At 34.4% G+C, this 288,358-nt stretch overlaps 1 protein-coding gene across 22 annotated transcripts; it reads left to right on the top strand.

The window, feature by feature from the left end:
• Positions 1 to 142,954: 142,954 nt before the first annotated feature.
• PICALM (phosphatidylinositol binding clathrin assembly protein) lies at positions 142,955 to 267,658 on the top strand. 22 transcript variants are annotated; one of them, XM_074304669.1, is made up of 23 exons: positions 142,955 to 143,176; positions 181,863 to 182,005; positions 184,248 to 184,323; positions 184,791 to 184,893; positions 191,065 to 191,158; positions 198,893 to 199,004; positions 202,931 to 203,037; positions 204,074 to 204,115; positions 212,645 to 212,730; positions 213,860 to 213,983; positions 214,370 to 214,506; positions 223,420 to 223,523; positions 234,262 to 234,411; positions 237,860 to 237,940; positions 242,429 to 242,536; positions 245,669 to 245,800; positions 245,886 to 245,916; positions 246,101 to 246,200; positions 248,222 to 248,245; positions 249,949 to 250,008; positions 251,021 to 251,125; positions 264,882 to 264,984; positions 266,309 to 266,417. In XM_074304669.1, the coding sequence occupies exons 1-22, from the start codon at positions 143,047 to 143,049 to the stop codon at positions 264,972 to 264,974; spliced, it is 2,142 nt and encodes a 713-aa protein (XP_074160770.1). In that variant the 5' UTR covers positions 142,955 to 143,046; the 3' UTR covers positions 264,975 to 264,984; positions 266,309 to 266,417. The 22 variants fall into 22 exon arrangements, with proteins under 22 accessions (XP_074160770.1, XP_074160751.1, XP_074160750.1 ...); XM_074304650.1 differs by having other exon boundaries at positions 142,958 to 143,176; positions 234,283 to 234,411; XM_074304649.1 differs by having other exon boundaries at positions 142,958 to 143,176; positions 245,684 to 245,800.
• Positions 267,659 to 288,358: the final 20,700 nt, after the last annotated feature.

The following is a 288,358-nucleotide window of genomic DNA, read 5'->3' as shown; positions in this document are numbered from 1 at the left end:
TGGGGCCCCAGTCTACCAGTATGATTAGACTACGACCTGGGGAAGTGAGTCTTTCCTGATTCCCTTTATTGCCTGGGCCTTCTTTTTGTTGATCGTCTCCAATTTATTCCATATATGTCTCTTCTTTTCCTGTATATGTCTTTTTTGTATGATGTTTGCATATTGTTTCCACTTAAAAAGCTAGAGCATGATTAAATAGGATGATTGATCTAATCTGCTTTTTTCATCAAACTATTTATTGAAAAGCACTAAATGAGAAGAAGGGGGGAAAGAGGCAGTGGAGGGTTGTTACAAAAATCTGGCTATCCAGATGGTACAATTAGCAACAGGGAGAAGTTGTAAAGACACAAAAGCAAACTTATCATTAGGAAGAACTTCCTAATAGAACTCTAAAAGTAGAGTAACTGCATCAGGAGCTAAGTTTCTCATCACTGTTGGTCATAGACTTAAAACTAGAAAGGACCTTAGAGATCTAATCCCCTTATTTTTAGATAATGAAACAGGCTTGGAAAGGTTAAGTGACTTGCTGGGGTACCCCAGAGTCAAAAAGGGAGAGAATTAAATACATGTCTTTCTGATACCAAATATGTCACTGTATAGACTCAACATACTCCCCACTTTAAGCAAAGGCTGGGTGATCACATCATCAGTGGAGAATTACTTGGGGATATTGATTGGATTTAATAGCCACTGCACTCTTGTCCAACACTAAACTATAATTTTGTAATAATTAAAGACATGCATGGTTCCTGCCTTCAAGAAGCAGGCAATCTAGTAAAGCACAGGAGCTGGGAGATACAGGACATCTGGTCCAAATTTCTCCTCTTAGATGGAGAACCTAAGACCCCCACAAATGAAACAATTTGATAAGGTCATACAGAATTCAAATTTAGGTCCTCTGACTTTAGAAGTCAGAGGTCAAATTTAGGACTTATGACCAAACTTAGATTCAAATCCAGAGGCTTTTTCACCATACTAGAGATAGGACACTTGGACAAACACAGTTTGCTTTGAGATTTAGAGCCAGGGACAGGATCTGACCCATTCCATACATCTGGATGGGGGTGATCAGGCCTTGTTTGGTGCTGTTCTAAATTTCCTAGGTTTTTATTGCTGGTTTCCACTTTGTTTTCTGTGGTTTGTGCTTAAAGTGCTGAGAAATTTCAGCATTTAATAGATTTCTGTGTTTGGTTGTCTTTTAGTAGGGTAATCAGTGTTATTCTGCTGCTTCTGGAATTTCTGTCATTTGGATATTGATTCTTCTGTGTTCCCTAAAGGTCTTTTTCCATTGCTTATGTATCATCCTCCCATCTTTTGAACAGTTAGTTGTCCCTCCCCACTAGAGCTTTCTGTGACTCCAGTAGCCCCTTAGTCAGACTTCTTTTTCTCTCCCTCTCTCCCTCCCTCCCTCCCTTCCTCTTTTTCTCCCTGCCTCTCTCTGTCTCTCTCTCTTTGTCTCTGTCTCTCCCCTCTCCTCCTCCTCTTCCACCTCTTCCTCCTTCTTCTTTTTCTTCTTCTTCCTTCTTTCTTTCTTCCCCTCTCCTTCCATCCATCCTTCCCTCTGTTTCTCTTTGTTTCTGTCTGTCTCTGTCTCTGTCTCTCTCTTTGTATACACACACACACACACACACACACATTTTTCTCATCAGAATATTTTAGTCAACTTTCTAGGACTATAAATTGCACAAGACGGTTCACTGGCAGAGGCAGCTAGGAGTCTCTACATAGATAAAAATCACAAACCTGGCTATAATACCCATCCACACATATGGGCATATTTATATCCACTTCTCTACATAGACATATATTTGTAAGCCTTATAGAAATGTTACTTTTTATGAAGTTCAAGAAAAGACTATGGAAGATTCCTTTCAAGGAGAAACAGCTCCCAAACTGGGAAAAAAAAAAAAAAAAAAAAATTTCGGAGAGGAAATCTAAATTCCTATTCCACGTCATGCAGTGTCTGCTCCAAAATGTGAGTGAAGTGTCTAGCCAAGCCACAGACCATTTTCACATCTGGATCTGCCCCACTTATTAAACTGCTTCAGGCTGTGGTGCATTCTCTCTCTCTGCCCTCCACCCCTTCCCTGCCATCCAATACTGTGTTCATTATCCCAAAAGGAAGTAGCACTTGATGGAATTAGGAAGGGCACACTTTCTTAAATACTTGTGAAAGAATGATATGTTAAAACCATAGGTTATAGAATTTTGCCCACTCATAATACTGCCTAAACTTGACAGAAAAAAGTACTCTGACTAGACCAGTCTGCATGTAGATTGTTTACTTTCCATAACAGTCAGGAATTAAAGTCCCTGATGCCAGGAGGACTGTTTTTAAAATCATTTTTGTGGAGAGTAGAATACCTTTCCATGAAAAAAAAAAACCTAAACCAAACAAAAAAACAAACTAGCCCGGCTTCCTACTTCCACTGTGAATTTTAGTTGAGAGAATTTCTTTGGTCTCAAAATAAATCCAATTTACCCCAAAGACAGGCTCACATTCTTGGCAGGAAGGGTGGGTCCTTCCTTCAGTATTAAACAATTCTTTTTCTTTTGAGGACAGGCCCCTGCAGGGGCCTCCATTTACCAATGCTTATAGTGAGGGAGTCCTTCTGACTCCAGAAGGACTGACAAATCTCAGAGGTAGCCGGAAACACTTCACCTTTATTAATCTTCTTATCACTGACAGATGGTGCATCCTTTTTCTAGTTTGTAAAGACAACAAACCTTTATTAGTCCTTACACTATACCAGGTGCTGTGCTAAGCACTGGAAATACACTCCTCTCTCATAAAGAACAAAACCGGTCTCCGTCCTTAATTTTAATATGGAAGATAACAAACTGTCAGTAACTAGGTATCTCTCTCTCTGTCATCTGTCTGTCTGTCGATCTCTCTATCTATCTATCTGTTTGTTATCTGTCTGTCTGTGTCTATCTGTCTGTCTGTCTATCTGTGTAGTAGAGGGTAACTAGATGGTGCAGTCGATAGAGTAAGGAAGACTTGAGTTCAGATGTGACCTCAGACTTAACTCAGGTTAAGTACCCCTGTTTGCCTGGGCTTCCTCAGCTGTCAAATGACCCAGAGAAGGAAATGACAAACCACTCCAGTATCTATGCCAAGAAAACCCCAAATGGAGTCTTGGAGAACCGGACATTAAACAGCACGAGTCAGAGGCTGTGAGGGCCTGAGCTAAGGTTGTCACTGCATGAGTGGAGAGGAGAGGATGACTACTAGTGATGTGGTGAAGGGACAGTAAGGCTGACCACATTGTGGGGGTTAGGGGCGTGTGACTCTATGATCTGTAAAATCTATGTAAAAATTTTTGGCCCTCCTTTCATACTAGAGAAGAAGTCTGAATATTTTCTTTTATACAATGTTTATGGTACTCTACCTATATCTTATGCAATTTTGAGTTTCTGAACTTTTTCTGTGTCATCTGCTGGTCTTCTCATGTCATTTGTGACTTCTACAAACCTCTCCCCAAATCTCCATTTAATATCTTATGCTGACCTGCAGTATATTGAAACTGCAACGGGGAAAGTAATGATGTAGAAAGGATTACTGTAAATTCGAGATTTGACAAGTAATTGGATAGGTAAAGTCAGAATGAAGAGTTCAGATGACACGAAAGTTATGAATGTGGGTGATTAGAAATATGCTGGTGCCCTCAACAGTAAGAAGGATTTAGGGTTAAATGACTTGCTCAGGGTCACATAGTACGTATTAAATGTCTGAGGCAAGATTTTACTTTAGGTCTTCCTGACTCCAGGGTAAGTGCTCTCTCCACAACACCATCTCACTGCCCCAACATTCATTTTTTAAAAATAAAATACTGAGCTCCAAATTTTCTCCTTCTCTCCCTCCTTCCCCTCTCTCTTCCTTAAGACAGTAAGCAATTTGATAGAGGACATATACATATATATGCAATCCTATAAACATCATTCCATATTGGTCATGCTGTAAAAGAAGAAATAGAATGAAAGGAAAAATGTGGAAAAATTTAGAAAGTGAAAATGATAGGTTTATAATTAGGGTGCCTAAATGAAATTAGGTTTAATTGAGGTCTAGTGACAGGTTTGGGGTACAGGGAGTCAAATAGAGCTCTCCTGCAACCCATTTTGATTTGATCCAAGGATACAGAGTTAAATGAGGTCTAGTAGCGGTGCAAGAGTCCCCCCTAAAGGAATTTTACAGACCCCAAAACCTAGATAGATAAAAGAGGTTTATTATGGGGTTAGGAAGTAAAGTTAAAGTCTAGTTAGTAAAGTTGAAGGTAGAGATAAGAGGGCACCGAAAACAGGGTTCCAGTGGGCAGAGATCCTTGGCATACCAGCCGTAAGGCTGCCATGTTTGGAACCTCTGCCAAGAGAAGACTCCAGCTTGGCTCTAGTATAATGAGAGATTTAGCTAAAGGGGCCAAGGGAGGAGTCCCAAGTTGGCTCAGATCTGGTGGGGGCAGGGAGAGCCCTATCTTCTATTGGAATTCAAAGGGATGCTTTTGACCAGGATTTGCGAATCAAAGGTCCTAGCTTCTTGAATTGTTAATGCATCAGCTGGGAGGGGCTGGAATCAGAAAGGAATAAATCAATCTGAAAGGATTAGTTTCTTAGAGGGATCACTATGCATCAAAAACAGTATGATTTGATCTGCATTCAGATTCCACAGTTCTTTCTCTAAAAGTGGGTAACATTTTCTATCAAGACATCCCGTAGTATCATGTTCATGAGGTTTTAATTATAATACTCAATTCAATACTTCAGGGATCTGTGACTTTCATTGCTCTAGGTATATTCTCCACAGTTGTAGGTTGTAACCTTTCTCAATAGACAGGTTTCATGAGTTAGTGTGACTCCTTCCCACAAAAATGTTTCCCTTAATGGTGATTGAAGATAAGTCCTGTGTAATGGACTAGCACTAGACTTGGAGCTGGGAAGAACTGGATTTTCCAGACACATTCTCTCTGTTGCTGATGTAAATTGTGTCCCCCTTTCATCTTTGGGGGAAGCGTGGTCTCAAACCCTCCCAACCTCAGAGAGAGGCCCCACCTGTTCATAAGGGAAACTCCCAGATAAGTAAATCTCCCAGATAAGTAATCTCATTCAGTTGGAACTCTCAGCCTGGGGCACGATCAACTCCTCTTTTGAGTTGAAGATTAGTCTCTCAAACTGCTCCCCAGCTCAGGGTCAAAACATCAGGTACAACCTGAGACTTGTCAATCTATTGCTACAGATTTCTAATCAGGAATGCCCACTGAGTTGCATCTCAATGTAAACCCATTTTAGCAAAAGTCCTAACAGGAGTTTTCCCACTGATGAAGATATTTGTCTTCTCAGTATAATAAGGCCATTCTTGCTACAAACCTCGAACCTGTATTCTCTGGAGTTTGTGATTTATTTTGCAAAGCCTGTGGACCAGCCAGAGGGACCCCATTGCTGTCAGGAGATCTCCCAACCCTCATTTCTCACACCTCAACATTTGGTGACCCAGTATGGGGATCCCCAAAATTCTGGCCGAGGTAAGCCTTCTCTCGCTGTTGTCTATTCTATAGCTAGGACTCCCAAATACACAGGAAGATTTAGAAGCTCCATGCTTTATAGTATTCTCTGGCCAGGGACACTCAGACTGGGAATTCCTGCGTTCTAACAGAAGCATCCCTTCCTTAATCAGAGAAATTCTGTCATCTTCCTCTATAGGGACGCTTGAGACAGGATGAAGAGCTATAGAATCTGGGAAATCTAAGACTTGTGGCAAAATGGGATAATCTACCTCCATCTCTATCCCTAAGGATTCTTCCTTAGGCAGCCTCTTAAAAAACAGAGACAAATTTGGCTTAAAAGATCTCAAAACTAAAGAGCTTAAATTAAAACAGCTCCTGCAGGATGCTGCTTAAATTTGCTAGAGGGAAATCAAAGTTAGATACCAATCTTTTAAATAACCCCCTCCTTCCTGCTTCTCTAGGGACACAGAATCCCTCCTCTGCACCCCTATGCAGTCCTTATCAGGAGGCTTCCAGAATAGGCAGGACCTTATGTCCAGCAATATCTTTTTAACACTATCTTCCTCACCTGAACCAGATCCTGCCCTCACTCCTCAATCTCTCTGATACATCTCTGATCTCTCTGACCCTTTTTCTCCTCTTCAGGATACTAATTTTAACTTCTGCCCCCTGAGAGAAGCAGCAGACTTTCGGGGAGGGACATTTAGAACAGAGGTGCCTCTTTCCATATCAAATTTCTCCCAGACTAAGGAAAAACCTGGCTGTTACTCTGAGGACCCCACCCAGTTTTTTGAGAGGTCCAAGGCCAATGCCCTCCAATTTGATCTTTACTGGGGAGATGCAAATATTAAATAATCTGCCCCAGATATATGGAGGAAGCTGCAGAAGCCAGTTTTGGGCCCTCGAACTTCTCCCACTCAGCTGTTGGAAACAGGTGTTGAAGTTTTTAATAATAGGGAGCAAACTGCTTCAAAGGAAAAAGACCACAGAGTTAAAGCAAGAAATGGAGAACAGTTCCGTATTTTAGCTGTTGACATTTCCAGGAAACTTAAGGGTTTGTGCTTCAGATGTCATGGACAGGACCTGAAACTGTCTGCCAGAGAGAACTCCCCAGTCTTTGTCCTGAGTGCACCCAGGAGGGATGCTGGAGGAGAGACTGCCTATAGGGGACACGCTGCCCCCCATGCCCTGCCCTCCAGCAGGAGTTTGGGGCTTGGTCAAGCTCCCCCACGACAGCCCCCACGACTGATGAATTTCTTTTTGCTATGGGGACTTCTTGTTCCTTCTTGCTCTGGCATTCTGGTCTCACTTGCCCCTCGCCCCATAGAATGGGGATTGCAGGAGAATTTAAGAATTGTTTGGAGACTTTTCCTCTGCCTTGCCAGTTTGGTGACCTGTTATTTAAATACTTGTTCCTTATTATTGCCTCCTATCCTGCTCCCTTATTGGAACAAGATTTAATGGTGAAATTGGGGACCCAATTTTCTCTTCTCAGACCTCCAAATGGTCTTTTTGTGCTGGTTCTCAAAGCTCTCCCATATTCCCTCTGAAATCTGGGGAAAATCCTCTGTCAGGATTGAGAAATTTCTTAAGCACAAACTTTTAGCTAAAGAGTTAAGAGAGTTGGAGCCCCTTAACAGCAGTCTTATCTTGATCTGCATTCCCATCTGAGAGGCTTTTCTAGATGCAGTCACCTTAAAATCCAAACTGAGGCCTGCTGCCCTGGCTCTATCTGATTTAGAAAAGCCAGGCCCTGGGAGTCTTAACTCAAGCCTTTGGACTCGATCCCAGGCCAGTCATCTACTTCTCAAAGAAAATGGACTCAGTTTCCCTAGAATGGCTCTCTGCCTTAGAGTAGTGGCTGTTACAGCCCTTTTAACTGAAAAAGCCTCAAAACTTACCCCAGAGCACCGGAGCATTTTAGAAGCCAAAGGGCATTAGTGGCTTACTAGTGGGAGGCTTGCCCTCAATAGCACCCTGGAAGCTAAATCACTGCCCCCTGGAACTTCTGCCCAGAAAGCTGATCTCATTGCCCAACCAGAGCTTTGAAACTAGGGAAGGGAATGAGAGTAAACATCTATACCGACTCCCAATATGCTTTTCATATTTTGCATGCTCACAGGGCTATATGGAAAGAAAGGGGAGCTGGTTTCAAATGCCCTCAAGGCAATTTTTAATCCCAGAGGCAAGTCAGTGGAAACTTATTTTTGGTCTTCATCAGGCTACACACTTGGGAAGAAATGCTCTTTAATCCCATGTGAAATATATTTTTACTGGTCACAATTTGTGCCCAAGTGAATCCCGAGGGAGCTGTTAAATCTCCCCCTCTCCTGAAGCCTGTTCAGAGAAGGGCCACATACCCAGGGGAAGATTGGCCCCCTTTACACATATGCCCCCTTGCAGAGACTTCAAGTTGCTTTTGGTCTTTGGTGACACCTTTATTAACTGGGCAGAAGCTTTTCCCTGCAGGACTGAGAAGGCTCAGGAAGTATCAGGGTGCTTGCTAAAAGAGATCATACCTCGCTCTGGCCTGCCTGGCTCCTTGCAGAGCCACAATACTCCAGTTTTATTTCTCAGATATTTCAGATTCTTCCACAGGGCCTCTGGGAACACTGGAGAAAGAAGGGTGAAATTGTCTGTGTCCTTTTTCTCACTCTCACTCTTCTTCCTAACTCTTTCTAACCCCAAGGAGGAGAACTTTGCTCCTAGCACCCTCTCTCCAACTTTTCTTGATGTCATTCTATGGCCCCTGCCAGTAGTTAACTCCTTCTTAGTCTTTCAGCTAGGGAGTTCTGTGGGCAGTGGGGAATTTCAGGATTGTTGGGTGGATCATCAGCATCCTCAAGGCAGCCCACAGATAGATGGGACCAGATGCATTATTTGCAAAGGCCCCATTCCCAAACGTCACTATCTTCACCCCCATTTTTAGCCTGCTTGGGAGATTTGTTTCCTCCAGGCTCCAAGCTACGAACCCGATCAGTCTAAAAATCCTGGGACAACTGACTTGGATACTCCACATCCCCTGGCTGCTGCTGCTGCTGCAATCTTCTGATCTCGCACTTCCCCTCCTGGCCTGAACCCCCATTGAACAGAGGGACAGCTGTACCGCCCTTGTCAGCTTGAAGCAGTTACAGAAGATGAGACTTTTGTCCCTTTGCCCCAAATGAATTTGGGGGGACTGCTTGAAGGGGGAATGATGTAGTGTCCCCTTTAATCTTTTGGGGGGAAGGGTTGGAAAGCCCTGATGTAAATTGTGTCTCTTTTAATCTTTGGGGGAAGGGTGGTCCTAGGTCTCAAACCCTCCTGGCCTGTGGGAGAGGCCCCACTTGTTCAAAGGGAGAATTTCCAGATAAGTAATCGGAGCTCTCAGCCTGGGGCATGGTCAACTCCTATACTGAGTTGAAGATTAGTCCCTCAAACTGCTCCCCAGCTTGGGGCCAAAACAAATCAGATATAACCAGAGACCTGTCAATCCATCACTGCTAATTCCTCATCAGGAATGTCCACAAAGTTGCATCTCAGCGTAAACCCATCTTAGCAAAAGTGCTAACAGGAGTTTTCCCACTGATGAAGATATTTCTCAGTGTAATAAGCCCATTCTTGCCACAAACCTCAAGCCTGTATTCACTGGGGTTTGTGAATTCTTTTGCAAAGTCTGTGGACCGGCCAGGGAATCCCATTGCTGTCAAGGGATCTCTCAACCCTCATTTCTCACACCTCAACATTACTGTGGACAAAATGCGGGAGGGGAATGGGACAAGCATTTATTAAGTGCCTACTATGTGCCAGGCACTGGCTAAGCACATTAAAGAAATTACCCTGGAAAGTAGGTCCTATTATAATTCTCATTTTTACAGTTGTGGAAACTAAGGCAGATAGAAGTTAGTCAAGACCACATAGCAAGTGACAGAACAAATGAGAAAGGAAAGAGCTTTTCTTAAAGGCCTACTATGGTCCAAATACTATGCTAAGAACTTTACAAAGATCTTCTTTAGTCCTTACAACAACTCAAGGTAGTCTCTGTTATGATAACCATTTTTACAGTTGGGGAAACTGAGACAGACAGAAGTTAAATCAGATATCTAGAGCCACACAGTAAGTGACAGAATAAGGAAGGATGGCAGGAAAAAACATTTATGAAGTGGCTATTATGTACCCACCACACACTGTGCTAAGCTCTTTACTTTTGATACACATTTGCCCTTAGCTTCCTTTTTCTGTAAAATGAAGTGATTGAACTTAATGACTTCCAAGGGACCTTCGTAAGTCTATGAAAATAGCAAACAATCAAGGTTCATGAACTGCAGGGGTAGGGATAGCGTAGTGGACAGAATGTTTGAACAGGAATCAGGGGACCCAAATGTGGATCCCAGTTGTTTGACACTCTCTAGCTATGTGACCACAGGGCAAATCACTGAATATTTCCACTACTGAGTGAATAACCATAACTCATATTTATATAACATTTTAAGGTCTGTACAGCACTTTATATAGATTATCCCCTATGATCCTCACAAGCGCCCTGTGAGGGAGGTGCTATTTTTAAACATCTTGCTTTCATTGGTGTCTTTTGTTCTTCTTTCTCCTTTATTTCTGAATACAATATAGACCTCCCACCTCTTCTCCCCTCCCCAGTGTGTCCTCCCTTGTAACAATGATTTGGAAAGGCAGAGAAAATAGCAGTTCAAAAAGATCAATCAATATATCAACCCTGCCTGACAGTCTATGCAACAGTCTAGTCCATCACCCACCATTTCTTCAAAGGAAGGATAGAGGGACATCTCTGAACCCTTATCTGGAAGCCTAATTGGTTGGTGTAATTACACAGCATTTAGTTCCATTTTATTGTTCATTTTGTTTATATCATTGTGGCCATTGTGTCTATTGTTTTCCTCATCCTGTTTACTTCACTCTGCATCAGTCTATAGTCTTCCGGTGAAATCATGTGGAAGAGAGGATAGACCACTGAGCCTGGAGTCAAGAAAGTTTGAATTTAAATCCAGCCTTATGCTTAGTAGCCATGTAACTCTTGGCAACAACCTCTGCCTGCCTCAGTTTCCTCAACTGTAAAATGCATGTAAGAATAGCACCTAATTCCTAGGACTGTTGTGATGAACTAATGATAGAATTACAATTAATGGGATCTGGCATACAGTAGTAGAATCTTCATATTAGTAAAATTTCAGGTGTGGACAGCTAAGTGTTGCCTTCTCTAAAAAGTGCTTGGAGGATCAATATGAAATCAAAAATGCAGAGGAATTTGGCTTTCTATCTATAGTATGAATTTATAAGCTCAGTCACTTGGTGTAGAAATGGGGATTTTAATTTTTATATGACCTATCCCATAGGTTCATTTTGAGTAATAATAATAATAGGTAATATTTGCATAGTGTTTACTATGTGCTAGGCTCTTTTTTAAAAAATCTTTTTTTAATTAAATATATTTAGATTATACACGTACATTCATTTTTTACATATTTTCATATGAGTCATTTTGGGAGAGAAAAATCAGAATGAAAAGGGAAAAGCCATGAGAAAAAAAGTGAAAATAGTATATGTTGATTCACATTCAATCTCCATAGTTCTCTCTCTGAAAGTGCATGGCATTTTTCATCCAAAGTTTATTAGAACTGCCTTGAATCACTGAATTGCTGAGAAGAGATAAGTCTATCATGGTTGATCATCATATAATTTTGTTGTGATGTATAATGTTTTCCTGGTTCTACTTGCTTCACTCAGCATCAGGTCATGTAATTCTTTCCATACTTTTCTAAAATCAGTCTGTTCTTTATTTCTTATAGAACAATAACATTCCATTACTTTCATATATCATAATTTATTCAGCCATTCCCCAATTGATGAGCATTTACTAATTTTTCAATTCTTTGCTATTACAAAAAGAGCTGCTACATTTTTGTACATGTGGGTTCTTTTCCTTTTATAATTTTCTTTACAATTTCTGTAATACATACCTAATACTGGTCTTTTTTAAAATTAAAAAAAAATTATTAGAAGACTCTTTGAGCAAGATACTATAGACACAAAGGCAAAAATAAGAGTCCCTGACCCCAGAGTCTTGAATATATTATTTTTTGTTTATACGTGTGCATTAATTTTTAAAAACATATTTCCTTATGAATAATGTTGGAAGAGAAAATTCAGAAAAAAAGGGAAAATCACAAAAGAAAAAAAAAAACAAGAAAAAGAGGGAAAAAAGTGAGCATAGTTTATGTTGATTTACATTCAGTCTCCATAGTTCTCTCTCTGGATGCAGATGGTGTTTTCCATCCCAAGTTTATTGGGATTGTTTTAGATCACTGAACTGCTGAGAAGAAGCAAGTCTGTCATAGGTGATCATCACACAATCTTGCTGTTGCTGTTACAATGTTCTCCTGATTTTGTTTGTTCCACTTACAATTATTATCTCATCTGATTGTCACAAGAATCCTGGGAGGTATATGTGATTATTTATGATCCCCATTTTGCAATTGAAGAAACTGATCCTGGCTAACTAACTTTACCTGTCAGCTGTTCCAAGCAACCCTCTAAAACGCTAATTTGCAGAGAAGTTACACATTGATAAAAGAGTTTCTTCATCAGAAAATTCTTCATACTAGTAAAATTTCAAGTCCAATCATTTCTAGGGTATGTTTGTAGGTGAGCAGTTGTGCCTGTATTATGGAAAGTTAGACTCTTCAAAAGCATGATCAATAGTCAGTTTTCCCACTCAGTTTTCCAATTTTTTTTAAATACAAAATTTGAAATAATTTAAAGTTAAAAATAAATATTAAAGAGTAATAAGACCCATAGGCAATATAATATATTAGAAACATTATTGGACTAGCAATCAGAAGTTTTGAGTTTTTATCCTATGGGTTGCCATTGACAAATGATTTTGACTAAGAGTCTTAACTTCTCTTAACCTCATTTTGCCTGGCTATAAATTGGGAAGTTTGAACTAGTTATTTTTTTTTATTAAAGTTTTTTTTCAACTGTTGGGAAAACTGGAAATTAGTATGGCAGAAATTAGATATGGATCCACACTTAACACCATATACCAAGATAAGATTAAAATGGGTCCATGATTTAGGCATAAAGAATGAGATCATAAATAGATTAGAGGAACAGAGTATAGTCTACCTCTCTGACCTGTGGAGGAGGAAGGAATTTATGACCAGAGGAGAACTAGAGATCATAATTGATCACAAAATAGAAGACTTTGATTACATCAAACTAAAAAGTTTCTGTACAAATAATACTAATGCAAACAAGATTAGAAGGGAAGTAACAAATTGGGAAAATATTTTCACAGGTAAAGGTTCTGATAAAGGTCTCATTTCCAAAATATATAGAGAACTGACCTTAATTTATAAGAAATCAAACCATTCTCCAATTGATAAATAGTCAAAGGATATGAACAGACAATTCTCAGATGAAGAAATTGAAATTATATCCACTCATATGAAAGAGTGTTCCAAATCACTACTGATCAGAGAAATGCAAATTAAGACCACTCTGAGATACCACTACACACCTGTCAGATTGGCTAAGATGACAGAAAAAAATAATGATGAATGTTGGAGGGGATGTGGGAAAACTGGGACACTGATGCATTGTTGGTGGAGTTGTGAAAGAATCCAGCCATTCTGGAGAGCAATTTGGAACTATGCCCAAAAAGTTATCAAACTGTGCATACCCTTTGACCCAGCAGTGCTGCTATTGGGCTTATATCCCAAGGAAATACTAAAGAAGGGAAAGGGACCTGTATGTGCCAAAATGTTCGTGGCAGCCCTTTTTGTAGTGGCCAGAAATTGGAAGATGAATGGATGTCCATCAACTGGAGAATGGTTGGGTAAATTATGGTATATGAAGGTTATGGAATATTATTGCTCTGTAAGAAATGACCAGCAGGAGGAATGCAGAGAGGCTTGGAGAGACTTACATCAACTGATGCTGAGTGAAATGAGCAGAACCAGAAGATCGCTGTACATTTCAATACTGTATGAGGATGTATTCTGATGGAAGTGGATATCTTTAACATAAAGAAGATCCAACTCACTTCCAGTTGATCAATGATGGACAGAAATAACTACACCCAGAGAAGGAACACTGGGAAGTGAATGTAAATTGTTAGCACTACTGTCTATCTACCCAGGTTACTTATACCTTCGGAATCTAATACTTAATGTGCAACAAGAAAATGGTATTTACACACATATATTGTATCTAGACTATATTGTAACACATGTAAAATGTATGGGATTGCCTGTCATTGGGGGGAGGGAGAGGAGGGAGGGGGGGGATAATTTGGAAAAATGAATACAAGGGATAATGTTATTTTTAAAAATTACTCATGCATATATACTATCAAAAATTTATAAATAAAATTTTAAAAAAGTTTTTTTCAAAACATAAGCGTGGATAATTCTTCAACATTAGCCCTTGCAAAACCTTGTTGAACTAGTTATTTGGTAAGGTATCATCCTATGATTGTATAGCTCAATTCTGCCTTAATTATGGGCCCCCTGAAAAATATCCCAGGTTAAAGACATGCTTTGGGTTAGCATCTAGTCAAAATCATAGCTCATGAGTCCATGTCTATATTTATTTTACCAAACACTCAAGAAAACATATTAGTTCAAAGAAAAAGACATTCAATCAATAGCATAACAGGATAAATGACAAGGAAAAACCCTTCCTCTCCATACAAATGAGTACACTCTTCCATAGAGTCTCAAACCACCAGCAGGAGAGATGATGTTCATGGGACAGAACGCACATGGGGAAGAAGCATAGGTTGGGCAATCTAAACCTAGGATTACAACTCAGTTTTGTAAGTCTTTGCAGAATCACTGATATAATCTGCTACTCTGGTGATGTCATTGAGTTGCGGGCTGCAATTTAATTGTGTTTATTGCTGAGTTATTTTCCTGACTGCTGCCAGTTCTAGGTACTGCACAAAGTGGTTATCAGTTGGCGATTTTGCTAGACAGAGCTCTACAAATTCTTTCTTATTCTCTCCTTTCATCTGCTGTTGTTTGTCCTTAATTTTCAAGTCTATTGCAGAATCAAAGAAGGAGGAATATATCAATTCATAAAGTTCAGAGTCCTGATGGGCTATTTTAGCACTTTTGCCATTCATTCCCAGTCATCCTGCCATTCTGCCATTTACCTACTGAGACATTTTGACCTTATATCTATTTTTTGTACCACAACTCAAATCTGTTCTTTGAGTCAATGAGAAATGCATCTCAATTCCTTTAATTCCCATAATATTTGTATTTAATTCAAATGGTCCATAAAAATTATTGGGAAGCCTCACTGAGCAAGAGTGAAATGACCTGAATGGAACTGGGGACCTTTGCCTTACTTTCCTGCCCCTATTAAAGTCCCTCCCCTCTCTTGAATAGTATAAATTTCCTTCCAAAATTTTTTAAAGTTTTATGATTTTATTGTAGGTCCTGGCAAAGATGGACAAGCAGCATCTGTAAAAACAAGAGAGATCATGGAATCTTAGTCCTTGGAGGTACATCATAAACATTTCATAAACATAGAACTTATTGACTTGAATGGTTTACCAGCAGCTGCAAATCTTTATTAGCAGCTACTATTTTAAATTCTGAGTATACAAACATAAACAATATTATCATGCTGTAGGAAAGCTTACATTCAAGTAAATGAAACAGTTTATGTGTAAAATAGGATGAATAAGGGCAACTAGATGACTCAATGGAGAGGATACCAGCCCTGGAGACAGGAGGACTTGAATTTAAATTTAAATTTAAATCCTGGATCAGAAACTTAACATTTCCTGGCTGTGTGATCCTGGGCAAGTCACTTAACCCCAATTGCCTTGCAAAAAAAAAAAAAAAAAAAGATGAATAGCAATGCAAAATAGCATGGGCTTTACTCTGTAAAAATAGTGCAGTTGGAATTAAAGAACTGATGTGGAGGTGGTCTCTTAGGACCACTTCCAACTCAAGCATTCTGGTACCTCTCTATATGAATTTGGAATATGTAGAAAAACAGCTCAGTTTACAAACACCCTTTCTTCTCTATAAGTTCCTTTGAGCCATTAACAGAAGGAACTTTTTTTTGCCTCCTCTCTGTCTTAGTCTCTCTGTGTATCTCTCTCTATCTCTTCCTCCTTCTCTCCCTCCCTCCCTTCTTCTCCCCCACCCTTTGCCCCAGATTCTCTACACTGAAATGAGATTTTTGCCCAGTATAAGAGAAAATTGCATCTGACTAGCTGAAAAGGAGCTGATGCTACCATTTTTTGAGGTTGATTTTAAAACAATACAAAAAGGTTTGAGGTTAATGGGAAGCCCCCTTTGAGTCATGGCTCAGAAAATCAGGTACTATGGTCCTCCATTCAAGTAATTTCAATTCAAGAAATATTTATTCAGCACATCCTGTGAGCAGAACACTGGGCTAGTCATTAAAGTGAGACAAAGATCAAATGAGATAAATCTCTGACCTCAAGAAGCTCTCTGTAAGGAAGGCTGATATATACACAAATAACTATAGCACAAAATAAGACATAATAAATTAGACTCAGGCAAAGGGCTCTGTAAGATCTGGAGTAGGGAGGTCTTGTGATATGGGAAAGGGACAGAGATAATTACCAGCTAAGAGAAATAGAACAGCTTTCAAAGAGTAGGTGGAATTTAAGCTGGACCTTTAAAAATGAGTAGAATTTCAACAAACAATGATGAGGGAAGACATTCTAGTACAGAAAATGGCCTGAACATGGGTAAAAATCAAACTATCAATCAACAGGCATTTATTTAGCACCTACTATATAACAGGCTGTGGTGGGTGTTGGGGTTATCCAGTATCCCATCTTTTCCCTTAGGTAGTTTCCATTTCTATCAAGGGAAGTAACATGTGCACATATAGGTATAAATACAGAATAAATACAAGGTAATTTGGAGAGATCAGGAAAAATTTCATGTAGCAGATGGATATTGGAGATGAAAGATGAGTTGTACTTTGTGTTGAGTTTGAGATGTCTACATGGAACAGCTGGATGAAGATTTTAGCTTGTGGGTTGGGGATTTAGCAGAGAAATGAAGGTTGTGTATGTAGATGTGGGAATCACTATAAGAAATGACCAACAGGAGAAATACAGAGAGGCTTGGAGAGACTTACATCAACTGATGCTGAGTGAAACGAGCAGAACCAGAAGATCATTATACACTTCAACAATGATACTGTACGAGGATGTATGCTGATGGAAGTGGATTTCTTCAACATAGAGAAGAACTAATCCAATTCCAATTGATTAATGATGGACAGAACCAGCTACATCCAGAAAAGGAACACTGGGAAATGAATGTAAACTGTTATTTTTACCTTCTGAATCCAATTCTTCCTGTGCAACAAAAAATTCGGTTCTACACACATATATTGTATCTAAATTATACTGTAATATATTTAACATATATAAGACTGCTTGCCATCTGGGGGAGGGGGTTGGGGGAGGAAGGGAAAAAATCTGAATAGAAGTAAGTGCAAGGGATAATGTTGTAAAAAATTACCCATGCATATGTACTGTCAAAAAATGTTATAATTATAAAATAAAATAAAAAATTTAAAAAAAAAAAAAAAAAAAAAAAGATGTGGGAATCATCTCAAAAAAAAATGGTAGTTGAGCCCATGGGAACTGAAGATATTACTGAGTAAAGAGAGGTAGAGAGAGAAGTGGAAAGAGTCCAGGAATGATCCCTGGAGCATAGAGGATGAGATATGAATGATGATGCTGCATAAAAGAAATTCATGAGTGTCTGAATAGGGAGAAGGAAAGCCAAAAGAGAGCAGTGTCACAAAAAGCTAGGGAGGCAAAAAGAGAAAAATGCAAAAAGTCAAATAGGTCAAAAAAGATATAGACTAAGAGAAGGTCATTGGATTTCACTGGTGCTTCTGGAGCATAATGATTTCAATTTAGTATTGCATACAGAAGCCAGATTGCAAGAAATTGAAAAGTATCTCAAAGTTGTGTTCTTTACCCTGGGAAGGAGGGCAGCTTGGTGACATAGTGTACAGAATGCCTGGCCTAAAATCAAGAAAATTCATATTTCTGAGTTCAAATCTGGCCAGAGACACTTACTAGTTCTGTGACCCTAGGCAAGTCATGCAACTGTTTGCCTCAATTTTCTCACCTGGAAAATGAGCTGGAGGAGAAAATGGGAAACTACTCCAGGATCTTTGCCAAGAAAATCCCCAAAATGAGGTTGTGCAAAATTGGACATGACTGAAAAACAACAAACATTTTGTTCTCTACTCCATTCAGTTCAAATCCTGAGTCATTGTCAGTGATACTTTGAAAAATTGGCAGAGGATAGCAGGATATGGGAAGTATATGGAAAATGGCCTGATTTTTTTTTAAAAGGTAGGGGGTGGGGAGATGAAATTTTCGAAATAGAAGTCATTGAGTTTGATTTGGATTCCTGGAAAAATTTAAGAATGTTTTGGTTGGAGGATTTCTGAATACTTAGGAAGGGAAGTGGTCATCAGCAAGAGCCAGTTTGGGTTCATCGAGAACAAGTGATCCCTGACAGAACAATTGAGAATCGGCAGTGTGACGTGACAGCCAAAAAAGGTAATGGAGGCATTATTGGATTATATTATACACAGTATAAAATGAAGGAAGTAGTGTCCTGCTGAGCTCAGTCCTGGTCTGTCCAGTATCTAGAGCACAGTGTTTGGTTCTGAATGTCAGATTTTAAAGACCTTGATAAACCCAGAGCAGAGTTACCAGGATGGTAAGGCAAGGGTATGCCGGCAAATGTTTAACGGCCAGTTCTTTGAAAACACAAGATACACTTTTAAGTTTTACCTGCATTATTAACATTTACACTATCACTTTCTTAAGTCTAGAGATAATAAATGGATCAACAAATCAAGCTTCAGTTTACAGTATTTGCTGATTCTTAAATTCTAAGAGTGCTCACACTGAAATTTTAATATAGACTTTATTCAGCTAGTTTGAGCTGGTTCCAGCATGCCTCTGGCAAAAGGACAAGCCAAACTAATGGTTAGCATGAAAAAGAGAAGACCTAATGGAACAAAATAGTTTTCTTTAAAGATTTTGTTGGTCTTTCATGTATTAGAGGGACGAGACTTTCTCTACTTGGCTGGAGGACAGAAATGGGGAATAGTTGTAGAAAAACAGATTCTAGTTTATTATAAGGAAAAATTTCCCAATAATTAAGAAATTTCCTAAAATGTCATAGATTGCTGCTTCAGAAGCTATTCATTCTAGATTTGGAGTAGAGATTGAATGATTACTTACCAGTCTTATTGAAGAAGGATTCCTATTCAGACACAGATTGCACTAGCCGACTTCTGAAGTCCCTTGACACTTTGATGTTTTATGATTCTCTTATTCTTCCTTTGCTTGTTTTTCTTTTCTTATCCATTCTGGAGTTGGATCTTTTTGGTTGTTGTTTTGAGATTGGATCTCCCTGTTTTACCTGGGCTGGACATACAGTGGCCATTCATTGACCTTCACCACTGATCTGCCTGGGAGTTTTGACTTGCTCTATTTTTCTAACCTGGACCTCCCCAGGCAATTTAGTGACTCATCTGGTCCCACTGGGGATGGAAAGGAAATGGGCTTGCTATGTTGGCACAGAATTTAGCTGAGAGCCCAATTATTCAGCCTAAGGCAACTCAGAATGCCAGAGCCCAAATGATCCATAAGCCTAAACTCTCTCAAGAACAGATTACAGGTATGTGCTGCTAGCTCCCAAATACGGGAGAATTATTCTGTTCCTAACACTTTCTTCTGATTTGTCTTTCTTTTTCTAGTCATTACCCATTTTTCTCTGGCTCTACTTACTCTTCTTGGGTGAATTTCTTCACAATCCTAATAGTCCTAACTTAGCTAATGAACTACTGATAAGAATCAATTTATAAACATTTATTAAGCACTTACCAGGCACTGCTAAACCTTGGGGATACAAAAAAGAAGCAAAAGACTATTTTTGCTCTCAAGGAGCTTATATTTTATTGGGGAGACAACATATATGTGTGTGTGTGTGTGTGATTATGTGTATGTGTATTTATGAGAAAATGCCTAAAGGCTGATTATAGGAGATGAAGAAGAGGGGAGAAGAGGGAGTCCACAGTAAATAACCTCACTTTTTTTCTATAAATTATGAGGTAAGGTTCTCAACTGAGACAATGAAGTGGGAGGGTCATGGGAGGTTTAAGGAAGAGTGAAAAATTTGGAAGGGGTGGGGTGGAAGGTAAGATAGTCAGTTAATAAGGGAGGTAGAGTAGTATTCTTTAGCAGCCATGAGAACCCCACTGAAGTTATATAACAAATTTCTAGTGAACCCATTCAGAACAGTTGCATAAGAACAAAGGTGATAGTTCATGGGAGTGATTCAACGCTGAAACTTGACTGGGTGGAACAGACTGAGATAAGAGTTAGAGTTTCAAGAAAGGAGGACAGTGTAGAATTGAATTGATCCATCAAGGAGTCAAGATGGAGAAAAGACAAGAAAGTGATTAATCCAGGGAGATGACTGGAAATAGTATTGAGGGATCAGGGGACTGGAGATCATTTGAGAATGAAGAATAGGGTTTTAAAAGGAAAAGCAGAAGGAGAGATGAAAAATCAATAAATAGATTCTGGTTACATAAGGGGATTTCAGAACTCTTGAAGACCAATGTGGATGGTGGCAAAATCTTGGGGGGGGGGGGCCCTAAGTAGGGTATGTGTGTGGCTGAGGTGGGGTAATGTAGTTCAAGGATAGTGGGCAGTTTGAGGAACTGAGTAGTTAAGATATTTGAGGGACACTGAAGTCCCCTAGTGTGAAGGCAGGAGTTGGGGAGGAGAGAAAAATTATAAATCAAGTATCAAACCATCGAGGAAGGAAGGGGGGTGACCGGGGGAATTGGTAGACAACAGTTACGGATATTATGATTGGGTGTTAGATCTGAATAGCCTGTGCCTCAGCAGAAGAGATATTACTGAGTAATGGAGGGAGGGGAAGAACTTAGAAGAGGCAGTGGTGAGTAGAGAGTACTCCAGCTCCCTTGACCCGTAAGCTGAGGAGAATGAATACAGTCAGTACTGGAAAGAGTAAATAGGGAGTCTGTGTCATCAGGGGAAAGACAGCTTTCAAGGAGCACTACTAGATGGAAAGAGTGGGTCAGGAAGAGAAAGAGTGGGAAGAAGGAATGATGAATTGTGTGGTAGGTGGCGTGCAATGGGATTTGAATGACTGTCTCCAGGAGTTCAGAGTCATTGGTTGGCAAAGTGACCACGTGTGAGAATGTTCATCACTGAGTAGAGAGAGAGCCACTCTTCTACCCTAAAAGGCAGATGCAGCTGGTGATGGGAAGTCTAAAATGTCACACTTCTCTCCCCATTTTAGTCAACCAGGTTCAGTCTCCATGTGTGACATTCACCAATGTGGCATTTGGTCGTGTTTTCAGAGCTATAATCTTGTATTGTTTACTAAACAACCAGGTGAATTACAACCAAAAGCCTGCTTCAGGTGGCTCCCTTATCTCTTTCGATTCTCATTCCTGAACCCTGTGAGTAGAATTGTGGGCTAGGTTTCACATCTCCAATGGACCTCAGGAATGGGATTATCATTTGAGAACATTTGCCTTGGTTCCATGGGAGGCAATGAAATGCAATAGAAATAACTGGAGATCAGGGGGGCTCCTATTCTCAATTCTAATTCATCGGCAACTTTGGAAATTCATATCTTCAGGCCTTAATTATAAAATGAGTCAATTATATTAAATAAAATGAGGCCTAAAGTCCCTTTTAGGGTTAAGATTTCTATGGAGGCTTAATAAGGGGAATTCAAGCACAAAAAAAAAGTCCAAGCTGATGAAACTAGAGCCAAGGGTGGATGAGTCAGAATCAACAAAAACCCTTGTGCCTACTGTGAAGCCAAAAGATAAGGCAGCAGCTGTTAGGAGGCTCCTAATATCACAATTATCAATTGAAACCTCATTACTTTCTTGTTATTTGGAATGGGATACTGCCTTACCTCCTCCCCATCCAGAAAAACAGGGCACTGATGATCCATATAATTGTATTGAGGAAGCCCATTTATATTGAAAACCATTTTGTACCTTAAAAAAAGAGAGGCACTCTTCTTCCATCCTGAAATTAAGTTGCTGTCATACCATAGTCCATGAGAAGACTCCATAATTCCAAGATTCTGTTGCTGATACTTGAATTTTATTGTTTATTTTATCAACAACTTGAATGAGGTCATAGGCTGCTCATCAATTAAAAAAAACTGGAATAGTTATAAAAACATTGGATGACATCATCAGAATTTTAAAAAGATTCCTGGCAGGCTGGAACGACAGACTGGTTCTACTAATTTAATAGAAATATAAGATTCTTAGGTTCACAAGCACAGGACCTGTGGTTAGAGCAGTTCATGAGAAGAAGACTTGGTGGTCTTAGTATGACTCAGCAGTGTGATGTGACAACCAAAAAAGGTAATGCAAAGAATTGTTAGGCTGCTGAAGAGACATGCAGAGTCCAAAGTGAGACTCCCTGCTCTGGAGTTCTATATTTAGTCTTAGGGTCCATATTTTCTTAAGAAAACAAACAAATTGGAGCATACCTTGGGAAAAGGAATCAGATAGTGAAGGGATTGGAGACTGTAAGAAAATCAGATAAAATAACAGAGTAGTTTTGTCCTAAATAAAAATGGAGTTGGAAAAATATCATTGTTACAAAGGTTTGAAGTCCTATGAAAGTTGAATTAACCTTGTTTTGCTTTACCCCAGAATGCAGAAAAATTAAGATAAATTGCTAGAAATTATGAGAAAGTCAGATTTGGGCTCAAAGTAAGCAAGAACTTCCCTGATATTAAAGCTGTCAAAAAGAGGAAGGGGTTGTCCTGAACAGTTAATAAGTTTCTTGTCATTTGAAGTTTTCAAAAAGACCATTGAAAATCATGCTTTTAGGTAATAGCTGGTATGTAGGTATGTAGCAGTTGGTATTCGTGCCTCAAGGCACGGTGGGGGATGGAGTGGAGATCAGATTAGCAGACTTCTGAAAATGGACAACCCCAGAATTCTACAGGGTGGAATCAGTGACTTTGAGATCTGGCTAACAGTTTGGAATATGAAAGGTATGATTTTCCTTCCACTCGTAGGGAGATGAGGATCAGGCTTCAGAAACTCTGATAAGGAGAAAAGGATTTTTAGTGAATTCTTTAATAAGCCTCCGGATGTAGGGAGAAATAGAGGAATTTGTAGATACAAATGGAATTTTTTTTTCTTCTGTTTTCTATTCTCCATAAGGCTTGTAACCGTTACATGTCATGCTCTCACTTCCTTTTCTCTGAGAGGCTATATAGGCTGTTTCATTCCCTATTTCAACAGTATCCAACTTTCATTACTCTATTGGAGCTTTTCTTGGTAAAGATACTGGAGTAGTTTGCCATGTCCTTCTTCAGCTCATTTTACAGAGAAGGAAACTGAGACAGAGCTAAGTGACTTGCCCAGAGTCTGAAGCTGGATTTGAACTCAGGAAGAAGAGTCTTTCTGACTTCACCTTGCCACCTAATTGTCATAAAAACAGCATCTAGAGCCCCCGGTCCTGTCATTGTTTACTAGGCTGCTTCTCAATCTCCTTTTCTTTTTCTCACTTCAGGAGAGAGCTCCAGTTATAACCTCCCTCTCCCTCTCTCACCCTCCTTTCCTTCCTCTTGTTTTCAACCCATCTTTTTGATCTTCTTGTTTATGGTTTGGAGCATGACCTTTAGTCAAATATGTCTGATAGAGCTTAGAGAAGTTACTGGTTTATAATCAAATTCTGTCTTCTTCTGTAAGAATACATATATTAATATAATTCAATTAATACTGATTAAGTGCCTATTATGTATTCAAATACTGTACTGGAGTCCCAAAGACTTTTAAAGTAAAATAGCCCCATCTTTAAGAAGGTTACATTTCATTGTTCTATTTGAAATTGTTCTTTAACATTAAATTTTTATTTTGTAGAAGTTACTTTCAGTAGATTTATTGAGTTAACCTTTCTCTGAAAATTCATTTTCTTTTTTTTTATTATTATAGCTTTTTATTGACAAAACATATGCATGGGTAATTTTTCAACATTGACCCTTGCAAAAACTTGTGTTCCAAAAAAAATTCATTTTCTTACAAGTACTCATTAAATACTTCTGGTTTAGATGATTTGGAATCCTATCTCATAGTACTCAAATCTAAGATTTCATAGATATGGGTTTTCCTTCCAGTGATACAGATGGCAATCATTTATTGGGCCTGTGCTTTCTCATAGGTTTGCCACAAGAGGTTCGCTGGGTGTTCTAGGGGCTTTTTAAATTTTTTCTTGATATTGTGAGGATATAGATGAAGCATATGGGTTGTTCAACTATTAGCTCCAGCTCTTGTTATATGATCAGCCTATCTTCTTTTTTGTCCATACTTTTCTTTGATGACTTATTTTATACTCCTTTTACTTTATAATTCCTTGTTTATAATATGTTGAAATCTGTTCTTGCTCACTATGTACCTCTCCATTGTTCTTTGAAGATGGTAGAACATTAAGTCACAGATGGAGGGGTTCCAGAAAAAATTTTGATATCAAAAATAGGCCTTGATTTTAGAGAGAAGCTTTTTGTCATTCAAGTAATTTTGCAATGTCCCTAAAGTGATCCAATTCGATTTCTTTGTTCTGTCCAATTTTGGGCCCAAATGATTATTTGGAATATCCATCTAAACTATAGGTCACAACAAACTTTAGTGGTTGTCCATTTAATTGCATGTCAAAGTCTTTAAAAATGTCTTTCACATTTGTACTGATCTGCTTGCTGATACTCTGTCCTTTTGAGAAATGTCATATGTTCTAGTAATATTCATGACTCTCTATTGGCCAATTGTAAAGAATCTCATTAGTTTTAGTTGAGAATGGCAGTCAAAATGAGCTTTGAATTTCATTTCCTATAAGTGTTCATAAGACAATTTGCCAATACACATGATGATTATGGCCAGAGCACAGGGCAGTTAATAAACACAAGCAGAATTAACAATGCTAGTCTTCCTTGGTTTTGTTAGTAACATTTCATATACATGAATGTCCTAACACAGGTAGTAATAAACATTCTTTTTCACTTTTCATTTTTCTGAATGAAATCAAGGGTGGCCAAGTGGAGAAAGTGTTTAGACTTTGAATCAGGAAGGCCTGAGTTCAAATCTGTCTCAGACAGTTACTGGCTGTGTGACCCCGAGTAAGTCACTTAACTCTATTTGCTGCCTCAGTTTCCTCATCTGTAAAATGAGTTGGAGAACAAAATGATAACACACTTTTTTATCTTTGTGGAGAAAACCCCAAATAGGGTCACAAAGAGTAATGCATGATGACTGAATCGACCAAACAACAAAATGAAACTAATATTAATTTGATGATTTGTGGAAGAAGCATATATTTCTGGTCTCTTTAATTCTATTTGCATTCAATCTTCTCTTCCATGTGGTTTTGTGATACATGCAATTATAACCTAATATAAATCAGCCAAAGAAACTTAAGTATTCACAGGCTACATTTTTTCTAGAAGGGTAATTTCTAGATCAAAGTAGGCGACAGATTCCCAATTTTCTCCGCTAGTCAGAATACATCTGGAATTTGGGTCTTACTTTGGTATGTGGCACTTTAAGGGAGTTATTGACAAATGGAAATTTGTCCAGAGGTGTTTGACTAGGATGGTTAAAGGACTAGAAATCATGTCTGGCAAAACAAAAATCTAAAGAAACTATAAATGTTTATCTCAGGGAAGAGATTATCTGGAGGAGAGGGAGAATATGATTTTTTTTTCATTCTACATATTTGTGATAAGATTAGATTTACAAATGGAGAAACTGAGGTTTAGAGAGGCAAAATTACTCCTTATTTATTCTATCTAGAATTTAGTACAATATTCTAGACTTGGTCTTATCAGGGAAGGATGTTATGATCCAAGCATTTCTATCATACAGAATATTATACATTTTTAAAAATTAAATTTTATTTTTAAAAATGAGAATCCACTTCTTCCCTCACATAGCCCTCCCTTCTTCTTAGACTGAGAAAACAAGAAAAACAAAATCCCTGCTATAAAATGAATAGTCAAACACAAATTTGTGCAAAGGCCATATCCAAAATATAATGAAGTTTCAATCTGCATTCTCAGTCAGAAGGTAGGAAGTATGTTTCTTCATTACTCCTCCGGATTCATACTTGATCATTGTGTTGAGCAGAGTTCCTAAGTCTTTCACAGCTGTCTTTATAATATTGTTGTTATTTAAGAAATTGTTCACTTAGTTGTTCACTTTAATTGACATCCATTCACATGGTTTTCTGAAAGCGTCTCCTTCATTTCTTATTATAGGATAGCATTCCATCACATTCAGATACTACTACTTGTTCTGTCATTTCTCCATTTGATGGTCACCCTTCCTTCTCTAGTTCTTTGACTCTACAAAAAGAGCTGCTTTAAATAATTTTGTACACATGGGTTCTTTTAATTACACATCTGTTAATGAGGTTAAAATTTACACTGAACAGCAATGTAGTACAGTGGACAATGAGCCAGCCTTGAAATCAGGGAGACACAGAATTCAAATCTACATAGGTAGGCGAGGTACAAAAAACGGTTCTTGCACCAATAAAATAAAACATTTGAAAAAAAGATCACATTACTACCTTTGGATTGTATATCATAATATTGACTTATATTAAACTTGCCAATCCACTAAAAATCGCAGATTTTTTAATGTAAATTGATACCTTTCCATATTTCTGCCATGTAGTTAATTATTAAAATCAAAGTGTAAAACATTACACAGAATCACAGGCTCAGAGAACTTAAAGTTTGAAGAGATTTTACAGTTCATTTGATATAACTCTACAGTTGAAGAGACTGAGGCTCAAATTGGTTAAGTGACTACTTTATCTTTGATTCCCCCCCCCACTTAATACTATCTGTGGAACACATTGGTGCTAAATATAAAATTGTTGATTAATTGATTGCCGGGTTGGAGTTTGAACCCAGGTGCTTCAACCTCCCATATAGGGCTCTTTCTATAGAACCAAACTATCAAGTTTCACCTACCATTCCACCCTATTGAGAAATTTTTGGATCCCAGCTAAGAAAAATTATCTCATCCCAGTGCATGAGATAATAATGCTTATATATATATACACATATATATATATGCTTGTGTATAAGTTTTATAAAGGACTTTATATATGTGATCTCATTTGACCTTTGGAACAACCCTATAAATTATACCACACAACTATTATTATGTTCATTGAGGTTCAGGAATTTTTAGTTACTTGCTAAAGTAATAGTTAGTTAATAGATGCTAGATTTGAACAGGAAGAGAAAAAAAGGCCAGCATGTCTGGGAATTTGCTCTGGGAATTTTAATCACCACAAATTGTCTATAAAACAAAGGCACATCTTTCTGACATAGGTATTCTTTAGTAAAGTCGTGTCATGGAGTATTTGAGTCTTTGAAGAAGTAGCTGTAGGTTAGCCAGAGGGAAATGGAGAACTATAGGATGAATATATGTAGGCTGAAATAAGTAGAGGTAGCTCTACCTGGTGCAGTAAATTGAGTGCCAGGCCTGTTGTAAGGAAGATCCGAACTCAAAATTAGCCTCAGACACTAACTGGTTGTGTGATCCTGGGCAAATCACTTAGCCTCTGTTTGCCTCAGTTTCCTCATCAGTAAAATGGAGATAATTATAGCGCCTATCTCACAGGGTTGGTGTGAGAATCAAACAAGATAATTTATGTAAAGTATTTAGCACTGTGCCTGACACACAGTGAGTGTCATATAAATGTCAGCTATTATGATTATTATTAATTATACTGGTGAAGAACACATGGAAATATGTTGACAAGGAAATTATCAGAGAGAGAGGAGGGTATGATTGGGAAGGGAGTGTCAATCATACATTCTATTTATATCTATACAATATTGTGAAGTTGAGAAAAATATCCCAAACACATTGGGTGGATTACCTGTGGAGAGTTAATGAGAGGACACAAATACCCAGACTATAATCACATAGGATAGAAATTGTGGATAGGATATAATCTGTACCACCCACATCAATGAGCTCATGGATCCATCAAAGGAAATACTCCAAGAAGCATTTATAGATTGAGGGCTATGACATAGGCTCAAAGTAATCCAATTGCCTGGTTTTATAGATGGGGAAAACAAGGGCCAGGGATTTTCCCAAAGACAGACATCTAGTCAGCGGTGAATGAGATCAAATGAGATAATATCTGTACAGTGATCAGCAGGGTGCCTGAAACATTGAAGGCACTTGATAAATGTTTATTCCTCTCATCCTCCACTCCAGATCTAGATCCTAGATCTCTTGATCACTTCAATTGTCTTACCACTCCACAAAAACTGTCATTTTTAGAAGAAACAAGCTTATTCGAGTCACTGGGGACAGTCATTTTGTTGCTATGAAATATTAACTATGCAGTCAGTCTATAGGTATAGGTAATCTTGCCCTTGAGGTATTTCCATACTTACACGTAGATCAAACTGACAAAAGTCAGGTAGGAATATCCCCACCTTTTCCTGTCTGAAGAAGACATTTCTGACAAAGATCATTATCTCTATGTCTGGGTGTGGCTAAAAAGTGGTTACAGGCCAGATTGACAATGATTTCGCCCACTTGTGCAGTGCATGCAAAAGGCCTTTGTGAGAATGGGTGCAGTCGACAAAAACCCACAGAATTTGGAATCAGAAAACCAGGCCTGCTGTTTATTATCTGTGTACCTTAAACAAAGCAACCTTTCTGGGCCTTGGCATCCTTATATAAAATGAAGAGGTTGGACTACATAATAACAATAGCTAACCTTTAAGTGCTATTCTCACATATTATTATATGTTACTATGTGCCAGGCACTGTGCTAAGTGCTTCACAATTATTATCTCACTTGATCTTTATGAGAACCCTGACAGGTAGGGCCTACAATTATTCTCATTTTACAGCTAAGGAACCTGAGGCAGAAGCTAAGTTACTTGCCTAGGGTCACACAGTGTTCTGAAGCCAAATTTGATGATCTTCCAGTATATCCCACTATCTATCCATTATTTATAACTAGCTCCTTCCACTACTGTTATTTAAAAGATTCTTAGACTTTTAGTATTGGAAGAGACTTTAGAAATAATGTACTTGACTTCACTAGAGAATATGTTTTGCCTATTGTGAAAAGCAAAATAGAGGGAGAACCAGGACTTGAACTCAGGTCTCTTGGTATTCCATCTAGCAAATCTGGTGTCTTTCCAGGATACCAGACTGCCAGTCTCCTGAGGGTGGCTTGCCAGATGGCTGTATCTGTCTGCTGGTGGAGTTTCTCAGCAGTGCACACCTACGCTGCTTCTTTGAAGTCATATTCCTGCTAAATTTGGAAGCATTTCTTCTACCCACTTTACCTATAGTCAACCTTCTCCAGCTTGGATGTCCTCCTGATATTCATTCCCTACCCTGCCAAACCCAAGAAGGTTGGGCTTCAGGAATGATTTGGAAGAGTGTAGTCCTACCTGGAGGTTATCATTTGGATTTAACTTTCATATTGGAAACTTCTTCAGGGCAGAGATTATCTATACATGTTAGTCACTAGACTCCTGAATAATTAAAATTTCATGGCAAGGGAGACTCTGTCACCAATGTCAGCTCCATCTTGCTATTTCATATTTTTTGGACTGGACTTATGCTTTCTTCTGAAATAAGGGGCACCTTCTCTGCAATTTACAATTTTAGAGAATTGCCTATGGGCACTGAGAGGTTCAATTACTTGTTCAGGATAGTACAGATTATCATAACTCAATATATATATATATATATATATATATATATGTGTGTGTGTGTGTGTGTGTTTAGGCTACACCTCAATTACATGTGAATATCCAAAATGAAGATTTGAAGATTGTTGGACTTGGAATTAGGAAATCAAATCGTTCCTCAAATACTCATTAGCTATGTCAGAGCTTTTGCACACAGTAAGCATTTATAAAAGAATCTCCCATTGGAGGAAGCCATCAATACATTTGCCTCTTTTTTGTGTTAGGAAATGGGTCTTGGAACTTCATTTGCAGATACTTATTTTACCATCAAAGTCTGGCTTATTAAAGTTTTTGCTTTCTTTTTCCTTTGCGTTTATCTGTTGAATCCCAGGTGTACATAGTAACAATAAAGGACAGAAACAATCTTTTATAGAAACTTCTTGACAAGAGATTCCAACTCCACAACCACAAAATGCACTAAAAATGGACAGTCATCTCTATGTGAATATTGGGCGTCCTCATTGAGAGTAATTAGTAGGCAATAAATAGGTTTTCATTAGCAATATTGAATAATGAAGTACATCTTTATCATTTCACAACTAATTGAAAGATGTAGAGAATATAAGATCTCATTTGATTTGTTCATTGAATAAGGAAAAAATGTTTGATTCAGTAAAAGGTAGGCTCTTTTCCTACAAGGGGTCTCCCTGCCACATTACAAAAGACTCAAGGTTCACACTGGAATATATAAAAACTGAAATAATTCTTTTCAATATAATAAACATAAGACAGGGAATAAAAGGAGATGTATTCTTGTTGAAAGTATTCACCTCTGTGATGGAGGAGATTGAACACATGAAACAAGTTGAAAAGAAATTCCCTGGGAATAATAAGGTCTTCCAGATGCTCCTATTTGGGCACAAGGTGTTGATTGCCTCAAGCTTCAGAATACTGTAGTACCTCCTGAAAGAGATTTGTAATCATTCAAAGGAATTTGGCTTGTCCCTCCACAATGGAAAGACTAACAGGATAAAGAATGTCCATTGCCCAGATTTCAACAAGAATTTGGATGAAGAGTTTTTCCATCAGTATGTATATTTGGAACAAACAGTACAAATTGACAGTGAGTTAGGCCAAGAGTTAAATAGGAGAGCAGGCTAGATTGCTTTCAGGAAATTGCAAAGTTCCTTTACCGACCCAAACTTCCCATGAAAACAAAGGCCCGTCTTTTAAATATTAACATTCTACCAGCATTGCTTTATGGCAGTAAAAAATGGAATACAACTACCTCCAAAGGATGAAAAGAGCAGAAGGCAAGGGAGAAGCAAAGGTCCTCTTTAGAAAGGGCAGAGGGCACAATGGTAGGTGAGAGTAGACTAAAACATGTAATCAATCAGAAATTTCAAGGAAGTAAATGCGACATATAAAAAGTTCAAGAGACAATTTATGAGCAATTAATCCATTTATTACTAGAAGATAAATTAATAAGAAGGGTCAGTGACATTCTCAAATGCTAAAGAGCCCTTATGGAACCCACTCAATGCTTATATGCCCTTGGAAGAGTGGGTGTTTCTGAATGTGTGAATCAACTCTGATTGGTTAACAAGTAATGAAAAAATGAATATAATAATGAAAGATGGGTTTATTCTAATGAGGGTGTGGGGACTTGATTCTCATCACTCAATGTGAATCAAAAGAGACTTTGTTTTTCACTAGCAATATTGAATAATGAACTACATCTTTATCATTTCACAACAAAAATTATGGGAGGATGTGGACAAGAGTCATATAACTTGGGCAAGACTGAATGACTGTGATCTGAATTATTGGGATTCACCAATCAGTGAGAGCACAGTCATATTTATGGATTGGAATATATTTTCTGGTAAAATTATAAAATCTTTCCAAAGAGATATACTTCAAAATTTTTCATTCTTATAAGTGAGAATATAATTATTTGATGTCAATATGTTTAATAACTAGTAACTATAATAAATGTGATACTTTAAGATGTTTCACAATTTTCACTTTCTTCTTTACTTTTTCATAAGATAGTATCTATGCTAAAGATAATTATTTCAGAATTTTTCCTTAAAAATTTGGAGATTTTTGTTCTTAAATATTCTGGGTTTTGTCTGGAAATGCCTTTACAATTTTCTTTTGGACTTCTGTCAGTATTTTTAAAGATTTGCCAATGAACTGTACAAAGAACTTCACATTGGAGGAAGCTATTAGCACATTTGCCTCTTCTGTGATAGGGATTGGGTAGTTTGTGGATGCATGTTTCATTATCAAAATCTGGCTTTTTAAAATTCTTGCTTTCTTTTTCCTTTATATTTATCTTTTAACTTCCAGGTATCCTTAGTAACAATAAAGGATGGAAATAGACAGCCTTTTATAGACATTTCTTGACAACCAATTCCATCTTCACAGCCAGAGTCGACTGAGAAATGGTCTGAGTATTAAGGAAAAAGTAAGATGCAGACTTAAAAAAATTTTCCTCCAAGCAGGCACCTCTTATGAGCAAAGATCATAAAAGATTCCTCAACAGGTGTAACAACAGAAATAATGTTATTCAGCCATGCTTTGAGGCAAAAAACAGAGCAAAATATGCTTTGTGAAAGCATGTGTTAATCAATTAAGCATTTATTAAGTACCTACTGTGTGCCAGGTCCTGGATTAAGCATTGGGGATTCAAAAGCCGAAGTCATTGTCCTCTTCTGACCCTGGGCTGGGCTTGAGTCTGCTCCTGGCAGGCTTAGTTTGGCATCTACTCTAATGGAATGTAAACTCCAGTGGAATGTAAGTTTCATAGAAGAGTTTACTGTGAGATAATAAATCACAGACTTAGAGCTAGAAGGGATCGTAGAAGTCATCAAGTCCAACTTCCTCATTTTATAAAGGAGGAAACGGAGGCTCCGAGTGCCATAATTGGTGACTTGCCCATAACCATACAGCTAGCAAGTGGTAAGGTAGGATTCAAACCTGGGTCTTCTGACTCCAAGTCCAGAACTATCCACTACACCCCACGGCCTTTCAACAATAAATAAATGGATGAACATTTATTAAAGTCTCTTTGCCAAGCATTGTGTTAAGCACTCAAGATGCAAATCCAAAAGCAAAGACAAGACTCTACAATCAAGAAGCCTATATTCTAAAAAAAATGGTGTGTGTGTGGGGAAACAACATAGGTACACATAATGGCCACTTTAGTCTGGAAAGATACAGTGCTGATGAGTTGTGCTGTAGGGAAGTAGATTGATAGAACCTATCCAGGAACAATGGCAGAGTTAATTTGATAATGGTTCATGGTTTCAGAACTGAAATGGGGGGAATTAGAGGAAAGGGGAAGAGTAGGAAATTAGGAAAGGGTATTCCAGATGGAATAAAATGACTAACAAGCAGGTTGTTGAGAGTTTGTTAAAGAAAAGAGTGAGAAACATATTAGCACTTTCCAGAAATAATGTTCCAGGACAGGCAGTCACCAATCAAGAAAGCCAAGCTCTAGGATGGAAGTTCCCTTTGAACATGGTCTGTAGTGTGAAGTCCAGGACTATGATGGGGAATCCTCAGCACCCAAAAATAAAGCCACACTGGTCTACTTGCTATTCCTTAGACAAGATACTCCACATTTCTTCTCTTTACCTCCCTTTCTTTCTTCCCTCTTCCCAAAACAGCAAGTAATCCGATATAGGTTATACATGTACAATCTTTTAAAACTCATTTCCATATTAGTCATATTGTGAAAGAAAAATCAGAACAAAAGGGAAAAACCACAAGAAAGAAAAAGCAAACAAAAAAAGGTGAAAATACTATGCTTCAAACTGCATTCAGTCTCCATAATTCTCTCTCTGGATGCAGATGGCATTTTCCATTCCAAATAAGAGCAGAAATTTAAATCCATTTATTCTTATTCCAAATCCAGTACTTTTACCAGATACCACCCTGCTTTCTTGACTACTAAGCTTTTCTTCAAACCTAAAAATCTCTGATTTCATGACATAAGGCATTAATGAGCATAGGTGGTAAGTGCCCCTAGTTCCAAATGACATTATTTTTAAATTCTTCAGTCTTTAATAAGTTATCCCATCAGGTAAATTATCCCATCCTTCTAACTATTCAAGCCATCCATGCAGATCCACCAATGTTTTTGTTACCACATGCATAATTTTTTAAAGACCTTCTGAACTGATCATACATTTTTAGCAGATATTGTCTTTTTAAACACTCATGTTATTTATAATTTATTTAATTACAAAAGTTGCTTAATTCACAGAACAAGTTATTATAGTAAAACTTCTTTAGAATTCTGGGGATGGAAGTCAGCTTGCCAAAATCCATAGGATAAAGACAGGCATTATTTCTAAAACCTAAGAGGGTTTGTTGGTAATTATGTTTTATTTCTAATCTAGTCCAAGTGCTTTTCCAAACATGACTGACTGATCTTTTAAAATAACCCTGTGGGGGTAAACTTTGAAATTACAATTAAACAGATGAGAGAGTTCAAATAAAGAGGTATTAAGGGACTTTCCCTCAAGGATACAGTAAATTGGTAAGACTTAAAATTCTGGTTCCGGGTTTCCTCACTTATGCTGAGACCACTAGCTAATTCTCTGAATGACTTACCCATATGGCTCCAGATGTTCCATGTTAACTATGCACCATTGTCAAAGGACTACAGTAATTGATGCTATTCAGACAGAGAGGCAAAGAGAAAGAGGGTTGGCCAAGACGTCTGGAGACCTGGATTCTAGTCCTGGATTTTCCAACAGTTGGGTAATTGTCCTTAGTGAACTAATTTGTCAAGTCAGGCAACTGGACTAAGTGCTTTCCAAGCTGTCACACAGAAAATTGGAGTGCTATAGAGCAACCTAAGGAATTCTGTGAAGAATAAAGTTGTACTGCTGAATAAACGTATGACAAAACTGTTTTTCTGACTATGTTGTATACAGTTATTCAATAAGCATTTATTAGGCACTTTCTATGTTGCCAGGTACTATCTGGGTTATAAAGAAAGGCAAAAAGCAGTTCCTGCTCTAAGAGAACTCAAACTCTAAGCAGGCAAAAACTTGGGAGGATAGTGAATAAATAAATAGATAGTGAATAAATAAATAGTTTCAGAGATAGAACAGCCCATATCTAGTCAAATGCATTTTGATAACAAAGGAAGTTGAATAGAGAATGATTCAACGACCTGACAGAGCATTCTATGTCTCAAAGAAAAGAATTAGAAGCAACTGAAGAGAATGGAAAAGAGGGAGATTTAGGCTGATGTAAGGCTGATGTTCTTACCAATTACAGCAGTCTAGATCTTATTTATACTTGGTTTATACTCTGATTCATGGAATGATTTAATGAGAACACTTGCCTTTTAATGATTATCAGAGTCAATCAGTTCCAACTACTGTGCTAATCCAGGAAATGCTGACAAAAGGTTTAACATAGTCTCTGCTCTCAAGAAGTTTTTAGTTTAATGGGGAAAATAACATGCAAAACAAAAAAAACAAACAAAAAAAAAAAAAACACCTATGGACAAATTAAACAGTATACAGGATAAATTGGCAACAATCAACAAAGGAGGAACATTAGAATTATGGGAGATTTGGCAAGGTTTCCTATAGAAAGGATGGTTTCCTGTAGCTGGAACTTATCAGAAATCAGAGAAGAAATGAGGAGGCATGAGGAATAGTTAGTGAAAACTGTCAGAGGTGGGAGAGGATTTCTTGTTAGTGGAATCAAGGAGCTTATGAAAACTAGAAAGGATTTTTAAAATGGTTAAGTTTGATACCTCCTCCCCATTGTACAGAGAAGGAAATTAAAGCTCAGGAAAAAGAAATTGTCAATAACATACAGGTAATTAGTGGAAAGAGAATTACTAAATCCCATGCTTTCTCCAAATCCAAAATTCTCATTACAGCATCTTCCCAAGTCTAATTAGGATAGCTAAATGGCCCAGTAGATAAAGCATCTCAAGTGAGGAGGACCTGAGTTCAAATAGAACCTTACTAGTTGTATGACCCTGAACAAGTAATTTAATTCTGTTTGCCTCAGTTTCCTCATCTGTAAAATGATCTGGAGAAGGAAACAGGAAACCATTCCAGTATCTCTGCCAAGAAAAACCCAAATGGGGTCACTATTGAAATCACTGAACAACAACAAGCTACTACTCAAGACTTAACTGAAAATAACTCAGAAACAACAACAAACCTAATTGTTGTCATAAAGTTATTAAATTTGCCTTCATTGGCTTCAGGGCCAATTCTCCTTTGCTAAGTAGAGAAGCTTACAAATGTGTCTGCCCCTGTTCAGCACCAACAATGCAGAGAGATGGTGCTCAGTAAATAATAGTTAAACAAAAATGTGAAGCTTGAGTACACACAGGTATCCAAATATGAGTACATAAACGACACATTCAGCCTCATCATTGCTGACCAAAGGTTAGATAGTTCTGATTTGAACTGATTTGAACCTGATTTGGTTCCGTTTCTGGAGATTTTAGATTCCACTATGTCCAAACTGAAAGGGACATTAGAGAACACCTAGTTTAACACGTTCATCTCACAAATTAAGGAAACTTAAGCCTGGAGGAGAATTGTCAAATTTATAGAATATGGAAGGGCTTTCAGAGATTCTATAGTTCTACCTCCCTTCAAACTATACAACTTTTTAGTGGTCTCAAGATTTCTGGAGCAGCATTTTTTCACTTCATCCTTGGACACTAGCAAAAAGTATCTCACAGAGACACTTTGGTTTGTTGAGTTTTCATGCATTTGAAACAAGGAATAGTTTACTCAACACTATGACCCATTTGTTTGTTTTCTATATACTGCTTGACTTTTCCCATATTTGGCCCTGAATAATGTCCTTAAGTAAACTCTTCATGTGTCTGGTGGGTCAGATCTGATGGTATTTTAGGAACTGTTACAAAAAAAAAAAAAAATCCAATTAAATGTCAGGCCTTTTCTAATAATAATCTAGAGTTTATTCATTGTTTTCTTTTTTAGTGAGAACAAATTCCAAATTAACTTTAGGCACCAAGATTTCACAGTGACAATGTTTAAACCTGAATTCAGGTCAAGTATAATAGCAGAGCACTGGGTCATTAATGGTTTCTAATTCATGTATAGGAGCCATACAAAGTAGCTCAGGCCCATAGGAACAAGGCTTGGGGAAATTAGGCCAAAGCAGGCTAAAAGAAATCAGGTTACAAGATGCTTCCTATTTGCTATTTTCAGATGGTGATATGTATGTGGAAAAGGCGGCACCCTATATGTATATTATATGTGTATAGAGAGAGGATTTCAGAGGCCATTTCATCTTTCTACCTGACCAAATATTCCCTCTACAACATCAATAGTCAATAGTCAACAAGCATTTATTAAACATGTGGTACCTGTTTGCCAGGTACCAAGTGCTAGAGATACAAAGAAAAGCAAAAACATGGTCTCTTCCCTCAGTGAGCTCACATTCTAATAGGTGAGACAACATAAAAGCACGCTGTCTTTCCACAAAATTGTAGAAATGGGAAATAATCTCAGAAGGGAACTGACCAAAGGCTAGCATAGCTGAATCCTAGAAGGCATGGAGGGGACATAAAGTGTCGTTTGTCCTTGTTCATCCTTAGATGACAGGAGGAGTATGTCTTGACTTGCAAGTGAATTGGCAGGACTTGGAAAAGTCATCAGCCTCATTCTCTCCTCTAGTCATCAGATTCCAATGGCAAGACAGTTCAATATGGTTGGCGATGACATCAGATGCAGGAGGGAACACTGGTCCAAAGTGTCTGGAGACTAGAAAGATAGGGAGGAATCAGGTTATGAAGGGCTTTAGAAACCAAACGGAGGACTTCATGTTTATTTGATCCTAGAGATAATAGGAACTACTGGAGCTGATAAGAGCAGGTAGTGACAGTCAGACCTGTTCCTGAGGAAGATTGCTTTGTTAGCTGAGTGGAGGATGGGTTGGAGTGGGAGGAAGAACTTAGTCCAGGTGTGAGGTGATGAGAGTGGAGAGAAGTGGAGGTAGAGGAGACAAGATGTGAAGGTAGAAAGAACATTTGGCAAAGATTGGATAAATACAGCAAGTATGAGTGACAAGGTTTGGAGACTGCTGTAATGGGTAACTCCATACTTCCTGAGATGGACTGTTCCCTATTTCCAGAGCTTATTTGTTGATAAATTATTCTACAAGTCATGTTGAAGTATCCTCCACAAGATTTGCTCCCACTATTCTCTTGTCCCCTGAGACCAAGTTCATGTGATAGCCCTGAAAGTACCTGAAAACAGCTATTTTCATGTTCCCCCAAAGTTTCCTCTTTAACAAATGAAATACCTCCTCTTTTCCTTCAATTTCATCATTCTGATTGCTTTTCTTTAGATTCCCTTCAGTTTGTCTGAATCCTTTATAAAATGTAATACTCCGAATTGAGCATAATCTTTCAGATGTTGTCCAGCCTTAAGCCCAAGTAGTAGACTTTTTTACAAAGTAGACGTTGTAGTGTATGCATTGGATCTGACCTAGTACAAATATGTGCTAGTTGTATGACTTTGGGCAAGTCATTTTACAGAGGTATCTCTGTCTCCCTCAGTTTCCTCATCTGTAAAACTGGGAAAATAACCCCTCACAGGGTTATTGTAGGAAATCAAATGAGGTAATATCTGTAAATAGCACAGCAAATGGAACATAGTAGGTATTTAAATGCTTACTCTCCTCCCCCATCTCTTCTTTTAAATGTCCTTTTATGAGAATTGGTACAAAATTCTAGTCTGTCAAGATAATATTTAATATTAACTCTGTCATCCAAGATGTTTATAGATTTTGTGTAACTTATCTTTTGTAGCTCTGCCAAAAGACTTGGACAGAGAGCAAAGAGCAATAGTGGAGATGGCTCTTTTTATGGGTCAAATCGTTTTCTTCCCAATATTCCCTAAACTCTGGGAAGATTTCTGACTTGATTTGAGGACAAATTATCCAAGCGCCTCAGGCAAAAGGCAAAGTGGGCAAGTAAGACACGAAGAAACAAGCAGAAAAGAGGAAAAAGTGGATCACGTGGAGAGCAGATGGGAGTTTGTGAAGCAACTACAGGAGGTCCTGAGGCAGGGCAGTGAGGCTGGTGCAATTTTGACTATGTCAGATGCAAACTCTCACCTGCTGTTCTCTCCTAGTCTGGAGAGACTGGTCTTCTCTTCCCTCTTTTAGCAGCTGCAGACTAACTGTTTTTAAAATTGATCTTAGCCAATAGCATTATTTTACATTTTTTCACAGTATTTTTGTGATAAAGTGTTAAAATTCAGATGGTTTTTCAAATCTGCACAGATTTTGCTTCTTTGAATGCTAGAAGTGAAACGGAGGAAGGATCCCTAGGAAGTGAGCAGCTTTATGTGCCAATGTATCTGGCTAGGGGTGCCAGGCACATGGTTATTGAAGAGTGTAGTACATCAGAGAAAGAGAAAAAGTAGTATTTGGGTCTTCATGTTTTCTGATATAAGAATTAAGAAGCTCCAGCTGCAAACAAAGTTCAGTAAAGCTTAATATCATTTTTCAATTGCTGGCTGGCACTGGTAGTATCCAGAAAGGCCACTGGTTGAGGATGTGAAAAGAAAGCAGTCCCTAGGGATGAGTGAACTGAAAGACAGACTTCCATTAAGGAAAGAGGGAGGGAGTTTCCACTCTCAAACTACTCCCCTTCCCCCAACACACTGACAGCTAAGCTTGTGTTGCTACTCCCAAATGCCATTGTTTATATTTAAAAAATATTAATTCAGAAGGAAAAGAGATTACTTCTACTGAGGGAAATGGGAAATGCCTCATGGATAAAGGGGTATATAATAATAATAACTAATGTTATTTATATGGTGCTTTAAGGTCTGCAAAGAGCATTACAAATATTTTCTATTTTTCCTCACAAGTCTTGGGAGCTAGGTCCACATTATTATACCTATTTTTCAGATGAGAAAACTGAAACAAAAATTGTGACTTGCTTAGAATCATGTAGCTAATAAGTATTATTTTTAATAATACTGAGACCAGATTTGAATTGAGTTCTTCCTGATTTCAGGCTTTGCCTTTTCTAATGCATCCTGAACATAACAGTTAATATAATCTTCTTAAAGCTAGATCTAACCATGTCACTTCCTTTCTCAAAAATCTTTACCTTTTTAAAAGTAGACTAATCATCTTGAACTAATAAGATGTGAACAGAATATAGATATTTATACAATAGCATACAGATATAAGAACAGAAGATAAATAGAAAAAGAATAGACAAAATGATTTGTAATTATCATATTAATTATATATAAACGAATGCTTCTAAAATGCTTAAAAGGAGCTTGAAAGTTTGCCTAAGCATTTGAAACTACATTACGGAAATTATATTTACACAATTCATTCATCTTTTTAAAATTTTCTTTTTGAGAAGTGAAAAGGTAAAGCAATGGAGTATGTCCAAATGATCACAAAGCCGAATTAGTGGGGTCAGAATCACAATGTTAGATGTGTTTTAAGTGGGTTAAGTATGACATTGGCTCTTTGACAAAGAACTCTTTTGATTGTATATTACTGGGCAAACTCTAATCAGGTCAAAATCATTCCATTGACAAAAGCAGACTTTAAAGAGAGGGTATTCAGAAAGATGACTTAGTGTTTTAAATGCAGTGCTTTAATACAGTAAGGGCAGGAACAAGGTGCCTCAGCCTCATTCAGACCTGAATGCTCTCTTTGCATACTCAGTTTTTTTTTTTTTTCGGGTCAGGCCTTGCTTAGTAGGCGGTTCCCAAAAATGTAGAAGATGGAACAGTATAGTGTAATGGAAAAAAAAAAAAGAAAGAAAAAAGCAGTGACTTTGTAGTCAGGAGGTCTGAGCTCTATTCCTGGATTAATTCACAAATTATATAATTTAGGGAAACCATCTAACCTCTAGGACCTATTTCTTCATCTTTGGAGGGAAATAAAAACATGGATTACTTATTAAATTCATAGGCATGCCGTAAAGGTAAATAATGAGCTTTATATAAGATGCACTACAAGAATTCTTTGAAAAAGGGTATTAATTAAATGGTCAAAGGATATGAACAGATAATTTTCAGATGAAGAAATTGAAACTATTTCTAGCCATATGAAAAGATGCTCTAAGTTATTAATCAGAGAAATGCAAATTAAGACAACTCTGAGATACCACTACCCACCTGTCAGATTGGCTAGGATGACAGGGAAAGATAATACAGAATGTTGGAGGGGATGTGGGAAAACAGGGACACTGATGTATTATTGGTGGAGTTGTGAACACATTCAGCCATTCTGGAGAGCTATTTGGAACTCTGCTCAAAAAGTTATTAAACTGTGCATACCCTTTGATCCAGCAGTGCCACTACTGGACTTATTTCCCAAAGAGATCTTAAAGAAGAGAAAGATCTGTATGTGCAAGAATGTTTGTGGCTGCCCTCTTTGTAGTGGCCAGAAACTGGAAACTGAGTGGATGCCCATCAGATAGAGAATAGCTGAATAAATTAGGGTATATGAATGTTATGGGATATTATTGTTCTGTAAGAAATGACCAACAGGATGATTTCGGAAAGGCCTGGAGAGAATTACATGAACTGATGCTGAGTGAAATGATCAGGAGATTGTTGTATACTTCAACAACAATACTGTATGGTGATTAATTCTGATGAACGTGGCTCTCTTCAACCATGAGATGAACCAAATCAATTCCAATAGCGTAGCAATGAATAGAACCAGCTACACCCAGCGAAAGAACTCTGGGAGATGACTATGAACCACTACATAGAATTCCCAATCCCTCTATTTTTGTCTGCCTGCATTTTTGATTTCCTTCACAGGCTACACTGTTTCAAAGTCCGATTCTTCTTGTGCAGCAAAATAACTATATGGACATGTATATGTATATTGTATTTAATTTATACTCTAATATATTTAACATGTATTGGTCAACCTGCTATCTGAGGAAAGGGGTGGGAGGAAAGAGGGGAAAAGTTGGAACAAAAGGTTTTGCAATTGTCAATGCTGGAAAATTACCCATGCATATAGCTTGTAAATAAAAAGCTATAAAATTTTAAAAATGCAAAAAAAAAAAAAAAAAAAAAAAAGAAAGAAAGAAAAAGGGCATCAATAACCATGGTCAAATATATGATTTATTCATATGAATAAGTAAATGATGACTAATGTCTAGTTTTTACAGAATTTTGTTTACATTTCAGTTGTGAAGGTTAATTATTGATTGAGAAATATCCTGAAATAGTGGATAGAAATGGCCTTGGAATCAGAGAGATCTGGCTTCAAGACCTGACTTGGACACATATTGGTCTGCGACTCTTGGGCAAAACCTGTGCTCTTAAGGGTGTTGGAACAAGTGCCAATCTTTGTTTCTACATGGAATGGCTTCACCTAGAATCCCCTGTACACACATACACAAACATTATAGCTCTTGTGCTGATTGTTTTTTATCTTAAGAATTTATGCCTGGCTAAACTATTAACTTTTGGGACCACAGACCACATGTATTAATTATGGTAGAGCTTGGACTAGACCCTGAATCTCCTACCTTCCGAGTTAGTTAGTACCCATTCTATTTTACTATGTTGCCTCTTTCTTGTACTGGTAGGCAGTAATAATTCTGTAGTAAGAAAAGCTTAGTTCAAGTTAATAGTACCTAATTAAAGTTACAAAAGCAGGGCAAATGGAGCCTAAGTACTAAAACTCCTAATTGATCTTCCCTGGAAATGTTAAATATTAATTCTATATTTTTTCCCTTTTTCTTTCCCTCTCCTGCAAAAATATCCTATATTGATTACTCACTGCTATGGAGATAATGTTGAGCTTTTGAAGGCTGTTAGTGGAACACAAGCTCTAGCAGATCCTATCAAGCTGGAAAGAGTCCAGTGATGTAATTAATACAATTATGTAAATGAAGACAATTTTAATAGCTATCAAGTTCAGCCTGAAAACAATTAGATGACACTGGTATTAACTTATAAGGAAGGACTGGGTATGATAGTTTACACCTGATACTAGGAAGGCTAAGACTGGTAGGTTGCTTGAATACAGGAAATCTGAGTTTCATTGTTATAAGCTTATGGAAGGATGTCTACACCAAACCTGGACCCAATTACATGAGTTATTGAGAACAGGGGACCACTATGAGGCAATTTGGTTCAGATCTAACTAAAAGAAAGCAGCTGGAAAGTAATATATTAGTGCTTCCATTCAGCTAATAAGTTGTCTCTGCACTTCTAGCTTGGGCAAGATATGAAGACTTGGTCTCAAAAAAATGAAAAGAAAAGAAATGGAAGAAAATAATTTTCTTTTAATTAACAAAAAGAAACTACAATTAGTTGTAATCACTATTTTATTTTACTTAACTGTTTGGGAGGGGGGAGGATTAACTTGGAAATGCCCTATGGATTTTCATGATTCATTGCAAAAAATATATATCTATTTTGTTAAAGGGTCCAGTCGTGAATCAAATAAATGTTTTTTTGAGTTGGCTTTTTATTAAAGGCTCATCATCAGGTTGGTTGCTAGATGACAAATAGTTTGGTCATAGAAACTAAAGATCATCTGTTAAATAATAGAGGGGTTGTGACTTGAGTTAATGGAGGTCCTATTCCTGTTTATAGAATGAAAAATTCTTGAAGTATTTCAACATGTCTCTTAGCTTTTATATGTGTGTTTGTAAGAGAAAGTGAAAGAAAGTGGAATTAGAAAAAAAGAGAAAAAGGATGAGCTCATGATTGTCTGTACTAATAAAGAGGAACAGAAATATATGATATAAAACATCAAACAACTAAATCAATCACTATTTGTCTTTGGAATTAGTGGTATAATTAATTTTAGAAATAGATATAGCCTATACTGTTTTCCTGAAGCTTATATAGCACTGTTTGCATTCTCTGAGCAAATAATCAATGTATACTAAGAAAGTAGTATGAAAAGACAGAAGAAAGGTAATCCAAGGATGATTCATACTTAGGTGATACCTAAAGACTGAAAAAAATAGGAGCTGGATGCTGTTACCACACTATCTTGCTGATAGTATGGAGCTCTAGTTCTCAGATTATGTCATGATTGACAGTATGTACTGGAAAGAACAGTAAGTTTAAAATAAGAAAAATTTTGTCTGAAACCTCATTGCAGTTCCATGGATTGCAAGAGCTGTGTAAATTAAATCTGCAAAAAATTAAAAAAAAAATAGCACGCATCTAGTGTTGAAAGATGCTGCTGCTGATGATGATGATGAAAGAAATCTTAGATATCATTTAGTCTAACCTCCTTGGTTTACAGACAGGGAAAATGAGTCTCTAAGAAGTGAATGGAGCTTACCTGAGTCCTTATAGCTACTAAGTAGAAGCAGAAGAACCAGCATTCAAACACAGGTTTTCTGATTTCAAATTCAACACCTTTTTTGTGAATTTTTATTGGTGAGGGGAAGTCTTTCCATCTAAGCAAATCAGCAATTTATCTTAGTTTGTAGTCTTAAAAATAATCTGGGGCTTCTGAGAAATTAAATAATTTGTCCTGATATATATTAGGGGTAGAATTTAAGGGTGAGGTTTTTTCTAAATCCAAAGGTGGACCTCTCTCTATTATGTTTGAATGAATCTCAAGTAATATCTATGTTATAAATATTCTCAAGAATTTAGAAAAAGCTACTCTCCCAAACTCCATTTGAGAGACAATATGCCCCTGTATCCAAACCAGGGAAGAGGAGAGGAAAAGAACAATTTTATTAATGAATATTGATCCAAATTTTATAAAATCTTAGCAATATATTATTATTAACTGTGACTTAGATATAAAAAGTCAATATTATTGTATAATATATCATATTATCATCATATTACTATATCATTGATATATTAATACTATTAATTATAATTATTAATTTTAGTAATATAATACATTAATTTATTATTATATTTCATAATTATATAACATAATATAGAATTAATATATGGTTAATTATACAAACAAAAAAAACCACATGATTATATCAATAGAGAAAGAAAAAATCCATTATCAAAAGAGTACTTAATTATGTTTAAAACCCTAAAAAGGGGGCAGGAGGTAGTACACTGACCCTGGAGTCAAGAGGACATAAATTCTAATCTGACCTCAGATACTTGATACTTACTGGCTCTATGACTCTGAGCATGTCACTTAACCCTGATTGCCTCACATACTGCCTCCTCCCTCCCCCGCAAAAAACCCCAACAACAAACCTTCAAAGCATAGGCAGAGAAGAACACTTGTTCAATATTATGAAAATGACACATCTAAACCCAAACATTATTATTATCTGCTAAAGCAAAATATAGAAATATCTCCCAATAAATATAAGAGTAAAACAAAGATGCCTCCTCCCGCTTGTACTATTTGGAATGGTTCTAGAAATGCTGACTATTAGTAATAGGGCAAGAAAGAAAACTAAGAGAAAAAAGAGAAAAAAAAAATTTCCATTAGTAGATGACATGATAGTGTGCTTAGAAAATCCCAGAGAATGAGGAGAAAATTTAACATAATTAATAGTTGTAGCAAGATAACAAGATATAATTCAAATAAAAATTTCAAAAACAATAGAAAAAATATAATTCAAAATGGCTACAGATACATCAAATATCTGAGTTAACCTATCAAGACATACAATTCAAAACAATCTCAAATTACTCTTTACAGATATTAAGAAAACTAAAACCATAAGAAGAATATTCATTATTCTTAATTAAAGATATACCAATAAGACAAAAATGATAATGCTTAGATTAATTCATAGTTTTATTATCTTATCAATCAAATTTTCAAGGGGTTACTTTATAGAATGAAACAAAATATTAATAAAATTTATTTGGAAAAATGAAACGTCTAGAAATTCAGGAGGCTTAATTCCTATTAAAGGCTAAGTTTAAATGTAGAAATTTGGGAAATCGTGAAATAAAAAGCAGGAATGAGGGCAGTATATTATTACATCAAACCATATTATATAATTATAATCATCAAAATTATTGGATATTAATTACAAAATAGAAAAGTAAATTGGGGATATATTCTAAACAAGAATTAGAATTCATTAGATATGGTAGTACAAGGTTCAACAAACTAAAAAACTACAGAGAGAAGACTTTTTATCTGATAAAAATTTCTGGGAAAACTAGAAGGCACTTTCAATTCAAGTCAAGAAGCATTTATTAAGTGTTTAATCTATATCAGACATTGCAGTAAGCACTGAAGATACAAAGAAAGGCTTTAATACTTCTTGAGCTCAAGTAGCTCACAGATAGACAACATATAAATTATTATATATAAATAAGCTATATATACAGGGGAAATGAAAAGAGAACTTCAGAAGGAAGGTGCTAAGATTATGGAGGACTGGAGAGAAGGTTTTGTGTAGAAGGTAGGAAATTATCTAAGACCTAAAGAAAGCCAGGGGATTCATGAGGTAAAGATGAGCAGGAAAAGAAGTCCAGGTATGGAGGACAGTGAATAAAAATGCTTGCAGTCTGAATGGAGTGTCTTCTTCAAGGAATAGAAAAGAGGTCAATGTTTCTGGAAGAAAGGATGTGGAGGTGGAAGGAATATGTAACAAGACTGGAAAGGTAGGAAGATAGCAGGTTATGGAAGCTTTAGAAGCCTAACTGAGATTTTAGATCTGATTCTGAAGTGATAAGAAGCTAAGGGAGTTTATTGAAAAGAAGTGTGAGGTAATGGGACCTCAGTTTTTTTAATTAAATGCAAAATGTAATATAATGTGGAGTCTTTCCTGCACTCAAGGCAGAGACAACAAACTTTCAATAAGCCAAGTGTGAGAATGGAGAGCTAAAGGAGAAAAGGAAATTCAAATGAAAGATGGGATAAAGCATGGAAACAGTAGTACTTAGCATCTAATTAAATATGAGGGAATGGGGAGGTAAGTGAGAGTGAGGGATGAGCCTGGATAAGTGGGGAAATAGTGGTTCATAACAATAATAGAGAAATTTGGAAGAGGGATGTTTTGGAGAGGAAAGATATTGAGTGCGGTTTGGGACATATTTAAGAGCCTAGTGGGATTACAACATGGTTAGTACTGGATGAAGATCCAGCAAAGGAGCCTGAGAATGATTAGTCGGTTATGGAAGAGGAAACCCAGAATAGAATTGTATCATGGAAATTTAGAGAGAGTATCCGAGGGGAAGAGGGTAATTGACAGTGTAGAAGTTTGATAGAAATTAAATTTAGACTACCATCTTATAAAATCTGCATCTATATTCAATCCACAATTAGTTATACATGGATAATTGACCTAACCTAAAGAAATTAGAGGGCTGGGGGAAAAAGGAACCTTTTACACTATGGCTGGGGGAAAATTATTAACCAAACAAGGAATAAAAGTCACAATAAAATATAAAGCAGAATTTTGCAATTGTATAAAAATTTTAAAGGTTTTACACAAACAAAATCAATGCAGCAAGAATAAGAAGGGAAAGTAGGGAAATATTTGCATCAAACATCTGATAAAAAGTCTGATATCCAAAATACATATGAAATCATGGCAAATATGCAATGTACAAGGTCATTATCCATTGATGAGAGTGCAAAAAGAATGCCCAGAAATCAGTTTTCAAAAGAATAGGAAAATATTTTTAATCATCTAAAAACAGGCCTTAAATCATTTCATAAAAAGAAAAAATTTAAACAATTTATATTCCTTCAAATGGCAAAGGTAATAAAAGATAGACCTAGGCAAAGTTAGATAAGCTAAAAGAAGATAAATTTCATTGTTGGAGGAGCTGTGAATTAGTCCAAAAGTTATGAGAAAACTTTTGTAATTTTTTTCCAGTAGTTAGTTCTTCTCCCCACGGTTGGTGTTTTGAGGGTTAATCAAACACTATGATTTAATTGTTTCTGAGACTTGTTTATTTAATCTCTTCCACTGATCAACTTTTCTATTTTTCAGTCAGCATAACCTGCAGCTAGCACATGTACCGAATGCCAAAGATGAAGTTTTCCAAATAAAAGAAACTGGAAGGCCTTAAAAGACTTTGGAGCATAATTGTCAAACTGTAATTACTAATCAAGTCATGGGGCAAAAGCCCTCTTGGAATGGTTATCAAGGCAGAAACAGAACTGGGGGCACCTTCAAAAGTCCCGAGTGGGCCTCTTGATTTGACTTCTTTTTGGTTAACTTCTTGATAGACCGTTTCTGGAGAGGAACCACCTCTAAGGAGAGAAGCCTCTGCCCTTCTCCCCTTCCCAGTCCGACACAGCGATCCATGAATCTGGGAATCTTGGAGGAGAGTTCATGTTAGATTTTTGCATCTAGCACCAATGCCCCAAGGAATGATGAGCAGCAGTGGGACCTAGCACAGGGAACTAGCATCAGGCAGCATTTGGATGTGAACTTGATGTACAAAAACTGCTTTAAATTGGAGTCCACTCTTGAGAGTTGAGGTGGTATGAGGGAGAAAATGCTGCTGAAGTTTTGGAGGGGTGGTTATACTTGGACTTTAGTTCTTGCTGTATCCCTGAAGTCAATAACACTTTGAAAAAGCTAATGGATATTAATTATTATAATTGGAACTGGGGCATTAGTAACTGGTGGCTAACAGTGGAGGGAACATAGTTCATGAAGGCTCAACCTGATAGCATGAGATAAGATTCCCCAACCTCTCAAGGGTTTTGCAAGTATCCAGTGGGGGAGATGTGGTCAGCCTAACTCTTGGATAATAAGCCTAGGGAGAACTTGCTATCCTAGGAACAAATAATTTGAGTGATTGATGCTTTAGTTTGAGATCTAGGTTAATAGACAGCATGGTGAAGTGGATAAGGAACTAGATGCGGAATCAGGAATTCCAAGGTTCAAATAGTCCCTTACATACTTAGTGGGCAATTCATCAAACCAATCTCTGCCCCACTTTCCTAATCTCCAAAAGAAGTGTATCAAGCTTAGTGGCCTCTAAAGTCTCTTTTTCCTTTCGATTTGTGATTCTATAATTGTGATTTCCTGAGTTAATTGCCTTCCCATTTTATTTTCATTATTTTCCTTGAGATTCTTGAACTTCTGTTCATATAAGTAGATTACATTATTGTCTTGTCACTTTTTGCCTTAGCCTTTGCCATTTGCTTTAGCAAAAAAAAAAAAAAAAAAAAAAAAATGATGAGGAATTAAGATAAACATGAGAAGATTTGGATTAACTGATATGGAAATGAAGTAAACAAATATAAGTGGAGAACAATATGCATAATGTCTATAAATTAAGAAATCATTAAAAATCATTTAGGTTTTGCCTGTAGTAACAAATCTCACTCCCAGAGAACAGATGATGAAATATACTTCTCATCTGTCAGCAGATATCTGAAGGATTGTAATAGTCAGACATATTCACTGCATTAATTTTGTGAAATAATTTTTTCTTTTTTATGAAGAAAGTTAAAGAGAAAGTGTTTATCATGAAGTAGCCGTGTTTCAAAAAGAAAAGACATTACTTAAAAATCACTTCTACTACAGTAATCAGTAATTAATTTATACATTAATATCACTTTTAAATTTTTTATTATATTTGTTTTTATTGTATATTTACATAAATATGATATATTATATTTTATTATTTTACATTATATATGTAATACCATGTTATAAATATATTAATACATTATAAAATATAATATAATTATTATATTTATTATATTGACAAACCCAACTGTATCTTCCAAATGATTTAAATCTGTATTTCTATGAAAAGAATTTGCTAGTTGTATTCATATAATTTTGTATATTTCTCATATAGCTAGACTTTAAGGTATTTTATATATTCTGTAGTTATTTTGGATGAAATTTCTTGTTCTTTCTCTTTCCCCCTGCACTTGTATACTTGCTCTCCCATTGTCAAAGTTCTCAGAACTTTTTGTTGAAGGACCCAGACTAGACATACTTAACTCTCTGGACTTTGCTTCTGAACCTCAGCTCCTTTCTCCTGATACCTTTGTGTATCCCAATTATCATGTCATGTCAATGAGTTTTTATTTAGTGCTTTCTACATGTCAGGCACCATGGATAAATGCTCAAGATAAAAATACAAGCAAATTGAAAGACAGTCATTGCCCTAAAGGAACTTATATTCTAATGGTGAGAATGAGCAGGCAACACATAAAAGAGAACAGAAAAATTGCCATGAAGGAGAGATAAAAAGATAACTAGTAAGGCATGGTGCCATAGTTCGAAGAATAAAACATATTTTATGAACTCAGCAATGGGAGAGTGAACTTCAGAGTGAGATTTCATCTATGACTTGTTAAATTTCCTTTTTCTGAGAATTTATTATTTACATTTTCTATCATTCTGTTTCTCTGAGCATTACGTAGTTTTATAAATATCAATTTTTTATCAGTTTTTTTGGTAAATAATTAGACAAAATAATTTCTAAAATTTCCTTATTTTTTTTCTTTTTTATTTTGAATTCTCTTTTAAAAATGTTTTAGTCTGATAATTTGCTTTTTATCTCTTTAAAAAATCAATTAGTTATAGTTCACATACTTTATTAATTTTTTAAAATCAGCTTTTTGATTAATTCAAATTTGTTTTAAATTTTATTTATCTTATCTTTGATTTTCAGAATTTGTATTTTGATATTTGTTTTGGTTTTTGTAGAAGAGGATTTAGTTATACGAACAATTAACTGAGCTATTTTTCTCTCTTTGTTGAAGGTATTTAGAGAAATAAAAGATCCCCTAATTACTGTTTTGGGAACATCCCAAAATTTTGGCATGTTGTTTCATTGTAGTCATTTCCTCCATTGAAATATCCTTTTTTATAATTTGTCTTTGATCTACATGTTCTTTAGAATTATACTCTTTTGTCTCTAAGTTTGAAAACTTTCTTCAAATGCTCTGTTCATACCCTTAAACCCAATATTCTCATTAATCTTCTTTTATACCAAGGTCAAAGACAAAAAGAAAGGTCCTATATATATCAAAATGTTCATAGCAACCCTTTTTCTGTTAACAGAAAAACTGGAAATAGTGAATATGTGGGATATGAAGGCAATATGATATTATTGTGCACTAAGAAATGATGGGGGGGGGGCCCACTAGTTGGTGTAGTGGATAAAGCAGCATCCTGAAGTCAAGAGGACCTGAGTTCAAATCTAGCCTCAGCACTTACCACTTCCTAGCTGCGTGATTCTGGGCAAGTCACTTTTTGCCTTAGCCTTTGCCATTTGCCTTAGCAAAAAAAAAAAAAAAAAAAAAAAAAAAAGATGAGGAATTAAGATAAACATGAGAAGACTTGGATTAACTGATATGGAAATGAAGTAAACAAGTATAAGTGGGAGAACAATATGAATAATGTCTATAAATTAAGACATCATTAAAAATCATTTAGGTTTTTATATATAGAATTGATCCTAATTTATAAGAAATCAAACCATTCTCCAATTGATAAATGGTCAAAGGATATGAACAGACAATTCTCAGATAATGAAATTGAAACTATATCCATTCATATGAAAGAGTGTTCCAAATCACTACTGATCAGAGAAATGCAAATTAAGACAACTCTGAGATACCACTACACACCTGTCAGATTGGCTAAGATGACAGGAACAAATAATAATGAATGTTGGAGGGGCTGTGGGAAAACTGGGACACTAATACATTGTTGGTGGAGTTGTGAAAGAATCCAACCATTCTGGAGAGCAATCTGGAATTATGCCCAAAAAGTTATCAAACTGTGCATACCCTTTGATCCAGCAGTGCTACTACTGGGCTTATATCCCAAAGAAATACTAAAGAGGGGACCTGTGTGTACCAAAATGTTTGTGGCAGCTCTTTTTGTAGTGGCCAGAAACTGGAAGATGAATGGATGTCCATCATTTGGAGAATGGTTGGGTAAATTATGGTATATGAAGGCTATGGAATATTATTGCTCTATAAGAAATGACCAGCAGAATGAATTCAGAAAGGTTTGGAAAGACTTACATCAACTGATGCTGATTGAAATGAGCAGAACCAGAAGATCACTATACACTTCAACAGCAATACTGTATGAAGATATATTCTGATGGAAGTGGAAATCTTCAACATAAAGAAGATCCAACTCACTTTCAGCTGATCAATGATGGACAGAAACAACTACACCCAGAGAAGGAACACTGGGAATTGAATGTAAAATATTAGCACTACTGTCTATCTACCCAGGTTACTTATACCTTCAGAATCCAATACTTAACTTACAACAAGAAAATGGTATTTACACACATATATTGTATCTAGGTTATACTGTAACACATGTAAAATGTATGGGATTGCCTGTCATATAGGGGAGGGAATAGAGGGAGGGAGGGGAAAATCTGGGAAAATAAATACAAGGAATAATGTTATAAAAAATTACTCATGCATATATACTGTCAAAAAATTTATAATTATAAAATTAATTTAAAAAATCATATAGGTTTTGACTATAGTAACAAATCTCACTCCCAGAGAATAGATGATGAAATATACTTCTTATCTGTCAGCAAATATCTGAAGGATTGTAGATGTGTAATATGATAGACATATTCACTGTATTAATTTTGTGAAATAATTTTTTCTTTTTTATGAAGAAAGTTCAAGAAGAGAGAGTGTTTATCAGGAAGTAGCTGTGGTTCAAAAAGAAAAGAAATTACTTAAAAATCACTTCTACTAACTTGCCAAAAAAATTAAAAAAAAAAAAGAAAAAAGAAGCAAAGGATTGTGCTATGTGGAATGAAAGCACAGTCGGTGAGATGTATACAACTCATACTTGCAACTATGGATCTAGACTACTTTGTTATCAGTTATTTATAAGGGTCTGTGTCAATAAAGAGAGGGGTCACATAAAATTTTATCCCACCTCTGGGAATGAAACCTCTTATATTCTACTGTCAGTGGCACAGAGTGGGAGGGTTTCAGGACATCAGAGAAAGGTTCCATCAGAGGTGAAAACCTAGAAAGAGACAGTGGTTGTATTCCGAAGAATGTAGCATATATTTTACCAGTGTGTGGATCCCACCATATCCGGGCCAGCCTGTTAATGTGCTCCAAGATCCTATCCCCTCTCACTTGCCTTGAGCTTGGTAAAGAGCTAGTGCTGGCACAGGAGCTGGAGGCTAGCCCAGACCAATTTGGTGTACTTGGCAGGGTCCCATAAGTAGCTGAGAATGTCAACAAGATCAACTACCATCTCACTGATCAGCAGGTCTTAGAAGATGAAGTTCATGAACTTCTGAAAGACCCCAAGGACATTTCATAAAATGAATAACATCACTTGGAATTCAAATTGGCTATTCTAGGTCTTCCCGAATATTGAATATCAACCCAGTGAAACATTTATTAAGTGTCTATTATATGTACTAAGGATACTAGGCACTAGGGTAAAAACACACAGCTCCTGACTTAAGGATCTTACATTATTCTGGTGGAAGACAACACATAGATAGATTTTTTAAAATTTCATTACTTAACTTGATCTCATTAATAAGTGTATTCTCTCTATTGGTTCAGATCACAATCTATTCTTTCTTTCTCCTCTGAGGTTACTCCTATCCAAGTGTTTTTGTAAATCTTCTACAGGGTATCCCCTCAGTATTCCAGGGATCTAGTTCTAGTTTTCTTGGCATTTCATGACTACTATAACAGAGCATGAGAACTGCCCATTTGTTATACTTCACCCTCAATACTTAGACCGGCTCATCTATTATGGTTATATATGCCTCTAATAATATACTTTCCCTGCCTTTTTTTTTTTTTGTAGTGTGTAGTATAATGAAACTTACTCTATGTCTCTCTCTTTTTTTTTAGGTACTGATCAACTTAAATTCTTCAGAGACTTGATTCCTAGATATATAAAATGTCACTGTGTATAATACCAGAAAAACTGTGGAAATACTATTAACAACTGAATAGATAGGGAAAGCAGTAAATGCATTAGTCATTCATTCACAGAGGAGTTGCAACCTGGACCGAGCCTTGAAGGAAAGCAAGGACTCAGAAAAGCAGAGGTGAAAAGGGAGTTCATTCCAAACATGAGGAATAGCTTTTGTAAAACCACAGAACTGGGAGATTAAGTGTTGAATTCTTGGAATAATTTAAACAAATATTCCAGTCTGAATTTTATTATAAGCCCTTGTAGGGACTGTTTCATTTTTTGTACTTTCCTTCTCACTGCCTATCAGAGTGCTTGGCACAAAGTAGGTACTTAATAGTGATTGATTGGAACACAGAATATCTAAATAGTAATGATATAAAATAACACTGGGAAGATCATTTGGCACAGATTAGGGGGGAGTCTTAAATAACAGTCTGAGGTGTTTATACATTATGCTAGAGGAAAGAGGAAGACATTTAAAGTTTTTTAGCACAGTGTTAAGCTTATATCTTAGGAAGTTTACTTTAGCAACTATATGAAGGATCAGTTGGAAAAGAGAAAGATTAGAGGCAGGAAGCTATATTTAGTAAATGATGTAGTAGTTCAGGAAGTAGATGATAAGGTCCAGAACTAGGGTGGTAGCTCTGTGGGTAAAGAAATGAAGACAGATGAAAGCGATCTTGCATAGGTAAAAATGACATTATTTGACATTTGATTAGATTTAATAGGTGAGTAAAAGCGTTACAAATAACTCTGATTTTGTCAACTGGGATAGAGAGAAGGATAATGTTGCCATCAATTGAAATAAGGAAGCTCAGAGGTAGAGATTTGGGCCTAATAAGAAAGATAATAAATTTCATTTTTGATATGCTGAATTTGACATGCTAACAGTACATTCACATAAAAATGTTCATCAGGGTGTTGCAGATGAAGAACTAGATTTCAAGAGAGAAAGATGAGATTAAGGTAGGATTTACAGATACCAATCATATTCACAAAAGTGAATACAGTTCTAAGTTTTTGCAAAGCATTCTACATATATTATTACATCTGTGTATGCAACAACTCTGTGAGATAGGTACTAAAGGTAGTATTATTCATATTTTCAGATGAGGAAATTGAGGTTCACAGAGGTGAAATGACTTGCACATAATCACACAATCAGCAAATAGTGAGGAGGGGGGGAGAGGGGGAAGTTTATATCCCAGTCTTTCTAGCCCTTTCTGTAATGCTATATTCAACCTATCATCTATCTAGTGATGGCATTTGAACCCATGTTAATGGATGAAGAACAGAAGAGGGACCAGGACAGAGTTTTGGAAAACACTGATTCTTAGAAACTTAGAGATGATGAGAGCTGAGGAAGGGGCATTGAATTTAGCAGCTGAGCTTATCAGTCACTTTTCAGGGAGCAGTTTCAGAATACTTGTGATCTCAGAAGACATTGTAAAGAACTGAGAAGGGAGTGGAAGTAAAGCATTGTTGACTCTAGCACTTTGGCAGTGAAAAGGAAGAGAAATTCAGTATGATAGCTTGAACAAATGGCAAGATTAAGTGAAGGGGTGTTTGCTCCATATTGAAGATAGAGGAGCTTTGAATATGTTGTTAGGCAGCAGCAGCAGAAGAAAGAAGCTGATGGTGAGTTTAAAAAATGAGAGAAGAAACGATTACAGACAGGGCTATGTCATGAAGGAGACAATAGAGGATGGGATGAGAGATACAAATAGAGAGATTAGTTGTAGGAAGGAGAAAATATGGAATTATATGAAGAAGGGTTTTTTTGTTTGTTTTTTTTTTTTTTTTTATGTGATTTATTGTTTTATTCTGTGTGATAACAGTTCTTTAGTGTGAAGAAGGGGTTGTTTAAAAAAAAAACAGCTGATTTCCTTTTGTTATGGGAAATAAGCAAATAATAGAAAAATTGATTTTTTGGGTAGTATTAGGTAAATGCTGAAAAAATTATACCTGACACTGATTTCAGATATTTATTTCTAGATAGATCTAGGTGCCTAATTTAATTTTACAGTCCTGGTTTCCATTGACCCAAAACTCACTATCCATGCTTTTCTTCCTGCTATTTGAAATTTTATTTAACAACACTTATGAAGAAGTTTTTAATGATGGAATAAGGGAGATGTGGGATGATGGACCTCAACATATGCTTACATCATTCTTAATAAAAATGCCATTGTTGAAAAGGAGGGGTGGTTTGTGAAGCTTATGGAGAAGTAGATTTGGAACAATCATTGCAGAGAGCAAGATAGGCAATCAGCAAAGAGTGAAAAGATTTCTCTGAAGTGGAGAGAGCTCAGTTGAAATTCTATAATATGAACTTAACAGTCCTAGGAGACTTCCTTCACAAATGTATGAATCACAAAAAGACAAGGGCAAAGAGCAAGGAACCAAGGGCAGAGAAGAGAATATTTTTAATTAAAATTTTTTTCCAATTAACTAGCATTTGTTTTCTTTACCTCCCACTTCCCCCTACCACTGGGGGGAAAAAGGAAAAAAAAAACTGATGTAATAAGTATGCAGAGTATATATTTTAAACTCAGTATATCCAAATCTGAACTGTTTATCTTTCCCCCTAATTCCTCCCCTCTTCCAACAGCCCTGTTTGTGGCTGTTGAGAGTGCCAGTATCTGACCAGATGTCTAAGTTCCCAATCTAGGGGTCATCTTCAACTCAAAACCCTCTTACTACCTTATATCCAGTCTGTTGCCCTATATCCAGATGCCGCCATCTTTGACACGGTCACCCCCCTGATGCAGGGTCTCCTCACCTCATATCTGGTATCTCTGCCACAAATTTCCCCTCACTCCTGTTCATCCTCCATTTAACTGTGAAAGTAATTTTCCTAAAGTCCAAATGGCTCATCATATCACACCATTACCCCAAACTCCAGTAGCTCCCTATCTCCTCAGGCTCAGAGATGCAGAGGTAAAATACTTTAGTATCTAGACCCCTTTATAATCTGCCCGTCCACCTTCCTGGTCTTCTTATACCTTACACCTACTCTACCTCCCATCCCTTGCCCATCCCTCCATGGACTCTTTGATCTAGTGGGACTGTCCCCTTTAATATCCTTCAAACAAGACACTCCAAATCCCAACTACAGGAATTCTTTCTGATGTTTATGTATGTTATGTTCTCCTCATCTCTGCCTCCTGGCTTCCTGAGCCTCCTTCAAGTCCCAGGACACCTTTCCTAAACTCACTTAATTCTGGTGCCTTTCCCCTATTTATAATATCCAATCCTGTATATAGTTTTTTTTTTGAAAACTAAAGTTAAAATTGCTTTTACATGTAAATTGAAAAAACAAATATTTTTATAAAAAACCACAATGCTTGTTGATACGCTAATTGACCTCTACAACTAGATATATAAAAGTCTGGTTCTATGGGTCACTGGTCCTGACAAAAAAAGGATCTATCAGGTATTTTAGCTCCTACTAGGTATGTCTTTAACTCCTTGAACTTTACCCTTGTCTTTCCATGGCTCATGCCTGGCTCACCCTATACTATTTGCTATCACTAATCCTAGTCTCAAACTATTGCACAGCCTCTGGAGGAAGTTATGTAATTTCATCTCTACAATTAGGGTCATTTTATTCTTGCTGAGTGAAAGCTGAATCTATAAAATTTCCAGAGATCCTAGAGACCTTCATTATTACTACTTAAAATACTTGGTGGTTGGGAAGAACAAATTGAAAAGTCAGAAGTAGATGAGCTACAGAAAGATTAGGTGGATGGTTCCCACCTAACTCTCCAATAGAGTTTTCCAGAGTCTCACAACAGCCAAACTGTTCTACTATCAGGTCTCCTTACATGACATCACAACTCCTTCCTCCACATCTTAGTTTCCTTGTCATATGTAATTTGATTGGTATTAGTTGCACCAATTTTGATGAGAATGAAATGAGAACATAGTCATGAAAGTCCTTAAAATGGTAAAATTCTATACAAACATGAGTTATTACTATTATATATTCAGTTTAGAATCAATTTAGCATTGTTGATCATGTGCCAGACTTAGAATCTTTCTTACTCATTTCAGATCCCTCTTACTACTACTTACTACTTACTTACTACTTACTACTACCTCTACTAGTCTAAAGAATGAATGCTTACAATCACACCGCTAGATTTGAACTCAGATTTTTCTGATTCCATTCCCAATGCTCTATCCACTGCACCACTAAGCTGCATCTAAAAATAGGGATAATAATGAACAGAGATTCTTACATTTTTTTGTACCACACCTCCTTTTTGGTAGTTTCATGATACACCTTCTCAGAAAAATATTTTTAAATGCATAAAATAAAATGCATAGGATTACAAAGGAAAAAAAATCATAATGAAATACAATTTTGTTGTTCAGTTGTGTCCAACTGTTTGTGCCAAGAGTTTTCTTGGCAAAGATAGTAGAGTGATTTGCCATTTTCTTCTCCAGCTCATTTTACAGCTGAGGTTACGTGACTTGTTCAGAGCACATGGCTAGTAAGTATCTCAGATCAGATTTGAACTTAGGAAGATGAATCTTCCTGATTTCAAGCCTGATGTTCCATCCACTATGTCACTTAGCCACATAAAAATACAATTATCAAAATATTCAAAAGAAAAAAAAATAATAAATCCCAGGTTAAGAATCCAGCCTGCTCTTATTGGAAGACTCAAGTGAAATAATGTATGAAAAGTTCTTTGAATACTTTAAAGTACTATGTATGTGTATATAAATATATGTCACTTTTTGTCAGGGAGTTGAAGCCATCTTCAAATTCCTGGAATTAAGAAACACAGGAAAACTAGCACCTTGAGCAACATCAGATAGAGTAAGATTGAAGTCGTTTCACATTAGAGAGGTAGTCCTTATTCCTTTCTAAAGCTTATTTCTGAAATAAAAATGTTATGTAGAGAATTATATAGGCAATGACACTTTCTGCTGCCTATATTCTGTGTGTCTTAAAACAATCCAGTCATGTACCTTGTTTCCAATTTTGAGCTTACTGTCTGTGCCCTCTCTTTGCTGTCCAAGTTGCTGACTTCTGAGATAAGCTCTCAGATCAGAGATGATGGATTTAGAGCTGGAAGGAATCTCAGAGTTCCACCCTTTCATTTGATAGGTGAGGAATTCAAAGACTGGAGAAATTAAACAATTTATCAGAAAATAACTTTAGTGACCATGTATTTTACCTAATTTCCTCATCTTACAAATGAAAAACTGAGGACTAACATGGGGGAAGGAAATACAGATAGTGTCTTATTAAGCTAGAGGATAGTTTCTAATCTTTGTATCTCCCCTATTAGCTATCACATTGCTTTGTACTTGGTCACACAACAACAGCAATATCATAGCAAGTATTTCTTTTGCACTTTTAAAATTTATCTTATTTTATGCTCACAAAAACTCTGGGAAGTAAGTGATATTATTATCTCCATTTTTAAGATAAGAAAATTGAGGTAGACAGAGGTGGGGATTTGCCCAAGATTATATAGCTTAAAAAGCATCTTAAAGCTACATTTGAACTCAGATCTTTTTGAGTCCAGGTCCAGTGCTCAACCAACTGTGCCATTAGGTGACACTAATAATTGTTGGTTGGACTACATTGTGCCCTAACAGATATTTGTTGCATTGCATTGTATTAGGCCGTGTAATGTTCTGGTTAGTTTTCTGGAGGTCTCTGGACCAGCCTTCAGTTCAGCAGAGTAATCACCATGAGAATAGCCAGGGATAAAGTCCAAATTCTTTATTATCTCCTTCAAAGTCTAGTTTCCTTGCCTGGGGCTCGGGCTAGCTTTCTGGAGGTCCTCCAGAATGTGTCTAGGTTTCTGTGGAGGAAGCAGGAGGACCACCACAACAGTCTCTGTCTTGAAGTCTCCATTAGTCTGGGAGCTTGTGCTCCAGCTTCCAGTCCTCTGTCTTCCCTAGTCTGTTCCAGTCCCCCTTTAGGTCTGACTCTGACCTCTTAAATACTCTATTACAATTAAATCCATTCATCATACTGGGTATAAGCCAATCATTACATCACAAGAGAACCATTATTTGTTGTAAGATTAATTCAATCATACTGAACTAGAGAACTATTAATCACCACGCTAAACTAGATAACCATTGTCTTATCAATTCCATTGAGTTAAAACACCTTGTTTAAATAAATCATACAGAGTTTCAGCCCTCTACAGGGCTGAAATCATTAGATTGTAAGCTCCAAGAAGGCAGGAACTTTGCATGCCCTTTAGGGCCTAGTACAGTGCTGTCTCTTAATACATGTTTACTGAATGAATTTATGAAGTAGCAAAAACAGGATTTGAACTAGGTTCTCTGACTCCCTGAGATCACAATGCATTATTGTCTCAATATGGGTTTACACAGTTTTAGAGCTGTGCCCCTGCCAAAACCGTCCATTCATCCATAAACAGCCAGCCAGCAGCACAAAAGCCTAGAATTTTCAGAATACAAAGCGGACAGTCTCTCTGACAGAAGGCCTTTGTTTTTTTCAGCACATGCACTTTGTTGTCAATTGAATGTGCCAGGGTGGAGAACCTCCAATTCTCAGCTCCTTTGATGACCCAGGGTTTTGGACCCCAAAGTCCAGCTTAGAAACTATTTATGTTGTAGTTTTCCCACTTTGCTAGGAGATTTCAATATTGGCAATATGGCCAATCAAACAATATGCATTTATTAAGTGTCTACAACTGTGCTTAATGTGAGTATAGAGAATTCAGCAACCCTTCCTCTCAGAGAGCTTACACTCTACTATGGTGTAACAGTTCTGAAAAGAGATCTAAGAAGGAATCCCAACTATTGCTACTTATGTGATCTAACTCAAGTGATTCCATCTCTTTGGGTCTTAATTTTCTCATCTGTAAAATTACTTTGAAGATTCCTTCTAATTATTTACTCTTCTTAACTTATGACAGGCTGCTGAGCTACTTTTCCTGACTGTGTGCCTTAAAAAGTAATGAGTATCTAGGATATAAGTGAAGAAAAAAGTCCTATCACATCACCAAATCAACCAGCTCCAAGTCACAATCTGCTATGGAGCATTTAATAACTAGTATCCATGTCTCTGTGTTAATCAATAATCAATCAACAAACATTTATCAAACACCTACCATGTTCCAGGCCTTGTGCTAAATGCTACATTAACATCCTGGACAAGTGCTAGAATAGCTTTAAAAGGAATTAAGGAATTTGGAGGAAGCAGAAGAAAGGAGTCTTCTTGTTCCCATGGCTGACACACAATTAAACTCTTCTGAAAACTTTCCAATCTGAAGTTCTTGATAAGATCATAATTAGAACTGGAAGGGACTTCAGAGGTTACCTAGTACCACTCATTTCAGAAGTGAAGAAAGTGAATTACTTTGAAGCAAGTTAAGTTATTTGTCCAAAGTCATATAGATCTGGAGCAGCTAGATGGTATAGTGGATAGAGCATCAGCCCTGGAGTCAGGGGGTCCCAAGTTCAAATCTACCCTCAAACACTTAATATGTGCTAGATGGGTGACCCTGGGCAAGTCATTTAACCCCAATTTCCTCGAAAAAGAAAAAAATATATATTATATTTATATTATATATATATATATATATATATATATATATATATATATATATGTATATATATACACATATAGATATATGCGTGTGTGTATATATAAAATATATATATATATATATATGCGTGTGTGTGTTAAAAAGACAAAGTCACACAAGTAGAAAGCATCAGACACAAGATTGGAACCCCAGTACCCTGACTTAAGAGCCAGAACTGTGCTTTTTTCACCATATCTCATTTTTTTTCTGTGCCAAGCCAGGAAATTCACAAAAGATTATTTCTTTCTTTCTTGGAATTTATACCATGTGAACACCACATGAAGAAAGGGACAGATGTAATGTGTAGATAGCAGGTTAGGGATTTATCTCTTAGGGGAGTAGGAATGGAAAGAGCACTGTACCTGAAGCCAAAAAATTTGAATTTGAATTATTTTGACATTTTCTGAGTGACCCTGTTTGACCTACTGCAGATATTTGAATTCTGTACTTCACAGAGTGATTGTAAACTTAGAGTGGGTTAGGTGGATTCAGAGCTGGTTGATTACCAGATCTCAAGGAGTAGTTTCTCAAGGAGTTTCCAGGAATATGTCCTTGCTTTTTGGTTATTTGACATTCATATCAATAAAGTCAGACAAAATATATATATATATAGTTTACATAATTGGTATGTAAATGACAGACAGTATACCCAATGACAAGACTAAAAAAGATCTTAACTAGTAATATCTAATCTAGGTCAACTGAATCTAATAAGATTAAATTCACAAGGGACTAAATACAAAGTCTTGAACTTGGTTTCAAGAAATCAACTTCACAAACATAAGGCAGGAAAGTAGATACAGGAAAGTTCTAGGAAGTTTTCATGGACTGCAAATTCAATATTAATTTAAAAAGTAATATGGCAGGGGAAAAAACTAATAAAATATTGGTTTGCATTAAGGGGGACCTAATATCCAAAATGTGGGAGGTAAGGGACTTTCTGTACTCTGTACATATGAAGCATTTGGTTTTAGGTACCATTTTGGGTTTTGAATTTGGTTTAGGATACCACATTGGGGAAAGGATTTACTAAAGAATAGAAAAGAGGATGTCTCAGGACTTCAAAACCATGCCCTGTAGAGATCAGTTGGAGAAACCAGAGATATTTAGGCTGGAGAAGAGAAAGCTTAGCAGAGACAGGGTTACTATATTCAAATATTTGAAGGCTTCTCATGTGGAAAAGCTATTAGACTTGTTCAGCTTGGCTCCAAAAAGCAGAGCCAGAAGTAATGGGTGGAAGTTGCAGAGACATAGGTTTAGGCTTGTTGTTTGGGAAACTTTCCCAAACTTTTCCCATGATTTGAATTTGCCAGAAGTGGGATAGGCAGCCTTGGGAAGTGGTGTATTCTCTCTCACAGGAGGTCTTCAAGCAAATATGGTGATTTTTGACAATTTGGTGATTTTATTATAGAAAAAGTTCTTCCTTTCTTTTTTTTTTTCTCCTTCTTCCTCCCTTCCTTCCTCCCTTCCTCCCTTCTTCCCTCCTCCCTTTTCTTTCTGTCTCTGTCTCTCTCCTTTTTCTTTCTCTCTCTCCTTTATTTAATTTTTATTATTATTTTTTGTTTTTATACCATCTTCTTTTGCAAATATATCCCTCTCCCCTTTCCTTTCTAATGAGCTATTCCTTATATTGAACTTTTTTTTTTTTTTAAAGATAGAGAATGGAGAGGAAAATTAGTTTACAAAGCTAATCAATATACCAATGGCAATGTTCCCCATCTCTGAAAAAATGGGAGGCAATTGCAATTTTTCTAATCTATTTTTAGGGACACACTTGGTCTATCAGCCCATCAATAAAGATTTATTAAATATCTAATATGTTATCAGCACTATACTAGACATTAGGAATACAAAAAGAGGCAAAGAAAGCCCCTGCCCTCAAGGAACTTACAATCTAACGGATAGCTGAAATTTATATAACACTCACTATATGCTGGGCACTATGCTAAGAGCTTTACAATTATTGTCTCATTTAATCCTCACAACAACTCCAAGAAGCTGGTTGTGATCATTATACCTGTTTGGTATATGATGAGGAAACAGAGGCAAACAAAGATTAAGTAACTTGTTTAGCATCATTCAGTAAGTAAGTATCTGAGGGCCATATTTGAACTCGGGTCTTTCTGATTCCAGGTTCAGAGCTCTAACCACTGGGTCACTATAATTACAGAGTTCCATTTCAGATTTTATGTTCTTGATGAAGACTCTTCTTTCTAGACCAGTGGCTTCCAGGGTGCCTTCCAACTCTGAGATTCTGTGATAAGCTGAGGTATGACAGAAATAGGAGTTCTTTATACAATGATCAATTGTGATGAATGTGACTCTTTTCAACAGTAAGGTAATTCAGGCCAATTCCAATGGTCTTGTGATGGAGAAAACCATCTGCATCCAGAGAGAGAACTGTGAGGACTGAATGTGGATCACAACATAGTATTTTCACTCTTTTTGTTGTTGTTTGCTTGCATTTTGTTTTCTTTCTCATTTTTTTCCTTTTTTGATATGATTGTTCTTGTGTAGCATGATGATTATGGAAATATGTACAGAAGAATTGCACATGTTTAGCTAAATTGTAATACTTGCTATATAGGAGAGGGGATGGAAGAAAGGGAGGGAGAGAAAATTTGGAACACGAGGTTTTGCAAGGGTGAATGTTGAAAATTATCTATGCATATGTTTTGAAAATAAAAAGCTTTTAAAAATGAAAAAAAGAAATGGGAGTTCCTATTGTAATGAGCCTATGGGAATTCAGATTATAAATTTGCATTATTTTTAATTGGGTCACTTTGACCCTGTTCTACCACTTCTGTCAATTACTGTATGATTGCTAATGACATTTCCTTTCCTGCTTTAGTTGCCTCCTTTGCTAAATGGAAAGCATATGTTTAAACTCCAAGGCAAGTGGGCTTGAAGCTGTCAAAAACGGTGAGGAGGAGTACTGCCAGAAGTGTTTTCCTCACCATCATCCTGCCAGGGAGGAGTGCAAGGTCATTTCTTTTTTAACAGATTAAATTTGCTGTAAGGTTTATTTTTTTTACAGTAGCAAATTCCTTCCTTTTACAGACTCTTAAAAAACAGCCTTTTACACTTGTTGCCTCTGCTTTAGTAGTTAGCATTAATATAGTACGTTAATGTTTGCAAATAGCTTTACAAACTTTAAAAATTTGAATCTCACAACAACCTTGGGAGGTAGGGTTATAATTATCACCATTTTGCAAATGAGAAGCCTGAAGCAGAGTGATTTGCACAGAATCACACAGTTATTAAAGTGTTTAAGGCAAAACTTGAACTCAGGTTTTCCTGAACCCATAACCAGCATGTTTTAGTCATTATACCACCAGACTGCCTGCTTTATTCTTCTGATCTCATCAGTTAATTGAAATTGTCCCTTCCATAGTTATTCATAATCTCTTCTTGACTTCTTTATAATATTAGACATTATCCACCTTCCTCTCTTGCATATTCTCTCAGGGTTTTCATGACAGTGTTCTCTTTTCTATTCCTCTCCTACTCAGTCTCCTTTTCTAAATCCTTACTGCAAGTAATTTTACTTTATCCCAATTTTATTGAAAGGAAAATTGAGTCAGTTAGATCATATAACTTGCCCTGTATCAGATAAGTAGTAAATGAGAGTTGAGATTCAGATCTAGGCTTTTTGACTCTAAATTCGGGGCTTCTTCTCCTATGCTACACTAAATTTCTCTAAGCCTCAGTTTCCCCATCAATGAAATGAAAATGTTGGGCTAGATCATCTCTCAGGTCTCTCATAGTTGAAAATCCTACGCTCCTATAAATGATTTTAAGAGATATCTCTATGAGTTGTTGTAGCTTAGGAAAGATATTTTTTTCTCCTTTCTGCTTAGCCTATATTTTCTGTAAGATCCAATTCAATTTCCATGTCTTCAAGTAATTTAATTCAATTAATATATATATATATATTAATTAGATATATATATAAAGCTTGTGCTATGTATAGTACAGTGTGCTGGAAGCCAACTGCTACCAATGCAGGTCCTCTTTTCTGCAACTTATTATTATAGAGCTGCTAGGATACTGAAAAATTGAGTGATTTACCTAGGGCCACAGTATATATCAGAGGCAAAACTTGAATACAGGTACTCCTGGATTTGGAGATCTCTCTATCCATTGTTTAGATATATATGGCTCTGTGGATATAGTTCTGGGCCTGGAGTCAAGAAAACTCATCTTCCTGAATTTAAATATGGCCTCAGGCACTTTCTAGCTGTGTGGTCCTGGGCAAGTCACTTCACCTTGTTTGCTTCAGTTTCCTCACTATAAAATGAATTGGAAAAGGAAATGGCACACCACATCAATATCTTTGCCAAAACAATCCAAATGTGGTCATGAAGACTTAGACATGTCTGAACAACAATAACTCTATCCACTATTGCATGGCTGCCTCTGCTAACTAAAGGGTATTAAATGTACACATACACGCATGCATAGGTGGTAGGCTTTTCTATCTGGTAGGGAAGATAAAACATGTATACAAATAACAGTCCAGCCAGCTCTCAATTAGTGTAAATAATGTATCTTCTTAAGTGGTCACATTTATTCCAATTCACACTATTCAAAGTTATAATTCTGTCAAATATAATAGTTCCAGTCCAATGAAAATACAATGCAAATTCATATAAGGGGAAAAGTTTAGGGAACTCATTAGTTATACCAAGTGGGAACTAGCTATAATACCAAATAGAAAATCAGTGAATGAATAGATACAACATCAGAGGACTCTGAAGAGGTCTAAGAGATTTGTCTAGTCCAACCCATACTATGAAAAAAATTGCCTTTATGAGAACTGTTTGGAGTGTAAGTATGATAAAATAATTTCCTATTTGTTGAAATTAGGAAAAGATTCATAGAGTGGCTTTCTGGTACTAGTCCAGCCCACAGTAATCTCTCCTTCCTCCAAATTCCTCTATGTATTTATAATCTGTTACCCCCTAGGCACTTAGCATCTGCTACCTTGTCATCTGTTGGTTTACAACTCAGACCTTTAGTTGTCTTTGTCCATAAACTGAGAAGATTGTAGAAAATAATCTCTAGTCCCATCTAGCTCCAATACAATATAATGTATATTTTTGGGGAAAAGTATATACATATACATTTACAAACACACACACACACAAACTCACACTCTCTCACACACATAGATCATTTCTACTTTTATAATATTTATCTTTTATGCCTCATTTTCTTCTTTGTCATTGCCACAAGTTTTTAGAGCAGACCCTCATCACCTCTCACTTGAACTGCTTTGGTAACTTGTTTGTTAGTATCCTTGTCTCAAGTCCCTCCCTCTTTACCCCAGTGTATCATCCACTCACCTGTCAGACTGATCATCCTAGAGCTAGACTCTGACCAACCCCCAGTTAATCAATTCCAGCTGTTCTTTATTGCCTCTAGGATCAAGTATAAAATTCTGTTTGGTTTATAAAGCTCTCTTTATATTTAGCCCCTTCCCACTTTTTCAGTCTTCTTACACCTGACACTTCCTCCTCTACCAGACACTCTGCTCTCCAGTGTCTCATTGTACTAGAAATTCCACCTCCTGACTGTCCATTTTTACTACTTGTCCCCCATGACTGGAACTATTTCCCTCTTCATCTCTACCTTCTGGTTTCCCTGATTTTCTTTGAGACTTAAATCTCACTTTTACCAGGAAGCCTTTTCCTGTTTTCCTTATTATTTGTACCTTCCTTCTAAGATTTTATTAGCAATCATCAAGGATCATTGAAGTCCTTAAGATCATGGAATCCCTCTCTCTCCCTTCTTGCTCCCTTCCTATCCTACCCTCCTTCCCTCTTTCTTTCTCTCTCTCTCCCTCCTTCTCCCTTTCTGTCTGTCTGTCTGTCTCTGTGTCTCTCCCTCCCTTCCTCCTTCTCTCTCTCTCTCTGTCTCTCTGTCTCTCTGTCTCTCTCTTTCTCTCTCTCTGTCTCTCTGTCTTTCTGTCTCTCTCTCTCTGTCTCTCTGTCTTTCTGTCTCTCTCTGTCTCTCTGTCTCTCTCTGTCTCTCTCTCTCTCTGTCTCTCTCTCTCTCTGTCTCTCTGTCTCTCTCTCTCTCTTTCTCTCTCTCTCTGTCTCTCTGTCTCACTGTCTGTCTCTCTCTCTCTTCCCTCTCTGTCTGTCTTTTTCTCTGTGTGTGTCTGTCTGTCTCTCTTTGTCTTTCTGTCTGTCTCTGTCTCTTTCTTCTCTCTCTCCTTTTTTTGTATCCCCATCACTTAGCACAAAATCTAACATAGGAGAGGCTTAATAAATAATTAACAGAATGACTTATTATAAGCTATTTTAGGGCAGGGGCCTTAGTGCTCTATATATTTTTATCATCTGATATAAGACATTCAACATTCCCATTACTCACCACCATGTACGATTGGTTTAAGTACTGTCATTTCTTCCTTTATAACACATTTCCTTACATGTCTGCTTACATAGTTAAGCATTCAAAACAGGTGGCAGAAAGTTAATGGTCAGTTAGGGACGCATTGTGGGACTCAGGAGGGATGGAGCAGTTCTTATTTCCATTAACCAGGCTATTGCTGACTCAAGAAGAGAGAAAGCCCTTCCTCCAGGGTTCAAATATCAGTTCCAATATTTACAACCTATGTTACCTCTGGACAAATTTATTAAACACTTCTAAAACTTTGTTTCCTCTTCTTTAAAATACGATAATCAAACTTGTACTATTTGCCTCATAGGCTTGTGAAGACAACAGTTTGTGAAACATTATATAAATATGAACTATGATTATTTTAACTCAAATACAAATAGGAATGTGAGAGCAAAAGGAAGTTTTGAAAAGTAAAGATCCCCTCCACTGAGAAGTAGGGGACAAGACATCCTGGAGGAGGTGATGCTGGAACTGAGGTAGCTGTAGCACAGTGTAAAATACTAGATTTTGAATCACAGAACCCAGATTAAAATTCCAGCTCTGCTACCTGTGTGATCTTGAGTAAATTACTTAACATATTAAGACTTTGGTTTTCTCATCTATAAAACAAAGGGTGTTTTTCCCTTCCAACTCTAACTTCTATGATCCTACAAAGGAGCAGAAGGATTTCAACATTTGGATACTGAGGTACTTGGGAAAATCCATGACATTTATGGGTGACATGAACAAAAGCACCCAGGCAGGAGAGGACAAGATGGGAAAGAAGAGCAGTGATGACAATGTCATACATTTGCACATTGTTTTGAGGTTTTAATTAATTGACAGTTAATGAAAAATATGAAATCTCCACTCTCTCCAAAATGAAATAGTACAGGATGAAGAAAGGAGAAGAAAAACAACCAGCAGTAGCTGAGATTAGATCAAGATCGACGTTTCCTCCTGCTCTCCCTTCTGTTTATATAAACATGGTTCCAAAAGAGTTGCTATAACAACACTAACCAGAGGATAAACTTTGACCTTCCCTCTGGTCTATATTTTACTCTGAATTTCCATCTTTCATCTAATGAACAAAATCAAAGTACCAACCACTAAAATTTCAATCTTAAGTAATGTATGTGACTATGCTAGTGACAGTGATACAGTTATTAATTCAATCTCCTAAGCCAATTTAAATCACCCATCTCTAGAATGATCCCCAAATGGAACGACTGCTTTGATTGAGTTCTTTATCATTGGAGGTGTTTAAATAGATGTGGGATGACCACTCGTCAAGATGTTTTAAAGGCAGCTAGGTGGCGCAGTAGATAGAGCACCAACCAGCCTTGAATTCAGGAGGACCCGAGTTCAAATCTTATTTCAGACACTTGACACTTCCTGGCTGTGTGACCCTGGGCAAGTCACTGAACCCCAGCCTCAGGGGGAAAAAAAAAAAAAAAAAAAAAAAAAGATGTTTTAGAGGAGAATGTTGGGGAAAGATGTCAGTCCTTATCTGCTCCACAATCCTTTCCAGCATAAATCTTTCATTTTATGATCTCATAAACTCTGAGGCCCCTTCCCATACAAGGTTTCCAGAATATTAAACTAGTGATTGTAGCAAGAAAAGATAAATGAGGGAATTCCTGCCCTTAAGCAAGTTACATTCTTTTTTTTTATTGAAGTTTTTTATTTACATAACATGCATGTGTAATTTTTCAACATTACTGTTGAAAACCTTCTGTTCCAAATTTTCATCTCCTTCCCTCACTCCCTCTCCTAGATGGCAGGTAGTCCAATACAGGTTAAATATGCTAAAATAGATGTTAAATCCAATATATGTATACATATTTATACAGTTATCTTGCTACACAAGAAAAATCGGGTCAAGAAGGAAAAAAAAACTGAGAAAGAAAACAAAGTGCAAGCAAACAACAACAAAGAGAGTGAGAATACTATGCTGTGTTCCACACTCAGTTCCCACAGTCCTCTCTCTGGGTGTAGATGGCTCTCTTCACCATTGAACAAGTGGAACTGGTTGAATCATCTCATTGTTGAAGAGGGCCACGTCCATCAGAATTGATTGTTATATAGTCAGTCTTGTTGTTACCATGTATAATGATCTCCTGGTTCTGCTCATTTCACTCAACATCAGTTCATGTAAGTCTCTCCAGGTTTCTCTGAAATCTTCCTGTTGGTCATTTCTTACAGAACAATAATATTCCATAACATTCATATACCATAACTTACTCAGCCATTCCCCAACTGATGAGCATCTGTTCAGTTTCCAGTTCTTTGCCACTACAAAAAGAGCTGCCACAAACATTTTTGCACATGTGGGTCCCTTTCCCTCCTTTAAGTTCTCTTTGGGATTTGGGCCCAGTAGAAACACTGCTGGATCAAAGGGTATGCACAGTTTGATTACTTTTTTGAGCACAGAGGAAGTTACATCAATAAGAAAAGAGAAACATTTTGCAAAGTAAATAGAATTGTGACAGGAGCCTTTAAACAAGTTTTTAAAATAATAGCTCATTACAAAAAAATCCATTCCTTTGCCATTATAAAATGCTTTTATCTACAATATCTTATTTGATATTCACAGAAATCATGTAAGACAGTGTATTACCATTTATATTTTATAGATGGAAAAACTGAGAATCAGAACTACTAAGTTATTAGAAACTGATAGAACTGGGACTCAAAAAAACTACAGAATTTTAAAGTTCGAAGAGACAGCTTAAAGCTGATAGTTTGGCTTATGTGGTGTACATAGATTGTCTAAATGTATTGATATAACTCACTTATCCAAAGGAGAACTATAATTTCTATTTTGTGTGGTACAAAAGAATAGCTGTAGCTATGATCCTTCCTTTGCTCATCTTCAAGAAAATTATATTAGAATTATGTCTACCTTCTCCCTTCAAATATTTTAGGAGAGTCAATTTAAAAGGAAAGCTGTTTCTCTGGTCTCTTAAGAGTTCATCCACTCTTATGCATTTTACACTTAACAGCTTAGCTTCTTCCCACTAAATGTGCATTATACAAAAGAGCATCACAAGTAGTGAGTAACAAGTAAACCAATTTATGAAAAAAAACAGCAAAAAGAATCTGGAGAAAATTTACAGAGTAGAGTATATTAGAAAATGTATAGGAGTGAATGAACTTTTTAGCTGAGAGTACACCCCTTGGGGGGGAGGACACTTCATGCAAAGTGCTACTTGAAATCTCTCTTTATATGAAAATATCTTTTCTGCTGATGATAAAGGTAGCAGTGTTGCTGTTGAACTGAAAACTGATCTAACCCTTCTCTATCCCAGCTTCTACTTACTCTGACAGGATTAGAGATCATATGAAAGGCAAATCACAAGAAGACTTTAGAAATTAGGAAAAGATAACAGTAGTGTATGGTAGATTTGCAGTTTCATGTGCAATCATTTTTTAAAATTATACTCTGTTATAGAAATAATTGTTTTGTTCCATAAATTAAAAAAATCTAAAGAAAATTAGGGAAATATTAAGGCAAGGAAAAATTATGAAAGGAGAAACTGATGGCTACTAAAAGTGTAAATCTGAAGTCAGATATGAGGCTATTTCAGAAGTTACTTATCTTGAAATATTTGAACGAATGTTTCTGGTAGAATTAAGGTGTCTCTGTTATAAGTCATCAGGAAGAAACCACTCTAAAATGTAGAACAAACATACAAAATAAACTGTAAGCATGGAAATTATGAAATATTATGAAAACATCTTAAAATGAGGAAGGATCATGTTGTAATGACAAGAGGAGACAAAAGGGTGATAGGTCAGCATGAAGGTCAGAAAAAGAAAGGTAGAAAGCTATCAGCAGGACTGTCCAAGAGGGACAGTGCTTTGATTGCTAATGACTAATCTTGTCTCATTGGACACCAATTCCCTCAAGAAGGGCATTTGTGTATCTTTTCCCATTGCCAATAAACATTATTTGGATTCATTTTGTTATGTTGGACCATTGCTACAGATTGGAGTGTGGAGTGAGATATCTCATCTTTAAATTACACTACAGACAGTAAATTTGTCCCTTATTTCTAATGTGTTTCACATTTTTATGTCCAGTACACAGCACAATGTCTGAGACACTGTAGGTGTTTAATAAATGTTTCTCAATTGATTAATGGGAAGGAAACAAGTACAAAAGAGAAAATGGAGCATTAACAAGTCAATTTCAGGGTCTTGGTCTGGAATAAATCTATTTTTAACCCAAACTATTAAGCATTAAATTAGGATAAAAATACTATGGCAAATGAAAAAAAGTTGGAGGGGAGTCTCTAGGAATTAATGACAATGGAAAAAAGACTTGTTTGCTCAAGAATTTTTAGAGCCACTAGCCTTTTCAGCCTATCTTACCTACAAAGAGCTGCTCAGCCTGTGCTGAGCCTGGCACATATCCCAGTTTCTGGCAGTTTGGTCCCTCTAAGGAGCAAGGGGGGCAGTATGGCTGCTTCCTGATAAGGGAAGCCATACCAGGACACATGCCGTGCATGGCAATGTGTCAATTCACATAATCAACTCAAATACTTGCACTTGAGTTTCTCTCTCAGTACTTTTATCTAGGATAGCTCTTGGTTCTCCTTTCAGCTCCCCTCCTGATTGTTTACTCCTGCTTCTACTCTTGAAATCAAGGAAGCACTTAATCTCAGAGTCAGAGGCAGGGACAGGCATACTCCCAGAAGTGACTGAAAAGAGCTCATACCCGAACAAGAACCCTCTCTAAAACATTCTGGACAAGGGGCCATCCATGATCTAGTACTATTGGTAAGGAGAAACCTACCAAATGAAATATCTCGTTCTGCCTTTTGCATAACTTTAATTTTTGTTTATTCCTGAGACGAAGATTAGATCTGCCTCTGAAATTTCATTTGTTTTTCTGAGGTCACCTGAAACAAATCTAATTCCTTTTCTATATGACAACTTTTCATATATTTACAAATAGCTATAATACCACCACTAAGCTTTTTTTCTCTCTACTTCTGGCTAAACATCCCTACTTTCTACAACTGAATTTTCAATAGCATGATCCCAAGACCTTCTACCTATTCTCCTCTGAATTCTCTTCATTATATCCATATCTTTGCAAATGTAGCACCTAGAACTAGGCACAATATTCCAGATGAAGTTAGACTAGAGCAAAGTATACTAGGGACATCACTTCCCAAGTCCTAGATACTGTTCCCTTCTTAATGTAGCCTGAGGCTTTCACTTTTTAGATGGCCATAGTATACTGTTGAGCTTATGGTTTCCTAAAACCCCCCATCTCTGTCAGATGAACTGCTGGGTAACCACACCTCCTAAAGCCTGTACTTCGGATAAGCCTCAGCTGTCCCTGGCATATAGCCCAGTTTCTGAAAGGTTAGTTAAGGAGCAGAGGGAGAATATGGTTGCCTTCTGATAAAAGGACATTAGAGCAGAACACATGTTATCATTTCTCATGAAGATTCCATGTTCTTACACCTAAACTATTCCTGTGGCATTTTTGGCCTATTCTAGCTTTTGGCTATATCCTCTTGGCTCTTCTTCTGATTTAACCTGTTTCAACCCATGGAATCAAAGAATCTCTTATTTCAGAGTTGGAAGAGATCTTAGCAATGATTGACTACAACTCTTATTTCAACAAGAATTCTCTTTACAACATTCCTTTGCTCTTATCCCTATTCAAATTCATCTAATATTCAAAGTTTCCATTGATTTTCATCCAACATACTAATTGTCCCTCTTAGCCTTTTGCCTTATGCCATCTACAAATTTGATAAAGATAATATCCAGTCACATATAAAAATGTTTAAAAGTACAGAGCTTATTGGGAGAAAAGAAGCAATAATATAATAATACTGGAAACGTAAGATGAGTTTAGGCTGGGAAGGGCTTTAGATGACAAATAGAATTGTATTTGATCTTAGAAGCAATAGGGAGCCACTGGACTTTATTGAGGAGGGAAATGATATACTCAAATTTACACTTTAAAAATTACTTTGGCAGCTATGTGGAAGAGGGATTAAATTAAAATGATTGTGCTTGGGCCTGGAGAAGGAAAGAAAAAGTTCACCTCCCAATCTTCAGTGAAGAAAGGGGGTTCTATAGATGTGAAAGAGGTGATATACTTTCAGACATGATAGATGTATTAATTTTACTGATCCTTTCATCACTTTCTCTTAAAATCTTTGCAAGAAGATTTGTGGTAACTGGAAGTTCAGAATTTAATTCTAAAATTAATGCAATGTAAAAACAAAAAAAATACTCTTAAAAATAAAAAAAATATGATTTTAAGAGTGAAGATGGAAGGATAGATGTTTTGTCAAAGGAAACCACAAAGAAGTCCTTGCCTTATAGCAGCAATCTGTCTTCTTTGTGACCTCAATTTGTGTACTTCTGTCTGGATCCTGGTTTCCTTCCTGTCCCAGTTTTTCCTCCATCCAAGTTTGACTGCTCTATCTGCTTCTTGGTTTTCTGCTTGATCTTTTAGCCTTATCATGTCAAGTCCTTCTGTTGCTGCTGAATCTCCATTCCCACAAGGTAGGTGGGTAGATAGGTCAAAGTTCTTTTCTCTCACAATGAAAATATATTAATTCAAATACTTAGTACTTAATATTCCATCACTTTTAATTGAAGGCAGGACTTCCAACACATTAGTTATACGTACAATAGAGTATAATAATTTCTATAATAGCATTTTATATAATGATACTAATTGCTCAATTTAACTATTTATTTTTGACTTTATATGCACTATCTCATTTAGTTCTCACATCTATTTGCCCCAGATATACAGTTCTTGCTATGGGAGATGGGGTTTGACATGTAACAACAAAGAAGATGGCATTGTTAGAAACTTTCTAGCAGAAGGAAATTAGAAGGACAGGGTTGGTTCACATTATGTCTCTAGTATCCAAAGGATAACCTGGCCAGATCTTACCTTTTCAGCCTTCTTCAATTTTATCTCTTACCCCTCTTCAGAAGTAATCCAGTAACATTGACTTCCTTATTATTCTAGACATGACACTACCTCCAGACTCCAGGCATTTTCACTAGCTGTCCTCATGTCTGGAATTCCCTCCTTCCTCCATTCTGCCTCCTGGTTTCCCTCAACTAAAATCCCATTTTCTATGAGAAAGCTTTCCTGATCCCCGCAATTATACTGTCTTCTCTTTGCTGAGTATTTCCAATGTCCTTCTATATGCATATGTATTTGGATACATGCATAGTTTGTATGATTGTTTGCTTTCATTAGATTGAGTGCCTTGAGAGCAAGGATTATTTCAATGTGTCCCATTGTAAATCTTGATGTCTTGTTTATTTGTTTATTATGCTATGGTACCAAACCATTGCAGCCTATTTCTTAAACTTCTCCTTTCACTAAGTATCTTGGACTTTGTTGTGATGCTTGTATGGGACCGTCTTCATAACTTAAGACATAAGACATAACTTAACTGTTCTGACCTTTTTAGTTCCATGGGTCTTATTCTAGGTTCATAGATTTAGTACTGGGAGGAACTTAAAGGTCTCCCAATCCAAACCCTTCATTTTATAGACAAGGAAACTGAGTCCTAGAGATTGAAAGTGGAAAGTCACAATAGTAGTAGATAGCAAAGTTGGGTCTCCAATCTAGCTCCTCTGATTTAAAATCTAATTTTTTTTTCTGCCATTTCATGCTACCTCACATGGTTAATGATCTTGGCTTGTTTGAATCACAATTTTGTCCCTTTCCTGGTCAGGGACTTCCCATATTCTTCCTAACCTTCAACTTGGGAAGAATTCCATTTTTTACCATTTACTCTTCTTAGTATTACCCCTGAGAGAACTTGGTAGACCAAGGTGGGCAAGGTGTCAAGCAATACTAAGTATTGGGGGCAGCTAGATGGCGCAGTGGATAGAGCACCAGCCCTGAATTCAGGAGGACACGAGTTCAAATATGGTCTCAGACACTTAACACTTCCTAGCTGTGTGACCCTGGGCAAGTCACTTAACCCCAGCCTCAAGGGAAAAAACAACAACAACAAAAAAACAATACTAAGTATCGTTATTCTAGTGAAACACAATTAACAAGTGTCAAAGTTGTAATTTGATAGAGACCAAGAATAACTCCAGGTCCTGAGCTCTTCCCACTATATTGTATACTTCTCATTCACACACACTAAGAACAAAAGTCCAGATATTCATATTTCTAGGTATTTAAGAAATACACATAACAATGATTGTGATTTTCTTAGAGTGGATAATCCTTCTGATGAGAGTTAGGTAAGGGGTACCTAGATGAAATTAGGTCTAATTGAGGTCTAGTTGCAGGTTCAGGGTATAGGGAGTCAGAGCTCCCCTGCAATCCCTTTGGATTTGGCACAAGGATACAGAGATAAATGCAGTCTAATGATGTTGCAGAGTCCCCTGTAAAGGAATTTACAGACCTGAAAACCTAGATTAATAAAAGAACTTTATTTGGGGTTTGGAAGTAAGGGTAAAGGTAGAAAGACGCCAGGGCCAGGGCTGGCGCCGGGCGGATAGGAACCCAAACATGACCTGCATAAGCCATGTTTGGGCTCCTGTAAAGAGTGGGCTCCAGGGTTTCCTTTTTATAATCTTGAAAGTGGGTGGAGTCCCAGGCTCCTGGCTGGTTTTGGCCAAGGTTAGAATTGAATAGAATTCAATGGGTTTTTAGATCAGGAATAAGCTGTTTGTGGGGGTTGGGGAAACCTGAGCAGATCATTAGAGTGGAGAGCTGGGACTGCCCAAGTTAGCTCAGATCCGGTGAGGGCTGGGAAAGCCCGGATATCTCTCATTGGGATTCATGGGGGCTGGGAATTAGAAAGGAATCTTTAACCCACATCACTTCTACTGATGTACATAATAAACCTCCCCCCTTTTAGCAGGCAGTTTCATGGGTTGCTTTTGTATCTGGTTCCATAACTAGTTCCTAAGTGGCTAAGAACATGAGTAGCCTACTTCCTCTCCATGGTTGCCATCATTTCTGTGTATCCCCTTATATTTCTCAGTAGACACAACTACCTCTGGATGCTATTCCCAGGGTTCTGCTATCATGATATATTTCTTTCAGACCCACCTTCCTCCTGCCACTCCAATTCCTTGAGCTGTGAGGATGGGTTCTCTAGTGGTTATTTCCTTCCAGCTTGTTTACATCTATATCAGTACTATCCTCTGTGCCACACCTATAAATGAATTTCCCCCAGACACAGTTATAGATAGTTATAGTTCTGGCTGGGGCCAAAATAAGCAGAAACAAAACCTCATCATTTGTGGCCAACTGGGCGGTGAACATTTACATACATAGCTAGGCTGGTTCTTGGATGACAAACACAAAATGAAAGCCTTTCCAGCTTAATAGAAATTGTCAGGACTTATTCTCTGCTAGCATAGCTTTCAACAACTCAAGGTCACGTCCGGAACCCAATGAGGCAACAGAGTAGACTTTCAGTACTCTATGATTCCTTTTAAATTATTTCACTGGGATGCTTACCAGCTGCTGCTAGGTCTCTAAGCACAAAGAATAGACTTGAAAATACTACCTAAGTTGGGAGTGACCCCCATATTTACCTGAATTTAAAAAAATAGGGCTCTAGGCAAAGTTGAGGTTAACCTCATCAGGTATTTAGTTTCCAGATGCTACTCCACCCACCACACCCTGGTCTCATTGGCAGGAACAGACTTTATGGTTTGGAAAAAGAAATATCATTAAATGATGCTAAATAACAAGTGGTGGGAGAATGGTGGCTCTCTCTACACACCAAAACTGCCAAGGAAAAACTGTATATGAAGAACAAACAAACTCGCACAGCCCAGCTAAACTAAGTCTTCCATTCAGCACAGTGAGCTCAAGGTGTTCTGCACAGAGCAGGTGCCTTCTGAGAAGCTACCCCAGGGCTTGGTGTGGGAAGGTGCAGCCAGTGGTGATCTCAGAGAGGATGAGTTGGGATTTACAGGATGGCATTTATTAGCAGTTTTACAAAAACCACAGGAAGCTGTATTGAGCTGCTGTATTTACCTCTGACTTGTGGAACTCTGTTGTGATGGGCTGTAAGCACACTTAGTAATTAAAAGTAATGAGTATGGAGGCTCTGAAGGAGTGAGAAGGAGCTGTAGGAAACTACCACAGGGGGTGGATTATCTCATTCCAGCAGGCCCAGTCAAGACTTTCTCTCTACTCATTTGTTATATTTGACTAAAGAATGATAGAATAATTGGAGAAATGCTCTTTTGGGATTCAGAGGAGCTGGTTGAAATGCTGGCTTTGCTACTGACCAGATATATGACCCTGCATAAGTCACTTCATTTTCTGAGCCTGATCCATAAAATGACAGAATATGACTAAATTATCTCTAAAATATCTTCCAGCTCCAAATCCCAATAATACAGAATCTGAATTTGTAATCCAAAACTTTTTTTTTCAACCCCCCCCAAATTGCCATCTTATACATCTGTGTAATAGCCTGTCAAATATTAAACATAAAAGAACAATTATAAGGTGGTGACTTGTGCTAAGACCTTTTCTTTTGAACTCCATCAAATATCAGATTAAAAGAATGAGAGTAATTTTTAAAAAAAAAATTTTTCCCCCTGAGGCTGGGGTTAAGTGACTTGCCCAGAGTCACACAGCTAGGAAGTGTTAAGTGTCTAAGATCTGATTTGAACTCAGGTCCTCCTGAATTCAAGGCTGGTGCTCTATCCACTGCGTCACCTAGCTGCTCCCTTTTTAAAATATTGAATTGAATCTTAAAGCAGGCCCATTCTAAAGGCACTACCATTTGAAAATACAGAAAATAAAACAAAACCCAATAACTTCTTACCTACCAGCTTTTCCTGTTAACATGGGGTTGGTTGCCAGATGGTCAAATGACAACTATGGAGAAAAATAAGTGTTGGATCCTATGGCAATACTGAGAAAAAATTAAAGTCAATCTAAGGTTGTCAGTGTTGGGATTTGGGAGAAAAATGACTCAATAACAACAATAAATAGGACAGAATAGGTTTGAGCATCTACAAGGAAACAGAGGGTGCTCCCAAGACATTTGTTAGGGTGTCCATGGCCTGAGGACAGATTGGCTTAATGCTGACCAGTCAACTTCCTGCTTCTTAGCTATGGTAAGGAACATTTCTGCATACCAGCAGATAAGAAGAAAATTTCCCAAATATGCCCTTGCATGCTTTCTTACCTCATGCTGGCCCATGGTTTTGTCCCCTCTTTCCCTGCTTACATTTTGCTTCTCTTCATAGGATTTATAGAATGTTATAATGGAATCATAGATTAAGAGCTGAAAGGGTCCTTGGAGCTCTCAGAGTAGATCACATTTTACAAGTAATATCACTGTAATTGCCCTTAGAAGGTAAGCAACCAGATTTGGAATCTAAATTCCTCTATCCTAAATACAATGAATTCTACCATGTGCCTCAAGGGTCCTAAAACATAAGCTAATTCAATAGAGTAGTACTGTGTGTGGAAAACCTTAACTTAAAGTCGGAGAACTCAGGTTCAAATCCTGACTTTCACTTCCTGTGGCTTTGGACACACAACTTAACCTCTCTCTAACTTAACTAGTCCTATGTTAACAGGAAAGGCTGGTAGGTAAGAAGTTGTTGGATTTTGTTTTATTTTCTGTATTTTCAAACGGTACTGTCTTTAGAATGGGCCTGTTTTAAGATTCAATACAATATTTTTAAAAATTACTCTCATTCTTCTAATCTGATATTTGATGGAGTTCAGAAAGAAAACGTCTTAGCACAAGTCACCATCTTATAATTGTTCTTTTATGTTTAATATTTGACAGGCTATTACATAGATGTATAAGATGGTTGCTTTTTTTTTGAGTGGGTTGAAAAAAAGTTTTGGGTTATAAATTCAGATTCTGTATTATTGGGATTTCCTTATTTGGAAAATGAGAGAGTTGGACTAGATGGCCTTTAAGGTTCCTTGCAGCTTTAACTCTATGATCTAGTGAATCAAAAGTGGGCACCTAGCCCAGAGGACTCAAACCAGGCAGCCCACAACACTCTTGAGAACAGTCAGAGTCAAATTAAAATATTACAGGGAAATATTTAACAAAACAAACAGAAAATACAATAAGACATAAGTGATGTTACTTTAAAAAACTAAATCAATATGCAGCCCAAAGGGATCCTTATGTGTGGTTTAATGGCCCCTCTTCCTATTTGAGTTTGAAACTATTCATCAAAATTCCACTTGAATGATTTTACTGGTGTATGAATCTACTAATAATGAGTGTATTATATTGAGCCAAAACCTGCTTACTTGAAAGTTCTACCCCATTGGTCCTGGCTCTGCCCTCTGGGATTTGGTAGAGCAAGACTAATTCCTCTTGCAGGTAGCAGAATTTCATATACTTGAAGATAGTTATATCAGAATCCTCATCTTCAGGCTCCACCTCATGATCTCCTCCAGATTTTATAGAAAAAGAAGCTGACTGCAAAAAAAGTCAAATGATTTGTCTAAGGTGATATAGTTATCAATTTAGATGCAAAACTAAAAACCTGGATTGCTAACTCCCAGGTAACTGTTCCTCCCAAGACACAAATAACAAATAATAATAATTGCGTTTACATAATGCTTTAAAGTTTGCAAAACGCTTTACAAACATCTGTTCATCACAATGATTTATCAACTCTGTTTTACAGATGGGGAAACTGAAGAAGGCAAAGATTAAGTGACTCTCGGAGTCACATGGTGAAAAACCATGTAAATCTGAGGCTGGATTTGAACTCAGGTGTTCCTTCCAGGTTCCACATTCTATTGTACTACTTTGCTGCTTTCTTGTCATCCCTAAAGGTCTTAGAACCTATTTTTCCACTTTCTTATATGTAGTCTTTAGCTCAGTACTTCATTTATGGAAATCTCTCCCTGACTGCCTAATGAGGACAAATGGCCTCTATTGTTTATTAGTTCAATAAACAAATCATTAGTTTCCTGCTTAAGGTCATCACTGTCAAAAACTGTTGTTACATTTGGCTAGTTCAATAATGTGAATTTATATTCTAGGGTCTCTGAACAAAGCTATTTTGCTTTGTACCAAAAATCCCATACAGATACCCAGAAGTGCCCTCATCACACACTTTGTGGCTCCAGACCAATTTTTTTTTCCGTGTGTTCTTGGGACTTCTGTAAAGGCTATTTAGGCAATAGCTACATGCTTTGTTCTGCCTAATGATAAAACTGGTTTTTTGGTAATTATGAAGTTATGAACAAACTATTTCAAGAACAAAAACAGAAATTATGAGGAAAACTTGAAAATGCGCACAATTTCTTTTTATTAGCATCCTGCCCCAAAACCTGATTTCCCATCTCTATTAGCCTTTTCTGATGCTGTTAACTCTTCTCATATTTCTCTGACAGAGCCTGGGGATGGATTGGTTATGGTCTTTTCACCACCACTTTTAGACTCCTTCTCTTCCTATGGCTTAACAACTTTTCCTTCTTTCAAATTCATGCATCTGACTGTCTTGTCCTCTTTTCTCATATTCTCATATACTGACCTGGCACTCTCCTACTTTCCTCAATGACTTTAGAATTTGGCTCCTGGTTTTTTTTCCCATCCCTTTCCTTACCATAGATCTCAAAGACAGAGCAGTAACTACCGCAGGGGAATCAGATCTTTGCCTAAGGGCACTGAAATTTAAAGGATGTTGACAAATTATATACCTTCAGAAGATAGGAATGTTTTTAGTATGTAGTTTAGTGGTGTGCTCTCCAAAAACATTCAACAAAGTTTTAAGTTTAATATACATTATTGATATTTTCTCCATCACTTTCTTAAAACTAGACAATTAACCAAACAATAAATCAAGCCCTAACTTTGTAACTTCTGCTTATTTCCAAGGTATAAATCCTCACATTAAAAATCCAATAATTGACATTATACTGTAGGTAGTTAGCAAGACTGGTTAGTTAAATAAAAAGATACCAAACGTTTCTTTCCCTAGGTGACTTTCCCTCCAACCTTGCCCCACCTTGCTCTCTTCTCAGAAGTGCTTCTTCATAGTGACCCTTCAGTGCCCTACAATCTCCCAGGATCTTTGCCTACTTAATCTGTTTCTCAAGGTGTTTCTTGTTCCTATGCAGTCTTATGTCTAGAAATCTGACATCTCCCTGAATTCTTTTGTTCTCCACTCCCACCAGTTAGTTTTTTCTGGGCCACCAAGACGACTAATCGTAGCTCTTTCTAGAGACTGGAACATTCACACTTATGATTCTTCTATACTATCTCCACATTTTCCTCAAACCCCCCAAATTCTTGGGACCTTCACCTCATCTCTACTTTCAGATACTAACAGGGTGCTCAAACTTTAGGCAATCTTCACATAAAACGATTCAACCTTCAAAATTCTGGAATTTTCTGAAATATATCTTTGGCCATAATATTCTCTCATTCTCTTTCTCCAAATCTCTTACTCCTCTAGTACTTGATTTTGCCTTTATCATAAGATTTTGTCCTTCAGTGCCTTCCTATTCTCCCAGCCTGTCATCCCTGGACTGGATTGTTTCTCTTCTGACCCAGTCTTGTTCAATCATGAAGCCAGCTATTTCAATTATTCCTTTTCTCTCCTTGCTGGACTCTTTTGCTCCCTGGACTTCTATAAATCTGGCCCTATTAATCCACATTAGCAGAATGCTGGGGATGGAGGAAATCATAAAATTATGCTGATTAAGACTACTTAAATTTATTCTTTCTAAACTTCACTGGACCCTCATGTTATGCTCCAATATATTCATTCACCTCCTTGACACTTTATCACATTCCCCATAATGGCTGTTATAAATCTTTTCTTTTTTCCTCAAGACTAGGGTGTTATTCCTCTTTACCTCTAAAGATATAGCTTCCCATCTCTTTATTTTTTCATGTAATATTATATTTCCCCCATTATATAATAAAATAATTTTTAAACTTTTTTAAAGTTTTGAATTACAAATTCTCTTTCTCCCTTGCTCCCTTCCTCTCCTTCCTGAGATGGTAAGCAATCAGATATAGGTATACATGTGCAATCATGTAAAACATTTCTATATTGCTTATTTGGTATAAAAAGACTCAAAAAAAATAATGAATGAAAGAAAGTGAAAAATAGCATACTTCAATTTGTATTCAGACAATATCAGTTCATTGGAGGCAGATAGTACGCTTCATTATTAGTCCTTTGGGATTGTCTTAGATAATTGTTATCACTGAGAATAGCTAAGTCAGTTCTTCAAACACAATTTCTGTTGCCATATACAATGTTCTGCTGATTGTGCTCTTTTCACTTTGTATTAGTTCATGTAAGTCTTTCCAGGTTTTTCTGAAATCATCCTACTTATTTCTTACAGCATAATAATATTTCATAAAAAATCATATACAACAACTTGTTTAGCCATTCCCCAATTGATGGAAATCCTTTCAATTTCCAATTCTTGCCAGAGCTCATCTCCTTGATAAAAGGCTAAGGCTATCCACCATCAGTTTGCCAGGGCTGGATCATTGAGGCTTTTTGTCAGAGCACTGGAAATTAGAGGATTTTAATGGTCCTTGTAATCCTTTAGAAGTTAAACCCTTTCTCCAACATCACAATCTTTTTCTTTTCCTCTAATCTCAATATGACCTCCTTTGTCAAGACCAAGACTTACAGTCCCATCTTCTCCCATCTCCTTCCTTTTCTTTCATGAATATAAATTCTCAAGCCATTTTAGTGGGTAGACCTAAATCAGAAAGGCCTCTGTTCAAATCCTGTCACTGACAATTACTAGCTAATGTGACAGTGGGCACATCACTTAATTTCTCTGACCCTCAGTATTTTAATCTATAAAATGGAAATAGTACTTCCTTCATAGGATTTTTATGAAATTCAAATGAAATAATATATGTAAAGCAGCTTGAAAATTGAAAAAATTTATAAATACCTGTTATTTTTATTAATCTCCTCTGATTCCATATCCTCAGCCCAGGTCAAAAAGCCTTTTTAAATTTTTTAAAAATTTGACCTTTCCGACCTGTATGTGCCAAAATGTTTGTGGCAGCTCTTTTTGTAGTAGCTAGAAACTGGAAGATGAATGGATGTCCATCAATTGGAGAATGGTTGGGTAAATTATGGTATATGAGGGTTATGGAATATTATTGCTCTGTAAGAAATGACCAGCAGGAGGAATACAGAGAGGCTTGGAGAGACTTACATCAACTGATGCTGAGTGAAATGAACAGAACCAGAAGATCGCTGTACACTTCAATGCTGTATGAAGATATATTCTGATAGAAGTGGAAATCTTCAACATAAAGAAGATCCAACTCACTTCCAGTTGATCAATGATGGACAGAAATAACTACACCCAGAGAAGGAACACTGGGAAGTGAATGTAAATTGTTAGCACTACTGTCTATCTACCCAGGTTACTTATACCTTCGGAAGCTAATAATTAATGTGCAACAAGAAAATGGGATTTACACACATATATTGTATCTAGGTTATACTGTAACACATGTAAAATGTATGGGATTGCCTGTCATCGGGGGGAGGGACTAGAGGGAGGGAGGGGATAATTTGGAAAAATGACTACAAGGGATAATATTATTTAAAAAATACTCATGCATATATACTGTGAAAAAAAATTATAAATAAAAAAAATTGACCTTTCCAAACTCTCAAGCTATCTGTTATTTATTTCTCCAGCCTTTTATTATTAAATTTTCAAAAGGGCTGCTTGGGAATCCCTGTACACACTGCCACATGTAGCAATGACAGTATTTTAATTTAATTCCTTTTGCTCCTACAGTTACATTATATACAATTAACCACTACTCCCAATAAAAACAATATCATACATATAGTTAATGTCTTTACTGCTTTACCACTAATTCTTTCTTTGACTTCTTGTGTTTCTATCTTTCTAGAAGTCAACAATGACCATTTAATTATTAATCATGTCCCAAACTGAACTTTTTATCCCTTACTTTCCTCCCTTCTCTAACTTCTCTGTTATGATTGAGAGCAACACACCCTTTCAGGTCTGCAGGCTTATAATTTAAGCATCATCCTAGATTCCTCACTATCTCTCACCTTTTGTATCCACCCGGTTGCCAAGGCCTGTCAATTTTACCTTTTCATTATCTCTCAAACAGATCTTCTTTCTTCCTCTGAGGACCCTCTTCATCTCACTCCTATATTTCTACAATAGCCTGCTAGTGGATTCGCCTGCTTCAAGTCTCTCTACACTCCAATCCATCCTCCATTTAATCAAAGTGATTGCCCTAAAGCACAGGTCTAACCATGCTATCCCCCATGCTAGCTCCCTATTGCCTCCAGGATCAAATACAAAATTTTCTGTTTAGCATTTAAAGTCCTGCATAACACCTGTCAGATTGGCTAAAAAGACAGGAACAAATAATGATGAATGTTGGAGGGGATGTGGGAAAACTGGGACACTGATAAATTGTTGGTGGAGTTGTGAAAGAATCCAGCCATTCTGGAGAGCAATTTGGAACTATGCCCAAAAAGTTGTCAAACTGTGCATACCCTTTGATCCAGCATTGCTGTTATTGGGATTGTATCCCAAAGAAATACTAAAGAGCGGAAAGGGACCTGTATGTGCCAAAATGTTTGTGGCAGCTCTTTTTGTTGTAGCTAGAAACTGGAAGTTGAATGGATGTCCATCAATTGGAGAATGGTTGGGTAAATTGTGGTATATGAAGGTTATGGAATATTATTGCTCTGTAAGAAATGACCAGCAGGAGGAATACAGAGAGGCTTGGAGAGACTTAAATCAACTGTTGCTGAGTGAAATGAGCAGAGCCAGAAGATTACTATACACTTCAACAACAATACTGTAGGAGGATGTATTCTGATGGAAGTGGAAATCTTCAACATAAAGAAGAGCCAACTCACTTCCAGTTGATCAATGATGGACAGAAATAACTATACCCAGAGAAGGAACACTGGGAAGCGAAAGTAAATTGTTAGCACTACTGTCTATCTACCCAGGTTACTTATACCTTCGGAAGCTAATAATTAATGTGCAACAAGAAAATGGTATTTACACACATATATTGTATCTAGGTTATATTGTAACACATGTAAAATGTATGGGATTACCTGCCATCAGGGGGAGGGAGTGGAGGAAGGGAGGGGATAATTTGGAAAAATGAATAAAAAAAAAAAAAGAATTGCATAAGATGAGATCATATGAATGATTACAGATCCATTGAAGTACTGATATGTCAACTAGATCCCATGGACTACAATCTCCTACAAATTTTGTGACATTCCAGATAACTAAACATAACCAGTGCTTTATTTAAGTGTTTGATATTCTTCATATGTAATACTACTTTGTGTTCCAGGGATCCATGTTTTCATATGGACACTTTGTCTATCAGTGTAGAATAAAACTTATCCATGCTTTAATAAAAAAATAAATAAATAAATAAAATAAAGTCCTGTATAACATAGCTACCTCCTACCTTTTCAGTCTTGTTAAACCATACTTTCTAACTTAGACTCTTGATCCATCGATACTGACTTTGCTGTTCCTTGAGCAAGATATTCTATTTCTTAGTTCTAGACATTTTCAGAAATGGTCTTCCACCATTTTTCTTTGAAAAAATAATAAACTTGGATCCTGAACCTTTGGGCTTGATTGAATCTGAGCTCTGACAATTATTATCTGTGTGACCATAGGCAAGTTACTTGATTTACAATTATATTATCCATAAAATGGGAATAATAATACCCATAATATCTATCTTGGGTTGCTTGAGGAAGGTATTTTTGTAATACTTAAATTGCTATATAAATGGGACATATTACTATTATCTGATATATCATAGTACATAGAATTTTTAAGAATTGAATTTTTAAAAGTTAAGTGATTTTTAAAAAGTCATCAAGTATAGTACAATTGGGATCAAAAATATGAATGTGTGAGGCTTTTGTCACTGAGAGTACAAAAGCATGGCAAGATTATACTTTAGGAAAACAAACAAAGAAGCTACTCATCCTTAGATTTTCAGGCTGGCTATAATCCTCCATTGTGTCTCCTAAATTGTAAACACTTTCATTAATACCCCTTTAAACTTGGAGTTGTTATTTGGTCAACTAAATAGTTATAAAGGATTCAAGAACAAAATAAGGATATAAATGTTCAAAGTCCTATCAAGATTTGGACTTGGCCCATCTTCATTCAAGAATCACATAGTTTCTCTTTCAAACAAGAATCTCAAGCCTATCTTTTGGGGTTGGCGAAAGGAAGTGATGCAGAGACTGGACTGTTATTCCTGTGTTTAAGTTAGACATTAGCAGTAAAACTGGGAACTGATCCCAGCTGCTTCTGGCTACCCTTCTGCTAGACCACATACTCTCTGACCATAAAAACTCCAAATTACATATGGTTTCCTTTTTAAAAGGAGAACAAGATTTTTCCTACATTGTTTAAGTTTCCTGAGTAATAGGCTACCATTTTTTTTTCTTTTTCTTTCTTTTTTTTTTATTTAGAATTTTTTTCCACAGTATATATGCATGAGTAATTTTTTTTATAATATTATCCCTTGTATTCATTTTTCCAAATTATCCCCCTTCTCCCTCTACTCCCTCCCCCGATGATAGGCAATCCTATACATTTTACATATGTTACAATATAACCTAGATACAATATATGTGTGTAAATCCCATTTTCTTGTTGCACATTAAGTATTAGATTCCGAAGGTATAAGTAACCTGGGTAGATAGACAGTAGTGCTAACAATTTACATTCACTTCCCAGTGTTCCTTCTCTGGGTGTGGTTATTTCTGTCCATCATTGATTAACTGGAAGTGAGTTGGATCTTCTTTATGTTGAAGATATCCACTTCCATCAGAATACATCTTCACACAACATTGAAATGTACAACGATCTTCTGGTTCTATTTATTTCACTCAGCATCAGTTGATGTAAGTCTCTCCAAGCCTCTCTGTATTCCTCAATAGGCTACCATTTAAAAAAAAGATAAACAGTCCAGCATACTAGAACTCTTAGGTTAGTGCTGAAAATAATAGGATTGGGAATTCAGTTAGGTTACTATCCTATGGGAAATACTTATAAGATAGTGATATCACAATAAAGGAAAAACCATCTGTTTTAATATTGTAAGTGAGAGAAACACAGAAATTAGAGATGGAAGGGCCCTTAAGGATCATTTAAGCCAGATATATCTTCTAAAATATCCTTAGCAAATGGCCTTACATCATTATGGAGAGAAATATGCAGCTTCCTTTCCCATCACTTTTCCAGGTAATAATAATCTAATCAATATTACCATTGATATTGATAATTTATGGCATTGTGGGTCCATTCATAAGCCCTAGAACTGAAAGCTACCTTGACCACATCTGCTTTATTAAAATGATAATAAGCTTATTGAGGATAAGAATTTTCTTTTTATTTGATTTTATTTAGAGTCTGGCACATAGTAGATACTTAATAAATGTTTATTGATTGTATTTCCAGCACTTAGCACAATGGCATAAGCATTTATAAAATGCCTACTATGCACTAATATTATGCTGAGTACTTCTACAAATATGATTTCATTTGAAACTCACAATAAACACATAAGCTACCTGATATTATGATCTTTATTTTAACTGCAGAAACTAAAACAAAAAGAAATTTCATGACTTCCTGAAAGTCACACAATTAGTAAATTAAATGTCTGAGGTCAGATTTGAATTCAGGAGTTCCTGACTCCCAGCAGAGCACTCTATACATTGTGACACTTAGCTAGCCTCAGCATGTAAAGGTGCTTAATAAATGAATATTGGAATGCAATGATTGATGCCATTCTAATGGTCTTGTGACAAAGAGAGCCATCTACCCCCAGAGAGAGAATGGGTGGATCACAGCATAGCATTTTCACTCTTTATGTTGTTGTTTCCTTGCATTTTGTTTTCTTCTTCATTTTCTTTCCTTTTTGATCTGATTTTTCTTGTGCAGCAAGAGAATTGGGTAAATATGTTCACACACATTGGATTTAACATATTTTAACATGTAAAACATATATTGGATTGCTTGCCATCTAGGGGAGGGGGTGTGGGAAAGGAGGGGAAAATCTAAAACATAAGGCTATGCAAGTGTCAATGTTGAAAAATTATCCATACATATGTTTTGAAAATAAAAAGAAAAAAATTAAAAATAATAAATGAATATTGGGTTGATTTGACATATCAACTGATGCTCAGACAAGATAAGTGACTTGTCCAATGCAATGTGGCAAATTCAGACTCAAACATCAGACTTGAATTTGATGATGTCTAAGGTCCTTTCCAGTTCTAGGTCCTACAACATCCAATGCTAATGCTACCATATAATACCCATAAGAAGCTAAGAAAGAAGCTAAGTACTCAAGATAATGTGTTGAAGTAATTCAGAAAAGATGAGACATTATTGATATTCTAATTGCATGAATACGTCTCTATCATACTAAAAATTAATGTTTTTAATTTATCTAAGTTGGACCTGTAATTTCAATGGTATAAGGAATTCCTGGTAAGGAAACTCCCTCAACCATGGTAGATCTGTACATCCTCTACAACTTAACATTTGGGACATTGAGAGGGAAAATGATGTCTGCATGTCTCCACAAAGTGATTCAGAGATGGAACTTGAACTCCAAAATCTCGGGGGCAGCTCTCTACCCTTGTCCTTTACTGCCTCTATTTATTCACAAAAAGTATTCAGAAAGCACATTCACCTATATTATTTAATCTTTTCAAAACCCTAACTTTTTGATATTGACTATTAAATAAATGTGGAAATAGAAGCCCAGAGATATGGAATGACTCCATCATAGAATATTACACCACATGAGAAGCACAAAAATCTTAAACCTCTATAATTTACTCACATTATTATGAGTTAAGGCATCACTTGAGACTGGGACTATGCTCTTTCCAGGGTTCTTTAACATATCTCATAAGGAGCTGTGCCTTCCCTAGTTACCATGCTGCCTGTCCTATTTCAGTGAAGTGCCTAGAATAGCACTCTGTGAACCTGAGTGTCTATTAAAAGAAGCATTACAGGGAGCTGAATGCAGGGAGTCAAACAGCTGTTCTGGACTCAGTCCTAACCCACTATGTAAAGCTCAAATTGTCTGACAGAACCAGAGTAGCCTCAGGAAGTCAAAGGCCAATTGGAACACCAGGGCCTAGGAATGCCCAAGTCACCCATAATGTTTATAAGAATGAAGGTCATCCTTACACGTAAACAGAGTAAGATAAATGTTTGCACAATATGATTTGAGAAATATGAGGAAATAGTACTCCAATAAGTCATCTTTGTTATCATCACTTCTTAAAGTCCCACCTTTAGACTTACTGAAAAGTAAACAGAACAGCCAAATTACAGTTCTAATAGAAATCTATTTACATGGGACCATTGCTGAGGGGCAAAAGCATTTACTTAAACCAAAGAATTTGATAACATATCAGACAAAGTATTCTACCATAATAAGTCTCTCTCAGTTTCATTCATGTCAAGTTCATAGTCTAATCTTCCTCTCTGATTTAGCTACTCTATTATCTTTTTCTCCCTCTTTCCTTGAGCTCCTTTGTTATGACTCCTACTGAGTCTTCCCACTGCCACTTGAACTCTCAAACTTTTCCTGACAACCTTGCTGGCTATGTGGACACTCAAGGTATGTGAGGAGATAGTAACAGAGCATCTAACTACCCTTGGTGAGCTTAATCATCTAACTCAGAACTATAGCCTCAAGTGCTGAAAGAACTGGTAGATATTATCAGCAAGACAGTGAGTGATACTGGAAAGATTGTGAACAGAAGATATACCATGGCTGGAAAAGAACAAGTGATTTAATTATCAAATAATGGAAATAAATTGAATTTCCAGACTGTAGGTCAATGAGTTTTATTTTGATTCTTGGAAAAAATTAGAATGTATTATTAAAGAGATAACTAGTAAAATATCTAGAAAAGGAGGCTTCATTAAAAATAGATTATGGCAAACCAACCTTATTTCTTTTTCTATTTGTGTAACTGAACTGGAAACATCAGAGAGATGTTTTAAACATGGTTTGCTGAGATGTTAGTCAAACTTTTGGTAAAGTATCTCATGCAATTTTAAAGAAAAGGTTTGGAAATTTGGGCTACACAATAATAAAAGTAGATGGAGTTGGAACTGGTTAAATTCCAGGGTTCAAGGAATAGTTTTTAAGAATTCAATATCAACTTGGAAGAAGGTCTTCAGTAGAAATCCCCAGGGATCTAGGATCAATGGTATATTGTTTATTTTTTCTTTAAACACTTGGATAAAGGTACAAAGGGCATCATTATCAAATTTGCAGGTAACATGAAGCTGAGTGGGATAGCTAACATCCTGGATAAAAGAGTCAGAATCCAAACTGGAACACTGAAACAAGACAATAAGATGAAACTTAATAGGGGGTGAATATTGTCTTACATAGGCTCCAAAAATCAATTTCATAAATACAAACTGTGAGAGAGATAGTGAAATTTCATTTTATCTGAAAATGATCTGAAGGTCTGAATGGCCTGCAAACTCAATATAAATCGACAGTGTGATATGACAGGCAAAGAAAGCTGATGTGATCTTGGACTGCATTATTCTAGGCACCGTTTTCAGGAATAAGGGGGTGATGATCTTGTGGTACTTGGTCTACCTTTATCAGACCACACTGAGACTGTGTTCCGCTGTTTACCATATTTTAGGAAGGACATTAATAAGCTGAAGAGAAGGAGAGCTAAAAGGGTGAAGTGTAGAGGGACAGGCTTTCTTTTGCAGATGTCAGGGCAAGGAGTACTGAATGAAGGTTCAAAAACAAAAACAAATGAACAAAATCCCACAGCTCAATAATAAAGCTATCTAAAAGTAGAAAGGGCTGGTAGAATAGGATGCATTAGGAAATAGAGAGTTCCCTCACACTGAAGATCTTCAAGCAAAGGGTAGATGGCTTTCTATCTGATGTTATGTAGTTGAGATTGTTGAATATGAGTTGAATTTGTTGGCTGCAGAGGTCCCTTTCAATCTGAAATTCTGAGATTTTGTGATAAGTGTGATAAGATAAAACTTTCCTTTATCTCTGAATTATAGCTATCAGTTTTTTCCATTATCATTCTTTCCCAAGTCTCCCACCTTGGTCACTCTGACCCTTCCTTTATGATTGCAGTCTACCCTATTCACAGATAACCAGTTATCAGTTTTGGAATATTGGGTCTTTTTGTACTAAGCAAGGGGTGAGGTAGGTCAAAAGAGAATCAAACTTTCCCTTAAGCCATCAAGTATTCTGTCATACTTCATATGCTTGGGTCTAACCTAGTTTTTGTCCTGGTCTACCTAATTCACCCTAGCCTGCAGCTAATGTAGTCGCTTGGCAAACTAAAAACCTTTACTATTGTCACTTTATCTCTTTAGTTTAAGATACTTTTTCTCCAGGAGCTGCTATTAAAATACAAATGCCCTAGGAGGAGTTCAATAATAGTTGTACCCTAGGAGATGAAGTTCAACATAATAAAATAACAATAATAATGTTATCAACAATAATTTACAGCTAATAGGACACTTTCACATCCATTACCAATCTGATATTTCAACCACTCTGTGAGGCAGGTATTATTGCTATCCCCATTTTAAAATGAAGAGTTAGTAATTCAGCAACATTAAGTAATATCATTGTTCTGAGTATCAGAAATGGCTACAGAGTACAAGGTTAATAAGGCTTGCTTAAAGTTAAGTGGCTAGGAAGTAGAATTGTCAGGACTAAAACCCTGGTCTCACTGGATATAGTAAGTCAATTAATAAATATCTGGTAAATTGAATTAATTCAACTGAATTTAATCAAGTAGATAATACTTTTACTCTTCTCATTTTCTAAACTACAAATACCTACTCCCAAAGAATATATAGCTTGTTACTTGTTTCAGCTCTGCTTCCGGATGCTAAGTCACTAGGCTGCTGCATTCTAGAAGAGGATAAGGGTGTATTGGCTCCTTTCCCAGCAATCAAACCCAGGAGCCTTAGAGTCTGAAATGCATTCGTGGATGTCCAGTAACTTATTTCTTAGGAGAACCACAGCTAAGAGAATATCTGCAACAGTTGTTTCTTGCCACAGAAGAATGAAAGCCTCTGGCTCATAGCAGCAGGGGTCAGGGCAAATTTCTGGTTCAATACCCATTTTCTTATCTCTCTTAAAAGCACCCATTCAAGTCTTAAGCAAGTTACTCTATCTTCCTTGGTCTTAATTTCCTCATCTGTAGAATAAAGACATTGGACTAGATGGTTTCTGAGGTCCAAAGTGGACATTGAACTAAGATGGTTTTTGAGGTTCTCCTCCTACTTGAGATTTATGGTCCTATGATCAGAGCTGGAAAGGATTTTAATTATCAGCTAACTCAAACCCCCTTCTCCCCCCCAAAAAAAAATAATTTGTAAATAATACTATGGGACTGTGTTTTTTTTTAATCCCAAGGGCTTTTATTCTTAAACTTTCCATTTTCAATAATAATTTTATGGTGTTATATGCATGACTAGAATTCTCTTTATCTTTCAAATGACCTACCTTAAATCTAAGTTAAGAATCTTGTTTTTATAACTAGAAATTAACTTTTCCCTAGTAATGTGGCACAGGAACAAGGTTCATTCAGTTTGTCAGTAACATTATTGCCCTTCTTGTCTGTAAATGAGTAATTGCTGATACTGTAATTCCCTGTACATAGGAAGGAGACAGAGGTATGATACATACTTGGCCATGGTAGTAACTATAGTTTCTGATTAAAGAGCTTTTTGTGGTTACCATGAAAAGGATATCTTGGCATTCAAAGTCCTTTTCATTCTAGCTCCCATTAGGTTCCCCTTAAAAGCATTATTCTTTGGTTCACAAGGCTCAAAATGGAAAATGTTACTTAAAAAATAATGAATACACCCACACACACAAAAGAATTCAGAGCCATAGACACAGAGAATCATGTTCTCCTCTTTCAGCGGAGCTACCTTGCCTCCATGAAACCTCTTAGTCTCCATGACTCAGAATACTTTTTTGGATTGGACTCTAGCCAGTAGCAGAGATAGCCAAAGGTTGTTCACTGCTGCAATTCCATTCCCATCAAGCATTGACTACTCTATTGCCCCTGCTATGTATCCCTTGAAAGAGTCTTTTTTGTTGTAGTAATTTCATCCTATTCAAGAAGTAAAAAAATAAAAGAACTTAAAAGTCAGAAAAGCTCTCAGCCACCATCTAGTACAACTCCTCCATAGTATGCTGATGAATAATCAATCATCCAGCCATGAGGTTTTTGAAGACCTCAAAAATGGGGAGCTCACCATTTCTAGAGGAAGTTCATTCAATTTTTAGACAGCTCCAATTATTAGAAAGCTTTTTATAACAAGCCTAAATTGGCCATTTCTCCTGGTTCTGAACTTTAAGACTAAATAGAAGTCTAATTCCTTTTTCCATGTAGAAGCACAGTTATCATGTCTTCCCCAAATCATCTCTTTGCCAGACAAAACATGTCCAGTTCTTTCACAACCAATTTTCATGTTATATAGATTCACTATCCTGATTGTTTTCTTCTGCTCAGAACTGGAATGCACTACCTGAAATGAGGTATGATGAGGGCAGTATATGATGAAGTGATCACTTCCCTGTTCCTGGATGCTATGCCTATCTTAAGGTAGCCTAGGATATTTTTAAGAACAACTCTCATCTGACCATATCTCCCCATTTGGACTTGAGAAACTAATATTTCCTTTACACATTCCTTTTTCACTTCATATTACTAGATTCTAACCTATCAAGATTCCTTTAGCTGTATTCAGAATGTTAATTCTGATGGGTACTATGTAAGAATTTCATAAGTATACCATATATTTTTATTTTTCAATCATGTCCAATTCTTCGTAACCTCACTTATGGTTTTCTTGGCAAAGATACTGTAGTGGTTTTCAATTACCTTTTCCAATTCATTCTACAAATGAGGAAATTGAGACAAATAGGGTTAAGTGACTTATTCATTCACACTGCTAGTGTATGTGGCTGGATTTGAACTGACAAAGATGAGTATTCCTGCTTCCAGGCCTGGGATTCTATCCATTGCATCCCCTAAAATTTGTGTGCATACACACATATATATGTGTGTATACATGTATATGTATATAGTTATACAACACACATATATACATACACATATGTATATATCTCCATATATACCTTTATTTAAGTCATTGATAAAAATGTTAAATACCATCAGCCCAAACACAAGTCTCAGGTTTTCCACTGGAATGCTCCTACCACATGAGCACTGAAGCATTAACAAATACTCTTTGGGACTGACAATCCAACTTGTTCTGAATTCATCTAATTCTATTACCATCTAATCCATATCTATCTCAATTCAAAAATAGGAGAGTTTTTTTTTTTTTTAATCTAGGCAAACAGCATTATCCTCATCTACTAATTTAATAATGCTGTCAAAAAAAGAAATGAGGTTAGTCTGGAATGACCTGTTCTTTTTCAAATTAAAGTAAATTCTTTTCAGATGTGCAGTATCTTCTACCTATCTCATTTCCCTCCCCTAATTGAGAAAGCAAGAAAAACAAAATCCCTATTTCAAATATGTATAGTCAAGCAAATTAAATTCCTACAGTGTCATATATATATACATACATATATGTGTTTTATATACATATATATATATATATATATACTTATATATAGTCATATCTTCTTTGCAATCACTGCTTCCTTTTCTAGATGTTCAACAACTACCTCTTTAATGATCCATTCTAGAAGTTTCCCAGGAATTGAAACTAAGCTCAATGTTTAATAATTTGAAGAGTATTTTCTTTAAATTTTTAAAAATAATAGTCTTTTATTTTCAAAATACATACAAAGATTGTTTTCAAGATTCACCCTTGCAAATCTTTGTGTTCTAAATTTTTCTCCTTCCCTTTCCCCTAGCCTCCTCCCCTAGGCAGCAAGTAATCCAATATATGTTAAACATGTGCACTTCTTCTATACATATTTCCACATTTATCATGCTGTATAAGAAAAATCAGATTTTAAAAAATGAGAAAGAAAACAAAAAGCAAACAAAGAAAAAGCAAACAAACAACAAAAAGGTAAGTTATGTATAATGTATGCATATATATGTATATATGTATGTTGTATAACTATATACACATATGCATACATACACACACACATATATATATATATGTATATACACACATATGTTGGGGGATACAGTGGATAGACTGTGCTATGATCCACATTCAGCCTCACTCGTGCTCTTTCTGGATGCAGATGGTTCTCTCCATCACAATTCTATTGAAATTGGCCTGAATAAATTCATTGTTGAAAAGAGACACATCTACCAGAGTTAATCATCTTATAATCTTGTTGCTGCATACAATATTCACTTAGCATCAGTTCATGTAAGTCTCTCCAGGTCTCTTTGAAATCTTCCTGTTAGTCATTCCTTATAGAACAATAATATTCCATAAAATTCATAAATCATAACTTATTCAGCCATTTCGCAAATGATGGGCAGCCACTCACTTTCTGGTTTCTTGCTGCTCTACATATTTGTGAGTCCTTTTCCCTTTTTTATGATTTTTTGGGGATACAGACCCAATAGAGACACTGTTAGATCAAAGGGTGTGCTCAGTTTGATAGTCCTTTGGGCATAGTTCCAAACTGCTCTCCAGAATGGTTGGATAAGTTCATAATTTCACCAACAATGCATTAGTGAGCCAGTTTTTCCACATCCTTTCCAACATTTATCATTATTTTTTCTTGTCATCTTAGCCAATTTGAGAGATGTATAATGGTACCTTAATTTACATTTCTCTAATCAATAGTGATTTAGAGCATTTTTTCATATGACTAGAAATGGTTTTAATTTCTTCATCTGGAAATTGCCTGTTCATATCCTTTGATTTGGAGAATGGCTTGTATTCTTATAAATTTGAGTCAATACTATAAATATTTTAGAAATAAGGCCTTTATCAGAACCCTTGGATATAAATTTTTCCCTCACTTTTCTGCTTTCCTTCTTATGTTGGCTGCATTGGTTTTGTTTGTACAAAATTTTTAATTTAATATAATCAAAATTATCTATTTTGAAATTTATAATGTTCTTTAATTCTTATTTGGTCATAGATTCCTTCCTTCAAAGATCTAAGATGTAGACTATCCTTTATTCTCCTAATTTGACTGTAGAATCACCCTTTATGTCTAAATCATGAACCCATTTAGAACTTATCTTGATATAAGGTGTTAGGTGTTGATCATTGCCTAGTTTCTGCCATACTATTTTCCAATTTTCCTAGCAATTTTTGTCAAATAGTCAGTTCTTATCCCAGAAACTCTTTGGGTTTATCAAATACTAGATTACTGTAGTCATTGACTACTATATCTTTCTCTTTAGATTTTTGAAAGTTGGGACAATTGTCCTTCTCTAATCATATGGTACATCTCCTTCCCTCCTACCCCCGCCCCCCAGATTTCCACCTTCAAATTTCACTGACAGTGTTCACCAATCACATGTGTCAGTTCATTCATACTTAAGGAATGTTCCTTGCAATTGATGTTAGTTAGGTTCTAACACTCAGATTAATGACCTGTTTACACTACTACCTCAGTTGATAGTATTATATGACTCTTTCATAAATTCTCCCATCCTCTCAAATTTTATATTCTTTTATACCTACAACAACCCTATCTTACATGTAGAGGGTCTCTTTAGATGAATTAAGAGACATTTTTTTCACCTTGCTTGATCAAGTCTTCATTTCCCATTCCTGAATGTTTTAGGATAAGTTCATCACATAGATCATCCTACTTCCCCAGCATTTAGGCAGTTTGTTTCATATTTAGTCAATACTTCTAAATAAGTATTTTTGGGGTTCAGAAAAAAATTTCTTCCCTTTTTCTGCTGTCTTATGGAGCAATTGAGTAGTATTATACAAAATACATTTAGAGCTATCTCCAAAAGGAAAAGGTGAAGAGCAAAGCACTCAGTTACCCACAATACACAATAGGTACCACACTCAGACAGGTATAAGTCATGTTCTAATGGCAAAGAATTATGTTCATGCACAATTACATTTTTTTTCTATTAGGCTTTATGGTTCTAGGAAATTATCTTTATATTATTGCAGTCTTGTATGTAGTGGGCTTTTAATAAATATTTGATAAATTCAAGTTTGTTGGATTTGAAAGATATGGAGAAATTACATGCCTTGTCCTATGAAATACTTTTACATGTTAGGTTTTCCATTTCTATGTTGGTACATGATCTAGGAATGATTGTCTTTTATGGCTCTAAATAAAATGTTTTCTTGAATTGAATTCAATCTGAATTGAATTCAGACTCTTTAAAACAGATTTCATGAGCTACCATGATGACATCATTAATGAAGTTTTTGAATGGTCATTGCGAAGACTTTTTTCAGTGGTGCTTTGTAGCCTGACCAGAAGAAAAAGCTTCTTTCAGGAAATTTCTCATACTTAACCTTAGTTTTGTGGCCAGATCTCTGGCTCCATTTCATAATTTGTTTAAGGCTGATTCCATAAAACTATACATAATTACACAGTTTTATCTCACAGTGATTAAAATCAACGGTTCAAAATGAATCTGATAGGACCTATTAACACTGACTGAGGCAAAATATTCCATAAGGAAATATTGCAGTCTGGAAATATTGGTGAGTTTCTATAAGCTGCTGGACTTGTGTCTTGGAGGTCAGATCCAAAGCCTCTGACAGCATTAAAAGAAACCAACATGTTGTTTCATGATGCTGTTCACCAGTGCTGTAGCTTAAAATTTGAGACCTTGAAGCAAAAAAAAAAAAAAAAAAAATCTGAAAGAAGTCTTCTATATTTTGCTAATTAAAAAAGAACAACACAAACAGTGTTTTCAGCTGCTCTCTTTTCAAGGAAGCATTGGAAAAGGGAATATCTCTCTGGTTCTGAATCCAGCTTTCTTTCCATTGTTTTTTAAAATTTTCTGCAGAAAAATATATGTGATATTTATTTTATTCTCCTAACATCCTTGCTGAGAAGCATGCTAAAATAGAGGAGAAGTAAAGGAATAATTAACTCTTATCAGTTTGAGTATTTGATCTTTAACAAGTACTTTCTTCAATCTGAGTAACCGATCTTCAGCAAATGAGTATTTTCTTCAGTCTGAGTAAATGATCTTCAGCAAGTGAGTATTTCTGCAAAAATTGAAGAGAACTTTGAAATAGACACTGTGGTGGCTTAGTGGAAAGAATCTTGTACTTGGAATCAAGAGAAATTTGGTCTCAACTCATAGCTCTGTTACTACCTGTATGACATTAAACAAGTCACTTAACTCCTATAAACCTCAGTTTCCTTAACTATAAAAATATTAAATTTCTATGAGTCATTTAATCTCTCTGAGTCTTAGTTTTCTCTCTCTAAAAGGGAATAATAATAATAATAGCTGAAATAATAATGGTATACTATGTTTATGAGAAATTAAATGGATCCCCCATTTTAATGTTTGAGGAGGCTGATATACATTCATCTGATCTTGTTCAGTTCTGAGAATCTGGGGAATCCTTCCATAGTTGTCAAAGAATTAGTTGTAATGTTTGGGCTAACTCTCTGGAGGATCTCAGGACTTGCCTTGGTCTTAGTGGAGGAGTGAAGTAGGCAGGAGATTTTTGATGGTCAAGGATAGAAAGTCTCTATTTCCAGTCCTCTCAGCCCTTAAATACCTCAGTATGATTATATCATTACAGCACACTAAGTATATGTGAACTAGAGAACTATCATCTCCTTAATCACACTGAGTTAACACCATGCTGTATCTTTGTTTCAAGTGTACTTTTCTCAGAGTTCCCCAGTATCTGCTGTCCTCGACAATTAGTGACTTTCTGTCTTTTAATTCCTTCTTTTTCTATGAATTAATATTGACACTTTGTCAAGTGATATACAAATGTATGGATTTACCAAGCCAGAAATTATCTCTGAGCCTTCACCTAGACAAAATCTGCCTTTTAAAACCATATTGTATTCCTCTTATCCCTAGTTAGGTGATCACTGGATAATAACAGTTAACTCTTCATAAAATAGATAGGAGTGCTTACATATTACATGTATCTTTATTTTGCAAATTAGCAAGAAATCAATAATAGTGTAAAAAAATTCTATTGCAGAAGTTATTAACCTGGCTTCCATGATCCCAAAGGATCTGTGAATAAATTTCAAAGTGTCCATGATTTTGGATCAATATGTAGACATTTATTTATTTATTTAAATTTAAAGGAAAAATCCTATGCATTTTATTTTATTCTCTTAAACAACATTCTGAGGAGGGGGCTGTAGTCTACCAAAATACCAAAATGTGTTATAACACACAAAATAGTTAAGCATTTTTGATTTACTGAGTAGCTATAAACCCACTGGGCTAAATCAGGGAAGAACCAGATAAAAGAGTACACAATTCATTTCCCCTCTGAGTAGTCAAACAACATAAATGTTTGAAATTTAATATTTGATTTATACATCCAGCATGGTGAACTTCTATAGGAACTTTATACTTGGATTCAAAGTATAAGGAATAAACTATGGGTCTATGGATTTAAGAGAAGCTGGATACCTTTCTAGGTCTGGGCTGTGCTAGTCCTATAAAGGATCTCCATCCTTTTCTAGATGTGCTAAGTCATTGTAGGTGAAGCAGAGGAAACAGAATTAATGGCTAAATACTATGAGAAAACAGCTTTAATATGCCCCAGGTCCTTGTCTGTCAGAACTTGAACATGTTCACCTCTCTTATCTTCAGATATATCACAATAGTTTCTTTCCCTTTCCTTCCCACAAATCCAAAAACATTTTCCCTATTTCACACACTTAGGAAATTACAATGGTTGGAAGGATAGGAGTATGGGGAGGAGGTGGGGAACTTCATAGAAGGGAATTACATCTATAAATGTCAGCCATTATTATTCTAAAACTATTTAATAGATACCTAAAAGCAAAACATTAGGCTGCATGAGAATGAGGTAAGGAAGATACAAGGATAATAGTGTCCCTGCCATCATGAATTTATAAGTAAATGTGATATATACAGAGCATTACAAATATCATCTGAAGCTTCATCTGGCTCTTTCTGTGGTCTGGAGACAGACAAGTCCTCTCAAATTGCCAGTTCTATAAATAAGTAATGGCATAGGAACCAGAGAAGAGAGAGAGGGAAAATATATTTGGAAAATGATCAAGTCAAAGTATTTTATTGTAATTCAGGCTATCAAAGAAAGGGGATTAAACATGCTGACCAGGAACATCTGTTAACTGGCCAGGCTAAACTCTAGGAACCACAGGAGATAAAACAGAATTGGAAAGGATTCTTTGGAGTTGACAACAACATCAAAGGTTCTTGTTCACAGATTGTAAATTTAGTAGTGGAAAAAACCTATTAGATTATATTCCACAGACCAATTACAACAATATACTAAGAGTAACTTTCCATACTTCAAGCAATAAGGCTCAAGCCAAGGTTAGATTATATATGTCAAGTTGGAAACTTTCAAACATCATCCAGCTCAATCATCCCTCATTTTTTAGATGAGGAAAATGAGAGTAAGAGAAATTAAATGACTTATCTAGATTCACACGTATTAAGTGGTAGAATCAGGATTTGAACCCAATTCCTATAACTAAGAACCTAGGATTACTCCATGCCTAACCCACTCAGAACTGCATAGGTGGATCTGCAGAAAGGAGACACCTGGAGTTTGTGCTGCATCCTAAGAAAAGATCTAGTAAGAGGACACACGCCTCTCCATCTCACGGAAACACCTGTAAGACACAACCTTCTGCCTCAGAGACAGAGCCCCCTTTTACTTCCTGGGTCCACCCTACCAGCTGACATACATGGCAATTTTCAGAGGGAAATTCCCTAACACATGTGCAAAGCCTTTCCACCTTGATAAGCTCTGCCATGATTTGTATTTTACTGGAATAGCCTTTAAGAATTCAATCATCTCGGAAGAATAAAAGGTCAAGAATTGCAAGGGAACTAATGAAAAAAAACTCAGAGGAAGGTGGTCTAAGTGTACCTGATCTAAAGCTATATTATATAGCAGCAGTCACCAAAACCATTTGGTATTGGCTAAGAAATAGACCAGTAGATCAGTGGAACAGATTAGATACAAAGGACAAAAAAGGGTACATCTATAGCAATCTAATCTTTGACAAACCCAAAGATTCCAACATTAGGGATAAAAATTCATTATTCGGAAAAAACTGTTGGGAAAACTGGAAATTAGTATGGCAGAAATTAGATATGGATCCACACTTAACACCATATACCAAGATAAGATCAAAATGGGTCCATGATTTAGGCATAAAGAGGGAGATAATAAATAGATTAGAGGAACAGAGGATAATCTACCTCTCAGACTTGTGGAGGAGGAAGGAATTTATGACCAGAGGAGAACTAGAGATCATTATTGATCACAAAATAGAAGATTTTGATTACATCAAACTAAAAAGTTTCTGTACAAATAATACTAATGCAAACAAGTTTAGAAGGGAAGTAACAAATTGGGAAAATATTTTTAAAAACAAAGGTTCTGACAAAGGTCTCATTTCCAAAATATATAGAGAACTGACCATAATTTATAAGAAACCGAACCATTCTCCAATTGATAAATGGTCAAAGGATATGAACAGACAATTCTCAGAGGAAGAAATTGAAACTATATCCACTCACATGAAAGAGTGTTCCAAATCACTACTGATCAGAGAAATGCAAATTAAGACCACTCTGAGATACCACTACACACCTGTCAGATTGGCTAAGATGACAGGAACAAACAATGACAAATGTTGGAGGGGATGTGGGGAAATTGGGACACTAATACATTGCTGGTGGAGTTGTGAAAGAATCCAGCCATTCTGGAGAGCAATCTGGAATTATGCCCAAAAAGTTATCAAACTGTGCATACCCTTTGACCCAGCAGCGCTACTACTGGGATTATATCCCAAAGAAATACTAAAGAGCGGAAAGAGACATATATGTGCCAAAATGTTTGTGGCAGCTCTTTTTGTTGTAGCTAGAAACTGGAAGATGAATGGATGTCCATCAGTTGGAGAATGGTTGGGTAAATTGTGGTATATGAAGGTTATGGAATATTATTGCTCGGTAAGAAATGACCAGCAGGAGGAATATAGAGAGGCCTGGAGAGACTTAAATCAACTGATGCTGAGTGAAATGAGCAGAACCAGAAGATTGCTGTACACTTCAACAACAATACTGTATGAGGATGTATTCTGATGGAAGTGGAAATCTTCAACATAAAGAAGATCCAACTCACTTCCAGTTGATCAATGATGGACAGAGGTAGCTACACCCAGAGAAGAAACACTGGGAGGGGAATGAAAATTGTTAGCACTAATATCTGTCTGCCCAGGTTGCATGTACCTTCGGATTCTAATGTTTATTGTGCAACAAGAAAATGATATTCACACATGTATTGTACCTAGACTATATTGTAACACATGTAAAATGTATGGTATTGCCTGTCGTCGGGGGGAGGGAATAGAGGGAGGGGGGGTAATTTGGAAAAATGAATACAAGGGATAATATTATAATATATATATATATATATATATATATATATATATATATATATATATAATAAAATAAAATTAAAAAAATAAAAAAAAAAATTTAAAAAAAAAAAAAAAGAATTCAATCATCTCAAGTCACCATCTAAATAGCACTTGCATGCAGAAAAAACAAACTCACAAGAACAACCAAAAAATCCAAATGTGAATTGGACTTGTAAAGCATCTTTCCTCCAATAATCTCAATGAATTTTCCAAGTAGTATTTGTTTTGTCTTCCTAATGTCCCTCATTAGAAGCAGACTGAAAGAAGGAAAAGTATTAAGTGCTCACTATGTTCCAGACATTGTACCAAAACCTTGATAAATGTTATCTCAATTGATCCTCACAACAACATTGAGAAGTAGGTACTATTATTATCCTCATTTTACAATTAAGAAAACTGAAGCAATAGTATAACTTTCCCAGGGTCATACAGCTAATAAATGGGTTGGGGCAGATTTGAACTCAGGTCTTCTTATGTATAAACTCAGAAATTATCTTATTCTACCTATGAAGAAATTACTGATCCAGGGTCACATGGCCAGATTTACAGCTGCCTCTAAGAGCTTGGGCTCTTGTTTGTTCATTTGTGAAGAATTCAGTTTTTTTTCTGGCTCATCTGAAAGCTACAAGTCAGTAACTTTTTGTATTGAATCCAAAGAAGGCTGGAACAGATACAAAAGAGCCTTCCACTCGAGGGTGGTTTATAAAGAGGGGGGAAGTGGCAGTCAAGGATCAGTTCAAGCTCTGAATAACCTAGCAAGAAGTGCAGAAATAGCATTTTTTTCCTCTAGAGAAATAGTAAAGAGATTCTCTTCCAGAAAAGATCTCTTTTTATGAAGGGATTCTTAGTAGTTACCTCCATAGGATTTTCCCCAGGCCACCAAAATTTAGAGGATGTCAATAATACTTATACTCCTTCAATAGGCTAAAGAACTCTTGAGTTTTGCACTTCATGCAATCAGTAACAAGCATTTATTAAGAACCAAAGATGTGTCCATGCACTGGAAAAACAAAGACAAACATGAAATAGTCCCTGTCCTCAAGCAGCTTTTTATTGAATACAATTAGCAAGAATAATTAAAGTAGAAACCTACCTAAATAACATGCTTCCCTCAGTTCTGATGGCCACATTGGGACTGGTGTCCTGAGGTTTCTATTTCCTTTCTATAGGGCAGTGTCCTGAAGTCTCTCCTCCCTGTCTCCACTGGATTTGTCTTTAAAAGTTGATTTACTAATGATGAATGTTGGAGGAGATGTGGGAAAACTGGGACACTAATACATTGTTGGTGGAGTTGTGAAAGAATCCAACCATTCTGGAGAGCAATTTGGAACTATGCCCAAAAAGTTATCAAACTGTGCATACCCTTTGATCCAGCATTGCTGTTATTGGGCTTATATCCCAAAGAAATACTGAGGAGGGGAAAGGGACCTGTATGTGCCAAAATGTTTGTGGCAGCTCTTTTTGTAGTGGCTAGAAACTGGAAAATGAATGGATGTCCATCAATTGGAGAATGGTTGGGTAAATTATGGCATATGAAGATTATGGAATATTATTGCTCCAGCAGGAGGTACACAGAGAGGCTTGGAGAGACACTCATCAACTGATGCTAAGTGAAATGAATAGAACCAGAAGATCGCTGTACACTTCAATGTTGTATGAAGATGCATTCTGATAGAAGTGGATATCTTCAACATAAAGAAGATCCAACTCACTTCCAGTTGATCAATGATGGACAGAAACAACTACACCCAGAGAAGGAACATTGGGAAGTGAATGTAAATTGTTAGCACTACTGTCTGTCTACCCAGGTTACTTACACCTTCAGAATCTAATACTTAACGTGCAACAAGAAAATGGGATTTACACACATATATTGTATCTAGGTTATAATGTAACACATGTAAAATGTATGGGATTGCCTGTCATCAAGGGGAGGGAGTAGAGGGAGGGAGGGGATAATTTGGAAAAATGAATACAAGGGATAATGTTATAAAATAAAATACTCATGCATATATACTGTCAAAAAATTATAGTTATAAAATTAAAATAAATAAATAAATAAAAATAAAAGTTGATTTGCAATTCCAATAGAACAGTAATGAACTGAACCAGCTACACCCAGTGAAAGAACTCTGGGAGTTGACTATGAACCACTACATAGAATTCCCAATCCCTCTATTTTTGTCTGCCTGCATTTTTTATTTCCTTCACAGGCTAATTGTACACTGTTTCAAAGTTCGATTCTTTTTGTGCAGCAAAATAACTGTTTGGACATGTATACATATATTGTATTTAACTTATACTTTAACATATTTAACATGCATTGGTCAACCTGCCATCTGGAGGAAGGGGTGGGGTGAAGGAGGGGAAAAGTTGAAACAAAAGGTTTTGCAATTGTCAATGATGGAAAATTATCTATGCATAAAATTTTTGTAAAAATTAATTAAATAAATAAATTTATTTTAAAAAAAAGTTGATTTGAAGCTTGCTTAGGGTGCCAAAATTGCTAGCTATGATTGTGATCTAACGGGACAAAGGAGGCAGCTAGTAGGGACTATCTTTCTCACTTTGTTGCTAATTTACCCACATCCAGGCCCCATCACTAGCTAAGTTACATTCAATTTACAAAGAGTGTTAGACAAGGATAGAAAGAATATTTACTACACACATTTAGCCTTTCAGTCTTTAATGCTTCCTGGTTTCTGAAGAGTTTATTTCTCTAATTCTAGTTTCCCCATTTCGTTCCCTGGGTTTTTCTTCTTAGAAGCTTTATTCTTGCCTTCTGCTTTCCTCTGGATGGATTGTTTTTTGACATGACTCAATTTCCCATGAAAACTGATTCAGCATGAATTGAATTGCTCTACTACCCACTGGTCCATGACTTTTACAGTTTCCCATGACTTTTACAGTTTCTCCATCAGCAATTGAGTAACTAATCTGTAGACAATTGAGAGGTTTTGAATAAATTGAATTTTATAAAAATTCAGCATTTAACTAAGGTTTCAGAAGAGTCACAGGATGGTATCAGTGGTGTCAATAATGGTGTCAAACTCAAATAGAAATACAAAATCACATGTCAACATCATCTATGTTGTAAAATATCTTTATTTTATTAAATAGTTCTCTTCAGGATGAGAGTTTGATTCCTCTAGAATAGTAGAGCCCTAGACTTAGTCAAGAAGTCCTGAATTCAAGTTCTGACACTGATGTTTATTAACTATGTGACACTAAGTCTCTTATTTTCTGTAGGTTTCAGGAGAAAAATATTTACTGATAATATAGATGGTCTGTGACCTGTATTGATGAAGTGAGTACCCACACATACAGTTTCTAACACTGATAAAGTATTCACTTAATAATGCCCAAATCTTGCTGGCTTAAAAAAAAAACAAAAAACAAAGGGCTTTCTCTTAGATGCTATAGCTTTAAAATTAGTTTTTGGATATCATTCATTTCTGAAGCCATTAAAGTCTTACAATAGCTATTTGAATATTGTTTCTTCTTTTTTTGGATTTTTTATTAAAGCTTTTTATTTTTAAAACACATGCATGGATAATTTTTCAACATAAAACCTTACAAATGGTTTCAATTTCCATCCCTCTTCCTCCACCCTATCCCCTAGATGGCAAGTAGTCCAATATGTGTTAAACATGGTAGAAATATATGTTAAATCCAATATATGCATACATATTTATATAATTATTTTGCTGTACAAGAAAAATCAAATCAAACAGGAAAAAAATGAGAAAGAAAATAAAACGCAAGCAAACAATAACAAAAAGAGAGAGAATGCTATGTGGTGAACCACACCCAGTTCCCACAGGCCTCTCTCTGGGTGTAGGTAGCTCTCTTCATCACTGAACAAGTGGCACTGGTTTGAATCATCTCATTGTTGAGGACAGCCATGTCTATCAGAATTGATTATCGATGTTGCCATGTACAATGATCTGGTTCTACTCATTTCACTTAGCAACAGTTAAGTCTCCCCAGGCCTAAATTTGAGTATTATTTTCACCTAAAGCTGCCTATTTAGAGGCAACATTTCTCAGTGGCTATGGTATTGAGTTTGGCTTGTATAAATGACTCTAAGGATAACATTGAGAAGGTAGCACATAAACCAAATGGTAGATAAAGAACCAAAAAAAAGTTTATCTTGTGTTGTACTTTAAGCTCAACACTGGTAGACAAGATATTATATAATTTTTTTTTCTAAATAAAATCATAGGACTACACTGATTATACCTGAGAAACTATCAAGTTTCTTAGTCATCCCTCTTGTTCAACCTAAAATGCCATGCCATCTTATGAAGAAGCAGTATTCTCTGTTAGAGTGATTTAAAATACCATTTTTGGTAGAGTTCCCCTCTTTTAAGTGTCCACTGGATTTGGGGAAGTAGTTAAAGTTTGGGGTTTTAACATCTCTTCAGACTGTAATGGGGGCCAAGTATGATATCAAAAAAGTAAATAGAGTAAAAAAAAAGAAAGAAAGAATGAAAGGAAGGGAGGGAGGGAGAGAAAGAGAAAGAGAGGGAGGGAAGGAGGGAGGGAGGGAGGGAGGGAGGGAGGGAGGAAGGAAGAAAGGAAGGAAGGAAGGAAGGAAGGAAGGAAGGAAGGAAGGAAGGAAGGAAGGAAGGAAGGAAGGAAGGAAGGAAATAAGGAAGGAAGGAAGGAAGAAAAAAAAGAAGAGAAAGAAAATTTCCTAGAGAAATAACAAATCAGCAGTGCCATTTCCAAAGGAATTCCAAGTAAATTCTCTTTTAGGAAAAATTACATTCTGCATTTGTTCATAAAATATAGTTTAAAAGTCACAATTTGCCTTATCTCCAAGGTTCCTCAATTAGTTCCTCCCTCCCCATTTTATATGAAAAAAATATTCATTAAATATTATACACATCAGGTGGAAAACACCTATTAGTCATCTATTCCTTTGCCCTCAGGGTCAAAAGATAGTTGTTCTCTGAAGAGTGTCTTTGTGCTCTGAAAATTTCCTAGAGGACAGTTCTTTATCAGATCTTTTTTTCTTTGAGAGGGGATAGAGATTGGGGAGGCTAGTAACGATAATCTACAATCTATTTAATATCCTTTAAGAAGTATTTTTTTTCCAAGTTCACTTTTTCCAATCTGCATTTCATGCAATTCTTTTCTGTTGTGCCTCACTAAGTATTTTCTTATTTCCTTCTTTATTTTTTCTCTTTTCCTATTTTTTAAAATCTTCGTTTCTTTCTCTCTTTCTACCTACCTCACTCTCCCTTTCTTTGTCCTCTCTTTATTGCTATCTTCCTTTTTTTCTCCTTTCCTTCCTTTTGTTTTTTCTTTCTTTTCTTCCTTCTTGCCCTTTTTCCTTCCTTTCTTTTCCCCCCTCTTTCCCTTCTTTCTTTGTTCTGTAATGTGATATTTTAACCATTCAAATAGAACCAATGTATTGATATATGCTAAGCTAGGTATAAGAACTTCTAGTATTGCTATAGTTTCCTTACAGATCTTCCCAACTCTATTTTTTTTTCTTTCTAAAACATTCTGCTATCAGAACTGACCTCCACAAAATCCTACTTTGACACTAACAGCACAAAGGAGATTCAAATTCTCAAAAGTCATTCTAGTTAAGTATAATAACAGGTAAGTTCTATCATGTTTGAAAGGTTTTTAGTATGGTGCTTACAAAAGACTGAGTCTACAAACCAAAGAATAGATTGGTCTCAATATGAAGAAATATGTTTGACCATGGAGACCTATGAAACAAAGAAAAATAAAAAATAACTCTCAGACCTGTGTGGCCCCTTTCTACTTGGAAACTAATGGTAGCAAACTTATGGAAAAGGGAGAAAAGGGTACTAAGAATCATATGAGTGTTAGATCATGTATAACTATGTACTTAACTATTAGTATTCTAAATATAAGGTTTTATGCAGTGACCTGAAAATCAACATGCTTTCAGGAAAATAATCATATAAATTGCCATTCTTATGACAAATGAAAGCAGAAGACTAAAGGAAGTTGGTTATTGTGCAATGGCAAAATGATACATAATTTCTTGAGAAATTTGGTCATCTTGTCTTAGAGGACTTGTGATGAACATAAGTAAAATGGCTGTCATGAAAACAATTACAGTTGGGTACTGTTTGTTGCAGAGGATGAAAAGGTAGGGAAATGTTATGATGAACTTAACAAAATTCTACAGATCAGGTTGGCATATACTTCTGATATGTAGTATGTTGGAAAATATGATTCACGAATAAGTAAAAGAAGCCAAAGGCTAATCAAGATTCTATCTCAATCTATATAACATAATTACTTTCTTCAAGTAGAGAGTTATAAAGTATGAGATGGAGTTAATACTGAATAATATAACAAAAAATTGGCTTTATTTCAACAGACAGAAAACCATTGACAACTTAAAATCAGTTGCTCTTTTAGTCAAAAGCAAAGGTCAAAGTCAACACCTAATTAGAAGGAAGAATGAAGATGGGGAAGAGGATATTACATAAAATTGCAATAGCTCCAATCTGATCTATTCAAACAAGCTACCATTAAAAAAAGGGGAAAAAAAAAGACATGGAAAAAGACAGATGTTGACAATAATACCATTTCCTGTAAAAAAAAAAGTTTTAGCTGACATTAAGCATCCATAACAAGGAGGAGGCCCAAAACACTTAGAAATTGGTTTGGTCATCAAATGCTTTTTCACTTTGTAAAACAATGACAACTACCTACTTCAGGGTATAAATTCATTTCAAAATACTACAGAAGAAGACAGCAAGAGATTTTGAAAAGTATTATTTTATAAAACTACTTTTTAAAAAGCAGTGAAGATGAGAACAAATTTTCAGAAAATGTAAAGTAAGATATAATCATTCACTTATTTTTGTAAATAGTATTCTATCTTTTCCAATTATATGCAAAGAGAGTTTTCAACATTTATTTTTTAAAAGATTTTGAGTTCCAAGTTTTTTTCTCTCCCTCCCTCTCCATCTTGCTCCTTAAGACAGTAAACAATCTGATATAGGTTGCACATATATAATCATGTAAACATATTTCCATATGTCATGTTGTGAAAAAAAAAAACAGAACAAAAGGAAAAACAAGTAAAAATAGTATGCTTTCCTCTGCATTCAGATTCCATAGTAAATTTGCTATCATGAGTCCTTTGTCTTAGATCACTGTATTGATGAGAAGTCAATGATAGTTGATCATCACTCAGTGTTCTATTGTAGTGTGTAAAATGTTCTCCTGGTCTGTTCACATCATTCAGCATCAATACATTTAAGTCTTTCTAGGTTGTTCTGAAAGCAACATTATTTCTTATAGCACAATAGTTTTCCATTACATTTATATACACAATTTGTTCAGTTATTTTCTAATTTATGGGGAGATATTCCCTCAATTTCCAAATCTTTGCCACTACAAAGAGAACTGCTATAAATATTTTTGTGTGTGACCTTTTCCATTTTTTATTATCTCTTTGGGATCTAGAGCCAGTAGTAGTATTGCTGGATCAGAGTATGCACAGTTTGATTGTTGTCTGGGTAGTTCCTAATTGCTCTCCAGAATGATTGGGTCAGTTCACAACTCTACTAACAATGCATTAGTGTCCCAATTTTCCATCTTCTCCAACATTTATCATTTCCCTTTTCTATCACATTAGCCAGCCAATGTGATAGGTGAGAGGTGGTGCCTCAAAGTTGTTTTAATTTGCATTTCCCTAAACTGTGGTGAAAAACCTTTTTTCAGCCAAGGGCCATTTGGATATAATTTACTAGTCATACAAAATTAAGAATTTATAAAACTCAAGCTGTGGGAGCTGTTGTATTTTCCTCTTTCAGCTCAACATTGCCTGCAGTTGCCTTAGCAAATGATTTTGTGGTCTTTCTACCCATCCCTGTTCTAATCAAAAGTGATTTAAAGCACCTAATATCCAATAGTCCCCAAATAATGTTTGTGTGTATGTTAATGTATCTTTGGAATAAGTATCTCTGTAAAATACAATTTGAGTTTGGGGTACTAGTCATGGGATCCTTGAAAAATAGGAACACAGTGGCTTGAGTGAATAGCAGAGCAAAAAGACTCCTCAATCTCCTCAGAGTTCTGGAGAGGAGAAAAGGCATTAGGATTATATCAGGAAGGGCATTGACAGGCTAAAGCAAGTCCAGAGAAGGGCAACCGTGATGGTAAAAGGACCTTGTATCATTTGAAAATTTGACAAGGATTCTCTTTGTGACTATATTCAGGCCAGACTACACAAGCACATATCCCTGTGCATTCCACTAGAGAGCTCCTTTCAAATGGACACTGTCCCACTAGTGACTACTCTTTGAATCCAGCTATTCTCAAGTTGTCAGTCTAATTCTCCTCATTTGTCTAGCCCATAGTTCTTTATATTTTCTACAAGAATAGATGAGAGAATTCATTAAACGCTTTGCTAAGATCCAATAATTTCTATATACAGCATGTTTTGAACTATTAGTTTAGTTCCCTTATCATAAAAGGAAATAAAAATAGTTTCACATGACCTGTTCTTCAATAATACACATTGGCTTTTTGAGTCAAAAGATCTGAGCCAGAGTCCCGGCTTTGACATATTAATTTGGTGACTTAGAGTAAATAATTTAGGCCTCTGGAGTTTTGGTTTTTGTGAAGGTTCGGGCTAGCTCCTCTGAAGAGCTCAGAATAAGTCCTTGTCAGGATAAGCAAAAGTCCTTGTCCCACGTTGGGCACCATATTGTGAAGGTCCTGAATTGTAAAGGTCCAGTTGTCTCTAAGCTATCCTTGGGGACTGCCATCTCAACTCAATCTCCCAGCCAGACTCTCTCCTTCCAGCCTGCTATCCCAACTCTGTCCCAGACCCTACTAACTCCTTGGCCTCCTGCCCTCCTTTTTTATCCTAGCAGAGATTATAGTGAGAACTCAATGGGGCTTGTGAGAAAATTACTTCAACCAATGAACTTGCTCCTCCCAAAGGTTGTGTAAACTCCTTTTCAGAAGTTCAAAGGTGTAAACTCCCCCTAAAGGCTGGAACTAAAGGTGTGAATTCTGAGCTAGAAAATTGCCCAGACAACCTGAGTTCTCACCTTGTAATCCTAACAGGTTTTCCTATAACGTACCCTAGATTTTGGAAAACACATTTCAAAGTTTTCAGAAGCAGTATCCCATGCACCAAAATGTTAGAAATTTAAGTTAAGTTTACTGGACTACAATCTTCAGGCTTTAATCTCCTTTTTTAAAAATTAGGCCAATATTAGCCCTCAGGTTCTGTAGCACCTCTTTGGATCTTTCAAATACCACTGACCAGCTCAACAATCACATCCCTCAGTTCTTTCAGTAACTTCAACTCATCAAGAATAGTTAAACATTCCATTACTATTGCCTGACTTTTCTTGGGCATCAATACTGCATTAGCCACTTTTAATCTGCCTTTTCCAAACGCATAGCCATTCTCTTTGAGAAAAAAAAAAAAAAGCAAAATAGGAATTGAGTAGCTCTGCTTTCTTTCCATCTTCACTTCCCATTTGTCATTGGCATCAGATCCCAATTGTTTTTTAGTCTTCCTTTTTTCCCCAATGTAGCTTTTTAAATAGAATCCATTTTATCAGCTTTGGCTTTTCTTTTGAACCTAGCTCATTTCAAGCTTTAAACAATTCTCATTCTATTCGATACTGTATTAAGCTTCTGAATTAATTCTTTGTTACATGTTCTTTGCTTAAATCTTCTGTGTATATCCCTTAAAAATGTATTTGTAAGTTTGTTTTGTCATTACACACATTTCCCAATTTATATCTCCCCCTTTCTTTCTCAGATAACCATCCTTTCTGTACTTCTTTTTCTTCTCCTATGAAACCTATATTTTGCCCTTATAATAATTTCACATTTATATAATGCTCTTAGATTTACAAATAATTTTTCTCATAGAAATTTCATGAGGTGGATTTTAAAATTTGAATTTTTAATTGTTTTTAATTGATTGAATTAATTGGCAATTTTAAATTTGTTTTTACATTGTCTTTGTTTCCTTACATATATTTATCACCAGAGAGCCATCCTTTATAAAATGAATAAAACATAAAAGTAGAGGAGAAAACACTTTTTAAAAATCAACATATCAAGAAAGTCTGACATTATATGCTATGTTCCATACCCATATTCCCCAACCTTATTCTTATGTCCCTTCTTGAAGGCCAAGCTTGGACATATTTCACAGTGTCATTTTTTTGGGGGGGGGCTGTTGTCCTATTCACATACATTGTTATAGTCATTATAAATATTGCTGTCCTGGTTCTACTGACTTTTCATCATTTCTTATATCTTCCCATTTGTTTCTCTATTTATTGTCTCTTAGAATGCAGGAGTATTTCATCATATTCACCATCACATTCATGTCCTGTTATTTATCTGTTCCCTATGCATATCTTTTTAGAATATAAATTGATTGGTGAGTTTCAATATATTCATATTGGTCTTTTTCTGTTTTTCCTCATTTGAATTGTTTCTCTGTGTCATTAGGATTCTATTTTAAATGTCATTCTTTCTGGGATGACTTGCCCTATAGAGTTTTAGTTCTACCAAGTAAGCAATTAATTAATCAACAAGAATTTACTAAGTATCTATGTATCAAGAACTGTGCTGGGGATTCAAATACAATGATTAAAACAACTACTATTCACAAGGAATTTTATCCCTAAATCTTTCAAAATCTGCTCTGCCAGAATTTAGGGCCCAAGATGAGGAAATCAAAGTAGAATAAGGTTAAATAACTTGACCAGAATTACACAGCTAATAAACATCAGAGCTAGCTCTCACTCAAATGCTGATCTGATGGCAAGTTCAATTTACTTTCCACAATATTATATACTACTCCTAATTCGTGTTTCTATTCTCTGAAAAATTCAAGGATCTCAATCATTATCTTTTAGAGAAAGTTATGTCTTAAATCATGTTAACTTTCAAGATGTGGTCTTATCCAAGCAATAAGATGCCTCCCCATTTCCCTTTGTGGTAGCAGAATAAAAATATTTATGAGATTAAAATAAAGACAGGAGAAGAATAAGAAAAAGAGAATATATTGAAAGTCATGGAAGTGGCCACAACCTTTCTCTAATTTTTTTTAACCATCTGCTTACTGCTTTTTTCATCAGGCTAGTCAGGTTTGCTTATAGGCAAATGAATATTTAACCTGAATATTATTAAATTCAGGTTAGTTACTTCTTTTGACAGAAGATATCATGAGTTTTTAAAAACTAGGGTCCTTCATCTATAGCAGGTTGAAGGACCAATTTTTCCAGCTTTTTAAAATCAGTATGAGAGATTTGAGGAATAGTAAACATCTCTAACTTTTATTTCTTGGTAAGTATTAAAATTTGTATCCATCAAACAATAAACCCTTATCTACAGTTTAAACTGCTTACTTCAGTGAAATAATTATTTTCTCTTCCCTTGAGTATCACATCCTATTTGTCCTTTTTCACTTCCTCAAAATAGGATCTATTTCCTAAGAAAATAATAAAATCTCCTTTAAACACTGAAATCTTCATAGAAAAATTTAAAATTTGTTTTGTGTCCATATTTTGATCTTGATCCCTGCTTAGAGTTCTCACAAGATCCCATGTGCCTGGTTAAACACTTACATTTGCAGCTATTCTAAATTTCAAAGTACACTGGAAAAGGTTTTAGGGTAAAAAAAAAATTAACTTGCTATTTATATTCAATGACCTCTTGGAAAGTGAAGTGCCCTTGGCAGGGCCTTTTTTAGCTTGCATTGCATTCATTGGTTTTCTGCTCTGAATGCTAGAATTATCTTTGTTGTTGCTTTTCTGTTTGTTTCATTTTCTAAAAATCCATTTCATTTGATTTGAGAGATTGGGCTATGGATATAGAAAAAAAATAGCATCTCTATGCTGGTAGATTACATATGTAAAGTTCCTTGATAGAAAAGAAGGAATTTTAGATTTAATGTCAAAAGGCCTATGATTGAATCCTGTTTCTACCACTTAATTGAAAATTGACTTTGAAATAGTTACTGGAAACCTCTTTGATACATAGCTATAAAACATAGATCATAATCTTTGTTTATACATTTCAGGGTACAGATCACTAAGTAAATGACCCTACCTCCTACTTTTCTATCATTAAAGACTTTTCCTCTTCCTCTCCTCTAAACTCATTTTTTTTTCCCTCGAGAGGTGCATCTCTGATTTTCGCTAAATTAGGTTCTTCATCTGAACCCTAGATCCCATTTCTTTTAAAACTCTGCTCCACTAATCAACTTTTCTCTTTATGTTTCATCTTCATTCCTTTGGCTTTGTAGCTTATCATTTCATTGATCAAAGTTCCAAAGTGTTTCCAAATTTTCTTCTTTATAAAGCTGTTTTGGAATAAATTTTTCTCCTAATTCTACTTGCTTCTTTCTGAATTAGTTCATAGAGGTCTTCCAGCTTTCCTCAGAAACTATCCATTTTGTTATTTCTTTCAACACAAAAATATTTTGTTACATTCATATATCATAATTTGTTTAGTTATCCACCAACTATTATTCAGTTATTCAGTCGTGTCTAACTCTTCATGGCCCTGTGGATCATACTGTCCATGAAGTAGATTTTTTTTAATTTTTTATTAATTTTTATAATTATAACATTTTATTTGACAGTACATATGCATAGGTAAATTTTTTTTTTTTACAACATTATCCCTTGTACTCCCTTCTGTTCCAAGTTTTTCCCCTCCTTCCCTCCACCCCCTCCCCTAGATGGCAGGCATTCCCATACATATTAAATATCTTATAGTATATCCTAGGTACAATATATATGTGCAGAACCGAATTTTGTTGTTGTTGCTGTTGCAAAGGAAGAATTGTATTCGGAAGGTAAAAATAATCTGGGAAGAAAAACAAAACAAAACAAAACAAAACAAAACAAAACAAACAAAAAAAAAAACAAAAACAATGCTCACAGTTTACACTCATTTCCCAGTGTTCCTTTTCTGGGTGTAGCTGATTCTGTCCATCATTGATCAATTGGAATTGGATTAGCTCTTCTCTATGTTGAAGATATACATCCTCATACAGTATCATTGTTGAAGTGTATAATGATCCTCTAGTTCTGCTCGTTTCACTCAGCATCAGTTGATGTAAGTCTCTCCAAGCTTCTCTGTATTCCTCCTGTTGGTCATTTCTTACAGAACAATAATATTCCATAACATTCATATACCATAATTTACCCAACCATTCTCCAATTGATGGACATCCATTCATTTTCATGGAATAGATTTTGGAGTGATTTTCCATTTACTTCTCCAGTGGATTATGGCAAACAGAGAACATACCTTATAATCCAATTTTGTAAAAAGAAGTGCTATAAATATCCATACGCATACAGATCTTCCCCTTTTTGCTTGAGTTTTGGGAGGCATAGGCCTAGTAGTAATATAGCTGGTTCAAATGGTATGAATATTTTAGTAAATTTGAGGAAATAATTTAAAATTGATTTGCTGAGTGGATCATCTAATTCACAGCTGATACACACACACACACATACACACACACACACACACACATATATATAATGTATATTCACAGCATATATATGTATATGTTTTGCATATCACAGTACTTATAAAAGTTTTCTTATAGACCTTCTTTTGTCATCTTTGCTAGTCAGTAGGACCTTAAAACTGCTTTAATTTAAATTTGTTTAATTATTAATTATTTAGAGCCTTTTAAAAAATATAGTTGCTAATAGGTTGGATCTATCTTTTGGAAAACTGCCTTTTAGTATTCAGAATGGCTCCAAGGCTTATAAATTCAAATGAGTTCCTTATATACCTTAGAGATGAAATTTTTATCAGAAATTTGCTATAAAGATTTTTTCCCCAGGAACCTACTTCCTTCTAATTTCAGTTGTTTCTTTATCTATTTTGTTTCTATTTCCTTTAATTTCTATATTCAATTTATTTGTACAAACCTTTTTTAAATTTTATATAGTCAAGAACTCATCTCTTATTTATAGATGTGAAAGACACTATCTTCCAATCTGTTTATGATTTGAACTTTTGTATTTGAGTCACATAATAATTTGGAGTTTATCTTGGTATATAAATAATCTCCCTCCTTATACTTCCTTGACATTTTTCTTTCACAATTCTCTTACTTTTGTGATTACTCATTCTATGTGTCTTTTTCTGGCTCCTTATGCTCCTCCTGCTTCTTAAAACACAAGGTAAATGTTTACTAGATCTTTTGCTTTTCTCTCTTTTCTTTCCTTAAAAATCTCAATTCACTTGCCTTCAATTTTCACCTCTACACAGTTATATCTCCATCTCTTTTGTCCTTCTCAGACTTAATACATTTAAAACTGAATTTACTGTCTTCCTCCAAATTTACTATCTTCCTCCAAAAATCTGTTCCTCAGCCCAATTTTTCTATTTCTGTTATTGGCACTACCATCCTCTCAATTACCCAAGTTCAGAAACTTGGAGTAATTTTTTTATTTTCGAATTTTCTTCATTTTACATATCCAATTGCTTGTCAGGCTACCATTTTATCTCTCAAATTATCTCTCACACCTAATCCCTCATTTCTATTTTCAATGTAGCTACATTTTGTTCAATCCCTCAATTTTTCTGTCCAAACTATTATAATAGACTCCCAATTAGTCTTCCTGTTCATCGGCTATTGTCTCTTCAATATATCTTCCACATCCCTATCCCAAGTAATCTTAATGCACTACTGTGATGTCACCACTAAAAACCATGTTTCCAACTACCTAGTGAATAAATTATATCTTCCTGATTGTAACATTCAAAGCCACCTACAATATGGCTTTACCGCATTTTTTCCAGACTTATTTCATACTATTCACTTTTACATGCTCAATATCCCAACCAATTTAGATTACTCCTTGTTCAATGATTTCAGTTATGTCTGACTCTTTGTGACCCCATTTTGGGTTTTCTTGGCAAAGATACCAGAGTATTTTGTCCTTTCCTTCTCTAGCCATTTCTTTCATAGCAAATTTGTAGATTTCCTTCAGAGCATGAGCTGCTCACTTTTTGACTCCATGAATCCTCTTGTGAAGGTTGATGTTCTCTGGTCACTATTTCATTGATGGCAGAATATCCCTTTTTTTTCTCTTCACTTTTTTTTTTTTTTTTTTTGCAAGAGCCATCGTGCCCAGGACCAGGTCAGAAAGGAAGGGAGCAGAAGATTGTAGGAAAACCTAATTCTACCTCTTTCTCTTTATACTCCTTTCTTATGGTAATCTCTTCTCTTTTGGTGCCTTTGTAGACACCATTTCCCATATCTACTTTTGTCAGCCTATATTCCTCTCTACCTTTAAGGTCTAACTTTAAGGTCTAACTCAGGTACTGAGAATCTTTCAGAAGATCCTACCTCTTCCCTCCCCCAGGTGAAGATAATATATCTCTTTCTTTGAATTTCTTAGGAGACTTTTCTTATATCTATCTTTTGCCCTTATTTCACTCTTCTTTATAATATTTATTTTTGTATTTGTTTTTTCCGCCATTAAAGTTGAAAAGCCATTCCTGTTTCATATTTATCTATGTTCCTCCCTAGTCTTTTGATTGTTTCTCTAATGATCTTTCTACTATACCAGGGCTTGGCAAACTATATCTAACCAATGTTATCAGGCTATATAAAAACAAACTGAAGATCAGATCAGGATGTCATTTACTAACTCCTGTATTCTACTATGATACAAAATTAAAAACATAAATAAATGTATACAGACATAGATATACACATGCTCACAATCCCCAATTTATAAACAAGTTGTTTAAAAGTTTATTTTAAAAGCAGTAACCTGAAATTCAGAATACTATATATTTAATATCAAACTGTTAACAGTGTTATTGATGCTTCCAGGCTAATCCAGGAATTTTTAGTGTATAAATAATATATATAGTCTGTAATGGTATACTTACAGTATTGTAACAATGGGGAAAAAAACTCATATAGTAAGCATTTATAGCATACAGAATATTCCCTTAGTCCCTGAAAAAGATATAAAGTTGAAAGAAGCCACAACTCTTAGTAAGCCATGGAAGAGCTGAGGCCCTGTACTAAGAGCATTTTAGAACCTAAGCAACTCGTGATGGTAGTTTAGTGGGAAAATGCATGCAACTTCCCCATTTTCCCTCCTACCCAATACTGACTTTTGCAGCAGGAACAAAGTAGTTCCTTCCACCTCCTCCTATCCACTAAGTGAACAAATAAGTGAATATTAAATCAGAACCCATCAACTCTTATGACCATCCTTGTTCTCCAAGGCTACTGACAACTCTTAAGCAGTGGAGACTCTTCTAGGTCAGAGCTACTGATAGCGAGCTGTCATTGCTTAGCAGAGGTTCCCACAGAATAAAGGTTGGAGATAAGGAATGTGTTATTAAAAGGACAGGTAGGAGATTCCAGGGGGTTGAGGAATAAGAAATTAACCTCATAATAAAGGTAGAAGTATAGTTGAGATGGGTTGAGTCTCAACTTTTCAGTTAAACTCCCTATCACTCTATAATTTTTCCTAAGGCATTATCATTTTCTATGGTTGCACTGATCATCTCTGTTCTAACTAATCTGAAATCTCTGTCTCTTCTCAAGCTCTCTTATGAGCATTAGTCTCATATTTCCCATTTTACTTTGCCTGCCCACAACTTGTTTTTGCCCCTGACCCTATCATGGGTTATAACTGAGCGGGTTCCAAGGCACTGATTATCACCCTTCCTGTTTGTGGAGGGGGAGGAGAAAAGGAGGATATTACTGCTGGGAAGTCCCTCTACAGGGAACCGTTGAACAAACAAACCAAAATTAGTAACCTGATCTGAAGTATAAATCAGGCCAAAACAAGAGTCACAAATTCTTCCAAACAGACTTACTCTCCAAGGCAATGGACAAGTCTAAGTGGAATTAGGGAGAATTCTTCCCCAAGTCTTCTGGGATTGGTGTACAACTAGTTGTTGGAGATAAAATTGATAGGTTGACTCCAAGCTCATTTTTTCCTAGCTAATGTCCTTCTCATTCCTACAAGGGTTGTAGGTGAGCCCTGACTTCAGGAGACAAATAATCATAAAGAATTCTTCTTGATCTTCCTTGACCAGAGGTAATGGGGAATAATCCTGTAAGTATAGAAACTATCTATATGTGCACAATAAAGGAACTGATGAAACATGAAACAGATGCACATGAAATCAAAGAGATATATCGGCATACTATTAGGTAATAGTGAGCCCTTGAAGTTTGTTCAGCAGGGGAATTCCAGTGGATTGGGACTGATTGACAGCTAGCTGGACCAAGGCATATAAATTTCTTTCATCCTTTCCTAAGCTGTAAAAAAGAATCCATTTACTATCATATGGTTGACAACCCATTTAAGGCTCTCTATCTACTAATTAGACTAATAACTTGGTGATGTTGGTGCTCCATGTCTAGACATACAATCTTCAGGAAAATAGATCAAGGAGTTTCTCTTAATGAGCAATATTTGTTCAGTCCCAGGCAAAATGGGACATTAAATCTTGCAAGTTTTTTTTTCCTTGACTAGGTTCACTATCTTATGATTTTGCAATTACATAATTAGCTTCCTACTTTATTTCCTTGACTAGAGTCATTCTTCTCTGATACATTCTTTAAACATCTGTCAAAAACTCTGTAACTCATAGTTCTGGATCTTGCTATTTTTCTGCTGATAATTCTTCAGGGGCTTCCTACTATCTAGAGGAAAAAGATCAATTCCTTGCCTGGAAGCTGAGGATATCCACAGTTTGGTTCCAATCTATCTTTCTAGCTTTACTTCATATTATTTTTTTCTTCATATAATCCATGTTCTAAATACACTGGACTTGTAATTTTCCTGGATCTTCCTCTGAAATTTCTTATTCTGTGTATTTGCACAGGCCAGCTCCTTATGCCCAGAATATACTCCCTTCATAAAAGGAAATGCTTTGGATTTCCTCATTTTTGCCTTTTGAAATACTCAGCTTGTATTGCCTTTGGCCTAGCCATACTAGACCTAAAACTGTATTATAAAGTGGTAGTCATCAAAACCATTTGGTCTTAACTAAAAAATAGAGTGGTGGATCAGTGGACTAGATAAAGTACATAAGGCACAATAGTCAATAACTATAGTCATCTATTGTTTGATAAGCCCACAGTTTCCGGCTTCTGGTATAAGAACTGAGTATTTGACAAAAATTGCTGGGAAAACGAAAAAATAGCATGGCAGAAACTAGGCATAGACCAACACCTCACACCCTATACCAAAATTAGGTCAAAATGGGTTCACAATTTAGACATAAAGGATGATATCATATACAATTTAAAGAAAGAGGGATAGTTTACTTCTCAGATCTTTGGAGAAAAGAGGAATTTATGACCAAACAAGAAATGGAGAACATTATGAAATGAAAATGGTTAATAGTGATTAATTTAAAAGTTTTCATACAAACAAAACCAATGTTGCCAAGATTAGAAAGAAAGTAGAAAGCTGGGAAATATTTTTCCCAGCCACTGTTTCTGATAAAGGCCTCAGTCTCAAATACATAGAGAAATAAGTCAAATATACAAAAAGGCAAGTCATTCTCCAGAAGATAAATGGCCAAACGGGAGGAATAAATAATTTACAGCTAAACAAATTAAAGCCATCTATAGTCATATGAAAAAAAAATTTCTGAATCACTATTGATTAAAGAAATGTGAATTAAAACAACTCTGAGACAACCACTCACACTTAGCAGATTGGCTAAGATGACAGAAAAAGATATTGGAACTATGCTCAAAGGACTACCAAACTATGCACATCCTTTAATCCAGCAATGTTATTACTAGGTCTGTATCCCAAAGAGATCATAAAAGAGCGGAAAGGACCCACATGTGCAAAAATGTTTTTGTGGTATCAAAGAATTGGAAATTGAGTCTATGCCCACCAATTGGGGAATGGCTGAATAAATTATGGTATATGAATGTAATGGAATATTACTATTCTGTAAGAAATGATGAGCAGGCTGATTTCAGAAAAGCCTGGAAAGACTTACATGAACTAATGCTGAATGAAGTGAGCAAAACCAGAAGAACACTGTATACAGTAACAAGAAGATTATGTGATGAGCTACTATGATAGACAGCTCTTCTCAGCAATACAGTGATGCAATTCCAATAGACTTATGATAGAAAATGCCATCCATATCCAGAAAGAGAACTGTGGAGACTGAATGCATATGGAAGCATAGTATTTTCACTTTTTAAATTTTTTTTCTTGTGGTTTTTCCCTTTTATTCTAATTTTTCTTTCATAACAAGATTAATATGGAAATATATTTAAGATCATTGTACATGTATAACCTCTATTGAATTGTTTGCTATCTTACAGAGCAGGGAAGAAAGAAAGGGAGAAAAATTTGGACTTCAAAATCTTACAAAAATCAATATTGGAAACAATTTTTATATGTAATTGGAAAATTTAAAAAAAAACTATCATGTGTTACCTTTCCCATGAATCATTTACTAATCTTTCCCAGTTGAAAGCATTTTCTCCCTCTTCAGATTTTCTTAGGATACATTGGATCTCTCATTTGTCTCTACCATATTCTGCCTTGCATTATACTTAATTATGTCTATGACATACTCTTTGTAATAGACTCTTACCTCTTTGAAGGTAAGGGCTATCTCATTTCTGAATGAGATGAGGTGAGATCTTTCAAGACAGTTGTGAAAATCAAGTAAGGCTTCATCTACTTCAGAGTTTGAGTAGGCCTGAAGGACTGTGAACATTGAGTCAAGGGCATAATTGCGTTCCCCCTCATGATACCTCCTCCCTATTTCAGCTAAATATGGGCAACTATGTACTTATTGGTCAAGTTCAATTTCATGGGCAGATCTCAAGTTCAGAATGTAAAACTCTCAGCCAATGAGGATGAGGGTCAGTGGTGGGAGGGGGTGTTTTGCGTTAGGGATTAAAGGGGCTGTCCTGCCCACAGGAGGCGCTTCCTCTCTTCCATTGTCTGCTCGAAGGGTGGGACGCCCTTCTCTCGAGAATGTACAATAAACTTTGCTTTTCTCTAGAGCTCTCTCCAGCTTTTTTATTAAATGGTGACCCCTCACCATTTCCATACCACACATTTCTTATTTTGATATCTTTGGGTATAATGTCTTACATATGGCAGCATCTGAATAATTGTTTATTATTGGAGTTTTTAGGTGCATGGAGAAGTCAATGGAGTAAATATTTGGGTATGGCAAGAAAGACCAGAAAGACCTTTCAGCCTATATATCTCTAAGAGAATGGAAATATCACCTTTTTGTTATTCAGTTGGTTTCATATTTTTCATGATCTCTATTGGGATTTTCTTGGCAGAGGTAGGAATGGCTTCTCAAGACCTTCTCAATTTATTTTGCAGATGAGGAAACTGAGGCAAACTGGGTCAAGAGTCACACAGCTAGTAAATATAGAAGGCTGGATTTGAACTCAGGAAGAAGAATCTTCCTGATTTAGAACATAATACTCCAACCCACTGTACCATCTAGCTATCCCACCACATCTTTAATCTTGATACAAAGTGTCAATTGTTATTCTGGTATGAGTACTTGATTTTTTTTTCTTTTTCTTTTTTTTCTTATTATTTTAGCTTTTTATTGACAAAACATATGCATAGGTAATTTTCCAACATTGACCTTTGAAAAAACTTCAACCCTCCTTTCCTCCACCCCCTCCCCTAGATGGCAGGTAGTCCTATACATGTTAAATATGTTAAAGTATATGTTAAATACTATATATATATATATATATATATATATATATATATATATATATATCTTATTGCAGAAAAAAAATCGGATTTAGAAAGGAAGTAAAAATAACCTTGGAAGAAAAATTAAAATGCAAGCAAACAATAACAGAAAGAGTGTAAATGCTATGTTGTGGTCTACTGAGTACACATTTTTCTATTGTAAACCTGTAGTAAGAGGATTCTGGAAATATCGCCAGGAAGTAGGGAGGAAAAAAAGAAAAACCTAATGTAAGAAATAGGAGAGGATCTGACTACTCAATAAGCGAATGTCTGTTACTCACCAAACTCCAGGGCCTCCCAATTGCCTCCAGAATAAAATATGAACTCCTCTGATTGATCCTTTACCATTTGGCTCCACTCCATCTTTCTCTATAGTCCAACCAGAATGACTTTCTTACTGTTGCTCACATATGACACTCCCATATTTGGAATGTACTTTTCTCCTCACTTCCACCTCTTAATTCTTTGAATCTCTTGTTTCTTTCAAGATTCAATTCAGGAACTACCTTCTACCATCAGAAAGTCTTTCCTGATTCCCTAGCTCAGAGTATCCTTCTCTATAAATTACTTTGTATTTATTTTTGTATAGGCTCTGTATATTCTCATTTACATACATGTTGTCTCCTCTGATAAATGTACACTTCTTGAGGGCTAGGATAGAACTTAGCATAGTATATATAATAAATTCTTTCTAATTAATTGAAGAAAACATCTAAAGAATAAAAAGAGCCACTAAAGAATGGTTCCTTAGACAATTTAAGGAAAAGCAGTATCCCCAGTAAGTTATATCAAACAAGATAAGGAGACATTATCATAACTATTATTTGGAATAATGGTAAATAATAATAATATCTTACATTTAGATTATATTAATAATTGCAAAATACTTCAGCTAAGGAATAACTGATTATTTATTCTTTCCCATTTATAGTTTTCTCATTGAATCCTTAAATGATTAACTCATTTGATCTTCCTACGAACACTGTGAAGTTAGTAATAAAAGAATTAACACCCTTATTTTAAAAATGAAAAAAAAAATCTCAGTGAATTTAATTATGGGATTCATCTTTCAGGTGAACAAGATGATCTCTGAAGCACTTTCTAAATCTGGGATCTTATGATTTTTGTACTTAATAAATTTTAGAGAAATTCCCATTAGCATTAGTAAAGGGAATCTTTTCATAAAGAAGTTTCTTATATCAATGAAATGACAGGTCCAGTTTCTTTCTCCCACTCTTCCATTATTTCCCCAAGGCCATATAACTTGTAAGTAAGAACATTCCCATTTTGAAGTGATAACTCTTTCCCTCATCTCTCATTACCCTAAGTGACTCCTGGGGACAACATATTTTAACTTGTATCACAGTTATTTACCTACATGACTTAACTCCTTTTTGGATGATCCATTCCCTGAGGGAAGGAACTATGCTGTTTTCCATTTTTTTCTAGCACTGCATACTGCACAATATTCAGGTTTAATAAATAATTATGTGAATCGAATAAAATCCAATTCTTGGGCCACAGATTTAAAATACACAAACATTTAGTAAGCACCCACTACTTTAGTATTGTTCTAGATCTTAACTTAACTAAGTTAGGACAAAGAAGCAGCATGGTATGTTGGAAAGAGACCAAGACTAGGAGTCAAAAGAGTAAGACATTATACTGGCTTCTGCCTCTAATAAGATAGGTGATCTTGACTGATTAAATATTCCACCTCTTTCAGCCTCAGGGCTTATCTATAAAGTCAAGGTTTTGGAATAGACTGCTAATGTCTCCTTCAACTCTGTTGTTTTATAATATTAGGTTGTTTCTCTTTCCACTACTCTATCATGAAAACATCCTATGAGCTAGGGTCTGAATCTCAGTTTCAACACTTACTAGCTGTGTGACCTAAAATAAGTCCCTTTACCCTTCTAGGCCTCTGTTCCTCATTAGTAAAATGAGTTAGAATTTAATAACCTTAAAGTTCCAAATATATAAATCTTATGATTTCATCTCTTGAGTTTCCTCATCTGTAAAATGAGAAGAATAAAATTTGCATTATTGAACTTACAGGGTATAAACTCTAAGATGCTGAAGAAATGTGGTTATTAATTTATTTATTCCCTATTTGCATTTTGTTTTGCTTTTGTTTTAATTTTTTTTGTTTTGTTTCCCAGTAAAATTTCCTCTTGAATTTTTCAAACTGGTTCTCAACTGAACTAACAGGAACACTGCAGTAAGAATTCTTTGAGGCCTAGTGTAGTGGTGGTAGCCAAAGTCTTTATTTCCTAGATGAAGGGGAAGAGGGAGAAAAGCATTTAAGCACCTACTATGTGTCAATCATCGGATTAAGTATTTTGTAAATATTATTTCAGGTGATCTCATTTGATTGAAGTAGACTCATCAAAGATGGGGAAACTTAGAATAGCTAAAGCTAAGGGAATCAGCTATAATTGCTCACTCTCTTTTCATTTATTTTTTCATTAAATCTTCAAATGATTCTAGTAAGTGGTTTCCTACATTACCCAAAAATAAGTCTGGTGCTCTTAAGTATTTGTCTGAGTAGTACAAATATTGCATAATGCTTATGTCATTGCAACATAGTTCAAATGTATTAACAGCTGCTAGAATTATTCTAATGACTTTAATTCATTAAGGTTTTTTTATGTGACAATAGAGCAACTTTTAACAGAAAACAGTTTTAATGAAGAAGTTTGAGTCTAGGAGAGAAGGATTGATCAGAGGATTAGAAGAGAAGAAGGCATTCTTAAGTAAAGGGAAAAGTGCAACTGCTTCAAAACAAAGTCTGTCCATATATTTATCTTTTATAAATGGATGAGAAGGCTAACTAAAACCAGTTAATTAGCTGAACTCCTCTTAGTCAATGCTCTCAATTAGCCTGTTTCTTGACCCACCCCAACTCTAATTTTGAAGAGAAATAGACAAGAAAACAATTTCATACCAAAGATTAAGAAAGAAACATTTTCCAAGTATTTTCTGAAGGAAATGTATATTTGGTACCCTATCATCCTACTAATCAGAGATTTATGAATATAGACCTTGAAAAGACCTTAGAAATCATCAAGTCCAGCTACTTCATTCTACAAATGAGGAAACTGAGGCACAAAGAAATTAAGAAAATTGCCCAGAGTCACAAAGCTAGTCTGCAATAAATAGTATCTGAACTCAGGTCTTCTTGTCTCCAAGGCCTGCATATTCCAGGCCTCACAGAATTTGGATTGAATATAATATCAGAAATATTCTGCAAGATTCATACACATCTAAGAAATGTTGATTATTTCAATAGAGTATATTACTAAGGTAGAAAAGCAGACACATATTCCTTAGAAAAATTTTCAAGTTGTGAAACAAAAAGTCATTTTTTTCAAGGAAGATATATAGCCACAAGGTACATTTGAGATCATGTCCCACTCTTTCATTTTACATAAAAAGAAACTAAGACCTAGAAAACTTAAATGATTTGCCCAAGTTCACACAGGTGGCAAATAAGAGAAAGGGAATTCAATTTAAAGTCTTCTAATTTCCAAGCCAGTTTTTTTTTTTCATTGCAAATACCACACTGCCTCTCAATTAACCAGAATACTTCATTTCCCAAGCATTGTGGTTAGCTGAGATTTTATGTAGTTCAATAAGATTACAGAATTTAGAATTAGAAGGAGCTCATTCCCTAGCCTATTTGGCCCTTCGCCTATTGGATCTGAGTAAGAATAAATATAGGGATAGCTCTCTAGACAAGCCATTTCCAGAGGCTCATTACACAAAAACTATTCAAAGGAGGATTGTTTATTTAACTAGACTACAGAAAAATTTCTGGAACCAAAGAAGTTTACTTATTTACATTTTGGATTAATAATTAACCTTCAGAATCCTTAATAATGTTTTTTAGGTCAAAAATCTCTCTCTCTTTTTTTTTTTTTTCTCGAAAGCATAGACTCAAGCAAGCCAATTTGCTTAATTTTGTTTGATATATTTGACAACATTTTTTGGTTAACATTTCTTTTCATGCCAAGTACTGCATTTTTCATTTCCCACAAAATCAGGACAAACTGTACATCCCCACTGTGTCCAGGGTTGATCTGGCTAAATGTCAACTATGTTAATTTGTATAAAGAAAACAGCAGCCCTATTTTTATCTGATTTTGAAATCCCACAAACAACTGAAGCGATTTCAGTGCAAAATGACTTAAATTGTACATGAAGCTTGGCAGATTTGGGTTTTTTTTCTGCTTTTACTATGGCATGTAAAAATGCTGCAATAATTTTGGGACCTGTTAGTATCTATATTTTAATCACTAATTTTAGAGGGCTAATGTGGTGGTCAAAAATCTCTCTGAACTCCATTTAAATTAATTTGGGGAGGTGGATATACTAAATAACCTGTCAAACTAAAAAAAATATTAAATGTTTTCCACATTTAAAAATGGTTAGCCTTAAAAATTGCCCAAGAATGAGCAGATTATATAACGTAATTGCTTTAGTTAATTTAGATGTGTGTGTGGGGGGGACCTAGAGATGTAAAAGAGTTAAAGTATTGAACTTTGATAAATGTATTTGAACAATAACAAGATTCCAGAGAAATTGTGAGTTTTATCACCTATATCTTTAGTATACATTAATTATATTTAATTCGATATATTTAGTTTTGTATTATATTCAATATATTCAGTTTATGAGGCATTTCAGTGGGACAGTAGAAAAAGCCACTAGACCTGGAGTCAGGAAGACCTGAGTTTTTATGTATGACTTCAGACATATACTAACTGTGTGACCTTGAGCAAGTTGTTTAATCTCCATTTGACTCAGTTTCCCCAAGTGTAAAGTGGGGATGATAATAATAGCATCTGCCCTGCAGAGTTATTGTAAGGATCAAATGAGCTAATATAGCTAAAAAGGCACATAGCACAGTACTTGTCAGATAGGCAATGCTACATAAATGTTCATTCCCTTTTCCTTCCATTATTATTATTATTAATTATTTTCCAGATTAATAGGCAATATAAAATGCAGGGCTGAATGAATCTGGGTTGTTTTGTTTTGTTTTGTTTTTTTCTTAGGTGAGTTTGTGGTGATGTCAAAATTTTACTTTAAGATTTATATGTTTTATGTCATCTTACTTGAGTCTCACAGTAATCCTGTGAGGTAGTATAGTATATTACTTTTTTTAAAAGAATAAACAATAGATTGTCTTTTATTATTCAAAAAGATTGGTCAAAACACTACTTATACACCTACTTGTAAAGAGAGGTAATAGTCCCATTGTTCTCTGCTCAGATCAGACCACATCTCAAGTACTGCATTCATTTGGGGGAAGGGAAGGGCATATTTCAGGAGTAGCAATGACATGCTGGAGCCTCTCCAGAAGAGGGTGGCCAGATTGTGAAGAGTTTGGAAACTATGGCATGTGAGAAGTTCAAATAATTGGGAACATATAGCCTAGGGAAAAAAAGAGTTAGGACACATGCTCCCTATATTTAAATAATTTGAAGGACCATTATATGAAAGAAGATTAAATGTGTTTTGCTTGGCCAAGAAACAAAAACCAGAACCATTGAGTGGAAACTACAGGGAGAGATTTCATTTTTAGGGATGTTGTAGGCTAGAGAATTCCTAGAGTCTGGTTGGAGTGGATGGCTTTTGAATTTCTTCCAATGCTGAATATTCTATGATTTATATGGCTTAGACACATATTTTTACAGTTTTAATGATGGGACTTTATTGGTGATGAAGTGAAATGATAGCAGCATGGATTATGGTGATTTCAGATTTCTGAATATCAAGATTAGTAGTCTACTGAAGGTAGACTTCTTTTTAAAGATAGTTAGCATTTATATAGCTCCCACTATGTGCTAAGCACTGTATTAAGAGTTATATGAAATATTGTTTCATTTTTTTCTTACAATAATCCTGAAAGGAATCTGTTATTATTACAACTGAAAAAATTGAAGCAAAAAGACATTAAGTGACTTGACCAAAGTAACAGATAGCTAAGTCTTTGAGGTAGAATCTGAGCTCAAGTCTTTTTGACTCCAGGTTTAGCTTTCTGTTTTTTCTGCCACCTTACTATCTTGTTTTACAACTGGGCTATGATCTATGATTTATAATAATTAGCATATACATGGCACTTTAAGGTTTGTACATATGTATAAAACACATATTGACTTATTTGAATTTCACAAAAACCCTATGAAAGACCATAATTCTTAAAGATATAATTATCTCCCAGAAGAAACTGAGGGTCAGAGAAATGAAGCAATTTGCCTGTCATTATATACTTATAGCAAAGCAGGATTTGAATCCAAGCCTTGCTGATTCTACTGGGTTCTTTTCATGATGCTACATGCTACATGCTATATGCCTTTTTATGGCATTTATTATCTGTGATATTCTGTTAGTCTTTGGTAAATTTTACCTAATAAAGAGTAACATGTAAAACCCAACTGCCCAGAGTCATAGTTATTATCTTATCTTGTGATCAACTTTTTAATTAACCAAGGCATTATGCAAGTAGAGGAATAAATGAATAGACATAACATTGGCATCAGGTTTGGGGACATTTGAAAGATACTGGAGGAATTATACATTTCCCTTTTTACTTTGTTTTTAAGGGAAATAATGTTTAATAGGTCCCTTTTTGATCTTTTCATGTCCAGTGCTATGTGTTCCAGGATGCTGTACTGAACTGTACTGAATGCTGTACCTCAGACTTATCATAGTGCATTGTCTAGAGTTTTACATTATAAGTCATTCAATAAGTATTTGTTCAGGATTACTCTGTGCCAGGACTATCATCCCACAGCATCCCTACTATGAATTGTTGCACTTATTCCCTTTCTCCTTAATCATAGCTACTTGGTTTCTTGCCTTTCTCTTATTGTATTATAGTCTTTGACAGCAGAGGCTTTGTCATAACTAGCTGTTGATCTAGTGCTTTGCACACAGTAGAAACCTAATGCATATTTGTTGAATGAGTACAGGATTAAATTGTCCTCATATATTTTAGTTGTATAGACTAGACAGAGAGGGAAGGGTTGCAAGAGAGTAGACTTATTGATGAGATCATAGACCCAAGAAGCATCAAAGTATTTTGTCAATTGCACGTATACTACATGTAACATTGTTCCAAAGTTATTTTATCATGTTGCCATTTGACTGGGAGCCAGGAATGCATATTGGATAACCAGCAGCAATATAAATTAGGAATTGAGCCTCATAAGTGTTAACTATCCCAATGGAGTTAATCGCTCCCTTATAATGCTGTTTTGATTGTTCAAAGACTACCTAAGTGCCTGACACATAGTAGGCACTTAGTAAATTCTTATGGACTATTTGACTGATTGTCTGACATCTTATTTTTATGAAATCAGTTGATATTGCTAAAGAACAATATATGTATAAGAATACCTCATTTAATTTGGTTCTATGCTTAGGAGGATTTTACTGAAGTTTGAGGATAGAAGATTAGATCCTCTGCCTTTTTAAGACCATAGAGTCTGATGGTGTATGCAATTTATACAGTCCATAAACCAATTCTGGAAAGATGTGGAAATTCAAAATGTTCTGGGAACCTATTTAAAAACAAAAAAAAAAAAAAAAAAAAAAAAAACCAAACCCTCCAATAATAATGTAGTTAAATAAATTGTGGAGCATTTATTTGTAAGGGTTGGTTTCTACCTTCATTTCAATTTATATGATCACAAAAAGTCTAGACAACTGGATTCAATCAATTAAGTCAAAGATGTAAACTAGGTATAGAAAAGTAATTAATTTGGAGCAGTGAAATTCTTTGAACACTGAATGACCATAGGTAATAGAAAATCTCTTCTAATTGGCTAAATCAGACATACCTATGGACCTTTGTATAACAAAAGAAGCCAGTTAAAAAAAATTTACATTCTATCAATAGGTCAAATGAGTGGTGGTCAAATCCGGAATTGGGAGAAGGAATTACCTTAGGGGATGAAGGTGGAATTTAGGAATTTTCTTTCTCTTACTTCAACTTTCATTAATAAGGTGATGACCTTGTGAACTCAAAAGGTTAGAAAATTGGAATCCCCATCAGCACTGTTACCAGAATCTCTAAAATAGCTAGACAGAGAGGAAGGGAAGCTGCTGTCTTCAACAAAAGCACTGATTCTCAGAGTTGATATTTACACATAGAAGGAACTTCGTGAAGACCCCTTAAAGAGAGAAAAGCACATACAATAATCAAGAAGCCTTAATTTATCCATAAGATCTCTAAATTTGAGCCTCAAGGACTATCTCCTTCATGACTTTATATATGTAAAAGAAGAGAATGTCCCCAGTTTAAGGGAGATTTTTATTACAACCTTTCTTGCTATATCTTTCTTAATAAGTAGCCTTTGCAAAAGCTAATCAAACCAATGATCAATGGGAAACACTCTGGTAGGACTTATAACCCTTCAATGAAATCTATGCAAATCAACCAAAGCAGTAGTACATCCCACTCCATTTGTATAAAAGAAAAAGTGAATAGAAATGAATGAAGAGAAAAATCCTAATGAAGACTAAGTAAAAAGTTATAACATTTATACATGGAAATTGAATTATTCAGTGGTAAACAGTTGATAAGCAAGTGGTTTTGAGAGTGTCAGGATTAGAAGGGACACCAGAGACCATCTAATCCAAAGCAGGAATCTCTTTTGCAAGAGATGGAAGAAAACAGACCACTGCCTTCTAAACTACCTTTTCTTACTACCACCAGCTTCCCAAAATCCCCAGACTGTCCATTATAATGTCTGAACTAGTTCTCTGGAGGATCTCAGGATCAGTCAAAGTCCTTGGTCTTTAAGAGGAGAAGTGAAGTAGACAGGTAAGGCTAGTTAAAGCATACCAACCTTGAGTGTAGGAAGAGAAAGCAGGAAAGACTATATGGGAAAAAGTGGAAAGAATCTTGGAAGATATGTGAGAGGCTTAGAGTATTTTGAATTTAGGATTAGAAATTTAAAGATGTAAAGGGCTACAGACAGAGAGGTTACAAGATTTCCCAAAGCAACATCCAGGGAGAAACAGAGCCCAAATTCAACCCTAAGCCCTTTGATTCTAAACTTGACAGACTTTCCACCATTTTGTTGCTTTTGACCTTTTACAGCTTTGTTTGGTTGTATAAGTAGAAGAAAAGGAAGTCTTTATAAGAGTTGATGTACATGAACTACTTCATGTACATGTACATGAAGTAATTTCATAAGAAACACATTCCTCAAAGGTGGGTAAGCTAAGAAATCTAGAGCATTTGGTATTTAAGGATGGAACTTGTGCCTTGCATATATTTAGGAGGTGGTTATAGGTATAATCTTGGGAGAGTCACATTTTCTCTTCCATATACTGTCTCACTTTCTTACTTTTTTTACTTGGACTTTAAGAATTCTTAGCCTAGTTCCCAGGATCTCTTGAATCAACTTAGTAGTGAATACCTCTTATCCTATGTATTTTCATTTAACTTTTAATTTAATTCAATTTAACAAAATCCATATAAGCAACTGCTACAAATATCAGCTTTTCCTATAACTCACTCTACAGGATATCTTTTAATATTGGGAACAAGTTCCATATTCATTTCTACTACTTACTTCTATTACCATTGAAAACACTTGGTTTTCAAATTAGTGATAAAATGAATTATTTCATAAGAACCTGAGATACATACATACATACATATATATATATGTATATATATATATATAAAATCTCCACTGAAATTTGTATGACAGGAACTCATCATATTGATTAATATATTTATTTCCCTTGTGTGCTTGATAGGATTTTAATGCTGCTGATCCATACTGTAATAAGCAATGGTCTTCCAGAACTTGGCAAAGGAGAAAATCAGATGCTTGAACACTAAAATATGTATATTAAGTTGGATTTTTAAAAATAGTAGTAGTTGTTCTAATGTGTAACTGAATTAGGGGGGAGACTTTTTTCAAACCATCTAAAGACCTGTCTTTGTCTCATAGAGCAAATTTTTTGGATGAATTACACATTAGGGTGACAACCCTTGTGTCTCTAAAGTGGTTAATTATAGTGCAATGGCAGGCTGAGTCGACCATTCAATTCTAAATTTAAAGATTCTTATAATTTTAAATCATTTCTAGTAGGCTAAAATTTTGTCATGGTTCTTAGCTAAAAAAGCTACCTTTTTATTTTTCAAATCCTGTGAAAATACACTGAATTCTTTTGTGATTTGAATGACCAAAGGGAAATGAGGTGGTAGTTGTTGTTGTTTGTCCTTAGTTCTAGAAGACCATGACATCAATGGCATGAGGAGCCATGACATGCAAATGAATTTGATTTAAGTGAGAGAGGGCTATGCAAGGTCACCTGCCTCATTTTCTCCTTCAGAGCCATCTGGGTCCAGTGGTCAGATATAGATCAGGATGAGTAGAGATGGTCCTGGCTCTTGGGGAAATGAATCAGAGGATTGAAAGAGACATGAGAGAACTTTCATTATATCCTACCTTCAAGAAGAACCTTATTTAAATACTTCAGACATTGGAGAATCTGTTTGGTTTTAAAATATCTCTAAAAAAAGATTCCTTAATTTTATATGATAACCTATTCAATACTTATTAATTTTCATTATTTGGAAGTTATTTCTTACAAATACCCTAGATTTTACATGCTCACTTTCTCTTGTTCTGGACTTAATGAAGATTAACAAAAACAACAATCCTATTGACTATCTCCTATGTTAAAATCCTTTCTAAATTGTGTTCTTAATAGGTCACCATTCTAACTCCTTCTTCTAGTTTAGTGCCACTGAACTGGGATAAACAAAATTTATAAGATTGTTCAAGTTTGGAGAATAGCAGTATTTTCACAGTATCCCAGAGCTGACAGAGAACAGAGGCCATAGCTATACTTGGATAGGAATTGCCTCTATATAATATATCCTGACAAGTGGTCAAGCTCTTTTTGAAGCCTACTGATATCCCTTGAAAGATACTACTTGTCAGCCAAACTATGTCTTTTTTAGGATAGCTTTAATTGTTAGGAAGATTTTCCTTCTGTTATGCTTAAATCTGCCTGTTTTCAGCATCTAACTTTTGCCCCTAATTCTGAACTCTGGGCACTAATCTGGAAAAACTTAATCATTCTTCCACATGTTAGTGCTACAGTTAAATGTTACTATTATGTCTCCTATAACCTCCATTTCTTCAGTCAATCTTTGGATGATATGATGCTCAGTCTTCTTGCTAGCTTCATTACCCTCATCTAGATGAGTTCCAGAATGGGTCTGATCAGAACAGAGTACTATAAGACTCTCACCTCCCTTATTGTAAAGACTTTATCTCTCTTAATGAAGTCCAAAACCAAGTTAACTGTTTTTGAAGGGTGTGGGGCTGCTTTGTCATACTGTTAATTTAAACTGGGCTAACCTCCTTCCCCCAACATTTTTTTCAAATTAAGTTCTTTTTAGTCATGCCTTCTTTATCTTGTACTTGGGGATTGGGTTTTTTTTTTTTTTAAACACATTTTATTTTTATTTTTATTAAATGTGAGAAATCTTTTTCAATCCAGGAATACAATTTCAAAGAATTTTCAGGAATGAATAGGGTAGAAAGTCAGTAGTAAATTTCTTATTAGTCATTTTGTCTTACAACTACTATACATGCATATGACACACCCTAATTTTTATGGCCATTGAATGTTCTCAGATTGGATGGGGGCAGTTAGGTCATCCCTGATTTCTAGGAAAGATGACAAAGCTATTAGAAACTACATGACTGTTTTGTAGAGTCTTAAGGCATGAGAAAGATAATCTTAAAATGTGGTATAATATATGCTTGGTCAATAACTAAGAAATGACTTCATTGCATCCCAACATTGTCCATACAAGAATAAAGTCCATTTAGAGCTCAAAAAGAGGAAATTGTCTCATTTAATATTCATAAACCAATTGTATCCATTCTTCAGGACTTCAGAATAACCCTTTCTATGTCCTGTACAAATTTTTCCCTCCCTTAAATTGTCAAACTCCTTTTTTATATATGTCCTGTTGAAACAGGTTGAAATACCTTATTTGGGCTTGGAGGTAACCTTGGGCTCTCAACCGGGGATATGCTGGTAAATGTTTAACAACCTCCTCTCTGGAGAAAAAAAAATGGATGCACAGACACTTTAAATTTTTATCTCCATTACTAATGCTTTCTCCATCACTTTTCTAAGTCTAGAAAATCAACAAAAATAAATAAATAAAGCCCTGGCATGAGGATCATTTGGCAATTTCTAAGGAAGGGTTAAATGCTTAGAGTGAAAATTTAATAATTGGTTTCCAGCTTGAGTTGGCTCTACTGTAATATCCCTGCTCTCACCTATGCCAATGGAATACAAGCTCCAGCCAGTCCTACAAAGCTAAACAGATTTTAATTATGGGTTTGGTGATAACAGTTTGTAGATTTGTTGTCCAATGACTACCCAGATCATCTACATATTTGTTTGCTTATTATCTCCCTTATTAGATCATGAGCTCCTAAAGGATAAGGATTGTTTTTTGCCTTTCTTTGTATTTCCAGGTTTAGCACAGCAGGCACTTTAATGTTTATAGATTAACTGACTACATATCTATCAATCAACAAACAGATATACAAAGACAAAAAAATGAAACAGCTCCTATACTTAAAGGAGTTTACAATCCAGATAGTATATAGATACAAGATAATTTTTAAAAAAGGATCTAGGGAAGCAAGAAAGGCTTCGTGGAAAAGTGTTACCTAAGTTAAATCTTGAAAGCAACTATTGTTTCTAAAAAGTGAAGGTGAAGAGGTATTCATTTCATTTCAAGCATGAGGTAATAACAGTGTAAAAGCATGGCAATGGACTTTGGAATACTGCATAAGAAAAGAGAAAGGCAATGAGTTTACCATTAAGTGTAGGAAGGTAAGAGTTGGCAAAGGCAATTTCAGCCTATCATGAGAACTTTTAAAAGCCAAACAGCAACATGGATTTTATCTTAGAAGCAATAAAGAGTCATTAGAGTATATTGAATAGGGGAATAACATAAGATCTTGACATCTTGACATAAGCTGATCTTGACAGCGAAGAGCAGGGAGAGACTTTTAAGGGGGATAAATTAGTAGGTCATTTCAGTCGTCTGAGTGAGCAGTGATAAGGTCTGAAATAGGGTGGCCACTATGTGAGTGAGGAGAAGGGATCTGATGTAAGGGATGAAGTGGACAAAATTTAGTTACTGATTGGATATGTGGGGATACGGGGGAATGAAAAGTTAAGGATGATACCAAATTTGTAAACCTGGGTAACTAGGAGGATTGGTAGTGGTAACTTTTATAGAAATAGGGAAATTACCAAGAGGGGTGGTTTTTGGAGGAAACATTGTAAGTTCTGTTTTGGATATGTCGAATTTGTGATGACCATAGGACATTCAGTTTCAAATGTCTAATAGATAATGATGCAGGAATGAAGAGACTAGGAATGGCTATATACACACAGGAGTCACTCATAAGAACTGAGGAAAAGATTAAGAGCGAAAACATATATAGAGAAAAAGAAGTCAGGCAGACACAGAGGATTTGGATAGAGACAAAGATTCAACAAAGGCTACATAAAGAATGATGAATTTTTCAGGAATATTAATTCTTGAAATTTACCTACATATTTATAGAGGAATCATAAGAATAGCTAACATTTATTTGGGGCTTTAAGGTTTGCAAATTACTTTGCATAATTTTTTTTTCCTCAAGGCCTGTGAGGTAGGTATTAGCCCATTTTCAAATGAGAAAATGGGAGTTGAGGTTAAATGACTTGCTCAGGGTCATTCAACTAGTGTCTATAAGGCAGTATTCGAATTCTGGACTTCACTCTACATTTGGCTATCTATTCATTGCAATATATTGCTTCCATAAACTTTGGCTTTGTGGAAGGAGGATCCACTTGACAAAATTACAGTCTTTTAAATATTAAATAAGTCAGATCTAAACTAATGGTACCATCTAGTTTCAGCCTCCAGAGAATGTTCTCAGTATCAGTTGCACTCTCTTCTCAAGCTTAGTGTGGATTAACATTTCAGAGAAGAGAGTCAGCCAAAGAGAGAGAGAGAGAGAGATCAAACCTGGCTAGTTCTATATAGCCCCTCCAGAATAAAGTGCTGTATGGTACAGTAACAAAAGCCCAAAGGTTTTTTTCATGTGATAAATAGCAACTTCTCAAGCAGGCTACTTGCCTCTATTTTATTTCTTTATTAATTTCTCTATGAAGCCATCAGATTCTTCCCAGTGACTTTGACATCTTTCCTGGGACCTGATTTAGCAACTACAATTTCACCTAAGCCAGATCAGATAGTTCACATAAAAGCTCATGTATGGTATAAATAGGATCATTGAGTGTGTGTATGGGGGTCATAGGAGATGAGATTTTGATGACCTAAATTTCCCTATGGGGATTCTCTCAGCAACAAACTAGACTCAATGAAAGATGTACTGATAATAGGTCAAATAAAGTGCTTTGTAAAGTGCAATATGCTACATATAAATATGAATTGTAATCTCATTTTTCTAAAGTACATGTAAAGTCAGGCAGTTTTTCTAATTTTATTACTAATTGGGATGAAGTTAGGGAAGCTTGAGAATATCATATCATACTAGCTGTAAGAACTGTATGCTAGATCTAACTTGGTGATCATAGGCTAAACAATTAACTTGTTTAAGCTTCATTTTCTTCTATCTACAAAATAAGGACAATAATACTTATTCTACTTAATTAACTGGTCACTAAGTCTTCCCAAACAAAATAGATTTAGGTATTCAACATTTCACCAACTACCATAAAATGGATGGTGCCCTAGCAAGACGTTTATATATATATATATATGTGTGTATATATATAAAATTATAGGATAGGCATGAGTGCAAATGTGTATGTTTGTAAGAGTGGTTTTCATCAAACGAAAGGGTAGGTATAAAATGTCTTCACTTGAGTAACTTCAAAGGGTTTTATTGGCTAGATAAAGGAAAGTGGAACACATGAAATTCTTAATAACAGATTTGGTTAGTAATGCTTATCTTTGGCACTTACATCTCTTTATTTCCATCTTTCTACATTTCATGTGCCATGCAATGGTTTATTTTTTAAAATAACTTTTTAATTTTACAAATACATGCAAAGATAGTTTTCATCATTCACCTTTGTAAAACCTTGTGTTCATAAAATTTTCTCCCTCCCTTCTCCCCACTCTTTCTCCCAGACAGCAAGCAATCCAATATAAGTTAAACATGTGCAGTTCTTCTAAACATATTTCCACATTCATCATGCTGTGCAAGAAAAATAAGATCAAAAGGAGAGGGGGAAAAAAAACCATGAGAAAACCGCCCAACCAAAAATAACCAAAAAAACCCTCAAAAAAATTGAAAATACTATGTTTTGGTCAACATTCATTCTTCATAGTTTTCTCTCAGGATGCAGATGGCTCTTCCTATCCAAGTCTATTGGAATTGCCTTGAATCACTTCATTGTTGACAAGAGCCAAGTCCATCCTAGTTGATCTTCACATAATCTTATTGATGCTGTGTACAATGTTCTCTTGATTCTGTTCACTTCATCAGCATCAGTTCATGTAAGTCTTTCTAAGCTTTTTGAAATAATCCTGCTTGTCATTTCCTATAGAATAACATTCCATTACATCCATATACCATAACTTAGTAAGCCATTCTCTAACTGATGGGATGCAACAGTTTAATTTAACATATTTTTATATCTGCATGCTTCATGTATGGAGACTTTCTAAAATGATACCATGATGATGAAATAAAATACAATGAAAATACAGCATACAAATACTAATATGGTATAATGGAAAGAACACTGATTTTGGAGTCAGTATACCTTGGTTTGAATTCTAGTTTTGTAATTTAATTTTGGATGAGAATGGTGATTTCATCAGTGTAGAAGTCTCAGTGAAGAGCTTTTTCTAACACTTCAGATCTGCACTTTGCATCTTGGCTTGGCTGTTACTTGAAGAACTGTCTCCAACACTGAAAGGTTAAATGATTGGCAGGGTCAGTTTTACCACCAGTCAAATATGCACAATAAGTACCCATTTTACAAGATCATCCATTTCATTTTTCTTTTTTGGTCACATTTTAAATGCTTGAGTAAACCATATCCTGGAGATGACTTTTATCATATGACCATAGATAGACAAGTACATCTTTCTGAACTTCTGTCTTCTAATTTATAAAAGGAGGGAGCTGAACTAAAGGATTGCTACAGTTTGTTCCAATTCTAAAAATTTTTGAGTCTTTGGACAGTACTTTTCATAAAGTTGTCAAGCATCGTAAATGAAGTAGATGGATAATATATTGTAAAGATTCCTTAACTCTAAATCAGGACTTAGATTCAGATGTTTAATAGTTGTATGGTGATGGGTAAGTCACAGTCTCTCTAAGCCTTAGTTTCCTCCTCTGTAAGCATGAAAATACCTATAATTCATCTCAAAGAGTTATTGTCAAAGAGAGTCAATATCCACTAAATACTTTGAAAACTTTAAATTACACACACACATAAATATATATATATCATCAGTTGTTATAGTTTCCATTTTACAAGTGGGACTATTGAACCACAGAGCTCTCTAGAGTAGGTCAGTCACATCAATACATAAAAGTTTGAATACTCTTCTGTGCTAAATAACTTATACATTTGTCTTATGCATTAAACATCATGTATTTGGCAGAACTAAAATATGGTTCCTCCCATTTGACCTTAGCGCGGGTGTTTCCCCATAAAAGGCATAGGCTGATTTGAAATGTGTCCAATGTAACCCATAGATGGAACAAGGTAGCAATTTGAAACCTGCAAGAAGAGTAGAAATGATAATGAGGAACTTGATAAGAGTTGTCCCGAAGAATACCAATCCTTTTGCCAGTAGATTCACAGACAAGTCATGGTTTGGCATATTTAATTTCACTTAAGGAGACATTTATTAAGTATCCACTATATTCACAGTATTCTGTGGTTGCAAAAATAAAATAAAACAAAGATGCCAGTTTTGCCTTCAAGGAGTTAACATTCTGTTAACCATAACCATAAACCTGGTAATGTATGAACCAAAGATGATGGACTAAACTATCACATAATTTAGAGAATACAGTTTTATGTCACTTCCACATAAGACTTTGTCTACTTGTTTGAACAGAATACATTGTTAGCAGATCTGGTACAGGAGAAGTTGAATAATATTTGTCAAAAAGGGGGTGGGGTGTAACATAAGGTGGATTCTGCATAATTTCCAATACTTTGTTTTCAGTACATGACTTCTACCAGTTTTATATTGCTTGTCACCAGTCTAAAATATTGTATTCTAAAGTCTGGGTATCAGATTGAGAATGTAGACTTTATTTCATTCAAATTCACCAAGATACATTATTGATAAGTAAAAATTTATAGTTTTTTTAAAAGTTAAATCTGGGGTCTTAGTAAAGATGTATGAAGAAGTATGAGTAGGCCTAGCCACATATATCTTCAACTTGGGCACTTCTCTACTACCTTACTCTATTGGGGGTTCTCAAACTACAGCCCTGGGGCCAGATGCTGCGCTGAGGACGTTTATGCGGCCTGCCGGGTTATGGCAAATGGGCTGAGGGGAGGAGACTATAGTCCGGCCCTCCTGCAGTCTGAGGAACAGTGAACTGGCCCCAATTTAAAAAGTTGGAGGACCGATGCACCTACTCTTGTATTTGTGGGCTCCAGATTTATGAATGAAATGTTTTGTGGCTACAGTTCTTATTAGATTTGAGCTTAACCACAATAACCACACAAGAGCCTAACATCCCATCCATACATGGGCACCTCAGAAATTTCAAGGGTTCTTCCCTTCCCTAAGGGAACAAAGGACAAAGTTCTTAAGGCTAATGATTAGTAATGTACCAGGCACCTTGCCGAAGACTTTATGCGTTGGTTGGTCCTTCGTTCTGGAAGAGGACAAAATGACTATGCTGGGGTCCATGCTTCTGACCGAGGCTGATCACATACACCGGTGTTCATACGCACCTGTGTATGTACAGGTGTATATTTGCATGGGCGCATACATAGGTGTATCTTCCCCCCTTAAGAGGAGTAATAGGAAAAGAAAAAAGAGGACAATACAAAAACAGTAGAAATAGTGACCAAGACGAGTCCTACCTCTTACTCAACTCCTTCTTTGGTCAGGTCTAATCACCGCCCGCATTCCTCCTTGCAGGGTTAGACTAATCACTGCTGACATCACCCACCGCTTCCTTTTCTAAATTCCAACAAAGCGAGGTGTTTCCTGTCGTACGGGGCTCTCCAGGGAAAAAGACACTGCCCTCTTTGGTGTCTAAATTTAGGCAGGCTTCAAAGGGGCAGGGGCAGCGCTGGCGAACAAAGGTGAAATTCTTAGAACAGTTCAAAGAAAACGAAGTCATTTTCTGGCTAAGAGGGGGCGGTTAAGGAGATAACCCCTTTGCGCAGCAAGGTGTAAGGACTTGTGACTATGGTTTGCCGTGGGTATGGGGGTCTTCCTAATCCATGGAATGACATGTTCCCGCTTCTCTGGGAGAAATCTAGGGGATACCTTAAAACATGTTCTTCTCCCAAACAAGACCTTCTCAAGGGAAAGGCAGAAGGCGCGGCAGCAACAGCTCATTGCCCACTTTTCTGGCTTCCCTCAAAGGAGGGTGGGAAAGCGCGGGAGGGAAGGCGGGAGTGCGCGCGCGACCCTGCTTGGGCCTAGCTCGCGCGCCACCTACATTCCCCGCTCTCCTCCCTTCCCCCCCCTCCGCCTTCCCAGTCCACTGTAATCATCACAGGCCCAGCCTCAGGCGACCTGTTGTCAGGGAGCGTCACGTGACGCAGCCGCTCGGAGCTGCGTTCCCTCTCTCCTCTCCGCCTCCTGTTGAGCCCGCGGGGCGGGTTCCGTCACGTAATCCGGCGTGATCCCCGCCCCGCTTTTCTTTGGCGGCTCCAGGGAGGGGAGTTGGGAGAGGAAAGGGAAGGGAAAAAGAAGGGAAAGGGGAGGAGGAGAGAGGGGGCAGGGCAGGAGGAGGAGGGGCGGCGCCGAAGTCACGTGATCCGGGGGCAGCCCGGAAAGCTCCGAGGAGGAGCCTGGCGCCGCCATTTTCCTGCAGCTGCCTGTCCCTCTCGCCCTGCCCGGCTCCAGCTGACCAGAGAGGGGGTGGGCTGAGCTGAGGCGGGGGCAGGGGAGTGCCCCGGACTGTGTCCGACCCTGCGGGTGACAGCCGCCCGTTCGCTCGGGGCTCGCGGTGGCCGCGCCGGGTCCTGAGCCCCGCCCCAGGCCGGGAGGCGGGGAGGGAGCCCGTGGGGGGTGGGCAGGCCGGCCGGGGGTGCGGCGGCGGCGGCGGCGGTGGGGGGGGGTCCCCCGGCGCTTGGGGGTCCCAGTCCCCGCCGGCTGCGGAGCGGGAGGGGCGGCGGAGGAGGCAGCGCCGCCGAGATGTCGGGACAGAGCCTGACGGACCGGATCACTGCCGCCCAGCACAGTGTCACCGGCTCAGCCGTCTCCAAGACAGTATGCAAGGCCACGACCCACGAGATCATGGGGCCCAAGAAAAAGCACCTGGACTGTGAGTGAAGCCGAGAGTAGGGACCCCTCAGCCCCCCGTCCCCGGTCCCCGCCACCCTCCTCTGCCTGCTTACTTGGCCGCGTCCCTCGCTGGTGATCGGGTCTGGGCCACCCCTAGTCCCCCTTTGGCCTCCTCGAGCGCACCTGCCTCTCGGGCTATACCTTTCTTCCCTCGGACCCGGCACCGGCTTCTGACAAGTCACTTCCTCCTTTCCCCGGTGCCTCTGGAGACCCTCCTTCTCAGTTGGCTCCCCGCCACCCACCCCCTCCGGTACGCTCCGGACCCCTCTGCATGGCCAATCCGCCGGTCTCCTCCTAACCCGAAGTCTTCGGTTCCTATCTGCTGCTGCCGCCTTCTCCCACCCTACTCCGCCCTGTTACCTTGTTACTCTTACCAGATCCTCACCCCTCTCCTCCCGGCCCAGTCTGTCACGGCTGATCATCCTGGGGTTCGGCATCCCCCCTTCCTCCTCCTTCCCGTTAACTTGCTTCATTTTTCCATACACACTAAAATTTGGGGGACGTAATCCCTGGCCCCTGGACACCCTCAGCTGTACCCAAAGTAAGAAGTGAATTTAAACTCCCAACCTAAAATGTGTCCCATTCCCTTCCCCGTCATCTCCCCCTTCCTTTTCGTGTTGTGTTTTCTATCTTTCTATTCCTACACTTTCAGAAGCCCCTGTCTCTCGTTTGTTTTTTCGGCACAGATCTTAGAGTTCTTGTAGCTTCTTTTCTATCATACCCGACTTTATTACAGATTATCTTCTTTGTCTAGGAGAGTGAAAGTAAGGAAAGCAGGGTTGGGCTTTAAGGAGGTGCTGATAGTTGTGGTGGTGTCATTCGAGTAGGAAACGGAGCTTTTCGGTGCCTGTGGTGGCTTAATCCGTATGTTTACTGGCATGACTTTAATATCAGGCTGTCATGACTTCCATCAAACTAAGTCCTGTAAAATGGGTTTGGTGACCTGCTGAATCCTGGACTCATACCTCGGTATTTTCGATTTACAGGGAAAGTTTCGGGAAAATCATTGAATTTGGAGTGGGTATAAATACATTTGACTTGCAGCTTCCAGTGCTGCATGTTAGACTCTTCCCATGGGCAGTGTAATTCCTGAATTATAATTATTTTGCTTAATTTTATTTGTGTTGAGCTATTAAGATATGCTGTATATTTGTATGAACTGTTAGTTACTTGGCTTGATAGCACTGTTTTTTGGTTTTGTAAAAAAAGGTACCGGAAAGCCTCCTTTCCCCATTTTTCAGATATGGAAACCAGGAATACTGTTTGGTTTTTTTTTTTATTCCCTTGCCTTATCATAAAGTATAAAGCTCAGTGGATTATTCAAGCTTTGGCTCAAGAGCTTTGACTAGAAGCTTTCCAGCAGGATGAAATAGAAAAATGTATAAGAAGTTCCTTTTTTTCCCCCCTCTGGTTGAATGGATGAAACACTTTTTTTTTTACACGAAAGATTTGTGTGTCATTATATAGTTATCTATACTTAAGAGTATATTTTTAGGTATTTTCATCGATTTTAAATTTCCCTTGCTTATGATATGCATAAAGTAAGAGTAAGCATGTTGATAGAAAGACCAAGGAATTAAATGCTAATCCTGCTGTTTTGGTTTTTGACTTTGGCCAAAGTCTTTCGATGTCATATTTTTGTTTGTTTTTGAATGAGTATTCCTGCATCTTGTTTAAAGATAGTAACAAAGTTCTATAAGAACTGAATGTTAGATCAGTCAAGCAATCTATATCATATTTTCTCATTTTAGAAAAATTTTAATTCTGAATTTGTGTATTCAATCACCTTTTATGTTTTAATATAATAGTGCTATTTCATATGCTATTTTATCAAATGATGTGTAATGAAGGAATGAGATTCATCTTAATATGAGTCTAAACATAATTGTGCAGATAAATGGGGGTGAGTAATTAATTGGCAATTTTTACAAACCCATATGTTTCGGGAAGATTATCTGAAGTCTGAAGTATTAAATATCTCTTCACTTCTGACAATTTGGATAATTCAAATTTGATTGATCTATTAGGACATATTTGAGCATTTAAGTTATAAATATTGGGTTGTAGCAGATTTTGGTGGGGGAATTGACAATTTATGATTAACCAGAAATATTATCAACTCTCTCTAAGCCCAGTATAGAAATAGTAATATTTTAGCAGAAATAGATTAACTTAAAAGTCTTTTTAAAGAGTTGATATTGTAGCAATTTTTCAAAGCAGTGCTCTTACAAATCACTAATAGAGAATTTTGTTAAAGTGATGGATGCTTGCTGATCCCTTTGTGATTTTATGAATGCCTTTTTCCTTGTGTAATAGCAACTACTGTAGATATTAACTGAAATTTGATTTTTTTTTTAATTAAGAAAATACTGTTGATTGCCTGTTGTCTCTAGTTTATCTAAAATACTTGACTTGGTTGCATCTATTAATTTTCATGTTTGATTTTTTTATATTATCACATTAGCACTTAGTAAGAACCACAGCTTTCTCTCTTGTCTAATTAAAAAAACAACAACCATAAAGCTGCCTTTTTTTTTTCTCTTTTTTTTTTTTTTTTTTTTTTTTTTTTTTTTTTTTTTTTTTTTAGCTAATAGTTTTTATTCAGAGGAGTTCCAGTTTAGTTGCTTGGCTACTTATTTGTCATTGGGTCAGTGATCACCTTCCTGAACAGAACAAAACAAAACAGACTCCTCACAGAGTTTAACTTTTTGTTGTGAAACTTTAAGCTCTAATTTAAGAGATCTATGTGCTTTTTAAACATATGGGGGGAGGAAATTCTCTATTTTAAGAATGTAGTGAGAACTACATTGAGGAATTCCCTGTAACTTTGTACAAAAATGTGAAATTGTATTGCCTTGAAATACTTAACCAAGAATTTATGTTTAGAACACAATTATTTTTCCCCTTCTTTCCATATTCTTTTAAATATGAGAGCAACTTCAGTTTCTGTTTCTGGCAGAGACAAAATTTAGTACAAGGAATATTGATGAGAATTACTGAATTAAGGGGTAACTCATATTATTAAGGGAAATAATTTACTAGCATATGACCTTATCTTTGCTTACAGGTGTTAGTATAATGATCAGTGTTGAACTGAATTTGTAGCCTACCATTAAATTGAAAAAAATGATGAGACTTCTGACATTAAACACAAATTAATTAGACTGAGAGCTACTCATAGTGGTAATTGAAGTAAAAATTTTTTACTCGTTAGATTTAATATGAGCATAGGCATATAATTAGTGAATTTGCTAATTAGTTCTTCCTATTCTTTGCTTTTTTAGTTTGTGAAATTCTTTGCTTCTATAACCACAAATTTGTCCTCTTGATATTAATACTTCCACGCTAATAGTATTGGATAGTGAATGTATTGTTATATCCATCTGCTTTTCTTTAATCCACTTGTATATTGTTAAAACATTCTATATTTTTTTTTTGTCCTTTATACATTTTGTTGGTACATCCATTTTGTTAGGTTTTAAAGAATGTATCATTTGTATTAAATAGCTTATTATATGTTTTTTCTCTAATTACTTTTATGATAACATTATTTTGACACCTATTATCTTGTTAAATGTTTTAAAATCTATAAGAAAGTATTTTGTGCCAGCCTGTAGTAAATACTAATCACTGGGCCCAGAATCTAAGGAGTAAGTTGGGGAGCTAGAAAATGTTTGGACATTCACAAATATACATTATTAAAAACCTGTTAAGAATTTTTGTGTGTGTGAGTTAGTGATACAGATAATCATAGGAGAGATGTGATTTTAAACAGTATCTGGTAAATCAATTCACTGCCAGAACATACATATGATAAAATGCAAAATCAATGCCAAGAAGTTACTTGTTTCAGAAAAACTTTTAAAAAACGTTTTTACTTGTATAAGACAGGACTGCTCAAGTAGGACTTTTTCTTTCTTTTTCTTTTTCTTTTCTTTTCTTTTTTTTTTTTTTTTTAGTTAACCTGTTAGGAAAAGAAAATGAATTTCTGTTAATTAAAAAGCAAACAATAAAAAAGAGGGGATTGCTCGAGGTGTAGAATGTTGAATTTATTTTCAGATGAGGTCACTGTGTTTTAGTTTTACTTAATTTACCTAGTTGTTTTACTTTGTTCAAGAGACCTCTCTTGGAGTTTGATAATCTATAGATGTTTGTAATGTAAAAACAAAATATATATTTAAAAAGAAAAGGTTAGGATTGAGTAGGGCTTAGACTTAGTTTTCTGATAAGATCACAGATGACATTAATGTATAGATAGCTTTTTCCTAGAAGGACTTGCCATAGACATTATATTTTTCTTTTATTTAATTCAGTGTATCATATTTCTTAAATTTTATGTTCAATATATTTAGCTTTATTTCTAATATAGTTAATATTTCAAAATAATATTGTATTGTCATTAGAATCAGAAACATTTGCCAGAGGCCATTCTCTGTGGAAGAGCCTTTCTGCTTTTGGAAATCCTTTTGGTAGGATTTGGGGTCCCTTGCTGTATGGTTCAGGAGAGAGCATTCTGACCATTTTGATTCTTGAGCCTTTTTAATCCTCTCGTTCCATTATGTTCCAGGATGTGATGTGTTTCATAGCCTTTTAAAATTAAAATGATGACTTGCTGACAAGTCCTCTACTTTAAAAGTTATATCAGAAAGCATCTGATTGTAAATATTTTTTTAAATTTTAATTCGGCAAAAACACATTGTGTTTTCTTTCTGTAAAGTATTGATAATACAGAAGTGAAAGAAGCAGTCCTTATTCTGAGTTTTATATAGAGGATAAATTGTATACTCCAATAACTAAGGACAAAGGGAAAATGTGTTAAATGTAAAGGAGACATACAAAGGAAATTGGAGGGATGGTAGGTCACTTTCAACATGGGGAAATGAAAAAGGCTTTATGGAGATGTTAACACCTCTCCTGAACTTGAAAGGAAGTGGTTTTTAGTAGACAGTAGCATTTTAAGAAGCACTAGACTGATTCCCAAGACTCAAGTGGGAGAAACATGTTGACAGCACTTCTGAAAATATTGTTGGGTCATTCAAGAGCTGCACTAAAACTTAGGGGGAATCAGAAAAGACAGACTTCTTGAAAGAGAAGTCAGGGCCACCTTATGCAAAAGCATGAAGGAACAAATGTTATGAATGGGAATGGGAAATGGAAGATGGGATAAAGCAATATGTTAGTCTAGAAAAATAGATTGGAACCAAGTGGTGAATGTTAAGTGGCCAGCAAACAAGGTTATATTTAATTCAGTGGGCATTGGGGAGCACTAAAGGTTTTTAATAGAGACAAAAGTTTTTATAGGACAAAGAATACTGAGTTTGGACTCAGGGAGAAGAGTCAAAGTCTAGCTTAGTGATCTTGATCAAGTTCCTAACTTTAGTTTATTTTATCTTAGGTAAAATAAGAGGGCTTGACTAGATGATCCCTATAGATCTCTTCCTGTTTTAAATACTATGATCCTTTGACTCTTCACAGTAATGATAATTGAGCACATCTGATTGGGTGTATTAGGAATCTTGCCCAGGTTATTGTGTAGACTGTTTAGGAGTCTTGTTCACAGTAGTTAACTGGTGAGAAAGGTGATTGAGCCCTGACCTAGTAGGGTTGCTTTGAGAGTGAAAAGAAAGAAGTGATTGGAAAGAGAATATAAGATAGAATTGGCTCTTGGCAGGTAGAAGCAACAAGACTGATATGTTTCTAAATAGTGTAAAAAAAAAAAAAATGGCCAAAACGAATCTGGGACTCATCAGCCTTAGTTTTTAATTTTTAAAAAATTTTCTAATTGAACAAATGCCTTTTGAAATGTATATTTTAAAGCTTTTTAAAAGACTTGTATTTGATATATACTAATAATTTCTGTTATTTCAATAAACGGCACAGATTTCAGGTTTAATTTTCATTAAAAATAATATTTTTCATAAAAGATAAATTTTCCATCCTATGTTTATTTTCATAGAAATGTCAGTAATTAGTAGCTGGAAAGTTTTTTTTAGAGGTAATTCTTAACCTTCCAATAAAGTTTTATACTTATGGTGATATGAAGGGTTCTTAAATATTACTTATATTAATTTCTGAATATTCCCTTTCTCCTTCTCTAGCCAGCCATCCCTTGTTACAAAGAATAAAAAAAATAGGGTAAAAATTGCAATTTTCAGCGAAATCCACTGAGTCTGATGTTTTATTGAGCATTTCATAATCATATATAATCAACTATAATTCCCCACTCCACACCCCCACCTCTGCAGAGATCAAGGGACGTATTCTCAACTCTTCTTTAGACTCTGACAAACTATTAGGTTGTGGAAGCTTCACATCTGTGTCTCTTAAGACCATTTTTGTGTTGTTAGAGAGATCCTAGCTAGGTTCAGAGAACTTATTACCAGAAGGTTAGCCACCAAGTGTAGTGGGTTTTTTGTTTGATTGGGTTTTTTTTTACTGTAGCAATCATCTAGTTGTGAAGGGGTTGTAATTCCTGTTGATGGAAGGAGTATTCACTCTAGGGAAATATCATATCAAAGACACAGCTATTTTAGTGTGAAAAACAAGGGTAAAAGTAGGTAAAAAAAAATGAATATTTACTGATAATCAGTTTTACTTGTCTCCTTTCTTGTCTTTCCCTTTCCCTTTTGTTAATAATAGTTTAGGTTTTTTTTGTTTTGTTTTGTTTTGTTTTTGTTGTTTTTTTGTTTTTTTGTTTTTTATACTTGGAATTAAGATATCTGCTTGGAGTCCCTGTGGAGAGAGGAAGAACTGATTTAGATAAGTGATTTAATCTCTGCCATAATTTCTTTCTCTGGTAAATGTAAATAATAATAGCACTTGTTTGTCAAAGTTGTAAAAAATAAAGTGAGATAGTTGTAAAGTACTCTGCACACCTTCTATTCTTATTCTTTTTTTCTTTTCTTTTATTTTTTTGCAATTGGGGTTAAGTGACTTGCCCGGAATCACACAGCTAGGAAGTATACAGTACAGTTTCAAATTTGAACTCTGGTCCTCCTGACTTTAAAGCTGGTGCTCCACTTTGCCACCTAGTGCCCCTGTTATTCTTATTCTTAACATATTATTTCAGAAAGATCTCAGAAAATGGATGGGGAAAAGTACACATTTTTCCTAACCTCTAAAAGAAATTTAGTATTTTCTTCAGTTACTTAAAAACATTTTGAAAAGAGGTCTGAAACAAAAAATGATTACAAACACCTAATTTAGATCAAGAATGTCTTTAGGTTTTATTTTCTGGTGTCCCACTTAATGAAAAATTTTGTGTAGATGCTACATGAATTTAATTATATAGTTAAATTCAATTTCAATTATTAATTGCTCCAAAATAGTAGAATGTTATGTATACCTGATGACAGTTAATTACACAATGGTAATGCTAGACAGGTTTTTAGACCCTAAAGGCTATATGCAGTTGAAGGCCAAGAATTTATCTTTTAAAACAATGATTGCGAAAATTAAATTTCTATTTGAGTTAAACTTTTCTAATAATTTTATATGGAAGAAAATAAAAAACTCATAGAAACTAATGATTTTCAGATTAGTAGGTAGTTTCTTGTGTTTACTCTTTCAGTTACTCAAATGAGAAATTGATTTAGAAGTCAAAGGTTGAAACACTGAATTATTGTCAGATTTGAAAAGCAAAGGCAAAGTCCCCTCTACTTCCCATTTCTGACCTTTTAGTGGCTAAAATAATCCATCTTTTATTTGATATTATGTATCTCAGCATGTGTTAAGGTAAACTGTTTAATGATTTTCCCCACTTTGCTAAAATTTGGGAATTTGCTTCAGGTTTTGAAATGCTAATCACATATAGTTTTTTCCCTAAGTTTTGGAGAACTTTGAATTCATCATCTTCTTTTGCCCTTTCCCTTCCTCTGCCACCTTCCCCCCTCCATTCCAACCCCTCTGTCTAAAAGATTTTAGGCTAAATGGACTAGCTTACTTTAAAGAAGAACATTGATGAAGGTTTTTGTGAAACTGCTTTGTTAATTTAGAGTGAAAATTAACCATTTCTGTAGAGTGGCAGATATCCCACTACCAAGGTAGTATTAGTATAGGGCTGAACTAAGCTTGGGAGAATATAAAAGAGCAGATAATATTAAATTAATAATGTGTTTGGATTGGACCAATTGTGCATAATATTTCAAGTTTATGATACAAAGCAAAGGTTTTTGATATATTTTGTATTATAAACTCCTGGTAAAACCTACAGATCCTATCTCAGATTTTTTTTAAATGAACAAAATAAATACATAGAATTAAAAAGGAAACCAATTATATTGGAATACAATTATAAAAATGTTTTTAAAAAACCCAAGTTCACATACCTGAGTTAAGAATTTCTAGTATGAAACATAGGTTCCAACAGATGGTTGGCTTTGTCTAAGATAATTCTTCATTTGGCCTGAGATATGTAATATATGTAATAAGATATTTTGCTTCCTGTTACAGTATTTGGTAACATTTCCTTTTTTTTTTTTTTTTTTTTAATTTAAAATTTTTTCTTAATTACATATAAATTCATATCCTTTTTTTTAAAAATTAATTTTGAGTTCCAAATTTTCTCCCTCACACCTGCCTTTCAGGTAATTTAAAATTACCTTGTAGGTAATTTAATATAGATTATACATAATGCAGTTATGTAAAACATGTTGCAAAAGAAAACTCAGACCATTAAAGTAAAAGTATGTTTCAATCTGCATTCAGATGTCTTTCTCTGGAGGTGTGATAGCATTTTTTCATCATAAGTCCTTTGGAATTGTTTTGGATCATTATATTTCTGAGAATAGCCAAGTCCTTCACATTATCATATAATATTACTCTTACTTTGTATAAGGTTCTTCAGGTTCTGCTTATTTCACTTTGTATCTGTTCATGTAAATTTTCTCAGATCATTATTTTTTTTTCCCCTGAGGTAGTTGGGGTTAAGTGACTTGTCCAGAGTCACACAGCTAGGAAGAATTAGGTGTCTGAATCAGATTTGAACTCAGATCTTCCTGACTTCAGGGCTCTATTCATTGTGCCACCTAGATGCCCCCAGGTCATTTTTATTGCCAAATAGTATTCCATCACAATCATATATCACAACCTGCTCAGCAACTTCCCAGTTGATAGGCATCCTTTCAATTTCTAATTTTTTGCCACCATAAAAAGACGACCACATATATATTTGAACATATAAGCTTTTTTTTTTCTTTTTCTTTTTTTTTTTTTATTTCTTTGGGATACATTGTAGGAATTGGCATTTCTGGATCAAAAAGATATGCATAGTTTTATTAGCCCTTTGGGCAAAGTTCCACATTGCTCTTCAGAATGGTTGGATTAGTTCAAAACTCCACCAACAATGCTTTAGTGACCCTATTTTTACACATCTTCTTCAACATTTGTTGCTCTTTGTGGTAAATTGAAAGCCATCAGAGGACTTAGAAGTGATGTAACATGGTTAGAATGGTGTACTTGATTTGTTTGTTTAAGAAGTATGTGCTATGTGACTTGGAAGGAACAGAAACCAGAAACAAAAAAGCTGTAATATTTGTGGATTTTTTAGAATATCACAAGGACCTACATCAGTTGGTACTTTCTACTGTTCTTGTTAAGTCTTGTTCCACAGCCACAGAACTCTTAATTCTAGCCAGGCAAAGTGTTCTTGTGCTGCCTATTAACATGTTTTATTTCACTTCTATTCCTTGTCCTTAAGGTCCTGGTTGGACCTGAAATATTTTCTCTCCTCTTCCTTCTCTAGAACACAGTACTTTTTTTTTTTTTTAAACTAACTTTCATTAAGTATATTTTAAGTAATCCTCCTGATTCTTATCTATTCCATTCAACACATTTATTAAGTGCCTACTGCGCTCCTGTAGTGAAGTTCTGCAAACTTTTTTTTTTTTTTTTTTTAAGTTCTGCAAATATTAAATCTACTAAAGAAAGTCCTTGTTTGGAAGACATTGAGAGATACATGCACACAAGTAAGCTGAAGATAATTTGAAGAGGAAGTGTGCTGACTGGCATGAGTGAAGGCCTCATGGAGATGTTGAATCAAGCTTTAGAGTATAGGGATTCTCAGAGGCAGAAATTAGGAGGGTATGCTTGCCAAGCTTGTGCAAATAAATATAAAAGGACAGAAGCGTAATATTGAGTTGATGGGATGACTAGTAGTCCATTTGGCTAAAAAACAAAGATTATGAAGGGGAATGACAGGAAATATAGGTTGGATCTGAATTTTTGGCATGCCTTTAGTACTTTAGTTTTAGAGTAGGGGAGTGATGTGATTAGATCTGCATCTTAAAATTATTATTCCGGTAACCAGGTGAAGAATAGATTGAAAAAGGGGAAAACTAGAATTTGGGAGATAGCTAAGGAGTACAGTTCAAACTGGCCTCTTTTTTGTAATAGGATATTTTAATTGTGTAGAATGAGTAGGAGTATACACATTACCTAATTTTTTTTTTTTTTCTACAGAAGACAAAGGATCATGGATTTAAGAGTTGGAAGGAATCTTAAAATATATCCAGTCCTTCCCTTTCATATTACAGATGAAGAACTGAGGCCTGGCAAGGTTAATTGATATGTTTAGAAGTCATAGGGAGCGAATGGTTTAATCAGGAGATAAACAAAATTCTCGAATTTAAGACACTATTCATTCAACAGATTTATCCAACAAATACTAATGTGCAGTAGATTGGCACTAGATGAGATACTGAGTCTCCTTAACTTTTAAAAATTGTTATCTCATTTCTTATGTATCTCTCAATACTTACATAGACCTTTCTCTTCCTCATACTTAGTTCTTTCTCCTTTGTAATTTCTGTGTACATGTCTTCTATTTCCTTCCCTTTATTTCACCTTCCTCCCACCTCGAAAAAGAAAAAAAAAAAAAAAGACTTCTAAATTCCATGAAAGGGTTCATAATTACCCTTGATTCTCAGCACTTGGGAAGATTTTTTTTTTGTTTGTTTGTTTTTTTTAAGGGACAGGTTTTTTTTTGTTTTTGTTTTTGTTTTTTTTTTTTTTGTATTTCCAGGTTTTTTACATAATTCCTGACCATTGTAAGTGCTTAATAAATGCTTATTCACTGATTTGCCAACACAGATTCACTTTTCTCCTTTGTATAATGAGAATACTGACCTTTTAAGTCTTTTTATCTCTAAATCAATGATCTTTTTTTTTTCTTTCTTTGCACTTCATTTTTTAAATTAATTTTATAATTATACATTTTTTGACAGTATATATGCATGAGTAATTTTTTTATAACATTATCCCTTGTATTCATTTTTCCAGATTTTCCCTTCCCTCCCTTTATTCCCTCCCTTAGATGACAGGCAATCTCATACATTTTACATGTGTTACAGTATAACCTAGATATAATATATGTATGTAAATACAATTTTCTTATTGCACGGTAAGTATTGGATTCCGAAGGTATAAGTAACCTGGGTAGATAGACAGTAGTGCTAATATTTTACATTCAATTCCCTGTGTTCCTTCTCTGGGTGTAGTTGTTTCTGTCCATCATTGATCAGCTGGAAGTGAGTTGGATCTTCTTTACATTGAAGATATCCACTTCCATCAGAATACATCTTCATACAATATTGTTGTTGAAGTGTATAGTGATCTTCTGGTTCTGCTCATTTCACTCAGCATCAGTTCATGCAAATCTCTCCAAGCCTTTCTGAATTCATCCTGCTGGTCATTTCTTACAGAGCAATAATATTCCATAACCTTCATATACCATAATATACCCAATCATTCTCCAATTGATGGACATCCGTTCATCTTCCAGTTTCTAGCCACTACGAAAAGAGCTGCTACAAACATTTTGGCACACACAGGTCCCTTTCCTCTCTTTAGTATTTCTTTGGGATATAAGCCCAGTAGTAGCACTGCTGGATCAAAGGATATGCACAGTTTGATAACTTTTTGGGCATAGTTCCAGATTGCTCTCCAAAATGGCCAGATTCTTTCACAACTCCACCAACAGTGTATTAGTGTCCCAGTTTTCCCACATCTCCTCCAACATTCATCATTATTTGTTCCTGTCATCTTAGCCAATCTGACGGGTGTGTAGTAATATCTCAGAGTTGTCTTAATTTGCATTTCTCTGATCAGTAGTGATTTGGAGCACTCTTTCATATGAATGGATATAGTTTCAATTTCATTATCTGAGAATTGTCTGTTCATATCCTTTGACCATTTATCAATTGGAGAATGGTTTGATTTCTTATAAATTAGGATCAATTCTCTATATATTTTGGAAATGAGACCTTTATCAGAATCTTTAACTATAAAAATATTTTCCCAATTTGTTTACTTCCCCTCTAATCTTGTTTGAATTAGTATTGTTTGTACAGAAACCTTTTAGTTTGATGTAATCAAAATCTTCTATTTTGTAATTAATAATGATCTCTAGTTCTTCTCTAGTCATAAATTCCTTAGGAAGATATGTTTTAAGCTAAATAGGAAAACAAGACTTAGGCCCTATACTCTGGGAGCTTATTATAGGCAGGTAAGAAGAGAGAAGAAAACAACCTACCTATATAAGTACAAAGTGACAGCGAGAAATTACTTTCACCCCAGAGTATGTAGGTGGTGAAACCAAAGAAGTGGTGTTAGAGGTAGATCAGTAGGGAAGAGTGCAGCACCAAGGAAATATCTCAAACATAGTAAACATAAGCATTAAAGAAAGAAAGCATAGGATATGGTGGAATGATAGTAGCTCTAGAATATGAAATATGGTAGGGGAAAATGTAAGATGAGATCAGAAAGATTTTGTTGTTGTTGTTAGGTATCTGTTTCAGGTTTTTTCACCTCTTTGTTGACCCCATTTGGACTTTTCTTGACAAAGATACTGAAGTTGTTTGCAGTTTAATTCTTCAGCTCAAATTGGCTCAAATAGCTAAGTGACTTGCCCAGGGTCACACAACTAGTAAATATCTGAGGTCAGGTTTGAACTTAGGTCTCCCTGACTTTAGGCCTGGTGCTCTTTCCACTTTTCCACCTAGCCTCCCCAGAAAGGCTTTAAGAAGGGCTTATTGTAGGGATTGAAGTATTAGCAAGGAATGTCTTTGCGTGTATTCTTTATCAATAAAGAAGTTAAATTTATCTCAATAGCAGTATGAAGCTTACAATGTGTAGAAGCTTTATGCTAAGTGCTAAGGATACAAATAAAAAAATAAAAGCTGTTTTTAAGGAGCTCACATTGTAATGGTGGGGAAGACTACACATAATGAATGTTTGAGTTGCAACTCAGATGGAAATTTTTTAATGTTACTTGCTCTGATAAAATTATCTATTTCTGATTTGACATTGCTAAGGATCTTTAGTGGCAATAACATTTTCTGTGTCTTGGAAGCTGTGGCTGTAGCATCATCAGAAGTTGTTGGCTACATCTTGACAAGAGTTGTTTATATCAGGATGATGGTTGAGGGCACTGGATTAGAAACATTGCTGTTTCCAAGGCACTTGGAAAAGAGAGATTGGAGGAAATAATAAAGAATTCTGTTTTGGACAGTATATATATTTGGACAGAGTATGAAATCCATTTGATAATGTCTGATAAGGAGTTGGTGATGCCATACATACCTGGAGCTCATGAAAGAGATAAAAGGACAGCATATATAAGTCTGGCTAGAGATGATTATTAATCTATGGGGACTGATGAGGTCAATAGTAGGGAAAACATTAACAAAAAGAGAAGTAGACTTGGGACAGAACTTGGTTGTTATGCATGTTATTGTCATATAGATTATGAATCAATGACGAAGACTGAAGAGTAGTTAGCTAGGAAGAGAGAACTAGCATTCAGGAACTGATTGTGGTCAATTGAGAGATGCAACAAAGGAAGATAGGATTGAGAAGAAACCATTAGATTTGGTAATTAGATAATTAGTAATTTTGGAGAGAGCAGTTTCAGAGGAATAGATTTGGAATTCATCCTATATGTCCAGTCAATTGCTAGATTTTGTAAATTCTATTTTCATATATCTCCATGGGCCCACTCATATCCCATTGTATGTCTGGCACTAACTCATACCCCTAATACTTCTTGTCTGGAAAATTATATTAGCTTTTATTTCATTCCTATTTAGTTTCTCTTAGCTTTTCCTCAATCTAGTCTATCATCCATGCAGTTGCCCAAAGCTCTACACAATTTTGCCCCTTCTTAAGTTTTCATTCTTATTTTTTATTCATCTTGGTGTACTCTTCATTCTGGTTATATTAGACTAATACTAGTATAAATGGAAGCTCTGCTTTCTGACTCTGTACCTTTGCAGTACCATCTGTTATTCTCCATGCCTGCAGTGTGCACCTTTTGGAATCAGTGACTTCTTTCAAGACTAAGCTCAAATGTCATTCTTCATGAGACCTTTTCTTTGTCCTTCTAGATTGGAGGCATTTCTTCCCCAAACTCCATATTATTAATTTTGTATATAATTTGTATATACTTGTGTGTGCATATTGTTTCCCAATTAAAATTTCTGAGGGCAGGAACTGGTTTTACTTTTGTCTTTGTAACCTTATTAGCATTTATTTTGCAAATAATAAGCATTTAATAAACGTTTGATTATTTATTCTCTACCTATTGAAACTTCTTCAGTTTTCCTAATCAAAATAGTTTTTTCCCTCTTGATCAGAAAGTCAAGGTTTATTTTATGAGACCGAGAGAATTTCTCTACAAACTTAAGTTTATGGGAAGTTATGGCATTTTGTCATGCAGTACGATTTAATATGAGCAATTTCACTTGTCAGTTGTCTCATTTATAAAATTAGTTTATTTATAAAATGGGAGTGATACTATGTGTATCCTGCCTATTTCCCTGGCCAATTAGTCAAATGAAAATGTATACAAATGTATTTTTAAAAGTTTAAAGCACTGTTTAAATAAGTTTGTTTAATTGAATCTAATAAGCATATATTAAGCACCTGCTTTGTGTAAGATTCACCATGTTAGATACTGAGGATACAGACAAAAATGAAACAGTTCTTGCTTTCAAGAACTTAGATTCCTCAGGAAGGAAGATTACATGTACACAGAAAATATATACAAAATAAATAATTGGGGATAGGGAGGGTGGGAAGAAGTGAAGGCTAACATGGCCGGGATTCAGGAATGGCCTTTTATAGAATTTGGTACCTTCACTGAACCTTGAAGGGAAGATGTAAAAATATCATGATGACTTAATTATTCTTCCATTCACATTCTATTTCAGGGAGCATATCTACCTAGGAATCATGCCAACAACAATAAATACTTAAATAAATACTGTATTTAGAATATTGTTCTATACTATCATAGAGTCTAGGCCAATAAAAGATGTAGAAAAGATGTAGATGTAGAATGCATAGTGTGCTACCTCTTTAGAATATCATTCTACATTTTATATTCTATTGCTTGGGGTTTCTAAAATGCTTTTCCTCAAAATAATCCTTTTAGATAGTTTTATCGAGAATGAAATTAAAGTTTAAAGACCTAGGACTTTCCCAAGGTCACTGAGCTTATTAAATGTTAGAGATAGTATTTGAACCCAAGTCTTCTAACTCTTTCAGGTATGTTCTCTATTAGCAGTGCTACCTGTATATTTCATTTTAAAGACTTCTGCCATAATCCACAAGCTTCAGGCAAACTCCTAACTGCTTGAGCTTTTGTCTTGATATCAGTAAGAACTTGGGGCAGCTAGGTGGTGCAGTGGATAGAGCACCAGCCTTGAATTCAGGAGGACCGAGTTCAAATGTGGTCTCAGATACTTAACACTTCCTAGCTGTGTGACCCTGTGCAAGTCACTTAACCCCAGCCTGGGGAGGGGGGAAGGACACATCAGTGAGAGAACTCTTCTGTGAGCAAGAAGGGAGAAAAAAATGACATCTCCAAGTTTTTGCTATACATGCCTACCTGAATATATTGGAGTCACCACAAACTAGAATCCAAACAAAATTATCTTCTGTCCATACTTCATTTTGACCTTACATTTCTTTTAGTAACGTCTCCATTTTGCCCACCTTTACACCTTGAATGTTATCTTTGAAACACATCTATAAAAATCATTTTCTTAAAGGATAGGTTTTCTCGGGCTTTTAAGAATTTTCAATATCCCCTTCTTGTCGGATAAGATATGCACTCTTCAGCTTGGTATTTACAGTCTGGTGTCAGTCTGCCTTTTTAAATATTTCATATTATTTCCTTCTTGTACTCTGTTCTAGCAAAACTGGTCTTGAACTTTGTTCCCCTTCCCATCTCTGTTTCTTTGCTCTAGCTGACCCTCAATTCCTGAAATGCTTTATTTCTTCCTTCCCCTACCCTATGCAAAAAACTTTTTAATGTAATTATTACATTAATTTAATTTATTAATATTAATATAGTATTTATTAAATATTTGTTACATTTTCAAAATGTTTGTGCTAAATCACAACTTCACTGGTAATCTTTTTTTTTTTTAATTAATTTTTATAATATAACTTTTTTTTGATAGTACATATGCATAGGTAATTTTTTTTTGGGGGGGGGCAACATTATCTCTTGTACTCCCTTCTGTTCCGAATTATTCCCCTCCTTCCCTCCACCCCCTTTCCTGGATGGCAGGCATTCCCATACATATTAAATATCTTATAGTATATCCTAGATACAATATATATGTGCAGAACCGAATTTTGTTGTTGTTGCTGTTGCAAAGGAAGGATTGTATTCGGAAGGTAAAAATAATCTGGAAAAACAAACAAACAAACAAAAATGCTCACAATTTACACTCATTTCCCAGTATTCCTTTTCTGGATGTAGCTGATTCTGTCCATCATTGATCAATTGGAATTGGATTAGCTCTTCTCTATGTTGAAGATGTCCACTTCCATCAGAATACATCCTCATACAATATCATTGTTGAAGTGTATAATGATCTCCTGGTCATGCTCATTTCACTCAGCATCAGTTGATATAAGTCTCTCCAAGCCTCTCTGTATTCCTCCTGTTGGTCATTTCTTACAGAACAATAATATTCCATAACATTCATATACCATAATTAACCCAACCATTCTCCAGTTGATAGACATCCATTCATTTTCCAGTTTCTAGCCACTACAAAAAGGGCTGCCACAAACATTTTGACACATACAGGTCCCTTTCCCTTCTTTAGTATTTCCTTGGGATATAAGCCCAGTAGTAGTCCTGCTAGGTCAAAAGGTATGCACATTTTGATAACTTTTTGGGCATAATTACTGGTAATCTTTCTAATGTGTCTTATCTTCTCACAACTCATGGAATATTGACTATTCCTATCTTTTGTTATCCTTTGTAGTTTGTTGATTATGAGGTAAAGGGTCAGTTACTTTGATTTGTAGTTGTCTTAATTATTAGTGAATTGAAAAATTACCTTCTCCCATCCCCCACAAGGTTGTTAATAGTTTGTAATTCTTTTGGAGAGCTGTTTTTTGTATTCTTTGATTATTTACCTTTTGAAGACTGAATTTTGATCATATGTATATATATGTATATGTATATATATACATATGTATATGTGTGTATAAATATGTGTAGCTACAGATGTTTTATATATATGTGTGTATGTGTGTGTGTGTATGCATATATGTTAATTTGTTGATATATTTTGGATTCCAAACTGAGGTCCATTCTTACACTAGGTGACCTTCATTTAGGCAACTCAGTGGTGCAGTGGATAGTCTTGGAGTTGTCAGAGAACCTTAAATTAAAATCCAGCCTCAGAGCCTTACTAGATATTACCTTGGACAAGGCACCACTGTGCCTCAATCTCCCCTCTATAAAATAGGGATGATAATAACACCTACCTTTCAAAGTTGTTGTGAAGATAAAATAAGATATTTGTAAAGTGCTTTTGCAAACCTTAAATGCAGTTAAATTTTATTTTATTTCTTTTTGAGGCAACTAGAAAGCCCAGTGATAGAGTGTTGGACCTGGAGTCAGGAAGATCTGAGTTCAAATGTGGCCTCAGATACTTATCTGTGTAACCCTGAGCAAGTCACTTAATCCTTTTACCTGTAAAATGGTGATATAATAATAGCATTTACCTTCAAGAATTATCTTGAGGATCAAATGAAATAATTTTTGTAAAGCAGCTAACACAGTGCCTGGCCCGTAATATATGTTTAATACATACCCTTTGTATCCTTTCTTTTTAGAATCCATAGCTTCCTTCAAGATTTAGCTAAAGTGTCACTATTTTTTCCCCCCTGAGCTTACAAATACCAAATAAAAAGAACAATTCCATATTATAAAGCAGAATAGAAAAAAGATTATATATGCACAAATCTATGACTCTTACGTACTTTTTCTTTTAAATATTTATTAAATTTCTTATCGTTTTTCTTTTGACCTTCTTTCTATCCTCTCTTGTAAATTCTTAAAATCCATATGTCACCGATTGTAGAATCCTTTCTTCATTCCTTCCCCACTCTAATTAGTAGTATTCTCTCCCATCTCAAATTAATTATCTTGTATTTATTTTGTTTATACATTACATAATTTAGCCCTCCATAGAATTCCTTAGCATCTTTTGAAGGCCAAAATTGGTTTTCATTTTCTTGTCTCCAAGTTCTAGTTTAGTGTCTTGCACAATAGACTCCTAATAAATGCCGAATTGAATGTAGGTTGTCTAATACATTTTCTACTTTAAATCAGTTATCACATTCTGTTAGTTCTACTTTGGCACTTTCAAATGTCATTGATTCTTGTCTGTACTATTGCAACTGTTGCTCAGTTGTGTCTGACTATTCATTGACTTGACTGTTCATGACCTCTTTTGGGGTTTTCTTGGCAAAATACTGGAGGCGTTTGCCATTTCCTTTTCCAGTTTATTTTACAGAGGAAAACTGAGGCAAACAGGATGAAATTAGCTGTCCAGGATCACACAGCTAATAAATGTTTGAGGCTGAATTTGAACTCAGGAAAATCATTCTTCCTTACTCCAGGCTCTAAAAACACTCTACTCTGAGCCATCTAGTTGCTCCAGTTACTGTAGTTGTTGCACTGTTTTCTCTCTTCATGTTCTCTACCCCTTATCTAGTTCATCTCACATACTGTCATCAAATTCATTTCCCTATTTAGAAAAAAACTTTAGTAACTTCCTGTTGACCAAATAGTCTGATCTCCTTGACTGTAATGACATTTAAGTTACTTCACAATTTGGCTCCACCTTGGTTTCTCTTCTGTTAATTCCCATTATGAATGTAATGTTCCTACTTAATAAGTCTACTCAGTATTGTCCAAACACACCTTTGACTTTTCCTGATTCCATTTTTTTTTTTTTTTTGTTGTTCCTTCTTCCTGGAATGTTTTTTTCTGTCCCTAGCTCTGATTATATCCTACTCATTTGACTCTTTGCTTAACTTCCTTTGAAAAGCTACCTCTGAAAAAAGAGGGCCTAAGAGCATTGAAGGACACTCATGGTTAGTAGATAGGATGTAAAAGGTATGAGGAATGGTCAGAAAGGTAGGAAAATAAGATCAAATAATTATAGCTAAAAAAAGTTCCTTAAGAGATTGTCAGATTCAACTCTCATTTTACATATCTAGGAAGGTGGAGATTGTGACTTTTTCAGGGTCACATGGCTAATAAGTATTTGAGATGGGTTTTGAATGTAGATTCTAGATCCAGAATCCTGATTTCAGATCAAACTCTACTTAAACCATGTGGAGAAGCAAGAAAAATCTTTGTTAAAAACTTATCAGGGAGAGAATCCAGGAAAACTTCATCAGCTGTATTAGATACTGGGGAGACACTGAAAAGGAGTAAGTTTGCAGTTGAGAAAAGGTGATTGGATTTGACAGAGATCATTGGTAATTTTGGAGAAAGCAGTTTTCTTTTAATGATAATAGAAGACAAATTGCAGAGGTTTTAGAAAAGATAGAGGGCAGTAAGTGGAGACATGTACTTGAGATTATGGTATAGTGCAAATGATGTTTGGTAACAAATTTGATTCCTGAATTGGCCCTATACCTTGTTCAGACTGTCTTCTTAACTCTGGCTAGTTAGCTAGCCAGATGTCAGCCTTTGCTTACAAGAACATAGTAGAAGGTTAGCATGCCACAAATCTATCAATTACTGGATGTGTTCATATGTCTTGTGTGCTACTGCAGTGATGACATAATTTTTGTGCAGAATGTATGAATTTGTGGGTCTTTATATAAATTCAGCTCTGATTTAATGACTTGTTTTTATTTTATAGATCACAAGGCTACTAGTAATACTATTAGATTTACTATTTAAAGGCAGTTTTGTGTGGTGTATAAGATAATAATGGATGTATAGATAAAAATATTTTGAGTTCAAATTCTGTCTCAGACAGTTACTAGCTGGATTACCCTGGACAAGTCATTTAAACTTTCAAAACCTCAGTTTCTTCCTCTATAAAATGGGATAATAATGGGATTGTTGTGACAATCATATAAAATTAATATTTGTAAAACCCTTTGAAAACCTTTAAGGTACTTGTACATATGGTAGCTTGAACATTTTTTCAAGTATTCTGCCCTCAACAGCTGTATGAAGCAGAGTAGAGAATACAAGTAATGCATCTGTTTTATCTATAACCTCTCTGACCCTTAGTTTTCTTTAAGTGACATCATTAGGGTTTCACAGTAATTGGTGGAACTATGATAAAGATTCCTACTTATGACAAGATGCATTTTTTTTCCCAGTTTATTTTTATAGAATGACTATAAAATTGTTAGTTTTCTACACATGCTTTTTGAAAAGGACAAAGCTGTTGATCATAGTTCACTGCTGCTGATCTGTGGCAGCCATCAACAGATGAATTAGGAAAATTTTATTTTTATAATTCATGCATTTTATAATTATATTTTTATGTCTATTTGTGTGGGAAATATGTGGTATATGTTTAGAAATCATTATCCAAAAAAATCTAGTATTTTATTGATTTGTCCACCATATCTTGAATCCCCAACTTTTTATTTTTAAATAATCATATGCAATTAGGTATCTTGGTTCTTTTAATAGAAAAAATTAAAGCTTCAGAATATTATACTGTTTAAAAACCAGGAAACTGGCTTCTCATTTGCAAAATGTTTTTTGAAGATGATTAGAAAATGGTGAAACAAGATTCAAATAATTGTAAATTTTTGTTTTTTTTTGGCTTTTGGTATATGCAGTGGGCATTTTATATTGAGTGAGTAGAAAGTAATTTCATATAATTGTGCTAGCTATATGACTGCTTTTAAGAGAGTAGTGTGAGGAGAAAATGTTGCTTGGTATCAGTTTGCCTTGTATTAAGATTTGTTGGTAAATACAAAATGGAAATGGGTTCTTGTTCAATGAATGTTGTGTTGAGGCAAACTTTTCATTCCTAAGAAATTGAGGTTAAGGATAGCTACATTTAAACCTTTGTGGAATTGGAAGACCTGGTTTTTTCAATAAAAGATTGTTCTTTCTTTGGCTCCAAAATGAAAAGATATAACTAGACTCTTATTCCAATTGTATACTTTTCTTTAAAAATCATAACCAGATGCTTGTAGTTAAAAAAAAAAGTTAAGATTTATCATACAATATTTCCTAATTTTTAAAAATAAAATAAAAATTTGTTGTTGTTTTGTTTTGCTTTTATGTAGGCCTTTTGTTTTAAAATTATCAAATAAGGGTTTTTAATATCTTGTTTTAAAAAATTGACACTAATGGGTAACACTAGTTGATAAATGCTTAAGTGTTCCAGTATGCCAAAATCTATTTGATTTTTGCTTTCCTCACCTCTTTTATACTCTTGCACCTTGATTTCATAGTGCTATTTCTTGATTTTTACATTGTAGCTTTGTGTTATATTTTCAGGGATTTATTTTGCTTCAACCTAGATGTAGATTCATGGACATGAATAATGATTACAAGAAGCAGGCTTTAAAAATAGATATAGGGTTGCTACTTAGTTATTAAACTAGAATGCCATGCAACTGTTTTGTCACTTAGTAGTCAAAAGGTTCAGACAGCAGCCTGTTAAATTTTTTCTATCAAGAGATAGAAACTTTTTGAGATAGAAAAACTCATGTTTTCTTCTGTTTGTGTCTATATGGTTTTAAACTTAGAATTAGTCTTTGTTGACTTTTTTTCAGAACATTTAACTTGTTCTTAGCTAAGTAATATAGCTTAACATTTCTATCAGCCTTTTAACCAAATACTCAGGATTAAGAATCATTTAAATTTCTGTGGATGCTTATGGATAAGCATGGGGTAGTTTAATTCCATTGCTGGTTAGGACCAGAATAGGCTCAGTTAACTAAAATTTAAGTAACTAACATTTAGGCCTTCTTTTAAATGATACTTCTGAGCTGCTTTTCTCAGTCTACTTAAGACATGAGCTGCTGTTTCTTAGAAGTTTGTTTCCTCCTCAGTTAGTAACTTTCCTTAGAACTTAACCTAGATTGAGTGTTACTTTGAATCTTTTACTTTTGGAGGAAATAGCTCATATTTATATAGCTACTGTCTGAATTTATCTTTATAGAGGAAATTATTAAGTAAATGAGTTATTACATTTGTGAGGATTGCTAGTTATACTTAACAGTTTTTGTCTGTGTGTATTGTCACAATTTCTTTGGCCCTTAGTTTCCTCTGTTAAATGAGAAATTTGGACTAGTTGATCTTTTAAAGCCTTTCTGGCTCTAAATTTGTGATTTTAAGACATCTAGTCTAGGGCTTCTTAAACTTTCTCCACTCATGATCCCTTTTTGCCTGAGAGATTTGTACTCGATCCTGAATATATAGGTATATAAAACAGGTGTAATAATCAAACATTTATTGATAATAAATCATAATTTTGCAACCCCATATGGAGTTGTGACCCACAGTTTAAGGAGTTTTAATCTAGTCCAATGGTTCACAAACTTTTTGTTTTGTATACCTCTTTAAAAAAATTGTTGTGAATCCCCAGGATAATAGGATATACTAATAATTTTAATGTATATTTATTCATTAATTGCTTATAATAACTAGAATGCCAACTTTTGCCCCCAAATCTCTAAATTAAAATCTAAAATTACAAAAAGTAAATATAAACATTTGTAAAGTTAATTGTAAAATGATCAAGCTATTTTATGTGGGATATTCTGTAAGAATTAAAAGAAGCAATTTAGAAAGACTATATGCTTAGTATCAATTTGAAGATATGTTAATTTTTTAATAGATTTTTTTAAATATAAATTTTAAAATTTGCAATATGGAATATATTTAATATAATACACTAATTACATGTAAACTCAATTTCAGTGATAGACTTTTTTTTTTTCCAGATAAAGAGAAGTTTGCTCTCTTTTGGTACAACAACATATTAAGGGTATTTTTGATTTGTTTGTTCCCCCCCTCCCCTGCCCCCCAATCATTTTGGTTTCAAAAAAGATTGGGTATGTGATTGCTAGATTTTTATAGTCTGTATTGCCACTTTACCAATCAAAGAAAATGAATAGTGGCTAGTTTTAATATAAAATACTTTTCTATTGGTTAATGGCACGTTCTGTATTAAGAAAATGTATTTGAAGTTTACTTTTTTTAAAATAATGTTTGTATGTAAACTATTCTTTTGTAAAGAAGTAATCTCTTCAGATTATTCTCTTCTACCACTGGCATACTTTTACAGTGGCATACTAACTTTACTTTTACAAAATCTTCTAAATGATTTGACCACTGTTTCTTTTTTTTTTTTTTTTTTTTTTCCTCTGGAAACCTTGATTTTATTAGACAGCCAAATATGTTTACTTTCTATGCTTTTCTTTTTTTTTTTTATTTTTTTATTTTTTTTATTTTTTTTTATATATATATATATTTTTTAATTTTTTTTATTATATATATATATATTTTATAATATTATCCCTTGTATTCATTTTTCCAAATTACCCTCCCTCCCTCTATTCCCTCCCCCCGACGACAGGCAATACCATACATTTTACATGTGTTACAATATAGTCTAAGTACAATACATGTGTGTGAATATCATTTTCTTGTTGCACAATAAACATTAGAATCCGAAGGTACATGCAACCTGGGCAGACAGATATTAGTGCTAACAATTTACATTCCCCACCCAGTGTTTCTTCTCTGGGTGTATCTACCTCTGTCCATCATTGATCAACTGGAAGTGAGTTGGATCTTCTTTATGTTGAAGATTTCCACTTCCATCAGAATACATCCTCATACAGTATCGTTGTTGAAGTGTACAGTGATCTTCTGGTTCTGCTCATTTCACTCAGCATCAGTTGATTTAAGTCTCTCCAACCCTCTCTGTATTCCTCCTGCTGGTCATTTCTTACTGAGCAATAATATTCCATAACTTTCATATACCACAATTTACCCAACCATTCTCCAACTGATGGACATCCATTCATCTTCCAGTTTCTAGCTACAACAAAAAGAGCTGCCACAAACATTTTGGCACATATATGTCTCTTTCCGCTCTTTAGTATTTCTTTGGGATATAATCCCAGTAGTAGCGCTGCTGGGTCAAAGGGTATGCACAGTTTGATAACTTTTTGGGCATAATTCCAGATTGCTCTCCAGAATGGCTGGATTCTTTCACAACTCCACCAGCAATGTATTAGTGTCCCAATTTCCCCACATCCCCTCCAACATTTGTCATTATTTGTTCCTGTCATCTTAGCCAATCTGACAGGTGTGTAGTGGTATCTCAGAGTGGTCTTAATTTGCATTTCTCTGATCAGTAGTGATTTGGAACACTCTTTCATGTGAGTGGATATAGTTTCAATTTCTTCCTCTGAGAATTGTCTGTTCATATCCTTTGACCATTTATCAATTGGAGAATGGTTTGGTTTCTTATAAATTATGGTCAGTTCTCTATATATTTTGGAAATGAGACCTTTGTCAGAACCTTTGTTTTTAAAAATATTTTCCCAATTTGTTACTTCCCTTCTAATCTTGTTTGCATTAGTATTATTTGTACAGAAACTTTTTAGTTTGATGTAATCAAAATCTTCTATTTTGTGATCAATAATGATCTCTAGTTCTCCTCTGGTCATAAATTCCTTCCTCCTCCACAAGTCTGAGAGGTAGATTATCCTCTGTTCCTCTAATCTATTTATTATCTCCCTCTTTATGCCTAAATCATGGACCCATTTTGATCTTATCTTGGTATATGGTGTTAAGTGTGGATCCATATCTAATTTCTGCCATACTAATTTCCAGTTTTCCCAACAGTTTTTTCCGAATAATGAATTTTTATCCCTAATGTTGGAATCTTTGGGTTTGTCAAAGATTAGATTGCTATAGATGTACCCTTTTTTGTCCTTTGTATCTAATCTGTTCCACTGATCTACCGTTGACCACTGTTTCTAACAGTTCATTTGAAAATCCACCACATAGAATAGTAACATATTAAGAAAATAAGTCTGTTTGGAAAACAGCCTTAATCCTGAAATCAGAGACAACATAAGGTTTGTTTTTGCAGAATATTTGTGAAAGTCTATAATAGGGTCAAGATGATTCTCAATGTATATATGTGAAATGATCATAGTTTTCAGAGCCAAAAATTTATGCTAGAGGAACGGAAACATTTTAACATCTTTATCATATGATTACACAAATAAAGTTGTTAAGGATCTACTTTGGTACAGATTACAGAACAAAAATAAGGATTTATGCACTTGTCTGACCATCAATTGGGAATTAGTGTATGCTAGAACTTTGAAAAATGGTATTTTGGAAACAATTTGATGACAGGTTGAGAAACGTCAAGAATATATGGTGAGTTTAGAAGGGGTCAGAGTTTGATCTAATTGCTGCACAAACACTGAAATTGTGTGCATGATCATGACAGTTTTGAAATGCAGAAACAACCCTACATTGCTTCAAACGTGTACAAGCTTGTCCTGGCAGAGGAAGAATATATTTGTAACTTAATTAGATGCTTTTTTTTTTTTTTTATTGCTTTTGGTGCCCTGCAAGAATTTTTAGCATGAGCTAAATAAATGGGAGCCACTGATCTAAATACAGCCCCCTTATTTTACCACTGAGTAGACTGAATTTTTTTGCTTTTTAGAAGCCAAATCTGTTGTTTGCTAATGTAGTACTCAAAATAACTTTTGCCTCTATACTTTTTTTGTTTTGCATATTTTTCCATAGTTTTTTCCCTCAATAGTATTTTTTCCAAATACCTATAAAAATAGTTTTCAATATTCATTTTTGTAAGACTTTATGTTCCAAATATTTTCTCAATCTGATCCAGGCTAAACACATACAGCCCTTTAAAATATATTTCCATATTTTTCTTGTCATACAAGAAAAAATAGACCAAAAGGATTGAAAAAAAGGTGAAAATAGGATGTATTGATTTGCATTTAATCTCCATAATCTCTCTTTGGATGTGGATGACATTTTCCATCCTAAGTCAATTGGAATTGTCTTGGATCACTCCATTGTTGAGAAGAGCTGCAAAGTCTATTATAATTAATCAACACACTTTCTTGCTGTTTTTTTTTTTTTTTTAGGCTGGGGTTAAGTGACTTGCCCAGGATCACACAGCTAGGAAACTTTCTTGCTGTTAATATACAATGTTCTCCTGGTTCTGTTCACTTTACTCAATTTCAGTTCATGTAAATCTTTTCTAGGCTTTTTCTGAAATCAACTTGCTCACAGAACAATAATATGTCATTACACTTATTTACCATAATTTATTCAGCCATTCCCCAGTTGATGAGCATCCACTCAATTTCCAAATTCCTTGGCATTACAAAAAGACCTGCTACAAACTTTTTTACACATGTGGGTCCTTTTCCCTCTCTTAATACAGATCCAGTAGTGACACTGCTGGATCAAAGGGTACCCTTTGGATAGCCTCTATATATTTTTAAGAAGGGGGAAATATGCTTTTATTTTGGGGGCTCTTGGTGCTTGTCAGTGATAATTGATGAAAGATAGAGGCATCAATTAAAAAACAAAACTGTTGCTTCGTACTGCCTTAGGAATTAATTTCCTGATTTCTATAGTGCATCTAATTCCATTATAATGAAGGATATACCTGGAGCCTAGTTTAGTTGAGAGAAAGGCATATTTACTATGCAGTTAGAAAACAGTAGAATTATCTTTGAACACTTGGAGAAAGTTCTTAATCATTATAAAAATGTTTTTAAGCTTTTAAAAACTAAAAGTCTTTTAAACTGTCTTCTGTAGGTTAAATACTCACTGTAAAATGGTATTAAATTCTTTCTAAATAAAACCATTAATACAATTATAAATTTGATTCTAGAGTTTCAGTTAAACCATATGAAAAATTTCCATTTATTTTTCACATAGTGCAATATATATGATAAATCTTTTGTGGTTTTTGGGAGGAATATGTTATGATTTTGAAGCTGCAACTTTTTAAGATAAAAATTGTCAATAATTCATCCTCAAAAAACTATTTTATACTTTTCAGATAATGAAATGTAGTTCTATCTGTATATAGAACATTCTAACATACTTTCGTAATTTTTAATGTGAGGGTTATTACTTTAGTTAGCACTTTTAGTGAAACATACTTTTTTAAAAAACAATACATTTTGATAGGAGGGACCGATATGTGCAAACCAAACCAATTCCTTATCTCAAGGTTTGGGAGTCAGCATAGTTTAATGGAAAGAGTGCTAGTTTTGGAGCACTTGGGCTCAAGGACAAGTCTTTGTTCTATTTTAGCAAATTGACCTTTTTGAGCTCCAATTTCCTCACTTTTAAAATAAGGGAGGTGGACTAGATCTATTGATGTAGCTAGGTGACATAGTGGATAGAGACTGCTAAGTTCAAATCCAGCTTCAAAAACTTATTAAGCTTTGTGACCCTGGGCAAGTCACTTAACTTGTGTTTGCTTCAGTTTCTTCAGCTGTCAGATGGAGGTAGAAAATCAGCATCTACCTCTTGGTGGTGTTATGGGGATCAAATGAAATATTTGTAAAGCACTTAGCGCAGTGCCTTCAGGGCATATGGTAGGCACTGTGGAAATGCTTATTTCCTTCCTTCTCTCTTCTGAAATCTCCTTGTAGCTATAAATTTGTGATCCTGTAGGAAAACATTTGCTGCTTTTTTATGGACTTTAATTTTAGATGTATTCAGTTTTTTATTTCCATTCACAGAACTCAAACCTAAGTTTGCAAAAAAAAAAAAAAAAAAAAAAAAAAAAAAAGATTTCTTGTCATTCAGCAGTTTTTTTTCCTGCTACAGCTATCACTTACTCTACTTTTAAGTATTTGAAAAAAATCCATTTTTCAGAAATGTTTTCTAACCACCTAATTACATTGTTTGGGATATACTTCCTTGCTACAATTATAAATGCCTTTTAATTTTTTTCTCCTTTAGGTCTCCAAAATATTTGTGAGGACAATAAGCTCCTCCAGTAATTTATGGATATGGATATGCTTTTCTGTTTGGGGGAAATGGGAAGATCTAACAGAATTGTAAAGACATGTAGGAATTGTATCATGATAGTGATCATATCTATATGCTCCAAGATATGGGGATACATTATACGGTTAAGTTTCTTTTGCAAAGTCTTCTTAAAAGTACTTTAAGAAAAATTATTTTTAGGAAAGTGAGGAAGGGCAGATTTAATTTTTTAGTGCAAAGAAATTAAGTTACTAAATTAAAAACTTAAAACAAACACTTGGATGAAAATTGTCAGCCAGAATTGTTGAAAATCAGCATTTGGCATTCCTGAAGATAAGAGTGAACCAGTGGTGATGTCTCAGTTACTTGAAGAGTACTATCAGTAATTCATCTGCAGATTTTTCTTCTTTTAGGCCATTAGTAGTCCCAATTCTTTTAAAGCAAAGGTTTTTAATCTTGTTCATGAACTTGGATGGTGGAAAAAAGCCTTACATCTTTATTTTGACCAATTTCTAACTGAAATATATTTTAAAACATTCTGAAGGAGTCCATATGCTTGCCAGACTACCAAAAAAAGGTCTGTGATGTAAAAGAAGGATAAAACTATTTTAAACTGTAAAATAATATCAGGAAAAAGTATTTTCCCCCCAAATTTCTACCGAATTGTGCTTCTGTTGTGGAACTAGTTCAGATAATACTAAGTTTTTACTTGTAGATGTAGTTGATATAAGTAAACTAAAATTTAACCTCACATAATTGAGAATTGACCTAATTTAAAACTCAGACACCCTCCCCCCTTTTTTTTCCAACTTAGGAAATCAAGGCATTTGTGACTTGAGAATCTTATTTTTATTGAAAAACTGTTAGGTCTTTTTGCTAGACTTTTAATTTAGCACACACATATCACTCATACATCACACATACATACCACACACACACACACACACACAAATACAAATCCATGTCCTTTTTCTATTGGTTTCCATTTGTGATGTTGGACATTTGACTTTATACATTTTATTTCTTTATAGGTAAGTTTCATTTGCAAATAAGCTATCCCCAAAGGGGAAAAGTATACATTGCATTAACATTTCATAGATAGGTCTTTCAATGTCTCAGTACCATAACAGAGAATCACATTATTTTCATTCTTTTGTGATTTGTTATTCTATCTGGTAACTGCCTATATCACTTAGTAACCATAGAGATTGTGACTTAACACTTGTAGATCCTAGGTTTAGATAGGAATATTTTCCTATGTTCTGTTGCTGCCCCCTCGTGGCAAGATGAAGAGCTACAAAAGGCTGCTGGAACAGTTAGTTTAGAAATACAGATTATCCCCTATTTGAATTATATGAATGGCAGATTGAAATCATGATTATAGAAAATAATAGTTCTCAAGCAGTGGAATTGTCATCAGCACAGAGTAAGCACTCAAATGCTTTATAATGGTGGTCTTGAGTTCTGAGTTAATAAGGAGATAATTGAAACAATAATGAAAGTATTCTTTTTAGTTTTTCTACTACTTAACTCTGGTATTTAAAAAAAAAAGATTTAAAAAAATAAAAAAGATTTTAAAATTGATTTGTATGGATAGCTAGTACTCACATGTGTCTTAAAAAGGATCTAGTAATGACCTGAAAAACATTTTAGACCTGTTTTATTTGCTGAACTTGGATTTTATATCATTCCAGTTAATATCACAAGTACTGCAAATCAGCAAGCATTTTAAGTATGATTCATTTTGCTGGTTTACAAATTGACAGGATCTTGACTTTTTCCATAAGTAATTTCTTGTTATAACATAGAATTGAAGCTTCTAAATGCCTTTTAGTAATTTTTAAAAATTGACTTTTTTGACTTGTAATAACAAATTTTTTTGTAAATCTTTTTCCTTGAATCCTTTTTAGTTTCCTATTTGGAAGTCTGTAATTCCTAGTAACTTTTTTTTCACTTTTCTTCTTAAGGAACAAGTGTTATGAAAAATTTGTCTTGGATACATACTTCAGGAAGACAGCATACCTATTCATTGGTCTTGTCCTGTCAGCACGGTTGCTTTCTAGCCTCTCAGTAAAGTGATCACAGCATGATAACCCTTCTTCTTATGGTCATTGATAGATTTCCTTATTTCTTGTGGCATATCTTTGCCTTTTTAGGTTTCTGAAATGTAGACACAGCTGTTTCTTAGAAGTCCCAATTAACCCAGAGACTCATAGTTTGTGTTAAAAGGTACTCCTTCCTTCTCTCTTCTGTGTCACATTCTTCAGCCTCCTGACAGATTTGTGTTTCTCTCAGTTCTGAAGAATTTCTTTTGTTTTCTACCTGGATTAATTTTATTTTAACTTGACAAGAAACACTGGGTCATTTCTGCTAAGATAGTAGAGATGTCTTTTTCTTGGCCTTTTGTATTCTAGGATTGAGATCCATTTATATTTAGCATGGAAGGTTGTTTCCCTGTGGAAGAGCTACAGCTTTAGTTCTTCAGTTCACTGGAATTTGGCATTCACTCACTTTTCAGTGTTCCTGAGATTTATAAAACTTTGGGGGGAGTATGTGTTTTTATAGTAGATTCACTTCCTTTGGTGTAAATGTTCATTAATAGATTACTTCTTATTATTTTTAGCTATTACCTATTAGCCTTTTCAAGTCATTCCAAAATTTCTACCTCTTTCTTCCTAATTGAATGAAATGGTCTGCATGGTCATTGAAGCTATCCCTATTGGTTTGTCTAGAAAGTAAAAATGGATCATTTATTTTAGATTATAGATGTAGATCTGGAAGAGACCTGAGAGGTTATATAGTTCAACCTTTTCAGGTTATTGCATAGAAGATAGTCTCTAATTCTTAGTTCAAATTACAAAGAAATACCAGCTTCAGAAATGAAGCTACAAACCAAAAGAAATTCTTTGTATGATTTTGTGAAAGAAATGAGTGTCATGAGTTTTGGTTCCTGAAAGTACACAAATGAATTTGGTTACTTATATCATCTTTAGCCCTACAGTTGCTACATTGGTTCACGAGCAATACTGCCCTATTTCCTACATACTTGATGCTTTTGTCAGTTTTCTTCCCTCCCTCCCTCTCTCCTTCCTTCCTTCCTTCCCTCCCTCCTTTCTCTCTTCCCTCCTTCCCTCCCTTCTTCCCTTCCTCCCTCCTTTTTCTTCCTTCCTTCCTTCCTTCCTTCCTTCCTTCCTTCCTTCCTTCCTTCCTTCCTTCCTTCCCTTCCTTCCTTCCTTCCCTCCTTCCCTCCTTCCCTCCTTCCCTCCTTCCCTCCTTTCCTCCTTTCCTCCTTTCCTCCTTCCCTCCTCCCATTCTTGAGAGATAGTTTGGCAGAGTAGAGAAAGGGCTGATTTTGGGGTAGTTTCTAATTTTTACATTATCTCTTACTCTTGGTCAGAGTTTTAATCTTTCAGGATTCTAGACATCCAGCTAGAATGAGTTGTTGAGTTATCATTTGTGAGAGTTCATTACGAAGAATCAGGAGTTTAAATAAATGTATTCTTTAGCCTTTTGTGAATGACTTGTGATTTGGGCCTTTTTCCTTCGTGTTTCATTGAACTAACTACTGAAGTTTTAATTAATTAATTAAATCCTTACCCCATATTAGCTCACTTAAGCCTTCTCATTCCTTTAGCAAGAACAGAATGCATGTTCTGTGGTGGGTACCGGGAAACAAAAGATAAAAACTCAATAGGCCTGATCTTAAATTTTATTGGAAAAGGGGAGTGAAATCCTATGTTGATAGAAAGGTAAATATAGAAAAATAATTTCCTATGAAGAAAGGAGTAAGAGCAATTAGGGATCAGGAAAGGCATTCTATAGGAAGGGGTACTTGAGCTGAGCTTTGAAAGAAGCTAGGGATTCCATGAGAACAGAATGGGGAGATTGCCTTGTAGTTTGTCTCTTATTTGTCTGTCTATCTATCTATCTATATTTATTTTTGCTGAGGCAATTGGGGTTAAGTGACTTGCCCAGGGTCACATAGCTAGGAAGTATTAAGTGTCTGAGCATAGATTTGAATTCAGGTCCTCCTGATTTCAGGGCTGGTGCTCTGTCCACTGACCCACCTAGATGCCCTCAGACCATTTGTTCTTCCAGAGGACTATGACATCAGGGAAGTGATAACCATGATATGCAAGTGAGGGAGGAATGTACGAATCCTGTGCTCCTCTAGAGTCATCTCTGTCCAGTGGCCAGGACAACTAGATATGGCCTTTGGGAGATAGCCTATACAGAGTCAGAAAGATGGAAAGTGGAATGTCATATACAAGGAAAAAGTGAATAGACCAATTTAACTTGTGCTGAATATTTTAAAGAAAATAAAATGTTCTTAGTCTGTATTTATAAAGCAGAGATTTCTTTGTATTCCTATGAATTTTGTTTTATTCACTTTAAAAATTTTAAAAACATCTGGTTTCACCAGACTATGAAGGGACTCCATGACCCAAAAAGATTAAACATTTGCTGTAAGGATAGGTCAACAAGCAGTTATTAATTGCCTAAGATGTCTAAGGCACTGTGCTAAACACTGGAGAATAAAAAGACAAACCCAAAATAAAACAAAAAGGGTAGATTGCATTCAAATTATGGAAAGTTTTAAAAGCTGGACAGAAGAATTTGCATTTTTATCTGAGAATTACAAGAGAGTTAGTGAGTAGAGTAGTTTCATAGTCAAACTTGTGTTTTTCTTATTAGTATCAGTTTGGCAGCTATGTTGGATCCTTTGAAAAGGGAAGGGACTAGGCTAGTCAGGAAATAGTTAGGAAACTATTATAATAGTGTAGATGGGATATCATCCATTTGTTTCATCATATGGTGGGTCTGCTTTTTTTTTTTTCTTTGAAACCTTAACTTAAATACTATGACAAATTATGGCAATTAATCAAGTAATTTCTTAGGGAGAAAGGGCACAATTAACACCAAAATGAGTTAATGATATCTTCTTCCTCTATATTCTAGGACTATTTCACAGTGAATTATTTCTCTTCTCCCAAATCCAAATCCATCTCCATAAAGCAAACTATATGATTACCCACTTGACCTATTACAATTTTTCTTAAATATATAGATAGGATTTTATATCTTTTTTTTTTTTTTTTTTTTTTTTTTTAAATATACATCTAAGTGACACAGAGAATAGAACACTGGCTTGTAGTCAGGAAGTTCCGAGTTTAAATTCAACCTCAAACACGTATTAGCTATGTGACCCCAGGCAAGTTATTTAACCTGTGTTTCATATCTTTAAAATGAAGTTTATTAACTTATAACTTAATTTATTATTATAACATCTACCTCTAAGGATTGATGTAAGGATCAAATGAGATAATATTAATGAAGTGCTTAGCCCAGTGCCTGGCATGTAATAGGTATTATAGAAGTGCTAGCTGCTATTATTATTCTTGTGCCAGATAGTATTAAATATTGACAGTGCAAAGAAAGGCAAAACAAAACAAAAAAAAAAAAACCCAAACAAAACAAACAACCCATTAGCCAGTAAAAATATCTATAGTGTTTCAAGTTATTTTTTTCAGGTATTTTCAGATACAGATGATATAGTGTCATTCCAGGAATAGCAAAGTAAGTATCCATAATGGATCATAGAATATGTGGAGGGGCAATTCAGAGATGTGGAGGGGCAATTCAGAGAAGTAAGACATGAGAAGACTGGAAATATAGGAAGGGGCCATTATAAAAGGCTTTAAAAGCCAAACAGAGGATTTTTATATTTGATCCTGGAGGCATAAAAAGAGTCTTGGAGGCACTTTGAAAAAGACTTCTAAAAATATTTATAGAAGAAAGATTTCTTTGGGAAAAGTTTATTGCCTTTCAAGCTTTGAATGATACTTCTTTTGAATATATATTTAGAGTATTTGTTTAAAAGTAGTCATCCTACTTGATAATCATCCTCCCAGTGTGGAACTTTGCCAGGTATTAGGATTTGTATGTGTGCTTCTATTTCTGTACATCATACATATATAACTATGCATAATAGCATAACATTTTTATGCTATCTACCTATTTCCAGGAATTGGTTCTGATTTCCAGGAAGCCCCATTGGAAAAAAAAAAAAAAAAACAAATACCTTCATTAGCTACTTAAAGCTGTAATGACAAACTGTTTCAGTAAACAATTTTAGGGGTGGTGAGGTAGATGATTTAAGAATGCTAGCTGATTTGGGGGAGTGCTTTAGACTTGAATTTTCTTAAGCTTCATAGCTAGTTGGAAAAATACATGAGTTAGGAAACATTTGTAATGACTCAAGCCTACAACTTGAAAAGCTATTCTCAGGCATTCTGTAGGTGGTAGATGGGGAAATTGTATATATAATACTACTGGATTCTCTGGATTGAGAGAGCTGAAAGAAACAACTCTTTTGAAACATTGGCAAGAAATAACTTGAATTTTGATTGGACTGGTCTGTTCTGAGTTGGTCTGAGGTGTTGCACACATTTTCCTTCTGGAGGTTTGACGCTGAATCTTGGAAGCATTTTAAGATTTTTCTTTATGAATAGAATCATTGTACAGAGTGGAGAAAAGTAATATGTGGAGAAAAATATAGTTGTAGCCAAAACATTACTAAAATATATAGTAGAATTTATAAAATTTTGGATCTGTACTTGGACTATCATATATTCATATGAAGAAGGAAACAAGTATTTATTAACTGTCTACTTTGTATTAGGCATAAGCATTTTACAAATATTACCTCATTTATCCTTACAGCCACCTTGGGATGGTAGGTACTATTATTATTATTCCCATTTTAGAGTGACAAAACTGAAGGAAACAGAAGTTGAGTGACTTGCTCAGGGTTGCACCTTTGCCTTGGATTTGAACTTGTCTTCCTGACTTAAGAACCAGTGCTCTTATCTACTGTACCACTTAGCTAACTCATAACATGACTTGTATTGTCAGTATTTCTGTAGTATAGCATATGTAGGATGCTTTTTTGGATTTATTATCCTTAAGTATTTGGAAATGTGATATCTACCAATGGTTCCTCATATTTATGATTACTTTGATAAATGTTTTATAGTACAAGAAAAATTGCTTTGTTTCATCTGTAACCAGCGTAGTTAATATGGATGCTTCCTGTCCTTCATTGTTGTTAGGATGGTTGGTTGAGATTGTTGGCGGTATGATTCATGGAAAGAATGTTGAATTCAGGGCTCTTAGCCCTTAACATTACCAGCACTAATGTTTTTAGTTTGATTTTGTGCTGTTTATTATGTATAAAAATCATTATGATTTTTGTCATTAATATATTTTAAAGTTTTTAAATAAACTGTGCAGTTCTCTAGTCTTTGAAGCTTATGGAAGAAAAGACAAAATTTTTGTGTATAGGATGTTTTTGAAATTGTGGTATGAAACCACAAAACTCCTTAATTAATATCATTCTAACCAAATAACTGTTTTAGGTTAGATTTAATATGATCATGAAATCAAGTGGGAAAATTGCTCTTCCTTTTGTTTGCTTTAGAAATCTCATCTACCATTGTTTTAATTTTCATCACTATGCACACACAAAAATCAGATTTAGATATCAGCCTTTATTTGCTTTTCTATTCTATGTACTTGGTACTCCAATTCCCTCATTTACCAGCATTAAAAATCTCAGAATCATTTTTGACTTCCTTTTTTCACCTACCAGTTTAAATAGTTGTCAAAGCCTATATTGCTTTTGCCACAATATCTTATCTCTTTCCTTTTGTCTGGTCCCATCACTTTACATTGGAACTTTTGTAATAGCTTTTTAGCTAATCTTTTCCTTAGGCACTTTCCTATCCAGTTCATCCTTCATAGCTGCCAAGTTTTTCCTAATCCTCAGATTTGATTGTGTTATTTTCTGATTAAAAACTTTCAGTAGCTTCTCATTCCATTTAAGAAATATCTATTAAGTTATTTTAGGTATTTTATGTGCCCAAAAAGCGGTAGCTAATGCCACGTGAATAGAGTACTGGACCAAGAGTTAGGAAGATCTGTGTTCAAATCCAGTCCTAGAAACCTATTAGCTGTATGACTCTGAATAAGTCATTTAACCAATGTTTGCTTTGGTTTCTTCAGTAGTAAAATAGAGATATAATACTTACCTAATAGGATGGCTATGAAACTCAAGTAAGATAATGTTTGTAAAAGTGCTTTTTATAGTCCTTGGCACATAGTAGGTGCTACATAAATGCTTATTCTCAGGCCTATTGTCTCTCCTATCTCTCCTTCCCAATCTCCTCTGTGCCCCAGGATACCTAACTACAAAAAGACCAAAAAAAAAAAAAAAAAAAAAAAACCCAAAAAACAAACAGTTCTCTAGGAGCTTTCACAGTAAGTTTGGTATGATAGTCAACAAACATTAAGTGCCAAGTACTTTGTTTGATGGGAATAATAAGACAAAAATAACACTCCTGGACTTCTAGGAGCTTTTTATTGTTTCTGCTTCATTTGTGGAAGGTGTGTAGGGGGAATTGAATTGTTAAAATCCCTGTGTTTTGGTTTTCTCATTTGCAAAATGAGAGTATTAGATTGGATGGCCTCTGAAGCCAGCTTTGGATCTGTGCTCCCATGTATGCTTTCCACTTTTCTTAGAATATGGTATCACTGCAGGTGAACTTCATTTAGTTATATGAACTTCATGAAGTGTTGCATTTTCATGCAGGGATAATAGGCTAGATCAGGGGTTCTCAAACTACAGCCCACAGGTGCGCCCGCTGAGGACATTTTATGGGGTCCACTGGGTTATGGCAATTGGGCGGAGGGGTAGAGACAATGTGAGTTTTTGTTTTTACTATAGTCTGGCCATCCACCAGTCTGAGGGACAGTGAACTGGCCCCCTATTTAAAAAGTCTGAGGACCACTCGTCTAGATGATATGATTGCCACTGCCAAAGTATGTATTGTAATTGTTGTGTCTCAGACGATTTGTTGTGATATTCTATAAGGGGAATCTAAAATATAATGCAATGAAGATAGCTCATATAATAAGTAGAAACATTTCAGGCAAACTAAATTAGCTGATGAAAAATTTCCAAGTATATCAGATTGTTCAATTCTCCAAGAGTCCACAGCTGTGAATCATAATATTTAAAGAAGTTGCAAGGCAGCCTTTGCTGACACATCTGTTATGGACTGGAAATAAGATAAATTGGAGGCAGAGGGAAGAGGAGAGTGGTCAGACAAGGCAAAGGCCTCAGAGAGGTCAGAAAACAGGCACTTCCTTGTATCATCCTCTCACAAGAGGAGATCCATTCTGCAGGTCTGGGTTGGATCTCCAGCTGCCATTGTCAGGTGGCTCCTGTGTATTCCAACAGCTCCCATGTATTCCAACATAAGACCTTAAAATCAAGGTACAACAGGAAATAAGTGGCCTTTTATAATCTGACTCATCTGTGTAGCTAGCCGTATTTTGGGTATGTTATTTCATCCCAAAGTGAATTATTCTCTATCCCCTGTTTTTATCTTTTTTTTTTTTTTTTTTTTTAATTTGAACAGTAGAGTTGAATGAGTGTTGGATTTGGAATACTAGTGATTAATCCTAATTCTGCTATTCACTGCTATTGTCACCTTGTACAAGTTGTCTTTGCCTATCTAAAAATCCCCCTATAAAATGGGGGATTTGAACTATATGATCTCTAATTTTTTTTTTTTTATTAATCTGATTCTGATCCTTTAATTCTTTGCATATTATCCTTGACATATACCCAGAATGAACCACCTACCTTCTCCCCATTTCTGTTCTACTTACATTCTTCTCTTTAAATCCAGGTCAGGTACTATTTCCAACATGAAAATTTCTCTTATCATTTCTTTTTCTTGCTGTCGCCTTCTCATTACACTCCTTTCCTTCACAAATGTCTCATACAATTTTGTCTATATTGCCTTTGGATTTATTTTAATTTCCCTTACACCATAGTTTTATTTATGTAGTTGTGCTATTTCTTCATCCTAAACTCCTTGAGAGTAAGACTTATGCCTGATACTTCATACAGCACATAGATAATATTTATCTAAGTTGAAGTAGATAGAGAACCTGTCCAATCATAGATCACATGTATTTAATTTTTTCTAATTATGCAGAGATAGCAGTCTTCAAAGAATCATGATAAGCATAATATGATTTTTAGAGGAATACTTCTTTGCATGTTCCATTATTCTTTTTGTTGCTGCTGCTACTGCTGCTGTCTCTGCTGTTACTACTAAAGTGTTTGAGGAGAATTGTTTTAGTAAGTAAAAGGATGATCCTTGTTTAATTGAGATTATTTAACATTGAGTACCTTTTTAGTATCAGGTGCAATAGTAAGACAGTTTGAGATAATATAGAAATTTCTTTGAACACTGTTTTTATATTTCAGATTTAATCCAGTGCACAAATGAGATGAATGTGAACATCCCCCAGTTGGCAGACAGCTTGTTTGAAAGAACTACTAACAGTAGTTGGGTAGTGGTCTTCAAGTCTCTTATTACAACTCACCATTTGATGGTTTATGGAAATGAGGTAAGCTCTGTTTCTGGCAATAGCTAATTCTCATGTATCATCTGAACATTCCCTTTGTTCTCCTAATTAGGCATTTAGCTTCTAGTACTATAGATGAGAAATGATAAGGGTCAGAACTATTGTGGAGAGAAGAGAATAGATGCTATAAATGTTGTAGAGTCAGAAATAATAATATTTGACAGCTAAGTCAATAGATTGGGAGAATGAGTAGATGCAGAATTAAGGTTAGTGATGAAGATACAAAATTGGGGGATTGGAAGGATTGATGATATCCTTGATAGAAATAGGTAAGTTCAGAACAGGGATAAGTTACTTGGGAGGGAAAATGAGTTAATTTTTGGACTTGTTGAGTTTGACATGCCCGTGAGACATGGAATTATTATTATTTTTTTTAAATTTTCAATATTATTTTATTTTTCAAATACATGTAAAGATAGTTTTCAACATTCATTTTTGTAAGACTTTGTGTTCCACATTTTCCCCCTTCTTTACTTCCCCCCTCCCCAAGATGAGTAATTTGATGTAGATTAAATATGTATAATTCTTTTAAACATTTCTGTGTTTATGACAATATTTCTTTATTTGTCATGTTGTGCAAGAAAAATCGGACCAAATCAGACCATTAGAAAGAAAAAAACAAAAACAAAAAAAGTGAAAATATTATGCTTCAATCTACTTTCAGTCTCTGTAGTTCTCTCTCTGGATGCGGATGGCATTTTCCATCGCAAGTCTTTTGGAATTGCCTTGAATCACCGCATTGTTCAGAAGAGCCAAGTCCATCACAGTTGATCATTACTTAATCTTGTGATTACTATGTACAATGTTCTCTTGGTTCTGCTCACTTCACTTAGCATCAGTTCATGTAAGTCTCTCCAGGCTTTTTTGAAATCAGCCTGTCTACCATTTCCTATAGAACAATAATATTCTATTACATTCATATACCAGAACATTCAGCTGTTCCCCAATGATAATCATCCACTCAGTTTCCAGTTTCTTGACACTACAAAAAGGACTGCTACAAATGTTTTTGCACATGTGAAAGACATGAAATTCTTGGTGACAAGTAAAGAGCAAATTGGTAATATAGGTCCTTGGGAAAGGCTAAAGCTGGATATATAGTTTGGGGAATAATTTGCATAGAGATAATAAAAACTGGTGAGCTGATGAGGTCATTAATAGGAAAAAGAAGAGTGTCCAGGTCAGAATCTTAGAGGACTCTGTGCTTTTCTCCCTCCCAAAATGATTGCATGATGGGTAATAGTAGGAAGAGAAGAATGAATGATAGATTCATGAGAGACAATATAACATAAAAGAGACTTAAGAGTCAGGAATGTGTGTGTCCATGGGCAAAAATCCCTTAAGCTCTGAGCCTCAATTTCCTTAACTGTAAAATGGGGATAACATCTTTAATATACACTTTTTTTTTTTTTTGGTAGAATTAATGCGAGGTTTAAATTAGATAATGTATAAAAAAGCACTAAGTAAACTTTAAAGGATTATTTAAATGTTCGTTGCTATTAATAATGAAAGTAATGCCATTAATTGTAGACATTTGTGGTACAACCCTAACCTGTTGGATCTTGGATCTAGGTACTAGCATGAAATGACCCCTCAGTACCACTGTTAGGAGCACTTGGCTAATGCCTGATCTATTATGATCTTTCTTTTATTTTCATATATGTTCTTAATTCTTGTATATGGTACTTATTTGGGAATGTAGTAACTTAAAAAGAGAAACTGTGATACAGTGGTCTCCATAGGGGTGGTTGCTATCATTTTTATTTGATTTCCTTTTTAAGAGGTCTAGTATGGGTCATTATACTTTACTAGTGTGCCTGGGATACTAAGTATATGTTAATTGTTTCAAATAATTTTTTCTTTAAAAAAAAAAAATAAAAGATGCTTAAAAAGTATAGCCTTTTGGCTTACATGACTGGTGACAAGAACAAAATTTTTAAATGGGTTTATCTAATTCTGTTTTAGTACCTTATAACTGTCATAGAGTTCTCCATTTCCTATAAACCTTCAGTGTTTTATGCTTTCAGCTATTTCTATAGTAAAATAATTGATTTCTGTCTATAATTGGTAAATTTACATCGGAAACAAACATTAGCTATAAAACTTAAACTTTTAAAACTAAATGAAATGCTTTTAATAGTAAGTTTTCTGAATCTCAGATTATAGTTGAAATAAGATGCCAATAGACTAAATTGATATAATATGTATTTCTTTTCCATTCTAGCGCTTTATTCAGTACTTGGCTTCAAGGAACACATTGTTTAACTTAAGCAATTTTTTGGACAAAAGTGGATTGCAAGGTAAGAGGGACTAGGAATATGATTTCAAGAAAATGTAGCAATATCATGTTCATATGTCTGTTGTGCCATCTGGAGAATGAGGTGTAGGGGAACATCACTTTAACAATTAGTTGGGATTTTAATTTAGGTAGTTAAGTATTTGTAAAGAATTGACAAACCTTAAGGTGCTACATCACATATTTTGCTTATTAAAACTCAAAAAGTTAAATATGTAAAGGAATGGTATGCAAACTACATAGTAAAATTCTAATAGAATTTTAGCACTAATATGAAATACCTTTACTCTTTAAATACATGTAAAAGTATGCAATATAACATAACACATTTGTTACTTCACTTTTCAGTAAAAATTTTAATGGGCTTTTATAGGATATTTTAATTTTGTTTTCATACAATATTGATTTGCTAGACAAAATTACTGGTTATATAATTTATTTACTTAAAGGCTGAAATGTTTTCTCTTTCAGGATATGATATGTCTACATTTATTAGGCGATATAGTAGGTATCTAAATGAAAAGGCAGTTTCTTACAGACAAGTTGCATTTGACTTCACAAAAGTAAAAAGAGGGTAAGTTAAATTTCTTCTTGTGTAATTATTAATATTGCTGCTTTCTAACTATTAGTCAAAGGAATCTTGAATTTCATTATGAAACTGGAGAATGGAAGAATATGAATCAAGAAAGGTAGAAGGATCACTAAATAGAACTAAGAAAAAGCGCTTTTCCTGAAGAACAGAGCTTTTTCCTGTAGAGTATATAGGTACTCTCAAGGGAGAGATTATTTTTAGTTAGTAGTAGTTGGTAGTATTCTGCTTATGGTTACTGAAACAGCAGTCGACCTAATGAGATGAGTAAAAAGGTTTGTTTTCTTCCCAGGGCATATATCCTGCTGTGTCAAAGAAATTCAAAAAACTTGGCCCACTGGGTAGCTACTACCTTATCTAGTGATTTATGTGGATGCGACTAGTTATTCCAGTTAGAACTTAGAAATATTGCTAAAGATTATAAAGTTTTAAGTAGTCAGCCTCAAAACTTTAGGGTAATAGATGTTATTTTTGATTTGTTTGGTTTTTTTGCTTTTACTCATTGAAATCACAGAATTCAGAGAAGAAATTCTTTAGGAAAGTAGCACCTTGTTAAGTAGTTGGAAGTCTGAAATTGGAATTTTGATCTCTGCAAAATGACTTAATATATAGTAATGACAGGCTTATGGTAAGGGATAGAGTGTATTTAACAAGGACTGATGAGAATATATTTGAAAGATTTAAAAATCTAATCAAAAGGGCTTGTGTTTCTTTGACCAGATTAAAATATAATTGGAAAGTATTTAACAAATAAAAATATAACAGAATATTAATAATGTTAATGTGTAATTTTCTAAGTAAATGTGCTGTTCACAGGAATCCTTAAGTATGGTTTAGTGGAGCCATTTCTATTTGAGTTTGACACCACTGGCTTAGATAACTATTAGCTGACACTGTAGTAGAGAAGATTCTTGTTGAAGTAAAAGTTGTGCTAGATGACCTTAGAAGTCCTTCCAGCTCAGATATTTTCCTTCTATTGAGGCATGTCGTACTTGTATACATATTTGCAAATTTCTTAATAGTGTGTGACTTCAATGATTTTCATAAAATTACAGTTCATGGTCACATTTTAAAATCAGTAAAAAAATCTTTCTTAAAAAGGTATATCAGATGGCTAATTTTTATATTATACTGGTTGTGTGATCTTGCCTTGGACATAGTTCTTTAATAGGTGTATGCTGTTTTTAATCTACTTAGAGATTTTGAATACATTACTCACATCCTCCAATTGTAGGTTTCTTGGTATATCAGTTGTTTTTATGTAAATTTTATCTTAGAATGATCTTTGTTTTATGCCTGATCCTTAAAATGCTGCCTTAGATAATGTGATAAACTTAGGAGAAGCCATTAATATTGCTGAGATTGTAAAGAATGAGAAGACTCTAATATGTAAATAAGTTTTGACCTATAAGCAATCTGACCACTGACATCAGCCCAAATCTCATAAGTGTTTCATTGTCTTGATATAAACCATGAGTAGGATTTTCACAACTGCTATCTTCTCAGACAACTAATGAAGTAACTTAGGGAAATGGATGTATAACTTGTGGTTCAAGGTTACTGCCATCGCCACAGTTGCTGGGAGTTAGGAACTATTAGGAAACCAGATCTATTTAAAGATAATGTATCAAACATAGTTTCTCCTGATGCTGAAGACTGATCTATTTAAAATTAAGGGAAGGTTGTAGGAAAATCAGATGTATAGAGTCTTGCTAATATACTTAAGTAAACTTTGTTCACAAAATTGCCTAGTCAAAAAAAAAAAAAAAGAAATTTTTAGCATTCTTTTTAGCATCTAATGAAATTTAATATAGTGACAAATTTTAGAGGGAGTTAGAGAGAACCCCAGCTGAAATGTAAATTTTGTTGTTATATGGCTCAAATGTTTGAGGAAAACAGGCTTCACTAATAAATCCTTATCTAAAGCTTTTATATTATTTAACATTATTTTGCTGAAAAAAAAATTGATCACTTGTCTTGAGGTAGCTAATGTTTTGGCATTTTTTATTTAGTCTAAATGAGTAATTCTTAACCTTTTTGTGTGTAGCATGGATCCCTTTGGCAGTCTGGTGAAGTCTCTGGACTCCCTTGCAGAATAATATTTTTAAATAATTGAAAGACATGCAAAGTCTCAGAGATTAGTAAAAACAATGATGTATTTTTTTTTCTTATCTAAGTTCAAGAATCCCTTGAAATCTATCTATGACCAACTCTCAAATGGTCCATGGACCCTAGGTCTGATACTGTAATTTCACAGGTGGAGGAAATTCCCTCTAATAGGAGACATAACTAACTCTTCTACAAATGAGTTTTTAAGAGAATTTCCAGAGACAACAAAGATTAAATCACTAGTAGAGAATTACAAAGGCATTATACCAAAGATGGTATATGTTTGTTGCTGTCAAAACGTTAACATTTTTAAAGTGCATATTACATTCCAGGCATGGTGCTATGCTGGGGTTATAAAAAGAAAAAAAGAAGCAAAAGACAGTTCCTACTTTGAAAGAGCTCACACTCTGATAGAGGAGACAACATGTAGAAAGTTATGTACAAACAAGGATATATATATGTGTGCATATATGTATACATACACATGTCCATACATACATTCATATACACGCGCATACACATATACACACACAAACACAATAAATAAGGAAAAAAAGAAAAGAGTTAAGACATTAGAAGTAAGGATTGAAAAGGCTTCCTGTAGAAGATGGAGAAGACTAAGACTGGCTCTGTCGATAATAACCACACTGTTTTATATTGTCCACTTTTACAATTGAAGAAAGAAGTGCAGAAAACTTAAATGATATGCCCATGGTCAGTAGATAGTGATTCAAACCCAGATTTCTTTGTATAGTGCTTATTTTTTGTGCCAAATAGTATTTAAATACACTGTTTTTTCTTCTTTTCTTTCTTTCTTTCTTTTTTTTTTTTTTTTTTAATTCATTTTTCCAAATTATCCCCTCCCTCCCTCCACTCCCTCCCCCCGATGGCAGGTAATCCCATACATTTTACATGTTACACTGGTTTTTTTCAATCATATATGCTGGAATCTAAGGAATTGTCACATGCATCATTCTGTATATGAATTTAAAACATAATCAGTCATCAATAGTGAAATTTTATGCCTCATTTTATACCTACTTTCTGGCACATCTTTGTGAATAAGTGGAAGACCATTATTAGTCATTATTAAGTCAGGAATTGATGCATTAAGCAATTAATATGTGTCAGGCTGGGATTGGATCACAAAGAAAGGCAAAGTCATAGTCCCAGCCTTCAAGAAATTCCTATTCTAATGAGAGACAAAATGTGTAAATACCTAGATACATAGTAGATATTTTAAAAAATTTTAAAGGTAATTTGAAGGAAAAGGCTTAAGCAGCTAGGAAACTGGGAAAATCTTCCTTCAGATGAGATTTGAGCTGAGCTCTGAGAGAAGTCAGGGATACTAAGAAATAGGTGAGAGGGCAAAATATAAGCATAGAGTCCAGTGAAAAAGGAAGATGCAAATGAAGTATTCAAGAAATTGCAAGTAAGATGAAGTATAGCTAGACTGAAATATGTGTGTAGGGAGATAATGGTGTAAGATGACTGGAAATGTAGAAATGGGTCCAGTTATGAAGAACTTCAAATACCCAAAACAGTATTTTATACTTTATCTTTCTGATGATAGGGAGTCATTGAAACTTATTGAGAAGAAAAATAGATAGGGTCAGATGTACAATTTAGAAAAATCAACTTGATTGCAGAATGGTGGATGGATTGGATTAGAGAGAAACTTGAGGGAGGAGCACCAGTTTTAAAGTTAGGGTATTAGAGCAGACAATAAATTGAGATACCTGAACTCAGCTTGTGACTGAGTGGAGAGGAGATGTATAATACTGATATCACGAAGACAGAAATGACAACATTTATTATAAATTGGATCTATGTAGAGTAAAGAGTAGGAAGACCTCAAGGTTGTTAACTTGGGTTACTGAGAGGATATTGATCTCCTTAATGCAATAGCAAAATTGGGAAATTGGGGTTTTTGGGGGGCAAGATAATAGATTTTGTTTTGGATGTACTAAGTTTTTGATGTCTATAAGATATGTAGTTTGTCCAAGAGGCAATCAGCAATGCATGATTAGCTCAGCTGAGTACTGGAACTGAACATACAGATTTGGGAATCATCTGTTTAGTAGAGATAGTATAGAATGAATGAGGTTGTATAGAATGAAAAGAAGCTTTGGGGCATATCCTTTCACTTCCTGAAGGAGTGGAATGGAGGAAGAATCAGTAAAAAAGATTTGAGGAGTAGTCAATTGGATACAAAGACAAATGAGAGAAAAATACTGTCCTGAAAACTTAGAGGAGAGAGTATTCAGAAGATGATGTTGATGGACAGTTTCAAAGACTGCAGAGAGATCTAAGAGCACAAGTTTTGAGAACAAACGTTTATCATTGTGGTCATCATATAAATTGTTCTAGTCTGCTTAATATGCTCTGCATTAGTTGATTTTTAAATCTTGCCATGTTTTTGATTTCTTCATAGTCATTATTGCTTATGGTGCAAAAATGTTCCATTGCATTGATATATTACAGTTCATTTACTCATTTCCCATTTGGTGGTTACTCAGTTTACTTCCTAGTTTAATGCTATTATTAAAAGTATTTTTTATTTTTGTATATTACCAGATTTTTCTGTCTCCAACTTTCTTGGGGATATATACCTATCTGTGGTATCCCTGAACAAAGAAAATGTATAATTAAGTGACTTTTGTAGTGTTATTTTAACTTGTTTTCCAGATTAATTGAACCTGTTTATAGCAACAACAACATATTCCCTCTATACCTGTCTTCATTCAAGACTTCCAATATTTATCATTTTTTCTTTTGTCATCATTTTGACATGTGTGCACCTGTGTGTGTCTATATGTGTTGAAACCTAAGAATTAAAATGTACATTTTTCTTAAGATTTAAAATATTCTTTTACATAGGACTTCTTAGCTTGATTTTCTCTTTTGAAAGTTCTCTTTCTTTATTCTTTGGCTCCTGGGAAATGACACTCGTCCTTATGCATTTGTATCATTTCCTTTTATTTCTTAGATATCAGACTATTTATCAGAGGTACTTGCTGCAAAAGATTTTTTTCTTCATTTAATTGCTTTTCTGCTCCTTTGTGAGCTTTTCTAGACATAAATTTTTCTTTTTCAGGAAAAGGGCAAGGACTGTCTTATACTTATTTGTATCCACATAGTACCTTATACATGGTAGGTCCTTAATATTTGTTGAAATTTTGCAAATATGTTCAGTTTTTCTTTCTCGATGGGCTAATCTATGGAGTCTTTATCAGAACTACAAGTTATACAGTTGGCTTCTTTTACACCTTTGACTACGTACCTGGAGTCATCTTTATAAAAAAAAAAGAAGACATTTGGCATTCTAAATAATAAAGGGATTGTTTTGATACATCTAGGTGGTGAATTTTAATACTATACAGCAGCATAAAATGTTAGGCATCCAAATACCCAGCAATAAAACCATTCTTGATGGCAGATACCAGTAAACAAAAGAAAAGTGTAATTTTCATTCTGATGATTTAGAATATATGTGAACTATTTGGCTACATGAACTCTGAGATTCCCTTAAATTCTATGCTTGAAATGGTAAACATTTTGTACAAGTATTTTGGAATAGCTTTTATTTTTTCCTATTTATTTTCCTCTTGTATGATGTCTGATATTTTAAATTTAGTATTAACTGACGGCAATTAGTAGCACTCTCTCTCTATGTATGTGTATATATATATATATAAAGAAAACTAGTCTAGAAATCAGAAAGACCTAAATTTAAATATAGTTTCATGTTTATTAGCTGTGTGACCCTGGGCAAGTTACTTAACCATTGTCTGCCTCAGTTTTCCCATCTATAAAATGGGAAAAATAGTACCTTTCTCTCAGGGTTGGTGTAAGAATAAAATGAAATAATATTCGTGAACCTTAAAGCACTATATAGATGTTGTTGTTGTTGTTGTTGTTGTTGTTGTTGTTGTTGTTAACTGGGGGGGAAAAAATTGCAAGCTTTCTTGTTAACATTTCCATTAGAAATTCTAAGCTATTTTTTAAGATTTAGTAACAAACCTCATTTTTTCTCCTTGTTTTTAGGGCTGACGGAGTTATGAGAACAATGAACACAGAAAAACTTCTAAAAACTGTACCAATTATTCAGAATCAGATGGATGCACTTCTTGATTTTAATGTAAGTTCAATTGAACTTTTAGTTTTGTTATTCTTGATATGAATTTTTAATAAATTTAAACTAAATATACTCACTGCTGCAGCGATTACTAAACTAGGAAGTTAACATTTCAATTTCATTTTATACTTGTTGTAAAATGCTTTATAAATGTTAGATTTTAGTGGTGATATTGTGCTATTTTAGTCGTGATTTTGTGCAAAATCAATGTTTTCCAAATTAAAACATCTTTTATTTTATTTTAATATTTGAGGACTTTACCTATTTGTTTTCCTTTCCTTGAGCTCCAAATTTCTACTAAAATTCACTGGTGGTTAGGTAATTCTTGCAGAAATATCATATTACCAGATACCAAGAATAAATAAAATACTAAAAATATTTTAAGGAGGAATGGCAAGTAATGTAGAGATGTGTCTGTTTTGTGTTTTTGTTTTTATTTTATTTAGGTGGCTTTATTTTTATTTGTAATTTTTTTTTTTTTTCTGAGGCTGGGGTAACTTGCCCAGGGTCACACAGCTAGGAAGTGTTTAAGTGTCTGAGATCACATTTGAACTCGGGTCCTTCTGAATTCAAGGCTGGTGCTCTATCCACTGTGCCACCTAGCTGAGATGGCTTCATTTTTAGGTCTCTTTAAGAAATTTTCAACTTAGTGTGATACTGCTATTAGCTTCATAGAGGTCATAGCAAAGTAGTTCTTTAGAAATAATAACTCTTAAAAACACTAGAAAGCAGAGTAATAAATTTAGCCTTTTAAAAAATGATAAATTGTATTTATTTAAAATCAAGAATAAGTACTATCTATAAAAGGAGTAAGCTAGAAGTCTTCAGATCAATGATAAGTCAGAAGATCAATGGTAAAACAAGGATATCCATTATCTTATTTGGTATTGTATCAGAAATGCAAACTACAGCATTGAAATTGAAGGAATAAGAATAAACAATGAGTAAACAAAACTGTCATTCTTTGCAGGTAGTACAAGGATAAACTTAAGAGACTCAGTTGAAAAACTAATTGGAATTCATAACTTTAGCAAAGTTGCAAGATATGAAATAAACCCATATATATCATCAACCTTTTTATACATTACTAACAAAACCAAGGAGTAATAGATAAAAAGAGAAATTTCATTTAAATAACTGCAGCCATATAAAAAATTTGTAAATCTGTCTGCCAGAACAAACTCAGGAACTATATGAACCTAATTACAAAATACTTCATTAAAAATAAAGACAGATCTAAATAATTGCTCAAGAGAGTATTAATTGCTCAAGGAGTGACTGAACCAACATAATAAAAATGATAATTCTACCTAGTTATTCAGGGCCATACCAATTAAATAGCCAAGGAATTTTTTTGGTAGAATTAGAGAATATTAAAGGAACCAGTGGAAAAAATGTGAAAGGAGGAGGCTTATTAGTACCAGATATCAAATTATATTACAAAGTAGTAATCATCAAAACAGTATGGTACTGGCTGAGAAATACAGTGCTAGATATAAGTCAAATTTGCAGTGAACAGGAATAAATGAACACAGTAATCTAATGTTTGATATAAGCTTTTTGGGGCAAAAATTCACTATTTCATAAAAACTGCTAGGAAAACCGGATAATAGTTTAGCAAAAACTAGGCATACACCAACATCTCATATCAAGATAAGGTCAAACAAAATGGGTATATGATTTAGATTCAAAAGGGTAAGATCTTAAGACATTTGAGGGAGTATTGAAAGATCTATGAATAAGGGAAGAGTTTATGACCAAAGAATAGAGAAGATCATTGGAAGTATATTGGATGATTTTGATTATGAAATTAAAAAGGGTTTACACAAACAATATAACCCAAATTACAAGAAAAGCAGAAAACTGGGGCAGGAATTCATATCAGGTTTCTCTAACAATGACCTCAGTTCTTAAATATATAGGGAATTGAGTCAAATTTACAAAAATAAGCCATTTCCCAACTAATAAAGGTCAAAGGATATGAACAGGTAGTTTTTAGAAGAAATCAAAGCTATCAACAGCCATATGAAAAAATGTTCAAAATCACTAATATTTAGAGAAATAGCAAATTAAAACAATGCTAAGGTACTACTTCATGCCTTAAATGACTAATATAACAGAAAAGGAAAATAACAAATATTGGAGGCAATGTGGGAAAATTAGGATATTAAGGTATTCTTGGTGAAGTTATGAACTAACCATTCTGTAGAATAATTTGAAAATGTACCCAAAAGACTATAAAACTGTGTGTATCCTTTGACCAACAATGACTATTACTAAGTCTGTATCCCAAAGAGATCAAAAAAGGTAAAAAAAAAGACCTATGTGCACAAAAATATAGTAGCTCTTTTTGTAGTGACAAAGAATTGAAAATTTAAAGGATTCCTGTCAACCGGGGAATGATTGAACAAATTGTGTTATAGTTTTGTGATGAAACATCACAATATTGTTGTATAATAAATGATTCACAGGATGGGTTTAGAGAAACCTGGGGGCAGTTGGGTGGCGCAGTGGATAGAGCACTAGCCTTGAATTCAGGAGGACCCGAGTTCAAATCTGGTCTCAGACACTTAACACTTCCTAGCTGTGTGACCCTGGGCAAGTCACTTAAGCCCAGCCTCAAAAAAAAAAAAAAAAAAAAAACCTGGAAAGATTTATATAAACTAATATAAAGTGAAATAAGTAGCACCAGGAAAATAATACACAATAATGATAATTGTAATTATAATCAATTGAAGACTTAGCCACTCTAATCACAAAGTGATCCAAGACAATTCCAAAGGACTCAGCAAAAAAAAAAAAAATATATATATATATATATATTGTCCTGAGAGAAAATTGATGAACTCTTGAATGCAGATTTAAACACACTTTTTTTTTTCACTTTTTCTTGCCTTTTTTTGACGGAGGATGGTAATATATTATATTACATTATTATTTATTTTATTTTATTTGTTTGCATTATTTCTATATAGCATTTTATTATATTATATATTTATATATTCAGATATGACATAATAGCATGACAACATTTATAATTGATAGATTGCTTGTCTTCTCTGGTTGGGTGAAGGGTTAGAGGAAAGGAGAGGATTGAAAACTCAAAATTTTAAAAAAATGACTATGAAAAGTATAATTTAAAAAATAATAGAACATTTAAACAGTTGTATATTTGTCACCATGTACATCATGTACATGATTTTTTTTAAAAACATAAATTTTGTTTTAAAAGAATACTCATTGTTCTCATGTTACTATTTAGCTTATTTCTATTTAGCTTATTTGACTTGCTTGGTGCCACATTTTTTGGTGTGGTTTGTTGTTGTTTTTTCCTTTTCAAGGGGAAGGGTTTTTAATTTGCATTATCCATCATTTTACCTCACAACTTTAGATATTTGGTGTTTACTTAGTAGAAGCTTGAAAATCTTACTGAAATATCACACATGAACCTGATTTTGCTTGTTAATAGAACCTTTATCCCCTGAGATGATTCCATATCTGCCTGAATAGGAAATGACTAAGGTTGCTATAAATATAGGTAATGATATTAGCATATATTATTGACTTTTAGTCCTGAAGTTGCCCAGTATCCCAAATGGTAAGAGAAGTCTAGGTAGAACTAACTTTGGCCCATTGATGAGTGCTCATAAAAGTAGGATTAAGAGAAGGCATTCCTGAAACTGATCTTTTTCAGGAGTCTTGTGGAGTAAAGACAAAAAACCCACAGGTGGTTTATAAATTCCTTGAAAATACCATATCAAGCCTTTCTATACAGACCATTTGGATTGACTTTAGGCTGCATTGCATGAGCATAATCAATTTTGCTAAAATTTGTGGGGGTTAAGTAATTCTTGCACATGTACTTACTTTCAGAGATCAGGCATGCATTTTAAGGGAGATAAGGAAAGCAAATTGTGGAAATGCTAGTATCATATCATTGGTACTTAGTTTGAATTTTGGAATAATAACTGTTGCCATCCATCCTTTGGATACTGTTCATTAGATTAGAAGAGAAGATAATGGTTAAGGAATTTGATTAGTCTATGTTATTATTTATATTAATCGCTTTATGTACCAGATAACCCTTATCTGACAGCTAATCAGATATCAGAGTCATAATTCTAACTTCATAATGGAAAGGGATAGAAGGAAGAGATATACTTGGTATAAGGAGAGATACTCAGGGAAGATATGGATGGTGTTTTTGCATCCCTTGATCAGTAACCTGTAAGACTGCATAGAATGCTGTCTCTGAAATGTACAGATGTGAACATTGCATTCCTATTTGGGACAATAAAGTTAAAAATAGTATTCTCTCTGTATTCATAGCATAGTACAGTGTGGGATAATTTTCTAGGTAGGTTTGAGGCAATTTACTACTGTCCTCAACCAGCTGAAGACTTTTTCCACATTCTTTTGTGAGCATGCTGTCTTAAATTTTCAGAATTTACTGCAGGGAATATGAGGATTTATGGATTGCAAGGGATATAAGATGATGATTTCTTTTTAGTGTCCTATTTGGAAGATACATAATATTACCACTGTGGACTGTTTAGTTTTAAATTGAAAATACTTGGCTATGGGGACAGCAAAGGGGCATAGTAGATGAAGCACCAGCTCTCGGGTCAGGAGGACCTGAGTTCAAGTATGGCCTCAGACACCAAGCAATTCACTTAATTCCAGCTTTCTCCATGAAAAAAACAAAAAAAGTTAGCTATGATTTTGACCTTCTAAAAATTTTTGTATATGTTTATCACTTTGGGTTAGCATTTTTTTTATTATAGCTTTTTTATTTACAAGATATATGCATGTGTGATTTTTCAGCATTGACCCTTGCAAAATCTTCTGTTCCAACTATTATTCTTCTTCCCCTCACCCCCTCCTCTAGATGGTAGGTAGACCAATACATGTTAAATATATTAAAGTATATGTTAAATGCAATATATGTATACATAGCCATACAGTTATTTTGCTGCACAAGAAAAATCGGACTTAGAAATAAGGTAAAAATAACCTGATAAGGAAATCAAAAATGCAAGTGGATAAAAATAGAGGGAATAGAAATGCTGTGTTGTGGTTCATACTCATTTCCCATAGTTATTTCACTGGGAATAGCTGGTTCTCTTCATTATTGAACAAATGGAACTGAATTGGTTCATCTCATTGTTGAAGAGAGCCATGTCCATCAGAATTGATCATCATATATAGTTTTGTTGTTGAAGTGTATAATGATCTCCTGGACCTGCTCATTTCACTCAGCATCAGTTCATGTAAGTCTCTCCAGGCCTTTCTGAAGTCATCCTGCTGGTCATTTCTTACCGAATAATATTCTATATTATTCATATACCACAACTTATTCAGCCATTCTCCAATTCATGGGCATCCAATTTCCAGTTTCTAGCCTCTACAAAAAGGGCTGGCCACAAACATTTTTGCACGTACAGGTTCCTTTCCCTTTAAGATCTCTTTGGCATATAAACCCAGTAGTAACACTGCTGGATCAAAGGGTTTGTACAGTTTGATAACTTTTTGTTCTCCAGAATGATTGGATTTGTTCACAATTCCACCCACAATGCATCAGTGTCCAGTTTTCCCACATCCCCTCCAACATTCAGCTATACTCATTGAGAATGATTTGTAGCTTGGTAAGAAAAGAAAAGAAGGAATATTTTCATATTTTCTCTTTTTCCCCCCAGGGCCAGGTTAGGTCATTATAATTACAGTGTTGAGTTTTGAATTTTTGTTATTATTCTTTGCATTTACATTTTGGTCCTTGTACATATTGTTTTCGTGATCCTACTTTATTTTGCAGCAGTTTATATTGTCTTTCCATTCCTCTTTGAAGTTGAAATTATTTTTTAATTACTTTTTTTAACATTGATTTTTGAGTCAGTTCTCTATATAGAAATGAGGCCTTTATCAGAAACACTGCTGTAAAAAAAAAAAAAAAAAACAAAACAAACACTTCTAATCTTGGCTTATGCAAAAACTTTTAAATTTGCTATTATCAAAGTTATCCATTTTGCATTTCATGACCATTCTTTAGTCATAAATTTCTCTCTTCTTCACAGATCTATCCCTTGCTCTACTCATTTGCTTATAGTATCACTTCCATGTCTAAACCATGGACCCGTTTCAATCTTATCTTAGTATAGGATATTAAATATTAGTTAAAGTCTAGTTTCTGTCATGCTATTTTCCAATTTTCCCAGTTTTTGTCAAATAGTGAGTTCCTATCTCAGAAGCTGGAGTCTTGGGTTTGTCAGAGACTAGATTACTATAGTCATTGGCTATTGTGTCTTATATACCTAAACTATTCTGCTGATCCACTGTTCTATTTCTTAGTCAATACCAAATGGTTTTTGATGATTGCCGCTTATAATAAAGTTTTAGGTCTGGTATGACTAGGCTACCTTTATTTGCTTTTTTTTTTTTTTCCCATTAATTCCCTTGATATACTTGATCTTTTGTTCTTCCAGATGAATTTTGTTATTTTTTTCTAGCTCTATGAGGTAATTTTTTTTTTTTTTTTAGCAATTTGGTTTTGGCACTGAATAAGTAGGTTAATTTAGGTAGAATTGTCATTTTTAACACTGATTTTTTTTTTTTTAATTGAGGTTGGAATTTTCTCTTCCTCCTTGCTTGTCTTCCTCCACTTCCCATTGAGAAGGCAAGAAATGTGATATCATATGAAATCATGTAAAACATTTCCATATTAGACTTATTGCAGAAAAAGGGCAAGAGAAATAAAGTTGAAAAAAACTATACTTCAGTCTACTCTTAGAGACTCCTATCAGTTCTTTCTCTAGAGGTGAATAATATTTTTCAACATATGATTTTCTGAATTGTCTTAGGTCATTGTGTTGATCAGAATGGCTAAGTCATTTGCAGTTGATCGTCATTACAGTATTGCTATTACTGTGTGCACTATTCTCCTGGTTCTTTTCATTTTACTTTGTATTAGTACAAAAACTTGGAATTTTGTATTAGTTTTAAATCTTTCCAAGTTTTTCTGAACTTATCCTGCATGTCATTTCTTATAGCAATAGTATTCCATTACAATCATACACCACAACTGTTCAGCAATTTGCCAGTTGATGAGCATCCCCTCAATATCCAATTCTTTGTCACCATGAAAAGAAATTTTACAAATATTTTTGTATATATTTTTTCTTTGATCTCTTTGGAATACAGACCTAATGGGGCATTACTGGGTCAACAGGAATGCACAATTTTATAGCTTTTTAGGCATATTACAAATTTATCTAATTGTTAGATCAGTTTACAACTCCATCAATGGTGCTTTAGTGTCCCTACTTTTCTACATCTTCTCCATCTATATCTTTCCTTTTCTGTCATATTAGCCCAAATAATAAGTGTGTGATATAGTTCCTCAGAGTTGTTCATATTATTTCTTGTGGTACAACAACATTTTATACATTTGTATGCTATACTATTTCAGCTATTTCCCAGTGGATATGTACTTATTCCTAGTTCTTTGCTACTACAAAAGTGCTATGACAAATATTCTGTTATTTATGAATTTTCTTTTTTTCTTTGATATTTCTAATCGAGTGTGTGTGTGTATACAAACATTATGTACTTATTTTTTTTTTACATTTTTCTGACCACTTAGATGTATAATATGTAAAATATACCTCAAAAATATGTAATGAAGTGATGCTTTTTATCTAAGACAGCTTTTTATTGGATGTTTTCTTGTTTTTTTTTCTCCAGGTTAATAGCAATGAACTTACAAATGGAGTAATAAATGCTGCCTTCATGCTCCTTTTCAAAGATGCCATTAGACTCTTTGCAGCATATAATGAAGGAATTATCAATCTCTTGGGTAAATATTTCTCTAATTTTTCTTACCCTGTCTTGAAAGTTAGGATGAATGATGCTGATTGAAGTGATCATTTGAAAGTATTTTTTAGATATATTTCAAGTGTTCACATGAATTTTTTGTGATTTATATATGCCTTCAGTCTCTTAATTAACTTGCTAATTTATCAAATCAATATGGAAAGGGGGTCTTTGTGCTTTTGTAAATTATTTATTCTTATGAATTCCTTTGTTAAATAAGTATTATTTTGCAATTTTATTAAAAGAATTTCATTTTGTAAAATCCAAGAATTTTTGGTATGAAAACCTTTTCTTTTTGAAACTTTTATACATTTAGACTAATTAATTTTACTTCTCTCCCTCCCCTTACTTAAAATAATGTTATAAAATTATTTTAAAACATTATTTTATAAAAGTGGCAAGAAGGTACATTCTATGTAATTCTTTTTATACTGTTTTCAAGAAAACATTAACTTCATATAAATATAAAAACAACTTTAATAATAACAAAACATGTTAACTAAAAATGATGACATTTTAAAAACTACTATTATCTTTAAAATTATTATTCTTTTCAAAAACACCATTAGATTTTTTTTGCTTTCTACAGGAAAGTAAAAGCTGCAGATATTGAATTTATCTTCTAAAGCAAGACTATTATTAAAATTCAAACTCTGTATTTCTATTAAGCTAGACCAATGATCACATTTTACACAATTCTAACTTCAAAAAGTGTGAATTAAAATTGAGTGATTCAGGGGATTCGTTATTTGTACTAATTAGTAACTAGCTATACAAAATAAAATATCTGCTTCTATTTACATACATTTACTTTAATGACTTTGATTAAATGTATAACCATTGCTGATTCAGTGTCTGTTTGGGAAAAAAAGTTTAGGTAAGCAGCTCCAGAGATCTCTTCTTTTATCAGTCATTGCGTACAATGTGCTTACAAAAGAAAAAGTGCAAAAGATTCTCTCTACCCTCAAGGAGGTTACAATCTAATAGGAGAGACAATAGGCAGAGGAATGAGAATATTCTAAACATGGGGAGTACAGAGCCAGGTTTGTAGAGCAGCGAGCAAGGCAGTGTCATTAGATTGAAAAATACATAGAAGACTATAAGATGAAAGAAGATATGGTTGGTCGGACCGGCCTAGGTTAAGATGGGCTTTGAATGTCAAATAGGATTTTGCAACTGGATCTCCCAGGTGTTGAGAGCCACTGAAGTTTATTGAGGGAGGGGAAAGAGGTGACATGGTCATACCTGCACTGAAAATTACTTTGGCGTGTAAATGGAGGATACAATGGGAGAGACTTAAGGCAGGAAGACCTACTAGAAGGATATCGAAACAGTCTTAGAGCAGTGAAGGAGGCATAGTCACAGGATGTCATAATGTTAATTAACAAGCCGAGGCAACAGATTGGCTATGGAATACCGGAGGCTTTGAAAAATTGTAAGGAAATTAAGGATGATCCCTACCTTATAACCTTGAAAGACTAGGAAGATGGTATTCATCTTGGGAGTAATAGGGAAGTGGGGGGAGGGCAAAATTTGATAAAGATAATGTTGAATTCAAGATGTCTGAAAAGTGGTTGGAAGTGTGAGATTGGAGGTCAATAATAGAGAAGTTAGAGCAGAATAGATATATCTGAGAATCATTATACTACAGATGGTGATTAAAATCTATGAGTGATGATGAGATCACTCTAGTGAGAGGGAGGGAGAAGAGAAGAGGTTCTAGGCCACAACGCTGTGGAACCCTTATAGTTAGAGAGTATAATCTAGATGAGGAACTTGCAATGGAGACTGAGGAGTGATCTGATAGTAGGAGAAGCAAGAGAATGGTTTCTTGATGGAAGAGTATCAAGAATATATTAAGGATGTGTGAAGGTCAAAGTTGCATGGAGCAGTCAGGAAGAATGAGTATTGAGAAATGACCTTTGGATTTGAACCTTTCTTCTTAGCACTGTGACCTGTATCAAGGTGTAGGTACAATACGTACAAGGTTTATAGTTGACCCAAAGCTGAAAACTTTAACACTGGATGACAGGATTTAAAAAAACATCTTGATAAGCTAGAATATTGGACTATCTATCTAATAGGATAAAAATTTAATGAGGATAAATATAAAGTCTAACACAGAGAAAGTTTAGTGCACTACATGCTCTATATCAGCTAAAAATATGATATGATCATTCAAAAAAGCTAATGTGTTAGGCTTAAGAGAGCCATATCTATGATAAATAAATTAAGTGATAACATTGCTTTCTTGCCTTTAGTCAGACTGTATGTAGAGAATTTTTTTCTAAAGTAGCACATTTTAGAAAGGATATTGAATAAATTTAATTTTTAAAAAGTCAACCATAATAATGCTATATGACTGAAGAAATGGGGTGTATATAACTGAAAGAAGAAAATTTAATGGGCACGGTATGGGCTCTTCTGAAGGAATTTGAAGGAATTAGGAAATTATACCTATTTTTGGCTCACAAGGTTAATAGCTTCAGAGAAGTTTATACTCTTGTTGTAAGGAATACTTTGCTAACATTTAACTTTATAAAAGATGGGGAGACCTTTTTTACACTTAGAGGGTTCCTTCTTACTGAAAGTCTTTGAACAAAGACTACATCTTCTAGAAGATTATTATTCTGGTAAAGATTTAACCAGTTTCTTATTTATTCCTTCCCAAAGACATTTGAAATTCTGAGGTCTATAGGAGTGAATTATTCCCCTATACTACTGAACAAAATGGTTTAATTGTACTTTGTAGAGCTGAAGTCTTGTTCTTATACTTTTTACATCTGAAATGTGCTTTCCCAGTAGATTTTAAAAGGGTAGGAAATTTGTGAGACATCATAGCATAGTAGAGGCCAGACCTCATAATCAAGAAACACCAGAGTCAAAGTCTACTCCTGTTTGCTCTGTGACTCTAGGCAAGTTAGTCTCACTGCCTCAGATGACTTTCTTAAACTGTCAGTAATTTACAAAATAGTTGCAGACAGCATTGGTAGGCCATGTATAAAATCTTTGTGGAAAGGAACCCAAAAGCAATAAAATCTATTTCATCTCTTAATAAGAATCCTCTCTTACAACAGACCCAACACATGTTATCTAGCTCTTACTTGAATACTTCTAAGGCAGAGGAAATACATTATCAACCAAGAAAGCCTATTCCAATTTTGGATAGCTCTAATTGTTAAAATAGTTTTTGTTCACAATCCATGTAAATCTTCTCTTTATTGGTCTCAGATTAGACGGAACAAATTTTGTTTCTCTTCTCTATAAAAATTCTTCACATATTTGAACACATCCAACATTGTTCCCTCTGAGCCTTCATCAGGCTGACCAAACATTCCCATTTCCTTCATAGTATCTTTTAGTGGCAGGATCGTGAGGCCTTTTGTCACCATTTTTCCCTTCCCCTGCACACTGTCCAACCTAGAAACGACTTTCCTAAAATGGGGCTTTTTTCTTTCAATGTGAACGAAGCAAGAAAAGACCAGCAGGGGTATAACTTTCTGAAATTTATAAATTCTGTTGGCACAGCTTTCAAGAACATGGGGTCACTTTCATACTCTGGAAAGAAAATTTTAATTTTTAATTTTTAAAAATTTAATTTAATTTTAATTTTTGTCCCGATTTGGGATTTCAAGTTATGTGCACACATAGGTATATTTTAAGGAATGGTACAAAAATGAATAAGATAGACTTATTTTTCTATTGCCAAGAAGTGGAATAACTTGACTTAAGCCAAAAAGCTTATGAAAACTAGTTTGAAGTACGTTAAATATATATATGGTATTTTTGAAAAGCTTCTTTTACTGTTTTGGAAGTTCACCCTGGAATGTGTTAATAAAGTTATAAATTGAAACAGAATTCTTATATTCATTTTGGTTAAAGTTATGAAATAGCTTTTTTCTTTCACAGAAAAATATTTTGATATGAAAAAGAACCAATGCAAAGAAGGCCTTGACATCTATAAGAAGTTTTTGACTAGAATGACAAGGATCTCTGAGTTCCTAAAAGTGGCAGAGGTAAAATTATCTATAATTTAACATAACCCTTTAAATTGTGTTGTCTAAAGGTTCAGACTATGATCAAGCAGGTTACTCAGGTTTCATGCAGGTGTTTTAGACTTCTGCCTGTGTGAAATTGAACCTATGTACTTGATTGTTCTTAGATAGACTTCATTGCAAGTACCATGCATAACCACATAACTTTGTAGAACAACTTTGAATCCCATTGGTGCAAATAATATTAAATTACTTGATACTTTTGAGTGGGAAATCACTGGGCTCCTTAATAATTTTTCCTGCTTTTCTTGGTTGAAAGAAGTTACTTTTTTCTTATTCTAATATTTATATTTACAGAATTATTTTAAGCAAAGTATCTTAAAAATCTCTTAAGCATGATAAAAGTGTGAATTATCTTCATTATTATGATCAACATGTGGCATATATGAGACTGGATTTGTTGTATTATATATTTGGAATATAATATAATTGCAAATACCAGTGTAGGTAGGGTTGATGGGCACTTGTGAATGTGATTCTAGTCCTGATATTCTTTCTCAGATAACTGAAAACATTTAGTTGCTAAAAAGTAGTCAATAACTATAAATAACAAATTCTGTAAATCTATTTTTTGAGATCATTTTTCTTTTTATCTGTACTTCTGTAATATTGATATTTTAATAAAAACATTCTCATATATGTATGTGTGTGTATATATATATATATATTTATGTGTGTGTGTATAAAAATAATATATGTATCAAATTTAGAGTTTACAAAATGCTTTCCTCATAAACCTCTAGTAAAGTTTTAAGTAGTACAAGTATTATTGCCTATTTTCTAGGTGAGAAAGCAGGCTCAGAAAAAGCAATTTGCCCATGTAGTTATTGTCAGAATCAAGACTGTGAGCCCAGGTTTAATTATAAGTATAGAACTTTTTCCCCACTATACCACATACTGTTGTAGTCGTGATAATTTTGAATAAATGCCAATTTCTAGTAGTTTTACTTGCACATATAAAAAGTTGATTTAAATATCATGCTTTTTCTTCTTACAGCAAGTTGGTATTGACAGAGGCGATATACCAGATCTTTCACAGGTAATATGCTGGGGTTTTTTGTTTGTTTTTTGAAGGATAATATATACTTTTATTATAGAGTATACAAAACTGCAGTGAAGGGGAATTGAAAAGACTTCATGGAAAGAAGAAAGTAAGAGGAATCATGCAGAAAAATCTTACTACATTATTTAAAAAATGAATAAAATTATACAGTATTTTGTAAAGCCATCACTAAGATGGTGTAACTAGAGCATTTTCCCCAGGACACTGACATGATGGAACTTTTGGGGTTTTCTCCCTTTCTGTGGATGGTCCTCTAGTCTGGACTTGTGCTAGTTCATTTACTGAGTCCTTGCCCACCATTCCTGAGTTCCATTTTGTGTAGCCTCTGAAAGAAATTTGCCTCCCTCAGACTATCTATTGTGCCACTTCTCCTCTCATACCTTCTTCTAGGGAGTAAAGAGATTTATGGCCATTGCTACAAATATGTATGTCAGACTTCATACCCACCCTCAGACTAGCTATACAACTGTTCCTTAATAGACTGTCCTCTGCATTTGCTAACCCTAACAGAATTTGTCCTGAGTTTAAGAACTTAATTTCACAGTGTCATTTCCTATTTGCTTTAACTAACTCCAATTCTGGGGAGAATTTAGCCTTTAAGAAGTTGGATTAAGATATCAGTAAGAACATAGTATTTTTCTTATAGAATGTATTTTGAATATATTATTTGGAGGCTGAATACTTTGAAAACATATTTTGTCTTTCCATTATAAAATTTTTATTTGTTAGGATGGCTAACTAGGAGAAGAAGGATGTTGGAAGTGAAATCCTATAAACAAAACAAAAGATATCAATAAAATTTATTTTAAATGTAAAAAATATAGTAGTTTATACCAAAAAATATTAGGAGGCAATATATAATGCATTGTTGTTGTTTTTTATGACACTCTGCTTTAAAGTGTTGTTATAGTTATTTTAAAATTTTTAAAATAGCTTATAGTTTTTATTTGGTAAAATTGTTGAATGTTTTCTCATTCTTTTAAAAACTCAGCTCCAGTCTGGCCTTTTTCATGAAGCTCTCCTTCTGTGATGATTTTCTTCAAGAATTCATGGAGCATTTTGCTTGCACTTTTTCTGCTTATAGTATTATAGTTATTTGGCTTCTCAATATCCTAGTAGACTATGTGCTTTGTGAGGGCAGGAACTGCATCTTATCTGAACTTTGTGTTTTTCTTTGACACTTTATAAATCTATGTTGAATTGAATTTGTTGCAATTCTTCAAAGGTCTCTGGCCACTATCTCTTGAATCTATAGTTTAATAACTGGTAGCACGCTCAAGAACAGCCACATGTAATCTTAAAAGCCTTTGTTATACCTACTCACATTGATGCCCTGACTTGTTGGTTTCCTAGTGAACACCGGGTCAGAAGACCCAGTGTTCACTACCAAACTCTTACCTCTTTGGGCTATCCATCCGCTTGGCTCAGAGAGCCAGGTTAAAGAGCGCCAGGTATTTGGAGCCCATTGAGCTATGACCACATTTTCCTTTATTTCAATTTGAGTTGTAAGGAGGGAAAGAATTTACCACATCCTTTTCCTCTGGAAAATTTCCCATAATATTATTAATGGGACAGGAACTAATCACTCCTCCTCAAAAAAAGGCTAAGCAGTATGCATTAATTGAGTAATAGGTAAATAAATCATGAGATATGAATGTTATGGAATGCCCTAACAAATCACAAAGGGATGATTTCAGAGAAAGATGGGAAACACTTTATGAATTTGTACAGAATGAAATAAGGAGAACATGATCAATCTATACAATAACATACGGACAAGCAAATTTGAAAGACAAGAATTCTGGTATGTGTATTGGCCAGCCATGATTTTGTCTGTCCTGTGCTATTAACAAGACTTCAATTGAAGAATAAATTACTTCCTTACCATGAGGATGATTGAGATTTGCTGTTTGTAGATCAAAAAATTAATTATCCCTATGATTAAAGCATGTATGGTTTTATAGCCACATCCATTTAACATGTATACATTTACCTATAATATGCATCTTAATTTAATCTTATTATTTATTTATTTCCTTTGGTTGGCTACTCGGTTACCTAATGATACATGATACACAAATGTTTAAAAATAGCAGGAAATTAACTTTGTTATTAGAATCTTGATAATCAGCTGGTGCTTTTGTACTAAGTTTTATCATTTTTTTTTAAATTGTTTTTTGCATTTTGAGTGGTATGAAAGTTAGAAGAAGAAAACCTGATCGTAATGACTAACATTTTAAGTTGAGGTTCTATCAGTTCAGAATTTTGCTGTGTTACAGTCTAGTATTTTTTCTTTATTAGCTCAAGGGAAAAAAAATCTGCAGTAAATGTGTTCATGTATGCTTATTCATCTAAATAGCAGTTGATCTACTTGATGATTTTATTTTATTATAGTCCAAATCTTTTAATGTTATTGTGAGGATTCTCTGTTAGTATAGGTAGCAACAATGAAGAGAAAGGTTGTGCTTGTATTGAAGGCATGGTAGATACTGAAGTCTTGTTTTTGGTGTAGTACAGTAGAAGGCACAAATATTAGTGAAAAGTTTTAGTGTCTTACTGAGTGTTATGTTTTTAAAGTTGTTCTTAGGTCCCTATCTCTAATAAATCTTTGGACCTAGTTTTAGGGTATGTGAGTGAACATTGTATATAGTATATTCTAAAAATATAGTGTATACTAAAAATACTTTGCCTATACCTGTGATTTCTGTAACATAGGAAACTTCCTGCTACAAATGTAAATCAGCAGTGGGTCTGCATCTTATTGTCTTTTCTGGAGCATTGAGACATTAAATGATTTAGCTAGGCTCACTCAGTCATTAGGTACCTTGAATCTTGGTCTTCTCCTATTAAGCTACTTCTTTCCCCTTATCCTGCCTCTCCAAGAAGCTATTCTTTTTTTTTTTTTTTTTTTTTTTTTTTTCTGAGGCTGGGGTTAAGTGACTTGCCCAGGGTCACATAGCTAGGAAGTGTTAAGTGTCTGAGACCTAATTTGAACTCAGGTCCTCCTGAATTCAAGGCTGGTGCTCTATCCAGCTGCTGCCCCAGCAAGAAGCTATTCTTGACAAACTTACATTGTTTCACAGCGTTTGCTTTTTAAAAAATAGTCCTATATATATATATATATATATATATATATATATATATATATATATATATATATATATATATATATATATATATATATATATATATATATATATCAATTCATAATTTGTAGTTTCCTGATTCAGCTTAAGTAGGGAATGAAAGTATTTTTAAAAATTATTATTCCTTATCTTACAGATGAGGAAACTAAGATTCTGAGATAATTTTTCCAGGGTCACTTAATTAATAAATTCAGATCTGGAGTGTAAACTCAAGTCTTCTGATTCTATTGAATTCACTGTTTTTTGAAATTATACCTCAATGTAAAAATTGCTATCTTTTGTAAAAATTGAAGTAGCAGTTTTCCAAAATTTAGCCCATCTACAAATATTCAATTAGTTGTCAATATTCCCAGTATGAGATCCTTATCTAGTGATCAGGTAATATATTGGAGGAATTGAATCAGCAGTCTTGTATTCTTCCTACTAATAAAAATCAAAATATAAAAGGAAATGCAACTAAATGGAATAGTGGCTCACCAGTTCTCCTTGGAAAAGCAGATAAAGGAGATACAATTAGCTTTATCAAATATCCTAAGGTAAGAAGAAGCAGGATTGCAGTGGATAGGTTTGTTAATTGTGAATTATAGTCAGCTCAGTAGTTATTTGCAAAAAGACCATAGTCCATAATAAATTTAAAATTGGTGCTATGAATACTAACCATCATATTAGAAAAAATAGAAGAGAACCAGATTCTTTATCTTTTAAATCTGTGGGTAGGAGATGAATTCTTAAACAAGGAAGGATAGAGGTAATATAAAATATTACCAAATTTTGATTACATAAAATCGAAAAACTTTTGTACAAACTAAAGTCAGGATAAGAGGGGAAGTGATTGTTGGGAGAAAAATATATTTGTATCAAATTTCTCAATAAAAGTTGTATATCCAAAATATGTAGACAGCTCACGGAAATACATAAGACCAAAAATCTTTCTCCAGTATATAAGTGGTCAAAGTATATGAGCAAGTAGTTCACAAAAGCAGAATTGCAAATTACACAACCATGTCTAAGAATATTACAAATCATTAACAATAAACATGCAAATCAAAACTACTACATCCTCCATAAATAAATAGAGGTAAAGGAAGGGAATAATCAATTTTGTAGAGATTGTGGAGAGACCAATATGAGACTACATCATTGTTGGTGCTAATAATTAATATAATTATAAAGGAAAGCAATTTGGAATTATGCAAATAAGTAATTTAAATGACCTTATTCTTTCACCTAGAGATTCCATTGCTAAGCATGTACCCCAAGGATGTCATGGACAAAATAAGGCCTTATAAAACATTGAAAAATTTATAGTAGAATTTTTTTGTAGTAGCAAAGAACTGGAAACAAAGGAGATGCCCATCAATTGAGAAGTGACAAATTGTACTTTACGAATATAATGTAATCTTGTGTTGAAAGAAATAATATGATGAATTCAGAGAAAAGACTTAAATGAATTAATTCAAAGTGAAGTTAAGTTGAGCCAAAATAAAATATGTATGGTGACTAATGGGAAGAACAGCTCCAAAGTAACCAAAGCCATATTATATTACAACTTATAATACTGACTTATTATATGATGTTAACTTGGCAGCTGAATGATGTGCTGGATAGAGCACTGGGCCTAGAGACTGGAAGACCTAAGTTCAAACTTGGCCTCAAAACACTTACTAGCTGTGTACCCTGAGCAAGTCACTCAATCTTTTTGTTTCTCTTTCCTTATTCATTAAGTAGGGATAACAGTAGCAGCTACTTTGAAGGGTTGTTGTAATAATCAAATGAGATAATGAGTTGAGTATATGAGTAAAGCACTAAGTCCAGTGCCTGGCACATAATAAACACTAAATGTTACCTATTATTATTATTCATATGAGAAGACAGCCCCCTTTTCCCTCTATCCCTCCACTTTTTGGTCTATAATTGTGAAACAATGCATATATTTTCCTTTTAAATAAAATTCATTTATTTTAAGCTAACTATAAAATAAGGTAAAACAAAATAGAAAAAGATGGAAAAAAGAAAAAAATTTGTCATGCTCAACAGAACATCAGAGATGATTTGAAATATGTATCAAAAATTTCCATTTAAAGAAAGCATATATAATAATAGCAGACATTGTATATTCATGATTGTCTGTCTTTGCTTATCTGTTATTCTTTTGTTCCCTTCTGTGCACTTTTTACTTTAGTCTTTTTTACCTTCTCATTTCCCCCTCTCTCCTTCCCCACTCCACCCCCAAGCTACAATTAAGCATAGGTATATTTATGTATACTTATTTACATAGATAGATACATAAATCTGTATATACACACATATATACACATGCATTTATACATACATAGACATACAGCTAAAAGTATTAATATGGCTGACATAATGTAGATTGAATTTCTTGATTGAATCTTTGAGAGATCAGTGATTACTAGGCCTATTTTATTTTCTAACAGTCTTTGTTTATCCTGAGCCATAATTTTGTTTTATTTGTGGGGGAAAACCGGAGAGCTTAGAATTTTTCTCCCAGTGTTAATTGGTTATATTGATTGATACTGATTTGTTATATTGGTTGATTTATATAAATGTTTTTCTCTTAAGAAAATAAAACTTCTTTGCCATAATATCTTTTTGGGAGGAGTAGAATGAGGAAATCAGGAAAATCTAGGAGATATAATTATAATCTTTTCAAAAACTGTGAAATTGCAATTTAACTGCTAATAATTACAGAATATAAAGAAGCAGAAAAATTGTATGGTGATCTTATTAAGACTATTCAATTAAATTAGTATATACTTTAATACTTGGTGATTTGTACACAAAGATGTACATGGGGAGGACAATAAAAAAGAAGAGAACCAGATTCTTTATCTTTTAAATCTGGGTAGTTGAATTCTAAAACAAGGAAGGATAGAGGTAATATAAAATATATTACCATATTTTGATTACATAAAATTGAAAAACTTTTGTACAAACTAAAGTCAGGGTAAGAGGGGAAGTGATTGTTGGGAGAAAATTTAAGAGTAAGGTATGAGAATAGCCAAAGTAAAGTACACTGGGGCCTCATGGTGGATATCAAATATAGTTTGAGTCAGTTTGTAAGACAGTATGTGCCAGATGCCTTGCTAGTCACTAGGAATAGTACAATCACATACACAAAAAACAAAAAACCAACTACATTTTAATAAAAGAAATAATTCTTATTGTCTTGCAATTATTTCCAGATTAGTTGTGGTGTGCAGTCACATCACCAGCTTGCTAGAAGAAAATTAGGTAAAATACAACTAACCTAAAGAACAAAAATAAATAAAAATAGTGTGCAGTTAAAACAAATTTAATCAGATCCATTTTTATGTTTAAAAAAAAAAAAACCAGGAACTGACAGGATGAAAGGATATACACATTTCTTTTAGTTTAGTATAAATTATTGACTATGGTGAAGGGATCAAAAGAATCAAAAACAGCTTCAACTAGCAAATGTTTAATCTTCTTACAGGAAGAGAGAAAGAAAGATGACAATAGCGAAGGACAATGTCATGTTAAAATATAAACCTGTTGGAAAAATCTTACAGAGAATCATGTAAGAATATAATAAGCTGCATTACCTCAAAAAATAATCAAGAAGCAGCGAAAGAAAAAGCAACTTAAAGCTTGATAAAAAGATTCAACTAATTTTTTAAATTAATTTTATAATTATAACATTTTTTTTGACAGTACATATGCATAGGTAATTTTTTACAAAATTATCCCTTGTACTCCCTTGTATTCAGAATTTTCCCCTCCTTCCCTCCACCTCCCCCCCACCAGATGGCAGGCATTCCCATACATATTCAGTATGTTATAGTATAAAGGACAAACTTACTATGTAAAAATATTAAGAATAAACTGAAAGGAAGACAACATAGATGATTTGTAAAAATTTTTATAACAATTTCCTTTTTACTATGAAGAACATTGGAATCTTCTGTGTTTGGATTCTTAACATAATAGCTCAAGATAAGCTGTCATAATTGGATATGATTCTGAAGAGATAAGGAAATGGTCCCAGATGGATAGAATTTTTAAAGCTTTGAGGAATTCTCAATATTTTTGAAAAAATGCAATTTTTCAAAAGCATGAAAAATAATTTGATTAGCATTTCCTTTCTCCTGCCTCTCCCCCAAAAGCAGAGAACATCACATGCTTCTTTATCATCTTGGGGGAAAAAAAAGTTGAAGGGAAATAATTGTGTATCAGGTCATCCTTGATGAAGATAGGAGAAGGGGAAATGCAGGCTTTTATAAATCGTATTTATAATCAGTTAACAAAATGGCTATAAGACTACAGGTTATCAATCGATTCATCGGTTATTTTAAAAAATTAGATTTAATAAAGTAAACATGTAGCCTGAAAAGTTTCTCTCAATAGGGAATCACCTATATTAGAATCATATACAATTATTTAAAAGAGGTAACAATAGAGATGATTTGATTTTCTGATTTATTAGATGAGATGTAAATCTGGGGTACTTTTTATCAAAGGATAATTCATGGTCTCCATATGTAATTATGTGATTTTTATAAGAGATACAGTATATTCTTAATGTGTTTAATGTGGTATCCCAACTTAATGTCTATTTTAAATGGATTTCATAGCTTGTTTGGGAGCCATTTCCAGTACTAAAGTTTTAACACTGACTATGGCTATTTTTCCATTAAAAAAAAAAAAGAGATTAACAACCAGAATTGTCCAAAACTCATCATCTGGAATGATCAGGTTGGAAGAGAAAGCTGAAGGGTCTGTTAAATAGATGCTGTTAAAAGGGTAAGGGTGGAGCCAGTGGCCCAAGGCCAACAGGAACCAGAAGGAAGTGAGGAATTCATAGGGAATGTGAAATTATGTTACAAAAATTTGAAGAGATCTCAGTGTACAAAATAAGAGGAGGGACTGAATGAGATGAGGTGAGATCTTTCAAGACAGTTGTGAAAATCGAGTAAGGCTTCATCTACTTCAGAGTTCGAGTAGGTCTGAAGGACTCTGAAGTTCGAGCAAAGGGCATTGCCTTCCCCTCCTATGACATCTCCCTATTTCATCCAAATATGGGCAACTATGTACTTATTGGTCAAGTTCAATTTCATGGGTACACCTCGCGTTTAGAATGTAAGACTCTCAGTCTACTCGAAGAGTGGGACGCCCTTCTCGCGAGAATGTACAATAAACTTTGCTTTTCTCTTAAAAAAAAAAAAAAAAAGATAATTCTTTATGGCAATAAGTGAAACTATACTTTATAAATGAGTAATTTATATTTTGATCAATCTTGCCATGTTATATGTCATTTGTGTTTAGTTAGTCCTATTCATTTGTGAAATTTTTAATGATTGCATTTTTTATTCAGGCTCCCAGCAGTCTTCTTGATGCTTTGGAACAACATTTAGCCTCCTTGGAAGGAAAAAAAATCAAAGATTCAACAGCAGCAAGCAGGTGCTTTTAAAAAGTTTTCCTTTGATAATTTTATTCCAAATGGTATTTTGTTGATTTAATTTCAAAATTATTTTAATAACACCAAGTTATAGCCATCTTAAACAGTTATATGAATACTGTGCCTTACTATTTCCATTATATGTCTAATTTTGATGATTAAAATGCTTTCATGTTGCTATTGAATTCTTGTACACTATTAGGCTTCATGAGAATTTTGCATTTTTTAAAGAGATTTTTATGTTAAGAGCATTTAGATATATCTTTGTGTACTAATGAGATCTTAATTTTTAGAGGGAATTGTGCTCAATAATATAACAATTGTAATTTTTATTCAGTGCTCCAAATTTCTCCTTTCAATTTTTCTAATAAAATTAATAATAAAGGATAAAAAAGTCTAATGTATTCAAAGAAAACATCTTGAAAAAACTTGGCCAAGACAAAATGCACTAACCTTGATATTATTTTGAAAATTTTTATATAATTTATTAACAGAATGTCAGTAATTTTTCAATCTTTTAGAATTGTGAGATTTTGTCACTAGGATTACTAAATTGATAATATGAAATTTTAATACTTTTTCCTACTAATGGAATCTTAAACAGAAATGAATGGTATTTGGCCCTACAGAAAAATAGGATCAAATAGAAGGTTGTTTGTTACCTGATTCTGATAGTCTTTTGCTCCCTCATTGCCTGATGATGTTTTAACTGTTTTTCCCTCACAATGTTGACTTGTTATGTAACATTAGTACAAATGTAATAAAATGAAGGAATTTAATTGTACATTTATGAATTGTGTGACACTTTTTTTTTTAATGACATCTGTTAAAAGATTACTAAACCTTTAAAAAAATGCTTTATTGATCTTTTATTTTTAGATACACTTGTATTTTCCAGCATTTCTACTCTCCTCTCAAAAATTTATCTTATAATGAGTAAAAAGGAGTAGAAAACTTTAATTTATTGAGAGAATCTGACATATGTAGTTTTCTAGTAGTAAGTATTTAGTATATTATTGTATAGCTTATTATATTAAATATTGGAAATACATCAAATCATTTCTTCCCTTTCCACTTATTATAAGATGAAGTACATGAGCAATCTTCAACTCTTGTGTCTAATTATTTTAGGGCTACAACCCTTTCCAATGCTGTTTCGTCCCTGGCAAGTACTGGCCTGTCTCTAACCAAAGTGGATGAAAGGGAAAAGCAAGCCGCTTTAGAAGAAGAACAAGCTCGTTTAAAAGCTTTAAAGGCAAGTGTATCCTTCTCTGTACTGGAAAAACAAGTAAGCAGTCTTAAATATAGACTAAAGCCAGAAATAGTAATCTTATTTTTGTGAAAACTGCAAGCATGTTTTATTAAATAAGCATGATGTAGAGTGTTGTGAACTTGGAGTTAGGAAGACCAAAGTTCAAATCCTGCCTCAGACACAATATTTATATGACTCTTGGAAAATCATTTGATTTTTTTGGTCTCAGTTCCATATTTGGTAAAATGAGAATATTGAGTTGAGTGGCCTCCAAGGTTTCTGCCAGCTGTGTATTTCTGTGATTCTTTATTAATGATGTGAAATTGAACATTGGATAGATCCTGACAACATAATTGAATTTGTTCTCTGGATTTATATTTCCTCTGTAGGAACAGCGCCTAAAAGAACTTGCAAAGAAACCTCATACCTCTTTAACAACTGCAGCCTCTCCTGTATCCACCTCAGCAGGAAGTATAATGACTGCACCAGCCATTGACATATTTTCTACCCCTAGTTCTTCTAACAGGTAAATAAAGAGCTTTGGGGTTGTAAAATAAATTATTACTAGCATTTAATAATAATTCAGTCAACAAACATTTACTAAGACCCCCTCTATGCCAGATCCTTAGCTAACAAAGGGGGAAAAAAAACCCACCAAACCTAAAAAGGCCCTGCCCTTAAGGAATTTACACTCTGATGGGAGGGATGTTTTATTTACGTTTTAAGCCTCAATCTCCCTCAACTTTTTGGGAAGTAGCAGTCACAGATTTCCCTAATTTGGTTGATAAAACTTTTGAGAATATTAAAATTGAATGAATGAAATGAGTCAGTAGGAGTACAAACACAAAATCTCTTCCTTGGAGAAATGTTATTCTAATAATGGGATATAGCCCATGAGTGAAGTGGAGTTGGGGGGGAGGGCTGGCTTCAATGTGATAGGTTAGTTGAGATTATTTATTGGTTATAAGACATTGTCCCAAAGCTGGACAGATTAACTCCTCAGTTTCTCTCTCTGAATGTCTTTGTTCCCTGTTGAATATATAGAGGGGTAGTATAGATGGCAAATTTGATAGTTATTGGATCTGTGATTTCATTAGAGTAGGGAACTCCTAGATGAGGAAACTCCTTTTACCAGTATAAACTCCTCTGCAGATTACATAATTAAAATGACATCTTAACATAAACAAAATAGGAATACTGTAAATTAAATCTTTGGGCAGAGTACTTCCATTAATTATGATGAAGCCTTTTTTATTAAAACAACAACAAACCTTATTCCATCATTGATTTGGTTTGCTGAAAGTCATGTTGTGCACCATATACATTTAGCAAGCTCTTAAATATATTCTGTTATTTTTATGGTAGCCTGATATAGAGCAGGGATTTGTGTTATGGATACTTTGATGAAACCTATAGATTTCTTTTCAGAATTATATTTTTAAATGAATAATAAACATAGGATTGTAAAGAAAATGATATATAGTTATCAAAATATAAACACAACAATAGCAACAAAGCCAAATGCATTTATAGAGCCAAAGTTAAGAATCCCTGATGTAGAGGAAAAGGTATTAGATTTGGAACTAGTGGGGTGTCTAGTCCTGAATTTTATTTCTCATATTTCATTGCATGATTACAGGCAAATCTTTTAAATTCACTGAGGCTATTTCTTCATTAGTAAAGTGATAGTTAATATCTATATTACTTGAATGACTACCCTGATGTAGTTATGAGGATCAAATGAAGTAAACCCTATAAAGCATTTTATTTTATTTTTATTTTTTTTCCTGAGGCTGGGGTTAAGTGACTTGCCCAGGGTCACACAGCTAGGAAGTGTTTAATGTCTGAGATCAGATTTGAACTCGGGTCCTCCTGAATTCAAGGCTGGTGCTCTATCCACTGTGCCACGTAGCTGCCTCTATAAAGCATTTTATAAATGTTAAAATATTATATTGCTTGTTATTAATTTCTGTATCCTACTGAATTATTTTTTGTTTTTGTCCAGAGAGGACCCAGGAAATATCGGGAAATTAAAGTAATTTAAAAAACAAAAGTAATCAATTCAAAAAATGCAAAGGTTTATGAATATTTTGTTTCTAATAATATTTAATGTAATCTAAAGTTTCTCATATTCTTCACATATCTTACCATAACCACTTTGTAGGAAAAGATATACCCTCCCAACCCTATCCCTAGTAAATTTTACTATATGGGAATGTAAGAATAAACATTTATAATTAAGAGCCTTCAAGGACTGAATAAACTCATAGATCTTTGCCTCAGTACCTTCAATCCCTACAAAGTAAAATGTGAAAAGAATTCAAGTGTATATAATATCTGCTCATACTGTGTACTCTTTACTAACAGATTTTAAATATAAGCTACTGCAGATGTCAGTCACTGATAAATTGCCTTCTTTTTTCAGACTTTACATATTATTGAAATTAATTATGTTAACCAGTAGTGTGTGGTCTTCATAAACAGATGACAGTGAATTTCTGCAATAGAAACTTAAAACCTGAATTGCAACATTTCTGTTAATCTAGAAAACATATTTCTAACTGGAGGTTAGCCAAGTTACATCATTACAGATGAACCACTGTACTGCAGTGAATGTATCAGCAACTTCCTCAGCTTATTCTGATAACTATTTTAGTATTCATTGACTTCTGATGTAACACCACATAATCTTGCATTTTTAAACATTTTTAAACATAAATTTTGTGCACAATTAATCTTGGAAGATATGGTGTTTTTAACCATAAACTTCATTGCATTGGATACAATTTATAATCTTTTTCTAGCTGAAGCAACTGTAAGCATTAAAGCAGTTACTAGATCTGATTAGAAAGAATATATTCTCTGAGGAACAGGAAAAAAGTAGAAGGACAAAGTCAATGGCTTTGGCTAGATTTTTTAGAAATGAACTAACATGAAAGAGATATGTAAATTACTTAAATATTAGAAGAAAACAATATTAAAAGATTAAAAGAATCTATATTTGTTCTTGACTAAATTCACAAAATAGAGTGAATGAGATCAAGGGCCTATATAGAGGGTTTGACTTTGGTAAGTAAAAGGCTACCTCTTTGTCAAAGATAAAAATGAAGAGTGGGGGAAGATGTCTGAATGATGTGAGGGGAGAAGGGAAATAGAGGGTTCTCTTAATGAAAGTCCTCAATTTTTCAATGAAGTATTAGATTCTGTGTGTCTAGGAAAACAACTATTTAATAATGATTATTAAACTTGAAGATTTAATGGCTTAAAACTGCACTAGCATTTTTGGAACACTTTGTCATAGAGTGACACATGGCTGGCAAAGTTTTCTAGTGAGGCCGATCAAGGTTAACATGCAATTAAGAAATATTTAATAAAATAAATAAAATTAGAACATAGATATTGAGTCACTATACAACCTGCAATGATTTGTTTCTATTTGCGTTTAATACCCTTGTCGTATAAGAGTTAAATTTTGCAAACCATTTTTAGTATGTTCTGTATGGATTGATACTATAGGTATGCTTAACCTTATAGGTTGAAAGTGATTAAGTGTTTTACTTATATTACTTATCTAATATGCAAGCCTCTATTTAGATTGTCAACTCCTTAGCATAAAGCATTCCCATAAGCATGTGCTTTTCTCTTGTAATAAATCAAGTTATTACTTATATTCTATGCAGTTTTAATTTCTGGTTGACTTTGGGAAGTGTTAGCATCTAAATCTTTTCAACCTCAAATTCAACACTTCTTTTCCTTTGTCATACGCTGAAGTTTTATAGTACTAACAAAATATTCACCCTGATAACTAATTAGAATCATAGAACTTAATTTTCAATTTTTTTATTATAGCCTTTTATTGACAAAACATGCAATTTTTCAACATTGACCCTTGCAAAAACTTGTCCCAACTTTTCCCTTCTTTACCTCTACCTCCTCCTCTAGATGGCAGGTAGTCCCATGCATGTTAAATATGTTACAGTATATGCTAAAAACAATATATGTATACATATTTATAGAGTTGTCTTGCTACACAAGAATAATTGGCTTTAGAAAGAAGGTAAAAATAACCTGGGAAGAAAAACAAAAATGCAAGCAAACAATAACAGAAAGAGTATAAACATAGTGTAAACATTGTTATGTTGTCCACACTCATTTCCCAGTGTTCTTTCACCGGATATAGCTGGTTCTGTTCATTACTGATCAATTAGAACTGATTTGGATCCTCTCAGTGTTGAAGATAGCTACTTCCATCAGAATTGATCCTCATAGTATTATTGTTGAAGTGTATAATGATCTCCTGGTTTTGCTCATTTCACTTAGCATCAGTTCATATAAGTCTCTCCAGGCCTCTCTGTATTTATCCTGCTGGTCATTTCTTATAGAACAATAATATTCCATAACATCCATAAGATATAACCACAATTTACCCAAACTTTCTCCACTTGATGAGTATCCATTCAATTTCCAGTTTCTTGCCACTACAAAAAGGGCTGCCACAAACATTTTTGCACATGGGTCCCTTTCCCTTCTTTAATATCTCTTTGGGATATAAACCCAGTAATAACACTGCTGAATCAAAGGGTACAGTTTGACAACTTTTTGAGAATAATTCCAAATTGCTCTTCAGAATGGATCTCTTCACAACTCCACCAACAATGCATCAGTGGCCCAGTTTCCCCACATCCCCTCCAACATTTGTCACTATATTTTCCTGTCATCTTAGCCAATCTGACAGGTGTGTAGTACAGTCTCAGAGTTGTCTTAATTTGCATTTCTCTGATTAATAATGATTTGGAGTATCTTTTCATATGGCTAGAAATAATTTCAATTTCTTCATCTGAGAATTGTTCATATCTTTTGACCATTTATCAATTGGAGAATGGCTTGATTTCTTATAGAGTTAATTCTGTACATATTTTGGAAATGAGGCCTTTATCAGAACCTTTGACTGTAAAAATGTTTCCATAGTTTATAGCTTACCTTCTAATCTTGTCTGCATTAGTTTTGTTTGTACAAAAGCTTTTCAATTTGATATAATCAAAATTTTCTATTTTGTGATCAGTAATGATCTCTAGTTCTTTTTTGGTCATAAATTCCTTCCTCCTCCACAGGTCTGAGAGGTGAACTATCCTATGTTCTTCTAATTTTTTAAATAATCTCATTCTTTATGTCTAGATCATGAACCCCTTTTGATCATATCTTGGTGTACAGTGTTAAGTGTGGGTCAGTGCCTAGTTTCTACCATCCTAATTTCCAATTTTACCAGCAGTTTTTGTCAAGCAGTGAATTCTTATCCCAAAAGCTGGGATCTCTGGGCTTGTCAAACACTAGATTATTAAAAGTTCTTGATTATTTTGTCCTGTGAACCTAGCCTATTCCACTGATCAACTTGTCTGCTTCTTAGCCAATACCAAATGGCTTTATACTATAGTTTTAGATCAGTTATAGCTAGTCCACCTTTATTTGACTTTTTTTTTTTTTCCATTAGTTTCCTTGAAATTCTTAACTTTTTGTCCTTCCAGATTTTGTTGTTATTTTTCCTAGGTCATTAAAATAGTTTCTTGGAGTCTGATTGGTATAGTACTAAATATAATTTTCAATTTTTAATTAAGAGCTCAATCAACAATTATCAGCATACAAAAAACAAAAGCTGTTTATATCAAACACTGAATTTGTTATAATTTGTTGTTTAGAAGTGCATACTGAACTTAACATAATTCTAGTAAAGATATAGGGGACTTCAGATAAAAAGGAATACATGCAAAGGTAGTTTTAGTAAACTTTTAACTTTGAAGGGGAAGAGGAGAACATCTGTTAGCAGAAAGAGGGTTTTCCTTGTCTGAGTGGGCAGCACATAAAGGGATAGTTGGAGGAGGGGAAGGTATCTAAATTCTGATCTGATGCCTAGAGCCTTTTAGGCCTCAAATTTATATATCATTAGAGATGGAGAGTCAATATGATAATGATGGGAAGATGCCCTGTTCCCTATGGATCAGTGAAATTACACTGAGGAAAGAAGAATGACAAATAAGGGATATTGAAGTAGGAAACTTAAAGGTACCATTCAACTAAGAGACTGAGATGGTTTAATTCCCATTCTCTGGGTTTATTAGCTTTGACACACTCGCATCACGTCAAGGTGGAATTATGCAGTTCAAACTGGTTTTCACTGTTTGATGCTATAGTAACAAAATTGATTGTCCCAGGTGTCTTTTTAAAGTATATAATAAATACCACACATTACTTTTAAAACTTTGCTTCCTTTTTAAAAACTTTATTTTAATATGTTTTGATGCAAAAAAGATAATTTAAAATAGATTAAAGGTTGAATATATAATCTTTTGTTTTCTGTATATAGAAATTCTCCCTTTTTTTTTGGTGTATAATTTCAAAAATTTTTTTTAAAAATTAAGATGGATAAAACATTAAAAATACACCTTTTTTTTTTTTTGCATTAATATTTTAAACCTTTTACTTTATTTCCATTTGGGGAAAGAAATCCAAGGAAAAGAAAAAAAAAACTTTAAACAAATAAGTATTGTTTAAGCAAAACTAAATCCACATAGAGGCCATATTTAAATATTTTTCTTTAGACTGGTGATGGACTCAAAGTAAAGAAAAATGGAGGTGGGTTAACTTGGAATAAAAAGTCTTTTGGCGATATGGTTGGTGAGTGGAATGATTAGAGTTAAATTTTCAAAATCTTTTTTTTTTTTTTTACATTGTCCTTCTGTAAATTGTTTTCTTGATTAGGCTTACTTAATAATAACTTTATTAAGTTCTTACTATTTAGCATTCTCTGTAATCATCTCTTATAGCTCAGTAATATTTTGTTACATTAACTTACTAGTTTGTTCTGTTATTTTTCACTTGATCATTCCTTCCTAGATTCTAGTTGTATGTTTAATTTGTGTTTTTCTTGTTAGTCCACTTTCAATATCAGAAAGTTATTTGCTAGCTAGCAAACTATTTCCCATCTAGGTATTAGCCTCCCTTTTAACATCCCCTATATCATCTGGATTTCCTTGTTAAATTGAAAATGTGTTTCTGCACCAAGCTTTGTGTATTCTCATTTGTCTCTTGCAAATAAAAGTGGGACTCGTTTGAGGCCCATTGCGCCTACATTTTTTCCCTTGTTAGAGACTTCTTTTTCTTACACATCCAAAATATAAGAGCTAGAGGGTAAATTCCACACACTTGTTGAATCTTTCTATACTAATATTCTCTTTTTACTATTCTGTCTTTTTCCCTGTTTAAATACTCAAATTCAGGACTAGTCCATTCCTAGGGTCTTTTCTTTTTCTTTATTTAATTCCCTCAATACCCTTTGAAGAGATTAAAGTTCCGAAGGGGTATTGTTTATTTTCCCTCTATTTGAATGCCATATATCATATAGTATTTTCTAATTGCCTAAGTCAGTTTAATTCTAATTTTCTTTTTACTTTTGTGTTTGTTTTTTCAAGTTCCTACTGAGCTGTGTATTTTTCAGTAAAAATGCTTGAACGTCCCCCATTTCAAAAAAATCCATTTTTTCTCTTTAGAAGATTATGTTGTGGGGGCAGCTGGGTGGCGCAGTGGATAGAGCACCAGCCTTGAATTCAGGAGGACCCGAGTTCAAATATGATTTCAGACACTTAACACTTCCTAGTTGTGTGTCCCTAGGCAAGTCACTTAACCCTAGCCTCAAAAAAATAAAAAAATAAAATAAATGAGAACTTAATAGAAGATTATGTTGTTTTTCATGTATTTTGAAAAATCATTTTCAAAAATTTTTCTGTGATTTCTTTATACTTGAACTTCATTCTGAGTACTTGGCAATATTTTTCCTTTAAGATGAGAACCCTTGAATTTATAACAATTCTAGAATTTTCACTTTTGAGATTCTTTTTCTGACGTAATGAGTAGATTCTTTTTTTTTACTTTGCCCTTTGGATCTGATAGATCTGGGCAGTTTTCATTTAAGATTTCTTGAAAAAAGTGGTCAGGCTTTTATTTAAATTGTGGCTTTCCAGGAATTTAATTCTTAAATTATCTCTCCTTGACCTATTTTCTAGGCAATTTTTTTCATATCTGGTATGCTACATTATTTGCTTTTTTTTTTTTTTTTCAATCTTTCAGTTTTGTTTTAGTATTTCTTGTAGATTGTAAATCATTGATTTTTTTAAAAAAAAAAGACTTTTAGTTCTTTTCTTGGTTAATGTTTGCCATTCTCTGTTCTAAGTTATTCACTGTCTTCCAGTTTTTTCCTTACTAGCTTTTAGTTTTTTCCACACACCCCCCCCATTTCTTTCTTTTAAATAAAGTATCTTTATTTTTTAAAATTGTTGTTTGTGATTTTTAGGGACTTAATCTCTTACTCTTTTGGAGGGATCACTATATTTGCAGTAGTTTTGATATTTGTCAAGTGTCTTTGGATTACTCTTCTCTTTAGCTCTTAATTCCTAAATTGATGTTTTGTGTCTAGACTAGTCTGTTTACTCCATACTGTGCTTTTGCATAGGATGATTGACCCTGCTTGGATTGCATTTTCCATATGTGAAAATGCATGTTATATTCTGTATCTCTAGTTAATCACCTCTCTTCAAGAGAGTTGGAAGACACAAGAAGATAGCATTAGTCTTCTGAGTTCTGAAGAAAGTTAGAATGCAGCAAAGTGTTTTAACATTGTGGACTAAACCTTTGTAAGCCTCAGTTTGATCATCTATAAAATGAAGGGATTAGACTGAGTAACCCTTAAATTTCTTTCAACTCTTTAAGTCCATGTAACTCTAATGAGGTTTAATTTCATTTCATAAAAAAGAAGGAACTGAGACCTAGAGAAGTTGTTGCTTGTACTTATTTTGATAGTTGCATTTTGAGCAAAATCCTTGTATTTTGATACTATACATTCTTTTCTAGTGTTTTTCAGGATCAGCTTTCTCTCTGTCCCCCTACAGAAATTAATTTTTTTTTAAAATCATCTTTTTAGTAGTAATGGTAATGGGTTACTCATAAATTGGTATTAATTTCTTTTTTGAATGTTATCAAAGGTCTTGTAGTTTAATCTGTGTATAAGACTTGCTTTAAGGAAAATTCTATGGGTGATTATCTTGATACTTAAAATATTCAGTATAGTATTTATCCTCAATGAGGAATCCAATATATTTCAGGGTTGGGAGTGGGGGAGGGCAGGCATTGATATTTTAAAAGATTATAGTAATTTTATTACTTTTAGATTTTGGTCTTGAATATAAAATACTACCTAATGTTTATGCCTATTTGGTACATAATGTGGACTTATTTCAAATCTATCTCATCCTTCATGACTTTTTCCACATATGAAAGAATTTTTGTTGTATATTTAAGGTGGCCTTTATTCTCTTGGTATTTAATTTTTGTGTAAATAAGTCCAAGTATTCATTAGAGCATAAAAATATTTTCCTGAAATTTCTCTTTCTAGCACATCAAAGCTGCCAAATGATCTACTTGATTTGCAACAGCCAAGTTTTCATCCATCTGTACATTCTTTATCAACTGCACCTCAGGTAGCAAGTACATGGGGAGGTAAGCAGTCAATGAATTCTGCATGGAACATTGTGTAAATTGTTTTTAGTCTCTACTTCTGGTACTTTTTCTATGTGATTTTGGTTTAATTTGATAAATGGAAATGTGAGTGATATTTTTGAAATAATTGTGTTCAAGATGTTTAGCTTTTTTTTTTTTTTTTTTTTTTTAAGATGTTTAGCTTTTGAAGAAACTTTTAATAAATATTTTGTAATGTATTGGTCTGGACTAAATTACAGAATAGAATAAAATGAATTTTTTTTGCTGCATCAGTAGGTTTGTAATGTTCTTTTTTAAAAGTTTAGCTGTTCAATTAAGTCTTATCCATAATGTAAAAAGAATTGAGTCTCTGCTAATCAAGAATAAATTTGCCTATGGAAAAGACTTGAATATGTATAATACTGTATGATTAGAAAAACAGTTGATTTTAACAAAATATTTGCCATAATGTTGTAGTGAATGAACAGCAGTGATTTGCTTAATTAAAACTTAACAGGTTATTAATGGCTGTTGAAGTAATTCTAGGATCTTAACATCCAAAGGATTTGTTAATCTTTAATAGATAGGGATTTTTTTTAGTATTTGAGGAAACTCTGATTATAGATTTTCTGGGTTTTTAAAGAAAAGGGATCTAAAGATATATTTTAAAGTACTTTGCCTGACTTTTTACAAGTTTTCGTCTTTTTTAAAAATTATTATTATTACCTATATTGTGTTACATAGATGGAGAGAAAGAAGACATTAAGAAAAACTATGTGTAAGAAAAGAGCTACCAAATAAACAAACAAACAAAAAAAACAAACCCAAACTGCAGTATATGCTGTCTTTAATGATTGTTATTTCATGAATAGGATCTGAATTTAGTAAGCCAACATTCCTAATCTTTCATTGTACAAACGTTAGAAGTGTTAACTAGCCTTTTGTTTTCTTTGTGAATCTTTTTTGCCTATGAAACAATTGTATAAATTAGTTCAATGTACTTCTTTAATGTTTCCCTCCTTCCAAAAAATAAAGAAAAAACAGAGAACCTATAGTGTTCATTTAGTAGATAGTTTCTCCTTCTGCAAAATGCTGTTGTTCGATTTCATTGTTACATGAAGTCAAGTTTGGACTTTGTCAAAGTTTAGTACCAACTTAGGGTAAACGTGAAGAATTTTATTACCAGTTAGGTGGCCACTTAATTACTGGCTGACTTTTTGTCTTTTGCAACCTTTGAAAGAAAAGTTCAAAATGTACCTTCATCTCAGAAAAGTTCAAAATGTACCTTCATCTTGTTTTGTTTGTTTGTTTGTTTGCAATTTCTGTTGTTATAGAGGCAAAATGGAGACTAGATATTGTCAGAATAATGAGTCTAAGTCAAATATAAATACCAATTTAGATATTGATACTTTAAATATGAAATTTTTTCCCCATGAAAAATGAACCAGCATACTACAGGAGAAGCTCAACTAAATTCTGGTGATGGGAGAAAAAATTACTAATTTGGAGTCACAAGAATTGGTTTTAAATTTGGCTCTTAGTATTCAGATGATCTTAGTCAAATCATTTAGCTCTTCCAGGATTCACTTTCCTTAGCTGAAAAATGAGGCTTTCAGACAAGATTTCTGAAGACTTTTCCTCCTCACAACCTATAAACCTATGTTAGTTAGTTTGGGTATTCTCAATATAAATGTTAGCAGGAAATAAAGGGAAGTTCACATTGTATAGATGAATGACTCAGAGGCAATATCTAGAGTGTCTAATAAAGAAATTCACTCAACATTGATTTATGAAGCAATTTCTAAATGAGAGATATGGGAAATTCCAAGGAAAAAAAATTAAAGAACACTCTTGTTGACAAGAGTTTTCCAGAGCCATCCATTCCAGTTTGTACCAATACATATTAACTCATGACGCAGTTCTTTTCATATCTTTAGAACTCTGATGATTAGGAAGTTCTTTTTATTGCATATTATTTAGTTTTTGGCAACTTTCATTTTTTGCTCTTGGTTTTGTCTTCAGGAGACAAGGAGAAACCTCAATTTATTTCCAGATGGCAATACTAATATTTGAAGATAAGTTAATAAAATTCTGAGTTTTCTTTAGGCCAAAGACTTCAAGTTCCTTCAACTAGTTAATATAAAATTTGAACTAAAGGCCCTGGTTGCTCTCCTGTGCTTTCTTCAGCTTACCGATGTCCTTCTTAAACAGTTTTTTAAATGTGATCTTAATTATGTACACTGTGGCCCATGAAGCCTGCTCTATCCAACTGCATATTATTAAGCTTGCAGTCTACAAGAACTTGAACATGTTTTTTAGATGAATTGCTGTCATGTTTCCTCTCTTTTTTTTTTTTTTTTTTTGATCGATTTCTTTAAACCAAATATAACACTAGGCATTTATTCCCATTAAATGTTATGTTCTATTCAGCCCATTGTTGTAGTCTGTTTTTTCGGATCCTGTTTTCTAAGGTATTAGTTATTCTTCTAGCTTTTTTAATCACCAGTAGAGTAGATATGTCGTCATTATTTTTATCTAGCATATTATCAACAATACAAGATTAAGTACCAATTGTTGGGGCACTTTGCTGGAAATCATCTTTGTATAGACATTCTTCTATTAATAGCTAGTGTTTTGATTCTCCTGTTTAACCAGTTATAAATTCACATAATTACAGATTTATCTAGCCTCTATTTCTCTATCTTTTCTACAAAAAAAGTATGAGATACTTTGTTAAATGCTTTGTTAGAAACTAGATAAACTCTTTCTGCAGTTTCTTTGATCTGCCCCAAAAAATGAGGTAAAATTAAATAGACCTTATTGTTGGTGAAATAATACTAGTTCTCTGTGATTGCTGCTTCCTTTTCTAGATGTTTACTGATAATTTCTTTAATTATTTTTCATCAGTATAAAGTCAGTCATACTGACCTTTACTTGGCAGATTCCATTCTCTTTGTTTTTGCAAATGAGGGTTTTGTCTTTTCTCTAATTCAATAGATTCTCTCTTATTTTCCCAAGTCTTTTAAAATAGTCTGCCCAGCATTTGTATCATCATGTAAATCTTTTACTACTGTAGAATATAGTAGCTATATCAGAAATTAGCAGCATTTGTTTTATACTTAGTCAAGAAATGAAAAGAAGTATTTCATTGGACACTTGGTCATTTCATATCATTATCACCCATAACAAACATTGGCAAAAAGATCTTTCTAAAAGCAATTGCACCTTTTATCCTGATATTTGATGTAAAGCATTAAAAGGCAGAGAACTTCCATAATGTACCATACTGTGTAACTTGAACAAAAAAATTCTGAAGAAAAATTGACAGGTGCAAACCAGTAACTACCATTAGAGAATTCACTTACAAAACAGCAAGAGGTAATACCATTTTAGAATATAAACATTTTTGTAATGTTTACAGTGGAAGATAGAATGAGCCACAAGCTTTCTAAAAGAATGAGAAGCAGTGGAGGAAAAAACAAATATGCAGAATCTAGATCATCTTGGAGTTTGTTTTTTTTTTAATTTTTTATTATATATATATTTTTTATAATATTATCCCTTGTATTCATTTTTCCAAATTATCCCCCCCTCCCTCTATTCCCTCCCCCCGATGACAGGCAATCCCATACATTTTACATGTGTTACAATATAGTCTAGGTACAATACATGTGTGTGAATCATTTTCTTGTTGCACAATAAACATTAGAATCCGAAGGTACATGCAACCTGGGCAGACAGATATTAGTGCTAACAATTTACATTCACTTCCCAGTGTTTCTTCTCTGGGTGTAGCTACCTCTGTCCATCATTGATCAACTGGAAGTGAGTTGGATCTTCTTTATGTTGAAGATTTCCACTTCCATCAGAATACATCCTCATACAGTATTGTTGTTGAAGTGTACAGTGATCTTCTGGTTCTGCTCATTTCACTCAGCCTCAGTTGATTTAAGTCTCTCCAGGCCTCTCTGTATTCCTCCTGCTGGTCATTTCTTACAGAGCAATAATATTCCATAACCTTCATATACCACAATTTACCCAGCCATTCTCCAACTGATGGACATCCATTCATCTTCCAGTTTCTAGCTATAACAAAAAGAGCTGCCACAAACATTTTGGCACATATATGTCTCTTTCTGCTCTTTAGTATTTCTTTGGGATATAATCCCAGTAGTAGCGCTGCTGGGTCAAAGGGTATGCACAGTTTGATAACTTTTGGGGCATAATTCCAGATTGCTCTTGGAGTTGTTTTTAAGTGTGAAACTGCAAAGTAAAAAAAAAAAAAAAAAAATGATAGCCAAATGTAAAAAATCAGTAAAGATTTATATTAGAATTCTTTTCACCATTATTGATAATGGAGTCACCACATTTAGAGTCTCTTTTTATGTTTATTAATGTTTTACATGAAATAAGAATAGCTTTAAGGAAAACAAAAGATATAACAGTTACGCTACACAAAGTCTATTGAGAGAAGCTTCTGCTAGAGGGACAATTTTGACAGTGATTACTTGTCAATTTTTAGAATATCCAAGTGAGAAGGATATCAGAGACAGGCAAGAAAAATGACCCTTATCGAAAAAACTGACTGAGAAACACTTAGTAATTACTGACACGTATTCCTACTTTTCCATAAGTATAAAATATAAGAATTTATCTATGTATTGAGGACATCTTTGATGAAAGTAGAAGGGTATAAACAAGCTTTTGTAAATAGTATAACAGCCTTAAAGTTATGTGATTTAATGGAAGATGCAAGAAAATTAAATTTAATTTAATTTAATTAAAATTAAAATTAAAATTATTTTCTGACTTCATAAAACCCAAAAGATTGCTTTAAAAGCTCTCTTCTGATAGAAATATCTGTTTCAATACAATGAGAAATTGTTGTCTGAAAGCATTGAAGGAGGCAGAGATTGAGATGAAACTGAATTATTCCTATTAAAAACTAGGGTTTTATTAGCACCTGGGACTATTTTAACTTGGATATTTTTAGCAAATTATTCTAAGGCAGATGTTGATAAAAACTAGAAAGGATTAAATTCTGACTTTGGTTTAGGTACCTTTGGGTCAGTAATGTGTTAAGAATCACCTCATTTTCTTTTTTTCTTTTTTTTTTTTTAATTAATAATTTTTTATTACATATATATATATATTATAATATTATCCCTTGTATTCATTTTTCCAAATTATCCCCCCCTTTCTCTATTCCCTCCCCCCGATGACAGGCCATCCCATACATTTTACATGTGTTACAATGCCTCATTTTCAATTATTCAATTAAATGGCATGTTAGAGGGTTTTTTTCTTTTCTTTCTTTTTTTTTTTAAAGGCTCTTGTTCAGCCACTATTCTCCATTTATCACAATCAAACCAGATTCCTAGAAATAATAAGGAAGAGCTTTGCATTAAGTAAAGCATAAAACAAGGAAATATGCTTGAAAAGCCCTGTGGAGGATTTTTGGGAAGTTATAGAATAGATTTATATGTGCTGATATATATATGACTTGTTGTCTTCACTTTTATTAGAGATATCCAAGTTGATGAAGCTATATATTAATGGAAGTATTGAAATATTTTTCAAAATTGCATTTTGCTATGTCTGGAATATTTTGTGTGAGTAGTATGGTAGGTCTTTGGTTAAATGATTCTTTTTATAATTATATGACATAAGTAGAAAAAGTGCAAAGAATTATGGCACATGTAATCTAAGAACACAAGATAACAAATACAGTATGTAATCTATATTGGAAGAAAATTTCTAAAAATCTGGATGTCAATTGAATAACCTAGAACGTAATACATCAATCACATTTTTCTTGTTCTTTTATTCACCAGTTTAAAAAATCTTTAATTCATATGTTTGGATATTTATCCAAGCTGACCGTAATCTCTTAATTCTTGGGGGGGAGTGGGGAGATGGGCTTCACCACAGCTAAAATTAGGGAACTAATAGAGATTTATTTTGCCCCACTTCAAAGCATTTCATTTATTAGGGGTTTTTGACTGTAATGATGGTGATAGAAAATTAATATGGTTCAAAACAAATTTCTTTTTATTTTGGGGTGTTTTAGATTTTTATAAACCAAAGAATATTCTAAGAAGAATGCTTCAAGATTGTCTTTAATTTATATAGTTTGTGAAATTCAGGAATTGAGCTTTTTATAAAAGTTTTAATTTTAATCTTTTGTTTTTTAGTCATCTAAATTTTCGCTAAATCCAGCCTCCCTCCTATCCAACTCACATCTATGTAATAAAGAATATTTTATGGGGAAAAAAAGGAAAATGAAGAAAAAAAAAAGAAAAATGAAAAAAATCAACTTTCAATGTGAAGCATTAACGATGCAGTGTATTATGGGCATGAGCGCAAGAACAAGCTTTCTTGTAGCTTTTACTGAATGTTATTAATCTTCAGTCAAAGCAAGCTCTTTATTGAATATTAATGTTAAAAAGCATCAATGCAGTTAACTCTTGAAAAGGAATTATGATATTGACAGAAATGCCATTTTTATTCACTTAAGATATTGTTGATAGTATAGTTTTTTACATACTTCTTCAAAAAATTAGGCCTCTTGTTATAACAATGAAAATCTATAATAATCACTTTTGAAGCTTATGAGATTTCATCTGCAGAGATTTCATATCTTATATAAAAATTTGTAATGGTTCTGCATGCAAGACATAATTACATAAATATGAATATATAAATTTGCCTACCAGACTCAGTCTATAGTAGTAATATTGCTATTACCATATTTTTATTTAAATAAAAAAAGGTTGTTTATATTGTAAAGGTTTTAAAATGTTTTTCTTTGAAGACAACTATTCAGAGTATAGGAATGTCAATATATTGAGAATTAATGGCAAAATCAACAAATGTTTTTTGGGCATTAGAAGAGCAAATGCCAGTTTGCTGAGATCAAGACTGGTTTTAGTGTGATTAATACTAATGTGTCACAGATGGGATAAAATGTTATTTGTGATACAATATGAATTGTGTTTATATGCCTTAGATACTTATAAAGTACTTAGTACAGTTCCTCACATATAGTAAGTACTTAATAAATGCCTTTTTTGCTTTCCATTCAATGGGCTGTTTTTTCAGCTAAGCTCAAAATAGAATCTTGTAGTCATTAGAGACAGGGGGATCCAGCCTGGAAGACTAATATAGAGTCTTCTAGCAGGGGACTGGTCTGGTGCCTCTACATGTGGATAAGAGTAAGGAATAGAGTTTAAGATATAGCGCAAACAGGACATAAGGCTGTATTTGGCAGGAGGAAGAGGGAGGGAAGGAATAGAAGCGAGCCAGTGTTTTTTTTACTCTGAGGCTGGTTCTGTGTCATACATCCAACATGGACTGAGATTGGTGCTTATGGCCAGACACCAGGTTAAAGCTCAGTCACAGATCCATATAGTAGATCCTATATAGTAGGCCAGAAGCTGGAATAGAAAGAAGAAACTGCTAAGTGTCTTTGACCCTAGAACTGGATCAGGGATTCAGTAACCAGGAGAGGGAGCTCAGACCAAGGGATACATGCAGTTCTCTTACTTTCAGCCTACACAGCTTTCCAGCTAATTGGCAGAAACTGGAGCCAACAGTTGGAGTTTCAATTGCGAGGGTTTGGGGGAAGCTTGAAGATATGTAATCTAGACCCAGACTGTGATCTGATGCTTGCAAAGCTTACAATAGGAAGGTAACAATCTGATTTCACCATAAATCTGACCAGTTAAAACTCTAAGAATGAAAGAGTTAAAACTCTTTGAAAGTTTATAGGTGCCAGATAGGAAGTGCTCTTGAAACTCTTGAGGAATATAGCACTTAATATTCAAAGAAATCAGCAATGAAAAATACAGATCTGGGCCAAACAAGATCTCAACATAACCCTAACAAAAAGTCCTAAGTCATTTAACAAGCTGGGAAGAATAAGTAAACAAAGAAAAATATATCTTCCATGATAAAGATCTATTATGGAGGCAGTCATTTCCCAGACTCAAACCCAGATGAAGATTACTTTACAACATCTATAAGCAAAGCCTCCAAGTAAATACAACATGACTACAAGGGTAAGTAGGCTTCATAGAAGAAATGAAGTAAGATTAAAGAAAAATTAGAAAAGATTTTGGAAGTGCTACAGGAAAAATATAGTAATTTAATATAGAAGGTACAAAATCTTACCTAGGTAAATGTTACCTGGGTACATCTAGAAAGTTAGATATATAAAAAAGAAATCATTGACCCCAAGACACAATAAGAAATATTAAAACAAAATTAAAAGATTGAAAAAAAATGGAATAAAATATAAAGTTTCTCAAAGCAATTTGACCAAGAAAACAGATAAAGGAGAGATAATTGAAAAATCATAAAACTATTTAAAATCTATGACAAAAAATAAACCCTGTCTATCAAGAAATTATTAATGAAAATTGCTTGGACCTTTAATAAGCAGAAGTTGAACTAGAAGTAATCCACTGGCCAAATCTGGAAAGAAATTCTAATAGGAAAACTATTTGTATGTCATAGCAAAAATCTAGAGCTTCCAGGTCAAATGAAAAATACTATAAGTAGCCAAAAGAAAAGACCATTTACCTCTCTAAAATTTAAAAGTCAGCATTATTTGGAATATTGGGCAGCTAGGTGATTCAGTGGATAAAATGTCTGTTGTCAAGAATACTTAAGTTCAAATCTAGTGATACTGTTTTTTTAATAGTAAAAAGAGTATAAATATAATAGCATTTCTCTGCCAGGATTATATGGACCAAATAAGATAATATTGGTAAAGAATTTAAGCATAGTGCCTGGCACATAGTAGATAGGTGTGTTTTTATAATGATTTTTACCTTCCCAACACCTCTCTATATAGTGAGAATAAGTTAGAAGCTCTTTAATGAAATAAGAAAGGGGGCAAAACAAGAATGTATGTGAGAGAGAACTTCAGTGTTGCTTTAATTTGGATTTCTATAATTCTTAGTAATTCAAAGCATATTTTTACATGTTTATTGATGACATGTTTTTGTTCCTCTGAAAAGTGCCTGTTTGTACAATAATGCATTGTTGGTAGAACAAAGAATTGGTTGGTTCAATTATTCTGGAAAGCAATTTGTAACTGTCCTCCCAAAGTCAGTAAAATGTGTATACTCTTTGAACTGGCTATGCCACCTATATCCTGAGGAGATCAAAGAAAGAGTGAAGCTATTTCGTGGGCAAAAATGCTTTCAGCATCTCTTTCATAGTTGCAAAGAACAACACTCTAAAGGAAGTGCTCAATGTCAAAAGTAATAAAAGGGCAGTTTGAGATATTTGGAATGACTTTCATAAATTGATGCAAAGTAAAGTGAACAGAACCAGGAAAACAAACTATATAGTGACAGCAAGATTGTTAAGCCAGACTGAATAATTAAAGGTCTCTGAATGTGGTAATCGATTATGATTTCAAAGGTTCATTAATGTAGCCTGCTAACGAGCATGCAGTTTTGGATTTGGCCATTTGCTTTTGATTAACTATACAAAAGTCTTTCAAGGGTTTTTTTATTTTCTTTTCCATGTTGTAAAAAAGGTAGAATGGGAGATAGAGTAAATGATGCTTATAATTTGAAAATGAAATAGAAGCTTAAAATTATGACATATTATTGAAATTATAATTGTTAGGACATTATCTAGATAGTATAGTCATGAGAAAAATTTCCAAGATGTTTCTTTCGGCAGAAATGAGTATTGTGAGAGCATAACTCTTAGAAAAATAATATCCTTACTTGTTTTTATGAATGGTGTTCAAAATTGAGTTTTTGATTATTCTTTTTCTTAGTCCTAATTCTGGAACCTTAAATCAGTTCGTGAAGTAGCCTTAACTAATTGAAATGATTATATTAGTAGATAATTTGCATATCCCTTTTTGCTAATATAACTGGATGCAGAATTTGACAAATGCATTTTACATACATACATACATACATACATACATACATACATACATACATACATACACAGACAGACTACCTGAGTAGGAAAGGACATCCTTTTTTATTCTTTCAGTACCTTATGATTCAAAACTATTGCTGCCCAGGAATTTTGAATACAATTGGCCTTAAGGTCACTTGTGTCCCTAATCTCTTAATGATTAAGATTTTTTTTTTTTTTTTAAGGACTGGAAGGCCCTCTAGTCCAACTCATTTTTTTTTTTTTGATGAGGCAGAAGTCTCCAAGTGACCTGCTGAAAATTACAGTTCTAATAAGTGATAGAGCCAGATTTTATACCTGTGTCTTCTTTCGCTCTAATGTCCTCTCTACTATGTTGGCTTAGCTTTTTCTACACATTGCAAATCTTTACTTTTCACATTCTTACTGCTGAATCATATTTATATTATTTTTTCAAATAATTAGAAGTTTACCTCTTCTTTCAAATGTTCAACAGTCAGAAGCCAGTTCATTTGCCATTAACTATGACACTTCTTTTCTAAGATTTTTATATTTGTATGTGCTTAAGGCTGATTTGTTATATCTAATTATAAGCTTCTTAAAGTCTGAGTTTCTATCCCTAATATATAAGCTGCTTGTAATAAAAACTTGTCCATGGTGAATGCATAGGTAGTAAAATGGATTACTAAATTTATTTTTTTCATTTGTTGATTTCAGTATCTGAGTACTTAAGATTAAACAAAAATAATGAAGCTACTTTTTTCACTTAAAATGAACCTGTTGACTAATTTCAATACTAATTCATTTACTTCCTTTTTTCATTTTGCTCTAACCCACTTGGACTACACAGATCCTTTTTCTGCTACTGTAGATGCTGTTGATGATGCCATTCCAAGCTTAAATCCTTTCCTCACAAAATCTAGTGGTGATGTTCACCTCCCCATTTCTTCAGATGTATCCACTTTTACTACTAGGACACCTACTCATGAAATGTTTGTTGGTAAAGTACTTTTTAACATCTTTTCCCTCCCCAATTATTGTTTATATTGTCTAAATATTTTTAGTAATTAAAAAAGTGCCATAACCAATTTAGTTTTCATTGATAAATCATAAAAGTAGATAAAACAGGAATAAAGTTACTTTTTGAAAAATAAAGTATTAGTTTTTAGTTTCATTTAATGTAGGCAACATGATTTCCTGTTAGGTGAAAAGTATTTTTGTTGTTTTGAATTCAGTGTCATATAATATATTATAGTGTCAGCACACAACTAGAAGACAAAGGTCACTTTAAGCATAATCATTTTCTTTGTTTTTAGTTTAAATTTCTGTTTTGTTAATATTATAGCAAGGCCTCAGTTATCTGATATGTAGAAACTCATCCATAAATAAGAAATTAAAAAAAAAAAGCTCAAATTATTCAATTTATTGCTGTAGTTGCAAAAGTACAAGTTGGCCTTAATGGTTTTCAGTAGTATTATAAGAGATCCACAAGATGACTGTCTCCTCATAAGGTAAATGTTAATGAATGTAGGTTTAAATGCTTACTGAGGCAGAGTAATAATAGTAGTAATAATAATAATAACTGACATTTGTGTAGTATAATAATAATTTGAATAATCTAAAATTGGTCAAAGGATAATTAATTATAAAAATAATGAAGATATTTGAAGGTAAGAATGTTTTAGGTAAATATTGTTTTAATCTTTGCTTCAGTTAACTTTTTAAAAAGAAAGACAGCTATTGAAGAAAAATAGTTACATATTTTTATATTCTGATTTCTGAAAATTAATAGTTGACAAGAAAAGTAGGTCATTTATATATATAGTGACTGTGATACTTCTTTTGAGTATTTGGGCAAGACATTTACTATTTATGGGACTTAACTTGTTAATTTATTTAAGAGAGAAAGAGAGGATGTTAGATTATGTGATCTATAAACTTTCTTTCAACTTTAAAATGTTAAGATCTCATGATAACAAAATTTTTCTTATTAAGAAATCAAGTTTCAAGGAATATACCTATTGATCATTAAAGATAGTCTGATATAAATAGAGAATGTTACAGTTAATTATAATTAAGATCTTGGCAAAAAAAAAAAAAAGACAGAGGCCAAAACTTTTAATAATTTTTTTTATTAAGATGGGAAACTATGAACAAGTTTGAAATTTTGTCAAAAATAATGCTAAGGTATTTAAAAGAAATTTATTTACATTCACTTATCTTTAAAAATAAAACAAAAATTAAAAAAAACAAAAACAAAAACCTACCACAATCCAGAATATCTCATTTCTAACCATGCCAGATTACTGAGATATTGGATTTTACTTTGGCATTTATTTTTTATTATTATTATTATTTTTTTGAAACTTACATATACCAAATATAAGCCAATTTATGTCATGTTAAATGACATTTTAGAATTCTATCACTTTAATATCCTTAACTCTAAAAAACTTCTAAAAGTTTTACTTGTGAAACCAAATGATAGACTGAATAAAAAAGGATCTTATTCCATCTAGTCCATCACTTTTACAGATAGAGATATTGAAGCCCAGAACAATATTTGAGATTGCAAAGCCAGAGAAACAGTTAGCACTAGGACTCCAAATTGAGTATGCCACTAAGATACTTTTTAAATAGGACAGATTATCCTAGCATATGGATATCCTAGCTTAGGTTGTTTTATGGCGTATTTATTTTTAGTAAGACATTTTAAAAATTGCTATGATGGAGAAAATATAACTATTAGTTGGTTCTACTTTTTTCAAAATGTTGAGTTGTCCGTCACCAAAATCTGAATTTATAAAAATTGATAAATGTAAGTTTGCAGTCATAATTTTTTTGGTAATTTTTAGCAGGATGTACTTCTGTTTGACTAAAAATCAGGCTTAAATGAGCTGGAGTTGTAGACCTAGTAGAGACCTCAGAGGTCCAGCTTTAGCTACTGAAGTTCAGAAATCAGATGAAGAACCTGAAATCCTATGTAATGTAAGTTAATAAAGGATGTGTCATTTGTGGCTGGTTTTCCAAGAATAATCTTTTACATAAGGAAGCTAAAAATAAAAAAGTAGCAAAGATCTGGTAAACTTAAGTTAGTCATATTTAAGGAAGTTTATTTGAAACAGGCATAGTCATAGATATAACTTCTGGACTTCAAGATTAGCTGTGGGTGTTTATAGTTTTTATATATGAGGCAACTTAGGTCCAAACCTGGTTCTTGCTCAAAGTCTCACCATTAAGAACTAATACAGTAGACTCAACCCAGAATTTCAGTTCTCTCCTGATTCAAAAGCAGGAGTTCTTAGCTTGGAGTCCAGGGACTTCCATAGGGCCTGTGAATAGATTTCAGAAGTTTTGTAGACTTACATGGAAAAACATGCATTAGCATTTATTTCAGGTATGAATATAGGCAGCAACAGATAATGAAAAAGTCCTTAGGCTTCACTAGACTGCCAGAGGGGTCAGTGACTCAAAAAGTTAAGAATCCCTATACTAAAGCGTGTGCTGTTTGTCCTGTAGTAGATTTATTTATTTTTTAATTTTTTTTATTTTAATTTTTTGGGGGGAGCTGGGGTTAAGTGACTTGCCCAGGGTTACACAGCTAGGAAGTGTTGTGTCTGAGACCAGATTTGAACTCGGGTCCTCCTGAATTCAAGGCTGGTGCTCTATCCACTGTGCCACCTAGCTGCCCCTCCTGTAGTAGATTTAGCAGAATTATCCAAACAGTTATTTTTGAGTACAAGATTGTTAAGACTACTAAAATTTTTTTAAGTGATAGTTTCTTTGAGACTGTAATATAAGTGACTTTGTTACCATAAACTAAAAGACAGTACTAGTTTTTTGTTTGTTTTTTTTTTGTGAAGTTGTCAAGGGAACTGGAAGGAATGGAGGGAGATTTCCTAATTTTTTGAGCTGAATAAGGCCTCAGTTATTGAAATTGAGCCTAAACTGCTTTTCATATTGGTTCTGAAGCATGGATTTCATTATAAGTACTGCCTTACTCAAAACAGTGAGTGTAATAATAATGAGTGTATGGATTTAAAGTAATTTGAAATTTTCCTAGATTAGGCATTCATATGCTGTTATGATCACCAAATGAAAAACTAGTTTCGCCTAATTCATTATGCCAGAGATATTTGTTAAAATGACTTTAAATGTTACAAAAGTTTTGTTTTGTTTGTTTGTTTTTTCAAGCATGGCTCTTGACTTTTGTTTGTTTCTTTTAGCTGAGTGTTATTTTGTTGCCAGTGGCCTTTCTTTTTAAAAGAATATGTCCTCTTCCTACATTTAATACCTGATAGAATCAGGGTTCTGTTTTGTAAGTTAAAATTTGTTGATAGTTACTGTGTAGAACCCTTAATTTTTTTTTAATTATCCCCTTCCCAATCTCTGTAACTCTTCCTCCTCTTCTTTCTCTGCTTTTTTTGTTGCCTGATGTGCCTTGTCAGATTCTTTTTGTGGCCCTCAAGCTTATCCTAATACTACTCATGTGCGCCATGAGCCCTCTACTGTAGCCGGTCTATTTGGAGGTAGGTAATGGTATGTCTATAAAATAAACCTGTTGTGTAGGTGATAGCTTTTTTCCAAAGCCAAGTCCTTTAATTTGTTGAGGGGGAGGGGAGGTTCTTTTTATTTTTTACTATTTGCTTTCACAGACCTGTGGTTTGACCTGCTTTTTATTTGCTTTGGTTAAAAATGTATTAGTTCTATGGGTAACTGACCACCATTTATACATTTTATTTTAAATGCACGTATTCAAAAGAGAATCTTGTTGTTTAAACAAGTCTTATAAATATTCTGCCTTATGCATTATAAGTGCTTTAAAAAGTTTTCATACTTTTTATTTAGTCCTATAATTTAATAATATATCTAAATTCCATTTTCATTTCCTAGTTTTAAGGAGGTAAAAAGGAGAAACCATGGAAGGGAGATCCCTTTCAAAATGATTAGGAAAATGGAAAGCAAGTTTCATGTAATCATGACTGCTTTCCTGAACTTTGCCAGATAATCAGACTTGTGCTCCCTTCCTTTGAGGTAGATGTTAAATGGGATTGAAAGAAATTAATTATGAGCTTTGATGATACTATTATTATAACTGTATACAGCATTTGATACTTAACCCTTTTAGAAGGGTTATTTCTTTTGAAACTAACAAATATGGAAGGTCTGTTGCAACAATGATAACATAATCCTATTTGGTTTTGCAGAAGCAATTGTGCAAGGTAGGAGTAGGAGGCAGAAGATCAGATACTTAGAAATTGTAACCTTGAGCGAGTTAATGAAACTCTTTTGTGCCTCATTTTCCTCCTTTGTAGAATAATAGAATTGGATTTAATCAGTTCAGGGTCTAGAATCCTGAATTTACCATGTTTATCGACTTTGCATGTAATTAAAAGAAATCTGGCGGTCCAAAAGGCTTTTCACTAGTCCTTTTCCTTTGAATATTGGTTTTTATGATTAATACATAGAATTCTTCCATTTCATGATATCTGCCTAATAAAATAATGTATGCTCTGTGAAAACTTTTTAAATTAGAAATATCAATAAATAGGTTTTCTTTCTACTAAGGTATGAAACATTTCAAGTTTGTACATCTGAGTACTTAGCAGCAAGCACATTTGGAATTTATGGAAAACATATCATTATTACACTTTTCCATTATATGGACTATTTGTGTGCACCAGTGGTAAAGTCCTCTGAACTTATATTGGTATGATCAGTCAGATCCATAAGGTAGTGATGTCATTTTGGTCCTCTTTAAGAATGAAGGGCAGCAGTCTATTATGTTTACTTTCTATTTGGGAATCCAAAATAGCTTTTGAATATAATTAAGGCTTAACTTTTAATTAAAATGTGTGATCTTGGTTCTCATTTACTATACTGAAATGTTATATAACTGCCTTTCCTGAACCTAGTTTAGCTTTTTTCCTCCATATTAGGGTTTCTTGATTTAAGGCATTATCTGGGAAAACTGTTCTTTTTACTCTGGGAATAATTATATGGGTTAATATTTAACTTGCACAAATTAATGCCTAATGACCTTTAAAGAGAGCCTCTTACCCTCTAGCTAGATCCTGAGTCTTTTGAAATAAAGAAACAAAAAAGGTTTTGATTCTGAACTACATTTTATATTCTGACTTCTTTAAAACTATAAAAATGATCTTGTAAATATTTTTTTAAGAATTGATTTACCTACAGATTAATTTTAGCATTTTGGAGTAAATAGAATGGAAACTCTAATAATAGAGTACCTTTGAATGGAATTTATCTCTTGGCATATTTTTACAATTTCTATTAATGTTACTATTGTTGAGTAGCCATATTTGTCACTTGAATATTTTTAAAAGTCTGGATTATTCTCACATTTGTAGGGTAGGTTTTTGTTTGTATACATTTTTCTATCCCTTGCCAACACTACTTCCAGTGAACTCTCAATTAGATGTATTTCTTATCATAAACACATCTTGAATCTATTAGGTCCAAGAACTTTCAGGCAATTTTTTCTATATATTATTGAAAAATTATATGCCAAATTGTTGTTGGTATTTAATCTAAGGCTTGAACCAATATATCACCCCACTCTTTTCCCTCCACCCCCCATCAAAGGATCTTAATCTAAAGTCTAAGTAATTGTTGAACAAGATCTGAGTTATTTACCTCTTATACCTATGAAGTATTCATTACATGTTTGTTACACATACATCAAATGATGTTTCATGGCATGTGGGAACTTTTGACATAATCACTCAGATTAGCATGCCTTGCTATGACTTTTTTTTTTTTTTTTTCATTTCATTTATTCAGTATACTGACTTGAACTTTAGACATTTAAAATCATTTGCTTCATCAGTGTATTTGAATGATTTTTCTAACTAAAAAGTAGAAAATATGTTTATTGTTGTACCAAGATTGGATTTTTTTCTGATGGTGTAGGTCCGCATTCTATGTGGCTTATACAATACATCTTTTATCATTCAGCCTTTTAATTTCCAGTTCTTTCTTGCACATCTAGAATTCTGAGTTAAAAACAGCTTGCGGATCCTCTAGTACAGTCTGTATTTGAATAGTCATTTCTTGTACAAAATCCTCAAAAAGAAGTCATCCAACATGTCTGCTTTAATACTTCCAATTAAAAGCAATTCCCCCTTTCCTTCTGTCCTTCCCCCAAGGTAGGTCATTTCATTTTTGAATACTATAGATGGTTCTGGATAATTTTAAAAAATATATTTTGTCATATATGAAGCTATATCTTCCTCTCCTCAACTTCTATCCATTGTAACTGGTTCTGCTCTCAAAAACTAAGTAGAAAAGTCTAATTTATGACAGCCCTTGAAATGCTAGAAGATCCCAATTATTTCTATTCCCAAGTCTTTTACGTTTTTCTTCAACTTATATATTATTCTGGTTCCTCACCATTCTGGTTACTCAGTTCTGACAAGGTAGGGCATGTTCATTTCCTTTCTTAAAGAAAATAGATCATGTGAGTGTGGCATTATACAAATCATGGATTCAAAATATTATCCAAGGAGTAGGGGAGAATACAAAAAAAAAAAAAGCATTAGGAGTTGCCTACTTGAATATATCTCCTATAGTGAGTCTGACAGTTGCTAGCCATTTGGCCCCTGCTAAACCATTTACAAGTGATATCCAGTATGACCTTGTTGGTTTGTATTGCAATAAACAACCTTATCTCTTCAGGGCTACATGGGACATACCTGTCTATTTTTCTTTGATGGGACACTCCTTAAATTATGTAGTCAGTCTAATCTCCACTTAGTCTTTCCTTCTAAATAAATTTTCTCTACCTGTTACTTATATATACCTATTTGCCAAGCCTTAATTATCTTGGCCAATGTTTGTAAATAGCCTGTTAAAACTACACAACCTTGTTGACAAATTTCATTGCTTACAAATTAAGAGCCCATATTGTGATAATAGCAGTATTCTTAATCAGGATTGACTGTGCAAGAGATCTATTTGAGTACAGGTAATTTTTCTTTATAAGAAAAAGCATCTTTGTTTTCATAATCACAGTCTAGAAGAGGAGTTTTAAAACTTTTGGTATATATGTCATGAACCATTTTGCTAATTTGGTAAAGCCTATGAGTTCTGTCTTAATGATATTAATTCCATAAAATAAAAATTATTGACAAGATAGCAGAGGGAAGTCAGTACTTTAAAAAAAAAGTATGCATGTGTATAAAAGTTCTTAATATATTTTTGAATGTGAGGATAAAGTCTGTGGTTACATGAAGTATCATAACAGTCTCAAAAATTCACCATTGGATAATTTTTTATTTTTCTCATAATATTGATCTGTAGTATCTTGAATCCTATTTAGAGAAGCCAGGGATGTTTACAGCTGAACCTTTGGCAAACTACTGGAAATAGATGCTAAACTTGAATGTATGAGAAAAGGTGCATGGTGTTGGGTACAAATTAGGTGAAAACTAGTAATCAAAAAGGATATGCATTTTATTTATATTGTAGAGTTGGAAACTTGGAGATTTTGCCACTGACTGAACTTAAACCACATTACATCTTGGTGATGTAGAGAGGAATATGAAAGACTTAGAATTTATAGCACTATTGTTGTTCACATTCTTGAAAGTACTTGGGATTGTAATAAGCTGCTCCAGTGTAATACATACACAATTTAATATAAAATTCTAGGCAGCTTGAAAGTCTATTTACTTGCGAACTTGAAAACAAATTAAAGATTTCTTAAGCTAATTTGGCAAACTGTCTACAGACAAAAATCTAAGCACTATTTTGAGGGATATAATTTAATAAAGAGAGCTAAATGCCTGTTGCTGGTTTTTCTTTTCCAGTGAGATGCATTCTATAATGGAAAGTGTAATCCCCACTAAAGTGGTAGTTTTGAAAAGGTGTATTATTGAAAGGTTTGGTTTGTATAATTTGTTGTTTGTTTGTTTGTTTGTTTTTTTTAATAAAGGACTGAAAATAATGAATTACTAAAGAATTTAGATTTTTTTTAAAATTTTGATTCTTCTTAGGGTTCACTCCTTCTCCAGTTGCACAGCCACAGCCTTCAGCTGGCCTTAATGTTGACTTTGAGTCCGTATTTGGAAATAAATCTACAAATGTGGTTGTAGATTCTGGAGGTAAGAGAAAATTTATACTTTGTTAAAAGTACTACTTTAAATATGCAAATTTTAATTCTGTGAGATTTAGCCCTTTTTGAGGAAGTAATTAAAAGGTAACTTCTGGGAAAACATGGTGTTAACTGCAGTTTTTAAGAATTAGTCTAGACATATGTGAAGAAGTTGCCAACTCTTAGGCTAAAAGCTCTAAGGAAGTTCTAAGTTATTCATTATCCCAATAGTCATTTTTCTTTTCTTTCTTTCTTCTTCTTCTTCTTTTTTTTTTTTTTTTTTTTTTAGGCTAGGATTAAGTGACTTGCCCAGGGTCACACAACAAGGAAGTGTTAAGTGTCTGAGACCAGATTTGAACTCGGGTCCTCCTGAATTCAAGGCTAGTGCTCTATCTACTGTGCCACCTAACTGCCTCCTAATAGTCATTTTTCAGTCAGTAAAAAGTTCATTTGTCTCCGTAAGTGCCTTTTATGTACCTTAGACAAATAATGGAAGTAAAACTATCTGGGCGTCAGATGATTTAAATTCAAATACCATCTCTGAATCTTGCATTAGTATGATCTGCAAGTCAGTTAAGTTCTCTAGAACTCAGTTTCTACAAAATCAGTAGAATAATAAATGACCTCTAGAGTCCTTTCCTAATCTAGAACTATGATCTTAAATACTATTTGCTGGTGTGTTTTCTTCTTTTTACTCTAGCTTTCCATTTATCTCCTCCCCAAACAGACCAATCTCTTGACTCATTTAAGTTGTACTTCATTTATGCGAAATTGGTCAGTTTATTCACTAGAATTAATATTGAAGTTATCTTACTTTGCTTTCCCTTCCACTTTAGTCTTTTTCCTTTTAGCTTTGTTCCTGAAGTAATTATAAAACATGAAGTTTTATATAAAAAGAAAACCTATAAAAATACTTCAGTTAAAGGATAGGAAAACAACTTGGAAACTTATTTTGAAATATATTTCTAGCAGTATAATAAATGGACTCTAAAATATAAATGACATCCATCTACTCTCAGAACACATTTAAAGGGCCTACAGAAGTTATTTTCCTGATTTTTAGAAGGTTTGAGTTGATATGGAGGAGAAAGGTTTGTTTTTCTTTGAATGAACATTTCTTTATGTCTTACTGGTTTGATAGAAAGACAGAGCATTTACACATATAAACTTAATTAAGAGTGTTCCTTTGTAGGGGCAGCTAGGTGGCGCAGTGGATAGAGCACCAACCCTGAATTCAGGAGGACCCGAGTTCAAATTTGGTCTCAGACACTTAAGACTTCCTAGCTGTGTGACCCTGGGCAAATCACTTAACCGCAGCCTGGGGGAGGGGGGAGAGAATATATACATATATACATATATGTGTGTGTGTGTGTGTGTGTGTGTGTGTGTGTGTGTGTGTGTGTGTGTGTGTGTACACACACACACACACACACACACACACAGAGTGAATTCCTTTGTATAGTTTATATTAATTGAAAATAAGTAAAGCAAAATCATCTTTTTTTGGCACTAAGTAATGCCATGTAGTGACCTTTGGAAGTGGTTAGTAATTACTATAAGCTTTATATTAAACACCTGTAATTCTCTGAGTATGGAAATCAAGTTATAAGATTTATCTTAGGCAATTTAGATCACTGGCCCATTGTTCCACAGCTGGTGCATATAAAAGGCAAGGTTTGAAACTAGATCTTGCTTACTTCAAACCCATTACTTTGAATGTCCCATTCTGTTTCTTATTAAGCTTGAGTTATTGAAAATCCTATTGAAAATCAATAGGTTAAGTATTTCTCAAATTTGCAATAAAACCAAATTCAACTTCAGTTGGGAAGGTAGTCCAATCTCGCCCCCCTCCCCATTTTATAGATGGAGAAACTGACACTTAAAAGTAAAATAATTTGCTCTAAAGTATTGTACATAGTATATAGAATGCAAACCCACAAGTCTAAGTACAAATTCATTGTTCTTCCCCTTGTACCTCATACTTTCAGAAATTTAATGTTGTGCATACGTGGTCTAATATCCTTGAATATTTTCCCTTTTGTGTAAATGAAAAATTCAAAAAAAAGTAAATTACTTTGGTACTATTAATATGCAACCATATTGTATGATTTTCTTAAGGACTTAAAAATCCATTATAACAATCATCATCTTTGGAGTTGACTAATTGGATTTGCATTGCTTTGCTTTTCTTCCTATCATCCTATAAGAAAATACTTAAAGAAGCAAATCAAATCTTTGTTTTTAACACCAGGTTGATCTTTACTTTCAATTTCATATTCAATATTTGTTAAATAGCTGCTGCTATATGTTAAGTGCTAAGGATACAAAACTATGTGACTATCACATCCTTCAGCACAGGGCAGCTAGGTAGTGCAGGGAATAGAGCACTGGGCTTGGAAACAAGAAAACTCATCTTCATAAGATCAAACTTGGCCTCAGACATTTTTAAGCTATGTGACTCTAAGCAAGTTACTTAGTTCTGTTTACTTCAATTCCTCATCAATAAAATGAGGTTACAGAAAGTATGATAGTGACATAACTTAAATCTTGAGTACTTGTATTCCTGCTTTTTTTTTTTTTTTTAGCCCTGTCAAGAAAGTTAAATTATAGTCATTTTGGTGCAGTTTAGGCATACTTTTTGCCTCTTAATTTATAGAATATATTTGATGACCTCTTGGTTTATTTTAGCCTCATTCAACTTTTTAATTTGATCAAGGGCATGTTCTTTACAATCTATTTAAAAGAATAAATATACAAGATCCTTTTACTAAAAGAGAAGGAAGAGTTCTAAAGAACTACTTATCTACCAATAAGCCCATGTAGATGTCTTTGAAGAAGCTGTGAGGAAGAGAACTGTGCATCACACATCAACTGTCCTGGAGTTCCAGAAGGTTTACTCTGGAAGCAGTATATAGTCATTTGTCTTTAAGTTTTAATAAGTAATACCATTTGTCCAAAACCCTTCCCTTCTGTTTTACCATGTGTAGTTGATGTGACTTATCTTTTGTAGAGTTTAATGTACAAATCTTCCAAAAGAATTTTTCAAGAAACCAACAAGGAGAGCAAAAAAGAGTTGCCTTTTAAAAGCTATAGTAGAGTGAAGTTCCTTACAAATCCTATTTCGTTTATTTATAACTTTAAGGCTTTGATGAACTAGGTGGACTTCTAAAACCAACAGTGGCCTCTCAGAACCAGAGTCTTCCTATTGCCAAACTACCACCGAACAAGTTAGTGTCAGATGACTTGGATTCATCATTAGCCAACCTTGTAGGCAGTAAGTATTTTTCTCCCCTCTTTTTGTGATGAATTAATTTATTTGGTAAGAGTAGTATTTAAAAGTCTTCTTCCTTCTGTTATAGATCTGGGCATTGGAAATGGAACCACTAAGAAGTAAGTTTTTCTTTTACGTATTTACCTCCATTTAAGCATATTACTTTTTAAAATCTAATTTAGGTAGCTCTTAAAAACACATAAAAATTAAAGGGATTTCTATTTTATTTTGCTTAATCTCATTGCCCTTTGAGGAAATTGTCTACTAAGGGAGTTTAATGTGGTAATTTGTTCTTATTTAAAGTGATGTAAACTGGAGTCAACCAGGTGAAAAGAAATTAACTGGAGGATCCAATTGGCAACCAAAAGTTGCACCTACAACTGCTTGGAATGCTGCAACAATGGTAAGTAAATAAAGTTCACTATAGAGTAATGAATGTATATTCTGTAGTAAATTTCATGTGCAATATGAAAGTACCCTAAGTGAGCTTTTTGATCCATTCCTAATATTAGAGTAGGGAGAGGTTACATAAATTAGAAAATAGGTTGTTTATCTTTATCAGCCTCAGAATTTCTAGAATGCATTGTCAAATGACTCTAAGTTGGCACTTTTATTCCACACAACTCCCTCCCTGTCCATCACCTCCAAAAGAATTAAAGAATGGCAAGATTAAGAGGGAAGTCTACTCATTTGAGTTAGTTCTATATTTAATCATTGTATTTGGTATTATGCTCTCTTCTACAGAGGCTAATTGTTTTGGTTAGAACATGTTGATAAAAGGGCCAAAAATCAGATGTTTACTGACCCTTGTCATTTGGTCTGCTGTCTTGAGGATGATTGGGTATTGAATGATTTCGCTGAATTATTAGTATAATTAAAATATTTCCACTGATTTATAGGAATATTCCCATATACAAAGAACAGCATATTGTATTGTTATTTTAAAAAATTTCTGAGAGAAGTATGGCATAATGGAGAGAGAATTTTGGTTCAAGTGCTGCTTCTGATTTAGAGGGGCTGTATGACTCGTCCTGCAGTTAATCACACAAATTCTTTGTGTTCTCCATTAGCTCTCTAAGATTGTAAATTACAAAAGAGATAGCAACCTAAATAGAATTTATTCATTCTTCGCTAGAGTTTCCTAGATTAATGAAATTATAAATCTAATCCCTCTCTTAGTTCTTATACCATCTTGCCTCAAAATAATTACTTTATTCAGTTACTTCGTTTTGTTGCCAGATTTTCCTTGATTTTAGACATGTTGCCAGCATATGGTTTTATTAAAGACAAAAACTAATAAATGGTATGCTAAAAGTAAACTTGAAAAGTCTTTAATATTTTTTGAAGACTAATCAAGGTTCACAAGTAGCAAATAATAAAACTCACATCTCTCCAGGTTGACTTTTTATTGGTGAGCAAACTAAGTATACATAGAATTATATTTCAGTTTATACTTGAAAGCATTCTCAGTCTCACAGATGAGAATTACCCAGTGGCTATTTCCTATGGGAAGCTAATATAAATATTCATACATCATAAAAGTGTTTTTTCAGTTTTAAAATAATTTTATACCATGCAACTTCTTGCAAATGTATGTGGAATTAGCACAGGCACTTGAAGTTTGGCTGTTAAGGTGCTAAAACAGGAAATTAACAATTGGAATTTTTTATACAGGTGGAAATAATTTCTACACTGATAATTTGTCTGTTACTATCAATAGACTGGGAACAATTTCTTATTTCTTTGCACTTTTCCTTCCCTCTTCTCCTTTTTTCCTCCTTTCTTCTTCATTTTGTCTTCTACCTACCATTTTTCTTTCTCTTTCTCTTCTCTTTCCCTTACTTATATCCTTTGTGTTTGGCATACTAAATGTCATGGATTTTATTAAAGTTTACTTGCAGTTTGGTGATTTTTAGGACTTCAATAAAATTGCTGCTTGTAACATTTCTAACCTGTTCCATTAATATTTAAACACTGTCAAGGTTTTAAAGTTTTTTTTTAAAAAAAAATTCCTTCATGCTATATAAAGTATATTTGTATTTCTTTAATATTTGCCATTGATGAATTTGCCAATTAATCTTTCCTTGTTATGGACATTAGTTGAAGGTTTAGTATAACATGCACAACAGATTTACTGTATGGCTTCTGAATTTTAGACAATTGTCAGTTTGTGGGCTTTTTTGTTGTTTTAAAACATGTAAATAGAAAAGTCCAAAGCAGACGAAGTTGTTTTTTAACCTTGGCAGTGTTGGTCTTAATGTTAGATGTTCCTTTGTTAAATTACTTGAATTATAGACATTTGTATTTTAGGTAGATATTAAATGTACATGTGAACTAAAATGCTCTGTGTATTTTCTGTTGTGTAAGTACTTGTTCTAATCCAGTGTTATTGCATTATGTAATTGTTCTCCCTGGGGAAAACAGAATGGCATGCATTTTCCACAATACGTAAGTGACCAAAAACTAGCCTTTTTGCAATAAAATCGGCATGTTATTAACCACTGCTGTAGCAGAATCTCATAACCTTCTAGCTATTACACATTTTTTTGTATTAAGATCTTCGATGTGCCAAAAAATTCTTTCTAGCATATACTGATTTCATGGGTATGCTGCAGACTTGATTCCAGTGGTGGCATGGGAAATATCAAAATTTTTTTTCTTGCTTAATATTCTGCCATTTGCTTCCAGATAGCTGGGTGTCTGTTGTTTGTATGTGTCTGTGCTGCCTTAATGCACTTGATGAGTTCTGAATGAAGGGGGATGTTGATTGTGTTGTGTGTTCATTTAAAAATAATAATTGCATGAAATCTCACAGGCTTATGCTATATTTGACAGTTTGTTGGTTTAACATGGCAGACTTTAATTTTAAAGTAGGGAGAGACCAATAAGTCATTTGTGCTCCTTAAATACTAAACTTTAACTATTTGAAGTAACCTATTATTTTAATTTTAATTTAACTTATGCATCTATTTTAAATTGCAGAATTCCATTTAATTTTTTTTATAACTCTAGCAGTGCTATTGGTCTTTCACCTTTATATGCAGTGTCAATTTTCATTGTTTGATATGTAAGGATATATTACTAAGATGATAAATATCTTCCCAAAAGATTAAATACACTAAGTAATGTTCTTATTTTACAATGAAATATGAGATATTAATGTAACCATAATTAAAGAAAAACAGCTTTTAAAAAACACATTATCATCTGCTTTTTAAATATAGAGAGAGTTAGGGTTTTTTTCCCCCTCATCCCTATTTTTCCTGGTCTTCTGTCCCCCCAAAAATCGATGGCTTTTGTGTCAATAGTGAACTGGTGGCATGCAAACTCTTTAGTTGTAATTAATATATTTAAAGGCTCAGCCACACCATTATAGTACATAATCTATTTTGAAACACTTTAAATAATCACCAAGGTTACCAGCAAGTTATTTTTAAGCTTAATTCTCAGTTTGAGGAGCTCATTCTTAATTGATTGGTGGGAACTTATGTTTTTGCCGAATTAAGAATTTGACATTGCATTATATCAGTATTCCTAGACATACTTTCATTGTACTAATAGGTTTTTATAAATGAGGGCTTTCAGAAATAATTTCATATTATTTATAACCAAATATAGATGATTACTTTTTGGGTCATTGTTTTATCTCAGTCTTTTCAGTTTATAAAGGTCTTTTGTTATTGTTGTTAACTGAAAGGAATCTTTTTGCTCCCCTTGAAAAATTAAATAATTGATGATTAATTTAAGATTATGCCAGTAAATAGAGACCGAGGTTCAAAATTCTACTTCTTCTTATATAAATTCCCCCTGTCCAGGGTCATACAGACTAAGTGTAGTCTTTAGTTGCCTCTACTGCTCTCCAGATTGTAAGTTGTAGAGCAGTGCCATATTAGAGGAGGAAGATTGTTTACCAGGAATTCCTAAATAGCACATACTAATCATTAAAAATAAAAAAAGATCAACCCAGTTTTGGATGTTTCTAATTGCCACTTTTTCTTGGCTGTGTTAGCAAGCTTTTTTTTGTTTGTTTGTTTGTTTTTTGTTTTCTTTCTTTTCTATTTTTTTAAATTGTTGTTATTATTGCCCTAATATTGTACATAATTGAATCACTTTCTAGTTGTTAATTTTTTTTTCCCCTCTCCCTGCATTAGGCACCCCCTGTAATGGCCTATCCTGCTACAACACCAACGGGAATGATAGGATATGGGATAGTAAGTATACATTTAGATATAATTTGACTCCCTTGGCAGAGGATGGGTAAGGAAGGGAATAACCCCTCTTGCTATATGATTTTAAAATACTATGCCAAGTATTTTTTCACAATCAATCTTATTTGATCCTTATAACCATCGTACAAGGTAGATGCCTTTGTTATTCTAATTTTACAGTTGAGGAAACTAAGGTAGGCTGAAGTTAAGTGACTTGCCAGTAAATGTCTGAGGTTGAATTTGAACTCAGGTCTTTCTGAATCCAGGGCCAAAGCACCAGCTGTCTTTGGAAGTTATATATTTGCTATCTGTATTTTTGCAAATGAGCTATCTATGTGAGTTTAAAACTGAAATTTTTATTGAAAAAACATTAATCACTTGTGTGTGCTCTTAATAGATGGTGGCATCCATGAATTTAATTTCATAAGTAGATGGTAGAGTTTTTTTTTGTTTGTTTGTTTTGTTTTGTGTTTTTTTTTTTTTTTTAAACAATATGTTAATACCCTCTGGAACAATTAAAAGTTGATACTACAGTTTAAGCATCTGTAAATATTTCAGATAGTTTTTTCTTAAAAATGTAGCTAAATTCAATAAACCTTTGGGAATTTTACATTAAAGGCATGGAGCTAGTGGATTTAAAAACTGTAGTTTGATTCATAATATGTTAACGGAACTTTTTCTTCAACATGCTTAGGAAAGATTTTTTTATTATATTTGTAACTTTTCCTGTGGCTTTATAGGCTTTAAATTAGAAATCCTCGGTCCCAATCATGCCTTCCTATAATTTAGGCATTATTTGTAAAATTGGGGATCTTTGAAAGACTTTCTTTGAGATATACCTCAGTTTCTTTGTCGTCTTAGAGTCTGTAGCTGTTTTTCTGTTATATGGATTTAAACTTAATTTCCTTTAAACCAGATCAAAAATACTATATTTTTGTTCTTATAGTTTTCTTTTTTAAAAGGAAAAAAGAGTCCACTGATAAATATGTCCTTTAACTTTGTGATTGATTTTTAGCCACCTCAGATGGGAAATGTACCTGTAATGACACAACCAACATTAATATACAGCCAGCCTGTCATGAGACCACCAAACCCCTTTGGCCCTGTTTCAGGAGCACAGGTAATGTAGGTAACTTAATGTTATCATGACCATATTAAAAAAGGAGACAATTTTATTGTTTACTGATTAGGGAACTGAATCTTTACTATATGGAAGTTGAGAATTTGTTTTAACTTTTTTTTTAAAGTAAAGGATGTCTTTAATACTGATTGCAGGTTGGGGGGGGGAAGAAATGAATAAATAAAGATTAGTAAAGATAAAGCTCTTAGAAAATTGGTATTCTAGAACTTAGAGGTATTTTATGTGAAAGTTAACAAAGGTTGTTTTTTGTTACTTGTTCATGCTTTTTTTTTTGGTACAAACTTAAATGTCATTAATTTTAATCCTCTGCAGTAAGGCTAACATTTTGTGCTATCTTCTTGCTTCTAGTAATAGATATATTCTTAGTAACAGCATTTAGTCCATTTTGGTTTGTCTTAAATGGAAGGACTTGATACAGCTTACATTATTGATATTTTACAACTTTTATATCTTATCACCTCTTTGGTTTAAATGTTAATTTCTATAACTTCATCCCTTGACTTCCTTTTTATGCTTTTAGAGAAAACCATGTGACTAACTGAATTCCAAATGATTGCAGAATAGTTTTCAAGTTTGCTCCCCTTTTAAAATTCTGTGGTATTTTTTTCTTTTGTTTATCTGATAGCTAATGCTTTTTAAGCCTGGAGAGTTATCTCATTTTTCCTTGTTTGCACTTTCTTTTATGACAGAAATTTTTGTATTTAACCCTAAATGTTAAGTAAATGTTCTTTATGCTGCTTCTGTTTGTAGATCAGCATGATTTGTGAGCACAACTTCCCTCTAGCATTGCCTAATTTGCCTCTTTTCTACTTAAAGAATTTGTTTCGTTATTGATCATGTGTTTAAATTCATATTGTTCAATTTTAATTGAAATTTTTTTCTCTATCCACAGTTTTTCTCTTTTTTGTTTTAAAAAGACAATGTAATTTGACATTTAACAGAATTTAATATTTATCCTTAAGAAGTAAAACTTAGATTGACTTAATGCTTTTGTTCTAAAATATCTTACTTCTGTTTAATTTTGAAGTTAATTTGATCAACTTGGCCTTTAAATTGACTTTTTATTTATAGCATTTGAATTAATTTTCAAAATCAGTTTAACAAGAAAGTTGGACATATTGCTGTAAATTGTTTGGAATGATTAAAATTTTAACTTGTTTTTCCTTCCCCTCTCGTATCTCCCCTCTCCCCAAGTTTACAGTTTTCATCAGGTAGCCTATTGCTTCTTTTATAGAAAAGCATCTGATCCTCTGCTTTCCACTAGTAATAGTACTGATTGCTATTTTAAAATGTTAAATAAAGTAGTAGTTTTACCCTAGTAACTTGAAAATATACCTATCTATTTATATCTATATGTAAATATAGATGTCTTTCAGTCAATCCATCTGTGTGTATGTATGTGTAATTTTCCCTTTGGTCAGTTTTTGCATCATATTAACTCCTCATTCTTCTTGCCTTTTTAAATCTTTGATTCTTTATCTTTAACATTATTTCTTGGTTCTATTGAAAAAAAAGATCTATTTCTTCATTTAATAAACATTCATTATTAGGCTGTTGTACACTACTTTGTATGAAGAGGATCCAAAAATAACACCTCTTGCCCTCTAGGAATGTATAGATTACTATTCCTACAGTGTTTTGTGGCCTTCTTATGGTATGGCTAACTAGACTTTAGATGTTTAATACCATGTAGCTACTGTAACTTTTAAAAATTTTTTTTAACATTTTAAAATATTGAAGTCTACATGACTTTTCTTCTTTAAGTGTTCTTAAAAGCGAGTGTCAGAATTCATTTATCTGCAGTTATACTAGTATTTCTCAAAATTTTGCTTTCTAAGTTACCAATAATCTTATAAAGTCTGAAAATGTGCCAGGCTTTCAGTGTTCTTCTGGTAAGCTGGTAGTGAGAAGGATAACAGGAACACTTTTTTTTTTTTTTTTTTTAATTAAAGCTTTTTATTTTCAGAACAGATACATAGACAACTTTTCAACATTGATTCATGCAAAACCTTGTGTTCTAGTTTTTCCCTTCTTCCCTCCACTTCTCCCCCGGATAGCAAGTAATCCAATATATGTTAAACATGGTAAAAAATATATTTTAAATAACAGTATATGCATACATATTTATACAATTATCTGAATAAGAAAAACCAGATCAAATAGAAAAAAAGAGAAAATAAAATTCAGTCAAACAACAAAAAGAGTAAAAATGCTGTGTGGTGATCCACACTCAGTTCCCACACTCCTCTCTCTGGATGATCACAAGATCATTGGAATTGGCCTGAATCATCTCATTGTTTAAAAGAGCCATGTCCATCAGAATTGATCATCATATAATCTTCTTGTTGCTGTGTACAATGATCTCCTGGTTCTACTCATTTCACTTAGCATGAGTTCATGTAAGAGTCTCTGGGCCTTTGTGAAATCATCCTGCTGATCATTTCCTATAGAATAATAATATTCCATAGCATTCATATAACATAATTTATTCAGCCCTTTTCCATTCAGTTTCCAGTGTCTTGCCACAACAAAAAGGGCTGCTCCAAACATTTTTGCACATGTGGATCCCTTTTCCTTCTTTAAGATTTCTTTGGGATATAAGCCCAATAGAAACAGTGCTGACCCAAAGAGTATGCACAATTTGATAGCTCTTTGGGCATAGTTCCAGACTGATCTCCAGAATGGTTGGATGTATTCACAATTCCACTAACAATGCATTAATATCCCAGTTTTCCCACATCCCCTCCAATATTGATCATTATCTATAACTGTCATCTTAGTCAACTTTAGAGGTGTGGAGTGGTACCTTAGAGTTGTCTTAATTTGCATTTCTCTGATCAATAGTGATTTTAGAGCACCTTTCTATATGACTAGAAATGGTTTCAATTTCTTCATCTGAAAATTGTCCTTTGACCGTTTATCAGTTGGAGAATAGCTTGAATTCTTATAAATTTGAGTCAATTCTCTATATATTTTAGAAATGAGGTCTTTATCAGAACCTTTGAATATAAAAATGTTTTTCCATTTTATTGCTTCCCTTCTTATCTTCTCTGTATTTGTTTTGTTTATTCAAAAACTTTTTAGCTTAATATAATCAAAATTATCTATTTTATGTTCAATAATGAACTCTAGTTCTTCTTTGACCATAAATTCCTTCCTTCTCTACAGATCTGAGAGGTAAATTATTCTGTGTTCTTCTAATTTGCTTATAATATCACTCTTTATGTTTAAATCATGAACCCATTATAACCTTATTTTGATATAGGATTTAGGTGTGAGTCAGTGCTTAGTTTCTACTGTATTAGTTTCCAATTTTGACAGTGCAAAAGTTGGGATCTTTAGATTTGTCAAATAATAGATTACTATAGTCATAGACTATTTTGCCTGAACACATTTTTGTAGTTTATTCTTGGAGGGGAAAAATATTATCATCTAGTAAATTAGGTAATAATAGGAATAATTTGGTAAGAATTAGGATCTTCCCTAAAAGAGAATCTTCATAGAGAAAGAAAAAGGAGATTTCAAAAATTCCATAATAGTCATAACAATGTAGATAATTAATTTTGTTACTATCATATAGACCATCTTCCTCTACCCCCCTACCAATCCTTTTCCTTCAGAATTTATTAAATCTATTAAGGCAACACAATACAGTTCTTACTTTTTATCCATAGGATCTCTTATGTACCTGTTGGACATAATTTTGGCTCTGCCATTTCATAGCTCTGTGATTCTGGCCAAATCACTTGATCTCTCTGAGCCTCCTTTTCTTATGGCAATGGAAATACTAGTTCTGTCTTTCCTCCTAAGGTTGATGTGAGGAAAGTATTAATATGTAATCTGTTTTTGTTAATTACCACTGCATCCAGTTTATTTTCAGGTTTTCCTATCACCTTATATTTGAACAACCTCCCATTAGTTTACTCTGCACACAACTCCTAGAATAATGTTCGAAACAGTATTTTCATTATTTTTTTCTCTCTACCTCCCCCCTACCCCCAATTAAGCATACAATGACTTCGTATAGTATTAAAAGTATATATATCATTATATTAGACATTGTCAGCTTTTCTTTTTCTCTTCCTATTTCTTCACAAGGTTCTACTCCATTTATAACAATAAGCAAATTGAAAACCATATTATACTTGATTTTCACAATCATATGAATATCATAGACTTTATTTCTTATTCTCCTACTTCCCTTATTCTAGCCAAGCCAATCTTTATTTTCATTGTCACTATTTTCACGTTGCTTTATAGCAAGCTCTTTTTAAATAGTAAAGGACTGCATAAATTTGAACTATTAATCCTAATAACTTTCATTAATAAGTAATATTAATAATCTTCTTGCTTACTTTTGTGTAGAAAATATAATCTCTATATCTTTCTGTTTTTTTTCCCAGCTTAAGGGAAATATCCATTTCCTGAAAGACTGAATTTAAAACAATCTACCCCCTCCAAGAAATCATCCCTAATTAATTTCACTCCTTTCTGATCTTTCCTTTCCCCCACATTCATTCAAGGAAATAATAGATCGCTAACATTTAGCAGTTATATAATGGTTATATTACTATTAACCCTATGGTTTCATCAGTGTTCACTGAAAACAAAATAAAACACCTAACAGAGCTCTCACTGGAAGAGAATCAGATTGCAAGTCTTAATAATATTGTTAACAAGAAAGGTGAACAATTGTTATACTTGAAGTGATTTGATTTTTATTAAATCCTTCTCTTACATTTTAAGATAATTGTGTTCTCTTTGATACTTCTTTTCCAAGTTAAACAATTCTAATTCCTCAGTTCATAACTATACAGAATAAACTTTAAGGATTTTGTACAACTTCCTTCTCTTTCTCTAGAAGTTTTCTAGTTTGTCAATATCCTTCCTAATATAAAATGCCGAATACTAAAGACAGTAATTAGATGTGATCTAAGTTGGAAACCATTGGAAACCATCGAAACTGTCATGTCCTTATTCCTTAGAAGTTTTTCCACTCAATGTAGTCTGATATCATGTTAGCTTTCTTGATAGCATGTCACTATTATGCATTGTGGTAAACCAAAAACCCTATATCTTTTTCAGATGATTTGCCATTTAGCTTCCCTATATTATACTTGTGAGGTTGACATTTTAAACTGAAGAATAAAACTACATTTATTCCTGTTAAATTTCATTTAAAAGATTTGATCTAATCTTTTCACCTGCAAGCGTCTTTTTAGATCTTGACTGCCACTCAACATGCTAATTCTCCTGCTTAATGAACTGTACTCTCTCCATATATCTTTACCCAAGTCACACATAAAATATACAAAACCAAACATAAGTCCCCAAGGTACTCCTTTACAGACTTCCTTTCAAGTCCATCTTAAACCATTGATATTTGAGTCTGGATATTTAACTAATTTTGAACCCACCTAACTATGTTACTGGTTATGTCTTCCATATTTTTCCACAAGAAAAGCATGAGAAAATTTCTTCTTATCTGATCCTTAATCTCAGCTTCATTGTTTCCATTGTTCATAGGCTCATTCTTTTTTTTTTTGCCTGATGTATTTGTACTTAATTCTAAATCCCCCTCTGTTGATCTAAAATATAACTGTTTTCTAATTTTTTTTTTTTCCTGTATGTATCACCTGATGTGTTGCTGACTGGACTGTTAGCTTTATTGGAATGTAATCACTGACTAGGACAATTGCTGACCTCTTTAAGATTAATTTTATGTTTTATGAAGAAAGTATATATATTATCTTAGATATATTTGAATTGAATTATTTGACAAATAATTGGGTCAGTTAAAGAATGAGTGAAGTGGGGAAAATTGGTATGTTTAGTAGTGTGTAGTGGGATTTTTTTCTTTGGTCAGAAATAGGTTCTTTTAGGCTTTCTGATTATACTGATAATTGATCCTTTGTCAGGATTTACAAGGGCTCTGTCTAGAAAGGCTCAGCTGTTTTACTTGTTTTGTGATGAGTGATTTTAAAGTCTTCCATCAGTAAAATGTCTGAATGGAAACAAAGACTTTTTGTGAGAACCATTAACCATTCTCAATGGAGGCCATTGTTGTTTCTTGATATGGAAATAATTTGTCCTATAAAAATGGTCTCTTACTGAATTTCTCGAATATCTAAGAACTAACTTTATTTGATATTTAGGTTTCATAGAATTTTTTTGTTTTTGTTTTTGAACTTGCTTGTGAATAGTCACTCTTGGCAGTCACCTCATTTTTCAGCTGTTCTACCCAACTGGATTTCTTTTTTCCCCTTATTAAACAATTTTAAAATTTCAAAATTATTTTAAAAATTTTTTATTAAAAAAAAAAAGACCTTTTGCATTGTCAACAATGTCACTCATTCATTCAGTCCTTTAGATAGATAACATCAAAGAGTTTGATTTGAGATGTTTGAGTTGGTATTATCAAAAATACCTTATTTTTTAGCCCCTTGATCTCTCTGTGGCATTTGACATTGACCACCATTACATTTTGGATATATCTTTCATCTTAGTTCTTTTACCTATCTACTTTTTGGCATCATCATCTTGTCATTCATTGCCTAGATTTATTGTAAAGCTTCATCTTGGACCCCCTAAGATTCTTCTGCCTACATTCTTTCTTGGTGACCTCATGAATTGCTATAGTTTATCATATTTGTGCAGATGACTCCTGGATCCATACATTCAGCCTTAGTCTCTCTTATGAACTCTAGAATCACATAATCAATTTCTTATTGAACATTTCTCACTCTCTATAGGCATATCAAATTTAACATGTCTGAAACAGAGTTTATTATTTTCCACTCACCCCCACTTTTCACCTCTGTTTATATGAAATATATTGCCATCCTTCCATTTACCCATATTCACATCTTAGAAGTCATTCTGGTTTCTTCATTGACACCACACACAAATCCATTCAAATTATGTCTTAGTTCTACCTCTGCATGGCTACAACTTAAATTCAGTACTCACCTAGACTATTATAATAGCTTCCTAATTGGTCTTCCTGCCTCAAGTCTGTCATTTTGAAATCATAATCCAAATTGCTGTCAAAGTGATATTCCTGCAGGATAGGCCTGACCATGTTACTTCCTTGCCTGTGGAGATATAATGGACAACAAAGCCAGTTTAGCTACACTATAGAGTATGGGAAGGAGAGTAAATGTATATTATAAGGTTGGTAAAGTCAATCAGGGTCAAATCGTGAAAGGTTATAATCTGATGTGTCCCTGTTACCTGTAGAATCAATTATGTTTATATTATGATTTCATTGAAAACAGAACATGCTTGTGAGAATATACAGGTGATACATTGGATAAGAGTACTGGGTCTGGTGTCAGAAAGATTTGAGTTCAAATCCATTTTCTTACATTTACTAACTCTGTAATCTGGACAAGTCACAACTTCTGTTTGCTTTAGTTTTTTCAAATATATAATGGGGATAATAATAATGATGATGATGATGATGATGATGATACCTATCTTGCAGGAGTGTTGTGAGGATCAACTAAGGTATCTTATAATGCATTTAGAGCAGCACCAGGCACATAGATGGCAATATATAAAATTATTCTCTTTTCCATTTAATTTGGTGTTCTTCAAAATGCTTATTTTGAAATTGATCCTTCTTGCTATATAAAGTAGGAAACTGATTTTTCTGAAACTTACACTTAATATATCACATTTAGCTGAGAAAATAAATAATTTTTTAAAACATATTTACATTTTCAATTGTGGTTTGTATCATGTTTAGTATATAGTAGGTGCTGCCTCAGCTTTATTTCCTGTACTATATTCTTATTTATCTCCTTTACTGTATTCCTAGCATGATTTCAGTTATTAATAGTAATTCACCTATAGAACTCTTCTAGATTTTTACAAAACATTTTCCTCATGACAAACTTGTGTAAGATAGGTAGTGCACATAGTCCTATTTTATAAATAAAGAAGTAACTTGCCCAAGGTCTCATAATTGTCAAGAGTCAAGATTTCAGTTCAGATCTTCTAATTAAAATTTTTTGTTCTTCCTGCTTATATGTGGGATAGAATGTGTCAGCTAGCTTGCTTTTGGAATCCTGAATTTCTACTTTTAGTCTGTTAGAAGAACTTGTTTGTTATTTTAAAAAATAAAATGAGGCATCACTTTTAACTGATTGAAACCTTCTTAATATACATTGAGATTTTCAAGCAAATAAGGTGCTTTGAATTATCTCATGTTTTCATGACAACATAATGGACATTCTAGGTTTAATTGTCAAGTATATTTCCCCCTAATCTTTGTATCTTATGTAAGGCATTCTTAAGGATAGTGTCAATTTCCTTGATAGTGAACATCTTTAAGAGTACTTGATTCTGAATAATTTTGGTTCACAATATTAGTAACAAAAATTTTTGTTTCTCTGTAATTTTCCTATGTTTAGATGATGCTTGAGCTCCCACTCTGTTTGCATAATATAATAATCACTGTCTTGTTGAAGGTTGTTTTTAGTCCCTTGATCTTGTCTTGTCTTGATCTTTCAAATTATTTGGTAATCTTTGTTTTTAAGAAAAAGAGTTTGCTTTTACTCTGAGAAAACAGTATGACTGTACTACTCTATCCTTTCTCAATCAAATTTTTTGATAACTGTTTACATTTATTGCCTTCTCACTCCTAAACGTTCTGTAGTTTGATTCCTCATCTTATTACTTAGCTGATACTATTTTCTCCAAAGTTATTGGTGATCTTTTAATTGCCAAATCTGATAATGACCATTTCTCAGTCTTTCTCAACTTTTCTGCAACATTTTCCTTGTTTTCTCCTCTTTGGGTTTTTGTGTCATTGTTTTCTCATGGTTCTCTTCCTGTCTCCTTTGATGAGCCATCTTTAATACACCCTAAACCTCTGAAGTAGGGCCTTTTCTTTCTTTATTGTTTCATTGGTGGCTTCCATCAGTTATGATGAGTTCTGTTTTCTCTATAAAAATGACCCATCCATACACATCTCCATATACATGTATGTATTTATATAGATATCTTTTGAGTTGTAGTCCTATATTACCAACTGCCTATTAGATCAAAACTAACTGGTTCTCTCAATTAGTAAGCATTTATTAAGCAGCAGTTATGTGCTATATAATTTAATAGGCACTAGAGATTACAAAATCTAAATAGTCCCTGCCCTCAGGGAACTTAAATTTTGGAAGAGCCAATAATATATTTCTAAGTGAGTATATGTAAATAAATGCAAAGTAAATTTTGGGTGGAGAAATGCCACTATAGTAGCAAGAGGATCAGGAAAAACTTTGTTTAGAAAATATTATTTGAATAGAATTTCAAAGGGGCTAGGCAATTTTAGTAGGCATAGTTGTGGTGGGAGTCCATTCCAGGCTTGGGAACCATAATTACAATGAAGATGGGTGATGGTGTTGTGTATAACTGGTAGCAAGAAGGCCAATTTAGCTATGTCATAGAATATGGAAAGGAGAATAATGTATAACTAAGGTAAATAAAGTTACTCAGGGCCAAGTTGTGAAAGGTTTTAAATGCTAAACAAAGGAGCAGTTTATACGAGATACCAGCAGCAATATGAAGCCATTGGATTTTGAGTAGAAGAATCATGTGATTAGATTTGCACTTTAAGAAAATCATTTTAGCAGTTATGCAGAAGATAGATTAGATTGGGGAATAACATAACTGAGCAATTAGGAAACTATTGCAGCAGTTGTAGTGAGATATAATTAGGCCTACACTAGGTTGGTGAATATATGAATAGAGGAGAGTAGGTATAAGGGATGTTTATGAAGGTAGAAATTGCAAGATTTGGCTCCTGACTGGATATGTGTAATTAGCATCTTACGATTGATTTGTCCAAATTAAAAGTCAGGATCTTTTCCCCCAAATCCAGCCTTTTTCTGAAATTCTGTAATCCTAAAGGACCAAAAATTTAATTGTTCATCTCACAGGTTTGCATTATCTTCAACTCCTTATTCTCCTCCATCTCATATATTTAAACAGATGCCATATGTTGTGGTTTATATGTCCACCACAAATCCTACTGTCATCTTACTCTTGCTTCTCATAAACCCTACTCCCTTCACCTCCAAATTAATTACCTTAAGTAGTCCCTAAATGATAGTCTCTTAGCTTGCCATTTTGACTAAAAGGTTAAGAACTCAGGGTTATCATCATGCCACATTTATATAGCATTTTGTTTACAAATAATTATTTTGTAGGTAATAATAATTCAGCCTCACAAACACCATGACTAGCACAGGGTCATAAAGGTAGTTAACTAGAAGAGTTAGGATTCAAATCTAGATCTAACTTGGAAAACAATTTTTTTTTTTCTATCATCATTATCTAGAACTAAATTTTCACATGACCAACATTTTGTATATCACATCTGTTTTCTTGGAACAACAGTCTGCTGTTGATAAAGGTGGGCTTTGAAGTGTAATTTCCAGCAACAATATATTATTTGCTTTGGCATAGGACTAAACGATTCAGGAGATTGTGAACAGGATGGTGAGCCACTGGGGCAATTGGAAATGGGATGGATGATAGTCTCAAAAACAGCATACAGTTACGTTACATAACACACCTGATGTGTAATTATTATAATCCAAGATGGGATTGCAATTTTAAAAGTAATAAACATGGTTCTGAGGGGCAGAGTTGCCAGCCACACTAACTGATGAATATTAATTGTATCAAACTATACAGCTACTACTTCAGATGTGTACAAGTAATAGCATCATCTTTAAATATGGAGGACTAATACATAATATTGCATATATGTTTATAGCCCAGTTCTGCTTTTATATATTTTTATATATATAGTTCTAAAATGGCATAGTTGTAAATTAAGCATTTACAGAAACTGAGTTGTCAGTTTCAAAAATGACAGACTATTTTATATTTTAAGATTCTTATTGTCAATATTTGACAGTATAGTCCATCTACATTAACTTTGAAATTGATTCCTTTGTTGACTCCATAATATGTGAGAAAAGGTTATTAAAAATTTTATCAGTCATATTCTCATATTTGTTCTTATATTATTCTAGCCTCAAAGATTCTGAGTAATGAAAAATCTCTGCCATGTCCATTTCTGTTTTTTCAACATATAGTATATTAGTGGAGGTGATGATTTTTGTGCCTCTATTTTTTCTAAAGCTGAAGTACAATTCTTGAGAATCTTTCTTCATTTTATGCTAATTGTACAAAAGTTTTCTTTCCTGGAAAATGAACAAGGGGACTAGTTTTTGAAAGATAAGATTTTCTGTTTAAAAATCAGTTTGTTTTCAGGAACTAAATGGGATTTCACTTAGGGGAAAATAAATTCTAGCACTTAAGACTTTTAGAGCATTCTACTTTGATTTATGTTAAACTTTGCTTCTAAATCTTTTTTTTTTTTTTGAGAGGCAAATCAAATGATCAGTTAATACTTCTTTTCATCTTTGATATAAAGACCCATTTCAAATATTATGCATTTTAGATCTCATTGTAGCAAATTGACTGAACTTTTTTTTTTTTTTTTTTTTTTTTTTTTGATGTAATGGAAATCACTTGAAATGAATAGCCTTGAGGCCTGGATTCTTGTAATGGTATATGTAATATCATTTTATCTCAGTGACAACTTAGTTGGCTGGTAATTCATGGATATAAAAGGTAATGTTTCTTTAAACGACCTTATATTTTAATATAATTCCTTGGCCTTGCTTTGTTTCCTTACAAGCCTTCCTTTCTTCATATTCATTTCAAATGTTCAGTAAGACTATTTAATCTTTATTCTTTCAGTTAAATTTCACATCAAGTTTTAAAGGCTTACCTAGCTAATTTTTTATTTCCAGATGGAGACCAGCTTTCCCTATACTTTTTTGCTTGCTGAGCTGATCCCATGTAGTTCTGCGTGGCTTTGGCAGTAGTTGCGCTATTACTGTTACTTTCTCTTTTTCCCATTACCTGCTCACCTGAGCTTCCAACTTTTCTGTTCCCCCTTGGATTATAGAGTCATGAGGGTTTTTGTTATGCTGATGTTTCAAGATATTAGGCAGCCAAGAAAGCCAGAACTATAGAGCTGTAGCTGCTGCTCCCTATTCATTCACCTGAGCATAATCTTGAAGTTATCCTTAGTAACATGGAAAATGGTATATGATTATGTTAAGCCCTATTTTCCTAATTTATCTCTTTTCCTACCAGTTTTTCTTGTGTGTCAAATTCTTTTGTTTTTCATTTGAAACATTTTGTCAAACATGAATGTTTCAGTTGTAAGCATCTTTGACTTTCTAAATACAAGATAGTAAAACTCTTAAACAAAACTGTCCTTATTTGGACTAAAAAGAGATTATACATATACATACATACAAATACATATGTGTATATGCATATGTATGTATTTTGCTTTTGTGGGGATAACACCAGGATCCCTAAGCAATATTGTGTTAATATCCTCAAACCCATTCTTCCTCTTACCTGAACTATCTGATCATAACTGGATATCCTACAATGAAATCAATATGTAGAGTAGGAACATAAGAAAATTGGATGTGACAATCGAAGACTTTTCTAACCCTGCAAACTGTACTCTTACGTTCAAAACTGTGGAATTATTTCAAGTGATTTCTTAGAATTGCTCAAAATTAGAAAAGGCTGTATGACCTGCCTCTTTGTTTTGTTTTTCTTTTTTAAAGAAGAGTAAAAAAATGACAGTCAAGCTTAAACTACCAACCTTTGAGATTTATAATCCATGTTGGTTTTAAATATTGAGATATAATTGACTGTTTTCAGTTAACTAACTGATTAAATACTATATTAATGGGAGATCAACATAGCAGTTATCATAATGTTATGTAGGAAAGAGTGCAAAGATGGGAAGATAATTTAAAGTTATGTTGTTGCTGCTTATGTTTAGTTGATTGACCATAGAAAGTCATTAGGATTGAGGTGGAGGATTAAGTTGATTGTGTTTACCAACCTCAGGTGCTATATGTGCCAATTGAAATTAAAATCTAGGTTGAAGTTAATACTTAGGTCTGTAGATAGATTCTAGATAATGTTTCTGAGTTCATCTAATTTCTCCAGTTTGTATACAGTACAGCTAAGCAATAACAAAAATTATCAAGGGGATTTTTTATATAAATACAAGAAACTAAATCAGTGAACCTCAACTTTGCATTTTAATTAAGTACATGTTAGATTAATTTAACCTCCTGAGTCATTTCCAACTGCTAAGATTGCGTGGTTAAGTTGAAAGACATTAAGACCAAGAAAAAGGAAGATGGTCATATATGTTAATATTTTGTAACTGTGCTTTAAGGGACAGTGTTTTCACCTCTTTGAGAAAGAAAATATTTTTCATATCCTGAAACCAGGCTGACTTTTGAAAGAGTTTATACAGAGAAAATGGCTCCATTTTCTTTCATTTAGGGGGGAATGAGGGAAAGAGGGAGGGAAACAAAGAGATCAATCCTTATCTTAACAAGGAGTCAACTTATGTTGATCACTTGACAGAAAATAATTTTTCTTTTGACTTTGTTTAGTAAGAAGCTTGTTTTCTAAAAGAAACATGCCATTGGATATCTTTTCACTTCACATACCACCAAACTTTTTGTTTTGTTCCCATTCTCCAAAGGCTGCCTTTATATTTATCAAAGTCAACAAATCAAAACCACTTCTTCTTTCATTACATTTTCTACTTTCATGTTCTGTCATTCTGAGACCTTTTTTTCTTTCCCTTTCTCTGTCTTCTTTCCCCCAGCTGTCTGCAGCATCCAGCCCCTCCAGTCACAGTCCTCACAGAGCTTCAGGAAAGGACCCTTTTGCAGAGCTCTCTTTGGAGGATTTCTTATAAAACACTTTAGGTATTGCTTGTTGTTGGGGGAGATGGGGACTCTAAGAAATATCCATATATATATATATATATATTTATATATTTTTAATTGCCATTAAGTACAATTCTCCCCTTCTCCTTTTGCTTGTTTCTTTATGGAATCTAAATTCCTTTTCCAAAATAAATAGAGGAAACATTTGGGAACAGTTTTTACTATAAATGAAAAGTATGAAATTGAAGCATCATTCTTCATGTCCAAATAACATTCTTTCATCATTGACAGTGGATGATTGCATTCATACAGCATCTTATAAAAATGGGTGGTCTAAATGCTTATCTTGAAGGAAGTAAAGAGAGCAATGCAGTTTTGTCAAAATGTGTTAGAACTTGGTTAGGAACAAATTTTTAGTTATGTTATTTATATGATCATGGCTAATTGAAGAATTCATTGCAAGAATCTCTGAAGGATCACTGTTTTATGTGTGCTCCCTACCTTTGTCAACATCATTTTCCTCCCCCAATAATATTGTGTTTAAAAAAAACAAAACAAAAAAAAAAAAAACACAAAACAGGTGGGTATTTGAAAATCATAAATAATCGTGCTAGATACTTAACCTGATTTTTTTGTTTGTTTGTTTGTTTCCCAGAAGTTTATCATCTCTAATTTGAATATACCAGCCCATTGTTGGGAACTTTATGCTTCATAGTTTTTAAAAACTTTACTAGTTTCTTCTTTGGATAACAGTTTAAAGATAATGTCAGATGTTTTTGGTGTTTCTTTTGAATGAATGAAGCAAGTCCTGTTGGAAAATATTTCTTTATTATTCTTTCCAAGTCACTTTAATTTCTTTAAATATAAAAGAATTAAATTAGTGAACAATAAATTCTGATTTTCCTGTTGAAGCTTTAGAAGAGACAGAAAGAGAGTTGGAGATTTAAAATTAGATTTCATGTTGTATGTGTATATCTGAATTTTATTATTTGATTAATTAGAAACACTATTCTAAACTTTTTCCGTCCTGAATTGTGTTTTTATAGAATTGAAACAATGGAATTTTTGCTTTAATTGAAAGATTTTCTGAATTTGTAATAGAAAAGTGTTCTACTTAAATTTTTTTTTTTTTTCTTAAGTGTCAACTTGGTGAATTCTTGCTGTGATTAGCAAGATAATGCTTATTTTATTTTACAGCCTGGACTTCTGATAAGCATGCTATGAGCATGAAGGACTTCTGAATAAGCATGCTATTATACTTCTGTGACAATTAAATGCCAAAGGGCATGAAACATTTTTATTTCTGAGGAAAGATGTTTTAATGCCATGAATTAATTTTAGATTTTTCTTATTTTTTTTCTAGATACAGTTTATGTAATAATCCAGTGGAAGAGAATGGAATCATTTGTTCCAAAAAGACAAGTGCTCAAGCAGCAAACCCCTACTTCCAGCAGGATCCAAATTGCTGTCTCATAAACTCTCGTCTCTTCAATTAGAATGCTGCAGGAACTCAATGAGGGGCCCATGACAGCAATTGGGACTAGTCTGTAGGAGAAAGCATCAGTTCAGTATAAAGCCAAGAATTGCCATGATTTAAGACTAAGATCTGTCTTTTTGGTGACTAACCTTTCAGTTCTTTCAACTCCTTATTAATACCCATAATCAGTAACCTACCGAGAGAAGCCCTTATTCAGAAAGTGTGAAATTTGTATCTGGAAAAGCTGTATGGAATGAAGAGCTGTGTGTGTCCTTGACTGTAACTTACAGACTCTTTTCGGGGATCAAAATCATAACTCTTATGCAGTATCTTTCTTTTCAATCTTCAAATGTAGAAACAGTAACTAAAATTAACTTTTCTTTAAAAAAAATTATATATTCAGTTTGCAGTAGACATTCCTTATGTATTTGTATTTATTTATGATTATCAATTTAAGTAACATTAATATGGTATCAAACCTCCTTATGAAAATGAGTATGGATGTATACAGTATGTTTGATTTTTATCCACAAGAATGATTCTGATTCAGAATGCTTTTCAGCTGACATACAGAGCACTAAATATTTTACAGCAAGTCCATAGACATGAATCTCTTAGTAATTCTCAGTCTGTATGGGAATTAGGGAAGAGTTACGAATGCATTAATCCGTATAGTCAATTCTGTGCCTAGATTTTGCAAGGGAACAGTTTGCTGACTAGGAAAAGCACTACATTTTAAATTCCACATTAGTGCATCTGGAAGGAACTTTATTCCTTTGTGCTTGGCATGTCATTACTCTACATTTGACATTAGGGCCTCTCCAAAATGAATGTGAGAAATTGCTTTCACTTTAAAGACTTTCCTTCTTTTCAGTAAAACTCTAGGAGGTATTATGTGGGGGGAGGGCAAAATCCTGGAACCTTTCATTTGGCTTATGCCAGGTTTATGATCATGTACCTTTTAAATAAGGGAATAGTGTCTTTACAGATGTCTAGCAAGAGTTTAGTTAATGGAGAATTAAGATGCACTGTTGATCGGTGCTTTGTGTAAATACATCTTAAAATTTGGGTTGAGAGGGGCCTTAAGAAGGACAGTCAGTAGTAGGAAAGCAATTCTATACATGAGTTAAGCATACTTGTTGCATTGTCTCTGCAGATTCTATTTTTGTTTACAATATTAAAATGTATGTTAGCAAAAATGGGTGGATTTTCAAATAAAATGCAGCTTCCACAAGACTTTTGTTACAGTATTCTGGTCTGAGGTGTTGGGTTGTTTTTTTGTTTTGTTTTGTTTTTCATTTTTCTCTTTAAAATGTGCACAGTTGATTGCTTTGCTCATATGATAAAATATCAACTTTTCAAATTTTAAATGTCCAGAAATATAGTACAGCTCTGCATTGGTGGCTGCATTCTGGACATAAGCCAAATAGCCCATTAAAATTAGTAGATTTTGTGCCTAGCTTTTAATTTTTTTATCCAAAGAAATTAAAAGTTCAAGAGGAAATATTTCTCTCAAAATTTGGATATTTTGTGATTGAATGTAACAAAGGTGCCTTCAAACCTATGTAACTAGCAGTGGTGAATTGGGATTCCGTTTGATGTAGTATTGTGAACAGAGTTTGAGATACGTGATAAGAAAAAAGTAAAATATTCCAAGATTTTCACTGGTGCTCTCAAGAATTCAGTTATGTTTGACTTTATGTTCCCTCCGCCACTTGAAAAGATGCTTAGAAAAAAATAATTCAGGATGCATGAACTTTAAACTACTTGAAAACCTTTCCAAATCAAATTGTAAAATAACATATTACAGAATAACCATCTTCTTCATTTCTAGATTTCAGTGTTATAAGAGTTAACTCAACAGCACCTACTGAGTAGCATCAATTGTAGTAATTTTATGTACTTTTTTTTTTTTTTTTTTAAGGAAAAAAAAAAAGAAAAGTAGGACAAAATATTTTGCTAACATACCTAGAAGATAACAGGGAAATCAATTTCATTAAATACCTGTCCCTCTTAAGTAATGATAATGGAGAGATCCTCTTATTTTGCAAGAGCAGAGGGGAGAAATTGGAAATTTTTTTAAAAGAGAGAGACACAGGGTTCTATGTCAATTGCAGTAGAGTTTGGGATGGGCAAATAAAAATTTGTGGCACAGGAGTACTTGTCTTTTAACAGAAACTGGCCAGAAGTAGCCTTGGGTCCCCCTCTCTATCCTTAATTGGACTAAATAAAATATGGAGAAAGACTAGTATAGATTTTGCAGAGTTCCATGAAGACAGTTAAGGCAATGCAATCTTTTCAGGGCTTAAAGTTAGAGAAAAGATTTAGTTTTAACCCCTTTTGGATAGAGATGAAGTGTTTTTCTATCAGCTAGTCTTGGGTTTAGCCTGAGAAAGGAGGTTGTTACCTTTTGGAAAAATTATTAAAATATTCATTAGGAAAGTCTGGTCTCTGGCTGTGGTATTTGATTCAAGAAGGAAGGGACTGGTTGATAAAAAGTGATATTTACCTGGTTGGTATTTAATAATTAACAGGATGATTATAATCAATTATTAGCTATGAATAAGGAAAGGGTATTTATAGTATAATGCATAATACTGCCAAATAAAGCTACAGGGTGAAAAAAAATTGCCTTGGTAAAAACTACTTGAAAAAACTTTATAAAATATACTAATGAAGCATTTATTAGGACCTACTATATGCTCTTTGAGAGTTTTCTATAGTTATTAAAGGCAGCTTTGAAGCAAGAAAAATCGATCTGGGTTCAAATTTTACCTCTTGATGTAGTAGCTGAGTGACCCTAGTCAAATATCTAATTTCTCAGTGCTCTAGGCAACTCTAAGTCTTAATTGATAGGGGCCATTTCCTCATTTGGTAGTTTCTTGTATTAGTGAGATCTCTCGTTTATCCTTATTCTTTATACTAGGTGTTGGAAATACAGGAAGAAAAAGTCCCTATCCTTAAAGAATTTAAACTTTGAGGAAGATATATGCAAATGTAATTATATATAATGAGTGAATCAGAAAGACTTAATGGAGGTTAGGGGTTTTTACCCTTTTTTGTGTGTCATGGATCATTTTGACATTCTGGTAATACCTTTGGACTCCAGATCAGAATCATGTTTTTAAATAAAAAACATAATATTAAAAAACAAACAAACCAATATTGTTGACATGTAGTTATCCCTATGTTATAAGAATAAGTTCACAGATGCTTGCTTTAGAACTCCAATTGTGGAAAGTAGTGATTGAGCTATAGAGGAAATTATGAATTCTAACTGTTGGAAGTGAGGAAGGAATGGATTACAGGTACGAGAGACAGGCTATGCTAAGACTGAGAGCTAAAATATTATGTGACATAGTAAGAAGTGCAGTTTGGCTAACCCATACATTGCATGATAGGGAAGTATATTGCATAATAAGCCTGGAAAGTAGATTTCAGCAAGGTTATAAAGAGCTTTAAATGCCAAAAAAGGAGTTTTATGAGCCCAGAAGTAAAAGGAAGTCACTAGAATTTGACATGATAAGACCAGTGTTTTTAGAAGAATACTTTGGCACTTGTATGGAGAGCAGGGAAATTTGGAATAGGTATACCAAATAGGAGGCTATTCATTAATGGAGGTGAGAAGTGATATGGAGCTTCTCATTGAGATCATTTGTACCTTTAGAAAGAGCAATTTCAGTTGTATGTATGAGACCACAAGCCAGAAGAGAGGAAGTAGAGTAAATGAGTACCCAATTGCCTGACCATAGAATTGGCTGAGATTAGGAAGGACAAAAATGAAACCAGAGTAGCACCATATCTTGGGAAAATATTGAATTGGAAAATATTGAAGTAAAGAAGCTAGTTTTATAATCTACTGAGATTTAGATAGAGTGAAGCTTTAGCAGATAAGTAACGATAAAATAATATGATTGAATAAAGGAATTTCATAATTATGATGAAAATGGAATATAATGATAGATTGAAAGAAATTTATGTGTGGTTATGGTACAAAAGGGAGGAGCTCATGAGGACTGAAATTGGACTGGGATGTAAGAGTCCTGAAAGGAACATCAACATAAATATTGAAATCTTGATTGAATGAAGGAATGAATGAAAAATTATTAAATACTTGCTATATGCAAAAACAAAAATGATTGGAATACAAATTGAGAAGCAATGCAGTTCCTGTCCTCAAAGAACTTTGATTTTAACAAGGAGAAACTATCATAAAAATGGGTAGGTAGGTGATGCAGTGAATAGAGTACTGGGCCTGAAGTCAGGAAGACTCACCTTTCAGAGTGTCCTCAGATATTTAATTAGCTATATAACTCTGGGAAAGTCACTCAATCCTGTTTGACTTTAGTTCCTCTTCTAAAAAATGAGCTTGAGAAGAAAATGGCAAACCACTCCAGTATCTTCCTAAATAGGGTCACAAAAAGTTGAACATGACTGAAATGACTAAACAACTATACACACACATACATACACAATGTATAAGTATTGAGCTCCCAGGTGTGTGGTAAGATACAATGATCCTTTGGATATAATGACAAAATAGATGATGATGTATTTTAATCAGTGCCATCTTCATTGTAGTTTGATGACAAAAATTGGGACAATGAATAAAATTACCAGTCAGGTACTGAATTTCTTGACTAAGAGAAAATGACCTCTGCCTGCTTAGCATTATACCAGATCTTAATGTCAGGGATCTTATTTCAGTAGTCATATATCCTTAAAAATACCTAAAACTTTACTGCTTTTAAGATTTTTAAAGTGACTTAAATATATTCTCTTTTGAGATTTGCAATGCCTAAAAGTTGGCTAAGAGATGTTATCCTCATTTTAATGATGTATAAAGTGATCCTAAGATTGTAATTTCCGGGCTAAGCTCTCTATAGGGCCTCAGGATCAACCTAAGTCCTTGGTCTTTAGGTGGAGAAGTAAAGGAGGCAGGAGAGCTGCCATGTGGCTGGTCCAAAATGGAGTCTAGCTAGTCTAGATGTCTTCTCAGTGGTTTTGAGCTGCAGCTGAGGGCTCATGGCCAAAAAAAAGGGAGAGTCCTGTGTCTGACTGTTTTAATACTCCAGCACAATCACGTCACTACCTCATACAGAACATGCCCAACCACACTTGAGCATGCTCCAAATTGTCAGGAGAGCTATTACATCATAGTATTACCTTAAGCATATGTACTTGATTAGCATGAAAAATATCAATAGCTAGAAAATTGTCATCAACTATACTGAATCTTAAGTACTCCTTTTCAGAGTTCCAGCTCTCCACAACTCATGCTTTCTTTTGTTTTAGAACACAGGTGGTCACGCCCTCTCTGACTGCTCAGGAAGGGAGATGAAAACACCAAAGGGAAATGGGGAGTCAAACCAGATATTGTTAGAGGGTTTGCTCTGGGCTGAACTTGGAACAGGAATACATAAATCTATAAGCATGGGAAGTATTTTATACAAGCACAATGCAATAAAACACAGACTAGTAGTGATGGCACCCCCCACAGCTGGTGCAGGCTCAATGTGGTGTAACAAACATCAATTGTACATGCAAGTAGTGATATAAAAATATAAATCAACATGATGGTGTAAAAGATTTCTAGAAGTCCTAGAAGGAGGGTATGTAAACAACAATCACACATATGCCTCTTTCAGCAGCAAAGAGATAGTCCAAAACCAATCTACAGTCCATTACTTCATGTCTCAGGGAATCCAATGATTCCTGCTAGTTTTAAATTCCTGCAGCAGTCTTATCAACAATTTTTGATGTCTATGAGTCAAATGCCATAACTGCCATGCCCTTTCAGTGGTGGGCACAGTCAGCGACAGAACCACCCAATGTTTCTTGGGTCTTCTTCATTTCAAGGGTCTGTTCTGTCTCTCTCCAATGGACAAGGAGAATATGGCTCGTTGGCACCCATCTGATTCCTTCTCCATCTGAAGAAATACAAGCAAACCCTCTCCCCCAAGCAGTTAACCTATCTGGCTCCTTGCATTCACTACTTTCTGGGTCTCTCCACATGACCTGGCGATTATCTAAAGACAGTGGAGCTGCTCGCACTGGACACTGCTCTTCTAGTGGGTTATAAAACCTGTCTGCCAGAGCCAGTGCATCTTTGTCAAAAATCAACAAGTTAATAGTATAAAGGGCTATGTTTAGAAGTTCTCTACCGTTACCTGTAGCTCCCCCTTTCTTTTGTTTTTGGAGAAGCATCTTAATGTCTCTTTCTCCTCTCTACTATTGCCTCTCCTTGAGGATTAAAGGGTGTGCCAGTGGTATGTAAAATCTTATACTATGCACAAAAATGTGCAAAATGTTTAGAAGTATATGCAGGTCCATTGTTTTTATTGCTTGTGGCACATCCATTATTGCAATCCTTGTATAAGGAATTCAGTGACCAATCGGGCTGTCTCTTTTGCTGCTGGTATTGCAAAAGTGAATCCTACAACAACAGGAACAAAAGACAGACGACCAAAAGATTTATAGTGAGTTACATCCATTTGCCAAATTTCATTAGGTCTCAAACCATGAGGGTTCTTCCCTGGAGGGAGTGTAGGAGCATGGAAAGGAAGACAAGCTGTACAAGCTTTTACTGTGCTCCTTGCTTTCCTCTCTTATTCCAAATTGTAAATGTAAAGCTCGAGCAGCCTGATGATATTTAAAATGAGATTCTTGGGCTTCTTGAAATAAAGGAGCATTGGCCAACATGGTTAGAAGGCTATTTTCCTTTGAATTATCATCAAAAATAGGACCTGGAAGTCCACCATGAAAGTAGACATTGTGCCACGCCTACTGAAATAGGCCAAATCAGATATTATATTTATATCTCCTGGATAATAAGTAGGAGCTAGAATGATTGCATACAATTCATTCTGCCGAGTGGTTTGAAAAGGAGTTATGACTACTCTCTTTATAATTGTCACAAGAGTACACAGTACAAATGTTATGTTTGGATGCATCTGTAAAGATAGTTGGCCTTTTAATAGGAATCTTAGAAACCTTTTCTTCTTTAAAAGTCCATTGCCAATTATGTAATATCCAGTCTATCTTTAGTGGAGACCCATGTGTAAAATTTGGATCCATGGCCAATAAAATTTGCCACTCTGCTTGTTTTCACTGCCTACAATAATTTGTGCTTTGGTATAAAAGGTGTGTATTTTGTCAGGCCTTATCCCAGATAATTGTACTGCTCACTTAATGGCCTTTAATAAAATTCTAGCCACAAGCATTGGTTAAGAAGTAAGGGTTTGTTCTGGTTGTGCTGGGAGGTTCACCCACTCTATCACACTGTCTCCTTGATGAAGGACTGCTGTGGGTGCCTCTTGTGTAGCAAAAACTGATATTTCCTAGGGCTTTTGAGTGACTCTTTCAACCACATCGGCTAAAGCCAGTTCAGCCTCTCTCCAAGCCTCTTGAGCTTCTTTTATAAGCTGGTTGTGGTGAATTTAAAGCAGTATCTCCCCTTAAAATGTCATATAATAGTTGTAATTGATAGATAGTTAAGCCTAACATTAAACGCATCCATTGGATAGCCACCATCAATTTCTTAAAATCATTTAAGGGGTTTAGCTTCTCTGTTCTTAAGGAAAGTATTTGTACTGTAAGCACCTTAGAGTATACTTCATATCCTAAATATTGAAAAGGAGTATGTCTTTGAATTTTTTCTGGAGCTATATGCACTTTGTAAATGTTTTTCTTAATTGGTGTAAGAGCAGCAGCAACATAATTTGGCACATAATAGAGCTATTTTTCCTTCCTTATGGCAAAACTGTCCCTATCTTTTATAAGGCTCTGCTAAATTAACGCTGAGCACTGAAAAGGTAAATCTTTTCATATCTTTATCTAGAAGGTTAGAATAGAAACAATCCTTAATGTCTATAACCCAAAGAGGCCATTCTCTAGGCAATTAAGTAGGAGATGGAAATCCAGGCTGAAGAGTTCCCATGGTTTCCATCTATTCATTTACTTTTCTTAAATCAGTCAACATCCCCCATCTTCCAGATTTCTTTTTTTTACAACAAATATAAGGGAATTCCAAGGATTTAAAGAAGGTTGTAAGTGTCCTTGGTCAAGTTGCTCCTACTATATCTAATAAGGCCTGAATTTTTTTCACTTTGTAAGGGTCACTGTTTTACCCACACTGATATATTAGTTTTTCATTGAATAGGAACAAGTGAGAGTGCAGGCAGGCCTTTAACAGTAGCCCTGCCTAAAAAGCCAAAGTAATCATTTGTAATCCTGTTGTAAGATGTCTCTTCCCCACAGATTGATGGGGATTTTTTTCAATTAAAAAAGGAATAAAAACTTCTGTTTCTCCTTCCAATGGCCATTTCAAAGGGGTAGCATTAACTTCAGCTGCTATTGATTCTCCTATGCCAGACATATAGGTGTCTGCCTCAATCTTTGGCCAATGACTGGGCCAGTTGGCATCTCTAATGACTGTATGATTTGCATCTGTGTCTACGAATCCTTCTAATGGTATGCCATTTATATAGATAATGAGCATAGGATGGTCAGCTGTAACTGCTGCTGTTTAGAATATTCCTGGATTCTGCAGTTGGGAGTCAAAATCTGGGCAAATATCACCAGCCTCCTATTAGGAGTCTATATCAGTAAACCTGATGCTACTACTTCTCTTTGTTGATAAGTCACACATTGTCTACTGTATTAGTGTCTGGGATATTATCTACACATTCCACAGTTTCCCACATCAGTGTGTGGATGGACACTGTTTTGTAAGTACTCTCAGGAGGTGAAATGGTCAAGTCTACTGTGCCTGGAGGCAAGGGATCCATAGGGTGGAGAGGAACAGATTTTACCTCTCCAGGGGGTATCTCAGTAGACCCAGCTGCATAAAACCATTCTCTCCAATTGTAATCTCTTTCCCCCGTCAGGTTCCTTCTTGGCTGACTGACCATGTAATCCCTTTTTCTCATCAGGTTGCTTCTGTGCTGATTGATCATGTCAGAGTACTGAACTTCTAAGGATTCTGGGTTTAACATCATCTGCCATTATGCCCCAAGTGCTTTTTGCCTGCGGCTCTGGAGCTGGGCTCTGCCTCTCTTTTCCCTGAATCACTCTACATTCTGATGTCCAATGGAAGCTTCTGTTACATTTTGGACATGGGGTTTTGGGTCTTTTTCTTCCACCCTGTTTTTTCACTATCTTTATGCCAACATTGAGCTTTCAAATGCCCTACTTTACCACATTGAAAGCATTGACAAGTATCTCTGGAAGCCCCTTGCCAAAAGGGACCCTGTCTTCTCATGTTCTGATTTTGGAAGACTGCATCATAGCCTGGCTATAAAAGATATTTGTGCCCACTGTGGCACAGCATTATGATCTCCTCTAAAGGAGCATCCTTATGTAGTCCTAGTATAATTCTTCTACAAACCTCATTAGCATTTTCTTTAGCTAGTTATAATTTCTGTTGCTGTATTTTCACCAATACTTCATATGACAGCTGTCTGCAGACATCCACAAAATCAGCAAAGGGTTCATTTGGATCTTGCTCTATTTTTGTGAAGGCTTCTCCTCTATCTTGCCTTCCTGGCAGGGTGTCCCATGCTTTGATAGCAGCAGCAGCAATTTGCTCATATGCTGCAATGGGGTAATTAAACTGCACTAAAGTGTCTGCATGAGAACCTACAATTGTTAGTTGGTCAGAGGTGACTGGTATATTAACTCCAGATTGACTATTTCATTGGGCTTGTATTCTACAGAGTTCACTATACTCAGAAAGCCAAAAGTTTTGTCCAGGTTCCAAACAATGTCCTTGCTATAGATTTCCAATCATTAGGGATTAAAATTTCATAAGCCAAATTTTCTAATATCTTAAAATGGATGTAGACCCATAAAGAGTGCAAGTCTTTTTCAGATCTTTGATAATTTCTTAATAGGAGTATATTCTCTTTTTTTCTTGACCTTGAGTCAAAATCTTCAATCACAGGATATGTTTGTATTTTCAAATCAGATATCTCCTGCCTTTCCTCTGGCTTTAAGTAGTGTCTTTTGTAATCCAGTCATAGGAGGGTGGACAAGATCGCTGTGGGGGCGTTACTGGTTATGTCACTGCCTTTTCCATTCCTCCTCCTCTACCCATGGAGGGGAAATTGAGGGGGGAGGGTTGTGAGATGAGAAATTCCTTAAGGGTGCCTGCTTGGGTATAACTGAGCTATCAAAGTAAAAATCACCACACTCTTTAAACTTGGTACTTAAGATCTAACTCTCCATGCTTTTCAGCCGTTTTTTTAGTACCCTCCCCCTCCTCCTCTTTCTCTTCACACTTCCTTGTCTGGCTGTTCTCCTCAAAGATTTTCTTTTTCTTTATTTTACTTTTTTTGGAACTTGTGGGCTCCTTTAAAGCCAATTGTATTATGTTACATATATATAATTGAATCCTTAGAAATTGAATCAGGGCCATTATAATTATTCAATTAATTATTTTCCCACTAGTTTCCACTTATCTGCCTCTAATTCTTTTTCCTTAGGGAGCCAAGTATACGTGTATTCTAATGTTTTTAAGAGTCCAATGATCTGCTCCCAAGTTACAAGCAAACCTTGCCTCTTTATTAACCTAACTATGCTTTCTACATATCTCCCTCGGGGTGGGTGGGGGAGGCTCTTACCCCATTTTAGGTAGAAAATGAAAATGACTAGTTTAGCCCTTACCAAAGATTCCTGCTTGTCTATTTTTGTCACTTTGTCACTCTATTTCTGGGTCACAGGGACTTCTCCAGGGAACTTATGATCGCATCAGTTGAGCTGCTGAGTGTAGGTCCTTAGTCCACATTGGGTGCCAAAATGTAATGTTTGGGCTAGCTCTCTGTAAAGCCTCAAGATCAGCCTGAGTCCTTGGTCTTAGGGTGGAGAAGTGAAGGAAGCAAGAGAGCTGCCTTGTGTTTGGTCAAAGATGTCTGATGTCTTCATGGTTTAGAGTTGCTGCTGAGAGTGCATGGCTGAGAGAGAGCAAGAGTCCTGTGTCTGACTGTCTTAATACTCCAGTCAATCACATCACTACCTCACACAGAGCATGCCCAACCACACTTGAGCATGTGCCAACTTGTCAGCAGAGCTATTACATCACAGTATTACCTTAAGTATATGTACTTCACTAGTGTGAAAACATCAATAGTGAGAGAATTATGTCATCAACTATACTGACTCTTAAGTATACCTTTTCAGAGTTCCAGCCTTCTACATCAGGTAGTTTAAAAGATGTTTTTGTGAGAGGGAAAAAATGAGAAGAAAGGAAGAAAAGAACTGATATATTTATGGTCACAAGTAAATTATTGAAATTGGATTTGGATTCATGGCTTCCTGATTCCACGTTCTAGAAGCTATCCATTATATAACACAGCCTTGTTATCTGTAAGATCTTTTAGGTACAACTTTGCTTTAACATTTCTGGCTTAAAATGTTATTTGGAAATTTTTTATAAAGTTGATCTCCGTAGGTTGCCAGTGATAAAAGTTTAGGTCCCATGTTTTCTGGAAAATCCAAAGCCATTACTGGATGGGATAATGCTATGTAGAATTTTTCAGTAATATTTTAAAAATAGTTTCTAAAAAGAAAAGGATCTTATTAGGACTTAACTGGGTTTATCAAAAGCTGAACCCTGTACTATTTTTAGATACTGACATTCTGATTGACATATTACCAATCTGAGGTACTTCCTATCTTCCTAGCTTAGAAATTTTTGATACAGCACTAAAAAATATATGTTTAATAGGTCTTTTCATATATTTATTTGCTTTTGACAAGATATAACTTGGTATTGGGTAAAGACATTTTCTTGTCTATTGATTTGTCTATTGAAGTAAGAGGAGGGGAATAGCTATAGAGAAACTTGGTCTTTTAAAAAAAATTCCAAAATTTGTACATAATTATCTGTTTAATCATTAAGATTTACATATTTTAAAGCTATTTAGAAAGCTGGACTTTGATGTCATATGATCAACAAGAATAGTTTCAACTGACTGAACAGAAGATGTATTAAGAATCAAATTAAGAACACTGCAAATAAGCAATGCCATAATGCAGTAAACACCAGGAAACTATCACATAAGTTCTGAACATAGACAACAAAACTTCATTTAAGAGAATCCACAGCTTATCACCAGAGGAATAAAAGAACATGCCTCAAACTTTTTTTTTTTTTTTTTTTTTTTTTTTCCTGAGGCTGGGGTTAAGTAACTTGCCCAGGGTCACACAGCTAGGAAGTGTTAAGTGTCTGAGACCAAATTTGAACTCGGGTCCTCCTGAATTCAGGAATGGTGCTCTATCCACTGCACCACCTAGCTGCCCCATGCCTCAAACTTTTAAGGTTTGTAGTTAACGGGTTCAACAAGAAGTTGTTGTAAGTGATCAAAAAAATGACTTTCAAATATAAAAGAAATGCAATTTCAATAGTCAGGAATTTTATTTAGAGAACAGACATTTAAAGTTCACCTCTGTCATCGAAGCTTCAGTTTTTTGAGGCTTCAGTTTTCTCATTTATAAAATGAAATAGTTGGACTACATGGCCTCTGAAATATTTCTCTTTGACACATTCTGGGCAAGAGACATATGATTATTCCAGGTATATAAGAAATACCAGGAAAGAATGAGAAAGAATATTCCAAAAAGCAAAGAAGCTCAAGATGAAATACAAAATTAACACCCTGTAGACTGATGGGGAAAGACATTTGGGAAACTGGGGTATTACAGTACTAAGTGAGCAATTTGAAAACTTATACATACTACTCCCTCAAAAGAAGCCAAAAAAAAAGGTAAATATGTTCATAAAAAATTAATCATAGATTTTTCAGATTACTTTAAAATTTGTATGGATTATTATTTTGGAATAGAACTAGGGAACCTTAAAAAGGTAGAACAACTGTTAAAAGGGTTATAAAAGGATCAAAGAGGTTAAAGATCTAAGAGTAATTTTGGGTAAAATCTTCAAGAGGAATTAATATTCTGTTGATTTAATTTTTATATTCTCTTTTAAGTGCATTCGTATTTTTAATTGGAATAGAAGACTGGCAAATTGTGAGTGCTGTCCTAGAAAAACAATAGGTGAACAGTGAAGAACTAGTTTTAAAATCAACGAGATTGGGGGAGGTCTCCCCAGAAAAAGGTACCATTCAGAAACCAGTGGGTGTGGATATGGGTGTGTTGTAAGAGAGAAACAAACAAACAAACAAAACTGGTTGAACCGTAGAAAAGAGAAGGTAGAAATTTCACAATTGATTTAGAAAGTGAATGGAAACATTTCAGCATCTTATGGCATCTTTGTTAAAATAAGTTATCTGCTAGGACACGGAAAAAATGAAAAAGAAAAACATGTATCTTTAATATATTTTATAGACTATAATAAAGAATAGTCATAGGAAAAAATAAAAATTTCAATTAATTCTTCTTGCTGGCACCTTGAATAATAAGTGGGTCATGGAAATAATAACTGAAAGAAAAAATTATGAGGAAAAAATATGCCTCATTTTTGGAAATGGCAGATAAAGCATTTCTCAAAATGAAATTTATGAAAACAAAAAATAGGATTCATGAACACAAAGTTTTAAAAATTAAGATCAAGGAACAAATTAAGTGAATAATGAAATCTTGGAAATTAGGAAAGAAATAGATATATTAAAAAGTGCAAAATTATAAAAAAATGAAGTAAAATCTAGTTCTCAAAAGCCTTAGAAATTGACACTGTAGTTAACCTGATCCAAAAACGAAAAATCACAGCACAAAATGGTTAAAGCAAAATAACAAGCAATGAAGAAACAGAATTATGAGAACCTACGCAATTATAAGCCAGCAAAACGGAATTATCATTTTAAATTATTAAATTGCAAAAATGACATAAAACAGTATAATCCAATCTCAAGAAAAATCAGGGAACTACCAAAAGGGGGGGAAAAATCTGGTGTAGATAGGTTTACAGATCAATTCTATCAAGCATTTTAATGAACTATTAATAGTTTTACTATACAAATTATTTTAACCATTTTGTTACTTTATTTTTCCAAATACATGCACAAATCTAGCTCTCAACATTCTCCTTTGTAAAACCTTGTCTTTCAAACGTGTATTTCTTTTAAACATATTTCCATATTCATCATGTGCCAAAAAAAAAAAATTACAGCAGAAGGGAAAACACAAGAGAGAAAGAAAAAAGGCAACAGTACAATCCATGGTTTGTGTCCATAGTTATCTCTCTGGATGTGGATGGCACCTTTCAGCCTATTGGAATTACCTGCAATCACTTCATTGTTAAAAAAAGGCTGAGTCCATCACAGTTGATCATCACAATCTTCTTGTTACCATGTACAATGTTGGTTTTGTTCACTTCATTCAGCCATCATTTCATGTAAGTCTTTCCAGGCCTTTTTGAAATCAGCCTGCTCATTTCTTATAGATTGATAATATTCCATTCCATTTATTTATTGTAACTTATTCAGCCATTCCCTAACTGATGGGCATCCATTCAATTTCTATTTCCTTTCCCCCACAAAAAGAGTTGCCACAAACATTTTTGCACATGTGGGTCCCTTTCCCTCCTTTAAGATCTCTTTGGGATATAGGTCCAGTAGAAACACTGCTGAATCAAAGGGTATGCACATTTTATATCCCTTTGGGCATTGTTCCAAATTGTTCTCCAGAATGGTTGGATCCATTCACAATTCCACTAACAATATATCAGTGTCCCAGTTTCCCCACATTCCTTCAACATTTATCATCCTTTCTTGTCACCTTAGCTAATCTGAGAGGTGTGAGGTAGCATCTCAGAGTTGTTTTAATTTGCATTTCTCTAATAGTGATTTAGAGCATTTTTTCATATGAATATAGATGGCTTTAATTTCTTCATCTGAAAATTGTTCATATCCTTTTGACTATTACTTGGAGAATGGCAATTTTTTTTAACTGCTGCAAAACATTACAGATCTGCATGGGACAAATATAATCTTAATATCTATATCAAGAAATGATAAAGCAAAGAATTCTACAGATCAAGGTTTCTTTTCCCTTTTCACTTGAGAAATTTTTATGTGACCCCATATTGAATCTGAGCTGAGGTGTTTACAGCAATGTTTGTGCATGTACAGTGCAAAGTGTGCATGCTGTGTGTTCAGAACCAAGCCTGCAGGGAAGTACTATGGAATACAGGGCAAGCCTTGCCAGAAACAATTGGTATTGATTTACATATTTGATTTTGGAGTAATTTTTAGTCATTGCCCCCCACATTCATTTATGGGACTTTACATAGGGTTGTGGCTCACAGTTTAAGAAATGTTGCTATAGACCAATATTACTAATGAATATTCACTTTTTTTTTTGACTGAAGTCACATGGCTAAGACATGTTAAATATCTGAGGCCAGATTTGAATTCGGGTCCTCCCGACTTCAGGGCTGATCCACTGCACCAACTAGCGGCCCCATTACTTCAAATTTTTAAACACAATCCTTGTAAAAATGAATATGCCCCCCCAAATTCACTATAGTGAAGCTGTATTTATACCAGGGATACAAAGATATTTCAACACACAGAAAACAATTCACAATTCAAAACAAAACAAAAGCTCAAATCAAAGGATTACATCAGTAGATGGTGAAGAAAGTAATAATTCAACACTCTTATGTTAAAAAAAACAAACCTACAGAGGAGTAGACCACCCATTGTTAATATATTGGAAACCAACTAACATTACTTACAGTTGAAAAACAGATTTTTCAATAGATGCAGCCACATTAAAGATTGTGTGTCATCAATAATAAAAGAACTATGCAGTAAATTTTAAGATTTCATATTTCACATAACAAATTGATTATAAAAATTGGGAAGTGTTGGCAAGATAGCAGAAGATGTATATATATATATATATACATATATATATATATATATATATATATATATGCTAACCTACTGGTGAAACTGTAAATTTGCCCAATATATATATATATATATATATATATATATATATGCTAACCTACTGGTGAAACTGTAAATTTGCCCAACTATTTGGGAAAGCAGTTTGGAATTATAAGAAAATCACTAAAATGTTCCATTTGCCTGAGATACCTCTTACTCGGGATATAACCTGTGAACATCAAAGAAAGAAAGAATGCTAACATTAGCAATTTTCTGTTTTGGTAATAAAGTGCTATAAGCAAAGTTAATGTTTGTTAATCAGAAAATGACTAAACACTTTGTGATACATGAAAGTAATGGAATATTCTCTAAGAGTTCTTAGATATGTGTGTGTGTGTGTGTATATATATATATATATATATATATATATATATATACTTAGCATATATCTAAATCTTTACATATCTATCCATACATATTTCAGAGAACCATGGAAAGTCTTTTATGAACTGATGTAAAGTAAGCAGTACCAGGAAAACTATCTACAATAATGTAAAAGGAAAGAATAAAAAGAAAAATTCTGAATGCTGGATAATTATGACAAACCTTGACCTGAAGAAGAGATAAAATACAGCTCCCTTCATTAGAAATGTGGGGATTGTGGCTGTGAAATATTGCATTTATTTTCAGACTTGGTTGATGTGTCAGTCAGTTTTTCTAGACTTTTTTCTCTCTTTATAAAAATGTTTTACTACAAGGAATTGCTCCTTGGAATGAAAGTGAGAGTTAGGGAGCAGAGAGAGATACATTCGTAAATTAAGTTGATATAAAAGGAAAGATATCAATAAAAATATTTTTAAAATAAAAGCTTGTACTTAAATTCAATTAAATATTTATGAAACATCAACTTGAATGCAAGTTATTGTGCATTCCCCTGCAGAGAATAGAGCATAGATAAGACAATTTCATATTCATGAAAAGTTATAGTGTAGGGATATATGGTCAACAATAATAAGTCATTATATGGCACTTTACAGTTTGTAAAGCATTGTAAATTTCTTTTGAACAATTTTGTGCAATTCTACAATTATCTCAGTTTATTCTCACAATAACCCTGAGAGATAGGTACTATTGTTTCCATTTTATAAACTGAGGCTAACAGATTTATAAATAAACTGAGGCTAACAAATCACAGATTGAGTGCTTTGCCCAGCGTTTGAGTTTAGATTTGAATTCAGTCTAACAAATTTAAGGTTAGTACTTTAATATAAAATAGAACATCAGGTCTGAAAGAAGAAAAGATCAAGGTCTCTAAAAGATCATGGGGTCACAGTTTCATGGAGAAGGTACTGGCATTTAAAGTGGTCTGTGAAGAATTTCATTAAGTGTAGATAAATATATATGCTTTAGAAGGCAACACATCAACATGACAAGCATAGTGGGAACAAAAGTTTAAAAGCAAAAAAAGATGAATCCCATGTGATATCTTATACTGAGGATGACACCCTACTATCCCTTCCATCTCCTGTGGAGCAAGTCACTGAGCAAATGTCTTTGTCTTCACATCAGTTAACTCAGTAGCCAAGTTGCTACCTGAACTGAGGGAATCTGTAGGGTTCTAAGGCAAAATCCTTAATTGGGCTCTGTGTGTAGTACAAAATCTGAAAAATAGTGCTAAGGAAACAAGGGCTGATCCCCTATATTTGTTTTGATAAGCCTACAAATCCTCATGTTCATTTCTAGGGACCACATTTTTATGAACATCCATAAACCAGAGAATATCTTAAGAAATTCAACTTAAATGGTAAGGGAGTGACTGGAGACCCTGTCAAGTGAGAATGAAAGGGACTGGAGATTTTAATTCAAATGAATAAGAACTTGTCACAGGACAGACCATCGAGAGAGTCCTACCATGAAATGAAAGAATGAAAAGTAAAGGTCTACATCAGGATGATAGTACTTATGTACTTGGGAAGCTGACTTACTAGGGTGCTCTTGAACAGTGGCAGAATTTTTACTACACCCAGACCCGACAGTATAAAAATGGAACAAAAACTTAGTACCTAGTGATGGTCCATGGTGATTTGCAAGGTCTGCAGGAGCCTCTTTCCTCAAGCCCATTTCTTTAGTATCTTGCTAATTATGCCAATTATCAAGGGGCAGAGGGATGATTCCACCATAAAGAGAAAGTACAGAGATACTAAAGAAAGGGAAGGTCCATGCTAGCATGATAGTAAATAATAGATTCTAAAATCTTACCAGGATGATCCTGCAGGTGACAAGACAGTAATAGAGCTCTTACAGAGAAACAGAACAAATTAAGGTTTAGTGCCAAAATAATGACCATGGTCATATGCAAGTTTTCCCATGGAATAAAGATGTTTTGCTTTTTAAAAACAAAAATATTTTGAGGTCATGATTTCATACTCTTAATCCCACCATAAAAAAATCCAGAGATCCATCATCTTCAAGGATTTAGAAGGTCCATCTTGTGGAGGCTAATGTGTGTTCTACCTCTTGGGACTAAGGAGCAAGGGGTGAAAGCTTCAGTGAAGTGAGTTCCCCTATAATGTAAGGAAAAACTTCCTAAGAGTGAGGGTTATCCAGAAGTAGAATGGGCTTCCTTGGAAGGAAGTATGTTCTTCCTCATTGGTGGTTTACAAGTAAAAACTAGATGGCTATTTGGTGGAACTATTGTAAAATAGGGTGGGGTAGGGTTATAAGGAACAGACATTATGTACTTACTATGTATGGTTCAGGTACATAAATGATATACAAATATATTTGGTCCTTAAAGGGCATTCTTATTCTAGTATAGAGAGCCCTAGATGATTTCTGAGATGCTAGAATTATATAGATAATCTTTTCCCCCCAAAATGGGCAGTATTATGGAGTAAACCTACTATTCATGCACAATACATATGCTGTTCCAACAAACCAGAAATTCGCTGTCTACAAAAGCCAGATTCAGTCTATTTGCATATTTTAGTTTAGTTGTTTAAATTCCAAAGTTGAATGAAGTGATAGTACTTGCTTTTATTAAAGAAGGACTACTTGCTTTATTAAGGTTTATGGGAGGATATTAAGGACATATGACAACACCAAATCAAATGGGAAGTAAGATTCATATGTTGAAGAGTAATCAACTGAGTATCATAATCAGTTCCTGTCCTCATAGAATTTAATATTTAATATCCAAAAGGGGCATGCTGATAATGACAGATATATAGGACCTAAAGGCAATCTTTAAAAATTTAAACAGCATGTAGCATCTCCATACTACCTCCCATCTTCAATTTCCCACTTACATGTTAGGTCCCTGGGGTTTAGAGTCTTCTGGGTTCACCGTTCTAAAACTAACTCACAGATCTTCCCTGGTACCTTCACTTTTAATACAGAACTAACACAATTAATTCAAAGCAAAGGTCTTTATTATAATCCCATGAAAAACCAGTAATAACAAAATATTCTTTTAAACATGGGCTGCATTTTCTCACAAATAGACACATCTACAGTGGGGGAAAAACACTATAGTGATAAGGTTGCATATGGGAAATATACATGGTCATTCCAACTTATACTTCCAGGATACAGGGTCCCTATATCCTTTCTCTTGCTGTGATGTTTTCATGCTTCTTCCCCTAGATGCACAGATCCTAATGGTCAGTTCTTTTAGTGAGGCTATTTAATGAGTTTCCAGGATCTTCTCTCCCCATACTAACTCAATAGTCAAAACTAACTGCCCCAACTCACTTTTTTCTTGGCTCTATTTCCAAATGGGGGAGTTTATCATGTATAAGACCCATTTGCTGAGGAGAGGCAGTGTTGTAGAGGGAAATCACTTTTGCTTCCCTGCAGATCAGTGAAAGAGAACAAGGAAAAAGATGGAGTGGTTCCTTCAAGAACATTTTTTTTTTTGGAGGCTGGGGTTAAGTGACTTGCCCAGGGTCACACAGCTAGGAAGTGTTAAGTGTCTGAGACCAGATTTGAACTCGGGTCCTCCTGAATTCAGTGCTCTATCCACTGCGACAACTAGCTGCCCCCAAGAACATTCTTTCTAAGTTGGCTATTTCTCAGCTGCCAAAGATGACTCTTTTCTCATGAGAGTGTGTCCTTCTTACAGAGCTGGATGGCTTTTTGAAGGCCATCGGGGAGGGAATGGTTGGTCAATAGGTAGGTATTCTATCAAATTAATGGAGGAACTTCTTTATACTATATACAAAGTACTTTGTGAGCTGTAAATGAGCCACCCTTAGCCTTTGAACAGGTCACTCATGGTGTAAATTGTGAGAATTGGATGAAAGTTTAATTTCCACAGTTACAAAACTTAAATCAGAAAAATAAAACTGGAAATGAAAGGTTACAAAACTTACAGAGGGAAGCCATAAGATAGAATAAGAAATATGCTGTAAGATATAATTAGGTGTAGCAACTCACATTCACATGGGGGGAATTAAGAGCTTTATAGTACCAGTCAGTGGGGAATAAGGAGAGGAACTTGAGTTTCAGGGACAAGGTATAATAAGGCATCTTTTATTGATTTAAATTGTGTCACTTTTCAGATAAATGGTCTTACAAGACTTGCCTATAGTCCCAAAGATAGTAACTGAGTCAGGATTTGAATCTCTTACTCCAAACTAAGATCACTTTTTCATTGTACCATTAATTTTAATTATCTACTGTATTATACACAAATATTTAGATAAAATGAAGACAATTCTCATAGGAACTTATTAAGGGGAGTTTACATAAGACATTAAAGTGTATGTGAGAGATGCATAAAATAAAAGAATGGCTTGCTGAAGGATGTGGCATTTGAATCATGTTTAAAAGGATGACTCAGAATTCAATAGGCAAAGAGGGAAGAGAGATCATTTCAAACATAAGGAAATACTCTGGTTTTTCTACTATCTGTTCTTCAAGATCCATGTAATCAAAAAGTGGCTTGGGTTCTCTCTCCAAATCTTCTCTTTGTGATCTAATTTACTCCCTAAGGTTCAATGAACACTCTGCATATAAGCCTCAAATTTATATTTACCTTAAAAGTTGTAGCTAAATGGAAGGATAGTTCCCAAGTTTTTAGGTGACAAAAGGGATTCACATTGTACATTCCAAGATGACAAGAAGCACTATTTCATCAAATACTTGGTCATGTCAACTTAGAATATTTATAAGGAATATAAACAAAATAAGTTTGTTTATAAAGTGAAAAAAAATGAAGATAATTACAGCTCATGTTCTAATATCTGTGGTAAAGTATCCAAAAAAGAAACCTTATCAAGAACTTGTCAAGATTTTCCAAACTAGTCAATGTGTGCCTTGATACTTGATCTGGGCAGAAGGGAGAAGAACAAAATGTTCTTTTAGAAAATATATTCTAAGATTAGTAAATGAATGAAAGAAGCCACAGGTTTATCAAATACCCAAAAGTCTCAAACCTGTTTTTAATGAATATTTACTTCCCAAAAAAGGCAGTAGACATTGGACAAAGAACAGTAAATATCACTGCAAAAAAAAAAAAAAAAAGAAAAAAGAAAAGAAGAAAGAAAAAGAAACTAACAACAGATAAAAAAATCTGAGTTATTTAGAAATCCACTATTTTTGTGACATCAGACAATTGAATAGAGCAGAGATCAACATCAAAACCACATTAGTAAAAAGTATAAAGATGACATAAAACACTGTAATTATAAAAGTGCCAATCCAATCTATTTGAAGTTGTTGACTATGAAACATGGTTAGTGAATAAAAGTAAAGACTTTAATTATGATTATTGCTTTATCTTAGAAAATCAAACAGTAGTCAAAATGAGATCAAACAAGTTCAGAGAACAGCTCATGGAGAACTGTGATGAAAATGTGATGGAGAATAGACTCATGTGCAAAATACTATGAAAGACAATGGTAGAAGATTATAAGCAGTATTGCTTTATAAACAATGAAAATCATTAAGGGAAAAGTAAGACTCCAGAAAGTTTGGCATGATATCTAACTAATCCAAACTGAAGGAACAACAAATAGATCCATAATGGAACATTTGTCAGCACATGTAATCTATTTTTGTTGTTAATCATTGCAGAATCACC

Source organism: Sminthopsis crassicaudata, chromosome 3 (genome assembly GCF_048593235.1).
Source record: "Sminthopsis crassicaudata isolate SCR6 chromosome 3, ASM4859323v1, whole genome shotgun sequence".
Taxonomy (NCBI): domain Eukaryota; kingdom Metazoa; phylum Chordata; class Mammalia; order Dasyuromorphia; family Dasyuridae; genus Sminthopsis; species Sminthopsis crassicaudata.
The sequence above is the reverse complement of the archived record's forward strand: the minus strand, read 5'-3'. Positions and strand labels throughout refer to the sequence as shown.

Coding starts and splice junctions, on each gene's coding strand:
- PICALM (XM_074304669.1), top strand. CDS start 143,047: ATGTCGGGACAGAGCCTGACGGACCGGATCACTGCCGCCCAGCACAGT. Junction 212,731..213,859: donor GATTCAACAGCAGCAAGCAG/GTGCTTTTAAAA, acceptor TAATTATTTTAG/GGCTACAACCCTTTCCAATG. Junction 237,941..242,428: donor TGTAGCCGGTCTATTTGGAG/GTAGGTAATGGT, acceptor GATTCTTCTTAG/GGTTCACTCCTTCTCCAGTT.